This window comes from Aricia agestis, chromosome 2, assembly GCF_905147365.1.
Source record: "Aricia agestis chromosome 2, ilAriAges1.1, whole genome shotgun sequence".
Taxonomy (NCBI): Eukaryota; Metazoa; Arthropoda; class Insecta; order Lepidoptera; family Lycaenidae; genus Aricia; species Aricia agestis.
Window position 1 is genome coordinate 7,552,370 of NC_056407.1, and position 212,761 is coordinate 7,765,130.

The 212,761-nt window shown below is 37.4% G+C and overlaps 12 protein-coding genes across 29 annotated transcripts; 8 read left to right on the plus strand and 4 right to left on the minus strand.

Moving 5' to 3' along the window:
* Window positions 1-3,300: 3,300 nt before the first annotated feature.
* LOC121735777 (reticulon-3-A) lies at window positions 3,301-35,085 on the minus strand. Of its 7 annotated transcripts, none has more exons than XM_042126705.1 (7): window positions 34,049-35,085; window positions 23,122-23,157; window positions 6,049-6,256; window positions 5,441-5,542; window positions 4,731-4,837; window positions 3,918-4,023; window positions 3,301-3,506 (listed from the first exon to the last, which is right to left on the minus strand). In XM_042126705.1, exons 1-7 carry the CDS (start codon window positions 34,743-34,745, stop codon window positions 3,452-3,454), a joined length of 1,311 nt encoding a protein of 436 aa, XP_041982639.1. In that variant the 5' UTR covers window positions 34,746-35,085; the 3' UTR covers window positions 3,301-3,451. The 7 variants fall into 7 exon arrangements, with proteins under 7 accessions (XP_041982639.1, XP_041982680.1, XP_041982659.1 ...); XM_042126746.1 differs by lacking the exon at window positions 34,049-35,085 and adding an exon at window positions 31,358-31,549; XM_042126725.1 differs by lacking the exon at window positions 34,049-35,085 and adding an exon at window positions 23,236-23,371.
* Window positions 35,086-43,409: 8,324 nt separating this feature from the next.
* Window positions 43,410-52,081, plus strand: LOC121738592 (serine palmitoyltransferase 2). 2 transcript variants are annotated; one of them, XM_042130757.1, is made up of 8 exons: window positions 43,410-43,732; window positions 45,552-45,743; window positions 47,059-47,213; window positions 47,754-47,958; window positions 48,354-48,581; window positions 48,904-49,310; window positions 51,056-51,226; window positions 51,913-52,081. In XM_042130757.1, the coding sequence occupies exons 1-8, from the start codon at window positions 43,577-43,579 to the stop codon at window positions 52,028-52,030; spliced, it is 1,632 nt and encodes a 543-aa protein (XP_041986691.1). In that variant the 5' UTR covers window positions 43,410-43,576; the 3' UTR covers window positions 52,031-52,081. The 2 variants fall into 2 exon arrangements, with proteins under 2 accessions (XP_041986691.1, XP_041986700.1); XM_042130766.1 differs by lacking the exon at window positions 43,410-43,732 and adding an exon at window positions 45,353-45,384.
* Window positions 52,082-57,424: 5,343 nt separating this feature from the next.
* On the plus strand, window positions 57,425-73,726 carry LOC121738575 (SID1 transmembrane family member 1-like). Of its 2 annotated transcripts, none has more exons than XM_042130737.1 (19): window positions 57,425-57,873; window positions 59,056-59,125; window positions 59,994-60,090; window positions 60,692-60,805; window positions 61,609-61,739; window positions 62,110-62,220; window positions 63,531-63,614; window positions 64,222-64,401; window positions 65,149-65,314; window positions 65,411-65,470; window positions 65,760-65,959; window positions 66,219-66,377; window positions 66,608-66,790; window positions 67,285-67,402; window positions 68,898-69,020; window positions 71,068-71,184; window positions 72,777-72,897; window positions 73,211-73,457; window positions 73,548-73,726. In XM_042130737.1, the coding sequence occupies exons 1-19, from the start codon at window positions 57,782-57,784 to the stop codon at window positions 73,680-73,682; spliced, it is 2,508 nt and encodes an 835-aa protein (XP_041986671.1). In that variant the 5' UTR covers window positions 57,425-57,781; the 3' UTR covers window positions 73,683-73,726. The 2 variants fall into 2 exon arrangements, with proteins under 2 accessions (XP_041986671.1, XP_041986679.1); XM_042130745.1 differs by having other exon boundaries at window positions 57,425-57,577.
* Window positions 73,727-74,265: 539 nt separating this feature from the next.
* On the plus strand, window positions 74,266-75,877 carry LOC121739836. Its single transcript, XM_042132423.1, has one exon. The coding sequence runs from the start codon at window positions 74,473-74,475 to the stop codon at window positions 74,986-74,988; it is 516 nt and encodes a 171-aa protein (XP_041988357.1). The 5' UTR covers window positions 74,266-74,472; the 3' UTR covers window positions 74,989-75,877.
* An 11,455-nt stretch (window positions 75,878-87,332) lies between these two features.
* Window positions 87,333-89,481, minus strand: LOC121739888 (chitotriosidase-1). Its single transcript, XM_042132482.1, has one exon. It carries the CDS (start codon window positions 89,352-89,354, stop codon window positions 88,047-88,049), a length of 1,308 nt encoding a protein of 435 aa, XP_041988416.1. The 5' UTR covers window positions 89,355-89,481; the 3' UTR covers window positions 87,333-88,046.
* Window positions 89,482-93,273: 3,792 nt separating this feature from the next.
* Window positions 93,274-99,986, plus strand: LOC121739886 (blastoderm-specific protein 25D). Its single transcript, XM_042132478.1, has 6 exons — window positions 93,274-94,670; window positions 94,784-95,107; window positions 95,189-95,535; window positions 95,637-95,916; window positions 96,715-96,882; window positions 97,182-99,986. Exons 1-6 carry the CDS (start codon window positions 93,327-93,329, stop codon window positions 97,353-97,355), a joined length of 2,637 nt encoding a protein of 878 aa, XP_041988412.1. The 5' UTR covers window positions 93,274-93,326; the 3' UTR covers window positions 97,356-99,986.
* A 4,287-nt stretch (window positions 99,987-104,273) lies between these two features.
* Window positions 104,274-111,895, minus strand: LOC121739887 (formin-like protein 7). Of its 3 annotated transcripts, none has more exons than XM_042132481.1 (10): window positions 111,564-111,895; window positions 111,007-111,176; window positions 108,493-108,602; window positions 107,403-107,608; window positions 106,925-107,021; window positions 106,496-106,630; window positions 105,993-106,105; window positions 105,185-105,433; window positions 104,962-105,094; window positions 104,274-104,656 (listed from the first exon to the last, which is right to left on the minus strand). In XM_042132481.1, the coding sequence occupies exons 1-10, from the start codon at window positions 111,795-111,797 to the stop codon at window positions 104,532-104,534; spliced, it is 1,572 nt and encodes a 523-aa protein (XP_041988415.1). In that variant the 5' UTR covers window positions 111,798-111,895; the 3' UTR covers window positions 104,274-104,531. The 3 variants fall into 3 exon arrangements, with proteins under 3 accessions (XP_041988415.1, XP_041988414.1, XP_041988413.1); XM_042132480.1 differs by having other exon boundaries at window positions 105,993-106,108; XM_042132479.1 differs by having other exon boundaries at window positions 105,993-106,111.
* A 3,723-nt stretch (window positions 111,896-115,618) lies between these two features.
* On the plus strand, window positions 115,619-141,287 carry LOC121739891 (protein phosphatase 1 regulatory subunit 14B). Of its 3 annotated transcripts, none has more exons than XM_042132488.1 (6): window positions 115,619-115,695; window positions 134,598-134,735; window positions 137,282-137,410; window positions 139,428-139,532; window positions 140,637-140,678; window positions 141,082-141,287. In XM_042132488.1, exons 1-6 carry the CDS (start codon window positions 115,666-115,668, stop codon window positions 141,121-141,123), a joined length of 486 nt encoding a protein of 161 aa, XP_041988422.1. In that variant the 5' UTR covers window positions 115,619-115,665; the 3' UTR covers window positions 141,124-141,287. The 3 variants fall into 3 exon arrangements, with proteins under 3 accessions (XP_041988422.1, XP_041988420.1, XP_041988421.1); XM_042132486.1 differs by lacking the exon at window positions 115,619-115,695 and adding an exon at window positions 120,679-120,856; XM_042132487.1 differs by lacking the exon at window positions 115,619-115,695 and adding an exon at window positions 120,679-120,856 and having other exon boundaries at window positions 137,285-137,410.
* On the minus strand, window positions 136,329-156,328 carry LOC121739889 (serine/threonine-protein kinase grp). Of its 3 annotated transcripts, XM_042132484.1 has the most exons (8): window positions 156,218-156,328; window positions 155,740-155,821; window positions 152,018-152,416; window positions 151,797-151,948; window positions 150,712-150,918; window positions 149,758-150,237; window positions 145,270-145,280; window positions 136,329-136,340 (listed from the first exon to the last, which is right to left on the minus strand). In XM_042132484.1, the coding sequence occupies exons 2-6, from the start codon at window positions 155,808-155,810 to the stop codon at window positions 149,768-149,770; spliced, it is 1,299 nt and encodes a 432-aa protein (XP_041988418.1). In that variant the 5' UTR covers window positions 155,811-155,821; window positions 156,218-156,328; the 3' UTR covers window positions 136,329-136,340; window positions 145,270-145,280; window positions 149,758-149,767. The 3 variants fall into 3 exon arrangements, with proteins under 3 accessions (XP_041988418.1, XP_041988417.1, XP_041988419.1); XM_042132483.1 differs by lacking the exons at window positions 136,329-136,340; window positions 145,270-145,280 and having other exon boundaries at window positions 149,710-150,237; XM_042132485.1 differs by lacking the exons at window positions 136,329-136,340; window positions 145,270-145,280; window positions 150,712-150,918 and having other exon boundaries at window positions 149,710-150,237.
* A 550-nt stretch (window positions 156,329-156,878) lies between these two features.
* On the plus strand, window positions 156,879-165,893 carry LOC121739892 (myosin-2 essential light chain). 2 transcript variants are annotated; one of them, XM_042132491.1, is made up of 5 exons: window positions 156,879-157,023; window positions 157,097-157,124; window positions 157,534-157,715; window positions 159,983-160,129; window positions 165,608-165,893. In XM_042132491.1, the coding sequence occupies exons 1-5, from the start codon at window positions 157,021-157,023 to the stop codon at window positions 165,689-165,691; spliced, it is 444 nt and encodes a 147-aa protein (XP_041988425.1). In that variant the 5' UTR covers window positions 156,879-157,020; the 3' UTR covers window positions 165,692-165,893. The 2 variants fall into 2 exon arrangements, with proteins under 2 accessions (XP_041988425.1, XP_041988424.1); XM_042132490.1 differs by lacking the exons at window positions 156,879-157,023; window positions 157,097-157,124 and adding an exon at window positions 157,203-157,432.
* Window positions 165,894-170,817: 4,924 nt separating this feature from the next.
* LOC121739627 (protein borderless) lies at window positions 170,818-192,205 on the plus strand. 3 transcript variants are annotated; one of them, XM_042132130.1, is made up of 10 exons: window positions 170,818-170,902; window positions 171,040-171,218; window positions 185,757-185,982; window positions 186,419-186,700; window positions 187,487-187,677; window positions 188,186-188,404; window positions 188,838-189,066; window positions 190,329-190,535; window positions 190,901-191,185; window positions 191,850-192,205. In XM_042132130.1, exons 2-10 carry the CDS (start codon window positions 171,042-171,044, stop codon window positions 192,056-192,058), a joined length of 2,025 nt encoding a protein of 674 aa, XP_041988064.1. In that variant the 5' UTR covers window positions 170,818-170,902; window positions 171,040-171,041; the 3' UTR covers window positions 192,059-192,205. The 3 variants fall into 3 exon arrangements, with proteins under 3 accessions (XP_041988064.1, XP_041988065.1, XP_041988066.1); XM_042132131.1 differs by having other exon boundaries at window positions 170,824-170,902; window positions 170,973-171,218; XM_042132132.1 differs by having other exon boundaries at window positions 170,824-170,902; window positions 171,010-171,218.
* Window positions 192,206-195,598: 3,393 nt separating this feature from the next.
* On the plus strand, window positions 195,599-200,329 carry LOC121739909 (protein abrupt-like). Its single transcript, XM_042132516.1, has 8 exons — window positions 195,599-195,823; window positions 196,375-196,515; window positions 197,278-197,409; window positions 197,511-197,591; window positions 197,873-197,943; window positions 198,158-198,327; window positions 199,315-199,495; window positions 200,096-200,329. The coding sequence occupies exons 1-8, from the start codon at window positions 195,746-195,748 to the stop codon at window positions 200,289-200,291; spliced, it is 1,050 nt and encodes a 349-aa protein (XP_041988450.1). The 5' UTR covers window positions 195,599-195,745; the 3' UTR covers window positions 200,292-200,329.
* The last annotated feature ends 12,432 nt before the right edge of the window (window positions 200,330-212,761 follow it).

The following is a 212,761-nucleotide window of genomic DNA, read 5'->3' on the forward strand; positions in this document are numbered from 1 at the left end:
TATAAATGCGAAAGTATCTCTGTCTGTCTGTCTGTCTGTCTCGCTTTCACGCCAATACTACTGAACCGATTGCAATGAAATTTTGTACACATTTATTCTAGAGTCTGAGAAAGGACATAGGCTACATTTTGATGTGGGAAAATATCTTATTTCCATGAAAATATCGATGAAAATTACTTCGCATTGCGCGTGGCCAGCGCTCATCCCGGGGGTCCTGGGTTCGAGTCCCGCAGGCGGAACAAAAATTATCAATGTTCCTGGGTCTTGGATGTGTATTAAAATAATATTTCAAAAATCTTAAATATATTTTATGTATAATATTATAAAAAATCCAGAAATATATCGATGCAATGAACATTTTAGTTCTAATACGATTCAACAGATGGCGCTTTTTTTACTTCGTTGTAACATAGAACTAATCATACTTATTAGTTATTATGTTTTTGTTTATAGTTTTTAATACGTTAGAATATTATGTTTAATAATATTATCACTTGCTATAATAATAATCAATCTATCTTATCTTATAGAACTCCTACTGCATTTCTAAGGAGTTCGAGTGTACCGTGTTGGCCTGTATTCCATCCAGAAAATATATCAATGCAATCAACATTTTAATTCTAATATATGAAAACAGATGGCGTTTTATTTTTTATTTCATTATTGTAACAGAACTAATCATACCTACTTTATTATATATTGTTTTTATTCATAACTAGCTGTTTCCCGCGACTTCGTCCACGTGGACTTTAGTTTATAGCGCGCGGTGTCAACAAAATTTGTGTCAAATTTAAAAACTTTTTAAAACCCTGGTAACCGGGTGCCATTCCGGTGTAGCGCGGCCCTTAATTAATCAAAATACCCAAAAACAGCTGTGCAGTGTGCACATAATCTGTACTAATATTATAAATGCGAAAGTATCTCTGTCTGTCTGTCTGTCAGTTTCGCTTTCACGCCAAACGCCAAAACTACCGAACCGATTGTAATGAAATTTTGTATACTGATAGTCTAAAGCCTGAGAAAGGACATAGGCTACTTTTTTACTGGAAAAAAGGGTTGTAAGGGTCGTAAATTTGTTCAAAAAATTCATAATAGATGGCGCCGTGCGTCTTCTACATCGCGCTGACGCTTGCTCAAAAGTCTTTCTATAAGAGGTGGTATCATCTTACATTTAAGTCTCGATTTTTTTCGATTGTTATACCTATTCTACGGTATTAAATAACTCAGTACTCTATCTGTGCAGGCAGTGACGTAACCTTAAGACCAAATTTCACCAACGACTGTTAAAGTTAATGCTCGAATTAGTATCACGTTAGCTGTTTCGTTTTTCATATGAATGAAAGAGAAGACAGGATATTTTAACAAGGTGTTAACACTAAAAGACGTTGGTGAAATTGGGGCTAAACCTATCAATGATATATAGTTTATGGGTAAAGTTGTGTAATTGGGGGGCTAAATAAGCTTTTAAATTTGGCATAAAATATAAAGTTTAATATACAAAAATGAAGTACTTATTGTGTGCACACTGCACAGCTGTATTGATTTAAAGGGTACCAGGCTTTTTTATAAAAGCTTTTGACACCAATTTTGTTGACATCGCGCGCTATAAACTGAAGTCCACGCGGACGAAGTCGCGGGCAACAGCTAGTATTATATAAATTAACACTGACATAGTATGTACTACGTAGTACTTACTACCTCAGTGTAAATTAACGCTTTATTGAAACTTTGAGCAAAGTTTTGGGGGACAGGGAACAAAAAAGCACGTTTGTGTACACTTGTATAGATACACTAGTCCACGTTATCAGAATAATATAGTTCTATAACATAATATACTTATTTAATATTATTATTATTATTATTTATTATTCTCTACTTATAAGTACTTAATATTATAATTAATTAATATTATTATAAATGAGTGTAAACAGCGAAACTGTGTCTGTCTGACTGTTACCTCTTCACGCCCAAACCGCTGAACCGACTTTGCTGAATTTTGGTATACTTACCTATATCCTTTTATTTTAATGAAATAAGGGGGCAAACGAGCAAACGTCACCTGATGGAAAGCAACTACCGTCGCCCATGGACACTCGCAACTTCAGAGAAGCTGCAGGTGCGTTGCCAGCCTTTTAAGAGGGAATACGCTCTCATCTTGAAGGTTTGCAGGTTGTACAGGTCCGGAAATACTGCTGGTGACAGTTCGTTCCAGAGTTTTACAGTACGCGGCAGAAAGTTAGTGCGACTGCCACTCATCAAGGTAAGTATATTTTTCGCGTGGGACGATGGCGAAAAGTTGCAGTCCGAACAATTCCTCAGAGCACTCGTGAAACAACCGATAGAGGATGCAGACTGCAGAGAAGCTACATCTCGGCGTAATTCCAAGGGGTCAAAGCTGTTTGAAACACTATGGCAGTAACAATTCGAGCGGCCCTTCGTTGGATACGATCCATAGAGAGCAGTTGGTATTTTGGCGCCCCTGCCCAGAGATGAGAACAATATTCCATATGAGGCCGAACTTGCGCCTTGTAGAGTTGTAGGCGTTGGTACGGATTTCGAGTCCCGTGAATTGATATAATATGATACTATTTAAACGAATTTTGGCGCAACGGAGTTGCGGGCGTCATCCGGTTACTTAAATACGTCTTAAATCTTAATATCTTCCATCTATCTGCCTATGAATTCACTTTCCGACTGTTTGACTCACACATGACAAGTGACACTTTTAATTAAAATCAAATTTTAATTAAGTGTCATAAATTAAAATGAAATCTTATATCTTTAAACGAGCAATTCTTGTATATATACAATTTTTAGAAAATGTTATGTTATTCGTGTTTTAACGAATACCGAGCAAAGCTCGGTCAAATAGCTTGTTTTGATTACTACTACTTAGTATAATTTGTAGTGACTATAATATAGCATTGGAACTTATAACTTTTTGATGCATTGAAGAAAGAACTGCTCATCTACACTAACCCTTTGCACAGGAATCAGGATACAGATGATGGCCGCTTCGACCATGTCTATATGGTGATCTTAATAGCACAAGGGTACGTAAAAGGTGCAGAAGTGAAATTTGATGTTGGATAGTAGAAAAAATAACAAAAATCGTCATTTATAAATATTTTAATAATCAAAAAAATGTATAGGCAAATAATTATTTATCATCTAAACGAGAACAAACACGAAACGACCACGGCCGTACACAACATTTCGGCAAATAAAAATATTTACAATTGCAAAAAGCGCGCTCACAACGCGTTAAATAACATCTCAACTCAAAATGAAACTAGGATAGGTTCGACAAGTATTTTAATTTAAAATTTCAAAAAAGCAATAATCTCCGCGCGACTCTGCTCGCGAGTCCCTCATAAAGCTTTACACGTAAAGTATTTATTCATTAATATTACAATATAATAATAAATATAACAAAGTGTTGGACCGCCCTCTACTTGTCCTTCTCGCTCTCGCTGCGTCGGCCCAGCGGCACCGCAGCACGAACCCTGGAATACCAACATACGCCTTATACTCTGCTTCTCTTTTTACACTACCAGTTAGTTACTTAACAAACGTTGTAACTACTTCGGTTGTTTTGTAACTATACCAGTAGAAAACTCCTGCTTTTGTTTACAGACATAACAGATCTTTTTGAGTTATAATTGTATGTCTACTAAGAAAAAGATCTGTATACAATATGCACACACAAAAATATGTATTTTCCTTAGTCTATGATTTCTGGTCCTAAAAAGACTTTCCTTGTCTATCAAACCACTTTTTAAACGTATCAGATAAGGAGTACACACAATACATTGTATGATGTCCGCACTGAGTGTAGATCTTTTTATTAGCAAGGAGGTCATTCTATTTTTATATAATTAAGTCACAACTCATCATCAATCACGATGTCCACTTACTTGGCAGAGATTTCGTTGATCTTAGCGCGCGCGAGCTCTAGGTTGGCGTCGACCTGGGTTTTGTTCATTTCGTACGCCTTGGGCAGGGAGAACAGGGCTATCCATCCTGAAAAAACAAAAGATTGCATTAATTACACATTATTTCTTTGAAACTAGTATTTAAATACATTGCTATTGCACATAAATTATACCAATCTTAAATTCTTCCGACTCAAAGGGTTAAAACAGCAAGGCACACATAATATATTGTTGCTTAGCACTCAGCGACAGTTAATGGTTCCTGAACTTTAATTTTATATAGATATTAGATTTCTAAATAATAATTCTAAGGAATATATTTTCGTTTTCTAATTTCTGGAAAAAAATAACCGGTAGGCCCATTTAGAACGGTGAGTATGGAAGAGTCTGAAACTGTAATACATACGAAGATCCTGTTCTTAGAAACATCGACATCTGACATCGATTTTCTAATCAATAATCGGGAATCGAACCCACCAATCTATAAAATAATCACCTTGTATCTTTATGTCACTCAGTAGATTTGATATAAAAAACGAAGATTTTTTTATTTTCGATCCAAATGTTTACAACTCGTAAGTAGGTGCGTCATCATTTAGGAGGGCCAATGACGCGACTCGAGTGTCAATCAATTTAATATGGGGCCGGGGCGAATAGGCTCGAAAACTAAAGATGGCAAGGAATCGGTTAAAACCGTCTACTGTCGCTTGTCCTTGGCGGTTTATATTTTTTCATGGAGCGTGATAAGTTTCATTATGCATGTAGTAAAAGATAAACTTTCGACTAAATACTAACCGAGAATGATAAGTGTCATGCCGTTGAAGCAGGCGCCGACGTACGTGAGGCACCACAGCAGCACGCCGAATTTCAGCGAATCAACCAGGTCTTCCACCAAGAATAATCTGAAACGTAGAGATGACAACATTGAGAATTATATTATGTCTAATGTCATTCCAGTTATGAAAGTGGCCTGGGGCTGGATGTAAAAAAAGTCGGTTAGATTTTTATATTTCACTTTAAATTTCCTGAAAAACCATATTATTATCATTGGAGTTAAAATTGTATAAAAAATTATAGATCACTTAGTTAAGCATTTACCAAACTCCACTTATTACATACTTAGGGAGAACTATGACCTGAGGCTTGACATAATTTCTATGAAGTTCATAGAGCATTTACAGATATTTTGACTTTTGTGTCACCATCTCAGGATTTTTGCTTCTGTTTGGTACTACTTGTACGGGTCAACGCCCGTACAGCGTGTGTTGCCTTATTACCTACTATGCATATTATATTCAGTGCTTCTGTTTCAATAAGCTATAGAACCTATAAGGTTATGTACTATAAGAAAGGTTGATTCCTAGGCAGATGGCGGATCTAAGTAATTTGGTCGCGTTAAGTCAAACCCATCAGACCGATCACAGCTAACATTGCATTGACATAAGCCGACCGACCACATAAAGTAGGTCCGTCAACTGCCTAGGAATCATGTTCCTCGATGGTACCTGCGCAGCTCAGAGAGTGCGGCGTTGAGGTGTGCGGTGGCGGCGGCCGCCAGCGACTGCGCGCGCTCCGCCGGCACGCTGATGTCCTGCTCCAGCAACCATCTGGAACGACATCGGGTTTCATGAGGGTTGTGGTTTATATCATCATTTGTTTCCTACTCTTACTGCTGCACTCAGAGACATTTAATTGTAATTAACCTTCAATTTAATGAAGAGTTTGACAGATAATGTATGAGGCTTATGTCAAATTTTAAATTAATTACATACATGTAATTAATTTAAAATTTGACTAAAATTTGAAGTAAGTAATGTTCGTCTCTGAATGCGGCAGTTACTCACATACCTACAATGAAACAAAACTTTTCATTGTGGGAAAATAGGAGCCGTCCCAAACGCACAACAGTAGTTCTCTTAGGACTCCGAAATCCCTAGACAGGTTGCGCACATAACTTTAACGGACATATTTTCAACATTTTTAAGGTCAATAGTGGGTAGAGAGAGTTCTTTAAAATGTTAGAACATACATAACCTTTAATCATTAAACGTAGGGTCTAGGGAATTTTGCAGGGTGTTAACTATAGAGTATAGTCTAAGAGCAGATTACTAACTTGAAAGGGTGTCCCTCATTGGTCTTCTGTACGGCCTGCAGCACGTTCTTGTATATGCGGAAGGCGACGGCGGCGGTGAGCAGAAGCAGGGAGGAGTAGGCGAGCACGGAGACCACGGAGCAGCACGCGAGAGCCACCAGCAGCGCGAGGCCGGCCCCGAGCGCGGCGCCCGACCGGGGAGCGCTTCGCCAGTAGATCAGAGACTCCACTGCAAATGTTACATTCATATTTAATCGATTGTATTATGTGCAGTGACGGATTAATCCTTATCAAATTAAGCAATTGCCAGGGCATCACGTCTGAGGGAGGCAACAGAAGAGTAAAAGTTCAAAGACCGTTTCTAGTTTAGATACGGCGAAAGGGTGGCCCACAGGCAGAATCCATGCCGTTGGGCCCCCATCGCGATCGTAATGGACAATATGCCGTGTATCCACGTTGGCCATGATAGACAAATAAAAGTGATCAGAAATGTGTACAGTAGAGCATATTCGTCCATGATTGTTCATGATCGACGTCGATTGTGCATGTGCACGCTACAAAAGATAGATTCGCAATCAAAATGCCAATAATTGTAATCCAACGCGACGTGAAGAGGGTTAATCTAGTTATGACGCGGAAAAAGGAAACAAAATATTATTTCATGGTAAATAACGTAATTGTTTATTAATAGCGTTTTCCCGAAACATGACGCCAATTGTAAGTTACCATTGCTAATTAAAAAGTAAGTTCGTACTAAAATTAAATCGAAATAACACGCTTCTACTTCGTTTGAAGATTCTGTTGTCAACAAAAAGTCTTCAAAACTATTTCAACTTCAAAGTATAGTTCTCTCAGAGCCAGCACTGGCTGCCAATAAGACTGGCAGCCAGTATTGGCTTGGTATATGCCGCGTGTGAACAGTTTGGCCTGGCTTGAAAAACTGGTAACACGCGGCATATACCAAGCCAATACTGGCTGCCAGTGATGAGATGATATAATGAAGGCAACATTATATCATCTCATCACTGGCAGCCATTATTATGTCTCCTTACCCCCTCTGGCGGATCTCTTATAATAACCAAATAATATACTTCTATACCGCGTTAAACAAACAAAATGAAACAACTAACCTAAAAGCACTCTATAGAAATAAAGAAAAATATTTCATCTAGAGAAAACAAAACAATCCGTATAAAAGGAACGGTTGGCTGAGTTACTAGAACTCTATTGCCGTCGACAGGTTGAGAACAAATCAAACATCGGTTCTACTCGCTCCAGATTAATATATTTTTGTTTTTTACAAAGCAAATGCAGTGAAAATGGAATGCCTATGTAAATGTGACTGTTTACTTTCGTTCGTAGCGCTACCATTGTAATTAAACAGCATGTAGAGCGTAACTCCGATTATTATCGCCTAAACATTTTTTATGCAAAATCTTTAATTGTCACGGCTAGACAATAATATTACAACGATTTCGAACTACACGAATTTTATGTAAACAAGGACACAAATCTTGTTAAAAATGTTACGACAAGATTTTGGAAATTATAACTAAAAAATTCTACATTACATTTTTTGCACGTTTATAAAATACCACTAATTAGTAATTATTCAATGATATGACCGTAGATGTTCCTACATTAGAAAAAAATAAGCGACTAATAAATAATAATTAACGTTAACTTTTAACCTCCAATCCTTTTCTGCCATTTTTATGCAATTTATTAAGAACGCATATGACCCTAACTTGACTCCATACTTTAACCTAGATCTCAAAATCTGTAAGGTCTAGAAAACTGATTTTTTGACACAAGTAACTTCAGTTCATAAAGATTAAATGCTCAAGACGAAAACACGATTACTCAAAAAATGCTCGATAGTTTCTTTTTTACAAAAAACCTTGTTTTAGACACATTTTTGCTTGGATCTTCGAAGTTTGCTGTCTTTTCTTTAATATTTTTTAATATCTAAAAAGGTATTGATAAAACCTAAATTTGCTCAAAACATTTTTTTCATAATCATTATAGTTCGTCTTTTATTCAAGTAAAACTCGGCGATGATTCCGCGCCGTCCTTTTTCACGCATATGAAAGACGGGCGTGTGCCGTGTGTGTGAAGAGAGAAGGACGATGTTTGATTTTTAGAGTCAGGTGAGCTCTTAAAATGTAGAACATAATACTCGTACATTATTACACGATACATATTCATACTGTATGACATAAACAAGCTATTTGGAGTTGAAAATATTATGGTTATGCCTTTAAACAGGTTATTCTTCCATGTACTGTCAGAGAAGTTGATTCATATGCAAATCGGGGACCTAAGTAGTTTGGTTGCGTTACGTCAAACCCAGCTGACAGATCACAATTAACATTGAATTGACATATTCGACCAAATAACGTTGGTCTGTCAGTTGCATAGGAATCAACTTCCTCGATGGTACATATTTTGCCTGGGCTATTTGGGTATTTCAAATCAATATCTTGATATGTAGAGGTCCACAATAATTATTAAAATATATTCAAATTAATTAATAATAATTGTTATGTAATTTGACATATATTTTATTCAATATGAAGACAGTAATTAACATAATAATCTAGTTTTGCTATATAATCAAAGTGCTCATGCTTGTAAATTTTCCCGATATTCAAAGATGTTTAGGTAATTGCAGCTACTCTACGTTTTATCAACTTTTTTAATGCCAAAGGTCTATTTTTTCAAATAAATACAAAAAGATTAAAATATTATATCTATATATATAAAAATGGATTTTCAAATGTGCTAGTCGCGCTAAAACTCGAAAACGACTGGACTTATTGGGCTGAATTTAATCTTAAAATATTCGTAGAAGTCCAGGGAAGGTTTTAAAGTGACACGAAGTTCACCGGGACAGCTAGTTACATATTAAGTTTTTAAAGTCCGAATTCAATTGAATTTAAGTATTGTTACTTCAATTGTAAGTAATTTTGTAATTCACGAAAACTATTATAATTACGACACGTGCACATTTTCGGTCCAACAATTTATAAAACGTCGCAAAAAGAACAGGTATCAAATTCGCACTATGTCTATATAAAGTAATTCGAAAGTGATCGGATTTGGCTACTGTCGGTCATAGGAAAAAAAACCGGCCAAGTGCGAGTCGGACTCGCGCACCGAGGGTTCCGACAGCTTAAAGGTATTATAGACCTGAGTATTTGGTATGAATTTCAATTTAATACCTCTACGCGTTTATGAGGAAATGGGTAGTAAGTTTAAAATTATTAAAAAAATATATATTATGTGATGTAACTAAAAATTTATGGTTTTCGTAATTTTTCCTTTATCTATGCTATAAGATGTTGCTTCGTACCAAATTTCAAGATTCTGTGTTCACGGGAAGCACCCTGTAGGTTTTGATTCCCTCGCAAGTGTCGAAAATTTGCGGCATAAACGGCTGTATCTTTTGATTGCGTTGGCTTAGAAGTTTGATTTTTTCACAGCTTCAAGGGACAGTAGACCTGAGTAATTGATATAAATTTCAGCTTCATACCTCCACGCGTTCCTGAGAAAAAGGGTCTTGACAGACGGACGGACGGACAGACGGACAACAAAGTGATCCTATAAGGGTTCCGTTTTTTCCTTTTGAGGTACGGAACCCTAAAAACAAGGTATCACTTTCGGATGTAGAGTCGACAAAGAGATTCCGACAGTCACTTTCTTTTTTAAAATTATCTATGTTAAAACTGAAAGCTCTTTAGAAAATTGTATCTAAAAAATTAATAAAAGCCTCCTCGCTGAACCGGTACACCGGACACCCGAAACGTCCCGCCTACGTGACTCGCTTACACCAATACGGTGACTTAACTCGCCTGTTTACTCTACACTGGCTTTGTCCACATAGTGAATGATTCTTTAACTTCGTTACTTTGAATTAACTGCAAACAAATTTCAGTAGCATTCAACCTGTCTTATCTAGTCATGTAACATGTTACCATAAATAAGATAAAATAGACCATTTAAACACATTTAACGATTGCTGTAAGGAACTCTACATTTCACTTTATTTTATAATCGCAATGACACAAACTTCTTTGAATTAACTGCAAACGAATTTTAAGTAACCTATAAGTTTGAACATCTGTCTTATCTGGCTACCGTAAATTAGATAAAATAGAGCGATTTAAACACATTTTACGAATGTCACAAGGAACTCTACATTTCACTTAATTTAATCGCGATGACACAAACATGAATGAAACACTGTATTTTATGGTAAAAAAAACACGAATCTCACCATATTTTACGTTAAACCGTCATTAAACTTTACAAAAATCTACAAAATCGTCTGCAATAATAACTAACAATATGCGGTCCACGGATGCGCTATGGGAGCGTCTCAAAGGGCCGAGTCACTGCACTGGGAGGTATCCGATGGGACGGAGGGGTACGAAGGGGTTACCTGGTCCGCGGGGAGGGAGCTCGACGTAGTTCGCGTGACGACCCGACTGCCTTGGACGCGTCATGGTGGCGGAGTGGCGGAGCCGCGTCGCCCCGCGTGCTGCCACGCCGCTGCCTTTCTACACACGTCATCGCCACGCTACTGACACCGCGCCGGCGACGGCCCGTGGACCATCCGTCATTTCGCGATAACAAGACTGATTTCTATGGTATAACGCGAATGTTTAGGAGAGGATTAGATCAGAGCAACATAGGTTAGCTTTTGATGATCAGAGCGCTAGCATACAAAAACCCCAGTCTCAAATACTGTTTTAAACGTCTTGCCAACAACAATATTTGCGTCTTTCTAAAACTTTTGTCAATATTTGCCATTTAATGTAGAGTCACGATTTTAGAGATAGCTACGGCCTACGTTATTACGACGACGAAATGATAATATTTCAGTTTATTTAAAAATTCATACACTTTACTTTTTTAACTACAGCTACAGTGAAAGACCAATCAGTTAAGTATTGTTTCTTATTTTTCTCTAAATCATGGCTACCCTACATAAATGACAGCTTGGCTTGACACTTACCAGCTGGTTATTAAATCACGCAGATAAATATTACGCGTGGCGATTAAAATGACCTGAACTCGAAGAAATGATATGTTTATACAATTAGCAACATTGCAAGAAATATATCAAAGCTATTGGCAAATAGAGTTCTAGCAAGCCTCTATATACTTTATGTAAACTACTAAACAACTTCAGCTTGTAATTTTATGAACAAATCAATTTACGCCTAGTTAAAAAAATGTTCATAATATCTAGTTACAATACGGTTAACAGACTTGCCAACTCTACATTTATACCTTCTCTACCTATATCATTCCTACCTCATTTTATCGGATTATATTTAAAGCCGGATTTAATTCAAGCGTATGTCATTCACCTGAAAGAAGAAGAAGCCTTAGAAGTGTGCAAATTGCGAGTGACGAGTTCACAAGTTCACGGTTCGCTACACCGTGCACGGTGCAAGATCGCCGCGCCTTCCCTAAGGATACGGTAACAGCTGAGAAGCCAGAGTAGGATAGATATTACCCATTCAATTTTAATATTTTTTTTATACAAAGGGGGTCCTATCGTAAACGAATAAGTCCAGGAATACTTAAGGGATGTCATTATGCCTTTAAATAGGCGTAAAAAAGTTATGAAAGTTTTCAGCCTGGATTTTAGTTTGGGGTTCCATCATATGAAATTTTTAGGAGCCGTTATTCAAGTCTCTAGTCTCTACATCTGATATCGTAATCTATCAATAAATATTAAGCATATTTTTTTAATAACTCAGCCTAATATCCTATTGGAACATGGAGAACTAGTCAATACAGCAAAACTTTTATAATCTGATTTACCTAATGAATGAGGTAAAGGCGTGACTAGGGCATCGAGACCGGGTTTTCCCGAAACCCGAAAACCCGGAAAACCCGGGTTTTGGGGATCATAAAAAAACCCGGGTTTCAAAAATGGATTTAATGGTTTTTATAACAAACTAACATACAAATTATTTATTTTTATAAGATATTGTATAGTTTTAATTACTTATACTGGTCATAATTAAACAAAATATAATATTTTTTAGGAAAAGTTTCGTTTTAGGAGCATTAAAGACTAATTGTCATAAAATATTTATTAATAATAATAATACATATTTTAAAAAACCTACCAAAACTATTCAATGTAAAGAAGCCAAGTCTATTCAAACAATCTATCCTTTGCAAAAAGTTAAGCCAAGTGTTGTTAAACTTATTTCATAGTTTCAATCAACATTCAGTGATTGACTACAGTTTTGTTTATTATGTGATCAAAGGCTTATAAAATAAAGTGTGGACAGCTTCAAAGGGTTCTAACTGAAAGTACCGTAGACTTTTGAACATGAATTTTGTCTATTGTGACTAGAACTAATGACTACAAAAAGCTTTGAGGTGTAGTGTAATGTAAGATTTTCCAGTTTGTTGGATAACAGAAAAGTTACATTAAATTGCAAAGAATATTCGGCCTCATACCGTAGCAAGGCAGACAAAAGGCAATTTCAAGTAAAAACTAGGCACAAAAATTTAATTACAGGTATATCATTAATTAGGATCAAATAATCTTATATGTTTAAACGAGCAATTCTTGTATTTATATAATTGGAATCTCGGAATCGGCTCCAACGATTTTCATGAAATTTAGTATATAGGGGGTTTCGGGGGCGATAAATCGATCTAGCTAGGAATCATTTTTAGAAAATGTCATTTTATTTGTGTTTTATCGAATACCGAGCGAAGCTCGGTCAAATAGCTAGTTATTAATAACGTGACAATGAGCAATAAAAATGTAAAATATTAAATAAAGATTTGTTGGTATACGTTTTATATTTAAGGTTATTCTTCCATTTACTGTCTTCAAAAAATTCTTGATAGATTTTTATATATTTCATAAAAGACAAATATATTTAATAACATAATTATGTAATTTGGAGGTGAAGCTTGTTGTAATACTTAATCTTGGCCCGAAAATCTTAATCCCTAGCTTTGATAAGAACCAATATATATAATAGGAGAGGTAAATAGTCGCTTTTTTAAAAGTATGTGACCGCACACTGTGGTATTTAAATAGTATTTTACTGGAAAGTTGTTGGCAATCGTTGAAAATCATATTTAAAGTATTTTCGCTTCGTTAATCTTTGAATTTTAAGAAAACCCGAAAAACCCGGGTACCCGGGTTTTCGTTTGAAAAAACCCGAAAACCCGGGTTTTGAAAATTGGGTCCGGGTTTCGATGCTCTAGGCGTAACTCTCTCTGGTCACGGTGTCAATGAGGTTTTGGTCAAGAAAACCGGTCTCCGGTTACAACGTGCCCGAGAACCTCAAAAGCGAAAGTACACACATACAATATTATGCCTCATGCAGTTCAGACTTGTACTACTCTAGGTACTCTTTAGCAGTCTTAAGAAGAGTAATTGCTTCGCATTTAAATAAACATTATTGCTTTTAAAAGATTGTAAGCGCGTTTAGTCGTGTTATTTTTTAATACTGAAACATAATTAAGTACCATAAAATGTTTCGTTACAAAATGGTTTTAGTACGACTGATATCATCGATAAAGAAAGCTATTTATTATAAGTAAAGGATTTGAAACTAGATAACGTTAAAATATATACCAACATAACACTCTATACAAGTTACAACTTACAACCCATTACCCAGCTATGTCACAATTGTCTGTCAAGGATCAACATATCTGGCAAAAGCTATGTTTTTCAATGATTTTATGTAACCCGCATGCTGGTATTTCGAAAATCCACTGTTGTTAATTAATTAGGTCATTGTACCTATTGGTTAAATCATTGTAAGTACTTAATCAATTTTAACTTTTAAGTTTCGAAGGGTTCTTGTTTGTACTTAATATCCATCGAATCTTCATATTTTATGGAAAGACCGTTTGAACATAGCAATTTAAGTAATTTTATCTCAGCAATACTTGTCTGTGACATTGCTAATCATAAGAACGAGGGCATATTATTCAGTTTATCAGGCAGCGTGCTAGGGGTCGCATTTTCAACGTTCAATTAATAGGTAAAGAACTATACAACATTTATCTTACAGATGTTTAAAATGGTGAGAAGTTATTTAAAAATCTTAATTTGTATGGTCTACACCAGGTGGCAGGTAAATAAACGTAACTTTTTAAAACTACAGGACGAGTTTCAATACCTACTCGTATTGTATTTCTAAAAATACTTCAAAAATCTGGAAAAAGAACGCTATAATGTCACAGACGTGGAAGGTTCTCAGTAGGGTATCCTATTTATAGACTAGGTATGATGAGCGAGTAGCGACCGTGCAGTAGCTGGTGATTACAAGGACAAGGTCACGCTATCAACAGTCACTTTTATAATTGACTACGACATAATAACGAGCTGATAACGACTAAGTGATTGACCTAATGACTGCAATGTCTCCATTAGTAGAACAATGACTACAATCAAAAATAAACCTTGATTGTACCAGAATAACTGATTGTTTTAGTTGGCATTCGGAGCCGAGTTAAATTTTAGACACTAGGTTTTTATGGTATAAAATTGAATCCTTTGGGATACACTATGAAAGATAGACTTGAAAGTTCAAGTAAACAAGAGAAGCAATAGTTACATCCTACCGAAAATTATATAGGCAAATCACAAACAATTGACACATAATACTGTGTGAATGATGTACATAACCTTATGTATCAGCAGTATATTTATTACTCTATGGTATCAGGAAGACGATTTATAGGCGAGAGGCAACAAATTGGAGAGCAAAATTAACGATTTCTCTGAGGTACGTGAAACAATACAATCATTACAAAAATAAAGAATGCATTGTGCAGTACCAGTATAAACACAAGCCGCAAACGAGTCGCCAGATAGAACGTTACTATTTTTAAAATATACTCGCAAAGGTTGGTGACATGGTTGTCCATGACGATATAAATATATTTTTTGCTAACAACCGTTCAGTGGGTTACAATGATTTTTGGCACACTCGCACAATTTATACAATCGTACAATTCTGAAATTATGAGCGTAGAACAAGGATTTATTGGGACACAAATGCCAACAACCACGTTATTATCCACGTAATAAGGTGAGCTATTTTACAACAATAAAATTAATTAATAGCTACTCATACATTAAATACAACTAGTAAAGAAGATAAAATGGCAATTTAACTCTTTTTTACAGGCGCTACACGCATTATAAAATTGGTCTATTTGATTAAGTGCTTACTGATTTTTCAGATTTTAGACATTAATTGAAAAATCTTTTTTGTTAATAGGTGATTAGCAGGTGTAGCATGGTCACTATAGAAACGGTTTCTTTCTACGGAAGAATAGACAAAGTAACAGTTAGACAAGACAAAGTGACATTTAGACAATGGAAATCCGCCATTTTGTCGGTAAAATCTATCAGTATGTCGATTCTTTCCCATGTCTACTGTTGTTATGGTAGCCCTACTGGTATTTGGATGTTTGTCATCTTAACACGAGACGATTTCAGGGATTTGTGTTAATGACTTGGCGCTTGGCAGTTAGGAGTTAGGACTGCATTCCCGGTGAATGGCCAAAATCTATTTTAATGTGTTATTATTATTTAGCCAAATAAAGAATATTATGTTTAAACATTAATTAAAGAATTAAATATAATGGAGCCTTTATCACATAATATTATAAATTATCACTTTGGTAACAAAGACTTCATTTGTTAATTGATATCTCTATCTCAAATATTAAAATTTAAAAGTTCAATGTCCTTAAAATATATTTATCTAAATTCTAATACTAATATTGGAAAGTATTGTTTGTTAGCTTTGTCTATTAAATAACTTGCTAATACAGATTGCAGAATCTGCACATCAATTATTATTAATAATTTTTTTCTATTTATAATGCACTAGCTGTCCCGGCAACGTTGTTTTGCCATAAAATGATTTTCCCTGTTTTCCTGCTTTTCTCTTGAAGTTTTTTCTATTTTCTTTTCTATAGACCTCACGGAGCCCGAGACCTTTCCAACGAATGCAAAACCGTGGAAATCGGTTCGTGTGTTCTGGAGTTATAGCGTCAGGAAGGAAACCCGACTTATTTTTATATGTAAGATTACCAAAAAATTTGCTTACAGCTAACTCTTTTACTTGTTTTTATTTTATCCATAAATTTGGCATATTATCTGCACTTTATCTGTGGCATTTCCTCCGGTCGAAAACGAAACATTGACCCGTCACCTGACCCAGTTGCGGGACGGTCGCAAATTAGTGCGCTAGGAGCGAGTTATCTGCCCATCTCAGATCAAAAATACCACACGTGAATGCGGCATCAACATCAAGTCAGCCTGCAGTCGAGCTGTTCAAACAGAAATACAATGAGACGGGCGCGTCGCGTCTCGGTAAAAATATCTCTTCCTAGTGCCATCGCGACGCGTCCGACGCTGGCGGCATTTTCCATTTCCCACATCCCTTATATACTTTCTCAGTTTCTTTATATTGCACTTTTCACTGGTAGCGATCTTTTGCTACCAGTAGAAATATTATTAAACTAATATAATAATAAGATAATTAAACTATTAATATTATGGTAAAGTTTCGATGTCGTTAGTTTATGACCTTGCAGAGGCTAATCTTTGCATCTACTGAACCCATTTAAACCGTTATTTATGACAAAGGCTATACGTTTTTTTATTGAAAAAGGATTTGTCCAAATTCCACCCAGAGTTCAATAGGGGTACCAGAATTATGGGGAGTATGCCGCTGGTACAAGCAAGTAATTAAATATCTAGATTGTACTCGTAGGCAGTGAAATGATAGCTACTTTTTCCTAAGTCTACTAGACTTAATCTAACCTACGCTTAATTACTTCCTGAAAAATCGAATAAATTGTTATCCCGCTTGAGCTGTGTGAGTCAACGCCAACACGATTAAAATGTTAATGGACTTAATGCTAGACTTTATTAGAAATTTCTTTAGGCTTTTAACTAAGAGCAGCTTTTGAGAGATTAAGAGCACAAAGTTAAATCAGAGTGTCACAAAGGAAAATCTCATAAAATAGAGACAACAAAGGCGGTAAGATACTAGATAATATCATCGTAGATGTTGACTGAAGACTATAATAATAAATCCCAACAAATACATTTCATGTAAAATGTTACCTCGACGACCACAAAAGGTTTGCTCTGTGAAAAAGACATCAGACCTAATGTAGAGCCAAGCTTCTGAATCTACGCGGCCTAACTCTATCGACCCTAACTCCAACAATTATTAATTACATTCTACATATCAGAAAGTATGTATGGCTTCGCTGTTTCGCTACCGCCGTGGAAGGCGAAAATTTAGTTTGATCTGAAGTAAGTAACGAAACAGCCAAGACATACCGCAAACGGTACTACTTACTGATATGTACAATTTGTTGGAGTTAGGGTCGATGGAGTTAGGCCGCGTAGATTCAGAAGCTTGGCTCTACATTAGATCTGATGACTTTTTCACAGGGCAAACCAATATTGAAAAATGGCATGGTAATTCTGTAAAATGCTGGCGACATTGCCCCGCTGGAAATCCAGGCTTTGTTTTATTAATTTTAAAGAAGGTCCAAGGTATGTCCTTCTTAGAAAATCTGATATTATACATATAAAATTCAGTATTTGCCCTCCGAAACGGCTGGAATGATTTTATAAAATTTTGTGTACCTATGTGTATCTTCCAGCGCTACTACTTCCTTTACATTAATTGTATCCGGCAGGGGCCCCGCTACCATATGTGCAATGTGTGCAATGCACACGGGCGCCATCCTCTAAGGGCGCCAAATCGTCATCTTTAGGGGCGCCAAAACCAAGGACCCAAAAAATTTGCCTAAAGAGGCGCCAAAATCCTTTTTTTGCACACAGGCGCCAGTAGACCTTACGGGGGCCCTGGTCACTATCCGGTATATTTTTCCACAGCCGTGCTAACTGCTACAATAGTACAGAAGTCTGCGCCAAAATGCATTTTTCATTACCTTAATGTAAATAAATTTGCTAAATCATAATGATTATTAATATTATTATTCTGTAGTGACAAGGAAACAATACAGACGGACAGACATCGAGTCTCAGTAATAGGGTCCCGTTTTTACCCTTTGGGTACGGAACCCTAAAAACGAGATGAATATTTCTCTTGCAATATTGAAAAGTAACATAGCATTGCAAATATTCCATTAGTAGGTATCGATAAACACAAGTATTAACAAGGTATGATTGTTAGCAGGGAGACGCGACGCTGCACAAATGATGGTGACGCAATATCAGTATGGCGCAATTGCCTTGTCAACAATCATTTCATATCAGCAAACACCAATATAGATATCGTTCAGTCAAGAGATAGATATATTATATTTCGTAATTTATTAAACAAAATATGGGAAATAGATCAAATTCTCTCTTCAATTGTATAATTTTACTAAAAGGATCAATATAGTTAAAATAACAAGATCAACGGAGAACAATTCGTCAATAACTTTCGTCGTTTTCGTCATTTGGGATAATGTGAATGCTACTTCACTGTAGCTGCCAACCTCCCATTTTTCCTACCCATTGTAAATTGTAATTATTTTTAACCGACTTCCAAAAAACGAGGAGCTTATATGTTCGACTGTGGATATATTTTTTTTGTATGTTTAAAACCCTAAATCGGATTAATTTTTCGCCGCGTTAAATACATGCCTATTATCTGGGAGCACGGCAGTGCTCCAGCCAAGCTTTTTAGCAAAGGCACGGCCGTAGCATACTTTTCTCGAAGCGGTTCGCGGCTTTTTCACACCCCCTTTATCTTCGATGTTAACAAAGCTCCCGATTAAGAATTTCGGTGACTAGGAGCAAGTATTAAAACTAGCTTAAACTCCAAAATACATAACATTTCGATAAATGGTTTAATAGTTACGGATGATCAAAGTTACTACATTTTGTCACTCACTGACTGACAGATCATCAAAATTGTAAGGTACTTCTAGCAGACTTAGAACCTTGAAATTTGGCAACAAGGTAGTTCGTTTTCCACAATGAAAGGAAAAATTATGAAACTGGCCAAGTGCGAGTCGGACTGGCGTACATAGGGTTCCGTACCGTAAATTTGTATGGGATCCCCCTTTAAATCACAAGTTTATGTACTTTTTATTACTTATTATCTACACTACTATTATAAAGAGGAAAGATTTGATTGTTTGTTTGTGTTGAATAGGCAGTCTCCGAAACTACTGGGCCGATTTGAAAGATTCTTTTACCATTGGAATCCTACATTAATTCTGCTGAACATAGACTAAATTTTATTTTGGAAAAAAATAGGGTTCCGTAAGATATTTGGGATTTTCGGATGCAAGGTGTAAAAAATAAAATGCTACTTTTTTCGCGTACGCTGCCTAAACTATAAAAGATAGAACCATAAAATGTTCTAAGTAATTGTAGATCTTTTAAATATCTACAAAAAAGTCCGCGACACACTATACCTATCTATGTTGAGTGAGGCACAATAACCATTTTTTTATTAAAAAATCTTGAACTGTTTTTGGACTACATTTAAATGCCTTTATTTTACTCGTGGCATTAATTCTTATCAAAATAAATTATTTCATTACTAAGTAAATTACAAAAAAAAAAACAGTTAATGTAGATAATATTTGGTCTTTGAATGATTAAAATTGGACGTTTGGTTTTAATGTTATGGCGAAATTAAAATATTACGATTTCTGCTGCACGTTGCGAATTCGGCGTCGTCAAGGCGCGTCGCGCGGGTTGCTTGCCCGGAGAGTCCACGTAAATATTAATTATTATTACCTCGATCCCATGATCGAGGAAATAATAATTAATATTTACGTGAAACATTCAGTGAACTTATCAATTGTTTTCTTTATTTTATAATTATTATAGTGGCTTGGCAATGAGCACTAGATAAATATAATCAGCGACTGATTGAATTTACTGGGTACCATCGTCCACATGCGTCGTTACATTACACTAAAAAACACTTTACGCTTGCCGTTTGTGTTAGTATGAACTACCCCAAATATGAATTTTTATATTTGTTTTTCTTGTGCTCATTGCCGAGCCACTATAATTATTATATAATTAGGAAAACTATTGATAAATTCACTGAATGTTGTTTTAACTTACAAAATAAGTTGAAGGCTTGGCTTGAATGTGATCTGAAAACTTTTTACGATAGATATTATATTGCATGGCTATGCAATATTTTGCTTGGCTCCTTTTTACATTTAATGTTTTGGTGGGATTAGTATTACGAATAGTAAATCTAAATCATTAACTAGGTAATTTCCAAAGTATAATATGTGAAAAATATCAAATTCTCTCAGTAACACCAATATTATAACAATTTAAGAATGGATTCTTAAATTAAAAAGATCAAAGAATTATTTGTAGTTAATCTCGAGTCTACTCGTACTTACTAACTAATAATTCGTCAATGAAGCGAACACAGCATATTTTGAGATAGTATACTAAATCTAAGGCCCGTATAAATAGTCAGTACTTAAGATGCGACTCGATCTCAAGACGCGGTTCGGCTCTGTGATTGGTCCAAATTTTGACAGCCAACCAATCCCATAGCCTGAACCCTGTCTTGAGACGGAGATGCATCTTGAGTACTGACTATTTATACCGGCCTAAATCAATAAAAAGTGGGTTATAATTATTTATTTTTTGGGAGAGATTTTGGGATAATGTAGGGAACGCAAATGGGCTTTAAGATGATTTTTAGTTGCAAAGAACCTCAATGTAAGTAGTAGTTGAAACATAGTGCATAGGCGGGATAGATTCCTTGTGTTTTGTTCTCGATTTTATCTCTTATCAGAAACAGAAAATAATGCACTAATTCTTTCGTTAGTCTGAATCGACGATGATATTCTGTTAAGTCCCACATTACAATTTACATATATTAATGTGATTTGCGGGGCTAAACTGGAGAATCATGATATGAATCATAATATGATTCATTTTTCTAAAATCGCATAATGCAACTCTTATTGCAATTCATTTCTGTATTTTTGTACTGATTTGACATATTTTGTCAGTTTGACAGTTTTGAAAATTCATTTGCTGAATTGAATGAGAGGAATTGCTAAATGTGACCATTTTAGCCCCGCAGTCCTCGGTCTTACAATTATTTGTTTACGGACATGAGGATATTATGAACTTAGTCGTTTATTATGATTTCTCCCTCAATTGCCATATTATCGTCAATGCTATCAAAAACGTGCCTCAAACTGAGTAACTTCAATTTACAGAATTAGTAGTTTACGGAATAAGAGTTTATCTGGCCGTCAAAGAGTCAAGTATTTAATCCCCGGATAAGGGAGTTATTCGTATCTGACTATTGAACAACTGCTTTTTTCGCTTTGATTGATTAGGTGAATCCAATCGTAGAAATTATCGTAAATCGTCATCGCGAAAAATATATTATATTATGTATCTGTAAAAAGTCGTCCTTGTTCACTTGCCAGTGGTGTCGGATATCCGACTCGTTGTGTTATATGAGCTGCCAGGCTGCCACTGTTTCTGACACAGTATCAACAGAGCTACTGTGTAAGTATAAATAAAAAAAATGCATATATATATATATATATATATATATATATATATATATATATATATATATATATATATATATATATATATATATATTATATATATATATATATATATATTATATATATATATATATATATATATATTGAGAATTGTTTAGCTGAGTCGATAGAATATTTTGTGTTTGTGTTACACACTTACCAAAAAATTAAAAAACATTTTGTGTTCATAGCTGAGCTATGTAGACTGTAGTATGACGGTCGAGTCAGATGACCTACAAACTAGCTTATTTACAAAGCAAAACACATTTCCTGAAAACAATCAAAAGCTGCAAGAGCTGACGTTATCAAATATCAATTCGAAATCATGACTACAACAGTACAATGTTAATTTAATTAGCGTTTTCGGAATGTTAAATATCGTTAAAATGTCAGTGTTAATCATAAAATCACTCATAGGAAATGTACAGCTTTTTTAAAACAAGAAGGCTAAATGCAAAATGGACAGAATTATCCTATTTCCATCAAAAAAAGTATGCTCGTATAAGTTACACTGTGGAGTGGGCATAAATGGAAATGAAAAATGAGTAAACCAAATCTCTAAAGTATAAGTATTTTAGGATGTTCTACAAACAAGAAAGATTAAATAGATACAGAGGAACGGTGTCTACGCAACCAAAGCTAAATTCAAAAATAAAAAAAATTCGTGATGCTGACTATTTTTGTTAACCAATTTTTTTTTAACACCTGATGATGATTTTATCGAAACCGGCCGTGTCATAATTAATAAATAAATTAATAAAAGTGGATTAAGTGCATGAAAAGTGTAGGTATATTTTTACTGTGAAAGCTAAATTCGACTAAAAAGCAATAAAATGTTTGGAATTGTAATTTAGTAATTGACATTTTAGCACAAATGGTGAACATACCCGAGACGCTTCTGTTGTCACAGCACTTACAGCAAATGTTGTGTTCACGCGCCAAGTGAAGCCCGTGATACAATGGGTACAATACACTGGCTACTAATCTAGCTAATAGAATCTGCTCAATTAGCACTTTAAACTTTTGGCGATGGATCAAAATTTAACACCTTAGGCGCGACATCAAAGAATTAAAGTATATTATTGGAAAAGATTTCAATCGCCCTAAAATGTGGTGTAATTCGCTTCATATTAGAAACAAGAATACATGGAACATTAATCTGTGTGTCATACGGAGATAAATTACTGCATGCTCAGTGTGACGAGCTACAAATGACACTGTAGTTATCGTGCCAGAGTATCATGCAACGAACCGGGGTTAGTAGTAAAGTATCGGTCGGCAGGTGGTTTATTGTCGGGGTTGGCGGCCGTCTCACCACCACGATCGATCGTCTGGCCGTTCGCTCGCGAGTGGAGCCACTCAGCTGCAGCACCCCGCAACGACACTCATCGCGTCGCCCGTCTCGGGCCGACTGCGCTCCCGGGCGCGACCCGCGACCTCCGCGCACATACAAACGTATCTCGCCTCACCCTTAACTTCACTCACCTTCGGGATGTAGCCTCTGCGGGTCGAACCAAGCATCTGCAATAGAAGGCTCGCGTTAGCGGGTTAGTTGCGACAGGAGAGATAAGCGGGCGTAGCGAAGCTGCCGACACTTACATGGATTGAGGACGCTGCAGAGGGAGGGCCCGGAGCAAGCCATCGCGATATTTTACGTAATATTAAATTCGAATGAAAAGCGGCTGATTGAGCACATGCCGCGCCCGACACTCGCGTCGATACTGGCGCGCTCGGCGCATGGCCCTCCGCCCTCCTCCCCCCGCGTCCTCCCGCACCCCCTAGCCCGCGCATGCGCGCCGGGCTGTCACCATCACTGCGCACCTTCCACTCCACACCGGCTACATCACCATACCACCACCACACTTAAGTCTTAAACATAAGACTGCCCACCCGCTTATAGAAGTATGTTATTGACACGGTGATGTTACCACATAAAGAGGAAAAATGTTAGTTGAAAGCGCTTGACACCTAGTGCTATTAGTAAAAAAATTAACATGCAATTATTTACATAAATAAAATATAATACGTAATATAAATTAACAAGAAGGGGTTCTAGTATAATGTATAATGAGTTGTTGCATCTATGTTTATATGCAAATGTCTTTGTAAAATGAGTATCAGCTGATTAAAGGAGTTGATTTGGAAAACGCTGATCACCTAAGCCTCCTCCACCTAGCCTCTAAGTAAAAATAATTACTATGCTCAAAAAAGTATTTTAAGAAACAGTGTGAACACAACAAGTGCAAATTAAGTACATACCTAATATTCTTTTAAAGTTCTCCGAAACAGCTTACCGTGAGTTGATTCATGTTTTCAGAATATGTACAGAACAAGTTGTAAATTCGCATAAAGGTGTCGTTAGTTACGTGAGTAGATAATTGACTGTTAGCCTAAAATCCGAGCAAATTATTGAGGGCATGAATAACGCTTAAGTAAAGACTGCGCTACTACAAAAGATGGAGTAAGGTGAAGTAAGTTTTTGGAAGCCAGTAAATCAAGCGCAAACAATAAGTTTTCGAAAGTTATAAATGTCACGGTATTTGAACCGCTTTTTTGTTACTCTGTTACCAGGCTATTAAATTTATAAATTCGCACATTAAAGCAGGTGTTTGAAGTGGGCAAAAATAACGCCTTTAACCAGTTACCACAATTTAAACTTCAAAGAAAAATCAACGAAAAAGAATAATATAATCACAAATAAGTATAAGTCACTTTAAGTTATAACTTATAACTATGGAAAATATATCCAGAATTGTTAATGATGATAAAGGGAAATCTGAATGATTGTCAGATCAAGTCTCGTGAGTCACTAAACACTTAGCATTGTTCATGGAGACCTTGGCTGCACCGCCGCGATAAAATGACGCCACCAGACTATTGGGAGTTCAAGGCTGTTGGCCATATAGGAAATCTCGGACCTGTGTCCAATTGGCTCCCATTAGAACACAACAATTCGACGAGACAATACAATATATCCATAGAGATGAGTTTGTGTCACATAATGTTGCAATATTCTTGTTCGAAATCAATTTACATTGTGAAATAGATAGGGAAAACGATCTCATCATAGCAAATAGCAATATAATATAGGCACGTTTGATATAAAGGTCTTAATTCATTAAAATAATCATGCGTTAGCATAGGGGAAAGTCGAAGTCAACGTGTCACGCACTTAGGCCATGTCTCCTAGATACCAAAATGTGCAAAACACCATGACTCATTTGACATTTCATATTAAATCTTGATCACTAGTTTACTAGTCATATTAATTTTTTCTATCAATTTAGGCGAAACTATAAACTCCAGATCTTTTCAATCCTAAATATTTACGCATTTTTTTTTTATATTTACTCGTTCGTTTTATAAACTGTACAGAGCGCTATAATAATTGTAATTTATAATAAGCATGTACGTGTGCAATAATAGTTTAATGCAATATCATAAATACCCATGTCCCATAATATTATGCTCTAGACTATATTGTAAACAAACTAATGGTAATAGTAGTAAGTCTAGTGATCTAGTCTAGTTTACAAAATTGACAAAGAACCATAGACAAGGCACACGTCGAGTGTTTCCTAGTAGATGTCTCAATTTGCAATTTGCATCATTTCAATTTTAAAGCATGTCCTGATTGTCACCTTTTTTGTTGTGTTGTGTTGTTTTTAGAGAACTGTTACTGGTACCTGGGGGGGTTCTCCTCTCCCAAACAATCCCCCTCACCCCATCTCACCACCAAAATCCTTATTCAAAACTTTGGCCGCTGTACGTTACTGTTCGAAGTTAATGTTAGGAACTTCTAAAACTTTATACGACTCTTTCAGCGTGGTCAAATATGACATATTACATCGACTAACTGCTTAACATAGAAGTAATGTTTTTCTTTCTAACACTGACTTACTTCGCGATTCTATTAATCTAATCAGAAACAATTATTATATTGTATTATTTATATTTATATTCATTTTATAAATTCAGACATATTGACAGCTTCTAAGGAAGCACTTTATACGCATGTTGCTAACTACAATGAACAAAAAACATGTGAACAGCGACAGTGAAGAGATAAACATACTTGGTCATGAGCTGGCAAGAGAGCTGATGACATCTGAATCCAATGTTCTTTTTGGAGCGTGTCAATTAATTACGACTAGCTCTATAATTCCTATTACACCGAAAGGACAGCCTAAATGGGGGAACATGGGAGTAAAAACTTCTACGTTAAACAGATTACTGTTCCACGATGATTTTGCTCATATTTTTATTTTAAAGGAAACTAGCGAACCGCCCCGGCGTCGCAAGGGTATAACATATATAGCCACTGAAAAAATGATTAAAGTCGATAGCCTATGATCCTTCTTATCTGTGCCAAATATGAAATAACATAAAAATTGCTTCAGCAGTTCGCGAGATAAGCCCTTTCAAATAATTTCCCCCGTTTTTTCCACATTCTTCTATTATTCTAAGCGTTATAAAATATAGCCTACTAGATGTCTCGCGCGGCTTCGCCCGCGTTAATTAGGAATTTTACAGAAACCGTACATTTTCCCATAAAAAATAGCTTATGTCCCTACTCCCTTCACTTGGTCTACTCTATATCTGTGCTTAATATTGCCATAAAAATTGCTCCAGTAGTTGGTAATTTTTTATATTTCCTCCGTTTTTCCCACATTGAACATGATGAAACGAACATAACACCTCCCCCATTTTGAAAGTCGGTTAAAATTGTAACCTATGTGTTATTCTGATGTATAAGCTATATTATTGTAAAGTTTCATTAAAATCCGTTCAGTAATTTTTGCGTGAAAGAGTAACAAACATCCGTATATCCACACATCCATACATCCAAACAAACTTTCGCTTTTATAATATTAGTAGGATAGCCTTCCTCAATAAATGGGCTATCTAACACTGAAAGAATTTTTCAAATCGGATCAGTAGTTCCTGAGATTAGCGCGTTCAAATAATTTTCCCCGTTTTTTCCACATTTTTATCTATTTCTTCGCTCTTATTAGTCTTAGCGTGATAACATATAGCCTATAACCTCCTCGATAAATGGGCTATCTAACACTGAAAGAATCGTCAAAATCCGTTGCGTAGTTTTAAAGATTAAAGGGACCCACATGAGGGAAAAAAGCGACTTTGTTTTATAATAATTATGTAGGTATATAGATTTTCAATGGGTTAAAATATTTCTTTGATTATTAGACGGGCTAATTGTAACAACAAGAGAAACACGTGAAGTTAAAAGTCACAAGATGACTTAAGCGTGTTGTAACTTACAACACGCTTACGACGAACGACGTTCTTACAACTTGTAAGAACGTCGTGTGATGAGTCACAGCAGCTAGCACATGGTTGGTCCTGCGAGCGTCGCATAATAATACATTATGGGATCTGACGGCCTTCGATCTTTATTTGTATGAAGTAAGCAAAGGACGAGTACATTTTAAGAACACCTCGCAATGTTTAAAAATATATTCAATCTTTCTTTAGGAAGGGCAGCTCATATCCCTTTCTAAATAAAGGGAAGAGATGCACCATCGAGTATCCAACGACCTAAGCATGTTATTTTTTAAAGAGTTATTTGTGTATTCGTCTATTCTTATTTTGTCTTTTTTATCGAACCTTAAATTTCAGAAAATAAAAAAGAAAGCTTTATGTTAGTTAAAAGTTTAAATACGAAAGTAAGTTAAAACTTAGCTTCGGAAAATTCCTTGTACTTTTAGAAACAACAGGAAGTGGAAAAAATGAACCTGGAAATGGCTTTTAAATAAGTATTCACGAGACCGTGATATACGTTTGCAAGTTGTAACCCTTGAATCATTATGCGTAGTGGGCAGTGGCACAGTGGGGTCTCTATTTCCGCGCAAATAATTGATAGCAGCCCCTCAGAAAAGGGAAACATACCAGTAACTTTCCAATGAGTCATTTCAGCTTAGGTACGTAAACACCACACAAAGAAGCCTTAATGAACAAAGGGAAACTGAAATACAGTAAGGAAATTAAAATTGGAATCATAATTTATATTTTACTAGCTGTTGCCAGCATCTTCGTCCGCGTGAATGTATATTATTAAAATCGAGATTTAGAAAATTGAACACCCATCTACGACTATTTTAATTGGATCTATATTACACACGAATTTTTTTTTTACATCAAAGACCCAGGAAACTTGAACCTCAGATACTTATCGTTTTGAAAAATCCTTTCTTCGAAGACCGCTTGGCGTGGACAGGGGATGGGGGCCACAGGACAGGGGAAAGGAACATGTGACGAAGATAGAGGATAGACTATAGAAGACGGGATTTATCCCTATTTAACCTACCTCTTATTCTCAGATTCATAATCTACAATTAAATCACAATTTCGAGGAGTTTCTTCAATTCCATTACTTATCACGTTCACGTTCCGTACCCAAAGGGTAAAAACGACCGGGACCCTATTATACTAAGACTTCGTTGTCTGTCCGTCTGTCTGTCTCCAGGCTGAATCTTAAGAACCGTTATAGATAGAGTTCTGATTTTTTTACAGATTATGTATATATGTTGCCACTATAACAACAAATTCTGAAAACAAAATAAAATCAATATTTAAGGGGGGCTCCCATACTTAACAAACATGATTTTTTGGCCTTTTTTGCTCGATATCAATAATGACAATAGACAGGCGGTTGAAAATTTTCACATAATCCTTAATTATATGTGTACTTTAATAATTAATAATAAAATTAGAATATAAATAAATTTTAAGGGGGGCTCCCATACAATAACACAACTTTTGGCCTATTTTTTCTCTATAACGGAACCCTTCCTGCGCGAGTCCGAGTCGCACTTGGCCGATTTTATTGTAAACATGGTATCAAATTCGGGCAATCTATACAACAAAAAAAGAATTTAAAAATCTGACCACAAACAGCAAAGTAAACATTAACTCCTCCTTTTTTTAAAGTCGGTTAAAAAAAGTATCTAAGATGTTGACCAGGGATGTAAGGTATCATCATGCCAAATTTCATTGAAATCGGTCCAGTGGATTCAGAGATTAGCCTGTACAAACAGACTAACAGACAAACCGACAAACAGACAGAGAAACAAAAATTTTAAAAACAGTTAAAATGTGTTCTATAATCTTCTACTATGCCCCTGACTCGTTTTTTCAAGTTTATTTTCAATGTACAAAAATTTTACCTCTACGATTTTATTATAAGTATAGATATAGATAACACTGCACTTTATCACATCTACTGTAGCAAGTAGTATTACAAATATTTTATGAAGGAGAAAATTGGTAAAAGTAGGTTACGTTAATAATTTAACAAAGCTGCAGCAAAGTGGCGCGCATAGTTCATGAAGAGCAGGAGAATTTACAGGGCAAGTTGGACGTATCAGGTACGAGGGCCTGCTTCGCATGTAAAGTAGGAGAATCGTATGAAGCTTGACATGGATATGCCTAGTAGACAGCATGTCTGTGTAGGAGGGAGTAAATTTTATCGATCGGGGGAGCGACCTCCCTGCTCCGCGCGGATCGGCAATGCGGCCTCTACTCGACATGTCTGGCTGGACTTAGTGACAATCAAACAAATTATTGTAATTTCTTTTAGTAATATGTAACTTAAACTAAATTCTATGTTCAAAAATGTTTAAAAGTTGAAAGTTTGAAAGTTTTTGCCAATTCTATAAAAATCAGTTTATGAAAATATTATGTAGCTTGAAAAGGAAGAATGGATACTGAATATCAATTTTAAACTCATTAAAAGAAATTTTCCATAATGTACAGGATGAAATATCTTTATGATAATGCAAACGTACTTAGTTATTACTTATTGCCAATTTGTTCATTGATATAATATAGAGTTAATTGAAGCAACAGTTTCTGACGTAAGAAAAATTTAAACGTTGCGAAACGGAGAGCTTAACCGATTACTTATTAGTTACTACGCGTATAATACACAATTACTCTGTACTTACTATAATTTACTACTCTTTTGAATTAAGTTCAACTCTTTAGTGATAACACAAAATTAAAACAAATAATGGGGTTCGAGTAAGTGGTGTTACCAAGAATAGATAAATAGAAGATAATTCACTTACATTATAACTTGTAAATGATTATACTATTTCTCTCCTCCTATATCAACTTGACATTAACATTTGCGACAATACAGCAAAATTACGCAGTAGAGAGGAAGACAAAGAAACTAGCACCCTTATGGAGACAAAAGAATCAGGTCAACTAGGATCACTCAACAGGCACAAGACCTAGGCTGCTTATAATAATCTCACCACAATCCACATGCTTGTCGACTGGAAGTCACAAGGCATTTTGAGTTATAACTTATAATAATAATTATTATAAGTATGCTGTGTAAAACATATTCCAGATAGACCTAAAAGAGTTTACGCCTTAAAACTGAATAATATGTTAATGCATCTGTTCTATCATAAATCAATATGACGACCTCTGTGGCTCAGTTGGTGGGCTGTTGGTAGCTCAAGCCGGGGTTCGCGGGTTCGAATCCCGCCGACGGAACAAAAAGTTTTAGGTTATGGATGTGTATTAAAAATGTGTGTAATATAATAAAAATCTTAAATATATGTATAACATAAAAGTATTAAATATATTTCCGTTGTCTGGTACCTGTAACACATTACACAAGTCCATCAGGTACTTACCACGGGGCCAGACTGACGTGGTGTGAAGCGCCCATAGATATTATTATTACTTATAAAAATAAAAAAGTAAATATTTGCAAATATAAAATACGAGCAACGAGCATACAGTATATCATTGGTTTTCACGAAGTTTACCATATCATTGGTTTTCACGAAGTTTTTTTTTATGAAATAAGGGGGGGCAAACGAGCTAACGGGTCACCTGATGGAAAGCAACTTCCGTCGCCCATGGACACTCGCAGCATCAGAAGAGCTGCAAGTGCGTTGCTGGCCTTTTAAGAGGGAATAGGGTAATAGGGGAGGGTAGGGAAGGGGATAGAGGAGGGTAGGGAAGGGAACAGGGTAGGGGATTGGGCCTCCGGTAAACTCACTCACTCGGCGAAACACAGCGCAAGCGCTGTTTCACACCGGTTTTCTGTGAGAACGTGGTATTTCTCCGGTCGAGCCGGCCCATTCGTACCGAAGCATGACTTTCCCGCGTATAAATAAACGTTGAGATCGTTATAAGATTTTAGATTAAATTCGAGTCGGAACTCTACATTCGTCGACACGTGTGACACGCAGTTTGGGCCCTACATAATGTATTCAAAACTCTTAATATCTTTGTATGTCTCATTATGAAACAGAAAATAATAATAAATTCTAAGAAAGAAAACAAAGCATACACAGAAACAAACCAATTGCCACAAAATATTTCTTCCATTTACTCTTAATATTATACTTTTCAGTTACTAAGCCAAGACTGGGGTAGTTGTTAAATATTTACTGTTTGGGTTATAATCCACAAAATAATAGAACGTATATATATGCGATTTTATTATTCCATTTCTCAATGAGAAATCACAATCTATATCGGTAGGCAATTATTTTTAAATCACAAAAAATGGCAGAACATTGCAAACGAAAAATTTCAAGATCATCTGACGTCATCCCTGAAACATTCCCGAAATAATTAAGAGAAAGAGAGAGAAAAGCAGTAGCAACAGGAACCGGCACCAATACAAAAATACAAGTGGTTTGAAAAATATTTTTAACGTTAACAGACTTACGGTTTATCGTATCTGCCTTGGATGCCATAGCGACGATCTCACTGTGAACACCACTTAAATATCAAAAGCCTTCAGCTTTCTTTGATATCCTATTGAAGAATTGTGCACATCCAAGTCCGTTCCACGCCAGCACTACACCCTTCGAGTGGAAAACGTGAACGCACGTCGCTGGTCTTCTCACTAATGAGCGTTCTACGGGCAGCGGTTCAAAATTCCTAAATTTAGCATCGCGACCATCGCAACGTATGTGTATATCGATATACGTCGGCCTACGTCACCGCGCTTCATCATTGCGATTAGACTCTACATTATGTTTTCCTTTGCCTTTTTCCTAACCTACCGAACGAACCATTCATAACATAGTCACTTTGATAATTACGATGTAAAGCAAAAGACCATTAATTAAAATTTGAAGCCTATTTTTGGACCAATGACTGGTTTCTGGGAATTTATGAGTAGGAAAAATTGGTGCAATTTTTATCGCCAAGGACTTTTAACTCGTTTTCGCAATCTTACATGAGAATTGAGATAAGATAGCACCTGACTAAAGTTGAATTGCTTGTGAGTGTACATATTCATTCGTTGCGTTTCGATAGCCTGTGCTACGACTGTTTAATGACTGATTACAATATCTGCATCAAAATTATGATGGCATGATGTCATTATAATTTTAATAAAATTATGGCTATGGCTCCCACCTCCACGCTAGGCGGGTAACGCAATGGTTTATGCCGATGAGTCATACTTGTTTTACTTGCCCACCGTCGAGTGCATCGATTTGACTCCATTTTAACATTTAGGGTGAAGCCAAACGAGCGTAGTTTGTGAGTTGTGAGTCGCAGAATTCCGGCTGGCAGAAATTCTGCTGCATTCAGTTTCATACAAAAGTCCTGTTTGATTCACACGTTTGCATTGGCATGGGAAGGTTTCCCCATAGCTTTCCCCAAAATAAATCTGAACGTACTATAGAGCTCTAAGAAATTAGTGCATCACCTAGGATTAATACTGTCTGGTAATGTTGTCATGTAAAGCATGTCGCATAAAGGTGAAGCCAAACGAGCGTAATTTTGTGAGTCATTGTCACTCATGAATCATGATTTGTATGAAAAGATATTTACGCGACAGAAATTCTGCGACTCACGACTCTCAAAATTACGCTCGTTTGGCTTCACCCTTATGCGACATGCTTTATAACTAACATGACAACATTACCAGACAGTATTAATTCAAGGTGATGCGCTAATTTCCAAGAGCTCTATAGAACGTTCAGATTTATTTTGGGGAAATCTATGGGGAAACCTTCCCATGCCAATGCAAACGTTCGATGATCGATCTCTTGATTCCTCAAACGACCCAAAAATTTGACACAATATGAGAACTTTTCCTAAAGTACAAATTAAACTCGCAATTGTAGAGTTATTTTCGACCGAGTTGAACTCATTTATCAAGAAAAATATTATGTTTGGTTATTTGACAAAATAAATTGTTGTAAGTAGAGTCAACTTTTGCATATAACCGCTGTTATGTTCAATGTCATCGCTGAAGCTATGTAATTGCTATGTTAACATGTAGCCCAGCTGATAAGATTATAGCTATATTTAGAAAAAGTAGATGCACGTTAATATAGAGATGACGGTGTTGCAATAGGTTAATTTCTCGACCAGAAAACGAAACAATTCACGTTTTCTGAAAGACAAATTTCGAAACTGTTTCAATAAAGAGAAAGTTTTTGGCATTGTTTTTATTTCTCTTGCGTATTCAGTCATTTCGTAAGTGATTTTAATAATGCTAGATTAATTAACTTTATGTAATTGATTGTGATTGTACTGTCGGTTCTTTGTGGAAATTCATGTTGAACACTAATACTTAACACAGTTTTTTGTGCAATTTTTCCAGTAATTTAGTAATTGTTATAAATTTTAACGAAAAACACGACTGGTTTCGAAAACAAAATTCATCTGATGGTGAATTGTTTCGAACCCGGTCGTGTATTTCGTTAACATTTATAATAATTTCTGAATATAGTGGAAAAAATGCACGAAAAATTGGTTTTATTAGTGTTAGTTAAATTTGTTCAGAGCTTCCTTCCGTGTGCAGTTAAAGGCGATGTAAGATGTTTTCAGCGGGTGCCGTTAGGCCATCGGCGGCGGAGAGCGGCGGTCATCGCTCTTGCCGCTCCGACAGTTTCGCAACCTTCGCACTCCAGAGTCCAGACTAATCCTACTGCCCATTCCTACCACTAATTCTCCAACCAATGTAACGTTTTGTATTTGGAGTATAGGATTGTAAAGAACATAAATGATGATGAGTTACATGATTAAATTTACATAAATCATAATTATTTTGCTGATGTTAGGTTAAGATTTTCTAGTTACATTTCTGATCAGATGATTACCTGTCGTGAAGCTCCTTGTCATTTTCACGATGGCTATTTGCGCAGTGATGTAGATCAATGCATGAAAAACAGCGAGTTTACGATGACGAAATGTAATAAATAAAGCTCGCGAACGATGAAATCATGCTTTTACAAATAGTTAAATGCAGTCTTTCTCATAAAAAAAAATATTTCGGGGACTTTTCTGGATTGTGATGTAAGACAGAAGCCATGGAAATTGGGATAAGAAAATAATATAAGTTTTAACTTAGATAAAGCTAGTAAGTTATTACGAAATAGCTATCGTGTCGACTCACCTAATCCCATTTGACAAAATATGACTTCAGCCTCGATTACGTGTGCCGTCGGGGCCCGCGCTGGTTCTGGTTTGGTGACGGTGGTGGCTGGCTTGGGACTCGGTGCTTCTTCTTTTGGCGCTGGAGCAGCTTCGGGGACACGTGTCGGCGGACTGGCGGCTGGTGGCTGCACCACAGGTTCGGGTTTAATTTCAGGCTTCGATTCGATTACGGGCTCCGACATTTTAGGAGCTATCGGAATCGGAGCTGGAGTAGGCTCCAAAATTGGAGTCGAGTCGTGTGCGATGGCAGCAGGTTCGCTCGCACGGTCCATTGGCTTCGTCTGCTCGGGCGCCACGGCCTTGGGCGGTTCTGGTCTATGCATCGGCGACTCACCGGCCGTATCCGCATCTGACTCACTGTCCGTGAACTTATCGGCGATATGGTCCGCCTTTTCAGTCACAGATGGTGCACGAGGCGTATCCACAAAGATATCCCTCTCCATGTCGAGGAAATTTTGGGTGGCATGTCGCGAGGTGGGATGAGCCGAGTGTAAAGGAGATTCTCCAAATTCTTCGCGTTTACTTTCACCTTCCAGATGCTCGAAATCGTCCGTCGAGTCCTGGTCGCGTTTCATGGCCGATTCCGCTGAAGGGACATCTGGTATGGTTTTATCTCCGGCGGTGAGACCCAATAATAAGCTATCGGCCTTATCCATTGCAATTTGCGGAGGAAGGATTTACTGAGATTATAGCGAGGATCGATATTGGGTGCGGTAACACGTTAAGGGCGAAAGAACGAGTATGTAGAAGAGAGTCCTGTCGTGCCTCCTCACAGTGTCAAACTGAGGTCTGCGGTCTGCGCGCCGCTTGCCGGCTGCACGACGTCACTCAGCACGACAAACGGTATTACTCATCGCCTACGATACGGTTCGGTAAAAATGGGGGCGATTCCTTGTTTGCCGGCAAACGATTGGTAAGTTAGGTAGTTTTAATTGATATAATGTAGAAGATGATTATTTCTATCGATGATTTTATATTTAAGAAGAAGTTTTCGCTGTTTTCACTAACTTGAAGACTTTTCTACCAAAATGTAGAAATTATTGACTTCAAATTCGTTCCTGATTTACCTCTTCAGCTTGACAAATGTCAAAAATTCTATACTGTTTTACCAACCGACCCAGCCCTATAGCTGTCATTCGTATATCGTTATGACGTTCAGAAACAGGGTCACTTTAAGTTATGGTGCTCCCACACCGCCCGCGCCATTAGAAAATGTTTAGTAACGTTATGCTGGCACTTCACATGGCTATTTGTATAATTGCTATTGGCTAATTGTTGTATTTGGCAATATTATTGACGAATACACAACAAGCAAATAAAAGCAAATATACGACCTTCCACACATGGCCGTCAAATAGCAACTTACAAACATTCGATGCAGAATTTTTAACTCAGGTTTGTGTTCACCAATAAGGCATTGGCCTTTTTCTTGACACTTTCTTGACAGACTATAGACGGTATGTTTGACAAAGTATTGACTTTGTCAAATATACCCTCTATAGTCTGTCAAGAAAGTGAAGAAATAGTGTCATCCCTTTCAAATCAATCTAAAGGGGCCCATTCACGGCAGCCCACCTTGCCGTCCGCTCGGCCGGCTTAAATGCAGGATAGTGAATGGTGTCGTTGCCGGCCAGCAATGCAGGCTGCGTCACTATTCATTATCCTGCATTATGCCGGCGGACGGCAAGGTGGCTGCCGTGAATGGGCCCCTTAAGAAAAAAGGGATGACATTGATGTTGCCACATTTTAATTTCTTCACTTTCTTGATAGATTCGGAGAAAAGTGTCTGTGACATACGGACGGACAAACAGATAGACATGAATAATCTATAAGGGTTCCGTTTTTTGCCATTTGGCTACGGAACCCTAAGAAATGATTGGCGGTCAAGACGTCAGAAGGCACGAGATAGTCAAACTGTTTATAGTTTAGAAACGTACCTTTTATTTCAATTTCTGAACGCAAGGTACGTTCTTGATTTGATCAGTTTATGGACCGTGCAGAAACTATAGAGGGCGTCGTAATTCGACAGCAGCGACACGATGCGAGTAAAAGACGTAACTTGTGAGTGACTTTGGCTTCGCATTCTCTTTGACCCCGGCTAATTTATAAGTATTTTTTTATGTTTTAGACTATAAAATGATCTAAAGTAAAAGACTAGATGACGCGCGCAACTCCGTTGCGCCTAAAATCATTTATCGCGCGAGAACCGTACATTTTCCCTGGATAAATAGTATCCTATGTCCTTTCCCGGGGCTCAAAGTAAATCCATACCAAATTTCAGCAAAATTGGTTTAGCGGTTTGGGCGTGAAGTGCTAACAGACAGACACACTTTCGCATTTATAATATTGAGTATGGACGAGTTTCTAACCGTAAACAAAGAACGAAAGTGTGAATAAAAATGGATAAAGCTTATCTAGTTATCTAATAAAATATCTGAAAAAGTAATTAGTAGCATCCATCAGCGGCATCAGCATAGAAAGTAAAAACTTGATAAATATTGCAATAAAATAATAAAGATGCAAAAATACTTATAATAATTACTGAAAATGCTTGTGGATTAATAAAATAAAACAAGTTCACTAAAATAAATGCTTTTATTTCATCAACTTTTTGCGATTCGCTCGATACCATCTTCACAACTTTTGTCTGTCACTATTTTTAAACTAATTTCAGTCTGGACCTCATCAGTGCAAACACTATATAAGATTAACACACAAAGACTGCACTATTAATCTTTTTCCTACTGGAAGAATCATCCTTTTGAGAAGGAACCAACACTTTGACAAGATGGTTCAAGTTCAATACTATCCTTAGTGTTGAATTCCTGGCAGGACTTCTCCAAATTATCCTTACTTTTGATGCAAATTTATGCCAATTAAATGAGCGGTGCTTATGTATATCAATTTAGATGGAAGCCAGTTTGGATGTTTACTGAACGAAGCAACGGTTATAGGTTAGGTTCATATTATGTTCATCAAAAATAAATTTACGTTTATAATCTACAAAATTCTGTGTTTTTACGACTATACATAACATTCATGGAACTTTTTAAATGCTTACGTATGTTTTTACCGGCTTTTATCCATTTCTTTCGTTTTTCAATAAGCCAAGGCTACTTTACAAACTACAAATACTTTTGGCAGAAAAATAGTAAGATTTTACATCGTTCGATTTGCCTTTATTTTTCTTGTAAGTATGTATTAGAACATCCGGGAATACAACAATGCATTTAAATTCTCGAAAATACTCAAATTTCTCAAGAAATCTTACAATTTTCCGTAGCTTGACTAGAGCTTTTTTTTTTTTTTTTTTTTTTTTTTTTTTTTTTTTTTTCTTGGCAACTTGACACAATTTTGCGTATGTTGTGCCACAGACGAGTAAAAGGTAAGGAACTAGCGGAAGGAATAACAGGAACGGAATTTGGAAAAGTTAATTATTATAGTTTTTAAAATACAACATAAATTTAAAAAAACAAAAGAGTAAGTAATATAATACAACTTTAAAAATTAAATATTAATATTATTTAAAGATAAGTATTTACTTAAACAAATATATACATGTTTATTATTATAACTTAGCAATATATTTACAGAAGTAGGAAATGGGATAGGTATAGATGATAAACTGAGATATAAATCGGAATGATCATGGAGGGGACAGGATAAAATTATATGGTTTAAATCACCAATTTCACCACATTCGCATAAATTATCACGTCGTACGCCAATTCTCATGAGATGCGTTGGAATGCACAAATGACCCAGTCTCATTCGAATAATGGATGTTGTTACATTTTTTGAAATATTAATTCGGGAAAACCAAGGCTTAGTTGGGATCACGGGTTGAATTTTTTGGTAATGAATTGCTTTTGTTTGACTGCTCAGTCTCCATGACTCACCCCATGAGTCCACGAGAGAGCACCTGGCAAGAGAAACCAAATCGTGACTGTAATTTTGAAAGGGGAATACATCCCCACTTAAAATAGCATCTTTTGCCAATTTATCAGCTACGTCATTGCCTATAATACCACAATGGCTAGGTATCCATACAAATGTTATAGAGAAGCCTTTTAATTTACATTTATATAAAAGATTACGAATTTGAATAATAATAGGAAAACAATTTTTTAATTTAAAAGGAAACTTACTTAGGGTTTGTAAAGCGCTTAAGGAATCCGAAAATATTAGAGCCCTTTCAAGCCTACCGAGTAGAACGTACTCAATAGCCTTAAAAAGACCATAACACTCTCCAGTAAAAACGGAGGATTCAGGAGGAAATTTAACTTTTTGCACAATATTATATTGTAAATGGTAGATCCCTACTCCTACATGACTATCTGCAGCATTCTTTGATGCATCAGTGTATAAATGATGCCATCCCTGCCAATTGTTATTAATAATGTATTTAAATATATTACTAGCAAAATATTTATCGGACTTCTTGATACCGATATCATAACGAACATCGGGTATAAGAGTTAGAGCTTCGTATGATGATTCAAATAAAGGAAAAGATGGGGAGCGAAAAGTAGGAGCGTCCAAAGTCAAAAATTTACTATAGCTATGAATGAGCGGGGGTTTAGATTTGTGAAGCCAGTATTTACTATTATTGTAACAAAGTTGATATAGAGTTTTAAGTTTAGGAATTAAAGGATGATTAAGAAATTGGTAGCAGCGAAGGAAAAATTTATCTGCCAGGTATTGTCGCCGGAGTTGAAGAGGGGGTTCACAACACTCCAGCTGAAGAGCGTTTATCGGAGATGATTTCATAGCCCCACAGATTATGCGTAAAGCTTTGGCTTGGATTTTATCAACTTTTTGTAATCCACTCAAGTTACATGGTTCTAAAAGAAAAGTCCCATAATCTAATACACTTCTTATCATCGCATTGTAAACTAGTTTCATTGTAAATGGGTGGGATCCCCACCAAACACCGGAAAGACTTTTTAACATATTTAGGTTTCGTTCACATTTTGAATAGATGTAGTCAAAATGTGCGTTACCATTTAATTTTGAATCTAAATATAACCCTAAAAATTTTACATTATCTTTTACAGGAATTGGAGTTCCATCATAAAGAATTGTTACGGGAGGTGGCATACGCATTCGTGAAAATAAAACTACCGAACTTTTATTGGCTGACAACTCCAGGCCATTCCTGTCCATCCAGGATTTTAGTTTTGTTAAGGCATTTGACAGATCTCTACAAGCATCACGTAAAGAATGAGAAATTATATAAATAACTTTATCATCTGCGTATTGTAATAGTTTTATTATATTTAAGTCCAGACATTTTTCCATATCAGCAGTGTATAAGTCGTACAATAAAGGACTTAAAACAAATCCTTGCGGTATTCCTATACGAACTACTCTTGTTAGTGTACGGTCATCTAAATTTAAAACTATAATCCTTTCTAACAATAAATTTATAATAAAATTTACTAAAATTGTTGGTACACCTAAGAGAATTAACTTTTCCTTTAGTATACTTATATTCACATTATCATATGCAGAATTTATGTCCAGAAAACATGCAACGACGAATTTATTGTCTGTAAATGAAATACGAATGTCTGTGGTTAATATGGCGATGTTGTCTATGGTCCCTCTACCTTTCCGAAATCCAAATTGTGAATTTGACAGGAGGTTATGTTTTTCAACAAACCACTCTAACCTATTTTTGGCTAAATGTTCGGCAATTTTTAATAATACTGAAGATAATATTATGGGACGATACGATGTAGCAGAAGAAGGTGGTTTGTTGGGTTTTAATATAGGAATTACTTTTTGCATCCTCCATGAAGTTGGTATATTCCCTGTTAATAGAATTTGGTTAATTAATTTAAGGTAATATTCTAACATGTCGTCATTTGCATGCTGAAAAAAACTATAAGGAATGCCATCCAATCCAGGGGATGAGTCTTTTAAATTTTTTACTACCCCTTTAAGTTCTTCTAAAGTAAAAAGAGAGTTTAAATCCTTGAAACTTGCATCTTCTAGTGGAGATGGAGATAGACGGGAAACTGAAGGAGGAGCTAGGTTATCAAGAAAATTATCAGACAAAGATTCAGGAATAGGATGGAAGGAAGATTTAAATGCTGACCTATATCGCCTAATATTGTTCCACACTGTGGTAGGATGTACATCTGGACTCAAAGATAAGCAAAACTTTTTCCAGCTTTCTGCCTTTTTTCTCTTAAACAATTTTTTTGTTTCACGAACACAGTCAAGATAAAATTGATAATTAAATACATTTGGGTTTCTGTTATATTGTTTTTCACTTTCTTTCCTGTCCCTAATAGCAACTGTGCATTCGTGATCCCACCAAGGTGGAGATGGAATATTATGGTTAGATGAAGAAATCTTTTTAGGAAAGCAATCATCTGCTGCCTGAATAAATGCTGAGGCCAAGGCCTCTGCACAAATGGATTCATTTTCAGATTTTATGTCAGGGAGAGATGGTAACTGATCTAAAAGTAAATTTTTGAATTTATCCCAGTCTGAACTATTGTTTAGATGATATTTTATAGATGATTGATTATGATTGGATGGTTTATTAGTTTTTCTACCTGGAAATGATATTATGATAGGAAAGTGGTCACTTCCGTGACTAGATTCTAAAACATGCCAGTGAAAAATAGAAGAAAGATTGGGAGAACAGATGGATAAATCTGGAGCACTGCAACCTTCGTGAGGGGCAGTATGACGGGTTGGCTGGCCAGAATTAAGTATGCACAGTTGGTGGTAATCTACAAGGTCTAGTAATTCCCGTCCCCATGGATTGTCTTTATGACTACCCCATGATTGATGATGTGCATTTAAGTCTCCCAGTATAACTACTGGCTTGGGTAGTTGGCCAATTAAATTATGAATATCAGAAAAAATGCTGTATGAAGGATGAGGTATATACAATGAAACGAAACATATGTTATTTACAGATGCAGCAATGATTGAAAAGTCTGAGTGATGTGAAGGGAGAGAGATGTGATGAAATAAATGATGATGTTTGATGAGCAAAGCTGTACCACCATGCCCATCAGATCTATCTTCCCTAAGACAGGTATACCCGGAAATCTTGAAGGGAGATTCCGGTTTTAGCCATGTCTCTTGTAAGGCAAGAATAGAAGGTTTATATTTATTAATTAGATATAAGATTTCATGTTTTTTACTAATTACACTTCGGCAATTCCACTGTATTATATGGTCCATTATTGGATGTATTATTATTATTTGATTCTGTATTCAATAAAGCTACGTTGGACGGTGAAAAAGTAGAAAGCGATGTTATTAGTTTGTTTAAGGCTAAAATGGTTTCTTGGATAGAGTTTACATCAAAATTAGGTGAAGGATAGGCTGTACCATTACTTCCTGATGGAGGATTATATTCCTTTACTAAAGTATTATGAGCTTGTCTATCATACCCATACTCCTGTCTACGAGGAGATTTGGGTTGCTTAAAAACTGTTTTTTTATATGATTTTTGAGCTAAACTACTATTATTTCTAATATTGTTATTTACAGAGCTTGATTTATGCATATTTACAGGTGCTGACAAATAATTGGAAGATGTAAGTACATCTGAATATAATTTAGATACAGTTGGATGGAGTTTGGAGGCTTCAGAATATGATAAGCAATTATGAGCCATTGACTCTTTTATGGACTTTTGACGTTGATACTCAGGACATTTTTTGTCTGTAGCAATATGAGAACCATGGCAAATACAGCAGTACACAGATTCCTCCTCCACTGAGCAATTTTCTCCAGCATGACCTTGACCACACCTATAACACCTAGGTGTGGATCGACATTGACTTTTTACATGACCATACCTGCAGCAGTTATAACATTGTATGGTAGGGAATATATACAGATCTACGGGCAGAGCATTGTAACACATAAATACCCTTTTGGGTAGTACTTGTCCATCAAAAGTTATTACAACTGACTCAGTATTATTAAATTGAGATGTTCCATTGACAACAGTTTTTTTCTTTAATCTTCTGATTTTTAAAATCTCCCCACAGCCAAAGGGAACTGTTATGTTATTAATAATGTCCTCATCGGACCAATCAGCGGGAATCCCTCTGACTAGGCCTATTCTACTGACTTGGAAAGATGGAATAAAAGCTTTATATTGATCTGCACTTAATTGTTCACTATTTATGAAGTTGTTAGCATCCGAGTAAACAGAAAAGGAAATAGATAATCTATTTCTGGCTATCTTTTTTATGCTACCATTAATTATATTTTGAATGTTGTTTTTCTTTAAGTAATGTCCAAAAACAATCGGGTGAAAATTTACATTTTCATTGGGTGATTTTGTGACTTTTTGTATGTGAACTACATATGGAGTCGAGTCTGTGTCTTTATAGATTATCCTACTTACCCTTGAATCAACTAAGCTTTGGTTTTTCGCGGTATTATTAATTGTTTGTGTCTCAGTTATTATATCATTTTCTTTACAAACTACGTTGTTTTCTGAATCGCTAGAACACATGCAATTAATATCTTTTTTAGCTTTTCTTGGGTCATTTTTAATTTTTTTCATGCATTTCCTACAGCGCTTCTTAGACATCGCTGGACGTTTCCGTGAATTTGTTGAGTATGAAGCATCTGTATCCATACTAGAGTCGTTTGAAATGGTCACATAATGACCCACGGGGGGACCAGGTCCCCCCGGGTCGGGCTCCTCCATGGTATTCTTATGAAGCAGAAATAAAAGAAAACTTACCTAAATAAAACTTAACTACACTACTAAAAAGAGAAAATATGACTAAAAATAAACTATATAATTAACTATTTACATATAAAAAATAATTTTAAAATTTTAAGAAAAAATACCGCGACCGCCTTATTCAAGTTCCCGCGCTTTTTTCTCGACTAGAGCTTGTCAATAAAATTTTCGTAAAAGTTTCGGCTACTCGTCACTAGTGGCAGTGTCATCGCTCTGCACGGTCCCTATACAGTAACCCAATGAAGTAAACCGGAAAGTACCTACCATTTATATTATGTCTATGGTACCTACGTCTAGACTTCAAAGATATGATTGGCAACTTTTACGTCATTTTTTACACGCTAGTGCACTGGGTCTAGGATTTAAACGTTTTCTATTCTATCTGACAATAAAGTCACTTCTCCCGTTCGTCATTGGCAATGTACTATGTGCATGCCATTAAAAAAAAAAAAAAAAAAAAAAAAAAAAAAAGTCACTTCGAATGACTTTGACTTTGAAGTTGACATTTACCACAACATTTCCGTAATCTGTGATTTCCGTACTCGCCTGTCGTCTGTAATTTTTCAAAAATTGAGTAAAAATCAAATAGGTACCTAGTAAACTAAAATGTATTACTAAATTCTTTTTACATGTACTTCGTTATTTAATTTATAAAACAGTGAAAGTATTTTAGCGTGTTTAACTAACTAAAATATAGAATTTATATTTCGCCATACATTTTTCACCGAATCATATAGAAAAATTTAAAATATGTCAGCAGCAACTAAATGTGGTGGCACTGATACAAAATTGGCCAGTGATATGCAGTCTAATTGTATTAAAACCGATAATGTTAAGGCAATGAATGGAAAAGCTGATTTACATAGAAATAGTATTGTTCAAGGAAACAAGAGTAATGGTTATAATGTAAGTAGAATACTATAGAACTTTTCTTCAGTTCATATTGTTATTGTACCTAAACATGAAAGTCTGTCTGTCTGTTATCTCATTATGCTTAAACCACTCAATTGCTTAAAATTGGCTGAAGACACTTTAGGTAATATAAAAGGACAATAGTTTTTATTGTGGCAAAATGTATGGTTAATATGCAAAAAACTATTTTCACCATGAACAAAGCTGCAGACAACATGTAGAATTTTAATTATTGCCAATCTTACTGGATAACAACATTGGCTAGTTAATTAATTAATACTGAATTTTAAAGATTTGATAGAAAACTATATGAATTTATTAACCCATCAACTCCCATGCGGCACCCAGGTGCTGCATAACAATTGAAAATCTATTGTGTCTGTGATTCCTATGATCGAGGTATTAATGAAATAAAACCGGCCAAGTGTGTGTCGGGCCACGTGCATTATATGCTAAAAAATTTATATGAATTAACCCATCAAATCCCATAAGCTCACCGGTGAGAGAGACACAATAGAATAACAATAGATGTCCAAGAATCCACGATTGAAGGATTAATGATGAAGCTGATAATTGAATTAACCCATCAAATCCTATAAGCTCACCAGTGAGAGAGACACAATAGAATAACAATCGATTTCCAAGAATCCACGATCAAAGGATTAATGATGAAGTCTAGTCAATATGAGTGAAATATTTGGTAAAAATTTTATGCAAAGAATAATCATGATTCTTCTAGGCCACACTGATTAAGTGCTTTCCAGTATTTTGATTGATAGTAATAAAAAATATATTATGTTTACACACATGGACGTACCGAGGGGGGGCAGAGGGGGCCCCCTGGATCATGTTGACGTCCCTACTAAGTATATTATCTAGTACTTTTATCTATAAAAATCAAAAATTAGGAAAACGAATTTTTGCCATTTGTTTGCAATACAATATATTTAAAACTAATAATTATATATATTTTTTTTCTTTATAAACACCTAGCTTATAAAAAATCTGATTTGCCCCCCCCTGGCCCAGAACCTGGGTTATTTGCCCCCCCCTGGCCCAGAACCTGGGTACGCCCATGTTTACACATATTATTATATATCTGAAAACGGAAGTATCTTCTTCATTATTACCTTGATCATGGGAATTGCAGACACAATATATTTTCAATTGTTATGCAACAGCCGGGTGCCCCTTGGGGATTGATGGGTTATTATATTTTGTTTACAGTTTGATTAAACCAAGTAATAAGTTTAAATAAAGTGGTTTTAAAATTAAAGCTATGTAATTTGGTTCTCCATTTTTGATTCATATACCATCAACCATACATTTTTTCATGATAAAAACTATCATAATTTTTATGTCCTTTCAAGGACTGAAAATGTGTAAAATACAACTTTGCATTTATAATATTAGTATGGATTTTTATTGAGTCATTGACTCATGCTAACTTTGTTTGTTTTCCTTATAATATACCCGAGTTGGTATTATGTATTTTCTATGGTTTACCCTATATTATATCAGTTGTGTAAGTTGGCTTTGTGTTAATGGTTGCATCTGTTATTTGAAATTTATTTTTTTATTTGGCTATTTTTTCCTAAATCTAAAATAATATTAGCAATCATTTTTACGGATTTAATACCTTGCAAGTAAAATTAGTTCCACTTAGTGCACACAATATTATTTAAATTTTTATTTTAGCTTTTCGCTATCATTTGAGATGCAAAAACACAGCACAATTTTATTTCAGCTTACATGTAGATTTTAAGTGTATTTCGGTTAAAGGATTATAACTGTGATTTGAATATTTTTGTAGAAAATGTCATCCGGAGAAGAGGTGGTGCCATGCATGGATTGGTCACAGTATGACACATTTCCGGGCTCCTTTGAGAAGTGCTCATTGATGACAGCCGCACTCACTCACTTTGGCCTATATCTGCTTATGTTCCTTGGCTTTGTTAACCAACTCTTATTCAAACCAAAAGTTGCGACAGAGAGAAATAGAGAGGTAAGTTTTTCTTCTAGAAAAATACTTCAAGTAAAACTTTTGTTTCTTTTATTTTAATGAGGACTACACTGGCACTTACCTAGCCTACTATAATATTACATTCTGTCTGTTTTCATTCTCTATTGTTATTCTTTGTGGTTTTGTGTTTTTGTATGTTAACTGACTGAAATGCATTACCATACGTTCATACATACAAGTAAGAATGTGCTCATAAACTGCATAATATATTATGACTCGCGCGACACGTCTTGTAACTGCCTCTACCCACACATGACTTTGAAAAGATACTGAATTCTCTGAGAATATAACAGTTAAGGTATAATATAAATCTTCTTCGAGTGAGCGTGCGAAGTGGACGTGTCGCAAAATAAATAATAAAATTAATAAATCTAAATACTTAGGCACAGAATTTCATACTCGACTCGCCGTTCGAGTCCAAACACTGTGTTATGTAAATAATAAAGTGTAGAAGAATGATGATGATAGTTTTGATGATGATGTTAGATTGATTCGTGGCGTTTTACGTCGCGACTACGTTACGGTAGCTAGTCATGTGCAGCGGCATTGGAAAGCTATTTAGAGCAGATAGGAAGGTCGATCGCGGACTGTTGCCCGCGCGGCACATATCTAATTGAAACTAAACGATATTTTAGGTCAATTAGCGTTATAAACGCAACGTGGAATCTCCCAAAAGGAAGGAATTAGGACTGCCTGCTTACATAAGATGTCCTAAAGTGCTATTTTTCCAGCAGTTCTTAATAAATACCTACAAAAATAACCCTTAAAATTTATAGTATCATACATATTGTATTGAATAAAATGAAAAAATCTTATCTTTTTCATTAACTGTTAACTGTCGAGTTCAGAGAAAGTACTGATTACGACTGCTGCGTTTCACCACTTCACAATCGAAGCATTTTTCAATCGCTAGATATAGAATTGGCTATGTTATGTCCGTTTAGAGTGGTTATATCCGGATAAAAGTATATTATGCATGTAGGTATTTTTATTTTTTACCAGCTAGGTATATACATAATATGTTATATGTATAGTTTTAAATAATAATTAATAATCTATTATAAAATGGTTATTGTCAATACATAATTGATTCTCACAATACGTATTGTTAATGACTTACAACACATAGCTTTTAAATCTTTAAAGAAATTGAGCATGTCACGCACGTAATAGGAAAGTCTGAAACACCAAGCAACTAGCGAGATCTTGACCCAACTGTGGCCAATGAATATTATTCCTCATGTGAAGTAAATACTGACTTATGATGTTTATAATAAAGTTCTATTTTAATTGGCAGGGATACGCGCCACTGTACAATCCGTTCGAGCAGTTCTTCTCTCGCTACGTGTACCGGCGCGTGCGACACTGCTTCAACCGGCCCATTTGCTCCGCGCCCGGCGCTGAACTCACACTCAAGGAGCGGTGTACCGATGACTACAACTGGTCCTTCAGGTAACTAGTAATATGAAGTATATGAGCTAGGTTCCAGTCAGTAAATAACAGATGAATATCATCTGTCACTGACACAGACGTAGAGAGAAAGTTCAAAAAACAATCACGGTCTTACTACAAAAGTTTTAAACACCTGATGAAAAGTTGATTAGAGAAAAATTCAGTACAAAATGGTCTCAAAGCAACTGTTCAACAGATGTTTAGTTTTTGTGGTAAGACCGTCAGAGTTTAACTTTCGTTAGAGAGAGATAGAGAGCAAAATAATTATACATAGCTTCTTAAGTTACTTAGGTACCTTATGTATAAAAAATATATGCAAACAGCAGTTGAGCTACGACAACATAACTACACGATGTTATCGTTTTCTGATACGTCATTCATTCCTTAAAAAGTTATAGACGCAGCCAGACAGGTTGTCACTTGTCATAGCTTAACTGCTGTTTGCATACTTTTATAAATACATAGATAGACTTAAAGTTTCCTTAATAGTTAGTTATAAAATTCTAGTGGAATGTTTACTCATATATACCATATTTTCAGGTTTACGGGAACAGAGAGGAGATGCATCAACCTGGGTTCATACAACTATCTCGGATTTGCGGAGGCTGCTGGCCCGCGCGCGGACGCCGCCGCCGCAGCGACCAAACGCTACGGGCCCGCCATGGCGTCACCGCGTGCTGAGCTGGGAACCACCGCACTGCACCGTGAATTGGAACGCACTTTGGCTGATTTTCTTGGAGTAGAGGTAAATAAGTCACACGAATTAGCTCTGGTGTTATTTAAGAGTTGTTATACGTATGAGGTAACTGTTAATTTTTATTAATATTTTTAATGGTTTTTAGAAGATATTTGCGATGCATTGTTAATTCGCAGTTATGTGTAAGGGCCCAGAGCGGCCGGAGCCCGTATTTGTAGCATTGTATTATGCTCGCTTAATATGACGTATTGTTTACAACTTTACAATGTATTGTCAAGTTTTAAAAATTACCGTATTATAAGGAAATTCCCGTGACACTAAAGTACTTCATGTAGTACAGAACCAAAACTAGTAAAACAGTAATTTCAAGTTTTTTGGCTTTGATTATATTAGAAAAAGATGTTCTATCTCATTCCTTAATCATATAATAATATGTTCTACAGGATTGTTGTGTTTTCGGCATGGGATTCGGGACAAACGCCCTGGGTTTGCCCGGGCTGCTATCGGCCGGTACGCTGGTCCTCAGCGACGAGAACAACCACGCGTCACTTATCCTGGGTCTTCGCCTGGCGCGCGTCACTGTGCGAGTGTTCAAACACAATGACGTGCGCCACGCCGAGCGCCTCGCCAGAGACGCTATCGCCGAGGGAACGTGGAAGCGAATTGTGCTGGTGAGAGCAGTTTCAAAACCGTAAATTTTTTAGGGGCAACAAAGTTCAAGTGTCGCATGTATTCGTGAATCTTCGCTCCGTCATTGTTTAAACGAGTTCCTGATTACTCAATATTGAACTGTAACGTCAAGAGATTAAGTGTTTGTTTATAAATATGTACGCGAATAAAATTATAAAAGATCTGCTTAATGTCTTTTTCTAGCACATTAAAGTCACACGACAAACAAAGACAGCGGACCTTGAATCGCTATATATGTTAGCTTAATATTATATTATTAATTAATAATATGGATACTTTATTAAGAACGCTTACTCTAATTAGGTTGTCGAAGGGGTGTACAGTATGGAGGGGTCCGTGGTACCCCTGGGCGCGTTGGTGGCGCTGAAGAAACGCCTCGGTCTCCATCTTTATTTGGACGAGGCGCACTCGATCGGCGCTATGGGGCCTACGGGACGCGGCGTCACAGAGTACTGTGGAGTATCGCCGAAAGACGTCGATGTACTCATGGGTACATTCACGAAGAGTTTCGGCGCGGCCGGCGGGTACATAGCGGGTCCGAAACGTTTGGTCGATCGCGTGCGGTCGGCTGGGCACGCACACGCGTACGCACATTCTATGGCCCCGCCCGTCGCCGCGCAAGTGTTGGAAGCGACGCGTGCGATCGCCGCGCCTGAGGGACAGAAGCGTGTACGCACGCTGAGAGAGAACACCCACTACTTCCGTAAAAGGTTAGTAGCTATTCCTTTTGCATGCAAGAAAATATTTTCGTGGAATTTTAATTTTAAATATTTTTAGTGGGGACAATACGTCTTACTGTCACTATACAGGGTCAAGGGTGTAACAAAATAAAGTGATATTACTTCAGGGTGAGAATGTGCCCCTTATATTGAGCTCACTGTGAAAGTAGCAGCACGGATAGTTAATTTTGATTCCTGTTTCTATAAGACATGCCCCAAAATTAAATATTTCAGTGCTGCTACTTTTACAGTAAAATTTTTATAAGGGACATATACATTATACACACCTTAAACTATAATCACTTTTTTGTTACACCCTGTATATTACGCTATTATTCGAGATATTACACTAGCTGTTGCCCGCGACTTCGTCCGCGTGGACTTTAGTTTATAGTTGTTGCCGTACATCGATTGAATCGTTTACGCGCATATCAGAAAAGTATATTATGTGGGAACCGCACATTTTTCGGGGACAAAAACATTCCTTGTCCCAGATTCAAATTAGTATCTCCAATCTCCATGCCAAATTTCATCAAAATTGATTAAATAGTTTAGGCCAGGGCTTCCCTAACTTAACCATATAAATGTCCAAATAGTGTTTTATGATAACCTATGTTGGGTAGGCTAGTTCTAAAATTAGAAAGTATTTTTGGGGGCTGGGTTGAGGGGCGTCGTAAAGAAATGGCAAAGTCCCAAGGGCGTCACAGTACAAATAAGTTTGGGAAGCCCTGGTTTAGGCAATGATCATAAAAGTTTATTGTGCGGGAACCGTACGTTTTCCGGGACAAAATTAGTATTCCTTGTCCTTTCCCGAGACTCAAAGTATATCCATACCATATTCCATCAAAATAGATTGAATAGTTTACGCGAAAATCATAAAAGTATATTGTGCAGTAACCGTACATTTTTCCGGGACAAAATGTAGGATACATGTTCTTTTTTGGGACTCAAAATATCTTTATTTCAGCAAAATGGGTCCATACGTTTACGCGTGATGTCGTGACCACGCGAAATATAACATTCTGCGCGGCTTCGCCCACTAAATTAGATATTTCACAGACAAATTAGTCCATAAAAAATAGCCTATGATTCTTCACGTGGTCTACTTCTTATCTGTGCCAAATAACAGAAACATTGCTCCAGTAGCTCGTGAGATAAGCCCTTTCAAATAATTTCCCCTGTTTTCCCACACTTTCCTCTATTCCTACGCTCTTATTAGTCTTTGCGTGATAAGATATAGCCTATAGCCTTTCTCAATAAATGGACTCTCTAACATTGAAAGAAATTTTGAAATCGGATCAGTAGTTCCTGAGATTAGCGCGTTCAAATAAGCCATTTCAAATAATTTCCCCCGTTTTTTCCACACTTTTCTCTATTTCTTCGCTTCTATTAGTTATAACGTGATTAAATATAGCCTATAGCCTTCCTTGATAAATGGGCTATCTAACACTGAAATAATGTTTTAAATTGGATCAGTAGTTCCTGAGATTAGCGCGTTCAAATAAGCCCTTTCAAATAATTTCCCCCGTTTTTTCCACTCCTATTAGACTTAACGTGATAAAATATAGCCTTTAGCTTTCCTCGATAAATGGGATATCTAACATTGAAAGAATATTTTAAATCGGACCAGTAGTTCCTGAGATTAGCGCGTTCAAACAAACAAACTAACAAACTCTTCCGCTTTATAATATTAGTATAGGTAATACATAACATGATATTGAACTTTATCTTTGCAGGTTGCGTGCGATGGGAGTGATTATACTTGGACACGAAGACTCGCCTGTTGTACCAATGTTGGTGTACACGTTTAGCAAGATGGCTGGTACCGTAGAAAGGCTCACGGAGCGGGGAGTGGCGACCGTCGGTGTGGGCTTTCCGGCTACGCCACTCAACAAGGCTAGAATACGGTAGGTTATATTGTGATGTATAATATAAATTTTATTATGACTTAATCTTAGATAAGTGTATTACAATTGTGTAAATAAATTATGTACTATCAGAGAAGTTGATTCCTAGGCAGATGGCGGACCTAAGTAATTTGGTCGCATTAAGTCAAGCCCACCCGACCGATCACAGCTAGCATCGAATTGACATAAGCCGACCACATGACGTAGGTCCGTCAACTGCGTAGGAATCAATTTCCTCGATGGTACATACATAATATTTAACCGATTCGTGGCCACTGCCGCGCTCAGCGCGTCATTTAAAAAGATTCAGTGAGGCCGATGACGCGCCAGGCGCGGCATACAAGGATTGTTAAAAAACACGTTAAAACTAATTTATTATACTGCAATTACAATTCCTTAGTCTAAATGTGCATAAAACACAACCGGTGGCCAATGCCGCACGTGGGGCGTCATCGTTTAGCAGGGCCGATGACGCTTATGGCGCGTCATCGAAAAAACTGCTTGGCCTGTGGTAAGAATTCGTGAAAATAAAGGTGGCAACGAATCGGTTAAGTTAAGTAATTCAGGAGTGCAAAGATTTATTTCACAATGATTTTGATTTATGGATGTTTAAATCGATTTGGTATTACAAACATAATACCTTACAAGTCATAAAATGCTTCTTACATTATGTTATCTATTTGCAGATTCTGTCTATCAGCGGCTCATACTCGGGAACAGTTGGATCGCTGTCTCGATGCCATCGAAGAGGTGGTGGACGAAGTGGGTCTCCGTTACTCCCGCAAACACCCGCGCACGCACTAGCGTCGCGCACGCACGCCAGCGTACACGCACGTAACTACCGACATTTCTATATACAGATTCCGATTTCCATTTAATTACACAATTTATAGTGTATATGAAATAAGGTATAAATAGCACAAAATAGAATCCAGCTACTATAAGTATAGTTTGGAAATTATGTACTTTAAAGAGGACAAAACCTTAACAAAAAGTTCCCACCCTAACGCGACTGCTGTTCAGGAAACGTGCGAAAAGTCCCAGTGTTACTTACTATATGGTTATTCTTTTTAAAGCTATTTAGCTAGAAGTCACAAACAACAAAAACTATCTGGTAATTAATGAACTTACCTTTTTTCGGCGGTCGGGTATATAGTTTTAGGTCGACAATAATTAAATTGAATGCACTGTTACATAGTTTTTAATTGTTAAATTTTTCCTGCATTTAAACATCTTCGAACATTCACAATCTTTGAGGACTTCTTAAACTAATCTACTCCTACTTAATAATTCTCTTCAACAACGATTGCTAGGTAAATCTGTTTTATTCATATAAACCTATTGTTATTATCACAATGCTGGTTTTCCATTCTCTCTCGGTAAATAAGGATAATAGTTGTTATTGTAGAACATAGATAATTATAAAGTGCCTACCAATAAAGCATTTACTTGTGGTTAAAGGTACATACAATATTGTAACATGTTAACTTTTTACATATAACTTATCATGACATATTATATTGTTATGAATTTGTAACATATTATTTGGTTGAAGAGCTGTTTGAAAATTTAGGACTATTGTCTGTGGGGAGCTAATATTATGTTGATCTATATTTTTTTTCTTTAATCGCTCAACACTTCTTTAGATCAAAGCAAAGTTTCAGCTTGTCTTATTAATTTTGCTTATAGCTTTGGAGCTAATTTCTAATAATAATTTAATCGAGTGTGGCCTTTTGGACGAAATTGTAATTGCATTTAAAGTTGATAATGGAATTTAGTTTAGAGACTTTCCGTTTCACTCTATTTGACTCTGTCATTAGGTATAATATTATAAGTTGTAATTCAATTTAAGTACTTTATCGATAGCTTAGTGAAATGAAACATATCGTTCAGTATTTAAACTCTTACCTCCAATATTACAAAATGTTAGTGTATTAAACTAACGAGACAATAGTATTTTCATTTGTATAGCACAATATACTTATCTGTATATTATATTTTTATATTTCGTGAGTAAAATATTGCTTATGTATGATTCTAAGCTGTAGAAGGTACTTTTGCAAATGTGACAAATTATTAATATTTTTTTCTTTTGTTACAATCTAATCTTAATAAGTAGTAAAAACCTGCCAAAGTTTCGGGATATAGTAATAATGTAAGTATTTTAAATTTGTTAATATTGCTTGCTTATTCGTTACGCCAAATTATAAACAATAAGCTAGTATTTTTTTATTCTCTTGTACAATTCCAATAGGGATGATGACAAGGTCAAAGATTAGCGAATTTTGTTAATAAAATAAAGAAATCACGGTAAAAAATAAGTGTTCCCAAAATTTCAGCTTGATAGCATTTGTATTTTTTTTTTGTTATGCGCCTTCAAAGTTGGATATTCAAGTCGAATTTTTTTTCAATTAAATTTCTTAATAGTTGTATACAATTCGATAACTTATGCAATTAAAAGCAACTTTTGTTATGAAACCACTTTCATAAACGCAATATTTAATATACCTGTCGAACAAAGTTGTCTCCCGATGCGTACAAACTACGAAAGACTGACGTAATACTTTCGTAGCGCGTATGGAGCGTTTCGGGCAGGTCTTTTTATGAGATATTTGAATTGTCATATCTTTGTGAATTTTTAAGCTATCAGAGTCATTCTTTCAATGATGTTTCTATTTTTTAAGTGTCTTTCATTTACCAATAAGAAAAAAAATAGTCATCATGCCTATTTTTCTCGTATATTATTAGTTAAGTAACTTTAAAATGTTAATATTAATTCTTATAATTATACGCATATTAAACAAATATTAGATCTTTCAATGGAATCGCTATGCAATCAACAATAGTTTCACTTTTCAGTACCAAATTGTACTGAGTAGTATCTAAATATGATCAGGGGGGTGTCACTCCGCCGTTCCGCCGCCGAGCTACAAGTACATACGAGACCCCCCGACGTCGCGCGTCGGGGCGATTCAATGGTTGCCGCGAACTGACTCGTGGCGCACGCGCGCGCCTTTTACGCAGAGTCATATTTTAATTGGCAAAATTTATCAAAAAAAAATTACTGCATTGCAGCCGATTGTTGGGACAATGAAAAAAAGGCAAATTTATATATCTACTGTCATGGTACCTAAATCTATGACAATAATAATATTATTAAATATACACACAAATGTTTTATACTTAATTATAATAAATATGCTTATTTAAAATAGGTGATATGTGGTAGTTGCGTTATACATAATTATATAATCCAAACCTAATTACCTACATCAAAAGAAAATCAGGTGTCGTGTCTGTGTAAACTTATTTATATGTTCGGTATTCATTTACCTAACAGTTTCTGTATGTATACCTTGCGTGGTATTTATACTTATTTGATTTTGATAACCCTATTTTCGGAATATAGTCAACAACACACACAAGGTGTGAAATGAAGTCGACCTTCGCGCGGCGCCAGAGAGCTTAATGTCGGCTGCTCGCGTGCGGTCCGTTGTTAATAATACTTATGTAGGCACATAAATCGGCGGCAATTGTGAACATCAAAGCAGTGAGACTTCTGTACTTGTACTATTATCTATTCTGTGATATGATTCATACTTGAGCTATAATAATGAGACATGTTAAGAATATTTAATACTTTTTAGTTAACTATCTTCATAATCTACATAATATTCTTCTTTCAAAACTGTTAATAGTAATCGATATCATTCTTAAGCAAAACATAAAAGCCATATAATTTCATTGAAAGATTTACTTTTATTGCACTGCTTCGAATAAATAGAATAAAACGCTAGAAATGTTTAATGTAAGAATTCCAGGAGTTGACGTACCATACCCAGAGACTCCACATTCCTATACAAAATATTATTCTTCATACAGCAAAATTGTTTTTATTGAGCAGTTTAGCTCCAACAACTTTTGAATGGATGCTTTTGCATCTTATGCATAGTTTTACTGACGATTTTGTATACGGACGTCACTGATATGGTGCGTCAATGTTTCCCAGGGGACCTTGTGATGCCTATGCTTAGGTCTAGGGAATACCCTAAATATTGGGTATTCCAACCACAAGCTCACGGCCGCGCCGCTGTTGTTATGTTTAATAGAATATTAGTTAATACTAATTATGGTCACATTATGTTGTACACAATAAATTATTTTTATCACACTTTTGATCTTTGTTTTATACACTATATTTGTATCCATGATATAAGATATTAAGATATTTGATACAACTGTAAAGCGAACTCTTGGTATACATTTTCTATATATTCTACCATTTTTGTAGTTTTACATTATAATAATTTACAAACATTTCTGTGGATGGTATTACGAGCGTCCGTGGCCTAATGGGTAGACCTTCCGTTCGCACTCCTAGAGGGTGCAGGTTCGAACCCGGGTGGAGGCGTGTACCAATGAGACATTTTCTGATCTCAAGTACATAATACGGACGCTCGTACGGTGAAGGAAAACATCGTGAGGAAACCCGCACGTAGTTGGTCCCAGACGTATTGACTAGTTCTTTCCTCTGGACTAGGCCGACTATGATGCGAGAATGCCGTATGCGCTTGGGCAACCATACGGACATTTAAAAATCTTGTCCCAGGCACTACAGTATTTGAGGAGTGGTTACTTCGCTCTGAAAAATACTGTATAGATCATCCACAACGGATGTAAAGGCCTAGTTTTTATTACACTACATATCGAACTATATAAAACTCTAGTTGAAGACAAATGTGGTGGTCTAAACTCTTGACTTTGAGTAACAAAGTCAAAAGGCAGTCAGTTTCTTGGTAATTTAACTTGAATAAAGATCCTAAATAAGTTTAATATCATCCAAAGCCTAATAAAACTGTACTTGTAATAATCGATGTTATCTGATATATTATCTACCAAGCCATGGGAAAGAGGACAAACTACATGGCTCTTATCCTGCTCTCAAACTTTCTTGTTGGAAAAATTGAAATGCAATCAAACTTTATTCACTTGTTGCATAGAACGGTAAGGCACGTATATTAAATAATATGTAGCAGCAAAACAAATGGTTTATTGTTACCGAGGCCTTACGTAGCAGAAAATACTCGGTACCTATTAACCTACATAAAATAACATTTACTCTTCCATGATTCATTGTTTGTGACTTGCTTATGGCTAAGTATTAAAAATTAATAATTAAAATACTAAGTAATATAGACTGATATAATAAATGTCCCTGAACAATCTAAATCCAACAATGATGATGATAATAGAGGTTACAACCAGAAGACCCTGAAGTCTTATCTTATATTTAGTGATTAGAGACATAAAATGAAACAGCAGAGCTGTAGAAATTATGGCTATGACAATATTTCTGTGATTTCCCTTTTATGCTGATTAATGAGCATAGACGGTCGCAGAAAAGAGAGAATAACGTCAGAAGACTATCCCAGCGTGTCCCTTTCACATCGCACCCAAAAATATTGGTACCACAATATTATGCACATTGCACTGTATGTCGTGTGACCTGTATATTTTAGCGCTCGTGTGTAATGGCGGCTCTCGACATAGGCGAACGCGTTGGCCAACGCGTTTGCAGACGCGTTGGCCCAATGTGTAGAACGGGCGTTCGCGCGTTGGCCAACGTCTAAATACCTACGGCCAACGCGCGAACGCCCGTTCTACACATTGGGCCAACGCGTCTGCAGACGCGTTGGCCAACGCGTTCGCCTATTGGCGGCTCTCGACATAGGCGAACGTGTAGAACGGGCGTTCGCGCGTTGGCCCAATGTGTAGAACGGGCGTTCGCGCGTTGGCCGTAGGTATTTAGACGTTGGCCAACGCGCGAACGCCCGTTCTACACATTGGGCCAACGCGTCTGCAGACGCGTTGGCCAACGCGTTCGCCTATGTCGAGAGCCGCCATAAGAAACCAGCAGCTACAGTCTCTCTTTTGTCGGCAAACTTAATCATCTATAGTAGCACATCTAATATATATTCTGTGATAGTAGTAAATTGTAAGCAGAAAATAACCGAACATTTACTTATTTTGAAAAAACAATCAAATTCAAAATCAGTAACCCACCCATATTAATAATACGGAGATAAGATTAGCGAGCCTCGTCTTCCAGAAATGTGGTCGATGATTCAATAGTTTATCGATTTCCTCGATACGTACTGATAAACAATATCTGCAGATAACCATATGTGCCCGTTTCAGGTCTGAGCCCGCAAGCCGCGCTGCCCGCTGTGGCGCACCGCATGTTTCGCACGAAAATTCCAATTGCGAATTTCTGTGAACTTTTGATAGCGCAAATGCCTACGTCCCGCGGTTTTTCGCTCAGTTCAAAAGTTCGTTCGCAAGTATTATGTGGTATATAATTAGTTTCATCAATTAATTCGTGCATAGATAATCGTAATCTGCACTCGTGTTGTGTACGTTTTTGTGAAGTGCTTCGATATCTATGACTAATTGGATACGACTGTGATTATTGACTTACATCTGTACGATATGTTCGAATCGAGTGTGAGCGGTGTAACTTGTTGAGATTTGTTATGGTTTATGAGGTAGAGAGCCATGCGCTTGTTCTGGGTGTGTTTGAGTGCGGCGCTGTACGCGGCGGGCGAGTGCGCGAGCGCCGACGATACTGTGACCGTCATACAAAAGGGGTGAGATATCGAATGCACTTTAATCTTTATCGAACTACTTGTAGGTTAAATACGCTCGAACATCTGTGCGAGTGCGCTATAAATAATTTAATAGTATATTTTACGATATTATGCTGTCAAAGGAAAGTTTTTAAAAATATTCTTTTAGCAGATTAAGTAAGGAATTATTTAACTCAATATTATTTTAGTTAATTTTTGTATTGAACTACTATTTTAACGATTGTTTCACAAACCTCACTTTACTTTTCGTAAAAATTAATCATACCAGATCATACCTAGAAAGCGTTGAACTGGACGGGTTTATCTGAGAGCGTATAATTTCCAAAAAATCCTTGAGGAAAACACGACTGTTGTTTTAAGATAAACATGTATGACTAGTGTCAACGCCGCGCGTCTCCAGATATACCTAGGTCTATTCTTAGACTTTTGAAAAGTTGCTCAACAACATTTCATACGGAAATAAGTTTAGAATTGATTTTTAATATTGCAATAATTTATTGTCATATAATGTTATATTTACACTGTGCCTATACTTTGAAAAGTCTGCCATATACTAAATTATAGAAATAGTATATAGTCGAGTGGACTTGGAACAGGAAATGTTAGGTTGCGTCAAAATTAGTTCACGCAACACACACTGATAAAAGTGCGAATCGTACGCCAAAACAGCGTTGTTTTGATACTGATAACAGTTGTGACTGTGAGGACGTCCACTAACAAGTTTTAATATTATCACATCTTCGTAGGCTGGTCAAGGTCACTGACTTAAAAGAATAGATTCCTGTTGCTAGTCAAGTTCCATAGTACTTTATACACCAGGGCCTGCTGGCACCAGTCTGGGTTAGTTTGTTTTGGAATTAACACCATGTTGTATTTTTTTCTTTGTATTTTTAAAAGGAAAGATATTTTAACAAACGATTAGCATAAACTAGACTAGCATAAAAACAGTAGGGACGTCTAGGTATATAATTTTCAATTGACGGAGCTCTACAACAAATTTTAACACGGCTTCAAGAATAATGGAAACCCATATTGCAACCTGTAGAATTTAATAGCTTCTAAACTTCATGGGTCTGCACTCTGCATAATAGGAACTTCATAGAATTACTTTATACGATGGCTTTGATTTCTCTGATAAGTCACTTCAAATTATTATTTTCTTTTCAACTATCTATGTTTCAGGTTAAGTTTCAACGAAGTCCATGTGCTACCTCTAAACAGTTCTGTTGAGTACATTCTCCAATTCAAGTCGGTAAGTTTAAGATTTTCCTATAATCTATACTTATTAATTATTATAAAACAAAGTCGCTTTTTTCCCTCATGTGACATGTCCCTTACGCTTTGTTCCCTTTAATCTTTAAAACTACGCAACGGATTTTGATGGTTCTTTCAGTGTTCTGTGTTAGATAACCTTGCATTTATCGAGGAAGGCTATAGGTTATATTTTATCACGCTAAGAGTAATAGGAGCGAAGAAATAGAGGAAAATGTGGAAAAAACGGGTAAAATTATTTGAAATAGCTAACTTGAACGCGCTCATCTCAGGAACTACTGGTCCGATTTGAAAAATTCCCTCGGTGTTAGATTGTCCATTTATTGAGGAAGGCTATATTTTATCACGCTAAGACTAATAGGAGAATGTGGAACAAGGGCGGAAATTATTTGAAAGGGCTTATCTCGCGAACTACTGGAGCAATTTTTATGTTATTTGGCACATATAAGAAGTAGACCACGTGAAGAATCATAGGCTATCGATTTTAATCATTTTTTCAGTGGCTGTATTTTTATACCCGTGCGACGCCGGGGCGGGTCGCTAGTACTTAATATAGGTATTATCCTAATTTACACTAGGCAAAATCGTGTAGATTTCTCAATTTCTCACTTATTAGCTATCACCTCCAACAACATATTATCTATAGGTATGTGTGACATGTGGCAGTACAGTCATAATATAGCCATGTAATTTATAGCGCGTTTAGTAGGTATTAATTCCATGTTTTTGTCTTTTTTTCATATACAGAACTTTACAGTTTGTGCACAGTTTAAAATATTATTTTGGTGTTTTAGTATCAGGTTTTGTCTGGTCAGAGTTTGAAGTAATATTGCGTTGTATATTTTCAGCCGGACAGCAACAACCTACAGCCGAGCGTGCTGTGGGCGCATACCACCGCCGGCGACGACACGCACCCAGTCCTCATTACAGTACGCCAGCGCTCAGGTAACTATATACTCATATTGTATATTAACTATAACTAGTCGCTGTTAAGCATTAGTGTCATAATCCACAATAGGAACGAAGTTCCTTATCGCGCGAGGAGGCTAGACGGAAAAACTGTAACGACACTTTTTGACCGACACTTATATTTAGTACTTGCGAGAGGTGCAATAACAGCCTGAGGTCGCATGTATGCGAAAAACCCGTAGTAAAAACTAATCGTTCTATGTTATCGTTTCGCAATAAAAAATAAGTAAGTTTCTTGCACTTACTCGCGTATTAAGAAATTATTTTTAACCTCTTATATAAAAAGATATTTACGCAACAAAATATTATGGTACGCTAACTTTGTCCGCCAAGTAGACCTCGTACAGTTTTTTGTATATTTTATAAGTTGTAAGAGTGTAAGGCAGCTCTTTATGAATAGGCAGTATCGGACATGGCCTATGGGCGGCAGCGTCCTTTGGCGTCCTAGGGTGGCGGCAAAGTTCATACATAACATTAAAGTGGACTATACTCATAAAAAATATTAATCTGGCCCTACTCCCTAGTGTAAGGATTATACTATACTTTTGCGTACATATTATGTAATATGTGTTTGAAGGTGCTCTGACATGGCAGCTGCCGTACAGGTCGGAGGGCCAGGAGCTGAACGAGTTGGAGCGGACACTCTGCCCCGATGACACCGCCGAGCGACGGGGCGATGATGATGGCTGCGGTACTATAGTCTCTTTACTCATCCAGGAGTCATCCATCTCATTTAACGTTCCATTTACACAATATTACATATTTTTACGTGGTAGAGCCATGCTTCGGCACAAATGGGCCGGCTCGACCGGAGAAACACCTGCACGGGCTCACAGAAAAGCGGCGTGAAACAGCGCTTGCGCTGTGTTTCGCCGAGTGAGTGAGTTTACCGGAGGCCCAATCCCCTATTCCCTTCCCTACTCTTCCCTATTCCCTTCCTTACGCTCCCCTATTCCCTCTTAAAAGACCGGCAACGCACCTGCAGCTCCTCTGTTGTTGCGAGTGTCCATGGACGACGGAAGTTGCTTTCCATCAGGTGACCCGTTTGCTCGTTTGCCCCCTTATTTCATAAAAAAATATTATAATATTGTGTAAATAAACGTGCATGTGCGCGTTACCTGCACGTTCCAGTTGCTTTCCATCAAGTGACCCGTTTACACGTGTGCCCCCTTATTTTATAAAAAAAAGTGCAAGTTCATGCATTATCGGCGAGTGCAAATACTACTACAGTTGTGGGCTTAATGGATTTTTTTAGAACTCCTACATTATACTGGCTAGTGAGATAATAGGACGAGAGATGATTAGCTACCGAGTTGTTATGTCTGTCTCACTCTAATTAGTGAATGCCCACCAGCATAAATGACTTTGAGTAAATATTTACACGCCAACTTAAGCAGAAGACCGACGAGCCGTCGAAATGACACCCATTCGCAATATTCTAAAGAAATGTGTTTAATTTGTGAAATAATTAACAGAAACTTATGTATCCTGTAGTTCACGAATGGGGTTCGTTTTCGCTGCACGTATCAACGTCGTGTACTAGCACGTCGCTCAGCGTGCGCGCTTCGCAGGCGACCACGTGGCACATCACCATTGACACGCCGCTCACCGTCGCAGCCACACTGGTGAGAACTATATGTTAGAAAGAGGCGGTTATGTTCCGTCTGTTTAGATATAGCCGCCCTTTGGCCGTTTGAAATCGATTATTTTAGCTACCGAAAGTTCTATCACAAAATCGAGATACCCATATAAAATAGACCCATTGGTATATTAGAATAAGAACCGAGTTTAATATTAGAAATTTAAAATAAACCTGTGTTTTAGGGCAGCTATCTTGACTGATAACTGTAATCTATATTGGAGTGGGTTGGCGTCTGTAATGGGGTGGTCAAATTACGAGTCTTAGTAGAGCTATGAGGGATCTAATATTTTACAATAATTTTATCGTTTCCTTAACGATAAAAGAAGCATAATATCGTAAACGTGTGTCCATAGTGGTCGCCGCGCACGCTGCACTATCGTTTCGGCGCCGACGCCAGCGACGTGCGGCTCGTCATCAGCTCGGAGACGGACATATGCGCCACCGTCATCGTGCAAAACTACACGGTAAATATAATCATTGATCAATTTATTCCTTCTAATGTCTGTACGCATCCCTGAAGATGGAAGACGCAACCGTGGTCGGCCTAGGTAAAGATGGCGAGACGAGCTAGAGGCGTACCAGCCGGGCTGGCCAACGGTGGCGCTGGAGCGAGACAAGTGGAAGACTCTGGGCCTCTCCCAGGGTCTTCCACTTGTCCGCTCGCTCCTTTGCCTAGCAGTGGGATAGCATAGGCTTTTTTATGAAATAAGGGGGCAAACGAGCAAGCGGATCACCTGATGGAAAGCAATTTCCGTCGCCCATGGACACTCGCAGCACCTGAAGAGCTGCAGATGCGTGGCCGGCCTTTTAAGAGGGAATAGGGGAGGGTAGGGAAGGGAAAGGGTAGGGAATTGGGTCTCCGGTAAACTCACTCACTCGGCGAAACACAGCGCAAGCTCTGTTTTACGCCGGTTTTCTGTGAGCCCGTGGCATTTCTCCGGTCGCGCCGGCCCATTCGTGCCGAAGCAAACCTCTCCCACGTCTAACAAAAAACGTCGGTACGTCCTTTTCGAATAAAGGCATTATATTACGCATAATATTATGTGGTAGCGACAAGTCGGGACGCAGACGCCAAAGAAAGTCGTACATAGATCCGTCGTTACTTGTCTGGCGCTCTCGCGCACGAATGAATTGCTATCTCGTTTTCACCTAACTTTACGATAGAAGCGAGATAGGGATATATTTGTGCGTTAGTGGGAGAGATAAGCTGCAGTATGGGTGAGACCAAACGAGCGTCAGTCGTGAGTCGCAGAATTTCGGACGTATTTTGATTAAAACCGAAGTTTTAATCCAATGTCCTGTTTCATTCACACGGCGACGCATGGACCGAGTTTGCGGGGGGGCGACGCAGGCCGAGCAAATCGTGGCATCCGTCACAAATGTTCGACAGTTACAGCTGAATAAAATGCGTTCGTCTGGTATCCCAACAGAATTTCTGCCAAACAGAATTTCTGCCAATCAGAAATTCTGCGACCGAAATTTTTACCACAACTACAGATTGTGGTAAAATTCTGTGATTCTCGACTCACAAAATTGCACTCGTTTGGCCTCACCCTAAGGCCTAAGGCAAAGGATAAAATTTTTACCTGTATGTTTTAGGAATAGGAATTAGTTGTTGTTGCAGAAAAAGCAATTGTATTTGCGCTTTTTTAACCGACTTTCAAAAAGGGGGAGGTTATAATATATTCGGCTGTGGATATTTTTTAAATTATGAACCGATTTTGAAAATTTTTCTTTTATTGTATTTTTAATATTTGTTCTTGTTTGTTTTCAGTGTCCCGTTGTGCAAAATGTGCAAGACACGTCAATCGGTATGATGCGCATGACGATGGTGCGATCAGCGGCCGTTCAGATATCGGTACACCCCCACCTTTGTTTATTTTGAGAAGCTTGTAATTTCAGGTTTTCAACGACGCGGCTTGGGAGACAAGTAACTTTTTAAGTATGCCATCGAGGAAATTGATTTCTAGGCAGTTGACGGACCTACGTTAAGTGGTCGGTCGCCTTATGTCACTGCAATGTTAGCTGTGATCTGTCTGATGGGTTTGACGTAACGCGACCAAATTACAGTACTCCCAAATTAATAATGCGCATGGAAATCTTCGCTAATTGTCGTAATCACGAAAAAACCCGAAAACTTGCATTTTGCACCTTGTTCAAAGGAAATAGAAGTAAATATCATATAGCCGGTGGCTGTCCGCTGTCGCTGTCTCACCGGGAAGCCATCGCGGTGTTACCAAATACCATGGTAACGTTCAAGCAACGTCAGGCGCCTCTAAGTCGCTGCAAAGCGCTGTTTTTCTTTAAGTTAAGTTTAAAATAGCGCTTGCAGCGACGTCTTCCGACGCTCGGGAAATACGATCGTTGCCGAAAAATTACGAAATTTTCTATGCGCATTATCACTTTGGGAGCACTGTACTTAAAATATCGATCTGTAAAATATAACGTGATGTTCGGTAGCGCAGCGCGATACATACCCGAATGGTGTCTACGTGACGATGATCGTGATGCGGGCGGACGAGGAATGCAGCGGCGAGGTAGAGGTGGACTCGGACTGGCTGTACGAGACCGCGGTATTCATTAGCACCGGCACCGCCGCCCGGAGCGTCTCGCAGCGGCAGAAGACGTTTAATATAACTGTACAGGTCAGTCTGAAATATATTCTAAGTTCAATTTATACCATAGTAAAAGGAGGGGAAGTAAGTTATCTTCATACAAAGGCACCGCGCGCGGCTTGTATGTGTGCGCCATAGTATCAATGCGTCGCCATGTACGGCACACAACAAAATCTCGGCGTTACCAGCTTCTAAAACTCGCCGAGATTTTGTTGTGTGCCGTACGTGGCGACGCATTGATACTATGGCGCACGCATACAAGCCGCGCGCGGTGCCTTTGTATGAAGATAACTTACTTCCCCTCCTTCTACTATGTTTATACTTCTTTGATTTTGTGCAATTGTGTTATTAATTGAGCGATGAAGAAGTGAAAATAGGTTAGGTATGGCACGCACGCACGCCTCGCTCGCGTACTGCTCGAACAATATGAAGCCTCTAAGTGTGCAAAATGTGAATATATCACACACCTCGCTCGTTTTTGCTCCAAATACAAGGATCTGTGGCGGTACCCACAATTAGCCTCACAATTCTCGCGCTATCGAAGTTTCGGAGAACGGCAAGATTGTATATAAGAAGTTGTATATAACAACGTATGAAATGACATTAGTGGGCTTCGGCCTGACGGGCGAGCTATCTCGCTCGGTCGGAAGATCTTCCCTTTCGGCCGCCATTCACATCGCTAAATTGGTGGCTTCTGGACATCAATCATCATCAGCACTCCCCGCCCTTCCGCATCACGTGATGTCTGTATAAAATATAGTATGTATGCGTGCGTAGAAGGCGCTATCGCGTGCGCAGTACCTGTGGGCGGCCGGGGCGACGATAGCGCTGTTCGCGTTATTCTACGCGCTGGTTGGCGCACTCGTGCTGGCGCAGCGCTGGCCGCCCTTCGCCAAGTACGTGCTGCCGCGTGCTGTGCTCGCTGACCAGACGGACGATGTTGGTAAGTGTATAGTAAATATAAGGTTTTTTTATATCAGTTTTCGTTCATTTTCTTAGTTAATGTTTTGATAATTTATGTAACCTAAATTATTCTTAGCTGTAGAAGATGCTCGACCGGGCAGTGAGGCTCAAGCGACCCGCCGGCGTCGTGACTCAGGTCAGTTTCATGTCCTCAAATATCAAGGTATAATATAGCACAATATATATTGTTATCAAATAGCTAAATCTGTATTAAAATTATTCAATAAAAGTACGTTAAAATAAAAAATAAAAACTGAAGTTATTGCTAACAATTACTTAAATCGTGTCAAATGCTGATGATACAATTTTGTGTATGCGCTTGCCCGTACAAATACTTTTTTTATATAAATAATAATTTCCCACGAAAATATAGAATTATTTCAAAAGACATTAGCTTACCGTTTTTGACAATTTAAATATTGCAGTCGCGACATACGACAGTAGTGACAACAGTGACAGCGACAGCGAGTACGAGTCGGCAACGCCCTCCCGTGCTGACCGCTCATCGCCCAATGACGTCACCGGTCACACCAGCGTGCAGGAAAATGGCGGCATCTACATTGACACTACGTACGACACTAGCGCGCCCGGTAGAGACGATACGGGGACAGAGAGCCAAAGACAGGTATTTTACTTTAAACACTTTTTAAGTCATTCCGTAGTTGGCGCAAACAACAAAACCTACGGTAACCAAATGAAAAAAAATCAGGAAAATATTAGGTAATGAACATTCAAATAACATTAAAAACTTTGGTCATCTCTACGAATAATAAAAAGTATTTTTATTTCTTATCAAAGTCCCATATTCTTAGAATTTTTATTATGCTTTCAGCCATAGTCAGTAACTAATGAAACGACAGACAGTAAAAATATACGTTGTTTAGGGTCCATTCGGTCTCCCAGCACGTTTGCACCTGGCGGCGCTGGCGCGGCGCGGGCACCGCACGCTGCGTGCGCGCTCCGACCGCTACCTGTACATGCTAGCTACAGTCGCCGTGTTCTACGCGCTGCCTGTTGTGCAGTTCGTCATTGCGTTTCAAGTTGTAAGTTAATATTTCTTATGTAACAATTCAAAATAATTGAAGTTTTCGATATTTTGCCGCTAGGAACTGACCGGACTCACACACAGCGCCATCTGAAGGCTTCGTTATTTAAAAAAACGATAAATATTTCGATTAATATTACGTAATCAATATAAATAAATAACGTTAATGTTGCCGTAACTAATTATGTTTCACGTCATTGTTCTCAACAGATATGTTGTGATTTACAGGTGATGAACGTGTCGGGCTCGCTGGACATTTGCTACTACAATTTCTTGTGCGCGCATCGTCTCGGCGCGCTGAGCGACTTCAACCACGTGCTGTCCAACCTCGGCTACTTACTGCTGGGGGCGCTGTTCCTGCTGCAGGTGCGCCGTCGTCGCAGCCGCCGCAAACGGCAACCGCGACATGAGGTGAGATATTTACTAGAGGATAGACCATTGAGATGGAAATGTGCAGGCAGTGGCGACCTTACACATTATGAGGCCCCGAGCGTAAGGTCTTGGCGAGGCCCTTTCTCTTACGAAAAAATAACCTGTTCGTCGCCCCCTAGGGCCTCCACTGGGGGCACTGGGTGCAGGTATATTTTCAGGTTGTGGCGTGTGCGTATGCCGTATGGCGTCAAAGAGTTTACCGGAGGCCCAATCCCCTACCCTATTCCCTTCACTACCCTCCCCTATTACCCTATTCCCTCTTAAAAGGCCGGCAACGCACTTGCAGCTCTTCTGATGCTGCGAGTGTCCATGGGCGACGGAAGTTGCTTTCCATCAGGTGACCCGTTTGCTCGTTTGCCCCCTTATTTCATAAAAAAAATGACAGTCCAAAAGTGCCCACTTTCCGTGTTCCCAGCCTACATTTGTACATGTAATTTCTACGTCACCTCAATCAACTTATACGGTGTGAACAGGAGTACGGCATCCCGGCGCACTACGGGCTGCTGTCGGCGCTGGGGCTGGGCATGATCGTGGTGGCGCTGCTGTCCGCCAGCTACCACGTCTGCCCCAACCGCCTCAACTTCCAGTTTGGTATGACATACAGGGTGCAATTTAACCTTCCTGCCAAATTTGGATATATTGATCCTTGTGAAAAATGAAAATACATGTATTTTTTCTTTTATAATCACTCAAAACTAAAATATTAAAAAATAGCTTCCGAAAGTTATCCTACCAAACACCACAAAATATGGACACATGCGCGGCGCGGCCCCGCCCTTCCGCTACGTAGTTCATTGACATTCTTGTTATTATTTATCATCATCATAAGTTGCGAATTTTCCCTTCATACTTTGACGGGCTTAGGTTCGTCAAAATGTAAAGGATGTATGTATGTTTAGAATAAAATTAATTGCAATACATATCAAAAGAATGGAAAATTACAACTTTTTAATTAGGAACAATATACACTTTAGAAATTTATAATAAATCTAAACCACATCCTTTGCATTTAGGCGTATTTAAAAAATTCAATCGACTTATGTACACAGTACAATTACTAATTAAAAATCAAAACCCGCGCAAAATCTTGTTTACACTAACAGTACTTTTGTTAAAAAATCAAACTGCAATCCGTTTCGCTCTAAGCAGAGTCTAGCGCGTTTTTAATTGCACATTGTTTTTAAGTTTGAACACAACTCTGTCACTTTTGACCTCGTCTCTCATCAGACGCATGTTCGATACGCGATTTTAGGTATTCGAGGCTGGCCACGGGCCAGGTGTGTGCAGGTATGCGAACTGTCCATAATCCGAGTCTTTGATTAATGGACAAAATTGTTTCGCGATTCAGATTCAGGTAGGTTCAGCTAAAAAAAAATTATTAAAAACACTCCTTTTTGGTGACTGATTGCGCTAAAACTATAAGTGATATCGCTTTTGTTTATATGAGAGGCTTGTAGTAAATTTATCAAGGTTTTCCTGCCATATTTTTTCCAGGGCTTAGGTATCACTAGGAGAGTCATTTAACCAAAAAAATTGGGTGTTATTTTTTTTTTCAATGACATATTTTATCCTATTTAAAATCGTTGCAGAACGGTCACTTGCGGCGCGGGGTAATGAGAGGGGGTAACGTGGGGGGAAGCGCGCACGCGGGGTCACATTACGGGCGGGCGACGCGTCGTGTCCATTAATTGTAGTGTTTTTTAGGATAACTTTCGGAAGCTATTTCTCAACATTTTAGTACTGAGTGATTATAAAAGAAAAAATACGTGTATCTTTATTGATCAACATATCAAAATTTGGCAGGAAGGTTTAATTGCATCCTTGTATAATTTTTATGTATCGATTACCGTTTCTTATTTCAGTGGAAAATACCACGTTTCGGGACATATTGGAGGGCGCGGGAGGGTGACGCACACCCCGGAGTGTGTCCGGAGTAGAAAAAGAGATAAAAGTCGTACTTTAATTTTGCCAAATTTTCAGCTAATTTGCTTGAACTAAATATTTTATTCAACTGTACAGACTACAGTTTTATTCTTAAAAAACTGAATCCCTGTGTTTGTTATAAGATCTGTGTTTTGTATTTTAGACACGGCATTTATGTACGTGCTGGCAGTGCTGATAATGGTGAAGATCTACCAGACGCGCCACCCCGACGTCAACGCGCGCGCGCACGCCACCTTCGCCGTACTTGCCGTACTCATAGCGCTCGGTGCGTACCCGATAAACGATATTTTTTATAATCCATACTAATATTATAAATGCGAAAGTATCTCTGTCTGTCTGTCTGTCTGTCTGTCTCGCTTTCACGCCAAAACTACTGAACCGATTGCAATGAAATTTTGTACACAGTTAATCTAGAGTCTGAGAAAGGACATAGGCTACATTTTGATGTGGGAAAATATCTTATTTCCAAGAAAATATCGATGAAAATGAATTCGCATTGCGCGTGGGCAGCGCTCATCCCGGGGGTCCTGGGTTCGAGTCCCGCAGGCGGAACAAAAAGTTTTCAATGTTCCTGGGTCTTGGATGAGTATTAAAATAATATTTCAAAAATCTTAAATGAATTAATTTATGTATGATATAAAAAATCCAGAAATATATCGATGCAATGAACATTTTAGTTCTAATACGATTCAATTTTATATTTTACTTTATTGTAACATAGAACTAATCATACTTATTAGTTAGTATGTTTTTGTTTATAGTTTTTAATACGTTAGAATATTATGTTTAATAATATAATCACTTGGTATAATAATAATCAATCTATCTTATCTTATAGAACTCCTACTGCATTTCTAATATATGTGACAAGTTGACAACAGAAGGCGCTCTAAAATAAAGGAGTTCGAGTGTACCGTGTTGGCCTATATTCCATCCAGAAAATATATCAATGCAATCAACATTTTAATTCTAATATATGAAAACAGATGGCGTTTTATTTTTTACTTTATTATTGTAACAGAACTAATCATACCTACTTTACTATATAATATTGTTTTTATTCATAACTAGCTGTTGCCCGCGACTTCGTCTGCGTGGACTTTAGTTTATAGCGCGCGGTGTCAACAAAATTTGTGTCAAATTTAAAAACTTTTTAAAACCCTGGTAAGTGGTACCCCTCTTAGGGCCGCGCTACACCGGAATGGCAGCGCTGAAAGTGCTCGCCTCGCCGCTGCCATTCCGGTGTAGCGCGGCCCTTAATTAATCAAAATACCCAAAAACAGCTATGCAGTGTGCACATAATCTATACTAATATTATAAATGCGAAAGTATCTCTGTCTGTCTGTCTGTCTGTCAGTCTCGCTTTCACGTCAAACGCCAAAAGTATCTCTGTCTGTCTGTCTGTCTGTCAGTCTCGCTTTCACGCCAAACGCCAAAACTTCCGAACCGATTGTAATGAAATTTTGTATACAGATAGTGTAAAGCCTGAGAAAGGACATACGCTACTTTTTTACTAGAAAAAAGGGTTGTAAGGGGGTGAAAATGCGTAAATTTGTTCAAATTTCCAAAGTTAGTTCCAACAATTCATAATAGATGGCGCCGTGCGTCTTCTAGATCGCGCTGACGCTTGCTCAAAAGTCTTTCTATAAGACGTGGTATCATCTTACATTTAAGTTTCGATTTTTTTCGATTGTTATATCTATTCTACGGTATTAAATAACTCAGTACTTTATCTGTGCAGTGACGTAACCTTAAATCTATCAATGATAAATAGTTTATGGGTAAAGTTGTGTAATTGGAGGGCTAAATAAGCTTTAAAATTTGGCATAAAATATAAAGTTTAATATAAAAAAATGAAATACTTATTGTGTGCACACTGCACAGCTGTATTTATTTTAGGGGTACCAGGGTTTTTTTATAAAAGCTTTTGACACCAATTTTGTTGACATCGCGCGCTATAAACTGAAGTCCACGCGGACGAAGTCGCGGGCAACAGCTAGTATTTTAATAAGGACATTTGTGAGCCAAAATAGAGAATATGTGATACAGATGGTAGGCAAATGGCGAACCTCCGGCATTTGGTCGCGTAATGCGTTATGTCAAACACAGGCGAGACTAAAATTGGATTGACATAATCCGACCAAATAACGTGGGTCCGTTAACTGCCTAAGAATAATTTTCTTTGATGGTATACATTTTGTGATGCCTTTTAACCTTGTTTATTTTGTTCCTTTAAAAAAAGGATATGGACGAAAAGCCCAAAGATGGCGTCAATAATTGTAAATAAAAAAAAACCTTGTTCCTTTGAACAGTGGTATGGGGCGTACTGGGTGGCGGGCCGGTGTTCTGGGGCGTGTTCACGCTGCTGCACATCTTCACCTTCCTGCTGCTGTCCCTCAGGATTTACTACCTCGGCCAGGTGCGGCTAGGTACGATATTACATAATCCTACTGATTGTTTCCCGCTACTTTGTGTATTGTTTGTCACGAAAAAGGAGGTAAAACTCATTGAACTATTATTACTACGTATAGAAACGACACAGCGAACTTGTTTTTTTTGCGCTGTAAGCCTCCCCATTTAGGAGTTGCTAGCATCAGAGTTGATGCTGTAAATTGATGCTGACTGGCATCAACTCAAAATGTCACCTCATGTAAAAGTGTCACATCTGTCACGGTGATATCGTATTCTATGACTAGTAGTTGGGGCATAGGCAATAGGCATAGTGATTATATTCTCTTTGGGCATAGGTTTTGTTCGCGCTGTCTTCTCTATTACATTACGTAGTAAAACTATTGTATGTTATCATAGACATAAGTATATATTATGTCTATGTATGTTATAGTGCGTCAAGAATGTCTAGGAGGCGAAACTTTTTTTTTAAGCAATAAAACAGACTATGTATTTCTGTTGCCGCTATAACAACAAATACTAAAAACAAAAAAAAATTAATATTTAAGGGGGCTCCGATACAACAAACATAATTTTTCAAACATTTTTTGTTCGGTAACAATGATGACAACAAGTAGGCACTTGAAATTTTCACAAAGGCCATAATTATAATATGTGTTATTTAATAATTATTAATAATATTAAAATAAAATAAAAATTGAAGGGAGGCTCCCATACAAAAACACAATTTTGGCTGATTTTTGCTCTATAACGGTACGGAACCCTTCGTGCGCAAGTCCGACTCGCACTTGACCGATTATTTCTTAGATTGATTTGAAAGGGATGACACTACGTTGTTGCCACTTTCTAATTTTTTCACTTTCTTGACAGAGACAGACTATGACATATACAAAGATTATAATAAGTAGGTACTTTACATAGATTAGACTGTTTCTTGCATAGACTTGTTTCTTGTAATGTCGTAAATTAAACACACAATATAACTACATCATAATTATTTCAAATTTTCTTAACTACATAATATATTTAAATCATAATATTTAAACGTATTTTTAGACTGTATTTAATATAAAGTATCAAAATCTTTTATAGTGACTGGATACAGTGTGGCCATAAGAGGCCACACCGGAAACAAGTGGCGACTCTATTAATGTCGTGACTTTTTTGACGGGCTATATTTTCCGGGATTCGAAAGTTTTTCATATGATTTTATCATAATCGTTTTAGCGATTAGGGCGTGAAGAAGTAACATAGTATTTATGAAGCAAGAATTTTAGCTTTATTACTCCTAGACCAAATACTAAAGTACTAGGAAAAAGATATTTTACTCGACTTGTATAATTATTGTAAAACTAGGTACTGAGTACTTGCTTACCTGCTGCTGCTGCTGATTAATTGAATAGTAATTTCATATTATTTTTGTTTCTCGTATGGAAAAGTTGATTATGGATGGAGGTCCGATGATGTGGAAAGTAAGAACATATTTTTTTTCTCTGGTTAGACGTGTAGTTGTAGCTGTTAATTATAACTAAGATCGTTTATACTTACATAAGTAGTTATTAGTTAATTATTAAGAATAGCTTAGTGTTTATTTATTTCATTAATTGTACAGAGAAGCAAAGCCTGACGTTAGCTGCGGCGGAACTACGTAAGGACCTACGGCCGCTGTACGGCGCGCGGATGGTTATGCTCGTCATAGGAAACGCTCTCAATTGGTCCTTCGCGTTCTACGGGTAAGCATTGATAAATCATAAAACAACAAAAAAGATCCTAAAAGAGAGGAGAAAGAGATAGAGATAGTACTGTGAGCGCTTTTGCTGCTTCCTGGTCAGACTAAATTGCAACATGATGGCCTAAGTTATTCTGCGAATCAAGTGCCTATGTACAGGTGCTGACCTAGTACAAGACAAAGTAAAAACTGAAACTCTTTTCCTCTTTTAATAATCAAGTCCAGAAGTTGATCTCTCTTCTTCTCTCTGTTTTATGGATTTGCTTCTACATCCTTACTATAATCATTACCTTTATTAAAAATCTATCACGCCTCAGGCTCGTGACACAGAGCAGCGACTTCGCCGGCCACCTGCTGACGGTGTTGCTAGGCAACGCGCTGGTGTACATGGTGTTCTATCTCGCCATGAAGCTGGTGCACGGCGAGCGGCTGCGCTGGTACGCGTGGGCGCTGCTGGCGGCGGCGGCGGCGTCCTGGGTGCCGGCACTATACTTCTTCGTGTCGGGGTCATCTGACTGGTCGACTACCCCTGCTCTCTCCAGACATTATAACCACGAGTGCAAGGTATTTTTATAAGTTTAGAGAGGGGTAGATAAAGGTAACTAGTATACATATCAACAATTTACCTACATTCATTTATTCTTATTTTAACAGGTTCTTCAGTTCTACGACTCACACGATCTGTGGCACATTTTGTCGGCGATTGCGCTGTATCTTTCATTCAGTGCAATTCTGACTTGGGACGATGGCTTATCTGCGGTGAAACGAACGGACATTCCAGTTTTTTAATTATAGTTGTTAATGTTAATATTTGTAAATAAATGAAGTTTATTTTATTTTACGTTTGTATGTGTAAAAATAATCCTAGAAACTAAGGTAGATGAAAGTGTATAGACATCAAACAAAAGCAAAAAATATAAATTTACATCAAACGCGGAGCAAGCACATAAATGCTTGATTCAAGCAAACATTGTAATTTGTAAAGATCAATATGCTTGAAGCAAGCAAAAATCTACATTGTACGTGCTTGCCAGCTTGCCGCCAAGATGTTTGTTCGTTTCGGAACTCCATAGAGGCTGTCCACGGACCACATCTTCACGTCACGACGTCGTCGACATGGAACGGTGCGGTAACGTGGCACGGTACGTTGACGTGACGTGCAAATTTACGTTAATGTAACGTAAAATGCACATCACGTATTATATTGTACGTCGCCATGCCTTGTAAAACTGCTACATTCTTCACTACTGATCTAGATGTGGACCGCACAATACGTATTCTGCTTTTGCTATTGTTAAAAACGGAGGAAGAGCAGAAAGAAGACGTGCATTTTTACGTTTTTACGTTGACGTTGGAAAATTATTGAAGTGCAACCATAGTGCAACTATAGTTTAAAAAAGTTACTAAGAAGGAGAAGAAGAATACTGCAGTAGCGTCAAATGCACGTCAAATGTCACTTGTCAGTGACGTCACGCAGTTGCTGGTCGTGTTCTCATTATTTTTATTTCGTAATTTCCAGAAAACTTGTATTTTTTAGTTCTTTTCCTATGAATACACTTCATTTTTAGATTGAAACAAAATGGATAATCAATACTATTATAAATTGATGGCAAGTTACTTGTCGAAACGAAATTGCGATGAATCCTTCATGAGGTATTTTTTTGGTAAGAATGCAACAAAGAAAACCCCAGAAGAACTGGAACGCGCCGACGAAAGGAAACGTAGACTTCAACGAGAACGATCACGGAGATATCGAGCATTAAAAAACGCACGTAGGCAACACGAGAGCACGCGCGACAGCACCGATAACGAAGGCGGAAGGAGCAAGTCCCGCGGAGTGTCTATCGACGAGGACTTGAGCGACGGGGACGAGCTCCCAACCCTCTGCGACCTCAACTACGATGACAAGTGGAGAGAACAAGCTTCTTCGGATTGTGCGTCCGACGACAACTCGGCCCAATCGTCCGCTGAACTCAAAGAAGCCGCGCTCTCCGGTAATGTGACTTTGAATCTTAAAGAATTTCTGAGCTCGCCTAATGCAGACTTAGATTACCCAACTGTTCACAGCCTAATGTTCCATTGGCTTCAGACGTAGCATTGTCATTGATGATACTTTACCACAAAAAACACAAATTGGTCCATATCACAAAAATACTTAAATTGGCAGCACAAATTAATAGCGATTATTTTTATAGTATCATTACAAAGGAATTGCTAAATCTTGAGAATTACACATATCAAGAGTTAGGAGTACTGCTTATTTACATAATGTCACAAGAGTTAAAAGAACCGTCCTGCTGTAGCTAAGATGTTAAATCTTGTATGTGAACTAGGTTGTTAATTTTTTGCTTAATTCAAAATTTTATTCATATAAAATTACAATAATTCATAGAAATGTGAAACTCCCCAGGTCACTTGTTTGTTGTTATTCCACAATGTTGCAAATACTTTTATTCATAATATGTTGAATAAGATGTGTCAACAAATTAATTATTTCATGTGTTGAGCCGAAATTGAAGGTTTGAGTTAAAAGATTTACTTTGCACCACACATTAAGTAGTTACATCTAATTTCTAATATTGATATTCATCTATTGCTTGGTAATATTTTATCTATTTCTGTCCATGATATTGTCATAAATATAAAAAATATAAAAAAAATACTTCGAACGGAACATGAGTTTGTAACATCATCATTCAGTATAACAAATTTTGTAGATGGTGTGCTGTTGTGTCCTCAGACACAGAACAGATTATTATAGAAGTTTCCAATAGACAATAAGTTGTTAAGTTGCCATATCCTAATGTTTAGATACTCAACTATTATTATACATATTCATAAAGAATTTAGATTATATATATACCTATAGTTTGTGATACAATGAATTTACATTATGTGTGAAGTTTACTATATTGAGAAATATTTTAGGCATAAATAAACTCTTGTGTCTATGATTACCCTAGAAAAAATATGTGAATGTTGATTTTTCCTATCGATGCATTCCAGTATACAATTTTACTTTAATTTGTTTTTATTTTGGTGTAAAATATGTATGTGTAAGTTTGGGTCTGGTCATATTATGCATGCTTAATTCATGAAGCCCTAAGCGGCCGCATCCGGCCGCGATTTTGTTTGCTAATATTAATTGACAAACTGCTTAATATTTAGGTTTATAAGTAGGTAAGCATTACAGGTGCCATGTTCTAAAGAAGTTGATAAAATTGCCATTAATATTAAAACACTGTGTTTAGGTAACTCAATTCCATACATACTCTCATATTACAAATTTTAATTTGTTGGTAACTTCTTACTCTATATGGGCATTTAAACATTTCACAATACATAGTTCAAAATCATTAGATGATAATATTTGAAACAGTGACTGAAACATTGTTTTTGTCACAACTGCATTTTTATTTTAAAATATTCTTATGTAATAAAAATGATTATTAACTTTACTTCAAATATCTTTGCCTTTATTATGTTAAGGTGTAATATGAAATAGCAATATATTGTATGTTTTGTTTAAGACACAAGAAGTATCTTAGGGTCTCCTGGGAGTGCCTATAGCCATCACTTGAGCTTATGTTTGATGCTTAGGTAATCATAAGTAGATAATATATAATATGTAGGTATTAGAATGCTAATAATAATTAGTTGTAATAATTAGTTTGTTGGTGCTTACATGTCTACAATGACTATTCTAAATGAAAAAATACTCTTCATCAAGCATTAAAAGACAATAATTTTGCTGCTTTATTTATAAGCAACTTGCATTTAACATTTTAATGATGCACAAAGTTTTCAAAGCAGCAAACAAGCTTTTGTTTTGTTGTGCAAACATTTTAAAATGTATCTTAATATGACTGATAAGTAGGGTATGTTATTCGAATACTCGTTTTATTCGAATATTCGACGATTTTATTATTCGAATATTCGCCAAATTATTTTTCGAATAATTCGAATAGTAAAAATATTTTTTATTTTTGTTTAAAATGCTATCAAACATAAAATTAACATGGAATAAGAACATAATTAAGTTTATTTCAGAAAAATAATATTATTTATGAATATTCTACATTCTTAATGATAATATTATAATATAAAAATCTGTTTTTAGTCTAACTAATGAGTACTAGAGATCGCCCAATGGTCGAAATTCGACCTTAGTTTCAACGACATTTCCTTACTACCTATATTTTGTAAGAAATATTGACTTTATAATTTTTTTTTCAACTCTTATCTCTGGGACTTAGCTGATATCAGACTGGCCGTGTAAGCATTGTCTTATAGTATCTTAGATTCAATAAAAAAAAACTATAATCCATTTTTAATTTGTCAACTTGTGGTCAACAGACTTCAACCATAAAAAAAGAGTATAATTCGTGTGTATCCTCAAATTCCCCAAAAATCTGTCATTTCTCATGTGTGTGTTGTAGTGTGTGTAATGTTTTATTTGTTAAAAAAAATGTGTGATAAAAGCATAATTTCAAAATTATATTAGTTCGATGCACTCCTTCACCATATAAACTATAATTCTGCAAAATTTCATGCACCTACGTTTCCCCATTTTTCTTAAAAAGGGTTACAAAGTTTTTAGTTCGCGTATTAATATTATGATAAGACCATTCATGTCGCCGTTGACCATGTTTTAGAAACGTCTAATAAATTCATTTGCATGTTTTTAGGCAAAATAACGATTTTGCCTAAAGACATGAAAATGATATTATAAACTCCTTTCAGTCATGGATTTCAGTATCGTCAGTAATGGTCGCTCACGATCTGTATTCATTGACTTCTTTTAAGCATAATCACATGAGAAAAGTAAAAGGTGCTCCTATCGAAAACGGTTAACACTTTACAGCCTTTCTTTTATTGCCCAGCTGTAACCTTAAAATATACATTTTTAAAGTGTTTTACGATAAAAATTAACTATGTCATTTACAAAGATTTATATTGATAAAAGTAAAAATTAGAATTGCTTACTTCGTAGTATTAACAAAATACATGGTTGTACATGTTTGTACGAAGTTTTTTGTTACTTTTGTTCAGAGTTTTCAGCATTTTTCAAAAATGTTGAATTATTCGAATAATATTCGAATTATTCGAAAACTTTCGTAAAATATTCGAATTATTCGAATAGCAAATTTGTTGAATAATAACATTCCCTACTGATAAGTAACAGAAAATATTTTATTTTATAAGACTGTTTATTTTGACTCATTTCATTGGTATTGTAGAAAATTACTGAATGGTCATGAAGTGGACATAATTTATGAGTAATGACACAAGACATATTTTAAATTCAATTATTAATAATTCAGCACAAGCTTATACATATCACTACAATAAACATTAAAGAAGCTGGATCTAATTTATAGTTCTTACTCATTTTTATTGATTTTAAAAATCGTGGTCAGTTTTGATTATAGTAGAGAAAGAAGTAACTTAAGTAATTTCACAGCCATACATTGATAGCCATAAATAAAACAAGTACATTGCTTACTTAGCTTTATGTAGTATTGTTAATGAAGCTGAATTTATTATTGTAAGATTACAGTGACAGCCCATTTTTAACTAAAAAAGAATATTATTTGTTCTTCATATTAACGTTTGAAGACGTCCTAAGAAAAATAAAAGCAGGTGGCCGTCGCCGGACCTATGATATTTGATCTAGTTTTCTAACGTTTTGTGAACCGTGATCGAGGCTGATATAAACGGTACAAATTTTGGGGTCCGTCATCTGTGTATAATTTTTTGTGATAATACCATAAAGTTATTATACCTAGCGGAAATTAACTATATGGATAATACACTACATTTGTATCTCATAAATACTGAGAGACAGTTGTTGGAAACATATAATATCGACAAAGTTACCGCTTAACCGATTCGTTGCCACCTTCATTTTCACAAATTCTTACCACAGGCCAAGCAAGCAAGGCGATGACGCGCCATAAGCGTCATCGGCCCTGCTAAACGATGACGCCCCACGTGCCGCATTGGCCACTGGTTGTGTTTTATGCACATTTAGACTAAGGAATTGTAATTACAGTATAATAAATTAGTTTTAACGTGTTTTTTAACAATCCTTGTATGGCGCGTCATCGGCCCTACTGAATCTTTTTAAATGACGCGCTGGGCGCCACGAATCGGTTAACCAAGATATTAATCATTTAGCGCCATTATAATAATTCTTATATCTTTAAACGAGCAATTCTAAAAAGAAAAATTTTGAAAATCGGTTAACAAACGGCGGAGTAATCGTTGAATATAAGAAAACGAACATAACACCTCTCCCATTTTGAAAGTCGGTTAAAATTATAGCCTATGTGTTATTCTGATGTATAAGCTATATTATTGTAAAGTTGCATTAAAATCCGTTCAGTAGTTTTTGCGTGAAAGAGTAACAAACATCCATACATCCACACATCCAAACAAACTTTCGCCTTTATAATATTACTAGGATATATTTTAGGGCCTGTTTCACCACTTCCTGATAAGGCTATCCACCAATTAACTTGACAGATCAAGTATGGAGAATCTGTCAAAAAAGATGTGAATAGCCTATTAAGCACTTTATCAGAAAGTGGTAAAACAGGCCCTTAATATTTTGTCGATCGCGGCTAGCCGCGGTAAAGATCGGAACGGCACCTTCAGTTTATCTCCGCTGTTTGTCTATACTTTCGTATTTCTACTGTAGCCATGCCACGGGTGCAGAAGTCATTTTGATTATTTCTGTTTAGATATTTTGAGCTTTTTTTTGTGCAAAGACAATTGAAGGGCAGGAACTTCGTCGATATTGTAATGAAGAGTATGTGAACTGGTTTATCAAATGCGCATAATATTGTATGAAATTAAGATCGTAGGTATTGCGTGTGAAACTTATAAACATCCTTAACTCCGTTTTGTAATTTGTACCTACTTTAGTTGATCTTTTACAATAATTTACGAATAGTTTTTAGTTTAGACTAGCTCTCTATTATTTTATTATGGACCGTAAAACACATGAGCAGTAAGCCATGGATACTGTTAACAAGATGGGCTTATAGGTTTCTTAACATGCATGACTGAGTCTTCTCAATAACGGGATTTCTAGTACAGCAGAGTAGTAAATTCAATATTACAGCCTATAGGACGCTTCTAAATCATAATATGGCCTTGATTTAGAGCGTGAAGTTGAGACTTCGGATGTGCCTCGTGAGCACATCGATGCCTTTAAAACGTTACTGTATAGTGCATATAATTATTACTTAAGTAACTATAAGTAGTGCCATATTAAAGAGCTTCCTATTTTTTAAATTGCGTTTTAATCACCTTTTCCTACGAACCTAAAATGCCTTTTCCCATAGCTGGGCATTAACTCGTTAATCCGTAAATAGTTAATTAACGAAGTTAACATTTTGATTAACGGATTTATTTTTAAGTTAACTTTTAAAACTATTAGCGGACTCGTTAACTTCCGTTAATATGCAGAAGTCCGTTAATCCAATGCCTATTTACCGCATGGCACTGCGGCGCGGCGCTAAAACAGGTTCAGACAGTTGGTATGAAACGACAAGTTCCGGGCAGGCGGGCAGTGCAGCGCCGCGGCACAGCAGCAGCGAGTGAAACAAAAACAATAAAAGTAGGTACTTACTATTTTCAGGCGCGTGCGAGTGAGAAGAGATTTGTTTCGTTTTCTCATTTCACTAGCTGTTGCCCGCGACTTCGTCCGCGTGGACTTCAGTTTATAGCGCGCGATGTCAACAAAATTGGTGTCAAAAGCTTTTATAAAAAAAAAACCCCTGGTACCCCTTAAATCAAAACAGCTGTGCAGTGTGCATATAATAATATTTCAATTTTTTTAAATTAAACTTTATATTTTACGCCAAATTTTTAAGCTTATTTAGCCCCGCAATTACACAACTTTACCCATAAACTATTTATCATTTATAGGTTTAAGGTTAAGTCACTAGCTCACTGCATAGATAAAGTACTGATTTATTAAATAACGTACTTAAGAAATAACAATCGAAAAAAATCGGAAACTAAGTGTAAGATAATACCACCTCTTATAGAAAGACTTTCGGGCAAGCGTTAGCGCGATGTAGGGGGCGCACGGTGCCATCTGTTTTGAATTTTTGGAACTAACATAATTTGAACAAATTTACACATTTTCACCCCCTTACAACGCTTTTTTCCAGTAAAAAGTAGCCTATGTTTTTTCTCAGGCTTTAGACTATCTGTATACAAAATTTCATCACAATCGGTTCGGTAGTTTTGGCGTGAAAGCGAGACAGACAGAGATACTTTCGCATTTATAATATTAGTATAGATTACCCAGCGCCGGTGCTTATAGAGAGAGTGATTTGTTTATTGTTATTATAAATCATTTGCATGTTGAAAAAGAAGAGTGCAGTATAATTTAGTAAGGTAGAATACAATAATTATAGATGTATTTTGATTTGTCTCTAACATTTTAACTTCCAAGACCTTAAACCAACAGGTTTTGTATGTACACTAACGCAATGATGATGATGAACAAAAACTAGCAAAATCGTGTGACACAAACGTTATGCCTATTTACTTTTTTAACTTAAGGTATAACATTATTTTATTTTAGGAATTAGGTAGCCCAGTTAATCTAGATTATTTTGATGTATCACACTCTATGCTAATGAATAGAATACAAAAGTTATTAAAGCTTTCCGTGAGCGCGAACAGAGTGTGACAGGCGGAGAACACCGATTTTGCCCCCGATTTCGACATTGAATTAACCATTAAACAAAAACTATAAATAATTAAAGATGTTTTTTATTGAAATCAGATACTTAAATAAATGAGGAATAACGTGTGTTTGGTCCTAATGCTGTATGTTTAATAGGGAAGTAGTAAAGAGCGTGTGACCACATTTTGAGGGGCTTCGGAGAATTACTCATCTCCCTCAAATTACACTTTAGAAGGTTCTACTCCGATCAAAACCGTCAAAATTTACCGTAGGTACTCATTTTTCTAACTTTGAAACCTACAAAAGGTTTGCAACATCTGAATAAAAAAATCGCTTACCTGCCATTTTCAGGTTTACACTTAGTAAAACTACTCGAAATCAACTCAAAACAATGTAGCCTTCCGTCAACAACAATGGTTTGGGTTCAACTAAATAAATCAAGTTAATACAAGCGTAAAAACCAAAAAAAAACAAAGCTTTTTGAACGTGGCGGATGACACGGTAGCCGTGTCATCTACTTCTATGGCGTATGACACGGCTCACGTGTCACGGGAAAATTGTATGCCGCCACGACTGAAAGTCTTCAAAAAGGTGCGCCGCATTGAATCGGTTAAATAAGTAAGTATATCGATTTAGAATAAAACTATCGAGCATTGCTGAATGCGTGGACTAAATCCCGAGCCGCGGGTTTTGCTCAACGTTATTGTTCGATCGAGCAAAACCGTATGTGAGTACTTAGCTATAAGCCTATATGTGTCTAAACCATAAAGTTAATATTCCGCTAGGTATATTAACTTTATGGTCTAAACACACTAGGCCGAAGTTACGCGGCGTAAATTCCGCATGATTACGCCCGAAATGTCAAACGCATACAAAATACGGACGGAACGCGACGTAATAGAAATAGAATAGAAAATACTTTATTTGTACAACTTAAAACTAAACTTAAACTTAAAAAACAGAATAAAGGAAAAATATGTACAAATAGGCGGTCTTACTACTAGCAGCAGTTTCTGCCAGACAATAATAATAGTGTGTCATCGGTAATTTAAAATACATTGCGGGCGTTATCATGCGGAATTTACGCCGCGTAACTTCGGCCTAGTGTGTTTAGACACTATCAGTAATATTTACGCGTCTTGCAAGGTCTGCAAAAAGTCCGGAAACCTGCTGGCGAAGTTGCGACAATGCCGATGTTACGCAGAGCAGACGGCAGAATCAACGTGGGTGTTATTATAATTTTACGTCCTGTGTTTAAAAACTTGTTTTTAATATTCTATTTTATAAAAAAATCTAGAGATTAATAATACACATTTTATACACATACATAAAATATATTTTAAATTATAATATAAGTAAAACAAATCAAATAAAAATAATTTATACTTAATACCTAAGTACTTACATAATTACATAATATTATACAGGTTGTTAGGGTGAACAATTTTATCCTTAAAACCAATTAGTAACATAGAATATCATTGCTTAAAACCATCAAATGAACCAGCCAAAATGAACAACTTTTTTTATGAGAACAATGCTGGGAACTCAAAATAATCGGCCAAGTGCGAGTTGGACTCGCACACGAAGGGTTCCGTACCATTATAGAGCAAAATAGGTAAAAAATGTAGTTTTTTGTATGGGAGCCCCCCTTAATTATTGATTTTATTTAATTTTTATTATTATTATTATTTTTTTATTTATTAGAGTCAACAAACAGTAACCAAAGTACATATTCCTTAAAAGAGTATTACAAATCAATCTTATTAACTGTGGTACCAACAATGCACTCAGTAAAGGGGCAGATGTAGACAAAATATACAATAAATAGGAAGATAAACTATAGATAACATATCCATACAAATCGTAATACAAAATATGATTTCTGATTTGTAGATTTGAAGAATTAAACGATACGTACATAGTGTCTAAATTACTGTACTAGGTAGTTAAGCCTATACTTGTAAGATAAATATCAAAGTAAAACTAATATTACAGTAAATAGTAAGTAGTAAGTAGTCGTATTCGTTTCGTTTCTCTTGCACATGCGCAGCGCTTTGCTATGCACTATTCAGTGTCATGTGTAAAAATATGACTGATGTCAATTTCTATTGTTACGCATGCGCGGAAGCACGCGTATATCGAAAAACAAAACGAACACGACTAGGATGTATATAACATTTATAAATTCAAAGATTCTGACCTAAATTCGAAATATATAGTAGAATATAACATCCTGCATCGATTGATACCAAAAAATCAATACCTTACCGACAAGTTACGTGAAATAATTCATTTTAAAATTTCCATTTATCATACGTAATGTATGTCGGAAACTCGGAAGTGTTACAATTTTTGAGAATTCGTCAGAATTGGTAACTTTGTATCAAAGATAAACATCTAAAAACTGCTTATCAATTTCTTTGTACGATTTGCGATTTTTTAAGCCCAAAAAAAAGTGGGTTCACCGGTAATTCTGGGGAAATATTACAAATTGAAATTTATGAAAATTATCCTTCGAAGAGTGCGACAAGACTTTATATGAACTTGAGCGGGGGCGCTGCTGGTAAAGAAGAACTGTTAAATATGTCGTTTTTGTATGTGGCAGCGTTAGTTCCTTTTTTCGCCACCTTCATTTATAACTTTGTCGAGCTTTCATGGCCGCCATTTGCGGTAGTCAAATTACAACAAAAAATTTTCAATAATAATTAAATATCGAATAGTTCATTAAAAATCTATTATAAAAAATCATTATAATGAATAATAAGTGTCTGGGTGTCCAATTTTTTACATATTTAGTACTTTCATAATTTAATTGGATGTAGTACTTACCTACGCAATTTGACCTTATATACATCCTTAATGGCTGACATTAACACTGAGTGTTAAAAGCCTCTGTAAGATAAAAAGATAAAAAAAAAGAATACATCCTTAAAAAGAGAAGAGAAAGAAAGTAAAAAAATAATAATAATAAAAATAATAATATCATGTATTGCCAACGAAATTCAGATAGAAATTGAGGGAGATTAGGGTTTTTTTTTGCAATAGTTTAGAGATCTCTTTTTTATATTTTGCTATCTTATTGTTAAAAACAAGTCAAAAATATCAACAGATACAAAGCTTTTATTATATGTGTCAGCAAGTCTATAAAGTGGTGAACGCTTACCACAATGAGTTTCTAAAATATTAGTAACATAGAATATCATTGGCTTACCAATATTGGTACGACAAACTGCAGTAGAGAATGTTTGATGTGGCCTACGAGAATGAGTAGTGAGAGGTGTCCTATAACATATTTTATTATTTAGGGAAATGCAATCATAACGATTATAGCAAAGGTCAAAAAGTAGCATCATCTCAAGTTGGATTCGCCTAGATCAGTGTTTCCCAATTAGTGGTACGCGTACCCCCAGGGGTACGTGAAATTGCATCAAGGGGTACGTGCGGCTATCAGTAAAAACAAGAACAATTTCCGGATGTTAATCCAGGGTGTCAACTTACTACCTGTATTGGTAATTTCATCAAAATTGGTCCAGGCGTTTGAGAATGAAAAAGTAACGAACATACACACACTCACAAACTTTCGCATTTATAATATTACTAGATGTCCCGCGCGGCTTCGCCCGCGTAAATTAGGAATTTTACGGAAACCGTACATTTTCCCATAAAAAATAGCTTATGCCCCTACTTCCTTCACGTGGTCTACTCTATATCTGTGCCAAATATTGCCATAAAAATTGCTCTAGTAGTTCGTGAGATAAACCCTTTGTAATATTTCCCCCGTTTTCCCCACATTTTCCTGAGTTTCTTCGGTCGAATTAGTCTTAGCGTGAATTATCACGCTAAGATAGAGATATAGCCTATAGCCTTACTCGATAAATGAGCTATCTAACACTTAAATAAGTTTTTAAATCGGACCTGTAGTTCCTGAGATTAGCGCGTTCAAGCAAACATACTCTTCAGGTTTATAATAATATTGGGACGATCCATAGTATAATATGGTAGTGATGATGATGATGAATGTAATTTGCATAGTAGCATATGCTTTCCGTTCTTAATACAACGCCAAAACTCCCAAACTTGTATCTATAAAGAATCAGGAGTTCTCTCAGCACCTTCCGAACCACGGTATACCAGGTATACCTCGGTGCAAAATCTTACTTGTTGGTAGCATATGCTTAGAATACTTCTCACGAAACCGAAGTCACCACATGTTTTCCTATAAATATTGAGGAGTTCCCTCATTACTTATGGATCCTTCATCAGATCACCACTTTTGTGAATATAATACTAAATTGAGATGATACCCTATATACCAAAAGAAAAATTTTGAAAATCGGTTAACAAATGGCGGAGTAAGCGCCATCCGTCGAATCTGATGTAAAACATTCCAAAATCAAAAACTCCTTACAAATAAAAATTAATTAAAAAAACATCTGAATTCACAAAATTATTTATACACACTTCAAAACTCTTTAAAAAAATAATTACATTTAATATTTTAATCAGCACATGAATTGAATAACAAAAAATTTTTCAAATTAATCGTAGCACCATCTGTCAGGACAAACTAAAATTGAAATAGAATAATATTGAATGCGATGATAGCGCCGTCCGCCGGATCTAATGTAAAACATTCCAAAATCAACAACTCCTTATAAATAAGAAATTAATTGAAAAAACATTTTCCAGTAGACCAAACTGTAAATCTAAACCATTCTCGAATCTCCACGAACACACACAAAAAATTTCATCAAAATTGGTCCAGTCGTTTAGGAGGAGTTCAGTCACATACACACGCACACAAGAAATATATATATTAAGATTAGTGTGATTGCTACAATAAGGGGTACGCAGGTTTGAGGTCTTTTTTGAAGTGGTACGCAGCAAAAACTAATTGGGAACCACTGGCCTAGATGTTAGTGGGAGAAGGTTGTGTGTCATTAACAGAATATTGTAAGGTTTTCGGGAATGACAACATCTATATTGCATTGAGCGGAGATATTTCTTTTGGACCATTTCAATTGCGTTACTATATTTTATTAAATTACAAAATATATTTAAATTAATAATTATGAATATTGTGAGTATTTCAAGTCCTGCTACCATTATTGATTACGAATTTAAGAGGTTAAAACAACCACGTTTATTGTATGGGAGCCGCCCTTAAATATTTATTTTATTTTTTTGTTAGTAAGTACTTATATTTTGTTGTTAAAGCGCGAGCGACAAAAGATAAACACAATCTGTGAAAATTTCAGAGTGCAGCTATAGGCTATAGCGTTTCTTGAGATACAGCCTGGAGACAGACAGACATCGAAGTCTTAGTAATAGGGTCCCGTTTTTACCCTTTGGGTACCATAAAGTTATTATACCTAGTGGAATAGAGCAACAATCTCGAGCTGTCAAACGAAACCGAAATTGGTTTCATCTGTGTGTAAAAATATGTGTACGTATACACTTACACAAGCATGATTGAACATGAGATTAAATTGTCAACGTGCGGCACGTGCCGACTGGACGTTAAAAAAAGAGTGCTGCTGTCATGTATCACACGTCTCTTTTTACCACGCAGTGTTACTGATAGTGACATCTCGCTTGCTCAGGCCTTTGTTGCTCTATTCCGCTAGGTATATTACCTTTATGTTGGGTACGGAACCCTAAAAAAAATGCCGTCTTCATACCCATACAAATTGCCCGGATCGGCAATTTGTATAGGTATGACGATGGATGGTTTTAAGGATAACGGTGTTCACCCGAACAACTTGTAACATAATGTTTACATATTCACAGCCGTGGCTCTCGGTAACATATTTGCGTAATTTTATTGTCATTGGAGCCCACGCATTTGCGCCTGGTTTTTGAATAGAGAAATATGGCACCAAGTAACTTCCAAACAGAAACATGGTTAGGAATGTAATTAAATAAAGTTATTTACACACATGATGAAACTGTTTAAATGAGTTCAGTTATTTGTACTGGCCGCGGTGTTGGTGGATACTCGGTCGAGTGGAAACCCCCACTGAACTTGTACCGTTTCAGATACTTTTTATTAGTAAAAGTATGATAGTTAATTAATGCGGAGCGTGTGGAATGGAGAAACACGCAGTATGAAGCAAACGTCCGTCGCCGTTTGCGCGATTCGATGCATCGACGAGTTTAGTACGAATTTGCTGGTGTTCTCTGCAGTAGTTGAGCAAGGAATAAAGCTCGAGTTTAAACAAGTGGGCACAAAATGTAGACACCTTGAACCCTGACGTAAAACTTTAGCGTAGGCGACAGACGCCCGCGCCGCGATGTCCGTCTTGCCAGACCTAATCGCGCTGACCAGGCTGTGACGATGAAATCCTGTACCATGTTTAAAATCACGTACGTCGCGCGGAAAATGAAGGTAACTATATTTTGCTTTATTATCTCATGTTACTTGGACATTATTCTGCTCATCATAGTGTGTTCTTTATAAACATTGTTAAGGGAAATCTTATGTTGCCTTGCAAGTGCTTGCATCTGCCTTCATAGTCGTCTGCATTTAAAGAGTATATCATGGCTCCTCTCAGTTTGTTGTCTTTAATGAACTTGGCTTTCTCCACCACACTCTCGGGGCTGTCGTATGACACCCATTCTGAATTTTTATATACATAAGGCACTTTAGCATTACTGTCGACATTAATAGACATATTGTGTATTTGTATAAATTCACAAACCTCTGGATAGTTAACGAAACCCAGATTACCTAAAGCTCCATATCCCGATGCTGGACTTCCGATATTTCTATTATTTTCATTTACCAGGGTAAATGTGTGACCATATGTTGGTATTCCCAAAACAATTTTGCTTGCATCTAGGCCTTTATTCAAATACATTGCAACAGTATAGTTAATATTGAGAGTTCCCATATAAAGTTGTTCCGATGGTCTGGGGTATAAGGGTGAGTTGAGACCAGTGAATGGTGTAAAGCTGGTGTAGTAGTGGTAGTCATATGTCATTAAGTTGACATAGTCCACATACATGTTTATTTGGTCCACGTCATAGGCAGCATCAACAATAATCTGTTGAGCAGCTACTGCCACAGTGAGTAAATAATGTCTTTTTTCTCTATAATATTCCATCCTGATTTCTCTAAGCAACTGTGAAAAATGCTGCCTTTCTCTTTTATTGTAGTTAAGCATGTTAGTACCAACTTCAGTATTTCCTCTAACTCCTGGAAATTCCCAGTCCAAATCTACACCATCCAGAGAATAGTTTCTTAAAACATATTTTATAGACTTTATAAAGCTTTTTCTAGATGCATGATCTATCACCATATCTGAAAACCCATCACGATTGCCTGATCCACCAACCGAAAGCAATAACTTCAAATTTGGGTTTTGCTTTTTTAACTTTACTAATTCTAATACAGTTCCATATTGATATTCTTCCATAAAAATTACTTTGTTTCTCACTTGTGCAAATGCGATATTTATATGTGTACATAGGAGTGGATTAATATCTAGTGGCAGCAACTGGGTCAGATTTTGATTATTCGGGGTGTTATAGTAGCAAGAAACTACCTTTTCAGATTGGTCAAAATTGGTGTTTTTAACTGTGTTGGTAAATTTCACGGCATTATCTTTTAATGCTAAAGATTCACTGAATTCAATAATAACAAAGAAAACAATCAATGTAACAGATACCAGTAGTACAGTAATTAATAGTCCTCGCCTACAAAGTGTTTGCACATCAAGTAAAGTAATTGGTCTTGGTTTTTTCATTTTAGTACTGAGAATATTAACTTGACCAGAAAGTTTAACGATTTTCTTATTCTTCTTAAGTCACACTCGGAAATAATATATGGGTAAATTAAAATAAAGAAACATTTAAATCACTAGACACCACAGATTACTAGTATATATTTGCTAGACACTACCTATCTAAAGTAAAATAAAAACTTAATTTGAATTTGACCCTTTGACACTTGACACAAATTTGACATTGCTAATGTCAATGTCAAAAAAAAAAAAAGAGTAACTTGACACTTAGTTTTTTTTACTAAATTTTTTACGTCCAAAACATAAAGTTAATATACCTTAGATATTGTACTCGGGTCTCGGCGAAACATGTTGGTAGCGGTCATTGCCTCCCTGTCAAAAACTTGTAATTTTCTATACAAAGCCGCGATTGACAACATCTGACACTTCATTGTCAATCGCGGTTTATATGACAATTTCTTGACAGGAAGTCAATGACCGCTATAACCGCCATGTTTCGCCGAGTAGGGGGTATTCATTATCATTTATATTGGATCATTTCTATGATCATATATAGGATCCAATATATATGATCATTTAATCATATCTGCTTATTATATATCATATTTCATTGATCCTATTTTACGTCATATGTGGTTTCAATAGCCAATGGAGAGCGCTAATGCTGACTGGTATTGACGTTAGGGTTACTAGATCTCAGAGAATTCGATGTGTCAAAAGACATCGTCATTTTTAATATGGCTTGTTTTTTGTTATTTCAGCAAGATTATCCAAGTATATAATTAGAAAAATAATTACATTACATTATTTGAAACACATTAACGAACAAGAAATTAAAAACTCTTTTTTATATTAAATAACTGGCAACACCTATTTCTATGACCGTATTGGATCTAATCTCTCAGCAAATGTTAAAAATCTATGATCAAGGAAGAAATGAATCAAATGTCTATATTACATTATCCAATATCATTGACTCAATGATCTCGGATCCAATATATATGATAATCTAATATCCCCCTTACAGTACATAAAGTTTAGTTAATATACAGTTCGACAAGGCTTTATTTGAACGTGGCGAGAAAAGGAACTAAACGCTTCTATCATAGAAAAACGTCATTTTTGACATGTGTTTGCCAGTTCTCCTTTACCAGCAGCGCTCAATACTTACCGTCAATGTCACCCACGTTCAAAGTGTACCTAGGTAAAGTCTGTCAAGAAAGTGAAGAAATTAAAAAGTGGCAACATCGTATTGTCATACCTTTTTTCTAGATTGATTTGAAAGGGATGACACTACGATGTTGCCGCTTTTTAATTTCTTCACTTTCTTGACAGACTGTACGGTGTACCTAGCGGAATAAAGCAACAATCTCGAGCTGTCAAACGAAACTCAAATTCGGTTACAATGTGTGTAAAAAATTGTGTACGTATACACTTACACGAGCATGATTGAATATGAATTCTGAGATTAAATTGTCAACGTGCCGATAAGTGCCAACTGGACGTCAAAAAAAGAGTTCAGCGGGGCTAAAATGATCGCTTTGAGGAATCATATTATGAATCATGTTATGATTCATTCTAAAAATCACAAAATGCAAATCTGCTTGCAATTCATATTTAGTAATTCGTACTGATTTTTGTTTTACTGATGTCAGTTTGACAGTTTTGACAATTCATTTGCTGAATTGATTGAGAGGAATTGCTAAATGTGACCATTTTAGCCCTGCAGATCATGTATCACACGTCTCTTTTGTGGTAAAAAGAGACGTGTGAATTGTGATACATGACAGCAGAACTCTTTTTTATTGATAGTGACATCTCGCTTGCTCAGGCTTTTGTTTTTCTATTTCGCTAGATATATTAACTTTATGGTACAGTATTATAGTATGCGAATATGATATTATATTAATAGTCTGGCATATTAAGTGTCCCACTACTGATTGATTTGATAATTGAAATTGTAATGACTGATATATTTTTACCCCACGTCTAATCTCTTACAGCTGTATCGCCATTACTCAGAAGTCAAAAGGATAGTTTTCATCAATTTTGAACCTACTTTATCGCAATCGTAATCGTATAAAGAAATTATTGATAAGCAGTTTTTTAGCCGTTTATCTTTGATAAAAAGTTGTAAAAATTACGTTTGATAAAATAAAGAAACTATATACAAGCCGTTGGTATATTTTGGATCGCTAGGTATAGTCTGGCATAAAAGTGCAGAAATTTAAAAGTGGCAACATCGTAGTGTCATCCCCTTTTTCAGATTGATTTGAAAGCAATGAATAAGGAAACAGATGGAAGCGACATAACTACAAAAAAGTGTGGCCGGCGCCATATTGCCAAGAACTAAACATGGCGGCTGTTCACGCACAAGATATATCTGCTATCCTGGTCCAGCTGACGTATTATACCTGTAGCAGCCCATTGGTCGTCCATCACGCGATAATTGCAGCGATTGGCCGACGATGACGTGATACGCGGTCGAAGCTTCCGTGAGAACCCCTCATACGCACCTACATTCGATTCTGAATTCTCCATCGTTAATTACGCATTGTAACCCCTTTACATTTTCATTAAAAATCGCTAACTACAATTGTAAAAATTTGTAATAATATACGCAAGAAGTCGAGCCAGCTGTATTTCTTCACTGCCCAAATAAAAGGCCAAACCAAGCCAGCCAAAACACGCAAACAGCGGCCTATAGTGATAGGACACTCGGTTGATATTTGTCGAGGATATCGATAACTAAGATGTTATAAGTGAGCTATTAAGGTTAAAATCTTTTAAATAAATGATCAGATTCTTCACCCTATATTTTTTAAATTCGATAAAAAAGTACATCACTAAACGTCAAATCTACTAATTTCTATGTTGATTAAATAATATCGAAAATCAAGCCATGTTATATTACTATTCTATCGCAAATCTTATTTACTGTCTAATTTTTTTTTTATGAAATAAGGGGGCAAACCAGCAAACGGGTGACCTGATGGAAAGCAACTTTCGTCGCCCATGGACACTCGCAGGATCAAAAGATCTGCAAGTGCGTTGCCGGCCTTTTAAGAGGGAATAGGGTAATAGGGGAGGGTAGGGAAGGGAAGGGAATAGGGGAGGGTAGGGAACGGAATAGGGTAGGGGATTGGACCTCCGGTAAACTCACTCACTCGGCGAAACACAGTGCAAGCGCTGTTTCACGCCGGTTTTCTGTGAGAACGTGGTATTTCTCCGGTCGAGTTGGCCCATTCGCGCCGAAGCATGGCTCTCCCACGTATATTAACTAAATTAGCACATACGAAGTCAAGCAATCGGTAAAATAACAAACATTTTAGTAAAAATATAAACGTACCGATCCAAGGACAAACTTTTTTAAATTTCTTCACTTTTTTGACGGACTATAAATTAATTTAAAAAAAAGCAAATTGGTCGAAAAATTTGACCGATATATCGATATTTTTTTCGCGATATATCGAGACCGATATTGATATTTTTTCAAATATCGATGTATCGATATTTTATTTCAATTTCGACATCCCTATATTACGACACTTTGACAGTTTATGTACCTCGGAGAACCGGAACATAAAATGGCGGACCGGCCACGGTATTTTGATTTGGTAGAGACATAAACCTATACGACAGTATATATTATGTCTATCATGGGTAGAGACCATTATGCCGCGTCCACTTATAAAAGTCAATGGATCTGACACTACGATGTTGCCACTTTTTAATTTCTTCACTTTTTTGGCAGACTTTGAAATACCCATCCCGATTCCATTTGTTTTGTAACTTGGTCAAAAAAATGTAACTGTCTTGTGACATTGACATTCACATTTTAAACGTCAAATTATGTCTTCTTGTGTGTTCGAGGCTGGAATTTAGATTTTAGAAACATATTATTTATAAAACTTTTAATTTCATTATATTTAGCTTTTTCGAGATGTAAATTCAAATATTATTTTTAATAGTTGTATGACAAATGTAATTTACTCTCACGAAATGGATGGTGCATCAATGAATCAATATGAGAAACAGCTTTATAGTGTGTTTAAAACTTTCGACGTAGATAATGATGAAGCCTTAGACAGGTCAGCTGTTCTTGAACTTTGTGATACGTTGCAGCTTGAAAACCGTGGTACCACCTTAGTCGACTCGCTATTTGAGAAAAAGACAGATCGAGTAACTTTCGCTCAATTTCGGAACGGACTGCTGACCGTTCTTGGCAACGAAACCCCATCAAAATCAGATCAATTTGAATCATCAACAAACATAACGTCTGCAAATTCAAGCCAAGTATCACCCACCCACAGCGACGAAGATTCGTCCGGCCGAGAAGTAGCACCAAAGTTTGTCTTTGGGTCAAAAAAATACGGTCGAAAATCTCGACCACAACGTACCACTTCCGAGGATTCACCCCGGCACAGAGGTTCCTCAGAATCCAGACTTTGCGAACGAACAAAACAACGCATGAAATGTAAACGAAGTTCTTCTGCCATGGAGAACAGAACCAGTTGCTATTTAAATGAAGAAACACTAGATCTTGACCATAATAAAAGAGTAGATAGGCAACATGCGCTATCTCTGTGTCACAGACTAAATATGAGCAGTGTAGAGCAGAATTTAATTGACCGCATATTTGAATCATCTTCTACTGACGAATTGACAATTGGAGAATTCTTTGACAAGCTAAATTCAAGTCTAACAACATCAATTGTTTCACTTAATGAAAATGAAATGGACACGTGTAATACTGATGGCAGTTTAATACCAGTCGATACTATTGTAGAGGCCTGGGAACAGGCTGGAGTACAGAAGCCAAGAAGATTGCTATTCGAGCTCGGCTTTGTAGCTACTGCGGTTCAGCCAGGCGAGTTAGAACAAGCTCTTGATCATGAACTGCGTGCTCTGAACATATCTTCTGATATGCAAAATGCACATTCAATTTTACTTGCAGCAGCAAACAGCCTTGCCTGCCTTCGCTTGGATATTATTAGGCAACAATACGGAATCGTCAAAGCTGAAAGAGACAAACTCCATATAGACTTGGGTGAAGCTAACAGGAGAGCTAGAATGCTGGCACAGGATGTTGATGAAAACCATGCTCGTATAGAGGAGGAGCTCAAAACAAATTTAAAATTGATGGAAGCAAAACATGCTGAAGCAATTAAAATGTTGTCTTTAGAGGTTTCCTCTGAAAAGGAAAAGGCAGCATCAGCAAAAAAAGCCTTTGGTGAAGAACTAGCAAAACATACTGAAATAGAATCACGGTTGCAAATGGAAATAGAAAATCTACATAGCCGCAATGAACAACTACAGGTAAGGCATTATTAACACACTAATCACACGAATTGTATGCAATAACTCACATGTATCTGCAGTACATATTATGTCATCTTAGACTAATTACTTTGTTTATTTTTTTAATCCAGGAAAAGGTAAGAGTTGCTGAATCTCGTGCAAATCAAGCCGAAAAGGATAAAACTCGTTTAGTGGCAGATATACGGCAAGCTGAAGAAAATGGGGCAGCAGCAGTAGAACGCGAACGAGCATCGTCAGAAGAACTAGCAATCCGCTTACATGAATTAAGGCTAGAAAACCAAAGGCTGCGTGATATCAATGATGAGTTGAACGCAGAGTTGGAAAACCCAAGTAAAATAAAGAATAGTGGATGTGGAATTGTCTCAACATCATGGCTGGACGAATCAGGTCTAAATGATATTCCAGTTTCACCAAAGAACTCTATTGATATGGAGGTGGGTGGTTATATTTTTTATCAAAGTTATTTTCCATTCCACAAATCAAAAATCTTATATGATAATTGTTTTATTTTTTAGGTTAACAACCCTGTACAATTTGCTATCGACCAGGTATTTGACCCCAGTACATTAATAACCAAGCTGCTTGACACTGTTGAGAGTATACACAAAATACCCTTGTTAAGGAATGGATCATGTCATTTTTGTGTCCTAAGAAATAACAGTATTAGAAATCTCCTTGATACGCTCAGGGAGTTGAGTAAGAAACCAGTTTCTGAATGGTTAACTACCGAGAAAATTAATACAAGGACAGAAGTAGCTCTACAGACTGAATCAGCAGAAACAGAAGATACAGTGAAAAATAATTTACCTGAGCTTTCTCAGCAGCATGAAATTGAAAAACAGAACTTAACAGCTGTGATCAGGTAATTTCCTGATTATGTTCACATTTCATTAATTTAAATTACTATATTTTTATACATTATTTTTTGACAACTTTATTCATGTAGCCACCATAATTTTTCAGAGAACTCGAGACGAGCCTGGAACAAATGAGGACAGAGTACGAGAAATGTGAGGAGTATTGGAGTAACAAGATAGAAGAGGAGCGAGCCGCACACGCGGAGGAGCAGAAAGCTGGCGACGAACGTCTGGCAGAGCTGTGTCGGGAGATCGCTGACTACGAGCATCAGTTCGCGCGACTGCCCCCCATCGACGAGCGAGCTAACCTGGAGCTGCAGGTGGCTCAGCTCGAGCAGGAGGTAGCCGACTACAGGGCTGAACGCGACGCTGAAGTCGCCGCCAAGGTCAGTGTATATTCAGAGAAGTTGAGGTCCTAGGCAGTTGATGAACCTACGTCATGTGGTCAGCTTATGTCAAATCAATGTTAGCAGTGAACGGTCGGATGGGTTTGACTTAACGCGACCAAATTACTTAAGACCACTATCTGCCTAGAAATCAACTTCTCTGATAGCAGATACATAGTGTGATTATCTCACTCTATTATTAGACTGAGGCTACATTGATTTGGTGCGTAGCGTCGAAACAGAATAACGCATTTTTTTTATGTAATCACTTGCAGCATCAGAAGAGCTGCAGGTGCGTTGTCGGCCTTTTAAGAGGGAATAGGGGAGGGTAGGGAAGGAGATAGGGGAGGGTAGGGAAGGGAAAAGGGTAGGGGATTGGGCCATCGGAAAACTCAATCACTCGGCGAAACACAGCGCAAGCGCTGTTTCACGCCGGTTTTCTGTGCACCCGTTGTATTTCTCCGGTCGAGCCGGCCCATTCGTGCCGAGGCATGGCTCTTCCACGTTAAATTGTTTGCCACATCCCCACATTGATGCGCGATACAATATTATCTAACCTTTCACTTTGAAAGTTACGAAGGCGACTTCTTACGTTGTCTACACATATAGCGTATTATGTATGTAGGACAAACTTTGTATTATCTCACAAAATATTTAAGTCTCAGATTACTTAATAATTTGGTTAATGTTGAAGCGAGGCACCGCAACGCAACGGAGCAAGATCGCTCTTACATGAAAATGGCATTATTTCATTGAATAACAAAAGCATATTAACAAATTAGATTTTTAAATTTTTAGGACGAAGAGCTCAAAGCACTGAAGAGTAAAGTAGAGGAACTAGAGCGGTCGTTATCTAGCCGGCCTGCGCCTGCGCCCGTGCGCCCCGCGCCGACGCCGCGCCCGCCAATGTTGCGGTGCGCGGAGCTAGAGGGACAGCTGCGCCGTCAGGCACAAGATACGCAGCAGGTTTGTACAGGCCTTTATAAATTGAATGTAGATTTAAATTTTTAAGGTTAATATAACGTAAAAGTTACAAAATGGCAACATACTATAACAAAAATACTTACTAATGTGTGCTAATGTTATAAACGCCAAAGTATGGCTGTACGTTTTGAATTGTGTATTTTGTTACAAAATACATTTTACAAAATTTTTGTATGGTAAATAAAATTAAAATACTGATAGCCAGAAAAGGATAGAAGATAGTTTTTTAAGAAACATTTAGTAGTTACGCATGCATAATATATATTTTTCTTTTTTTTCAGACGATAGCGGGTTGCCAGTGTGCGGGCGCTTGCGGGTGGGCGTTGCGTGCGCGCGCGGTGCGGGCGGAGCGTGCGGCGCAGCGTCTACACGCGCGACTCGCCGCCACGGATCTTATTGTGAAGGATCTATTCATCGAGAACTGCCGCCTGGCTCACCGACCACATCGGCTTTGACCCGTCATTACACCACTGCGAATCACCGCCATGTAAGGTAAAACTTTTTTAATAAAACTGCAGTAAGTTACATTAAAGCCAAGCGTGCGAAAATGTATCGTATCGCTTGCAGTTTTGCAGGCTAGTTATTCCGTCAAATTATCTTTAATACGATTCTCAAAGGCCTGTTTATTTATAGACTTATAACAAGGCATAATATTATGAGAAAAAAAGCGTAAATTATTGCATTTTTCATAGGTTTTTTATACATGACATACTAATAATGTATGTCGGTAAGACTAATGCACGAACGAATGGAACAGCAGTTTGTTAGTAGAAAGTTAATAAATTTTGCAAAACTATACTAAATTGTATTGATTTTATAACATGACAAAATTGTAATAATGACTGATTAAGTTCAAGACTGATTGTATCAATTTGCTGGTCGGAGACACATTCTATTTATTAATTGAACAATAAAATACGATAATTATGTTAAAACGATAAAACGACTAATTAACGATAAAGACACCAGCATAGAATATCAAAATACTCTATATATTTTAGTAATAATTCATAATAGCATAGCACTTATTGTTTGTTGACATGACATGGCTCGAAATAGCTTAACAGCTAGATAACATATAGCTTAACTTAACCTCTAGACTCTAGAGTCTAGAGGATAAGATCTAGACTTTCATTCGGTCTAACTAATATTGCAGAGCTCTTTCGCGTCACATGCAAATGTGCTAAGGGAAAGTGATATTTAAACATTGAAATAGTAAACAGTACCATGTTCAATTTCTGTCATATTCCTAGTCAAACGCATGCATCGATGACCCCCATAACTATAGTTAAATTGACTTTTCAATTTAGCTCATTATATTAAGACTGTATTTAGTTAGGAATGTTAGGATGACCATTGACCATAGTAAGTGAAATTTATTACAATGATGTATTGTGTGCCCACATGGAAGCAAGAGTTGGGCGGTGTACAATATAGACTAGAGTACATATTATGCATATTATATATCTAAAATGCCTTTAAGTTTTTGAAACACATATAAGTGCAGTCATTTGAGGTTTTCATCAAAGGTACGGTTTTTTAATTTAAGATAGATCCAAGTATCTATTGAATGTTCGAGTGAAATACTTATAAAATATTGAAAATGTAAAATACGTAGATATATACCATAATAAAGACATGATCTATAATAATATAATGTCGGATTCAATCCTGTACAAGTGCCTTTCATTACTATAAAATATATTATGTATATCAATACAATTATTATACTCTTTCATATTATGCCAAGTTAATATTGGTCTATGTACTCTGTTAAAAGGTGTTCAACGAATATTCCATGTTTTTGTTATTTTGCAATTAAAAGTCCTATCAACTCAATTGTCATAACGCAATTCTAAATGGAATAGTTTGTTTTCGAGGAATTTTTTCTTAATGTTCCAACTACCGCAATACTTTACTTATTTAAAACTACTTCAGTAGTAGTCTTAACTAATCTGGGTATGTTATTGTTTTAGTTTGAAAAGTATAATATTATTAGTACTCGAGTGTAAACCCCGTGTATACTTCCGCTGTAGGCTAGTCTAATAATACACGAACTAAGTTTGAGTTGTAGACCATTTGCAAACCCATACAGTTAGTCGTCACTAAAATAGGTAGGCGTTAAATTGCCAATTTTCAATTTACAAATGTGTTCGATGCAGCCACCTTGTTACTAGAAAACCAATTAGACGGCTAGCCCATTCATTAAAATGGTAATTTCGTTCTTCGACGTAAAATCGTGCTAAGTAAAATTCTTATGACTGTCCTTTTTAAAACTTATAAACGACCCAACTTTGAATTAGTTAACTACCTAATTTAACCAGATAGTTTTAAAATTATTATGTATTTTTAACGCTATATCAACACTATTGTTAAATTATGGCAATACTTATCAGATGATAAAAATGCGCCTATCTATTTTTGTTACTGTTAGTGTTCAATGAACTTGTATAGACTGTAGATACCTCTAAGTCTAGATAGAGTAATTGTGTAATTCTAGGTTGATTCGTACTGCGTATATTGTAGATTTGTAGATGTTAGATGTTTTCTCTCAGCACACAAGATGCACCTGTTTTGTGTCGCACTGCAAGAGTTCTGTATTAAGTAGAATAATCAAATCGTTTGAGTTCTCATCCATTAATTTTAATAGAGGTCTAGAGCTTTAAATGCGCATAATTCATTTATCATCGTAATATTCTATAAAGTCTGCCATGTATTGGCAAAAATTTGGATCGATTTTGCCGAGCAATATCAACTGATTCTGATGGGCTTGATAAAAATACAAGATATTAAAAAAACTTGTTTTAACAAGTATTTTGTCAAAAAAGGTATGCAGTTGCAATTGTTTTAAAATAATGCCTAAGAATTATTATATTCGCTTTATGAGCTTGTGCTTGGCCTACGACATAATATTAGCGTTTATTCTTGACGTACGACGTAAAAATAAATTAATACTAGACCAATATAGGTGATTTCTTGCCTCGGTAATGCTTGCTTAATGTATAATTACATATATGTCTTAGCCATCTAGTTGAAATGGCCAGCTAAACTGAAAATCAAACTCGTATCATAATCTAATCCAGTTGGGATTAGATTATGATACGAGTTTGATTTTCTAACATATTTGCTTTATACAAAATTCATAAACTGCCTAGGCGTCGAGTTAGCTGACTAAAATAATGAGATGGCTGCGACAATTTCCCACTTTAAGGCTCCCGCACACAGGCGCGTTATTATCGGTCGATAATAACGCGCGATATCTATTTTCAGTACATTTTGAATTAGGATGGTCATGTAGTTACACACTGCTGCGATAATAACGCCGCAATGGAAGTATATCGCAATAACGCAATTTTCTTCCGTACTTGAGAGAGATGGTATAATAGTGCCGTCGAGGTGCGGCGCTCTCTCGTAAGAAATATCGGACGATAAAAACGCAGCTGCAGTATGCAAGGTACCGGGACGCATTATCGTAATACCGCATGCGTTATTAATTATTATCGACAGATAATAACGCGCCTGTGTGCGGGAGCCTTTAAAATGTTAAAAATCGGCTGCTGTGTCTAGATATATAAGTTATAATTATGCAGGTTTTTTATAAAAATCAGTGATATAAATAATACTTACGTATTGATTAATTATCCAATATCCACGTTAGATAGACGCCAATTCTTATCTATTGTATACAAAACATTGTTCTGTTGTTCAATCTTTCAGCGACCGGCACATTTAGTTAATCAACTGATTAATTAATAAGTGTTACTTGTGAATTGAAGACAATATTTGTTATTTACATATCATTAATGTTTACATCTTATTGTTCATTGTATCGTCCGTCAGCTCTGTAGTTAGCGTTATGTGAGAAAAGTAGATATTTAATTTCCGAAATGTTAAGCCGTTATAGAATTTAAATTGATTTTCTGCTGGAGTTTTCTGTAACTGATTTTATCTATGTACCCATATTGTGCTATTTTGATGCAACATTCCACCTGAAAATCCTTGTGCGATACAGTTCGTTTCCGATTCAACCAAATAGAACTTAGCTGTGTTAATGTTGCATTGAAACTTGAAAGAGCAGAACAGAGGTAATGGTTTCTTACATTTGCAGAACTTACTAATAAGGCTTCTTACAGACGAACGGCATTTATGAAATAAGGGGACAAACGGGCAAACGGGTCACCTGATGGAAAGCAACATCCGTCGCCCATGGACACTCGCAGCATCAGAAGAGCTGCAGGTGCGTTGCCGGCCTTTTAAGAGGGAATAGGGTAATAGGGGAAGATATGGAAGGGAAGGGAATAGGGTAGGGTAGGGAAGGGAATAGGGTAAGGGATTGGGCCTCCGGTAAACTCACTCGGCGAAACACAGCGCAAGCGCTGTTTCATGCCGGTTTTCTGTGAGAACGTGATATTTCTCCGGTCGAGCCGGCCCATTCGTGCCGAAGCATGGCTCCCCACTTATTTGTCGACGGCACGCATCGACGGCAGGACTAATGTAGACCGCTGCGGTCGACAAGTGCCGTTCGTCTGTAAGAGCGCTAACTCCACTTTAAACTGTCATAAATGTGTACCTACTATCAGAAAATTGATTACTGATGATCTATATCTATAATTTGGTCGAGTTATGTCTAACCCAGCCGACAGAATACCAGACTTGAAACACTATTTTGGCACAACCCAACCAAAGCGTAGGTCTAGGTCCACCATCTATGAATCAATTTCCTGATGGTACCTTTGTTAAAACCCTCCCGTTTATTTGTTATTTTTAAAAAAACCTGTCCTAATCACCGTTATTTGTTGGTGGTGTGTGTGATATGTTTGGGTTATGACACTAGTGTGCCCCAACGCTGGACTGTCTGGTTGAGGCCAGATACCTAATTGGCCTCGCGCCCACTATTGTGATTTAAAATTATATAAATGTACATTTGAACTTGTAATTAATAAAATGTTGATCTTATTTTGTGTTGTTTCTGTTAGTTAAACCGCCCAATCTTTATACAGTGTCTGGTCATTAAACTAGACTCTTCGTTATGTGTACTTACAATATTATTTTTATTGTTCATTAGTCGTATCAACGTCGGAAAATAAAAGTCGGAATTGCAACGTGACAGAGAGGAAAAGAGACGGCAAGAAAGGATTAATAAACAGTCGATTCGGTAGACAAAACAATAATATTATGTATTTTGTGTAACAAAGTATTTTACAATTTACAGAACCTATGTGTTATAGATACAGACTATCAAGAACATTCAATGACACGCTTTAAATAACACAATAGTAGCAAATGCAAATGGAAATTATAATCTAGCTTCTACATTTTGATATTTTTAAATAGACATCATTATTAATCTGAGAACTAATTTGTACGTATGTGTGACCTTTTTAAAATATTCATATTAACAAGTATTTTTTTAATCCAAATACTATATCACGCAGTGTTGCCAGATGGTTTCAACCTTTTATCTGTAGTGGGAACTGCTATAATCTGTATAAAATCTGTATGTCATATTGTCTCAATTTTCTGTATAAAATCTGTATTAAAGTCAACAAAAAAAAATACATCTTAATCACTATCCACGCTTTTTTATGAAAAAAGGGATATGTTTGGCGTGATAATCGTACAATAAATAAAAATATCCTCTTACATAAATTGGTAACTTTTTATTTATAAAAATTTAAAATCTAATAGAAAAAATTAAACATACTAAGGGCCTGTTTCACCTCTTCCTGATTAACGTACCGGCGGATAGGCTATCCACAACTTTTTTGACAGATTCTCCATACTGACATGTCAAGAAAGTTAAGTATCCGGCACTTATCAGGAAGTGGTTAAACAGGCCCTTAACATAATAAAAAAAACATAGCAATAAGATAGAAATATTATTTTCATTAAATTTTTTCTTAAATTTCGACAGCAACTGCTCATCAACCTCTAGATTATAGCATTGTTTCGCACCAATCAGTTACTTTGTATGCAAAAGACCTTCAATGGTCTAGAATTACACAACAGAATTTAGCCTGTTTCGTTGTTGAATTTTTACAAAATTAATCATATTTACAAAATTCTGTAATTCTGTATAAATATCTGTATCCAGTACTTATCTGTATTACTCACCAAAAATCTGTATAAATACGGAGAAATCTGTATATATGGCAACACTGATATCACGCATCATTTATAGTCTGTCAAAAAAGTGAAGACAAAAAAGTGGCAACATCGTAGTGTCATCCCTTTCAAATCAATCAGAAAAAAAGAATGACACTACAATGTTGCCACTTTTTAATTTCTTCACTTTTTTGAAAGACTATTCCTTACAGGATACAAATTATTATAACTAGATATGCCAAATAGTACTAAGTAGGTATACATTTTTATCTTTGGTAAGTATGTCCATAAGTGCGTTAAGCTGATAACCTTTTCTATATAATAATAATGGGGATTGTCCATTTTTTTTAATTTTGCTCATTACAAAAACATTTCGAGGAATAAGGTCAGTGATCGTTTTTCTGTATATAAACGAAAAAATACCCATTAGTTACTTATATTTTTGAACAAATATGTTTACCTTTGTTTGACCTTCAATGGCGTTAAATTAGCAATAAATTCGACCAACATTACGTTTCGAACTTTTGGTAAGCTTCTCGTATCAGCTTTCACATAATGAGAACTTGCATTTGACGAACCAGCCATTATAAATAAGATTGAAAGGAAGATTGATGACGTCAGAGCGAAACTTTAAAAATTTATTGAGAAAAAACTAGCCAATGAATTTCAAAATTATTTAATTTATATTCTTAAAATACCCTATTTTAACGAAAAAAATATAAAAAGTACATGTGATTTTTTTGGACAATGCCCATTGTGATATTTTATTGGAAATACTTTTTAACGACCGCTTAGATCACCATTTAAAGACATTTCCGCAGTCCGCTGCTATTTATGTGCATCCAGTATCGACAGTGGTAACCAACCTTTTCAGGGATTTCTATAAATTCAATTTAATTTCTAACACCATCTGTACCAGCCGCTGCAGCTGCTGAATTTAAGCTTAGAATAGTTGCCGCTCCCCTTCGGCCTTCTATACTGATATTAGGACGCGTTTCCACTGACGCGGAGCTGGGCGGAGAGGAGCGGTGAAGAGCGGTGAAAAGGTGTCAGTGTTTTCACTGAAGCGGAGCGGAGTGGAGTGGAATAGAGCGGAGCGGAGCATTCTTTTAGAATTGATTGAATGATTAACTGAGGCACTGCGCGCGAGTCACGCACCGCCCCGCTCCGCACCGCTGTCCTCCGCTCTGCACCCCAATGCTCGTTGTCCTCCGCACCGCATCGCCTCGCTGTATTTTTTTATTATGAATATCCGCTCAGCTCTGCTCCACCCCGCTCGTGCTGTTTCCATTGAAGCGGAGCGGAGATTTCGAGCATAGTGATTGGTCAATTCGGGTACCGCTAAGCTCCTCTCCGCCCAGCCTCGCGTCAGTGGAAACGCGGCTTTATACTGGCTGGCAATTGTATTGATATTAGTACAAACTTTTTCTGGATTTTGGGAAAAACTCCAGAAAACCAGCCGTTGCCTTCGACATCTTTTTCTCATAAGTGGCACTATACGGGTACTAGAGTGTCAGGCACTAGGCTCACAGGTACATGCCGTTGACGAGGTAGTCGGAGTCCATGGCGAGACGCGGGCGGCCGCGGCGGCGGCGCGAGGCGCGGGCTCGGCACGCTAGTAGCCCGCCCAACGCGGCTGTCATCAGAGTACCTGGTGGCAGAGATGGAAATTGTGCTCAGACTAATGTGGTTAGCGTATACAATACAGGCTAGAAGCTCCTTTATAGTTATAGGAACCGGTGCTGATGTACTAGAACATTGTATTTGGATCAGCCTCCTATTTCTAGAATTCATATCGTGATATTAATTTCGTTGTTCACTACTGTTGAAAGGAGTGAGATCGTGATTGATGGCGATGCTGTTAACAGGGACTGGACTGTCTTGCAAGATCCCTATTATATTCTGGATAAGGTTAAGTATATTCTAAAATAATTTAGCTGCATTTGTAAAATCTACCTAGTACTAGTAGCAGCACAGCAGCGGGCGAGTGCTCGCTGAGTCCGTCGTGCTCGTCCGTGAAGTGCTCGTGAACCTTCGCCTCCGCTCGGGGCGGCTCGGCCGGCCGCGACACCTTGTTGGTATCGGCCATCTGAAAAAAAAACACCCAATCCAGTTAGGCGATACCTATCTCTATGGACAGATTTAAGAAATAGATGAAGAATAATATAACATTACTTACGATTTCTTTCAAAACTTTTTTCTTAGTAGCGTTTTCTATGGGCACGGGTTTGTGCACTTCTGGAGGTTGTATGTTCTGCGGCGGTGCTGGGGTCGCGGGCCGGGGCGGCTCAGTGGCGTACTCAATGTGCTGACTCTTGGGCGCCAGTTCGAAGCCCTTCTTGGGGCTGTCCCTTAGAGTTTGTTGCTGACTCGAGTAGACCATCGGCAGTTCGGGCATCGCTTTTGGTGGCATGTAGAGCGGCATATCCTGGAACCAGATAAGTATGACACTTTTATAACATGGTTCTACATATTTTTAATATTCTACAATAAATAAAGAATCCAGCGCAAGTGCCAAACATAGTCTTATATCTTTAAATGAGCAATTCTTGTATACAAGGTGTAAAAAAAATAAGTGATAATACTTTAGGGTGAGTATGTGTTCCTTATAGAGAGTTCACTGTGAAAGTAGCAGCGCTGAAAGACCAAAATTTTTTTTCACTTTTGTATGGGGAAACTTGTGACGTTCGGGCGCTTGCCCATACAAAAGTGAAAAAAAAAATTGGTCTTTCAGCGCTGCTACTTTTATAGTGAACTCTCTACAAGGAACACATACATACCCTAAAGTATTATCACTTATTTTTGTTACACCCTGTATATATATATATATATATATATATATATATATATATATATATATATATATATATCTGAATCGGCTCCAACGATTCTCATGAAATTTAGAATAAGTATAGGGGGTTTCGGGGGCGATAAATCGATCTAGCTAGGAATCATTTTTAGAAAATGTCATTTTCAAGATGTCTCACCGGTTCAGGTCTCGGCTGGGGAACAGGCCAGGCCCGGCGTGACTCCACCTCAGGCCACTCCATGCGTCCGCGACCGTAATTATCCCACACGCGGTCATCCATGCCGTCATTAGCTGCTGCAATATTAATAATAATGGAGAGAGATATTATAACTACTGATTATTATCAGTGGCGGTCCTAGGGGGCGGCGAATCTAGGGTACGCGGGGCCTCGCTCTTGCAGGGGCCTCGCAATGTATTTTTTCGTAAGAGAAAGGACATCGAAAATACCTTCCGCCCGGGGCCTAGCAAATAGCAGTGGGTAAGGCGGCCGCCACTGCTAATTAATTATTATTATTCAAGCAACTCCTTTGGGTATGACTAAAGAAAATAACTCTTATATTTAAATTTTCTATATAACTGGCTCGTAATTTTTTTGTCTATACTCGCTTTTTCACTTCTTTAAGTGTCTCCTCTGGATGTAGAGGTTTTTGGTCACGAGTTTTATGGTCAATTCTGTATTACCTTGTGGCACGTGCGCTTGCTGCCACGAGCGATGAGGCCAGGGGCCGTTGGGAGAGGGGGGTTCGAAGGCGCTCTCCTGCACCAGACCCCCAGTGTGGCTGAAGATATGTGAGCCGCTTACACCACCGTTGTTTCCTAGAAACAAAATATAAGCACATACATTATACGTAAAGTGCGACAAGGCTTTAAAGTTTAAATGAACGTGGGCGGGAGCGCTGCTGGTAAAGGAGAACTGTCAAAAATGACATTTTTGTATGATGGCAGCGTTAGTTCCTTTTTTCGCCACGTTCATTTAAAGCCTTGTCGAACTGTAAAGCTAGTCAGCTTTAAGTTCTGTTTTGTCTTCAGACAAGGTTTTATTCAAATATGTTTTTATCTGAAAAGGTTTTATTCTTGCTTTTACAGGGTTTGCTACAAATTCCCACTTACCAGCGTTATAGCGGTATGGCGGCTGCGCCTGCGTCAGTCTGTGCGGCCAGAGCTCCGAAGCCGCCTCCTCGCCGCTCTCCTGAACAGCAACCTGCATCTGCATTGTAGGGTAAGACTTATTATTTTCCGGCATGGGACGTAAGTCCAAAGCTCTATAAAGTATATTATATGTCTGCTAAGTTCTAAATGTCTATACTCTATAACCTTACTTAACCCTTTCAGCCACTTGCAGCCTTACCAGCTCTAAACCAGTATCTAAGGCAATGCCTCATTCAACAGTAACCTTTTGTTTTCCTGATTTTCGATACATTGAAATCTGAACTTTAGGGTCAAAACACATAACCGCGTTGCGGAACCGCACCGCCAAAATCGGCGGCAAATATCATTCAAAACTCATAAATCATAATAAATAACAAATAATTAGGCCAATTTTAGCGTTGTGGTGGCGCAATGCAGTTGTGTTTCGGCTCTTACGCACCTGTGGCTGCACAACTGGCGGTGGCGGTGGCTGCGTCGGCTGCGTGTGTGGCGCTTGCGGCGGCGGGTGCGTCGGCGGCGCGGGGCAGCCCAGCTCGGGTGCCTCGTCGCTGCCGTCAGCGCACTGCGGCACGCCGTCGCACGCGTTGTACACCGCGATGCACTCGCCGCCGTGACGACACTCGAATTGGTAGCGGCTGCACCGACCTACAGATTGGGTACTAGTTTTAGATAAAGGAACCATAAGATCTTTGGCTGAAAATGTAGTCAAGGCCATGTATGCATTTGCAGAATAGAGACGAACGTAAACCCTCGAGTCGCGACGTACAAAGGGAAGAGACACATCACACCGATGCTAGTCAGTTGGTAATCCAAACACGGTCTATAAATTATCGTTGTGTTAATTTGACAGCATATTTCTCTTCCTATGACTGAACTGGCTGATCTGCTGTTGTTGGGACAAAGAAATGTCCCCGACATATCAGGTAAAAATTGTGACTCATAATTGCCTGTCCCACCAGCATTGCAGATAATTAAGAGGAGATTTATCTTGTGTAAACAGTCATTAAGGCTTGAAGTAGCACAGAACATTATCTTGGTTTACAAGTCATCGGTGGGTCGTTAGCCCGGAGGCTTTGTCCGCGGTCCGCTGACGCACGGGTCACGCTGACTCACCGGCCCCTTCCCATCAACTCACTATCAACTGATCTGAATATTTCACATTCTTTTTTCATTTGCATATTTTAGAAAGTTTAAACACTTCGCGTTTACGATAGTGATGTTTCACTTTCGTCGATTGAAAAACATAACTTTTACATACTGTAGAGTTTGAGTAAAGTCAAAATTTTTAATGAAACCTGGACTTGTCAGCAATTTATTAAACTTCTATGCAGTCTGCAGTCATCGTCCATCGGTAATATTATTGTAGGCATTACTAACAATTATTATTGACATTATAGCGGTATTTTCTGATCTCTATAGTTTTATTGGCAAGCTTCTTTACTTATAGTTCATTGCTTGCTCGATGCTTGTAGATTCTACAGTCAGCTGGCCCTGGAGCTGGTTGATAGAAGTTCGAAGTTCGAACATACTTGTCTGCTGCTGTGGCTGTGGCGGTGGCGCGGGCGGCTCCGGGCGCGGCGGCCGCTCCGTGCTGCGAGTGGTCGTCACAGTGGTCGCCACCGTCGTGGTAGTGTGACTCCTGGAAACGTCACCAGAATCGTACAATCAGATTTGTTATATATATGCAACGCATTAACTAGCAGGGTCCTGTAGGCATACATTTTCTGCATTAAATGTAAAGTCTGCAGGACCCCTTAGGGAGTCAGTATGTTTCAGGATGAGGAACTTCATATTGTTCTATTTTTAAATTTTTACTTAAGTATTTACCTACGCTGCCAATTCCTCTTCAACATTAATCTTAAATCACGAGTCACGACTCACGACTACCAAGAAGTAATTTGAAATGGTTGGAAGAGCAGTTTTCAGATAAGTGCTACCGTTACCAGTTTTTAATTGGTATTTATTACTTTATTGCACAAATTCGCTATTCTTTGGAAATACGTCAGCTTTTAATCGAGGGTGGGCAGCGAAGCATGAAGCTAGACCTTACTAATAGTTACTACCGCTTCGTTCTCGGTAATATTATGTTTGTGTGAATAACCGGGTTCAATCGATAGGCTGCCATAATATTATTTTATGTAATGCCTAGGTACTTTATGACGTGTAGCATTAGAAAATTACCACGAGCAAAACCAGAAATTACACTTAGCTTGAAAACTACACTTTGCTATAATAACAAAAAAACCCGGCCAAGTGCGTGTTGGGCCACGCGCAATACAGGGTTCCGTCACTTTCGTAGTACCGCTAGTTTTTGATAATTTTTGTATGGTCAATGAATGTACATTTATAACGTGTTTTAAACTACTAACAACATCATCTCAGTTACGTTCAAAGGAATTTGAACGTAAAGTTCCTTTATACTTCGCCGAATATCTTTTTAGGGTTCCGTAGCCAAATGGCAAAAAACGGAATCCTTATAGATTTGTCATGTCTGTCTGTCCGTCCGTACTCCGTATGTCACAGCCACTTTTCTCCGAAACTGTAAGAGCTGTACTGTTGAAACTTGGTAGGCAGATGTATAATCTGTGAACCGCATTAAGATTTGGTACAAAAATGGATAAAATATTAAAAATTTTAGGGGTCCCCATAGGTACAACTGAAACAAAAAAAAAATCATCTAACCTGTGCGTGTGGGGTATAGCTATGAATAGGTCTTCAAAAATCATATTGAGATTTCTAATATCACTTTTTTCTAACCTGGATAGTATGCGAGAGAGACTCTTCCAAAGTGGTAAAATGTGTGCCCCCCCCCTTAACTTCTAAAGTAGCGGCATGATAAATATAAAAACTACCAACGAAAATTGGTTTAAACGAGATGTAGGAAGAAGTTTTTTTATACGTCATAAATAGTGAACCTTAATTTTAACTTTCATTAAATCAATTGAAATATATGAAAATAAATCAAAAGCCTTTTAAAGCTTTTTTTTCCGCAGCAGCAATACAATTAAAATAAAATAAAATAAAACGTTTTTATTTCGGTCTGTGGACCATAATATAGTGTTAGTAAACATTTAACTTAAAAACTATGTTAGCAAGAGTACAGCATTGCGAATTATAATAAGGTTTATCTTTATTGCTTCTGCGAAAAAAAAAAGCTTTAAAAGGTTTTTGATTTATTTTAATATTTCAATTGATGGGCGAGTCCAACTCGCACTTGGTCGGTTTTTCACTCAATAACTTATGAAGTCGTCTTAGCCGTGACAGTTTTTCTTTTAAATTCAGCATAGGTAAGTATTTCCTACTCCCGTGAATTTTTTCACATTTCCAGAAGAAACCGTTTAGCTGATAGAAGGGGGGGACACTCAGACTCTAACGATTTTTTCCCTAAATCGAAAAATGATCTATTAATACTATAATATTAAAAAAAAAAACTATCTACGCACACGCCACACAGTGGGGTGGACACGAAAAAAAAATACACCCCCGCTTGATGTGTAGGAGAGGTGCCGTAAAAAAAATAATTCTATAAGATTTTACCATTTTGTCGGCATCATTAATATGTGTATTCATGCCGAGTTACAGCTCTGTTGGTTCTATAGTCTCTGAGCGAAACCGCGGACAGTTCCTTGTTGACTACGGAACCCTAAAAAGGCACCGTTACTTGAATCGAATTTTGTCATTGTTGATATTTGAATGCCGTTTGATGTAGGTCAGTTTTGTCCGCAGTTCGCACGCTACAAACTACACAAACACCGACATCGACCGACATCACAGGCTTTGTTTAATACTAACGGACGTACACCGTAAATAATTATTGATGTTAAAACTACATTAAGGAGAATTTGCCATCATATCGAATTTAGCCGTAAGAGATTCCCAGTATTAACATACTTATTCCTGATTCTTCTATACATTGCTACCTCTACAATAATCTCGATCGCAATTCGCACTGATAAGGGAGACCGGCTGTCCAAAACCGCAAGGTCGCTCATAATGCGTCATAATATCATTATGACACTACTATAAACATCACCATCTCTCACCGAAGGCTAGCGAGCTCCTGCTCATGATGCACCAGGCGCTCCTGGTCCTGCAGCTCGGCCAGACGGCGGCTTAGCGCCAGCACGCCGCTGCTGAAGTTGCCGTGCGCCGTGAACTTGCAGCGGAAGTCCTCCGGCGGCCCGCAGTTAAACAGGTAGCAGCTCCCAGGACTCTGAAGTTAGCAAACAATGACTGATAAGATCTCAAGTCTCAACTCTGAACATGTTGGTAGTAGCCCAATTACGAAATTGTGGTATCGTAATCAGAAGACAGTATAGCTATATAGTATTATATATTAATTAGACTTTACAAAGGTTCCTTTGTACCTACTTATGTCGTACAATATTTTGTATTTTGTATTTTGTTGTCGTCGTAATATTTTGTTCGTAGTACGTATTTATGTAACATATAAGTAAGTATTTATTTACCATAGCCAATATTCAGAGCTTAATGCGTTTTGCTTAATTAGAAAATAATTATTGGCAACTTTGTTGATCGACAGAATTTTCCATACATCTAAGCTGTAGCTAACCTAACTGAGGCCAAGGCCATTGCCCACCTTTTCCTCGAACACGAAGACATCACAGGAGTCGGTCTCGCAGCAGAGGCGGAGACACTCGTGGCGGGAGCCCACGTCGAGTTCGGAGAGGTACCGGGCGCCCATACTGCGCGATTCTTCCGTGCGGATGATCTTGTCTCTCTGGACGTCGAACCGCGCCGCGCAGCCCGCCGGGTCCAGCTCGCGAGCGTACGCCGCCACCCACAGCGAAACCCACCACACCCAGGAACCCATGCTCTACTAGGACGGAACTAGCACTTCCCTGATCTCCTGATCTCAATAGAAGCAGCCTGGCGACCGCGAATGCCGAATCGCCATTGCAACTGAGCGCGATCGATACTCGCGCATGCGCACCCCGCTTATCACTGTCGCATCACTTATGCCCCTTATGCCCTATTTGATTGCTGATTTAATTTTAAATAAGTAACTTCTGTCCGCGGCTCTACCCGAGTTAATAAATTACTGACATTTTCCTACTATAATATAGCCTGTGCCGAGTGCAGTCTAAAGTTCTTACATTAATAATAATTTAAATTAAAGTTTGATTATACTTACATCAAAGGTATATTTCGTTAGGTACTATCGATGAGTTAATCGAAAACTTACATTTTTTAACCGACTTCCAAAAAGGACCAATAAAATAAATTATATCGAACAACAATCCCAAACTAACAACATTGAAATACAGGTACCGAAAACGTTCAGAAAATTTGCTTAGTACAGTAAACTAGCTAAAAGCCGAGCAGAGTAAGTATATTATGCAGAACATATAGCTAACTGCAAAAGTAGCAGCGCTGAACCTAACCTTCATGTTCAGACCCTATAGTCTTCATAATGTTATGTGATTAATTAATATTTAAATACTAAATACACGTCAATAACAAATCAAATATGTATAATCTTTTAATAAGCTATGAAATAAACAAGTCATTAGGGTCTAATGTATGCCGGGTAATGACTATAATATATAAGTAGCTGGTTCCTGGGCTTGTACCATGAAACTGTTTTGAGACTCAAACAATCGGACGAGAATGCCGCCTCCTACTCTAACAAACGTGAAATGACGTCGTTAGAGCAGGACGCAGCATTCTCGTCCTATTGTTTGAGTCTTAAAACGGTTTCGTAGTAGGCCTACAGGTTCGTACGGCGTACCTACTCAAAATAATAACAAAATTAAATATGCACGAGCATATTTTGTTCCGGGCTCATGTCCCAAAGGAGTAAGGACCTTCACGTCTTCCTATCTACTTCCATCCGATTTTGGGGAGGACTAAAAATTTTAGGTAAATAAAAATAAACAAAATACAAAATATTACATTTGAATTTGGATTCTGTAATTTTTATATTATGTTTGTTTATGTTTTCTCATTTTGGCGCCAATGTATTTTACAATATTTTGCGATATCGAAATGGAGTGGGGCAAGAGTGGGGTGATCAAAAGAACCAAATCGCTGTGATTGAATCACACAAAGTAGGTATGGAGTCCAATGTAATTTTTAAAACTCTCCATACGCTTGGTATTAGCAATATATTCTGTGGTATTAGTAAAATGTTTGTGTACCGGGCCATTAATAAGTACAATGTGACCTCCTCTGCTTGTGGCAGAAAAAGATCTGGCCGTCCACGCAGTGTTCGTACGAAAAAGGAGGTTAAAGCAGTAAGGGAAAGAATGAATGAATTTATCTCGTGAGATAAAAAAGATTTTATCTCACGAGATAAAGATAGCACCTAGAACCATATCATGTATTTTAAATGATGACTAAGGACTTTCAGCCTACATGAGACCTACTGGTTATTTCCTAACGGCTAACTGATAATTTAAAAAGAAAGGTTGGTAAAATTTAAACTAAGGTAAAATCACTAATGGCAGACGCTTTAAGGAAACATAAAACATTTGAATGTTATAAAATATATATTTATGTAAATAAAGGATTGCTAACTTCTTCCATGTCTTCAGTAACTCTTACAAAACAAAACTATTATAATTAGTCGCTGACAAATCAATTAAAAAATATATTATTGGTCTTTTTGTAGACTTAGTCATAACAACTAATAGATGACATCACAAAAAACGAATATCACTAATAGTATACACCAATATAAAGTAATAGTTGACATAGAACATTACATTACATTTTAAAATTTTCCTATTATAAGGTATTTATTTGCCGTTTTTCAAAAGATTTCATTTACTTCATTATAGTAACTACATGCATATGGAATATTATCCACGTTGTCTCCAGATCCCTTCTTCCATGCTAAAACTATCTTTCCTTTTATTTTTATTTTTCAGATGTTTTTTCCAAGCAAATTTATTTTCAGTCTTTAGTCTCCATGCTTCTCTTGCCTCTTCGTCTTTCTTCTTTCTTTTCTTAGCTCTCCTTTTTTTCTTCTTACTGTTAAAAAACTAAAGCAATCGATTTTTAGATCAGTACAAGGTCTAATATGTCCATTTTGGGTACAGTAGTTTTAATTTGTTAGTTTGTTAATAGAATTATATTTTCAGAGAATAGTGGTGATATCCAGTAGAATAAACTACAAAATAACTTTAGTATGTATTGCAAAACTAAAAGATGAGATCCATGTCATCTATTAGGTTTTTTACATTTTCAAGAACTAATAGTAGACACCCTTTATATTGTTAGGGAAAATTGATAAAAAATCATAAATAAACATTAATTAGTGTATACAACATGGCCATTAATCCAATGAAATTAATAGAAATTACAAAAAATCAAATAAATGTATTCCAAAGTTACGTGCAAAATTTCGCCTTCCGCTAAGAAATTGCCGAGCGCGTGTTGACGCGGTCACATTATTTACGAAAACTGATCCCAGTTCAAAATTTTGTTCCCGAAGGCGTCCCTAATATATTTTTTCACATCAACTTTATAAGCTTGAGAATCTTATAAAATTTATAGTGTTGAGAAATAATTAGAGTAATTCTTATTTTAATGGTATTTTTGTCGTAAGTGTCATCTATTAGTTCCGAGTCTACCATTAGTGCTTTTACCTTACTACTGAAGCGGTACGCAAAGGGAAACAAAAAATGTTTGTTTACGGATGAGATTTTTTTTACAATTATGCAATATTTTAACAAACAAAATGGTTTTATTTATGCTTGAAGTTCTACTTGGTTCAACATCAAGTTCAATAATCAAGAATGGTCCTTCCAACAAGGCTCGGCGCCGGGTCATAAAGCTCGGTCGGTTTGGTCTTGGTTGGAAACGAAAGTTTCGGACTTCATCAGAGCTGAAGACTGGTCGTCGTCTAGTCCCGATCTTAATCCACCGGATTATGATTTTTGGTCGGTTTTAGAGAGTATGGCTTGCTGTAAATGTCGTGATAATTTGGAGTCACTAAAACAATCCATACGACTGGCAGTGAAGAATTTTCCCATGGAAAGAGTCCGTGTTTCTAATGATAACTGGCCACAACGTTTAAAGGGCGTTATTGTAGCCAATGAAGGCCAATTTGAATAAGCTTTTCATATTTTAAATTGTTTTATATTTATGTATTATACTAATACACTGTAAAAGTAATAAAATTTATTTGCAATAGAAAAAAAAATATTTTTCTTTGTGTCAGTATTTATGGCAAGACTAGGTATATAATATATATTAACTGCGGTCGGTCAAGGTTTGGTTACTTTTAAAATATTAAAAAAAACTGCTTTAAAGTTTATCACCACGCAGAAAAACGACGCGAGCCCTCACAAAGCTCGGCTTTTAGCCAGTTTTAACTTTAAAATAACAACGTTAAACTCTATGAAAAACTTAAAGTTGCTTACTTGTCTACGGAAAGTGAGTCCACTTTCTCTTGAGCAAATTTTTACTTGCAGACTCTTCCAAATTGTTTTTTAAACTTATCGATTTTGAGGTTCGCTTGTAGAGATGGGTAGATGTCACGATATTAGTTCAACACTTATAACGTGCAAAAACAAAGGAATCCATCGTTTTATTCAAGTTCTGGGCGAGACGGTGTGAATGGGCGGGGTGTGCGCTGGGCGGGCGGCGGCGGGCGGCGCGGCTCGGCGCGGCAGTAGCGCGGCAGAAGCGCGGCAGCTTGCGAGGCGCGACACAGCAGCCCTCCGCCACGCGCCATGTCGCTGTTCTTCAAATTTAGGAGCGGTGTGAGTACCATTCCTCTATCAATCATTGGCATCAATCACGTACACCTCATATCGAGCACCCGTCGACCTCATTTCGGTCGCAGACCGCCATAACATTGACACACCCCTAATCAGATTATGTTTATGTCGCTCGCACTTACGCACATTCCTGACCCGTTTGAGGTTCATTACATTCCTTAACCTCAATGGGGCAATCATCAGGAGCAGCGGACGCTCGTATCGGACGACACATTAGCTCGACGCAATCAGATTCTAAAATAGATTGTGTAATGCACTTGATTACATCCGACGGTGGGCAATACGATAGGTCGATAAATCAACGTCCTCTGAAACCTCTATAACCCACTTCGCAGATCATTTCAGTGCTCGACGTGAAAACCTTGCGAAAATGCTTCGTACTCTATCTGAATTTTCGTCGGTTATATAAAGCAGTGAGATAGATATAGTGTGTCTGTAGTCTGGTAAATATGGATTCTCTAACAAAGTACCTATCTAACTCTCGGAGTCTAGACAGGTGATGATGAATTAATAAAAATAATTAATATAGACGAAAACACGTTTAGATCAAATCAGCTGAAAACTTTTTCAATATTACCATGGCCATGTAATGGTAGATGAGGTGCCTGAAAAGTGAAAGCCTGTAAAACGACTTATCGCAATTTGCAAGTCTTTTTAGGGTTCCGTAGCCAAAGGGTAAAAACGGTCCCTATAAGACTTCGATGTCTCTCCGTCTGTCTGTCTATCCGTCGCGTCTGTCTGTCCGTCTGTCTGTCTCCAGACTGTATCTCAAGACCGTTCTTGAGAAACAGTCTGGAGTGAAAATTGCAACTCAGTAGCTATATCACCGTTGATATAGCTAGTGAGTTGCAATTTTCACAGATTATGTATTTCTCTTGCCGCTGTAACTACAAATACCTACTAAAAACAAAATAAATCAAATATTTAATTAAGGGGCTCTTAAACAACAAACTTGATTTATTTTTGTAATTTTTTGCTCTATATCAATAATGTCTACACGTAGGCAGGGTAAATATTGTAATACTGTAACATACTGGCACTTTATAATTAGAAATATTCACAAAATACTTAATAGTTTAGTATTTTTAACCGACTTCCAAAAAGGAGGATGAACATATTATAACCTATAATATGTTCGGCTGTGGTTTTTTTTATTTTTTTTTATTTCTGTATGTTCAACGATTACTCCGCCGTTTGTGAACCGATTTTCAAAATTTTTGTTTTGTGTTATTACAACAAATTTAAAATAAAATAAATATTTAAGGCGAGATCCAATACTAAAATACAATTTTTTGCCTATTTTTTGCTCTTAAATGGTACGGAACCCAAAGTGCGGGAGTCCGACTTGCACTTGGCCAATTTTTTTGTTATTGTCACTTGTTATCAACTCATTTTGAGCTGACATACCTAATATTAATATTGTTTAGCTATTTCTTAAATTTATGTGTGACTCAATAGCACGACCGTAGTTGTGAATATTATTGGTGTTGGCCACAGTTCAAACTTCAAACACTTCCCGGAGATTCGATACGGTCTCGCTTATTGAAGCTAATGTTGCGGTCGACCGCAGGGCATCTACATAGTACATGGCCGTGTCGAGGAGGCCATGAGGTGCCAGGAGTAACGATGTTAGGCCGGTATAAATAGTCAGTACTTAAGATGCGACCCGGTCTCAAGAGGCGGTTCGGCTCTGTGATTGGTCCAAATTTTGACAGCCAACCAATTACAGAGCCTGAACCGTATCTTGAGACCGAGATGCATCTTGAGTACTGACTATTTATACCGGCCTTAGACGTTTGAGGTAGTGTAGTAGTACCACAGAATACATAATATTACTAGTACAAGTACACGACGATAAGACAGGGTAGAGAAGCTTTTAAGAACTGTTTTATCTCACGAATACTTCGCAAATCGCAATTATTTTAATGAGGAGATCGACGCGGAGCGTATGGCAAAAAATTTGTTATTAAATATCTCTGAGTACCGTCGTTAGAGAAGTAACAGTGTTATACTGTGGTAGAGCCAGTAATTACCTTAGCCAGTAAATAATTGTTTATTATAATAATACTTATTATAACACTTATGTGGCATTTCTGTGGTAGAGCTCTACATACAGCATATAGTACATAATATATTTATGAACACCTGCAACATGCCAAACACCTCTCTAACCATTTACGATACAAACAGTAGATCAGCTATGCTCAACCTGCGAGACGTCGTCGGGACTCTATGTGTCTAAACACACTATGCCGATCGGCAGTCTAGTCAGTCAAAGTCAGTCAGATCTATGTGAGTAAACACACTATGCCGATCGGCAGTATAGTGACGTAATCATGCGCAATTTCCGCCCCGGCCCGCGCCTTCGGCCTAGTGTGTTTAGACCACATACAAGTACGCTGGACCTATGATACCCACCTGCTTTTTGTGCCTATTTGAAGCGGAATCAGCGCCCCCAATGCGGGGGAAGAGAACTAAATTTGACGTAAATTGCAAATGGCCGCTTAATCGTTATTGGTTGTCATCACTAGTATTAGTTCCAAGTACTCTCACTACTGCTATCAGCGCCAATATGGCGACTTTTAAATGTCATTTTTACGTCAGATTTAGTTCTCTTCCCCCGCATTGGGGACGCTGATTCCGCTTCAAATAGGCACAAAAAATAGCTGTCATTTCAAAGGGTATCATAAGTCCAGCGTACTTGTTTAATGGAGGTCAGTGGTTTAGAACGAAATCTGGAAAAATAAAAGTTGTGGAAAAGCGTTCATAGTTTAAAAAATCAAATTACTTAGATGATTAATATCTTTGTACTTTTAGTTTATGTAATATTTTTTAAGTTTTATTGTAACGTTTTACCTTCACTTCTAAATAGCTAATTAATTTTGGTCGTGAATCGCGAAACCAAGACTAAAAAGGTTTAGTGGCCCTTATAAAAAAGGTTACAGTACCACTGCAATAATTATAGATTGTTGATTTATTTCAGTTGATCTATCTGCTTACACCTTTTCATCTTATTTTATGAGTTCCAAACTCGGTTCCGCGAGCAAGAGTTTTATAACAGTCTGCAGAGTCTCCGAGAGAGGGATCCTTTTGTTGTTTTTTGACTTTTGGATTAATGATAAGGACGGATATGCGTTAAAATAGTCTTCTTATTGCATCATATATTTTAGTAAGTTTATGAAGTCATGACGACAGCCCGGGCACCATTGCACAGTAATTGTGAGTCCATAAAATGGAAGGATCACCTGATTGACTGACTAGAAAGATGAGCCATTTAAGTATCGGAAGAGCATCTTAAAAGTGTTAGACGGATCCGTCTCACTAATGAGAATAAAGGAACAAATACTGCTCTCGACGTTTACTATGACCACAAACTTTGGAGTAAGGCACTATAAAATCCCTCCTTTTCGATTTCATTAAAATCAGGCGTTTCAGTGAAACCGGCTACCGTCACAGAATCCATCCTACGTGGAAGGAATTACAATTCTGTTTCCCCATTCTTTTGAGCTAGATCTATCATGTTATATGGCAATAAAAAAGTTGCTATTTTTAAACTTTCAACAATCAGCCCTTGAAGACAATCTGCCAGGATCTAGCCGTTACAGTCTGGTTTCCATACTCCATTGCATCCAGATTTTAGGCTCTTGCAAATTTTAATCCCCACTAAGACTTGTGACGTGCACACTGCAGCTTATGGGTGATATATATTCAAATAGCCATGAACCAGGGCCTATCACATTTCTTGTGTTGTTCTCTTTCGTTTCTATTTGCCTCTCTTTTCTGTTTCACAAAGATGTATAGAAGACGTCGCGTCGTCGTGTCTTTAAGAGGATTCCACACCGCCGTTTTTCCATACAAACGCTGTCCCCTGTTTCCTCCCTGGATAATGCTGGTAGAGTTATGATTTTTTTCCTGAATATCTATGGCCACTATTAGCATGTCCCTATGTTTTCTTTTTTTTCATAATTTAATTATTAAAAAAGATAAGAGCGTCCAAAAACCCAAAAAAATGGCCAGATTTTCCTCTGTGTTAAAACACCCAGAAAACAAAACTGGCTAGAATATACAAAAAAAAATAAAACAGAGGAACACAGCTCAAGCCTTGCTTTAATTCTTAATGAAAAAATTACTTAAATCGGTTAAGTTTTGAAGAAGGAATCAGCGGACAACGAATCGAAGATTTTCTGTTCTTTTATTAGAACTTTTGTCGTGTTGTCTCTATCGCGCTCTGCGGTGGGAGACTTAAGATTAGTGAGACAGCAATACATTTTCAAATACCTATTTTCAATTTCTCTCGCCCCTGGTGTATCCTTTTAAGATTGTTCTTTTACCAATCTATGTTGGAAATATTATAGTAGATGTAAACTATCAATAAGTCCATGGAGTTTCACTTGTTTTCACGGATGGCAAACCACCAGACCAATACGTAACGTACAGCTGGTCCTTCGAGTCGGATCTACGAACTCTACGGTGTGTCGACTATACCGTGATAATAACATTGTGCATTGTACTAACATCTTATTTTTACCGAAAATATCAGTCTATCAACAGAGAAATTAAAATAGGTGTAGAAACCTGTTATTTAATAATTATTCTATGCTCTTTAATTTCACTCTCGTCACAGAATATATTAATATAATAGTGCTCTCGTTACTATTATTATTAAAATTTTAATGAACTTCGCAGAGATCACACTCGCCGCTATAAGTACTTGAGTACATGATTCTGTAGAGCGCGGACTAGACAAGAGTTTCGCACCCGACAGCGTAAAAATTATAATTTGTATGGATCTTCTAGCAGACAGATAGCTTAATTGTGGATGCCGGTCAACCACCCCGCGGGATCGGAGCTCATCCTGGCCGGGGTGGTTGCGGGCTGCGGGCTGCGGCCCCCGCGCGCCGCCGCGCGCCGGGCCGCACGCGCGCTGCTGACTCCCCGCGCGCCCCGCGCCTCTCGCCCGCCAGTTTCGGCTCGCGCGGGCTTCCGTACGCACGTGCATGGATATTCGATAAAGTTCTGTTTAATGATCAGTGTATACTGTATAAACAGTGACAAAGGTGCTTATAAACGAGTTTTAACGTTGCGGAACCTGAGTGATTCGCTGCAGACTCCGCGCAGGGCATTGACCGCCAACACGATCTCGGTACGACACCGTCTGCGGATTGCGAACGTGCTCCAGCCTTCAGTGTGTACTGTGTATCCCTGATACCCATAACCCAACAGACTGGAAACACCTGAATTATTTTCAGTTTTAAGATATTATAATAAGTTTTCCTATTAGTTGGAGAATATTCGGAGCGAAACTCGTCGTGCGCGGCGCCTCCAGCGCTGTTTACTTCACTATTAATAGACGTTTCGTAGATTAAGATTACGGCTTATCTAATTATAAGAAATTCGATAGGGGTAACCTTTGTGCTATACAATATTTTATATTAATGCAAATTTTGATATAAAAGTAGTAGTTGTCGTTATTAATTTAACAAAATATAAAGGTCATAGTTGTATGTATGTACATATTTAGCTATTTACTGCTAGCAAATTGAAATATTCGCGAGAGCGAGCAAAAGGCAATAAGTCACGAATCTTTATTTCGGTTTCTTGATGATTCAAAGCTGAGACGACGAGAGAGTAACATAATATTATAACTTATCTCAATTATTGTTTATTTTTTTCCCTTATCTTTTTATGGAATATAACAGGAAGAATCGAAATTATTATAAGCAGTATAATGGATGTTAAACGGACTTCAAATCATATAAAATATATTATTAAGTATTGATAACCCACTTGACTTTCAATATCTTAATGGGATAAAGGAAATAATATGTTGCCTTTCCTTTACTTATTTTCTTTCTGACTAAATTTATATTTAAATATTATGTTCTTGTTTGACTTAAGAATTCGCATAGCTGTGTCCGTATTCCGTAAATGAGCAAGATTTTTCTTACGAATCGTTTTGTTGTATTAAGTTATAAAAAAGGTCAGACCGCTATTAAATGCTATCAATTTTTAATGCCACTTTAAAGATATTTATAAAAAATACATATAAGTATCAGAGTTATTTTTTATTTTGATCAAAATTACTAATTAGTATAAAAGATAACGAAGTAAAGTTTGTCAAAGGTAGAGTCTTTATATTGCGATTTGTACCGTAGAATGTACATTACGTACAGAACTTCTAGCAATCGCAGTCATTCCGTTTTGATTCTAATATCGCTTTGTAAACAAAAATTACCGTTTGCTTAGTAAAGTTTAAATAGTAGCCATTGAAATTAAAAATCAAGATTTTTCCAATCTGCAGTATATTTATAGATATATCTATACTCTATACTAATATTATAAATGCGAAAGTATCTCTGTCTGTCTGTCTGTCTCGCTTTCACGCCAAAACTACCGAACCGATTGTAATGAAATTTTGTATACAGATAGTCTAAAGCCTGAGAAAGGACATAGGCTACTTTTTTACTGGAAAAAGGGTTGTAAAGAGGTGAAAATGCGTAAATTTGTTCTAATTAAGTTAGTTCCAAAAATTCATAATAGATGGCGCCGTGCGTCTCTTACATCGCGCTAACGCTTGCCCAACATCTTTCTATAATAGGTGGTATCATTATAAATTCGAGTTTCGATTTTTTTCGATTGTTATTTCTTTTTTACGTTATTTAATAAGTCAGTGCTTTATAATATATACAGTGACGTAACCTCAAACCTATCAATGATAAATAGTTTATGGGTAAAGTTGTGTAATTGGGGGGCTAAATAAGCTTTAAAATTTGGCATAATATATAAAGTTTAATTAAAAAAAATGAAATATTATGTGCACACTGCACAGCTGTTTTGATTTAAGGGGTACCAGGGTTTTTTTTATAAAAGCTTTTGACACCAATTTTGTTGACATCGCGCGCTATAAACTGAAGTCCACGCGGACGAAGTCGCGGGCAACAGCTAATATAATATAATTATAGATATAGGTATATAATATTAAGGCGCACTTGCCGGGGTGGCACACTTTGGTCTTTGCCACATTCACTATAAAAAAAATTTTGAATAAACGATAAATTGAGGGAGAGTAGTGCTTAAATTTGATTTGGTAATCAAAAAATGTTAAAAATATGAATAAAAAGACAAAAATCACTATAAAACTACAATTACCTAGCTGGTCGATAAATCGTACTATGCCTGATTAAGGGTTAAATACATAAAAACACTGCAAAAGGAGCAAATGAATTTGGAAATAAAAACACTGCAAAAGGAGCAAATGAATTTGGAATCGTTGGCAAAGTCACGTTGATCCAAAACATTTCTGTCTACTGCAACTATGGTCTGTGTATAGAAGGCTACGTAACGATGTCTTCACTTTGTAGATCGTAGTCGCTATGTGGTCACTAGTCAGTGCACGCATGTGTGACGTCGGATGAGCCGGACGATGATGCGGTGCTGCATACCGGCCACGATCGCGTGATCGTCGCTACAGCGCTAATTCGTGTTGACTGTTGCGACATTGCCTCTATGTCCTTAAGCAATCGAATTAACAATATTACAGAGGTCAATTCCTTATTAGGAATTTGATAATGGCAGCAATGACATGCCAATTTTCCGGGATAGGCCTGATGAACTGTATGTGATCCACAATGAAAAGATTGATTGAACTATGAACGCCAGATAACTACTAAAAGACCGTGATCTGTTGTAACCACACTTTTGAAATGATATAATGATATTCCCGAATTTTTTCGAAATTCTCTCACCGTTTAAACTTTAATCCTTCCATCATTACGAAGAAGGTCATTTTAGGAAAACTTCCCTATAATTACACGATCACATAAGAGTTAAGACCACAAAAAATCGTTCCAGCCGTTCTTGAGTTTATCGACACGTTCAAATTGCAATTAATTCTTATTTAAAGAAAACGAATATAAAAAATAATGTTACGTAAAATTCACCAGAAAAGTACGAGTCAAAATGTTGTAACTTTCAAACTTCCAATTCTTTATATAAATTAGACATTAGATAACCACATGATGTGGTTTAAATCTGTAACGTAAATACGAGGCTATAAAGAAGGAAATAAAACAATGCTGAATTCTTATCATCTACTCTACATTTGGCATATCAGAAGCATAATGCAAATTATACGGTCTTTGAAATAGTTGGAGTTGCTGGCACGTGATGTCTCGTCCATATCATATTTAATTTCTGACGAGATGGGTGAAAAGATGTCTCATATCTATTTGAGGGAAGAGTACTGGTCACGTCAGTAGCATTACGTCACAGTCTGCTTATAACTTTTCCAATAAATGTGTTGTCCCTTTGAAAAACATTATAATGGCCAATATCGTGAAGAAGATGTGACTATTAGTGTGCCATTAGTATACGTGTTTGGCGTACAAAAGACAGAAGCAAGTTATTATGTTACCGCTATTAGAACAAAACTTGCTACTTTTTGTCCTAGGATTTTCTTTGTAACAAAACACGGTCCGTATTATTTTCATAAATGAATATTTTTATTTCACACAATATAAAATATGATAATAGATGATAATATTATTAGCATAAGGGAGATCGCAGACGGCACACTTTTTAACCCCCGACAAAAAAGAGGGGTGTTATAAGTTTGACGTGTCTGTCTGTCTGTCTGTATGTCTGTCTGTATGTCTGTCTGTGGCATCGTAGCATCCAAACGGGTGGACCGATTTTGATCAAATTTTTTTGTTTGAAAGCTGACTTAATTGAGAGTGTTCTTAGCTATAGTTCATCATCATCAGCCTGCTCCGTGCTGAAAAATCGCGGTTCATCTGGTTCGTAAAGGGCCGATTAGCAACTTGCAGTCGTTTGGTGGGCTTTATTGCATTCTAGTTCATAAATGTCACGCATTTTGAATATTTACACATTAATGTGTAAATATTCAAAATGCGTGACATTTATGAACCGGGGACCGCCAATAACTGACCTTTAAACTTTAATGTTATGTGAAATCAAACATCTACATTAGCGGTCCCCCGACACACCTTGACAACAATTATGGACTAAAATATCACTTTATACTTAGGAATTAACTATTTAAACTTAATTGTGTGATCGAGTCTGCGGCGCACATACAGTCGGCATGGCATGGCGCGGCCATGCAAACTGTATGTGCGCTGCAAACTCGATCACACAAAAAGTGTGCCGTCTGCGATCTCCCTAATGTATATTTTGTAATGTCGGCTGTACACTCTCGCCGAGACACAGCGAGGCGGCCCGAGTGCGAGAGTGTAAATGGGTGCGCTCGCCTCGTCTCGCCTGTCTCGGACCCTCTCGGTCCGGTGTCGGTATTTTGCGCCCGAGACAAAGGGTCTCGCGAAGAAAGCGAGCGCATTACTGTACACTCTCGCGTTTTTCACTACTAGTCGCGTCGCTAGACAGTGCAGAACAGAAAAATAACAATAATAATCGTCATTATCAGTCATTATCTGTAAGAAATAAAATTAAATATGATTATAGATCTTTGGATTACAATGATATCTTTCGATGCATAGAGAAAAATAATGGTCCATCTTCTCTGAGTTCATAACTGCAATTGAACTAAGCGAGAATGTACATGATCGCACTCGGGCACGAGACTCTCGCCCGAGAGCTCTCGGCGAGAGTGTACAGCCGACATAAGAATTAAATGACGAGGTCGCCGCACGTATTGCTACACCTATACGATACCATCTATCGCCAGATCGCTTGGTTCTCTCTACAGCTTACAATCTCAGCAATTATTATAATAAGACGTGGACTGTGGAGCGAGGTGCGAGGTGCGAGATAACGTTCGAGTGTTTAAGTATAAAATTCTCAAATTTTATCAGGCTTTTTACTAATAATGAGGCTGATAAAGTTTGAGAATTTCATAGTTGATGAAGTATAATATACTATATTATAATATCAAGGCTCATGCTAATCGTATTTAAGTTTTAACTTGAGTCACGTGTGCAACGGTTTCCTATCTCTTTGTTCGGTCGTAAAATTAAACACGTGTCGTCCCCTTTCAAACCATTATATTATTTTGTTAAGGGACTATTTCACCACTTCCTGATAAGTTCCGGATAGGCTATCCACCACTTAATTTGACAGATGTATGGAGAAGTACTGAGAATCTGTCAAAAAAGTTGTGGATAGCCTATCCGGCACTTTATCAGGAAGTGGTAAAACAGGCCCTATTATGAGATTATAAATGACTTTAATATAAAGTTCTTGTTGATAATGTTAAATCTTCTTTAAATAATCGAGAAAAGGTTTTGTTTTTGTATGCCCTGGCCCAACAGTACTCCTATAATTACGATATGTGTTAGTTTTTAAGCGTAAAATCCCATGACTCATCGCGAGTGCCGTTCGTTCTACTTTCCATGATATATCATAAATCTAATGATTTGAGAAAAACCGAACATAATATATAATTCGATTTTAGATAATTTCATAGCGAACAGTTTTCTCTAAATTACGTCATTCTATTTTGTAATAAATTATTTCTAATGTTTTATTAAAACGCGTTTGAATGAAATCTAATTCAGGTTAATGTATTTTATGATGTCTTCCTGCTTCGCATCATCATAGATCACTCCTATACTTAAATCTTAATCACATCTTTAAGTGTCTAATGCATTACCTGTGTTTGCGCCTAGTGGAAAACAATATACATAATTTAGTCCTGTCGATTTCCTCTTCCTCTTTAAATATATTAATTTAAGATTTATATCTTACTTTTTCAAAGTTTGGTTTTTGGACTTTAAGGTTATTTTAGTTGTTGCGAGAAGGAAACACGCGGTTAGTTTCTTGTCTAGCTGCCGTCACGCATTGCCGATCACGCTCGCAACTTCCACCATCAGCCATGAGTGTATGAGTGTATGGAAAGAATGGTCTTTCCATATATTATGGTGCTCACAGTTTATGTAATAAACTAGCTATGTGGAAATTATTACGCCTTGTGTAGGCATCCAATTATAATTTTCTGTATTTATCAGTTATTTTCCAATCGAAGAAATATTTTGCAAATTGCAATATAGTGTAGGAGCATAGCTGTTAATATAAAACCCGCCCGTGCCTGCCGATTTAGAGCAGCTTATTATTAATATTTTCCTTTATTAAACTCTGTAACTTGTAAGTTATAACTTAGATATACTTAATATGCTAGATAGTGGTGCGGCTTACCACGGATCATTATTAGTTTTATGCGTGAGGTAGCGTAGGTGTGAGTAATAAATTATTAGTAGAGATTATTCCGAGTATTGTTGATGTAAGTCGTAACGGCGTGTATAGCACTGACGAATGTTCAATTTTGATGTCCGGCTTTACTGCTTTAGCTATAAGATCGCGGACAGCGGCCTCGTCTCATCGGCTGTATGTGCTGACCGCTGTGATAGGACATGTCTATTGCGTACCCCGCGTCTCAGTCAATTAAACATTGAGGTCAAAGGAAATGTAAATCTTGTTTGTTACGACCAAGTTATACGACTAATCTTATTCGTTCGTTCCTCTTTCATAAAAGTAAACTAGACAATCACATAATAGTTACTATCATCATATATAGTTATTCATCATGCTAAATTATTGTTTTATGTCTGATTAAATATTTCAAAAGATTAATTTTGTTTGGTTTCGCGGATCAGACGTTCTGAATGTTTTACCAACATTGGATGTGCTCAAAATAGCAGCTGTAGAGTTAAAAAATAATGCCTGCTTTTAAGTCACGCTTTTCTCGAATCAATAGCACTACAGTATTCATCTCAAGGTCTTCCATGTATTTTTATTAAAGTTCATTTTTTCCTTGAGTGTTTTATATAAGAGTTTATATAATTTTATTATATAGATAAAACCGTTGGGGCAGTGTTGTTAAAATGTGCGAAGTTGGCACACAGTGAGTTTTAGAAGCAAGTGTGAGGCTGTGCGCCGTTCTTGAACTCGTCAAAAGCTTTTGTTTCGGCGAAAAGAAGTTGTTGTCCCGCTCCAGACTCTGTGAATACATAATGGCGCCTCCGTCTGTAGAGCTCCCTCGTTGTCACGCTCTCCAGTCTCCACGGTAATGTGCAAGTCCACACAATGGAAACCCTTCAATATATTGTTTTCACGGCTTACTACATCGATATTAGTACGCTACGTTTACATTAAAGATTTTTCACTGTAGAGTGTATGTTATCCATACTATAATACTATAATATTAATATTATAAATGCGAAAGTATCTCTGTCTGTCTGTCTGTCTGTCTCGCTTTCACGCCAAAACTACTGAACCGATTGCAATGAAATTTTGTACACAGTTATTCTAGAGTCTGAGAAAGGACATAGGCTACATTTTGATGTGGGAAAATATCTTATTTCCATGAAAATATCGATGAAAATTAATTCGCATTGCGCGTGGGCAGCGCTCATCCCGGGGGTCCTGGGTTCGAGTCCCGCAGGCGGAACAAAAAGTTTTCAATGTTCCTGGGTCTTGGATGTGTATTAAAATAATATTTCAAAAATCTTAAATGTATTAATTTATGTATAATATTATAAAAAATCCAGAAATATATCGATGCAATGAACATTTTAGTTCTAATACGATTCAACAGATGGCGTTTTATTTTTTACTTTATTGTAACATAGAACTAATCATACTTATTAGTTAGTATGTTTTTGTTTATAGTTTTTAATACGTTAGAATATTATGTTTAATAATATAATCACTTGGTATAGTAATAATCAATCTATCTTATCTTATAGAGCTCCTACTACATTTCTAATATATGTAGCAAGTTGACAACAGAAGGCGCTCTAAAATAAAGGAGTTCGAGTGTACCGTGTTGGCCTATATTCCATCCAGAAAATATATCAATGCAATCAACATTTTAATTCTAATATATGAAAACAGATGGCGTTTTATTTTTACTTTATTATTGTAACAGATTACAGAACTAATCATACCTACTTTACTATATAATATTGTTTTTATTCATAACTAGCTGTTGCCCGCGACTTCGTCCGCGTGGACTTTAGTTTATAGCATAAACCTTAAGTCTATGGTTTATAGCGCGCGGTGTCAACTAAATTTGTGTTAAATTTAAAAACTTTTTAAAACCCTGGTAAGTGGTACCCCTCTTAGGGCCGCGCTACACCGGAATGGCAGCGCTGAAAGTGCTCGCCTCGCCGCTGCCATTCCGGTGTAGCGCGGCCCTTAATTAATCAAAATACCCAAAAACAGCTGTGCAGTGTGCACATAATCTATACTAATATTATAAATGCGAAAGTATCTCTGTCTGTCTGTCTGTCTGTCAGTCTCGCTTTCACGCCAAACGCCAAAACTACCGAACCGATTGTAATGAAATTTTGTATACAGATAGTCTAAAGCCTGAGAAAGAACATAGGCTACTTTTTTACTGGAGAAAAGGGTTGTAAGGGGGTGAAAATGCGTAAATTTGTTCAAATTAAGAGGATACACCAGGGGCTAGAGAAATGAATAAAAAGTACGTGTAATATCTATAGCTGTCTCCCTTACATCAAGCCTATACCGCAGAATGCGATAGAGACAACTGCAGAAAATCCAGAAAATCAACGATTCGTTGTCCCCTGATTCCTTCTCCAAAACTTAACCGATTTAAGTACTTTTTTCACTAAAGATTAAGGAAAGGCTTGAGCTGTGTTCCTATGTTTTGCTTTTTTTGTATAATCTAGCCAAATCTGTTTTCTGGACGTTTGAACACAGCGGAAAATCTGGCCATTTTTTTGGGTTTTTGAACGTTCATATCTTATTTAATAATTAAATTATGAAAAAAAATGAAAACATAGGAACATTGTATTAGTGGCCGTAGATATTCAGGAAAAAAATTATAACTCTACTAACATTATCCAGGGAGGAAACAGGGGACAACGTTTGTATGGAAAAAAGGGCGGTGTGGACTCCTCTTAAGTTAGTTCCAACAATTCGTAATAGATGGCGCCGTGCGTCTTTTACATCGCGCTGACGCTTGCTCAAAAGTCTTCCTATAAGACGTGGTATCATCTTACATTTAAGTTTCGATTTTTTTCGATTGTTATATCTATTCTACGGTATTAAATAACTCAGTACTTTATCTGTGCAGTGACGTAACCTTAAATCTATCAATGATAAATAGTTTATGGGTAAAGTTGTGTAATTGGAGGGCTAAATAAGTTTTAAAATTTGGCATAAAATATAAAGTTTAATATAAAAAAATGAAATACTTATTGTGTGCACACTGCACAGCTGTATTGATTTAAGGGGTACCAGGGTTTTTTTTATAAAAGCTTTTGACACCAATTTTGTTGACATCGCGCGCTATAATCTGAAGTCCACGCGGACGAAGTCGCGGGCAACAGCTAGTTTAGTATAAAACTAGTGTTAAGTAAATCAAATGTATCTCTTGTATTAGGTCCTTAATAGTTATTAGTTAGTTATATTATATAGAATATTTTTGGGTGTATTTTTGGTCTGTTAGCTCCACTGTATGCAGTATCATTGCAAACATAATATAATATGTATGTAGGAAAATTGAAAGCAGACCGCATTGCGTTTGTGTATATCCACAGAATAGATAGTACAAGTAGTATAGCGTAGATTTACTACTACGCCACAGAATTAATTACAATTAGTGATGTTATAACAATGTCAAAAATGTAATAAAATGATTGTGGTAAAAGATACATCATTGAATGGAATTTCGTTTAGTCATAATTGTGGTTTTAGCATTATTCATCATAAGTTCATGCGTGTGACACTGCTGTTATCCTAATGCTAGCTTTACACGAACGCTAAAATGATTGAAGGTTGAGCTTGATTAGGTCCAGATATAATAATTATGAATTCAACATGATTTCCACAAAAAAAAAAGTTTACACTTGAAGTTCTGAATTCTAACTTCTGATTACTTTCCAATAATATGCTTTAGTCTGATCCAGATTTTTATTGTTTGAAGTAAGAATAACAATATTATATGCAAAAAAAAACGCTCGATAAAATTTAAAATCTTGACTTACACAACTTTGGCAATTACGGCTCAGCGGCAATTTGTTCTTGTTGTTTCGGTGTGGTTTCGGTCAGTTTGTAATTTTAAATAATTACTTATTTTTTATTTGAAGGCAGAAAATATATAGTTCGAATGCGCTTTTATGGTAGTTCTTCAGAACCCCATGTAGGTATAGTGTGACGTGTGTGTATTATAATCGGCCAAGTGCGAGTTGGTCTCGTGCACGAAGGGTTCCGTACCATTATAGAATAAAAATAGGCAATTGTGTTTTTTGTATGGGAGCCCCATTATTTATTTTCTTATTTAATTATTAAAGTAAGTATAAATACAATTGAATTTTGTGAATTTTAGGTGCCTATCTATCGCTATCATTGATAAAGAGCAAAATATGCTATAAAAATCACTTTTGTTGTATGGGAGCCCCCTTTAATATTTTATTTATCTTGTTTTTAGTAAGTATTTGTTGTTATAGCGGCAACAGAAATACATAATCTGTGAAATTTTCATCTCTCAAACTATTACCGTTCTTGAGTAACAGCCTGGAGACAGACCGACGGACAGACAGACAGACAGACGGACAGACAGACATCGAAGTAATAGGGTCCCGTTTTTACCCTTTGGGTACGGAACCCTAATAAATGAAGTAAATACATATACATACTCGTAATCGCAAGTTGACCTGAGGCTTACAGGTGCACGCAATCTGCATAATATTAAGTCACCCATTAAGGGCCCTGCACACGCGATTGTCGTGAGCTCGTGAGCCACAATGCGTATCGTACAGCGTATGCGGAGTGTTAATAGTTAATACTGTGTGATAAACTTCTTGCCATAGTTCGTCTTGTAGAGGCAAGAACACTCTTGTATATAGCCCTGAATTTATAAATACGCAGGCAGCAGCGTTCTAAGGGAGACGGCAGCGTCTTAGAAGGGCGACAGATTTTGTACATGGGGCGACGGAAATAATGTGGGCCTACACGCATGAAAAATATAAATCCGGCACTGCTTGTTTATAATCCCCCACAGGCCACAATATTATGTTCTCTTAGGGCGCATTCAGACGTGCTCGTTTTCTGCACGTACGAGGGTTGTGGAAATGTGTGAAAATAAGCTGTATGTACTTAATTTAGCTAAAATTGCTATAGTGTTTGGAAAACACGTAACGCGCTGAATCCGCCCGCGCAGAAAACACGCACGTCTGGGTCATTATAGGTAGTAAATATAAAAAACTATGTCTGGGCGCGCGCTTAGAAGGTACTATACTATCTAACTTCTAAGTAATAGACAATAGTAGTATCGTAAGACTTCGATATTGTTTGTAGAGAACGAAATATGTCTACACTATTAATTTTATCTTAGTTTCCATCTTCAAATCTTCTTTTTCATAATCATAATTTATTCATTGATCTAATCGATAATAAGGGACTTTGTATTTTCTACCTGCAAAATACACATCGTATGGAAAAGATTTACACGATAATGTGAAACGAAGAGGCAACGTAACACGGCGAGTGCTCTTGACGCTGCACGCTGCGGGCGACGCTCGCCCGAGTGCTTAACTGCAACGAGTCGAAAGCAAATCCGGTCTAATAAGCCCGTATTATGTTAAAATAGATTATCCACTTGAAATCTATTGAAAAGCTACGTAGAGCGGTAGTCGGTGCACTTGAAACGTCCAGACTCCAGGCGAGTGCTGTTGCTTGTTTATGCACAGACCACATCAACTGGTAGAACACCTAGGTCCTAGAACAATGAATCCTTAGATTGATTGATTGATCCTTGATTAGTCAAGGGTCGTAGCACTCGTAGCGCACGGAGACCAATCATTAATCTAAGCATGAATCATTTTATGAACGAAAACCTATATTTGGGGTGAACACGGTTACGTGGAACTCATTTTCACCCCTCTGTAATCGTATAACTATCGAAGATGCACGCAATGGCATTTTTTAAAATGAAATAAGGGGGCAAACGAGCAAACGGGTCACCTGTTGGAAAGCAACTACCGCCGCCTATGGACACCTGCAACATCAGAAGAGCTGCAGGTGCGTTGCCGGCTTTTTAAGAGGGAATACGCTCTCTTCTTGAAGGTTTGCAGGTAGTATAGGTCCGGAAATACTGCTGGTGACAGTTCGTTCCACAGTTTTAAAGTGTGCGGCAGAAAGTTACACGAAAACCGCACGGTGGAAGGCTGCCACTCATCAAGGTGATGAGGATGATATATTTTTCGCCTGGGGCGATGGCGAAAAGTTGCAGGAGGTCAGAGCACTCCCCGTGATAAAACCGATAGAGGATGCAGAGTGAAGCTACATCTCGGCGTAATTCCAAGGGGTCCAAGCTGTTTGAAACACTATGGCAGTCAACAATTCGATCTGCCCTTCGTTGGATACGATCCAGAGGAAGAAGTTGGTATTTTGGCGCCCCTGCCCAGAGCTGAGAACAATAATCCATATAAGGCCGAACCTACGCCTTGTAGAGTTGTAGGCGTTGGTCTAGACTGAAATACTGTCTCGCTCTGTTAAGAACACCAAGCTTCTTCGAGGCTAACTTGGCCTTACCCTCTAGATGACATCGGAACTGGACTTCGCAACGCCAAGTATTTCAATGCTAGGGTGAACGCGCAGACTTGTGTCTTGGCGGGGTTGAATTGGACTAAGTTACGTCTACCCATTCAAAGACTTTCTCCAATGAATTCTCTATTTTAGACACAAGTTCGTTTCAACTCTCAATGACATTTAGCCGAGAAATATTGGGGGAGCCAGTATACACAGCATCACCTGTACTATCATCCGCATAACAATGAATGCCGTTGGTCTGTAGCATGTCATTGATATGCAGTATGAATAGTGTAGGCGATAGCACACAGCCCTGAGGGATACCAGGATCAACAGACTGAGTTTCCGGGCATTCGCCGTCAACTACGACCTTTATGCTTCTATCTGCTAAGAAATTTGTGACCCACTTGAAAAATTTCTCGGGCAGCCCGTATGATGGAAGCTTTGATAGCAGCGCTTTATGCCAAACCCGATCAAAGGTCTTCGCAATTTCCAAACTAACAGCCAATACCTCTCCCTTCGCCTCAATTGCCAGAGCCCAACGATGAGTTAGGTACGCCAAGTGATCACCAGCCGAGCGTTCCCTTACGGAACCCGTACTGTTTGTCGCTTATATAGGCAATTTGGTAGTTGTATAGGTAATTGCTTATGCCTCATTTATTACTAAGTGTCCGCGTGTGATATCTCACACAGTATCGTGTGGTACCGGTGCGGTCCTATGTAATTAATCATACAGTGGATTTCATTAAGGCCATCCTCCGAGCAAACGACCTTGCCGAGATCACATTTTTTTACTTATCTTACTTCAAAATTGATCTAAAAAAAATTAAAACGGGGAATATATAGTTAATGAATTGTCTATCTATTGTCGTATGTTTCAAATAAACGTATTTTGTAAATACTAGGGAGATGCTGAAAGTATGCTTCAGTTTTAATAAATTGGTATTACTTTGGAAGCTAATATCGTGCGTATTATAAACAAAAATAGAAAATTTAAAACGGGTAAAGGAATGTTGATATATTGAAGATTATTGCTGTATTTTTATTAAATAAATTTGTAGCTTTCAAATTATGAGTTTATAAGGCTCTAAATACGGTAAATTACGGAATCTCCGTAGGGAATGGGCCTTAATAACGACCTCGGCTGTAAGGACTTATTGGTTGTAGCGACGTCGAGCTTATGTCCCTTGAATTTAAACTAGCATACTTACTTTTGTTAGAAATTCTTTCGGTAATAGCGTCTTCAAATATAGCGTTAATATCGGGTATAGCGATGTAGTCAATTTACAATAAAACATGTTTCTGTACTCTTAAGACTTACCACATCTCATAACACCATTGACCATCCACAGAGCCGAAGCGGCGGCGGCGGCATGGAGTGCGGCGTGGCGGCGCGCGCCCCCCCGCGGCCCGCGCACCCCGCGCTCTCGCCCACCGAGCGCTCGCCCGCTAAGGCCGGCCTGCACGTTAACTTCAGCGATAAGGGAGAAGTAAGGATATGAACTGACCTTAATTTTTTTGTTATTTTACTAGCTGTTAAAAATTGAAACCTTCAACAGCTAGCTTATCAAATATAACCTTTTAAAATAAAATTAAAATACATCACGATTCACGATGCTCTACTTATCAACACCACACTCTACAGTCTACGTAGTGCGTAACATACCTAATGACTAACTGCTGAGTACTTACCTACTGACTGAAAACTCCGGAGTAAGTATAATTTTCCAAATAATAGATACATAAATAAAAAATAGGGGATTAAATATTACTTATTGCTATGTAATAAAACTTTTATTTGATTTTTGTATCCCACTTTTACTTATATTTTCTACTAGACGTTCCGCGTGGCGTCGTCCGCGTACATTGGATATTTCACAATTCACAAACAAATTAGTCCTCTCAAAAAATAGCCTATGATCCTTCACGTGGTCTACTTCTTATCTGTGCCAAATAACAGAAAAAATGCTCCAGTAGTTCGTGAGATAAGCCCTTTTAAATAATTTTACCCGTTTTTTCCACATTTTGCTCTATTTCTTCGCTCCTATCAGTCTTAGCGTGATAAAATATAGCCTATAGCCTTAGTCGATAAATGGGCTATCTATCACTGAAAGAATTTTTCAAATCGGACCAGTAGTTCCTGAGATTATCGCGTTCAAACAAACAAACTCTGCCGCTTTATAATATTAGTATAGAATATATTGTTTTATATAATGTCTTCAATCTTCATAAAAACCTTGCTTACCTGTAAAACTTGTTTACTCACGAATTATTTACGTTCACGCGCTAGTTGGCTTCATTTCAGTCTTTGGATGCTTGCCAGTTTTAACTCCGTTTCCGAATACTTGATAACTGGGTTAGTTTAGTGATAACTTGCAGTCTGCAGAACTAAACTGTACGACGTTGTAACCAGTTGTGTGGGAAGTATAAGAAATTGGGATATTATTAAATGCACATCAGAATAATTTTGCAGCACACTACCTTAACTCCGCTAATTAACTGAATGCATACCAGAAAAACTAATGCTGATCAAAAAAACAATTGATTAATAGAACATGTCCTTCAAAAAAAACTTAAACATCATACGAAACGAGACGACCTTTATAACCGAATTCACACCAAAAATATGGTTCATACATCGGATATATTATTTGTAAAACTAAAATTTAAATTGTTTATCAAAAATACTTGCACTCTAAATTGGACAATCTTACAACGGAATTTCTAAAAACGATATCGAAAGGTGCACCACAATAAAATCAATTTCTATTATCAAAACAAGAAATTGACAAATCGTGCAACTAAAATATTTTTAGCCTAACTTTATTTTCTATTTGTTTCTCTGTTTTACTGAAAAACATGTTGGGGCCTCCTCATCTAACGCCGCACTCACTCCTTTGCGCTCGCTCTTTACTCTTTTCTTTAGCGACCACAGATATAATATCTTGATCTATTTCTGTGTTAGCGACAAAGATTTTTGGTAATTATGATGAGATATGCCTACCTAGCATACGCCAACGAGATATCTCACTCTGCGTATGCTAGGCAGGATGGTAAAAGATTTTATCATTCCAAAACTATATAATTCAAGGTTTCTTGATAAAAATTAAGAAAAATTATCAAAATTTACTACTGTATTGTAATTGTATGGGTAATAAATTTATTAATGATTCTTAAATAATTAATAGCAATGTTGACCCAATACGACTTGATTGGGTTAGGTTAGATGGCTATGGCCTTAGCCATCGTGGTTATTTTTTTGTGAACCACCTAGAAGTAGAAGCCCCGCGTCGCGAAGCTCCGTCGACTTATAATTGAAGCCAGTTGTTTTTTTTTCTTTAGCAGCTTGTCAACCCCTAGAGTGCAATTCCTAAGCCGGAGGCTTAATTATTTTGGTAAGGAACCCTTTGTGCACGAATCCGACTCGCTCTTTGCCGATTGTTTATTATTATTGTTTATAAACTGAATTACCATTCACTGTGCCAAAGTTTAGTCCATGTTAAGTTAGCACTTGATGATTTTTATGTGTTCTTAATTATATGAACATAACAGATTAAATTGGGTTTTATTTAGAATAACTGATGTTCCTAAAAGTAATTTAGGTGATGGTTTTCCTTTTAAAAGTTGGAGTATGTTTGTTGAACTAAGGAATTGTTAGATATACAATTTTAATAATAGTTATTCGTTCAGTAAAACAGTTTTGCAAATAACTTTAAATAGTATGCTGAATTCGGATTATTTAGGGTGCATAATTAGTGTGCAAGTCAGTATTTTTGGTGAAACTTTGAAATATTTTGATCGAGAAAAGGGAATATACAGATATTGATTTAAATACATGCCTAAGAAATTATAAGATTCGAAAAAAAAAACTCCAATAGCTTGCTTGTTTCAAAATCGGAAATTCTTTAAAAAAAATAAAATTTTTTAGAGATTTGAGACGAACTTGCTTATATTTATGTTTGTATTAAAAACCTACGTTTCCTTTTCATTACAAAATTGCGATAAAAATATTTTCAATTTGAAATATTTTATATTGAAGGTGAAGGAAAGGCGGGAGAAGTTCCTGACGGCGAAATATGGCAGCCACCAGATGGCGCTGATCCGCAAGCGGCTGGCCGTCGAGATGTGGCTCTACGACGAACTACAGAAATTATACGATGCCTCGGTTAGTACCTTTTGCTCGTTGACTGGTATAATAGAAGCTAGTTTGTTTTCGTCGGGGTTAAAAATCTAACACATTTCTACCCTCGAAGAAAAAACAATGCCAAATGATTTACTAATAATTAGAAAAAGTTAAAATAACTGTGAATAGAACTTTACGTGTTGTTTGTGGCCATCTGACATTTGACGTTAATGTCCTAACTTTCTCTTGTAATGCATCTTGTAGAGACGAAAAAAATTAAGATCATCATTTAATTATTAATTATTATCAATCATCATCATTGTTTCTCTCAAAACATAACAATCTATATATATAAAACTCAAAGGTGACTGACTGATTGACATAGTGATCTATCAACGCACAGCCCAAACCACTGGACGGATCGGGCTGAAATTTGGCATGCAGGTAGATGTTATAACGTAGGCATCCACTAAGAAAGGATTTTGATAAATTCCAACCCCAAGGGGTTCAAATAGGGGATGAAAGTTTGTATATAATAATTAGGGAATGCAATCTCGTTCTAGCGAGATCTCGGGCTTTTTTAGCGAGATTGATCTCGGACGAAAAAAAGGCGATATCTCGCGAGTTTAACGAGATTGCACTTGAGCATAAAAACGTCTTATTTGAAGCGCGGACTGACACGAACGGAGTTGCGATCACGGAGCACAGTGTTTTAGAAATCCCCAAAATCGGACATGACCAAGTTAATGCAATGAGTCGATGGCGTCTTATATTTCAAATGCAAGAGTAAAACTCCCGTGTGCGCATTTTACTTCGTTTTTGAGAAAATCAATTTTTAAAATAGTCATTTTTTGACTCCCTGAAAACGAAATTATTTTATTTAAATTAATTACGAGGGTTTGTAAACTTGCTACCCAGTTGATTAGATTGATCATTAAGAGACACAAATTTTGTACTTTATTCATTCCTACAATTCAAGTAGTTCCTGAGATTTTAATGTTTTTAAATATTTAGATTTTATTTTTTTTCTGGTTTCCTATATGATTTCCAACCTCTGTCCAAACTGAAAAATACTTTGGTATAGTCTTTACACTACAATATTTTTATTTTTTGTGAATCGCGTCTGATACTAGAGATTTACGAATTTCTAATTTTAATTCGCGCCTTAAAAATTTTAAGAGCAAAGTTTCATCAAATATATTTTTTTTATAATCAGTCAAATAATAAAACATTTACAATTTAAATAATCAGTCAAATAATAAAAAAAATATATTCTTTATCACCTTGGTCGTCAAAAATGCTGTCCACATGTTCACACATGATATTTTTTTAACACTTCGATGAAACTGTAAAAAAATCTGTCTTCATACCCATACAAATTGCTGATCCGGGCCTCCGTATGGGTATGAAGACGGCATTTTTTTTGAGTTTCCAGCAGCGTCTTAGCCACTCCGAGTAAGTTCCTGCAGAAATTGCTTAGGTTCCCGCTCACGCATTCTACAACTACTTTGTTGACTGAGCTACAGCTAGTTAATATTCATCACCGAGTGCGGCAGTTAAGAGGATTCCACACCGCCCTTTTTTCCATACAAACGTTGTCCCCTGTTTCCTCCCTGGATAATGCTAGTAGAGTTATAATTTTTTTCCTGAATATCTACGGCCACTAATACAATGTCCCTATGTTTTCTTTTTTTTCATAATTTAATTATTAAATAAGATATGAACGTTCAAAAACCCAAAAAAATGGCCAGATTTTCCACTGTGTTCAAACGTCCAGAAAACAGATTTGGCTAGATTATACAAAAAAAGCAAAACATAGGAACACAGCTCAAGCCTTTTTTTAATCTTTAATGAAAAAATTACTTAAATCGGTTAAGTTTTGGAGAAGGAATCAGGGGACAACGAATCGTTGATTTTCTGGATTTTCTGCAGTTGTCTCTATCGCGTTCTGCGGTATAGGCTTGAGGTAAGGGAGACAGCTATAGATATTACACGTACTTTTTTTTCATTTCTCTAGCCCCTTTTGTATCCTCTTAATACTAACTACTGTGACCAACAGAACGAAGGCGGAGGCGGCGCGGCGGCGGCGACGCAGGAGGTGGAGGTGGACATCGACGAGCTGCTGGACATGGACAGCGACGACCTACGCCGGCGACATCTCGCGGTCAGTATTAACTTTCATACAGGCTTTTTGGCAGGTGGCCAAAATCAAAACGAATGACGCCATATTGTTAAATTATCACATTGAGAGACTTATGGCCTGTTTCACCACTTACTGTCGATAGTGGGCTGGCCGCTGGGATCTACAACTTATCTGACAAATAGAGTATGGAGTATCTGAGTAAAGAGTATACTATGTCAGATAAGTTGTATCGGGAAGTGGTGAAACAGCCGCTTAATATAGGGAACCTGCTGGAACTAACATAATATACAGGTTGCAAAAAAACAAAGTAGTTAATAACACTTTATGGTTTGTAAGTGTTCCTTGTATTATGTATAGGATTTATTGTTGTTATAAGATGACGATTTAGCGCCCCTAGAGGATGGCGCCCGTGTGCATTGCACAGTGCACACCACGGAATATATAACACTACAGGAAAGGGCATATGGGCGTGGCCCGCGTGCCATAGTTATGTCCTGCTGGACATAACTTAACTCGCACGCAAAAGGAAATTCGTGAGTACGGATATAAACCTTACGTTAGTTGACGTAAGCTGTAAAATTGCGTACAACTTCAAGTCTTATCATATTTAGCTGTCAAGCGCCATCTAGCGTTGAATAACTGAACTCGGTAGTCAGAGCCGGTATTGCTAAATTTAAATTCTTCTTTATTTCAAAAGGGTTAGGGTTGTTTTTTCGACATTGTAATTAAAAAAGAAATCTCTTTGTGATGAGTTATTTCTTTTGTGTGCGTAAAATGTTACTGTGTGAGTTTGGCGACAGCAGTTTCAATGAAACTTACTTGCTATGGCCCTTCCTTTAGTGTTATATATTCCGTGGACCGTGGTGCACACATTGCTCATTTGGTAGCGGGGGCCCGCCCTGTTAATAAGTCAAGTAAATTGAGTACAATTTCGAATTGGCAGCACCAGTAGGTACTAAGCAGCAACTTCGTTACGCACTTTTGCTGTAGTCTCTACTCTCTACTATAGATAGAGGCATTATTCGTCAGCTCACCGGTGAGCGAGACACAATAGAATAACAATAGATTTCCCAGAATCCCTAACTTATGATTTCTCGATACTAACTAATTTCATTATTTTTTCAGACGCTACTAGTTGATGCCAAGAAGCCACAAAAAGATGTACATGTAAGTAATGAAAATACTTTCAAGTACTCTACCATAATTTTCCATGTTTAAACACCACACTAATAAAACGGTTAAAGTGAAAGCACACGATTAAGGAATCCACCCTTGCGTGTGCTTAAACTTTATCGTTTTATAAAAAAATAAAATTAAAGGCCAAAGTTTGGGAGTTTGTTTATTAATTGTAAGTTGTTCTTCACGCAAAAACGTAACGTACGGATTATGAGTACATCTATCAAAGTAAAAAAGCCTCTGGAGTCTAGATTAGGTAACACATTTTGGTTACTTTTCTCGAGGGTGATTTCAGATTTGTATGTTTTACTGAACACCTAGTCCTAACCCAGTCTTGCTAGGTTACTTAAAAATTAATTCAAAAATAATCTCACCGAATATTTTCTTATTTCAGAAATTCATCAACGAGCTTTTGGAAAAGGCTAAAACATTGTAAAGTTTTCGGGAGCAATCTCAAGACTCGCCGCGCCGCGTTTTCGCGGCCGCGGCCGGCTGTATATACTGCGAGTGCCTCGACTGAAGCACATTAGCTATATAAGAATAGGATAATTCATAAACAGATTGACTGGTGAGACATGTTCAATACTCGAGGACGTGATATTTGGCTATTATATTAATTAAAAGAAAGTAATTTAAAAAAATAATATCAATTGATCACTGAGTAAATGTAGCTTAAAGTTAAATAATTATTTTTTACCCAACGCATGGCCACCGCGCGCGGGAGGGGTAGCGCGCGGCGCGGGACGCATGCCGCCGCGCCGGCGACCGTTAGGGCCGTATATAGTAATCTACTGTGTCCATGATTCATTTATGTAAAGGGAAATATGGTCAAAAATTAAGTACTTACTTACCTAATTTTATTACTTACATAATTATAATGAGAATCGAGTACCGAGTACTCTCCTTAAGTATTGATCATGCCTTACCAATCATGCTGTATATACAACGTGACAAACACAGCCAGACCTGTTGTCTAATTTTAGTTCATGTTTGTAAAATAAAAATATAAGCCACAGGACAGGAACCATGGCAGAACTTTAGTTATGTGACGGACGTGTACCTTATGTTTAGTAAAGGAAAAAAACCGTTCAGTAAAGGAAACTGCTATTTCATTCAGTACTATATCCTACCGCCCCTAATACTGGATGGAAAATGATTATTATTTAGTTGACTTTAAATCTAGATGTGCGTAATTTCTGCGTCGCAAGTCGCAACACGTGGCTATGTTCGTCCCGCTGTATTTAGCTTTTAAATAAGGTAACTGCCTACGTAAAACAGTGTGTTAATATTAGTCGAATAGCTTCGACGGTTCCTGGCAGACGGGGTCCGGGGAGAAACGAAAGTGCAATATACATATCACTCGTGATATTAATGTCTCAGAGAGCCAAGCACTGCCGAGAGCCGACCTATCGACGGAGCTCTAGATAATACGTAGATATACTTGTTATCTCACTTTCACTGCCTGACAATCAAATAATATATTATTATAATATAAAACACTACAACTTGCCAAGTGTAGCACATTATTAAATTAAACACAACGAGTACGTACCAATACCATGACGTATATTTTAAAGTTTCTTGTGCCAACCTTTAATAGGTCTTTGTTATTTTGACAAAATGCTAAGTAGGTAAGTATATTTTTTTCTTAATTGTCTATAATAATATATTTAGGTATGACTACCTACACTTCGTGACCATATTATATTTTGTATACAATAACTGGTATGTACCTACCTATCTTAAACTAATAATTATAATATCATGTTCGCTAAAACTTTAATGGGCACAGCTGGGCAGTGAAAGCAATTAAGCAAGTACGGTAGATCGTGATTCGTGAGTCAAGTTTTGTGACTCTCGAGTCTCGACTATAGGAAATGATTTTGTAAAATTTGCGTAAATCGCGTAGGTTTGATATAAGAAATAACTACTTGAATAATAAAAAAAATGTTCAATAATATCCGCAGGTTTGATACGATTTTTGTTTTGATGAACTGTATTAAAATTGTTATTTTTGTGTGTATTAGTAGTTTAATAATATTATATTTTGGTCGTCCAAGAACGCTAAGATGTTGGTAGACTGTAGAACCCACACCAGGCACCAGCCCGAGTGCGTTTGATACTTCAATCCATCCACTCGTTCCGTGACATAGTGTCCTATTTTTTACAATATTTTTCGAACCGCAAAACACGCCCCAAGGAATTACCTTTACTGTATTCTATCCTTAGAATTAAATTAGTCCCAAAGTGTAGTCTTTTCTCAATATAATATCTATTGAATTAAACATAATTGCATATTAACTTTAATCTATCTCGCTTTTCAGTAGACATCTTTCTGAGCACAACAAATCATAAAAGGGCGAAAGTAAAGCATTTCAAAACTACCTGCAAACTCAATCTCATATAGGTAGGTATAAATGTGCTTGAACTAGATAATAATGTCTTAGAGACTGGACCTAATTTACTATGTAGACAGTTAGGTATTACAATCGAGAGTGGAAGGCTAGCCACGCTATGTAGATTTTTGTGACGGCAAGAAATTAATTAACATGAAGCTTGCGTGGTTTGGCCTGCTGTACGATTAATTTGACTTATTTTGAAGGTGTGCTCCTGCATTTTTAGAGTATACCCACGGAGCAAATACAAAGAGTAGGTATACCTAATAAGTACTGTATAATCCGCCGGTCTACACATGACGCGTCGTAAAGCTTCACGTAAGCGATAGGGCACAACGTTTTCGTGGATTTTTGGCGTTGAGGAAGCCATCAATGTAATTGCTTGATGGTTATTACTTATTACCTACCAAAAGTATGAAAGCATTTGCTATACATATATGATGTAACTACTAGGTGTTCTCTGTCGTCTCGTTCGAGCTTTGAGCAGCTTTAGTAAAACGAGGAGTGAAGGTTTGATAAAATGATAATTGATACTGGCTCATTTCCTTTGTGGTAATTAAAAATGTTTAAGGTTAGCAACGATAGGTACAATGGCATTTCTTTTGTTTGAACGTAATGTAATAAAACGTAAAAGTAAATTAAACTGTTAGGAGCTCATAGGCGTTAGTATCTAGTCTGTATATTATTATTATCTAAAATCTGAATATAATATTATGTATTGTCGAATGTCGAGTGAAGACACAATTTTATAATAAACTTTAATACCAGTACAATGTTTTGTTTCCTTTGTGCTAAGTCTTCCTTCCATGATTGTTCCGAGGGACTTGAACGTTTATCCATAATAATAGGTAATTAATTATTATCAAGTATAGTGAATATCTATATCTATTAAATATATAAAAATCGGTCAAGTGCGAATCGGACTCGCGCACGAAGAGTTCCGTACCGTTCCGACCCAAAATTTTGTTTTTGTATGGGAGCCTGGGCCTTAATTTTTTATTTTATTTTAATATTATTCTTAAATATTAAAGTAGACATAATATAATTAAGGCCTTTGTGATAATATCAAGTGCCTATCTGTTCTCATTATTGATATCGAACAAAAAAGGCCCAAAAATTCTTCATGATTGTTCCGAGGGACTTGAACGTTTATCCATAATAATAGGTAATTAATTATTATTAAGTATAGTGAATATTTATATCTATATAATATATAAAAATCGGCCAAGTGCGAATCGGACTCGCGCACGAAGGGTTCCGTACCGTTCCGACCAAAAATTGTGTTTTTGTATGGGAGCCCCCCTTAATTTTTCATTTTATTTTAATATTATTCTTAAATATTAAAGTAGACATAATATAATTAAGGCCTTTGTGAAAATATCAAGTGCCTATCTGTTCTCATTATTGATATCGAGCAAAAAAGGCCAAAAAAATCACGTATGCTGTTTGGGAGCCCCCTTTAGTTATTAATGTTATTTTGTTTTTAGTATTTGTTGTTATAGCGGCAACAGATATACACAATCTGCGAAAATTTCACAGATCGTGTATATCTGTTGCCGCTATAACTAGCGGCTAGCTATAGCGGTTCTTGAGATACAGCCTGGAGACAGACAGACAGACATCGAAGTCTCATGAATAGGGTCCCATTTTCACCCTTTGGATACGGAACCCTAAAAATGGATTAACGCTATAACTCGATAACGGCTGAACCGATTCCACTAATTTTAGTCTTAAAATAATCCTTGAAGTCCGGGAAGGTTTGTAAGTGACACGAAGTTCACCTGGACAGCTAGTATTATCTATACTAATATTATAAATGCGAAAGTATCTCTGTCTGTCTGTCTGTCTGTCTCGCTTTCACGCCAAAACTACCCAACCGATTGTAATGAAATTTTGTATACAGATAGTCTACAGCCTGAGAAAGGACATAGGCTACTTTTTTACTGGAAAAAAGGGTTGTAAGGGGGTGAAAATACGAAAATTTGTTCAAATTAAGTTAGTTCTAAAAATTCATACTAGATGGCGCCGTGCGTCTCTTACATCGCGCTAACGCTTGCCCAACATCTTTCTATATGAGGTGGTATCATCATACACTCGAGTTTCGATTTTTTTTCGATTGTTATTTCTTTTTTACGTTATTTAATAAGTCAGTACTTTATATTATGTACAGTGACGTAACCTTAAACCTATCAATAATAAATAGTTTATGGGTAAAGTTGTGTAATTGGGGGGCTAAATAAGCTTTAAAATTTGGCATAATATATAAAGTTTAATTTTAAAAAATGAAATATTATGTGCACACTTCACAGCTGTTTTGATTTAAGGGGTACCAGGGTTTTTTTTATAAAAGCTTTTGACACAAATTTTGTTGACATCGCGCGCTATAAACTGAAGTCCACGCGGACGAAGTCGCGGGCAACAGCTAGTAATATATATAACAGGGTGTAACAAAACAATTAACAAAGTATTAATAATACTTTAGAGTTTAGGGTATTGTATGACTATGTATCCCCACTCCCCTACACACAGTTCACTGTGAAAGTGATGAGTGAGTGAGAGTGAGTCATACGTGGGAGAGCCATGCTTCGGCTCGACCGGAGAAATACCACGTTCTCACAGAAAACCGGCGTGAAACAGCGCTTGCGCAGTGTTTCGCCGAGTGAGTGAGTTTACCGGAGGCCCAATCCCCTACCCTTTTCCCTTCCCTACCCTCCCCTATTACCCTTTTCCCTCTTAAAAGGCCGGCAACGCACCTGCAGCTCTTTTGATGCTGCGAGTGTCCATGGGCGACGGAAGTTGCTTTCCATCAGGTGACCCGTTTGCTCGTTTGCCCCCCTTATTTCATAAAAAAAATTAAATAGCAGCGCTGATAAAGAACTTTTTCGTAAGTAGGTAATCATAACGATTGACGTTGTGTTGGGGTACCTTCACAGTAAAGAAAAAAAAAAGATACATACAGCCGAACGTATTACCTCCTCCTTTTTGGAAGTCGGTCAATAAAAGGGACACCGGACACAGCCACACTCTGTAAAGTATTATCTACAATCCATACTCTATAATAATTGTGAAAGTGTGTCTGTCTGTCTGGTATCCCTTCACGCCTAAAAATGAGCCGATTTTGCTGAATTTTACATTCGGTCCCGGTAAAATGTACGGATCCCACGCGATAATAATTTTGTATGTAAGTAGTTATGTAGGTACTAGGTACTTACATTCGTTGGGCCTGAGAATAGGTTTTATCTAAACTTGAAATCATTTATATATGGCAAAACAATGTTTGCCAGGTCAGCTAGTAAGTAGATATTTTTAAATTTATCTATACTAATATTATAAATCGGAAGAGTTTGTTTGTTTGAACGCGTTATAATGTCAAGAACTACTGGTCCGATTTGAAAAATTTTTTCAGTGTTAGATAGCCCATTTATTGAGGAAGGCTATATTTTATCACTAATAGGAGCGAAGAAATAGAGGAAAATTAGGAAAAGACGTGGGAAATTATTTGAAAGAGTTTCTCACGAACTAGGTAGGTACTGTAGCAATTTTTCTGTTATTTGGCACAGATAAGAAGTAGACCATGTGAAGGATCATAGGCTATTTTTGTGAACTAATTTGTCAGTCAGCAGTGATGCCAGATTGGGGGGAATCCCCCCAAATTTGGGGTTTTTTTTAGGTGATGGGGGGAAAATTGGGGGGAACAATTTTTTGGGGGGATTGTTGGAGGAAAAAGTCTGGGAACAGACGGCGAAATCTAAGTACTATGGTCCCGTTTTCACCCTTTGGTTACGACTTACGGAACCATAAAAATGATCAAAGAGCTCGCGAAGATGATGATTCTGTTAAAGATTGGACGCTATTGCAGAAATAGTGTACATTCATCGTATCCATTTGTGAAATTCCCATTCATAATGAACAAACATTTTCTTTTATAATTGGTGGGGGGATTTTTCTTGAAATCCCGAATTTTGGGGGGATTTCGGGGAACACTTGGGGAGAAACCGAGTTGGCCGTCTGGCAACACTGTGTCAGTGACATATCTAATTTACGCGGGCGAAGCCACGCGGAACGTTTAGTTTATGTATAGTTTTTATTATTCGTAGTTTTAGTAGGTAATAATAATTATTGATATGGACTTCGGAAAATAACTCATACGACAAATGATTTTGAGAGATTTTTAATACTGGCGGTGTACTCGGGGAATTGAGACAGCTGTGGGCTGTGGGCTAGGGTTGCCACCTTTTATTTTTGCATTTAAAGTACATTGGTTACTCTAAGTAAGAAAAATAAAGTACAATTTATTTTTCTGTAGTACCTATTATATATGTATTTTAATCGATAAATTTCGTTTAACGAAAAATACTTACGACTTCAACAGAAATCAAATACTTAATGAGAAATAAAGTATTTTCGCGTACTTTATTATTAATATAAAGTACAGAGTACAATTATTACCTAAAATAACGTACAATACTTTATTATAAAGTACGGGTGGCAACCCTAAGCCTGTAGCGGTCATTGACTCCCTGTCAAAAAATATTTTGTCATTTTCTATACAGGGTGTAACAAAACTAAGTGATAATGCTTTAGAGTTTAGGGTGTGTACGTGTTCCTTGTAAAGAGTTCACTGTGAAAGTAGCAGTGCTAAAAGACCAAAAAATTTTTTTTGCTTTTGTGTTATAGGCAAGCGCTCTAGCGTCACGAGTCTCCCCATATAAAAATGAAATTAACCGACTTCCAAGGTAAAAATAATAATATTCTTAAAAATATGATCTAAAAAGTAGGTATGAAATTTTAAATGTCCATATAGTTGCTCAAGCACATACGGCATAACGCAACATAGTCGACAATCCCCCTTACTAATAAACGCTGTATAGGCTTTGAATAGTTATACAGTGTTTTGTCTTCTTCAATCCAATTAAAGATGTCACTTGTGTCACAGGAACAAAACACTGTATAACTATTCAAAGCTTATACAACGTTTATTAGTAAGGGGGATAGTCTAGAAGAATGAGCAGGTCAATTGCACCCTCCCCAGTCCACCACCATACTTAGCTGAGTTAATATTTAAATATTAACTCGCCATTAACTACAGCAGCAGCAATGATGAGCAACAAATTAATCTATATTGTTAACAATATACCTAGATTAATTTTTGCTCATCATTTAAAAGCGTCACTTGACTCACAAATAGGCGGGTCCACACAGAGCGAGCAGCCCCGTGAGGCATTATCCTAGCGCGGCAAATGTCTCGCGAGGCTTATACTCTCTCTGTGTGGACGCGCCTTACGAACGAGCGCGGCAGCCTCGGAATCAATCGATCGAATCGATGCTGCCTGCAAACGACTGAGCAAATCAAAAGACCGATACTCGGTGGCTCGGGCTTTAATTGGCCGTTTGACTCGCCTGCGACAGTGCGCGCGCTTGCCTCGGGCGAGGCACGTTCACGCTAACCGAGCTGATTCGCGCGGCGAACGCCTCGCGAGGCTGCTCGCTTTGTGTAGACGCGCCTAACGATTTCTGATGCTGATTGATGAGCTGCTTTTTGCCGAAAGGCCCTCTCAGCTTCTATTGAAAGAGTAGTGTACTAATCGGCCTTATTGCCACCAAAATATAATCATAAAAAAGCGGGAAAAACATAACAGTAAGTTTTTCATGCAACAACCATATCAGTTTGCCACAAATTAAAATTTTGTGTATTATTATTTTTAGCAATATTCCACGAAATAAACCTCAACCTGTAAGTAAATGAGTGAGAGTACGCTTAGGCATGCAATACATCACCTCCTTTCTTTCCCACACTACCTATGCGTACACTCTCATGCAAGAACATGCAAACACCACCATACGAACAATAATGTTAACAAAATTAATGCAAGGCCTCTCGCCGCCATGCCAGTTGATTTTTCTCGACGCGCGTTTCGCCCTCACACCCTCAGGATGTGGACTCTACGAACAAGGTCCGTCAAGTCTCTCGAGTCTTGACGGACGTTCGTGTTCGCGTAGACAAGTGTGGGAAAGGACTAAGGTCGAGGGTGTACTTTAACTTAATTTAACTTTACGTGTACACACACATTTACTTACAGGTTGAGGTTTATTTCGCGGAATATGGCTAAAAATATTAATATACTTCTCAATTTTAAACTATGGATTTCCGCAAAGTAACGCCTGATTCTATTAACTATTGTCTATTGCCACAAATTGCTAACACCGAATCCGGTATGAGACCGGACCCGGTACCCGTAAAATGACGCCGGATTACTGGACCCGGTTTTCCGGATTGCAATCCCTGGTCATTAGAGCGCTTACAGACGAACGGCACGTGTCGGCGGCAGTCGACGGTTTATCACGCTTGCAGTTGTGACGTACCGCGTAAAGGTAAGCGTCCACACTCCACAGGTCGGTATCGTACGCAACGGACGTCTCGCATCAAACGGATAATTTTTTACAGTACGTCCACTGTATCGGCTAGCTAGTATGTTTATCTTCAAATCAGTCCAAACAAAGTTCCTAAGTCAAAATTTCTGCTTTTGACTTTTCCATCCACACCCCCTTTTTGAGTATTCATTTTTGGGCTAAAAATAAACAGCTTGAAAATTACAAATTCATTTATTTAAAAATCACAGTAAAAAAATAACAATGCAATTTTATCTAACTACTAATTATTATTTTAGGTTTACGGCATTAAAATCAGTCAACATCCATACGCTGCAAAGGTGGGGGAGGTGCAGCCAACGGTTTAAGCGCATTACGCAACTGAACGAAGTGGCGCTTGTATGTCAGCCCACAGCCGCGCCAGCGTCGGAACTGCAACAGCGAGCGCGCCGTACCCTCGCTCCAGGGTACCGCCCACGCCCGCATGTGGACGCCCTCACACTCGATAGCCACCAGCAGCGGCTGCAGGTGGCGCCACACGTAGCGCTTCTCGTCCAGCAGCTGACCGAGTTGCCTCAGCGCGGTCGGGGCGTCGCAGCGCAGCCACACGCGCGTCATGCGGCCGGCCACGCCGAGCGTCGCCTGCGAGGCCTCGCACGGCAGCAGCAGGTCGTCGGGTTGCGCCGGCTGCGACCGGCTCAGCAGTGCGTCCATGTCTGCGGCCGTGAGGTCGGCGGCGCCCAGAGCCGGCTGCGAGCTGCTCACACGCGTGCCCGCCGCGCCCTCTGCGACACACATGCAACTCAATGGGCTCCCGGCATATGTTTGCATATTTTACAGCTCAGATGATATCAAAAATAATTAACTTCAGTTTAAAGGGCTATGCAAGTATACGACTTACAAAGAACAATCGTTAAAGTACTATTCTATTTATTACTTTACTTTCAAGTTATGGCAATAAACTGTGTTACTTGAAGTTTTAACCAATAATATTGTAGTTAAAAAACTTACATGAATCACAGGTCGTTTATGCTGCTCGATGATAAACATCAACGCAATGCTTTGGTAATCTAGCTTTATGAGCTTTGAGACACGTCATGGAGCTAAATTGCCAAAGTAGCGCATCGTGTTTTTTGTAGCGTGCGTCGGCGAGTGAACACAACGGGGCAAGCTCGGGCCGTGTTGAGGCACCAGGCGTCTCTGAGAGCGAGTCCACTCAGAGTCACCTAGTACCTGACACGCGCGCGGGCGGTACTGACCGTGCGGCCCGAGCCACGGGTGCTGAATCAGCTGATCCAGCGGTGCGCGGCGCGCCGGCTCCGGCCGCAGGGCGCACCGCAGCAGCGCCAGGGCCCCGGGGCTCAGTTTTTTCCAGATCCCACACGGCGGCCCCGCTCCCCCCTCCGCCCACGCGCACCACGAAGCGTACCGGAGATCGTCACTGCTCGCGCGCTCCCACGGCAGTTCTGAAAAGCGGGAATCGATATCATGGGAGCTCACGATTACTTTACGCGCATACAACTTTACTGGCAGAAAGTGATCCAAATGAGGGCATTGTCTTGTTTGCATATATCATAGCTGCAACTTTTATGTCACTGTCTACCAAACTACAAACGCGACCTATATCTAAGTCTCGTTTGTAACTATAAATTAAGAGTAAATAAGAGATTAATAAATAATGAAGTAACTGTTGAGTCCGCAGAAGCAGCACGCGGGTGATGCGAGGGACGCGAACTCATAACTTCGGTACCATAACTTTAGGGTTCGAGAGCACGCCTACAGCTAGGATACCAAAGACACGAGTCGGGTCAGATGGGCACGATGATAACACTCATGCAGCTTGTGCACGGCACGCTTGATCCTGGCCAGTGAATACAATCCATGCAGAATATTAGAAAATAGAATGACCAAGTATGGACAGTACACACTTTCAAAAACCAAGTTTTTCTTTCATATTCAACTATATAAAAATAGTGGTCTCTTTTTATATTTTTTGTTAAATTTATTTAATAATACAACAAATATCCATGCTTGATCTTAATGATGATTGGAAACAAATTATGTACATGTAAAATTTTACATACTCAATTAGACTGTATGATTCAAGATGCCAAACAAGAACATTAGAAATTAAGTGAAATATAAATAAAAGTCTTCAATAAAATTAAGTCTTCAGTAACATGCCCAATGCACTCACAGGTAAAAATGTTATGTTTTTACCATTTATTGGTATTAGTTTAATTCTGTGTTTAGCTTTATTATAAAATAAAACTGAATTTTAAATATCACAATAAAAAACTATGTAATCCCAAAGTTGCGGTTACTTTATGTAGTGGGTACATACCGCCAGCTAACATAGCTAGAAGTACGAGGGCTGCAGCCCACAGGTCTGCGGGCGGCGCACGGTAGGGGTGCGCCTCGGCCGTCATCACCTCGGGCGCCGCGTACGGCACCGTGCCGCACACCCGCGACATCAGCCGCTCTCTCGCGCCGTGCCTGCACAAGCTCACTATCACTACTGAACCAGAGGCAAAGGTATGACTTACGAGTCGCAGGTGCACTCACTTGAAGAGTGTCGCCATGCCGAAATCAGATATCTTTATGTTGTCGTCCGCGTCGAGGAGAAGGTTTTCCGGTTTGATATCCCGGTGCGCCACTCCCCGGGAGTGCAGGTAGCGGAGTCCGGAAGCCAGCTGCAGCCACAGCCGCCGCGCGGTGGCAGACGGCATGCCGACATCGGGCTCGATCCGCTCGAAAAGCTCGCCACCTTCGGCGTACTCCAGGAACAGGTAGTGGATTTGACCGTGGCGGCGCTCGCCGAGGCAGCGCAGCACGTGGGGGTGTCGCAGGGCGCGGTGCAGCGCCGCCTCCCGCGCTCCCGCCCCGCCCCCCGCCTCGCCCGCCGCGCTCACCGCCTTCAGCGCCACGCGCGCGCCCGTACGCGAGTGCACCAGTAGCCGCACTCTGCCATTATTTGAAATATTAAAAGTTTGCCACCCAAACATGTCACTTATCCGAATAATCATAATACATATATCTTGCATGGGGTTGCATGACAGCAAAAATTTTAACACGACTTGTAAGAAAACTTAATATGTTGACTTACAAGAACCTACATTGTTAATATCTCAAAAAAGGGTTACAAAAATAGATAAATGATCGTAATTATAAATAATAGGGATATATTTAAAAAATGAAAATCCAGCTTTAAAAAAGCCTAACCGAAGCACCTAATGCCTCAGGATGGAGCACCGCGACTCGCGAGACCATTTTGTCGACGCCGAAAACTAAATTGTAGAAAAACAAGGTGACGGCGTCGGCGGCACTGACCGCTAGAGGTGGTTAAACTTTCAAGGATGCGCCGCGCTCTCAGCATAATATTACTTTTTCAGGCAAATTGCATACACCGCATCTAGTTCCGTATCTAAGAACCATGAACAACATGAGTTCAAATAGATGTTAAGACGCAATGATAAAAGATGAGGTCTAGCTAATAGTTCTTTTTATGCGACTGCGCCAATAGGAGGTTATGTTTTTGGAATATGTGTTTATACTATGTATGTACATGTTATGCTCAAAGATCGAAAACGCTCATTGAGCGGAAAAATAGCTCACATCGCGTTGTGGCCACAGTAAGGGCCTTATCACACTGGCGATTAGCGAGCAATTTGAAAGCGACGCGATTGCGCAGCGTTCACGCCGCGATGACGTCGCGATTGCGCGGTGTGCACGCAGCTTGCCTTCCGCGTCATGGGGACATGACAAAACCTAAGGTCAAATTGAAAAATCTCAAAATTTTGCCAAATAATAAAATAAAATTTCTAGCCCCCTAACCACCACTGCGTCCGACCTTAGACAGCTGTCAACCCAGAACCGTCCGAGGGCGCAGATAAAAAAAAAATATTGTATAAAAAAAAATTTTAGGCTGCGACCGCGCCTGACACCCAGTAGCAAAATGGATTCTGACGAGGAAACACTACTGCTGGCTTTGTTACTTCGAAGACGCAGGAAGCGAAAGCAGATACAGCGACGAATATGGGAGGATCCATTATCAGGCAATCGATTGGGAGAGAGTGACTACCATGCATTGTTCTGCAAACGTGTTAAAAATAATCCTAAAAAATCTATTTTTTATCTACAATATCACATCTCTAGACGAGTGTACAAAATGGCATCCACGCCGCGCAACCGCGGCGTATGCGATGCGCAGTCGCGTCGCTTTCAAATCGCTCGCTAATCGCCAGTGTGATAAGGCACTAAAACAGCCACAATGAACCAAATAGCGAAATTCGTGTCGTGGCTCACATCCTATATGACCTATTCCAGCTCAACGCGTTGTGGTAATTGAAGAAAAGCCATGCCGCGTTCTGAGATTGTTTTAACCATATCACGACGGACAGGTTGAAACTTTTTGACTTAAAAATTAAAATCCCTAATTATATATTTTAAGTCAATTATTATTATAAGTAATTTAAAAAATTATTAAAAATATGTTAATTTATTTTTAAATAATTAAAGCAATCACAATAAATAACAAATAGTTTTATTTTAATATTATTATAAATGCGAAAGTGTATCTGCCTGTCTGTTACCTCTTCACGCCTAAGAGGTAACAGACAGGAAAAAACCGATTTAGTCAAATTTTTAAACGGATACGTTCAGAGCCGGGAAAGGACAAAGGCCATAGCCCTGCGGGGCTAAAATGGTCACATTTAGCAATTCCTCTCAATCAATTCAGCAAATGAATTGTCAAAACTGTCAAACTGACAAATATGAGTATAAATTGGTTTGTTTAACAAATTACCCATCAATCCCCAAGCGCCAGCCGCATAACAATTGAAAATCTATTGTCTGTGATTTTTAAGAATTATTTTAAAGAATAATAATAATAAGGATAATATATAAATAAATAGAAGTTCTTACCATCACAAAATTACTGTCAAAGTGTCAACCAAAATTTTGCATGTCAAGGAAAAAAGTATAACTTTAATGTTTTTATATTTTTCGTTCCAATCATACATAATATTATAGTCCAGGTTCCCTAGAACAACATTTTTTTTATTACATCAAGCTTATTTTTCGTGAGTAGCTAACAACATTTCCTCTGCGAAAATTCTCGAAAGTGGTACCTAGCTAACAGAGATAGAAAGGATTTAATATTTTGATTTGATGGTAATAAAATATGGATAGTAATAAAAAAAAATTGTGCTAGGGAGCCTGTACTAATAATAATTAATGACTGTCACTATTCATTACAGTTACTACAGTCAATAGTGTTAAAATCTTAAAAAATAATTTACAGTAAGTACCTATATTTTATTTAAACTTTTCTATATTTAATAATATTGTCTTTATATATTAATAATTTCTCCGAAAATTTGTATAGAAATACAGCAGTTACCACAATACCAAATACAATAATAATTATAATATTATGAACATACCACATTGTCTCTTTTCACTTTTGATAAAATAGATATAACTGAAAACATAATCTTAGAACCTTTTTTCTAATTAAAAAATGTGCTTTCCTTGCTTGCTTGCTGAACTTGTGTTTCCTTTCCAAAGCAAAAAGTTTTTTGGTTCACAAGCTTAATAGCTCAGAATTTTCTAAAGTAGGGTTGCCAGGTTATAAACTGAAAAGCCGGACAAAGCAGCCAGCTTAGCCGGACATTTGTACAAAAAAGTCCTGCTATCAAATACTTAGAAAGCTGGACTCCTCTTAATTTTGGCCAGACACGCAATCAAAAAGCCTGACTGTGTCTGTCTTTATCTGGACGCCTGGTAACCCTTTTCTAAAGGGTGTACTCTAAACATAACAAAAATATATTCAATCTCAAGCATAGTTTTATCTTTGGTAGAAATAAAAATTTGATATAAGTAGGAATCTTCTCTTTAACTTTGCATAAAGCAATTTTATATTTTTAGGAGATTCATCAGTTATTTCATAAAAAATTAAGCTTAAGTATCTATAAACAAGGGGTGGTAAGTATTCTGTTTCTTGAAAAATAAAGAATTTAAATTTTTGCAAAGTAATTAAGTATATGGAGTAAAGTTAATACTGCACAGCAGTTCAGTATACTTTTATTGCCTTAGTCAGTTATCCGTGTCTACTATTACAAGTTATGAGTTGATAACAGTGGCTATAGCTGTTTTTGTTGTGTAGTTTTGAAAATGTGTATAAAATTAAATAAGTGTAAAGTGTACAAAAAGTTAGGCAGTGTGTGTACAATGTTGTGTGGTATTGTAAATTAGGGACAATAAAAAAGTCAAAGAAAAAAACTTACTCCCCATAAGCTCCTTCCCCAAGGACCTGCGCTACTTGCCAGCCCTCGACGAACTCGCCGCTTGAAGCCATGGCGCTCTTATCTGTTAATTTAACCCATCTTCTATAAAAATGATTCAATACTAATGGAACAGATTACAGAAAGACATTGAACATAACCACGCTGTCTTTCGCCGAAATCGCCATTTTCGCGAACGAGAATGATCCTTTTATATATTTCGCATTTGATAGCAGCAATAATCGTATGATGATCTTTAAATTTCTATTTCTTTATATAACTACAGAAAAACATTTTATTAATTCTAAATGGCGGAGGGCACGTGGAGATTGGTGAACAAAGCCTATGCCGAACGACCCGACACCCGTGGAAATAGCTCGCGGGACCGATTATAGAAAAACGTTTATAAAAAAAGTTAACGTAATAAATAGATTCTCAGGTATATTAGATTAGAAAATAATAAGCAATTTATAGGACTAACCTTTTCAGAAATCTCTTTACCATTTTGCCATTTTTTTCCTTTTCCTTCCCCCTTCAATTCGTTCACCAATAGCCGACCAACCGGACCGCGCCATAGTTTCTTTCAAGCGCAATCGGCTTTTTTTTGAAAAGAAAAGATCAATGGTTTGTTTCGTTCAGAAATTACACAGATAAAAAAGTAAATATAAATGGATTCGTAAAAAACCCAAATAATTAAATAATTAATGAATTACATAAATATTACTACTTGAAACTTGAAAGGTATTAATATAGGTAGATAATTCATATAATTTGTAAGAAAAACTTACAACAAATTTACATAAATTGCAAAGGATGTTAGAGGCACCTTAAACGTTTACCGCTTATGATTGTATAAGATAATTTAAATGGGCCAAAGAATTTAATAATAATTATAAATAAATGTAATGCAAATTGCAATGTAAAAAACAGGCTTTTGAAATTTTAAGGAACTATAATTTATATTTTTTACTCTTTGTCCATACAATTTTTGTTTTGTGGTTTGGTTTTAAATAATAATAGTAAAATTAAATTACCATCTATTATAATTTATAAATAAATAACATAAATATAATCAAGGAATATAAAAATATTTACTACAAAAAAGCAAATTTAACAAATTATTATTTTAAAATTGACTGTTGACAGTTTTGATTTTTGAACTTTGGAATTTTGACATTGACATTTAACATCGTAATTTGTTGAAAAGGTGTGAATTGATAAAAGTTTGATTGTTTTTACTTTCTACAATAATAATTATTGTTTTTTGTTTTATTAAAAACAATAATGGTAAGTTACAACACTTTCATTGATAATTTTTTAAATAATAAATTTTATTTGACTCGTTTATTACCTATTTCAGGCTGGTTATTCTGAAGACCAGTTGGCAGGTGAGTCATACAAAGTACATTTTATCTTAATTTGAAATTTAAGTAACGTATTGTCTCTTGCAATAAAAATATCTTAATATAAAGAAGCAACGACTGCACCGCATCGCGGTGTGGCCTATGACTCATGTCAATCAACGTTCTCGGATAAAGCGACTGCTTTTGCAAGCGGCGAGCGCCCTAGTTTCCTTATATGGCTTAAACTTTAAACATTACTGCCCGAGGTCGGAACATACATTTTGACGTTAAACCACATCTGAGCAACATGTTTATGTACGAACCTCCTAAACTTAAACTTACTTCTGTGGAAGGTACCTTTTTATAATTGTTATTTTCGAATAATCGTTTAAATGTTGACTATAATATCACATTATACCTCGTGTACATTTTAATACAGTACATTATATTACAGAGTTCCAGGAGGCATTCCAGTTGTTTGACTCTAGAGGAGATGGAAAAATCCATGTGGCCCAAATAGGAGATGCACTCCGAGCCCTGGGACAGAACCCTACAGAGTCAGATGTCAAGAAATGCACTTTGCATTTAAAACCTGATGAAAGAATATCCTTTGAAGTGTTTCTCCCCATATATCAGGTAAGTTTTGGTCACATTTCTTATAAGAAATATAACATTTTGCAGTCTTCAGTTCTCTAGTTAAATACAATTATGTATTTAACTAGAGTTTCAAGTAAAGTTAATTATAAAATACTTGTAAGCTGCATTTCTTCAAGGTTGGCCCATGTAGGGCATAGGATTATTGCACAGCATCTGTTAACACTTAATACATTTGGTTTTGAGAACCATCTGGTAGAATTAAAAAAATACTAAATAGTAAAAAAATACTTTTAAAAATATGGTACTCAATATACTAAATTAAATTTTAAAATAATATAGATATATAAATCAAATAAAATTATAAGATAACCCTGCATTTCATAACTTATTTTTTTTCCTGGTTTAATCACATTGCTTTTGGTACATTTATGATTTTTCATACAGTATTCATATTCATATTATTCTTTTGGTCAAAATATTACTTGCCCTATAATAACTATTGTTAAAAAAGTAGGTATAGCAAATTCATTGACATTCAAGTAATTATTGTTTTAATTTAGTATTTTTACCATTAAATACTTTTACTGTTCTCTAATTATTATTTTTTAACAAAAAATTGATCCTGACATTCAAGGTAAAAACAATATTCTTAACCTTCATACGGTCTTCGGGTCAATTTTGACCCATTTTGAGATAAAAATGGAATTTTCTCAGAAAGTAAGCACTCAAGAAGTTTGATATTTTATGACTTTTAATTATTTGCTCCAATATACTTATTACTGGCGTCATTTTGTTAAAAATAATAAAAATATTCCACATATAGCTTTTTTTACTCTAATGGTCCTCGGGTCAGAATTGACCGCAGCTAATAATAAAAGCACATTGCATCTGTTACCATCCTTATTTTTATATATCACATAACTTTTTGTATGAGACTTTTGTTCTACCCATACAAGTTATTAGAATCATAATTCATGACAAGACTAATAAAAATAAAATTTATTATAATACATATTCAAAAAAAGATTTCTATTTCCACAATATCAAAGCCAACTAAATATGACATCAAATTTTGTGGTCTATGTGATTCTGCCACCAACTATGTTTGAAAATTGGAATATTCAACATAACATGGGCAAACAAATCCATCTGATCTTACGGTGGATAAATTTTTTGAATCACATCAACTTGAATAAAATACAGACCACTGTAGTTGGAACTCTATACGTTAGAATAGACTTCGATTACCTCCAGAAATAGTAAAAACTAATAAACGAAATCTATATTCATTATTCATCATGTTTTACCAAATATACTACACTTGTATTGTACCCAAAATAATAAGCCGGTGAATAATTTTATTCATTACGTTGCATCACAATTCACAACCCAGAAGTAATTTATAGATTTGACAGAAAACCTGTTACTATATTAGACTACAACAAATATAAAGGTGGTGTGGATACACTGGATAAATATGCAAAAAAATTATACTTTGGCCTCAAGTGGTACTTATTAACATGCAGTTGATGCAGGTAGATAGATCAGCTTACAATGCTTTCATACTGAAATCATGAGGGTAGAGACGATGATAATGATTAATCTAATGTACCATTAGCATAGGCCATCAATTCTTAAAACAATGTGGAAACCCCCAAACATGTACACCTATAAAGAGGCCGGAAACATGATAAATCTATCAAAATCTGACTTTTTGGTAAGATTTACTTGGAATACTTCATTATTTATCCAAAATCACTATAAGTTTCCATTTGAAATACTTATTATTTATTATGAATCGAAATCACAATATCATCCAGATGAATGGGGTTTTGGTATAAATAGCGACGAATTCCCTCGATTACTTATGGATCCCATCATCAAGTCACCTTTTTTATGAACATGGTACCAAATTCGGATTAAACCCGATACAATAGCGAAAAAATCTTGAAAATCAATCCACAAACGGCGAAGTGATTGTTGACTTACTAAATAAAAAAAAAAAGATGAACATATTTAACCTCCTCCTTTTTGGAAGTCGGTTAAAAACTGTTTTAAAGAAACTTTTACCACAAACACAAAATTAGGTAAAAACTACCATGGATGATAATAATTGTCTTCTTATCTCTGAATTTTATATTCAAAGAAGTAATTACTACCTGTTTTGATTGTATTTTATTTCAATGATAAGGTACAAAACAATCACACAATGCTACCACTTTGAATCTTATGTAATTGAAGTCAGGTTTAAGTTCTGCAAATTTGTCTTTATTGTAACTTGAATAACAATTGAAATATATTTCCAGGCAATCTCCAAGGCCAGAAGCGGAGACACTGCCAATGACTTCATCGAGGGTCTCCGTCACTTCGACAAGGACGGCAATGGCTTCATCTCTTCTGCTGAGCTTCGACACCTGCTCTCTACTTTGGGAGAGAAATTGAGTGATGATGAGGTATAATAACACTTCAACAGGTTTCCCTCTGTGTTTAGGCCAAAATAGACTAATAATGCCCGTTGAAACCATTAGGTGCCCCTTTTAATTATTATTGTAGTAAAGTAATTTAGCCATGTGTTAAAGTATTATGCATTTTTCTTTCATAAACACAAGGATCCAGAAAATAACAATATTCAACTCAGGGCTATATTTAACCCATACAGGAATAAGTGGCCCTTAAATATAATAAATAGAGCAGGCTACAGTAAAGAGATGCAAAATGGAAATAAGTGAATACAGAATAACAAAGATGTGTCATCAGCCTATCTATATAGACTGACTACTAATTGTAAATTAATGAAGGTCACTGATAATATGTAGGAGTATTGCAATAACAAGACAACCAAAGATATTAAACTTACTACAATAAACCTACTTTGTAGTATATTATAATTTATGTATGTATGTGCTCTCTTTAAAAATTTTATACTTAACTAGCTGTTGCCCGCGACTTCGTCCGCGTGGACTTTAGTTTATAGCGCGTGGTGTCAACAAAATTTGTGTCAAATTTAAAAACTTTTTAAAACCCTGGTAAGTGGTACCCCTCTTAGGGCCGCGCTACACCGGAATGGCAGCGCTGAAAGCACTGCCATTCTGGTGTAGCGCGGCCCTTTATTAATCAAAATACCCAAAAACAGCTGTGCAGTGTGCACATAATCTATACTAATATTATAAATGCGAAAGTATCTCTGTCTGTCTGCCTGTCTGTCAGTCTCGCTTTCACGCCAAACGCCCAAAACTACCGAACCGATTGTAATGAAATTTTGTATAAAGATAGTCTAAAGTCCGAGAAAGGACATAGGCTACTTTTTTTACTGGAAAAAAGGGTTGTCAGGGGGTGAAAATGCGTAAATTTGTTCAAATTAAGTTAGTTCCAAAAATTCATAATAGATGGCGCCGTGCGTCTTCTACATCGCGCTGACGCTTGCTCAAAAGTCTTACTATAAGAGGTGGTATCATCTTACATTTAAGTTTCGATTTTTTTCGATTGTTATATCTATTCTACGGTATTAAATAACTCAGTACTTTATCTGTGCAGTGACGTAACCTTAAACCTATCAATGATAAATAGTTTATGGGTAAAGTTGTGTAATTGGGGGGCTAAATAAGCTTTAAAATTTGGCATAAAATATAAAGTTTAATATAAAAAAATTAAATACTTATTGTATGCACACTGCACAGCTGTATTGATTTAAGGGGTACCAGGGTTTTTTTATAAAAGCTTTTGACACCAATTTTGTTGACATCGCGCGCTATAAACTGAAGACCACGCGGACGAAGTCGCGGGCAACAGCTTGTTATGAATAAAAACAATATATAATAAAGTAGGTATGATTAGTTCTGTTACTGACTCGGGACTCGAAGTCTCGAACCCAGGACCCCCGGGATGAGCGCTGGCCACGCGCAATGCGAATTAATTTTCATCGATATTTTCATGGAAATAAGATATTTTCCCACATCAAAATGTAGCCTATGTCCTTTCTCAGACTGTGTACAAAATTTCATTGCAATCGGTTCAGTAGTTTTGGCGTGAAAGCGAGACAGACAGACAGACAGACAGACAGACAGATATACTTTCGCATTTATAATATTAGTATGGATTATCTCAATTTGGTATTATATTCACAAAAGTGGTGATCTGATGAAGGATCCATAAGTAATCGAGGGAGCTCCTCAAAATTTATAGGAAAACATGTGGTGACTTCGGTTTCGTGAGAAGTATTCTAAACATATGCTACAAAAAAGTAAGATTTTGCACCGAGGTATACCTGGTATACCGTGGATCGGAAGGTGCTGAGAGAACTCCTGATTCTTTATAGATACAAGTTTGGGAGTTTAAGAACGGAAAGCATATGCTACTATGCAAATTACATTCATCATCATCATCATCATCACTACCATATTATACCATGCATCGTCCCATGGTTATGAGCCTATTATGACCCTGTTATTGGTACTTTTCATAGTCTTTTAGATCGAGACTCGAATTTGTCAAGCGATACTAAAAAAAAATCTATACTTTAATAATATTATAAACCTGAAGAGTATGTTTACTTGAACGCGCTAATCTCAGGAACTACAGGTCCGATTTAAAAACTTATTTCAGTGTTAGATTGCTCATTTATCGAATAAGGCTATACAGGGTGTATCAAAAATTAGTGATAATACTTTACGGTGTGTACGTGTTCCTTGTAGAGAGTTCACTGTGAAAGGAGCAGCGCTGAAAGACCAAATTTTTTTTCACTTTTGTATGGGGAAACTCGTGACGCTCGTGCCCTTGCCCATACAAAAGTGAAAAAAAATGTCGTCTTTCAGTGCTGCTACTTTCACAGTGAACTCTCTACAAGGAACACGTACACACCCTAAAGTATTTATTTTTGTTACACACTGTATATTATGACGCTAACCTAACACGACCGAAGAAACTCAGGAAAATGTGGGAAAATCGGGGGAAATATTAGAAAGGGTTTATCTCATGAACTACTGGAGCAATTTTTATGGCAATATTTACGTGAAGGGAGTATTTTTTATGGGAAAATGTACGGTTTCTGTAAAATACCTAATTATCGCGGGCGAAGCCGCGCGGGACATTTAGTATATTATACAAACATAGTTAACAAGATCACGCCATAAAAGTTAAAAAAAAAATACTTTGTTTATAATAATTTTTTAACTTGAACAAAAAACTATAAATCCAAGTAATATTGTCAAAAAAAATTTGGTTTCATTTATCATCACATAATTGTTTTTATATCAATAAAAGACACATGTATTAACTAAAAAAAATCCACCATTTGTTTATAAAAAATGTAGAAACAAATGGACTATTTCGATGCTTTTAAAAAAAAATTCTTAACTTTATGCTCTTGAAAATATTATGATTTTTAGAAACATTTTTTTTAATTACAATATTTAATTGTTATTTTTTTTTATTTTCTATTGTTAAAATTAATATTGACAGTGAAATAGGTTGGAGGCTGGAAGGTTTCTGAAGATAAAAGACTTTTTGCGAGCCTAGCCTTCAAAAATCAAAACTATGCACCGTTTTGTGACGGGAATGAATCGGTAGACAAGATATTTTAAGAGCCCTGAGATGCCTAAAATAATCCCTGACCTGATCCTGGATGGTGATGATGATGATGATGAGGGGGTGATGACCAGAAGTGCGTAACAAATCATACAAATGAGGAAAATATGTTTGTCAGTATTAGCTCAGGACCTACTTCGATGTTTCAAAAAAAATCTGGTCATCAAATTGAATACTTAATTGATTTTTTTATCTCGATCACAACCATAGTGATATTTAAGAGATTTCGAGACAGAGCAGTAGTTGATTGATTTTTTTAGTAGTATAAATGCAAATGAAGGTTATTGCTTATTGAGATTAATTATCATAAAGCATTCTAGCAATTCGCATTATTAATACTTCGTTTTATTCATTTCTTCAACTTAATTATCATTTTTAATTTGGGGTCAGTAGAGACCCCATGCGACTATTTGTGTGAGTTTTTTGATGCGCCTAATTAAGGGTAAAACAATAGATATATAAAAAAACGATTATAAACAATTAAATATTGTTTTTAAGAAAAAAAGTTAATTCTAAAAATCATAATATTTTCTAGGGCATAAAGTTAAGAAAAATAAATTTTTAAAAGCATCGAAATAGTCCATTTGTTTATAATTTTTGTAAACAAATGGCGGATTTTTTTTTTAGTTAATACAATATGTCTTTTATTAATATAAAACAATTATGTGATGATAAATGAAACAAAATTTTTTTTGACAATATTACTTGGATTTCTATTTTTTGTATAAGTTATAAAATTAGTATTTAAACAAAGTATTGATTTTTTTTTAACTTTTATGGCGTGATCTGTACATGTGTAAAAAAAGGGCTCCACGAACTGAAAAAATTTTAACGAAAATTATTTAAACATTTTTTTTAATATACAATGAGGACGGAAGTTCGAGAAAATTTCGTTAGTTAACATTTGTCCAATTTGTTGAAAAATTAACTTTAAGTTTTTCCAACGGGAGCGAATTCTTTCAAGTGTTCGGAATACACCATAAGTTTTTTAAATTTTTAAATTAATATTTAATACCTTAAAAAATAATCAGTGTGACGTGCTCGGTTTTGAAGCCGCGCGCGCTACCTAAAAATGCCGCGCGGAGGCCTATTACGGCCGTTAAATTACGGCGTACGGCGGGCACACGGTGCGGGCGTACACTTTTCGCAGTAAATTAGTAACTAATCCATGGTAATCTACTCGACTCAACTGTACACGCTCGAGATAAAAATTATACTAGCAGCGCTAAATGTGGTGGGCGCACGCGACGGGTGCCCGCTCGCGGATTCGTGGCCCGCGGCGGTCTTTCGACGCGTGCGCCCGCGCCCGTATCCGCCCGTGTTTTAGCGTTGGCCCTCAGGGCCGGGACACAAAAACACGATACGACGTCGTATCGTTAGATCTTAGATCTCTCTATGTCAAATCTAACATTTCTTTTTAAATTAAAAATTAAAATAAAAAAAATTAAACATTCTAAAATTAAAAAAAGATAGGTGAAAATAATTGCGAAATTATCTTATCAACTCCCGCGGCCCGCGATAGCGAGAGCGCGATCGAAGAATTAACCGGTTAATTTGGGTTTTCAAAATCGTTTGTGTGTTAGTAACCGGTAACCTTTACCATTTTGGTTACGTAAAAACCGTTCGCTTGTTTAACCGGTAAATAAAAGAACGATATATTTACCGTTTTTTAACCGAAATAAACCGGTATTTTCATACCGGTTCCGAGCCCTGCTTTCAAGTTACAATTTACAAGGTACTTTTACTTCTAATTTTGAAGTTGAGCTTTGAGAGCCGTAAAGATATGAATGAACCACTAAAATTAGGGGCCACCTATTTCTCAACTTTTTGCTAAAAGGTGGCCTGTGCGTACTGCATACACCAGTTTTTTTCCCCAAGTTAGTTCTCGAACCGGTAGGCAAAATGTTGGCCCTATTGCTTAAGTTTGTAACCGATTTGGAAATAAAACATTTACGGCCTTACCACAAAAGATAGGACATTCCTGCTATGAAAATAAAATAATTACGATCTTACTACAAAAGATTTGAACACCTGTTGAACAGTTGATTAGAAAAAGATTCAGTACATAATGGTCTCAAAACAACTGTTCAATAGATGTTTAGATCTTTTGAGGTGAGACCAATAATTTTTAATAGCTATTTGACCGAGCTTTGCTCGGTATTCGATAAAACACGAATAAAAAGACATTTTCTAAAAATGATTCCTAGCTAGATCGATTTATCGCCCCCGAAACCCCATATTTCACGATTTTCATGAAATTTAGTATATAGATACTTAGTATATAGATACTAAATTTCATGAAAATCGTTGGAGCCGCTTAATATTAAATAAATACATTTTCCTGACAGGTGGAGCAATTGCTACAGGGACAGGAGGACTCTCAAGGCAACATCAACTACGAAAACTTTGTACATCTGATCATGCAAGGTTAACTCATGGTATTACAATGTTAAGTAATTTCATTCCCTATGCATTTTAACACATACACCGGGGCAACAAGTATTAGGCTGCGTTTAGAAGTTTAGTCACTTGAAATACCGACGTTCACTAGAAATCAATGACGTACCTGCTGTAAGGAGCTATGCATTTTTTTATCAATTACTTTTTACTCATCAATCCCCAAGCAGCAGCCGGCTGCCGCATAACAATTGAAAATCAATTGTGTCTGCGGTACCCACGATGGAGGTGTTAAAATTAGATCTAACTCAATACATTTTTTTTGTTTGTAATAAGTTGCCCTTGTGTATGTATAGATAGTATTGACATTTTATATTATCCATTATCCATTATGTCTATTATAAGTGCATATTCCAAAATAATTATTTAAGAGTAAGTACTTAGTTTATGTATTTGGTGTTGTACAAAGATATACCTATTTTATAATAAACAGTGTAAACGATAACAGTTTTTTAATAATCGCATAACTCCTATTTAAATAAGTTAATCATTTACATGTTTAAAAATAAAAAGACGGGTTGCACTCCGGGAGTGCCGGCAGAAGCTATCTTTTATGAAAATCGATTTAAAAAAAACGATTTTTTAAATTAATCAAAACCCTTACAATCGATTAAATTTTTAACCCATTTTTTATGAAAATCGATTTTTAAAAAATCGATTTTTTAAATTACTTAATCGAAACCATTACAATTTTTTAACCCATTTTTTATCAAAATCGATTTTTTAATGAAGTAATCGAAACCCTTACAACCGATTAAATTTTAACCCATTTTTTATGAAAATCGATTTTTAAAAAATCGATTTTTTTAATTACTTAATCGAAACCCTTACAATCGATTAAAAAATATCGACAATCGAAAAAAACAATCGATTGTTCGATTAATCGATTTCGATGTTACAACACTACTCTCCAACCGTCTTACGGTTTTCGATCAGCACGAGAATCTGACGCGAGTTTCACAGTTTTTACCCATCCCACAAAAGTGCTCAACGCCGCTAAAGAAGTTTTCACTTCAACAAGACCTGTAGCGGTAGCACGGCGACCAGCGGAAATGCGAAAGTATGGACAAACTGTGGAAATAAACCTAAGGTGCCGTTCCGATCTTTTTTCGTTCCGAAAAATTCAATTAAAATGCCACTTTATGACACACTATAGTATATGTCATAATGTAGGATATTATTTGAATTTTTAGAACTATAGTCTGTCATAAAGTGGCTTTTTAATTGAATTATTCGGAACTAAAAAAGATCGGAACGGCACCTTAAGTTTATCTCCACAGTTTGTGACTATAGTCTGTCATAAAGTGGCATTTTAATTGAATTTTTCGGAACGAAAAAAGATCGGAACGGTACCTTAGGTTTATTTCCACAGTTTGTCCATACTTTCGCATTTCCGCTGGTCGCCGTGCTAGCACTACTGAACATTAAGGCGGTCCCCCTACGGAGATACCGTAATTTACCGCTTTTTAGAGCTTTACCACTACATGTTATATAACAAAATGCTTTTTTCCCTCATGTCCCTTTGTTCCGTTTAATCTTTAAAACTACGCAACGGATTTTGATGCTATTTTCTGTAATAGATAGAGAAATTCAAGAGGAAGCTTTATAAATAGGGCCCGGAAAAATATGTATAAAAAAATCGAAAATCTATACATATTATAAAACAAAGTCGCTTTTTACCCTCATGTCCCTTTGTTACCTTAACCAACGACTGTTAAAGTTAACGCTCGAATTAGTATCACGTTACCTCTTTCGTTTTTCTTATGAATGAAAGAGAAGACTTGACATTTTAACAAGCTGTTAGCACTAACAGACGTTGGTGAAATTGGGGCAATCTTTTAAACTACGCAACGGATTTTGATGCGGTTTTCTTTAAATAGATAGAGTGATTCAAGGGAAGGTTATAGGTATAATAACATTCATTAAATAGTGGAGAAATACTGTTGGGGTTTCTAATGTGATTCGTAAATGATTACATTTTTTTCCGCTTACATTGCAAACGCAGGCTAAACCCTACGGGATTTATCAAAATAATGTACTTATCAAGTATTGTACACATTGAAAAGGTCTGCAGAAAACTCCGCGATGGTATATGTCTATCTCTTATGGCTCATTTTCATTGGTCGTTAACTCGTTCGTCCCCGTCCCCGCAGCCGAGATAACGACCAATGAAAGTTACAAGTTGATACGTGTTCGTCTCACCACCTGCGGGGATTGCCCGCATGCTTTATACCGACCGTGATATCGACCAATGAAATTCATCGGTCGATATACAGCTTGCGGGACGCGAATTGCCACGTTTCTGACAGTTCCCAATGGCCGCCATACTACTGGCCATACAACGCGAAGAGCCGAAATTTCGCGGCGTAATTTTCGTTGCGGAACGCGCGCGTTAGTGAGTATTTAAAATTCTGAGATGTAATGTGTGCGTTAACAATTTGGAGTTAAGGTTTGATTTGCTATGTTCGGTTTTGATAATTCCGTCGCGTATCTAAGTGTGTTGCTATACAAATCATTACCGCCGAATCGCTGCCGAACTTTATAGTAGAGGAGGTCGCGCTCATTTTAAAAAGTCATTTCATACCGAGCGAAAATCGTGACAATAATACTATTCTATTAATACATAAGAGTTTTGATCGTCAGCTACTCCAATATGGGTGGAATAAAAATTGAGAGTATCTCAAAGTTGTTGGGAATCGTATTGAATTGACATTAAAAAGATTCGCACCCAATAAAGGTTCATATCTAGATTATACACGTTTAGGTTCGGTAGGTGCTATTTTAGTTTTAGTATATAACAACAGATGGCGCTTTTAAAGTAAAATGTATATAATTCTTCTTCAAAAATATTGACTATCAAATTAATTACTTAAAATTGCTATGTGAGACAATTTTATGGTTAATTCAATCGAAAATCGCCGTCAGCTGAATATTTGCAGGTGGAAATGTCGTCTACGCGACGCCCTAGGATACATTGAGCGCGAAGTAGGGCTATAATGTTTATAGCTTATATCGCTGGCTGACGGGCTTTCCACCCGCATATTAACGACTGACGGTAATCTTTATTATTAAAAAGGTATCAACATTCACCTGTATAAATTTTGCACGGTATGAAATGACTTTATATTTTAATTTTTTTAACATAGTTCAGTAACGCGACTGACGTTGAATCCCCCGTCTGCGATACGGCTGACGGTGCATTTTTGGTTGAGCATGACCTCAATAATCATCCATAAAAGTTTCATTCGGTATAAAATCACTTTTCACAATTATTTTTTTTACAACTTTGAAATACTCTCAGTTAACATTCCACCACGGGTGCGGCGACTGACGCTGATTATATTGATTGATAAATATTAAGCTACCGCTGGACAATAATTTGGTCGGTATGAAATGACTTAGCAAACGATAGCACTACCTCCCCTACTATTACGCTCGACTCGGCTCGACGGAAATTCGGCTGGCGACGGAATTTCGGCATAGTGTGTCGTCTGTCGCGTTACGTCCGTATTTTGTATGGGTTTGATACGCGGCGTAAACGTGGCGGAATTTACGTCGGCGTAATTCAGCCTAGTGTGCTTAGACATACTGTAACAAATGATTTTATGTCTTGTACCTTGAAATCAGGTTGTTGTTCCATGGCAAGAACGTCTGTAACTGGCGACGAACACAGAGGTTCTCCCCAGCCCTGCGGGCCCTATCGACCAATGAAAATGAGCCATTATGGATATCCCACAATAACATTTTGTGTCATTTACTTTTTACGACAAAATATAATGTCTAATTTTCGAAGCAATTTTAATAAATGGGTAAGTACAGCATTAATCATTATCCAATTAAATAGGTACCTCAAATACATTGTTGATTTAATGTAGATCTATATTGCCCGTTACAGCATATTATGATTTTAAATGATTATTTTCGAAGATATTACAGATTTAATTTAACGTGGGAGAGCCATGCTTCGGCACGAATGGGCCGGCTCGACCGGAGAAATACCACGTTCTCACAGAAAACCGGCGTGAAACAGCGCTTGCGCTGTGTTTCGCCGAGTGAGTGAGTTTACCGGAGGCCCAATCCCCTACCCTATACCCTTTCCTACCCTCCCCTATTCCATTCCCTTCCCATCCATACCATACGTGGGAGAGCCATGCTTCGGCACGAATGGGCCGGCTCGACCGGATAAATACCACGTTCTCACGGAAAACATGCGTGAAACAGCGCTTGCGCTGTGTTTCGCCGAGTGAGTGAGTTTACCGGAGGCCCAATCCCCTACCCTATTCCCTTTCCTACCCTCCCCTATTCCCTTCCCTTCCCTACCCTCCCCTATTTCCTCTTAAAAGGCCGGCAACGCACCTGCAGCTCTTCTGATGCTGCGAGTGTCCATGGGCGACGGAAGTTGCTTTCCATCAGGTGACCCGTTTGCTCGTTTGCCCCCTTATTTCATAAAAAAAAAAAATGCGGGACGTAGCTTTTGCGGCGGTACCGGCCATTACCTAATGGCTAATGCCCCGGGCCACGGGTAGTAATGTATATAAATCAAAACTACTGAATCAATTTTAAATTTGAATAATTTTTTCAGTGTGTGACATAAGCTATAATGTAATATTTTATACCCGTGCCACAGTATAGCATGTCATATTGCTATACTGTGCCCGTGCGAAGCCGGGGCGGGTCGCTAGTAACTCATAATTTGAAAGCTACAAAATTATACTTATTAAAAATACACCAATAATCTTCAATATACGAACATTACTTTCCATATTATTAATTTCCTACAGATACGAGTATGGCACGGCATAAACAACTGAAAACGAGCGTTATTTATGTATTACAAATTAAAGATATCACAATCATATTCAGATCTGTGGAACAACTTTGCCACAGCGATGTAGTAGTAAATTTTTTTTGCGTAGCGAACAGCCATGTATTGAAATTGCCATTTAGGATGCCATAAAACATGGTCCAGTCTAGGCACACAAATATTTTGATGGTCACACATACAATTATGTTTAAATTGATAGCGTGAACAAAGAGTCTAAAGGAAGACTGAGTGGTGATGGCGTAAGCTTCCTGCTCGTCCTGCGTCTTTGTTCGGGCCGGGAGCGGCTCATTAGTCACGCAGCGGCCGCTCGTCTAGGACCGCTAGTGGACAACTCGCGTGCGCGGCCGCAGGTTTGCGCGAGGTAGGGGCCACCCACATATTACGTCACACAACATTTTTTGAACCCCTCTTCCCCTATGTCATACATTTAGCATGCATGTCACTTTTGATATCCCCCTCCCCCTTAAGCTGTGACGTAATATGTGGATGGACTCTTAGTTATGGCTGCCCTACGGAGTGTGTTGGTGCTGAGCCTCCTCAGCGGCGCCTGGCCGTCGCTGCTGCCGCTAGAAGTGGAGCGCCTCAAGGCGAGCGTCGGCGGCTACGCCGTCATGAACTGTCACCTCGACTTCCCCTTCGGAAACGAGATCCCCTATCATCTACAATGGGATAAAGATGTAAGTACTTCAATCTGTGTAAGATAGATCTAGCAGTTTAAATTCTAGATGGAAATCATTTGTAGATATTAAAGTTGAACTATTCTTAAGTAGGTCATAATATAAATTACAAGATCGTCATCTTATATAGGAGTCTTGAGACTGTAGATTGTAGAGCGACTTTCAGAAAGTACTTGTCACCCGAAGAAGTATTACGACTTGTACGACTATTCGTGATAATTAAGTTTTTTTTAACCAACTTCCAAAAAACGAGGAGGTTATATTATGTTCGGCTGTGGATATATATATATTTTTTTGTAAAATTCTGTTATCGATGGGTGTATTTAATAGATGTTTATATTTGTAGGCAGGTAGTATATACAGGGGGTAACAAAAATAAGTGATAATACTTTAGGGTGTGTACGTGTTTCTTGTAGAGAGTTCACTGTGAAAGTAGCAGCGCCGAAAGACCAAAATCTTTTTTCACTTTTGTATGGGGAAACTCGTGACGCTCGGGCCCTTGCCCATACAAAAGTGAAAAAAAATGTTGGTCTTTCAGCGCTGCTACTTTCACTGTGAGCTTTCTACAAGGAACACGTACACACCCTAAAGTATTATCACTTATTTTTGTTACACCCTGTATAGGTAGAATATACTTGTAGAAAGTGTATTCTACCTATACTCTATAATTCAGGCGTGGGAGGGGAGAGCCATGCTTCGGCACGAATGGGCCGGCTCGACCGGAGAAATACTACGTCCTCACAGAAAACCGGCGTGAAACAGCGCTTGCGCTGTTTCACGCCGAGTGAGTGAGTTTACCGGAGGCCCAATCCCCTACCCTATTCCCTTCCCTACCCCCCCTTATTCCGTTCCCTTTCCATCCCTACCTTCCCCTATTACCCTATTCCCTCTTAAAAGGCCGGCAACGCACCTGCAGCTCTTCTGATGCTGCGAGTGTCTATGGGCGACGGAAGTTGCTTTCCATCAGGTGACCCGTTTGCTCGTTTGCCCCCTTATTTCATTTAAAAAAAAAAGTCGGTTATTTTGATAGAGTTAGGGCCTGTTTCACCACTTGCTGATAAGTGACGAATAAGCTATCCAACAATTAACTTGACAGATCAATTATGGAGAATCTGTCAATAAGGTTGTGAATAGCCTATTCGGCACTTATCAGAAAGTTGTGAAACAGGCCCTTAGTAATTTAAGGCGACGCCTTGATAGTTTGGCTGTAACGATATCGATTTTTCTCAGCAATGACTAAAGCTAAGAAATTATATTTCATTGTCAGTATTCATCATGTCTTTGTCTTTGAATTACCCATAGCATAACACGATTGGTCAACTTTTTCTTTCTTTCTTTCAAATTCTTTTTTCTTTCTTTCTTTATTAAGCATACAATAATATACAATATTATAAAAGCTAGGTAACGTACATCACGTCGTCTAATCCCATGCTAAGTAAAAACTTATGTTATGGCAATCAGACAACGGATGCACGCCGAACAATTTTATCCTAATATATATTATTTACACATTCACACACACGATCACACTACACTTTATCACGTAAAGTCTCTTTCGGCGACGTGATGCGCGCTTCGTTCGGGAGCCTCCCCCGGAACCTCCGGTAAACTACACCGGCGGGCCAGAACTCCTCCACCTCGAAGATGGATAAAACTTGAGTCGGCACTCTCACCACAAAGGAACTGAAATTCACTTTGTGACGAGAGTGCAGACGCTCCACCCTCAAGGTGTAGGTGGTCTTCTCGCGGATGTAGTTTACGACGTCTTCGACCGTCATGGACCAGTGCAGGCTGTTAGAACACAGAATAATCAATCAAAAAGACCTCTAAAAAAGGGATTCCTATTTTGCCAATAGAGGCGAGAGTGATTTAAGCTTCCAAAATTTGTACATACATTAGTTCAAAAATACACTTTAATTTGCCCATAGCTTATATGAAATGTATTTATGGTTTTTAAATTACGCGACAAAAACCATTTTGTCGCTACGCCTTTTTCCATTTTTCGCTGATCCATTGCCCGTCTATGAGAGGCCGGGCCGGCCCGTCATAGAAAACAAGCAATCTAAAACATATCCAACAAGGTTTTTTACTTTAACGCGGCGTCACCTTAATCAATTTAGTAGTTAAACTAACTTAAAAATGCTGCGGTTAAAGAGGCATTTTGTGCACTCTATGATCTATCAAAAACACACTAACAGCGTCGTCTTATTTATACTTCTATAAGCCTTGAAGTGCTCTGCTTAGCCACCAGGGGTTTCCATCTTGCGTATTATACAAATATCAGCTGTCCTTGGCTTATAAACGCCTCATGCTCAACATTGAGCATGGATTACACTTGTTCAATGGTGTGTAATCTAGGTAGTTTTTTGTGAACCGCTGGCACGATATTTGAATTGATAGATAAAAAATCATATTATACGGTAACTCTACTTATAATTCATAACTGTCCTACAATGCGACATCAAGGGTAGGGTACATTTTGGCAATCTGTTTTTGAACGTTTGTTACACTGCAACTGCTACCTCTTCCCTATTCTACTGATCCGATCATTATGTATGAAGTGTTCGTTATATTTTGTGAGCCACCTTCGATACCAAACGCTTTATAATTTGAATAGTCGAAGCATCGTTTTTAACTTTTGGTCTATCGTAGACACTGTTCTAACGTTTAGTCGGTAGAGCCCTAATGTTTCAATTGTTCATTTTAAATACATAATTGCAGCAGGGAAGTCTTCTAGAAGCTATATTTACTTGTTGCGCCCCTAGTGTCGAGTTACGTAGTCACTAGAGACGAGGTGCTAAATTACAATGGAATGGCAGCCAGCGGACGTAGTCATATGCCAGCTATTCCTCACTCGCGTCCTCGAACATTCACTTATCCTTTTCAATGTATATTTTATGTTTAGGTCACGCATGATTTTAAGGTCGGTCGACGAAACCTACTCTGGCGAAACCGAAGATATCCATCGGTATATGACTGTGTTACACATGATGCAATGTGTATGTACCAATAACGTACAATAGTTGTCAATAATGCGATACACTGATCTACCAATAGCATATATTTCCCGTGCGTGCGTACTCGCTCCACTGAAGAGAACTAAAAATCGAACACTGCGCTTCTCCTTCTATTTTTTAGTGCAATGTTCAGTTTTGGGCGGCCTATAGTCATTATGACGTTGATAAACGCCTCTTAAGGTGACACCTTGATAATTTGGCTGCAGCGATATCGATTTTTCTCAACAATGATTAAAGCTAAGAAATTAAAGTTTATTGTCAGTATTCATCATATCTTTATATTTGAATTACCCATAGCATAACAAGAGTGGTCAACTTTTATAACACAGAATAATTATTAATCAAAAAAACTTTTTTAAAAACAGGGATTCTAATTTTGCCAACAGAGGAGAGTGATGAAAATTTGTATTATATAGATTAGTTCAAACATACACTGTAATTTGCCTAAAAAAATATATTTATGGTTTTCAAATAACGCGACAAAAACCATTATTGTCGCTTACGCCCTTTTTTTGCCATTTCTTGTTTGACCGGCCTCTCATGGAAAACAAGCGATCTAAAACATATCCAATACGATTTTTTACTTTAACGCGGCGTTACCTTAAAGATGTCGTACCGTTTGGTTTTTCAATCACTTTTCGTACAGAAGTTACAACATAGAATAAACTCCGTAAAGACAGATGGATGGGCTGAACCGTAATAAATAATGTATTCTTACTAAGTATTAGGAAACACTAAAAACTTTTTCGTATCAGAGAAAATATTACTTTAAACTGAAAAAACCAGCCAAGTGCGTGTCGGACGACGCGCAATATAGGGTTCCGTAGTACCACTAGTTTTTGAAATTTTTTGTAAGGTCAACGAATGTACATATTTTAAAACGTGTTTTACACTACTAACAACATCATCTCAGTTTGTTTTAAAGGAATTTGAACGAAAAGTTCCTTTATACTTCGCCGAATACATTTTTTTAGTTGATCGACTATTACTCAATAACTTATGAAGTTTTCTTAGCCGTGATAATTTTCCTTTTAAATTCAGCATATTTCCTACTTCCGTAAATTTTTTCCCATTTCCAAAAACAACCGTTTAGCTGGTAAAAGGGGGGGCACTGGACTCTTACGATTTTTTCCACTTTAAAACTTAATATTTAACAAACGGATCCCTAAATTGGAAAATGATCTATGAATACTCGTAATATTTTTAAAAAACCTATCCAACAACACCCCACGCAATGGGGAGGGCGCGAAAAAAAAATCATCCCCACTTGATGTGTACCAGGTACCATAAAAATATTTTTTTACCATTGTATGTACCATTTTGTCGGCATCATTAATATGTGTATTCATGCCAAATTACAGCTTTGTAGGTCCTATATTCTCTGAGAAAAACCGCGGACAGACAGACGGACAGACAAACAGACAGACGGACGGACGGACCGAAACTATAAGGCTTTCTTGTTGACTACGAAACCCTAAAAAGGAGCAATTTTAACAATATAATATGTATCAAACTCAATCCAATGTAGCTGTCGTAGGTCTAACAACACGTAGCGTTATCGTAGCACGACATAGCGTATGTAGCGCGACGTATATAGCGTGACGTAGCACGACGTAGCGTATGTAGCGCGATGTAGCACGACGTAGCGTGACGTAGCACGACGTAGCGTATGTAGCGCGATGTAGCATATGTAGCGTACGTAGCACGACGTAGCGCATGTAGCGTGACGTAGCACGACGTAGCGTATGTAGCGCGATGTAGCATATGTAGCGTACATAGCACGACGTAGCATATGTAGCGTGTCGTAGCACGACGTAGCGTATGTAGTGCGACGTAGCATATGTAGCGTACGTAGCACGATGTAGCATATGTAGAGTACGTAGCACGCCGTAGCGTAAGTGGTGCGACGTAGCATATGTAGCATACGTAGCACGATGTAGCATATGTAGCGTACGTAGAACGACGTAGCATATGTAGCGTGACGTAGCACGACGTAGCGTGACGTAGCACGACGTAGCGTATGTAGCGCGATGTAGCATATGTAGCGTACGTAGCACGACGTAGCGTATGTAGCGCAATGTAGCATATGTAGTGTACGTAGCATGACGTAGCATAAATGTAGCGTGTCGTAGCACGACGTAGCGTATGTAGCGCGATGTAGCATAATATGTAGTGTACGTAGCACGATGTAGCATATTATGTAGCGTGTCGTAGCACGACGTAGCGTTTGTAGTACGACGTAGCATATGTAGCGTACGTAGCACGACGTAGCGTATGTAGCGTGACGTAGCATATGTAGCGTACGTAGCACGACGTAGCATATGTAGCGTGTCGTAGCACGACGTAGCGTATGTAGTGCGACGTAGCATATGTAGCGTACGTAGCACGACGTAGCGTATGTAGCGTGACGTAGCACGACGTAGCGTAGCAGCGTAGCGAAGGGCTTGCATCCCTACGACGAGCTACGAGCTGTAGAGTAGATTATGGAAAGATGTATTATTCCACAAAATATTCAACCAAAATACCATGAGCGCTCAATGCTCATATTGAAGATAGATTATAATGTTATTCAATTTATTATAATTGTTTTGTTTTTTACAAACTTCCCAAAATATAAAATTTATATTAATATTATTGTTGATAATTGTTGTATTTAAATTAACATAATTTTGGAAAATTACATTGAGAATAAATCAAAAGCTAATAATCCGCATGAATTTTATTGGATTATCGAACTTGATTTTGATCACATCGTTGCAATCGATGTTTGCGTGAAATGGAAACGAAAAACATATAAACATATTGTGTGTATTGTGATTGTGCGTATCGGGTGTGGAGACGCAAATAGTTGAAGGTCTAACGCCGCGCCTCGACCGCAACCGCTACCTCACTTACACACCTCTAACAAGGAACACACTTCATAATATTTCTTATTTTTCAATTTGTAATACATAATAACATTTACAGAATAAATCTCTGCACTTTTGTTTTACATAATATTATTTCAATTTTCATGCTCAAGACCAAATATCAATTTCTTGCGTGTACTATACTCAGTACACGCAAGAAATTGATATTCGATTCACTAGTTTTCTTATGTACGTTAATTAAATAGAGTTAAGTATAACTTGTTACATGATACATAATATATTAATATTAGATAAGGTTTTTAGTTATTTTTATCTTATATCTTTAAACGAGCAATTCTTGTATATATGTATATAATTGGAATCTCGGAATCGGCTCCAACGATTTTCATTAAATTTAGTATATAGGGGGTTTCGGGGGCGATAAATCGATCTAGCTAGGAATCATTTTCAGAAAATGTCTTTTGATTCGTGTTTTATCGATAATCGATAAACTGAAAAATATTACTCTTCCTGACATCTATTGGCGAACAATAATACTATTTTGTTAGCAACTAATTATTTTAACGACCAGCAGATGGCGTTATTAAGTAACACGACGTCAATGAGTGTTTGCTATACCGAGCAAAGCTCGGTCATCCAGGTACTATTTAATAATATTTGATTGAATCAGGCCAAGCTGAATCACATTTACAAATATGGATTCGTGATTGTTAAAATTCGATAAATCTAGATGGGTTAGTTTATTTCTTAAGACTGATAAATAAACATAAAATATTATCATGAACCTAATTTGATGCTGATGCTGCGAGTGTCCATGGGCGACGGAAGTTGCTTTCCATCAGGTGACCCGTTTGCTCGTTTGCCCCCTTATTTCATAAAAAAAGGTACACAATATTACATATGAGGTATATGTAATATTGTATATCTTTTTTTACGCTTACACTTACGTATCCCAGGGGCCAGGAGTCAGGACCGAACTTAATTGTTTATTGTTGTCTACATGCGGTCACTGTGCCCAGAATAACAAGTGTCAGTCTTTATGTTTACAATACGAGTAAGTATACTTCGCGCGTTAGATTCAAAGACTTATTGGTAGAGGGATACGGGAGTAATATAGGGAATTTTTCTTTATTACTATCAGCCTAGAAGAAGCTATTTCTTGGGCTTGACAGTTTGGCTTGATAACTAGACATTTCTAAATTGTTCAAGTTTTCTTTCAGAAATACCAAAAAAATAGTGGCGTCCATTTGATTAGTCAAAGTCAAATTAGTCAACGATGAATTAACGTACAAAATAACTTGTTTCAATGAACTGTATTGTTGGGCATTATGTAACGTAACCGCATATGCATGCGCGTGGGAGCGGCGCGCGGCGCTGGCGTCGGCATTACCTCATTACATGGAGCACGCAATTATCCAGTTGACCGCTCTGTCGCCCACTAGGCCTCGCGCTCTCAAATCCTGGCCTAGACACGTGTTCTTGCCTAGTGCCGGCCTCCCGCCCTCAAATCTTGGCCTAGAGTTTAGACGCACGGACTTGCCCGGTGCCGAATTTTCGATCACAGAATGTCGGCCTAGACCAGCGGTTCTCAGACATTTTGGTGGCGAAACCCTTTTAAGAAGTGTCAGTTTTGACGCACCCCAAAAATATAATGTTTGATGATTTTCTTTATGCTGCAGGTGTCTGATTATATTTCTAAAAACAATTTAAGTTTCGCTCGCTTACGTCGTAAAGCCAAACAAATAAAAAATTGCAACTAGCAATATTTTTACATTTTAATAGCCCAAAAAAGTTATCTCTCATTGGGTTTTACTTATGTCTTAACAACTTAAAGTCACAATTAAATATACATAACGACATATAATTCTGGCTACTCTATTAAAGTTTTCAGAAAAAAACGAAACGTGCTCGCGGTGCTTGTAGCGTAGAATGTCTTGAGGGGATAATGCTGATAATGTCAATCATAACGTGAATCATGTTAAGTAGGTCAACAAGTCACAAGTGTGACGAGCTAAATTAGGTTTGTTATTTGTAAACAGACTCTCACCTCAAGGAATCAAAAGAAGTGTATTCCCTGCGTTTTTTGTGATTTTTAGGATTCCGTAGTCAACAAGGAACCCTTATAGTTTCGGTCTGTCCATCCGTCTGTCTGTCTGTCTGTCCGCGGTTTTGTTTAGAGACTATAGGACCTACAAAGCTGTAATTTGGCATGAATGCACATATTAATATGATGCCGACATGAAATCTTACCTTCCTACACATCAAGCGGGGATGATTTTTTTTTCGCGTCCACCCCATCGTGTGAGGTGTCGTTGGATAGGTATTTTAAAAATATTATGAGTATTCATAGATCATTTTCCGATTTAGGGATCCGTTTGTGAAATATTAAGTTTTAAAGTGGAAAAAATCGTTATGAGTCTAGTGTCCCTCCCTTCTACCAGCTAAACGGTTGCTTCTGGAAATCTGAAAAAATACACGGGAGTAGGAAACATGCTGAATTTAAAAGGAAAACTATCACGGCTAAGAAGACTTCATAATTTAATGAGTATAAAATAATTGTAATGATAATGTACTTAATTTTTATTATTATTGTAATACACTCCGGACAAACCTTCGCGGTTTATGGAGAGTATATTTTATAACATGTATGACTTATGAAAATAAACGAATAAATAAATAAATAACTTATTGAGTACCTAATAGTCGATCAACTAAAAAAATATATATTTGGCGAAGTATAAAGAAACTTTTCGTTCAAATTGCTTTTAAAGATGATGTTGTTAGTAGTGTAAAACACGTTATAAATGTACATTTATTAACCATACAAAATTTAAAAAAAATTAGCGGTACCACGTACCCCGACACGCACTTGGCTGGTTTTTTATAAACTTAATCTTGTACAATAAGTAGGAAATTATTTAGCACGTAGAATTTACGTATGTACCATCGAGGAAATTGATTACTAGGCAGTTGACAGACCAACGTCATTTGGTCGGATCATGTCAATTTAATGTTTATTGTGATTTGTCGGCTAGGTTTGAAGTAACGCGACCAAACTACGTAGGTCCCCCATTTGCCTAGGAATCAACTTCTCTGATAGTACATATGTCGCAGCCGACTGGTTTAAATAGCTGTTCAATCAAACAGCTAGCCTTTTGACTGAACAACGCCATTCAATCACACGTCTGGCTTTTATATTGAATATTTTAGTAGCTTAAAACGTTCAACACTACAACTGATTCAAAAGCCGCCGTCTAATTGAAGTAGTTCAGTGCGCACCGCTGCGGCGCTAGGTGCGTTTTATTTACAATATGGCGTCAACTAGCAGGTGTTTGTGGTTATTTTTCGGAAAGAAAGTAGTTAATAAAAGTTAAAAGTGTTTTTAAAGAGACAAAAATTGTGGAGGCACATACGTGTACGAATCAAAATTTCAACAAATATTCGAGGAGAAATTACGGGATTATGAAATGGATGGACGCAGCCCACCGGAAAGGGGGGTTCGGGGGGCACAGCTCCCCGTCAAAACAAAAACAAACACAATCCAGAAAGTCCAAAAGTTGGTTAGGTTAGGTTAGAACTTAGACCACAACACAGAGGGAGCCGAGCGAGCGCAGCTAGCGTGCTGCGGCAGCAGCCGGCGACCGTCGTCAAATAAAAGGGGGGCTCAGGGGGCGCAGCTCCCCGCCAAAACAAAAACAAACACAATCCAGAAAGTCCAAATGTAGGTTAGGTTAGAACTGTGACTGTGCTGCGGCAGCAGCCGGCGACCACCACAAAATACGCCTCAGAATTTTTTATGTTTACTTATTGCATTAAACTTTTGGTCACCCCTTAAACTTAATCCGAGAATAATCTTTCAATAAAATACAAAAAGTTTTCCTATTCTCCCAAATTACATATTATGCTAATGGTCACCCTAGTTAATTTGCCATTAAACCAGTTGGCTAAGTGTCGTCTAGCTGTAGTGTTGAACGTTGTAGTCAACAAGTCGGCTAAACGACGTATAGCCGTGGGATTGAATGGCGTTGTTCAGTCAAAGGTCTAGCTGTTTGATTGAACGGCTATTTAAACCAGTCGGCTGCGAGAAATACATGACGTACATGTAGCGTACAAAGACAAACCGTAAAATAAATATGGTTTCTACGTTAAAGGTAGCAATGATGTACCTACTACATATTAGGTATGCCAAATAAAAGGATTTTTTAAATCCATTTGTTAACTTTAATAATACTAGCTGTTTGACCGAGCTTTGCTCAGTATCCGATGAAAATGACATTTTCTAGAAATGATTCCTAGCTAGATCGATTTATCGCCCCCGAAACCCCCTATATACTAAATTTCATAAAAATCGTTGGAGCCGATTCCGAGATTTTTCGAAATTTAGATTCTAGATTTAGAAATTTAGTATATAGGGGGTTTTGGGGGCGATAAAACGATCTAGCTAGGAATCATTTTTAGAAAATGTCATAATAAGGTCATGTCATAATGAGGTCAATCATTAAAATTAGGGTTAGAATTTTCACCGAATTTTTAATGTAAAACAAGGAGACAAACGAGTAAACGGGTCACCTGGTGGAAAGCAACTTTCGTAGCCCATGGACACTCGCAACATCAAAAGAGCTGCAGGTGCGTTGCCGGTCTTTTAAGAGGTAATACGGTAGGGAAGAGAATGGGGTGGGTAAGGGGGTTTTGGGGGCGATAAATCGATCTAGCTAGGAATCATTTTTAGAAAATGTCATTTTGTTCGTGTTATATATATATACAAGAATTGCTTGTTTAAAGATAATTAGATTACAATTATGTAGTCAAACACCTAAGTAACAAGAACAACAAATTTTAAATTTATAACTTACGATACAGCTGCATCGTTGCTTTCATTAGGTGACGAGGGGTTACGATGGCTGCGTTCCAGATGACGTTAATTTTGACCAAAACGCTCAAAACGTCCCCTTCTGCCGTTCCCTTTGGCGACCGGGGTCGTTTTGATCGCGGCTATGACGTCACTCATGACGTCATCATTTTCGCTCAAAACGACCCTCGACGAAGACCCTCAAAGTGGGCGTTCTAGTTTTTTTTTAAATTTTAACGTAACTATATCGCTAAAGCCATGTTCGGAAAGTTTTCAGGAGAGAGTAGAGACAAAAAAACTTTATGTTATTTCATATTTACAAATAATATTTATATTACTTAAATAAATTAAATAACATTTAAGTAATGAAATATTTTGATTGGAAAATAAATTGTTTTAAATGAAAGGTCAAATGATTTCTTATAAAATATTATAATAATTAATACTAATTTTCATCTCTCCTATACCTGTTGATTTATTCGTACTTGACTAAACATTATGCGGTATTGTTACCTAACGTTTATATGTATATTGTTACAATTATAGTCAATATTCAAAGTATGTGGATTTGTTATTAAAATATGATTCAATGTGAAAACTCAAATATAATAAAAGTTTAACTATATTAAAATATGATTACTTAAGTAAAAAAATGTAATACTAAAAACCAAACAAAAATAATATTATGTATTTTATTTGTAAAATAAATGTAACTATAAACAATAAAATTACTTTTATTTACGACTTGAAGAAAAGGATCATAATATACAAGTTCGGTTCATTGTACCTATGTATAAAAAAAATTATAGTTCTTTTTTTAAACTTTTCTCAAAACGCTCAAAACGATCCATAATCCGTTCCACTTGGGTTTGTATCGCTGACGCTCACATGCTAATGGAACGGGAAAAACTACGGTCTTGAGCGTGAGCGTTTCTAACGTCATCTGGAACGCGGGGGATAACTACCAATTAAGTAATCAAGAGTGACCATAAAATGTTAATTAAGTATAGAAATAATTGGAGCGGACGTAGAACTCTAGTTCCTAGATACATGAGTAAGTGTGAAGCGAGGAGGATTCGTTGAATCTAGTTAGGCCAATGAGTCGTGTTGGCGAGGGCCTGTTAAGGAACTGAATGACATGCATAACACTACGCGGATAATTGAGAGCAATTTTGTTATTATATTCGGCTCTACAAAACCTTCTAAGTATTTTTGTTTTTTTAGTAACATTCAGTTTTCAATTCTTAAATACTTATTTGATATTGAGTATTAAATAAAATCGGCCAAGAGCGAGTTGGACTGGCGCACGAAGGGTTCCGTACCATTATAGAGCAAAAATAGGTAAAAAATGTGTTTTTTTGTATGGTAGCCCCCAGGTTAATTATTTATTTTATTTAAATTTTATTATTAGTTATTAAAGTATAAATACAAAGTCTGAGTATATTGTGAACATCTCAAGTGCCTAGTGCCTACCTATTGCCATTTTTAATATCGACCAAAAAATAGCAAAAAAATACGGTTGTTGTATGGGAGCCCCCCTTAAATATTTAATTTATTTTGTTTTTAGTATTTGTTATAGCGGTAACAGAAACACACAATCTGTGAAAATTTCAGAAATCTAGCTATAGCGGTTCTTGAGATACAGCCTGGAGACAGACAGACGGACAGACAGACGGACACTCAGACGGACAGACAGACATCGAAGTCTTAGTAATAGCAATAAAAACCACATAGTGCATACATTTTGTGCAGTGAGTTAATAATTAATCAATGTTCTTTCTACATATTTTAAACATCGCGTACCGAATATCTTTACGCAAATCTTGACACATTTCTTTAAAAATAAAAAAAAAATCAAATTCAAATTCTTTACGCTACCTAGCTTTTATGCTATTGTATATTATATACAATAGTATAAAAGCTAGGTAGCGTACATCACGTCGTCTAATCCCATGCTAAGTAAAAACTTGTGTTATGGCAATCAGACAACGGATGCACGCCGAACAATTTTATCCTAATATATATTATTTACACATTCACACACACAATCACACTACACTTTATCACGTAATGTCTCTTTCGGTGACGTGATGCGCGCTTCGTTCGGGAGCCTCCCCCGGAACCTCCGGTAAACTACACCGGCGGGCCAGAACTCCTCCACCTCGAAGATGGATAAAACTTGAGTCGGCACTCTCACCACAAAGGAACTGAAATTCACTTTGTGGCGAGAGTGCAGACGCTCCACCCTCAAGGTGTAGGTGGTCTTCTCGCGGATGTAGTTTACGACGTCTTCGACCGTCATGGACCAGTGCAGGCGCGACACGTAGAGCGGCGTCGCGGGCACCTCGCTCCGCAGGCGCAGCTCGGGCACATAAGGTGCGGTGCCACGGTGGTTGCGGACGGTGGGCTTCCTCTTCTTCCTCCCCTCCACCAGAACGAAGCCCTCCTCATCGCACATCCTGCTCTCGTCCCTGTCGAGTCGAAGATGTTCAGTCTTGCGGCCCTCCTGTGCACCCCTTGCCTTTGGCCGCGGGGGTGGTGCGGGGCAAGCAGCGACGCTTGCATAATTTTTCGCTTGAGTCGATGGCCTCAATTTCGTGTCGACGTCATGCGGTGACGCGGACGGCGAGCTGACGGCGGCGGCTGTTGCTGACTCACTCGATTTCGCTGACGTGCAAAACGGCGAGCCGCCCTGAGCTCCGCGACGCATATTTATCGAGTCGTTTGGATGCTCGGGTGACCTACATAATGAATTATTACTTTTTAATTGTAATAATTCACTACGTAACTCACTGATGGTGGATTCCGAGGCATCCAATCTACCTCGCATCTCGTCCAGCTCTGCCCTCATGATGTTGAACTTCTGGAGCAGGCTGGAAACGTTGACGTGGTCCGTCGATACCGCCGACAGTTTGTGGAGCTGCTTGACCACAAACACCGGCAATTCCGCAGGATTAGTCTGCTTGAGCAGGGAGATGATGTCCTGCAAGCTTCGTTCGCTTCCGTCTCTCCTCCGGGACGTCATCTGCGCTGTCTTCCTGAGCGCTTCGTACAGCACGAGCCTGCCCTTGCAGATCTCCTCGTTGGTGTAGGTGGACCTGCACAGCTGCACGATGCCATCTTCGTCCATGGTGTTGACGACGTGTTGTACGAACGCCAGCAGCTCGTTGGATACGAGCGCCATGGTGTCGGTGCAGCGGCTGTGAGCCGCGCGACTCGCGAAATATTAATTAATTTTATTAATATTTGCTATGTGTGTTGCTGAGCGGTGCGCGACCGTTCGCTACCGCGATCAAAACAACACTTTATCTAAGTAGTAGTAATGTTTGCTATTATTTTTTGCTAAGAACAAGTAGGTAGATGATAGATCATTATAATCTAAACCTACAAATCCTACAATGTGGATGAAAGTGAATCATGATATTTTATTAAGTACACCAATGATGATAATAAGTAAATTGAGTTATTAGTTAATTATCCTATTCACCTCTATTGCATGATTCACAGCAGCACATTCATGTTTATAATATAGGTTTAAGGTAAGTTAATTCTAAGAGGCGCCAGATATAGCTAATGAATTCTAAATCACCTGTTCCTACCAACCGTTTGAACTACAAACAGAGATCACTTACGAGTTACGACGCTACACATTTATCCATACTTCATTGGTACAAAAATTTCCACAATGTTTTGTAGTATTAATAATAAAACCATTATAAATTAAACCTATGGGCGAAAAGTCCATGGGCAACATAAAGTTTTTAAAAAATCACCCGTCTCATAACATCATTCTTCATTCCAGGGCGAGACGATATTCTCGTGGTATAGCGGCGAGAACGAGCCGCGCGTGGCGGACCGGTGGGGCGGGCGGCTGCGGCGCACGAACGGCCCCAACCTCGGCCGGGGCTCCGTCAACGTCAGCGCCGTCCGGGAGACCGACGCCGGCCTCTACCGCTGCCTCGTCACCTTCCCAAACCGCACGCCGCCGGCGCGCAACAACGGGACGTTCTACCGCCTCGATGTTGATGGTAACTTAGTCTACGTCTATGGACTCCATCACACTAGTCTCTACGTCAGTCTGTCAGTGATGCGGAAACTTCATCGCGTGACATCTAACAAACGCATACCGCGCTAGGCATTGACCTGCAATGACCGCAAGGTGAAGTTTCGGAATCTGAAGTCGAACGGAAATCGTAAATCGCCCTGCTGGTCATAAGACCTAACTACCTAACGACCTAACTAAACATAAGTTTAGTTTTCGAAGAACTTTTGTCACACTTGTATCTAGTAGGTAAATGATAAATCTACACTTCTGCAGCAGCTATCTATCTACGAGTATCTATTAATTCCAGTTGATATTATTTATCTTAAAAAAAGTTTTGTAATTGTTGTCGATGTTTGCTCTACATGACATAACTAATTGATAAATGATAATAAGTAATAAGTTTATGTTTGATATTACAGGCGGGAATCTCATAGTGACCCCTCCTATGAACTCAACGGTTTTGGAAGGTGACAGAGCGGAGCTGGAGTGCGCTCCCAAAAGCCTCGAGTGGCCGGTGCAGTGGTATAGAGACGGAGTGCCTTTGGAGACTATACCGGAACTGGCCGGAAGAACAGAACTCGGCTTGAACGGCAGCTTGATTATAAGGAATGCAGTCAGCACAGATCTAGGAGAGTATGATTGTCGCGTCAGCGGTCCCGATGGGCAGATTCAAAGCTCGAGCGCATTCTTGGATGTTCAATGTAAGTATTTTTATGGCCAGGTAAAGGCTCCCTGAGATCATATCAAAGGGTTTTCGTGGTTGGATGCCGCTGTCGATCCTGGCGACACAGGAGATACAGTGGTGGGAATGTGTGGTGGGCCAGGTAAATTTTTGGTCAATTATTTCTTCCCGGGCGAAACTTTGTAAATTGCATAAGAGACTTATATTATTAATACTAGCGACCGTCGGATTTTTTTTATGTTCAAGGAGCCAGCTAACGTATAAATAATCCACCGTGTTATGGTCAGCTGACTGTGTTTTTCTTTCAAAATACTACATAAACTGTACTCTGATAAATTTTCAAATGAGAGGAAATAACAGAAAAAAAATTTTTCTTCATCTTTGGGAGGCTGTCACTGTTCACCCCACCCACGGAGTCGCAGCTGACGGTCGCGAGTATTCATAGTATAAGTTCCTTATTCATTTTACGAAGTTTCGGTTGGGAGGGACTTGGTCATGAAAATCTGTCACTGGCTCCAGGTCTATTATTTTTAACCCCTGACGAGAAAATAGTGGGGTTATAACTTATAATAGACGTGTCTGCTTGTCTGTCTGTGGGTGTATGTGTGTCAGTCCTTGGCATCGAAGCATCCGAACCGGTGGACCGATTTCGGTCTGGTTATTTTGTTTAAAAGCAGACAGTGTTCTATATAATTCATCAACATCAGCATTGCCCACTGCGGGTTCTTTTTTAATTCTTAATTTATATTTGTTAATTTTTTAATTGTGTCCAGGCTTCGGTTGTAATTGTTATGGTATTTTCTAGATAAGGCGAAAGTCGTGTACTCTCCCAAAGAACGATATTTACCGTTCGGCAAATCTGCGAGCCTCGACTGCCACTTCAGTGCGAATCCGCCGCTGACGAATCTGAGATGGGAAAAGGATGGGTTCCTTTTCGACCCTTACAACGTGCCTGGGGTGTTCTACAGCAGGAATGGAAGTCTTCTCTTTAATCGGGTAAGTTTTCCCACAAAAAGAAAAAGTTTATTAACTTAACCTTTTTTATTTTTAAGTTGTTGTACTTAGTACCTGTCACGATTAAGGGCTCCCACACAAAACTACAAATTCGCATCGCATCGTAAAAATCTGCAACAAAACTCATACTAATAAAAATGACATTGAAATGCGATGCGAATTAGCCCTTAGGTTATACCTACCTTATAACTACGTGTTGTTAGTTACTGCCTATGGTTTACACTTTACTACTACTTATTTACTCTACACTTTACTCTACTTATTTAGTAATTAAGTATGTGTTTAAATGGTTACTTAGTGCACTTGTGTTTTAAAACATCACTACTTAAATAAAATTAGGTGTGTATTTTCGATTCGGTCGTATTGTGTTTAAATAAGGGACGCGCGGATGGCGCGGCCATGCCGACTGTATGGGCGCCGCAGACTTGATAGCACAAAAAGTCTGTCGTCTGCAATCTCCCTAAAAGTTAATGTTTATTGCTATTTGAAGGTGGACGAATCCCACGAAGGCCTGTATTCGTGCACACCGTACAACGCGTTGGGCTCGGCGGGCCCGTCGGCGGCGGTGCGGGTGCGCGTGCAGCGGCCGCCGGCTCTGGTGGCGCGGCCTCAACCTCTGTATGTGGCGCGGCTCGGTGCAGCTGTCACTATGCCGTGCAGCCCCGCGCTCATGGTACAAGCCACACTGCCCACTGTTAGGTGGACGAAGGTATTATTTTTTGCATAACTATTATTACGGTGCATAGTTCATTGTGCATGATTTTTGATAATACCTAGCTGTAAGTTTTCATTTACAATAAAATAAAAGTCATGTAGCAGCTCGTTGTTGCTATGTGTTGAACACGTACAGCTACTATCAGATAAATTGAATCGGATCAGGTCTTTGTTCTGCCGGTAACATTGATTTGACATACTCCGACCAAATACCGTAGGACCGCCATTAGCTTAGCAATCTCCGATGGTAGATAGAGATATTCAAATAGTAGTATTTGAATATCTTCTTCATCTTCGTCGGTAATAAAGTAGACCAGCTACTAGCTATTAGTAGGCATAAGTAACTGCCGCACTATGAAGATTTTGACCTAAGCCTCATACATTATTTGTCAAACTCTTAATTATATTCATTAGTTATTTATTTGTAGAAAGACGGTACGGATCTCCCAGACGGGCGGTACTCGTTGGACGGTGGCAACTTAACGATCAGCTCGGTGTCGGAGGAGGACCGCGGTATCTACGTGTGTACGGTCAGCAACGAGGCCGATGTCGTCAATGTCGAGACCGAACTGCTCATAGAGAACGTGCCCCCGCGAGCGCCGTACAACCTCAGCGCGACGCCGTCGTACGATTCCATTCATTTGACTTGGGTACCCGGTAAGTAAATCGAAAAATCAATAACAAAACTAAGTGGGTTGTTTTATACAGAGTTCACTGTATAGTACACACTATAGTAGCCGTCTTACTTTAGTTTACCCATTTTGCCGCAAGTAGGAAGCTTATATCTGAAATCGCAACTGTATTAAGATTTTAGATCTATTTAAGAAAGTTAAAAAGAGATATTATAAAACTAGAAGTCTTACGGCTGCACTCAGAGACATTTAATCATCATAACGAAAAACTTTGTAACCCTTTTTACGAAAAATGGGGAAACGTAGGTGCATGAAATTTTGCACAGTTACAGTTTATATGGTGAAGGAGTGCATCGAACTAATATTATTCTGAAATTATGCTTTTATCATACATTTTTTTAACAAATAAACATTACACACACTACAATACACGCACATGAGAAATGACAGATTTTTGAGTGACAAGCCTATACATAAAGTCTGTCAAAAAAGTCATGAAATTAAAAAGTGGCAACATCGTAGTGTCATCCCTTTCAAATCTTAAAAAAAGTGATGACACTACGATGTTGCCACTTTTTAATTTTTCATGACTTTTTTGAGAGACTGTACGAATTATATTCTTTTATTTATGGTTGAAGTTTGTTGACAACAAGTTGACAAATTGAAAATGGATTATAGTTTTTTTTATTGAATCTAAGATACTATTAAACAATGCTTACACGACCAGTCTGAGATCAGCTAGGTAACTGCTAAGTCCCAGAGACAAGAGTTGAAAAAAATATAATAAAGTCAATATTTTTACAAAATATATTTACTATAGTAGTCCTAATGTCGTTGATACTAAGGTCGAATTTCGACCATTGGGCGATCTCTAGTAATGATTAAACGTCAATTGAATGAAGAGTTTGACAGATAACGTATGATGGGGCTTATGTCAAAATCTTCATTTAATTACAGTCAACTAATTAATATTCGTCTCTGAGTGCGGCAGTGATGGCCGGTTTACACGTATTAAGTAGATAAGTAGTTACTAAATTTTAACTTAATTTTAAGTTACTAATTGCATGTAAACACAAAATTTAGTAGCAAGTTAAAATTTAGTTATGTAGTAAACAAGATAATTAGAATTTTGACTAAGTATTTTCTATTATGTTGGTAGGCGGGGCTTGATACTTGACACATTTTGGGCAGGCACTTCAAATTAAGTTAAAATTTAGTTAACTACTTATCAACTTAATACGTGCAAACCAGCTATTAGACCCTGTCCAATAATTATTATTATTGCAGGTCATAACGGTGTGGATGTGGAGTACAACGTGTGGTACCGCGAGCGCGCGGAGAGCGAGTGGCGCACCATGAAGATCCTCAGCCGCGGGGTCACCGACGCCACGCTGATAGGCCTCCGCCCCGCCACCGAGTACGAGCTCCGAGTGCTGTCACAGGACTATATCGGCGACGGACTGTTCAGCAAACCTATCTTCGTTCGAACCTTAGGTGATACTATTCGTATAAAATTAACTATGTGCCATCAACGACATTGATTAATTTCTTTCATTCAATGGGAAATTCAATAATTCAATGATAAAATAAAATAAAGATAAATAAAATAAAATACAAATAGATCAGCCATATCCTAAAAAATCAATTTCTCTTATACACAATACAATACCTCAAATCCCACTAAGTAAGTACTACTTAGTGGGATTTGAGGTATTGTATAAATAATTAGCAACAATCAGCCTTACCAAACCCAACACATGGGTCCTGGTTACCTGGTCTGTAATAAAAAATCTCCAATCACAATGAGTTTCTTCATTGTGATTGCCTTCAATTTTACGTTAAAAAAACTTGAATTACAGATCAATCAACTCCAGTTGATGTGGAAGACGAAGTCACATCTTACACGGCAGCCGTGACCGAGAGTGCTCCGGGCATAGAGGAGGTAGTAGGGTCAGACGGCGTGGTCGCGACTGCGGAGGACAGCGAGCTACCCGTGACGATCAGGTTGTTGGAGGAAGGCGCTTTAGTACGCTGGAGTCGCACGCGCGCCGACCGCGGAAGATGCACGCTGCGATGGTATGCCGCAGATGAACCCACGCACCGCTTGCTGCTTACTGCTGCGACGCAGCTCGATTACATACTAGGTGGGTACTGTGTAGGTACTATCAGAGGAAACAGGGGTCGTACCACGAAACCGTTTTGAGACTCAATCGAACGAATCGAAATGCCGCGCCGCTTCCTACTCTAACAAACCAGAAATGACGTTGTTAGGGCATGGCAGCTGACGCGGTATTCTCATTCGACTGTTTGAGTCTCAAAACGGTTTCGTAGCAGGCGCGGTCCGAAGGTCACAGGGGACATGACCCCCCTAAAATCTAAGGTAAAATTGAAAAATTTCATAATCTTGCCAAAGAATAAAAGGAAATTTCTAGCTATCCCCTAACCACCACTTCGACCGACCTTAGACAGCTGCTGTGAACCCAGAACCGTCCGAGGGCGCAGATAAAAAAAATTAGTGTAGTGACTACTGAGTGACCCCCCCCAAAATTTCAGGCTGCGACTGTTTCGTAGTAAACCTAACTGATTGACAGGCAGAATATGACGGACCTTCCTAATTCGGTCGGGTAATGTCAAGCCGAGTCGACAGATCGCGGAGTTTCACGGCTAACATTGAGTTACACGATCTGATCAAATAACGCAGTCTAGACAACTGCATGTGACTCGATTACTCCGATGGCACTCACTAGTCACAGCTGCAATAATTATCTCTTTATTATTCTGTAATTTTAATACAAATTTATGTTACAGTTAACGTCGTGGAAGAAGGTGCTAGTTATTGGGCTACAGTGCAATGCCCGGCGAGCACAGGTGGTGCATCATTGCATGTTCCGGCTTACGGGCGCTTGCGTGGTGTTGCTGCCGGATCTGCTGCCGCGGCGCTGCTGCTGGCGGCGCTTGCTACAGCTCTGCTGCTCGCGCGGCGCCGCAACGCACGCAGGGAGAAGCGCGCTCGTTGATCTATCGTTCGATAAACTGTGGCATGGTGCCTTACGGACGTTGTGCGTGTCACTAGAATCGTTTAGTTACATCTTAACTTACAAGTGCGATAAGTTTTATATTGTTATTATTTATTGTAATTTGTAATAAATACTTTTGTTATAATATTATTTCTATTTATTCGTATCGTATCGAAAAAAAAATATACTTAATATTAATAAATTGCATAACAATTATAATCTTAATGTTTTGAACGGTGTGGTCCCGGTGCAGTGGCGTTAAAGAGACCCCCCACTGGGATGGCCAGGACCGTGTCCTTCCTGAAGTGGCCCATTCACTATTCTGCATTGCAATCCGCCGGCTTATGCAGGTTTGTGAATGTTGTCGCAGGCCGGCCGCCATGCAGGCCTGCGACTGCCATAAACAGTCTTTTTTGCGCCCTGTGCGAGCTTTTACAACTGACTTGCTTTTTTAGATATTACATTACCCAAAGCAATGTATAGGTCTATTTTACTGTTGGAATCGTGCTCTAGGGGAGCAGCGGGAACTATTATCGGGAACAAACCGAAAAAATAATACTCCTGCCTGGTTTGGCCATTTTTGCGCCCCCCAGAGTCTACGCCCTGTGCCTGGGCACCGGTGGCACCGCCCTATTTACGGCACTGCCCATCTCTACCTGCGACACCATCTCCGTGTGTAATTTGTATTAGCACTTATTCCACCCTACTAAATTTAGACGTCTAAATGATTCAGTAACTAAATTTAGTCAAGTGGAATAGCATTTAGTAACTTTCTAAATGGTATTCCACTAGACTAAATTTAGTTAAGCTGAATCATTTAGATGTCTAAATAATTTAGTAAGGTGGAATAAGTGATGTTCTGTGGACACCATTCACAAACCTGTATTAAGCCGGCGGACGGCAAGGCGGCCTGCCGTGAATGGGCCCTTTTCACTGATCTCCATTATACAAGTACGCGTACTTGTATAATGGAGGTCAGTGGCCCTTTTATGTTGCCACTTGCAATAATATGTGAAATGCTTGGGAAAGGCCGAGGCCGGCTCTGTCGATCCCGCTGACCAGTCCAGGGTCCACACTTGGGTATTAACAATTTATTTAGGACTAGGACTAGGAGGAATGCAGCAATTTGAAAATAGGTTCAATAAGTATATTAAAGTGCAATATAAAAAAAATTTGGATAGTGTTAATTTTGGTTTGACTCAAACCGATTTGATCGTTTACAAAGCTAGTTTGAACGGTTTGTCAAACATTTACGTGTTTGAAGCTTGTTTGATGAAATTTCATATTTTCGTTGTGTTTGACGCGCCGTTTGATCGTGTTCCGACGCGTTTGAAGGTTTGATCAAACCCGGCTTAGTTTAGTGCTGGATTATGAAGAAGAAAAATAGAAAGAAGCTGTAGTTTCTAGCACTTTCTGTAGATGTTCGTGGGTAAAACGATCTTATGTTAGTCCATAGTCCATACCATTCTTTGGACCAGTCTTTTTTTTATGAAATAAGGGGGCACACGAGCAAACGGGTCACCTGATGGAAAGCAACTTCCGTCGCCCATGGACACTCGCAGCATCAGAAGAGCTGCAGGTGCGTTGCAGGCCTTTTAAGAGGGAATAGGGTAATATGGGAGGGTAGGGATGGGAAGGGAATAGGGGAGGGTAGGGAAGGGAATAGGTTAGGGGGTTGGGCCTCTGATAAACTCACTCACTCGGCGAAACACAGCGCAAGCGCTGTTTCACGCCGGTTTTCTGTGAGAACGTGGTATTTCTTCGGTCGAGCCGGCCCATTCGTGCAGAAGCATGGCTCTCCCACGTATATCTTTTTTTTTCTCTTCTGACAGAGGACATTAACGTTATAAACATAAGATAAGAAAATCGCGATCCTCGTTCTAGAATCTAGAGCATCTTCTGCATCACAAGACGTGTGCTCGACAGCGCGTATTGAATGAAACTGCGCAGTGTCGTTTGACAAACCGTTCAAACCGACATCAAACGGTTGCATCAAACACGTAAGGTTTGAATCAAACCGTTTGATCGTCTTCGGGGCCCTTAATGTAAACTTGTATAGGTACCTATTGTCGTTGGCATATTCATATTCTTATACTACTTACTACAAAAGAAGAAGATGAAGGGTTTTTTGGAAGAATGTGAAAGAGTGATGTTGTGTTTTTATATTATTTTCCTAAAATTGTATTATCTGGGTTTTTAATGTGTAATATTGGTAGGATATTATTATCCTTCCCATCCTTGACTACGCCGACACCTGTTACCTGAACAGTTAACTAGACTCGAGCGTTTACAGAATCTTTGTATACGTTTCGTGTTTGGTTTGAGAAAGTTTGATCATGTCTCGGCCTACCGTTCCAAACTCAAGTGGCTACCAATCCGCCTCCGCCGTAACTCCCACATCCTTTGCTTACTTTACAACATCCTGTACAATCCTCTCGCTCCTCCATATCTCCTTGACAGATTCAACTTTTCCCGTTCTCCCGATCTTCCATGTAGGTCCAACGTCCGGTCAAATCTTTCCTTCCCCTCACATCGTTCCAACTTTTACTCCTACTCATTTTCTGTTCATGCTGTCAGATTGTGGAACTCGCTCCCTCACACCATTCGTGACAGTCCCACTATCGCTGTTTTTAAAAGACGCTTGAAAGAGCATTAGGTACCTCGAATCTCAATCCATTTAAATACTAGTACTTATTATATTTATTTATATTTTAAGCATATTTTTTTTTGTGTATTATATAATACCGTAATTTAAAAATTTATTAGATTTATTTACTTCATACAACAATATTATATTTTATTATATAGATATAATATGTAATATTTATTTTGATTAAGTATATAATTATATTATGTAGTTATATTTTAGTGTTTAATTAGTTTAATATCAAAATATCTATTTTTATCTGTTTAACTAGTACGAGTATTGTGTTGATATAATATATATTATATATTCATAATAATAGTGCATGTTCTATCTGCTGTCTTAATCCTATCTCTCTCCGTAGGGCTGCTGGAAGAGATTTCTATTAGAAATAAGCAGATCCTTTGTGTCGTTTTACTGTGTATATTGTCTTATTGTAATTGTTTCTTGTGCACAATAAATTGTTAAATAAGAAAAAATAAATAAGATATTAACCATTAAATATTCGTTATCGTGCACAAGTGTGGGAAAGTGATGTAATAACCAGAAACGTGCTCTTTTGTGTTCCCTCCAAAACTCCATCAAAAGTTTCAGTAAAGCGTCCTACTTACTGAATCGACCGACTTGACTTCTTGACTGTATTGACTTTATACTTAGACTTTGACTAGACTTTAGACCTGACTGACCTGACGATAATATAGAAAAAATTGTATAAATAATATTGTTTTCCCGCCATAATATTATACTCGACACTGGCCATGGTTATAGCCGAAGTGCCATTATATGAAAAAAAAAAAAAGAAGATGAAGAATTTTACCTGGTTTGACGTTTGAGTTTTGACAGTCAATCTGTCAAATCGAAGTTTGTTGCTGGCTTTATCGTTTGGTTGTTTTCATAAAATATAAATTAAATTAAAATTAATATTGTATTGGAAAGGATTAAAAAGGAGAGATTTTTCAATTGTTAATGACATATGAAAATTGAAGGACTATCAGAAAAATTAAAGTAAAGCTAGAAGAAGTTAATGCTGGACCGTTCTAAAAATGACCCAATCACAATTTTCTCTCACTTGGGAGTCATTTAAATCCAATATTTGCAATGGGTTTAGCAGTCTGCAACAGGTAAATAATTCTTGTTGAATGTTGGGACTCCTTACGCTCAAAATATTATCTTGCGGGAACCGCTCACTGATAAATGCATACAATATACATTTTCGCGCGAAAGAGGTACCCCTATGCCTTCTCTGCGGTCTATATCGATATCAAATGAGTCCAATAGTTCCGGAGCTTAATGCAAATAATGAATGAGATATTATGATTTGAAGGCTCCACTGCAGTAATGATGAAAGTCCTAAATTGTTAGTTTTAAAATAATTGGGTTTATTTAAAACGGTATTATACGAAACGAAACGGTAAAGATTATTTTAAAGGAAACACCTGTAACATTGAGCGTTTTAGCTGTGTAGCCGAAATATAAAAAACATATTTATCACTGAACTATAAGCATTATTGCTAATTTTGTGAATACATTTTAAAGATATTATTTCAAGTGACCGAATGACATTAATCATTATGATTTAAATTTTTTTGGATGTTCATTATTATTGCAGTGGACCCTTCATTTGTTTTCTCTATATCATATTTTACAATTTAGTAATTTTGTTATTTTATAGAATGCGGAGTTTGTCGATATGACGATAGCCGCCGATGGGCACTTGGTCAAGGTACATCAAGTACTTATGGCATTATCAAGTCCGTACATAAAAGAGCTAATAACCTCAGCACCATGTCAACACCCAGTCATTTTTCTGAACGTAAGTAACATTATAATAATATTATTATATTTGCAACAATTATCATTATAGTGTAAAGGTTAGGTTATAACTGTTATACTATAATGTTTTATGTTCTCTCTCTCTCTACTCCACTCTAGCACTTTGGTGAGTTCAGAGCGGGCTGCCAAATTTTGCTGTTTTCTAATAAGTATTACGATCCCGGAAGACGATTGATTCAAATGAAAATGAGATTTATTTAGTCATTGTATATTTATCTGATATTTGGCTAACAGAAAACACGATTCACTTTTTTTGACTCGATAGTTATATTTTTCGAAATTATGAATCTTTCTGGGCTTTTCAACAAATATCTGTTACACTTATTGAGTTACTATCATTAAATAACTTGCAATACTACAATCACACACTTTATAAAATAATAGCAAAAGGAAATATTAGTATTGTATTTAATTTTTAAGTAATCATCAAAAATAGTTTTGGGACTTACAACCTTTACTTTCGTGCAATAATGCGGGAACCGTTGTTACGCGATATTGTTCACTATTAGCTGCAGCATAAAGCACATTGCCCGGGAGCATTGTATATCCTCCAATTGTGATATAATGATTCGTGGAATCATTATATCACAATTGGAGGATATTGATGTGTGTAGGCGGGGCTATCGTTTTGACAGTAGGCTCTTAAGTGTCCCATCGCTCTGCTGCAGTGTAAATACCCCTAGTGCTGTCCCACCTTAAAATTTAAGTTCAACCATTAATACTATAACAATACTATTTGCAGAATGTGTCACATGCAACACTGGTTTTAATATTGGAATACATTTACACGGGGGAAGTGAGAGTGCCAGCAAGGAATTTGTCTAGTTTCATCGAAACCGCTAAGGCTTTGCATATAAAAGGCCTAGAGGGAATGGTTAGTATTTAATATTATAATATTTTTTACGTTTGGCATTTATAGATATTTTTTCTAATACCTCTTTTAATGTAAATAACCTCTTTGAATGTAAATTGCAGGATTCTGACACTGGTGAGATATCTATTCTTGGAGAATCATATGCAAGAGGAGTAAAAAGGAAATCTGAAGCAAACGATGAGGTAATTTCTATAGAAGAAAAGAACAATCCAATAAGTAGACTGTTATTCTCTTTTTTTGTAATAAGTAGACTAAATTAAATAATGATTTAGATCACACAGAGACAGGACAAAACAAGGTGCACCTGCAACTTAGCGAAGCAAGCTTTACATAATTATTCATTGCATAGCATCTTGTTATGTTTCATTTCAGTATAATTTGATCTAAATACAAAAAAATTTACTACTTGTAATGCTTATTGCATACTTTAGGAGTAGTTGTACTTATTTCTTTTTTATTACAGTTTTCCCTGCCAAGTTCTGCACGAAAAATATCCATTAAGCGTGAGGGTAGTTCAATCTCACAGAACACTAGGTATTCCATTAATTTATTTACTGATGAATCCGTCGATCGTGGAAAAACGAGACACAATAAAATTTCTATTGTGTCTCGGCCACCAGTGACTTGATGAATAATGTATGGGGCTAGATGAATTAATTTACAACTGCTATCATTACAGTACACAAATATATTTAAATTTACTGTCACATTTTCTGTTCTACATCATTTAACTAGGTTATATTTTTAGGTCATTATTAAGAGCATCAAAAAATGAAAATGAGAATGATAACATTCAGTCATACTCAATATTGGAAGATTCAAATGACATGCATGACTCTGACGACATTTTACCAATGCAGACTAGTGACTTTGCTCCTACAAATATTATAGGTGATGTGAAAACTTCAAAAGATAAATGTAAGTGCAAAATACAATATCTTTGTTTAAAGTTTGGCGTTGAATACCAAGCAGTTCTTTGATAGCCATCATAGATGGAATGGGATATGAAGAATGAAGGGAATGTATATGGTTGGCTGTTGCTTAATCCGATAATAACTTAACAAAAATAGAGCGCGTTTATTGGTTGACGAAATTCGAAAAACGCGTGTATCAGGTCTTAAAAGTGTATAAATGAGGCACTCTTAACAACCTGATTACACATTCTGCGTAGAGTGGCGAGACAATGTCCTCGGTCGACCCCATTCATACTTAAGCTTAGGCCAAACCTACACGTCAGTGACGGAGCGTCAAGTTGCGTCAAGTTGTCAAATGTGTTATCATAAAGTTATACCTAGCGGAATAGAATAACAATATCGAGCTGTCAAACAAAACCGAAATTGGTTTTATCTGTGTGTAAAGATATATTGTGTACGTATACGCAAGCATGATTGAACATGATATTTAGGAGATTAAATTGTCAACGTGCGGCATGTGCCGACTGGAGGTAAAAAAAGAGTGCTGCTGTCATGTATCACACGTCTCTTTTTACCACGCAGTGATAGTGACATCTCTCTTGCTCAGGCCTTTGTTTTTCTATTCCGCTAGGTATATTAGCTTTATGGTTTTGTATACAAAAATCACATTTGACAACTTGAGTCTTGACGCAACTTGACGCTCCGTCACTGATGCGTAGGTTTGGCCTAAGCTTATCTAATATTATAAATGCGAAAGTGTGTCTGTCTGTCTGTTCACGCCCAAACCGCTGAACCGATTTTGCTGAAATTTGGTATGGAGATATTTCGAGTCACGGGAAAGAGCATAGGCGTAACGGATTTGCGGGCGTCATCTAGTCCATAATAAACATGCCGAGTGCTCGGCCACTGGGCACTGCCGCGCCACAAAGAACTGCTCAACTTCAAAAAAGTAACAACGCCATAATCATAACCTCGTAACATTATATTTCAGCGACAGCAAACCTCCAATTCACGGTATCGATACGGGGCTCGCTGCAGATAATACTGAACCGCTACATCTACAACCTGCAGTCGACGGCGGCGTCCGGCGTGCGGCGCTGGCGCTGCGCCGACTACCGCAGCAAGAAGTGTAACGCCTTTGTCGTCACCAACGGCAACATCGTAATGAACAGGTACATAATATAACATTTTGTATCCACGAAGGCGAGACCGCGCTGGGCGATACCCGCACTATGCTGCCGAGGAGCGATGCGACTCTTCACCTCTTCACCTCCTTAGCACTAACGTTTTGTGGCGCGTCGCTGCCACGTAATCCGGCTTGGCTCATACGATTGCCTGTAAATAATATTTGGCCGTGAGGCGCCCAAAAACTGTACTCCTAAAAAAACTAAATTCCTTTTGTTAATTTCTAAATCTGTTAAAAATACTTTTAGACTGTCTTTATGTGGCCCATCCTTTGTATTATGTCCTTCTGCACACTCAAAATTTCATGTCAAGTTGCTTAGACATGAACCGGTAACATACAGACTGGCAGATAGTCACATTTTACGCATTTATAATATTAGTGTATTTAAGGGGCCGAGTACCAAATAGTAAATTTTAACCTGAAAAATAACTAAAACATGTTAAATATTTTCGTATGAGAAAATGATTTTGGTATTACGTATGAATGAGAATTTCGATGGTACCCGGCCTCTTAATTGTTAACTATATCGCAAAAAATATGGTATCCCTAACTTTTTTTTACATAAATGATAAATTGTTTTTCACAGAGCCAACCCCCACAATCACAGCTTCCACGACAAGAAGATATTAGCTAAAATTGAGAAGAACGCAGTGTACAGTGCGATCGACGACATGGATCCCTCCACGTACAAAGAGAAACAGACAGAAGACAGTGCCGAAGTGTCTGTAGACAATGATTATACCACATTAGGGCTACCCGATCTGACGGACAAAGATACGTAGGTTATGTTGTTTAAAACCGAATAAAAAAATAACACTCCTTTTGTTGCAGTCGGGTAAAAATATCGATACAGCCATCATTTATCTGCCATTAGTAATATCCAGAGGTAAAATATTTTACCAGCTATTCTCATATCCAATAAGGTTGGGTTGCACCAGAGGCGTGGTTAAAGTGAAGGCAAATTTAACTTTAACCTTAACTTTGACCACAGAATTTGACAGAAGACGTTGCTGGTCCGACAAGGCAGAACGTGTGCGGGGGCGCTGCTGGTAAAGGAGAACTGTCAAAAATGTCGGTTTTGTATGATGACAACGTTAGTTCCCGTTTTTCGCCACGTGCAATTAAAGCCTTGTCGAGCTCTATGGTTATGGTTAAGAGGGCGACTAACCCCAAAAATCAAACATCGTCCTTCTCTCTTCACACTCACGCCCGTCTTTCATATGCCAGGTGAAAAAGAACGACGCGTATTCATCGCCAAATTAGTTTTTTTCTCAATAACTCGATAAATATACAACATTTTAAAAATCCGCTAGGTCGATCTCTCAATGATAGAATTTTATACAATGTGTTAAAATATTAACTTAGTTCAATGCACGGTTATGGCAATAAATGAAAAATTCGTGAAAATGTATATATAATATAATGCATCTTTGTGATTTTTTTCTATCGAGAAAATTTTAAGATATCGTGTTTTTGCTCAGATCGAATTCTCGGAAATATAATGTAGTATCTAATTTTGGAAAATGTAACAATTCGGGGCTTATTTTCAAGTATAAAAATGAATTATAAAATCGACACTTTAGGGTTAGTCGCCCCCTTAAATATGGCGTCTTGATGGCGTCCATTTTTAACTTTAACCAAAGATTTGACATTTTCCATTGTAGTTAAAGTTATACTTAAATTTACAGTTATAGTTAAATTAAGTTTGTGCAACCCACCCTTAGTGTACATAAAAAAACAAAAATCGATCCAGCTTTCAAAAGTTGGTTTTTAAACACTGTGACTCAGTTGTTTATAAATACAGGAGAAAATTTTATGTTGCATATCTAGGAGATATAAAAATATCTGATAGCAATAATAATTATTAATATAAAACAATTATTTTTCTTACTTTGATACTACGCCAAGTACCTACCTAACTAATAAAAATATAATTCATATACTCCGAGTATATGAATTATATTTTTATTAGGTATTTTTCTAAAAATTTTACTACATACGAGGCAGTAGATTGCAGCATAAAATTATAAAATAATGATGTATAAGATATACTTAACGCATGTAATAAAAACCGTCATGTTTTTTTTTTTAGTTTTTACTCATTAGTAAATATTAAATTTTACTTATTATTTTTAACGTTTTATTTCAAACAAGATGGCCCCTGCATGACTCCGTTGCGCCAAAATTCGTTTATCGAGCGGGAACCGTATATTTTCCGGAATAATAGTATAAGAATAGGGCGTTTGTGTGCACAAAAATAAAAATTAAAAGGTAAAATTCCGTGAAGTGCTACACGGAATTTTACCGTCCGGCGTTCATAACTTTCACGATTGCCATATTAAAACGTAAGAAATCGGGACGCCGCGCCGGATGGTAAAATTCCGTTTAGTGCACAAAGGGCGTCGCCAGCCGATGGCGCAGGGGGGGGGGGGGGGGGGGGGCAAGTTGACTTTACCTACTACAATTCATACTTTTCTCATCCTACTTCCTACTAATATTATAAAGGTGGAAGTTTGTTTGGATGTATATCCTACTTCCTACTATCCTACTTCCTACTAATCCTACTAATATTATAAAGGCGAAAGTTTGTTTGGATGTATGGATGTGTGGATGTATGCATGTTTGTTACTCTTTCACGCAAAAACTACTGAAGAGATTTTAATGAAACTTTACAATATCATAGCTTATACATCAGAATAACACATAGGCTACAATTTTAACCGACTTTCAAAATGGGGGAGGTGTTATGTTCGTTTTCTTATGTTCAACGATTACTTCGCCGTTTGTTAACCGATTTTCAAAATTGTAATAACAACAGTACTATATACATATAATATATATTATACGTGGGAGAGCCATGCGTCGGCACGAATGGGCCGGCTCGACCGGATAAATACCACGTTCTCACAGAAAACCGGCGTGAAACAGCGCTTGCGCTGTGTTTCGCCGAGTGAGTGAGTTTACCGGAGGCCCAATCCCCTAACCCCTACCCTATTCCCTTCCCTACCCTCAACTATTCCCTTCCCTTTCCTTCCCTACCCTCCCCTATTACCCTATTCCCTCTTAAAAGGCCGGCAACGCACTTGCAGCTCTTCTGATGCTGCGAGTGTCCATGGGCGACGGAAGTTGCTTTCCATCAGGTGACCCGTTTGCTCGTTTGCCCCCTTATTTCATAAAAAAAAATATATATATATATTCTGTGACGGTACATAGTCGAGAGAGAGAGAGATGTGTAAAGCTTTATTTTAGCTTCGTGATAAAGCACGAGCTCTTGACTATGCAATAAAAAACTTGTAAATAAGTTATAATAACATTTACTAGAGATCGCCCAATGGTCGAAATTCGACCTTTGTTTCAACGACATTAGTATTACTACCTATATTATAAATATTGACTTTATCATATTTTTTACAAGAACCTCCTCCATTTTTTCGTGTATGGCTAGTAGCTAGTTAGCCACACAGGTTGGTGTCCGCTTTCATTGAAACCAAGTAAATGAAGCGTCACTCGTTAGTTATTTTTCTGGTGCCTATTTTTTGTGGAACGCACAAGGACACTGTTACTTTTCTCTTAATCCCTCGAATCTCTGTTCAAAGATGTGCCGCGCCAGGTCTCATCTCGTCTCGGACTTAAGAATCCGTACACGAAATTTTTGCCGAAATTTTGAAGAAAACGATAGTAATAATCTATATAGATAAAATTCTATCCAATTCGTTAAAAAAAGAAAAGAAAAACAAATTGTGCCGAAAAATACGATTCAAAACAACCTAAATCTCACATTATTTATTATATTTATTATATTACTCGCCGCAAGGCTAATGTGAGATTTAGGTTGTTTTAAATCATGTTTTTTGGCACAATTTGCTTTTCTTTTTTTTTTCTTTTTTCTCGAATTTGATAGAATTTTATCTATAGATTAGTTCTATCGTTTTCTTTTAATGAATTACAGCTCCAAGTTGCCGAAATTAACAGCAATTCTTTGCCCATTTTCTCTAAAATTTTGCCGAGTTACATATTTTTTTACTCAACTATTTCATATTAAAGTGGTAAAAAGTAATTCCAACATTGTATAGACGACTTTCTCAACAGTACATTGTATTTTTTCATACCGTTAAGACGTCAATACAATCCATAAACAGGTGATATTCTAAACCTTTTACAGCAAAAATCACAAAACTGTCGAGGGTTTGAGTTGGATTATTTAAAAATACTTAAAAAAAAACAAAAATCTAGCTCCAACATTAGATTATAATTGAAATAATCTTACATGTTGTGAATTAAAACTTATAGAAATACTGTATTTTAACTGTTAAATCACGTCTGTTAATCAGCGAAATCGGTAAAATTTCGTATACGGCCTCTTAACTGACGCCAAAACCACAAGTTCTTTCATACTTCGTTTAAATCCAATTAAATTTTAACGTTAAAAACATATTTTAGTAATTCGTGGTACTTAGCTAATTTAATAACGCAATCAATTTAAACGCCAATAACACCCCTCTTTTTTGTCGGGGGTTAATAAAAATATAACACGTATTATATTGGCTTAAATAAACTTTCTTGAATTATTATCAATCTGTTAAAATTATATATAGTTTTAGTGGGTCCAGACTCCAGACCATAGTTATAATAATACATAATTTATCGTAGGTGCTACGGCAACGCGTAGCCAGCGTAGAGCTAAAGTGCAATGGTATCGTAACAATTACCTACTCAGCTTTGTAGAACCTACCTTTTAAAGTACCTATCTATCTATATTTTCCTGCGTCGTTTACTTTACAATAATTTTAAAAGAAGGGTTTGTTTCCATGAGAAAATTCCCCCAAACTACTGAAACGATTTTCATTATATTTGAGACGAATATACAGTAAACCACGTAGGAAACTCTTCTACGTGGTTTACTCTACATGTTATAGCACAAAATGCACGGTTCTGTGGTATACTTCTTACAGTATTACAGAAGGGAAGGTCGCAACATCTAGAAATCTTAGTATTATTAACATTAGAATTTTGTACCAGTTTTTAAACAAAAAACATTTTTGCCTTGCAATAAAAAAGAGCATCGTTTAAAACCACTCAAACGCTGTAATTTGGGCGGGAGATATTATTTGCTCGGGCTGTGAATTAGATCGTTAAATCAACATTTGCCACTTTGCCGTAATGGATGTCTTCCCGTACGTGCCGCAACATTTTTAAAGGGACTTTTTCGCGAGGTACCCGCGCTGTTTGCGGAGCTCACCGGCTCCCGGGATCTCGGAATAGTCACGCTTTTAGCGAGCAAATGAATTGTATAATCGAGGGTACCGTAAAATGTTTGCCGAATTAAATGCTCGTATGTAATTTTACAACTAGGCAAATAAAAGATAATGCGCATTTTTCGCGGATTTTAGACGGGTAACTACTTTGTACGCTTGCCGATCACTATCTGCAAGCGTTTTAATAATAGTATAGCGTGTTAGCAACCTAGTTCCTATAAGGCATCCATTAGACGGTAGGTTTTGCTGTCATTTTTACCACAGTCATGACTGTAACCTACCGTGTAAGAGCTTGACTGAAGGTTGCATGAAGCTGATTGACGAAAATCTGGATACATTCGTCAGTCCATCAGTCACCATCAGTCAAACATAATTCATGATTGACAGAATTGACTGACGCTTGCATGAGCGTATAATGGATGCCTAACCTACTTAACTAGCTTTTATGAATAATGTTGCTTCACTTTAGACTTGTCTATGTCTAATACTTTGTAATCAGTGGCGTAACTATAGGGTGGCAGGGCTGGCAAAATGTCACGGGCCCCGACCCAAAAGGGCCCAAGAGGCCGTGAGGTCAGATTTTTTTTATTAACGTGACGATTTTTACTGATAGGGCCCCATCAATTTGCCACGGGCCCCGGATGTTATAGTAACGCCACTGACCTTGTTGAATGCCAATTCCATTTAAGCACGCCGATTAATTTTTTTTGAATAATTTTATATTCAAGTCTATCCCATTCCCAAGATATTCCTAATAAGTAACTAAAATTTTTGCCTAATTTACAATTTAGTACAGGTGTAGTGCCCAAAATAGGACTGGCTTTAGTTATTTCTGCTTCAGTGCTTCGTTAAGTTGTAAGCTAGGTAACTACTTTAAATTTAAAACCATCACACGATCTAAATATTTTTAGCAGATCTCTACTCTACACTATACAGAACGGCACAACACATTCCCCGCCTACAAACGCTAAACGCGTGTACAAAACGTTCGCAATTATATAACCCATACATTGTTGGAAGTTTATTAATGCATGATCTTAGTTAAATAATTATGATCTTGTGCGGGGGGCGGGGTGAGGCGAGGGCGGGGGCGGGGACAGGCGGGGGGAGTGGGGGGGTAGGCTAATTGAAATAAATTGTCGCGCCGACTGTCGCCCGCACATAAATCACGGTGCCGCGGGCTACCAGCTAAGTGCTCGCGACTACCGTAGACCTAGGTGGGAGGTAGATAGGAAGATAAAATATCACAATATTATGTAACTACATATCTATCGACCGCACTAAAAGAGATTTATTAACACCACTTTAATAATTAATGAAAATTTATACAATTTACAAAGTCCATACGCTTTCTTTCAAACATTCGTTAAATAAACAGTTAAGAAATCATTAAATTCATCTGAATACGGTCGTTAACTGGCAATATACGACGATCGCTTAGTAGACTCCGTCAAAACTTCCGGATTAGTAATAACATGACGAAATTGTAACAAATATAAATTATTTTTGCATTAAAATAATATATTGTTGATAGGACGTAACGTAACAGACAATACTTTAGGTTTCTAGTTGGAATTGTTTTTCAATTTGCTATAGTATTGTTACTTGTTCATCTCACTGTTTATAATATTTAGGAGCACATTGCAAAGCGATTTTTAAAGAAGACAGGACATCTTCCTTACAAAATTCGTGATTCGTCACAAAATTCGTGATGTGTAATCTTAAATACGTCCACTTCTAAGTGCGGCCTACGTCTGCGGTGTGGAATGACGCTCTCAGCGACATCGCGAGACGAATTAATTCAGCCAGCGGTGAGCCGACAGCGGTGAGCGATTCCCCGACCTGCTCGTTTGTCACACACCATCACACAAACCACCCAAATAGATCATCGCGAGGATGGATGGGGTAGGCATACAATATGTGCAAGGTATAAAATAGGTTTGTTGTTCGTAAATGCAAGGTAATTCATAATATTGATTATAGATTCTTAAATTGAGTCCTTGAAATTTAAATGTCATCCATATAATATTATAATATTAATTTTATACGTGGGAGAGCCATGCTTCGGCACGAATGGGCCGGCTCGACCGGATAAATACCACGTTCTCACAGAAAACCGGCGTGAAACAGCGCTTGCGCTGTGTTTCGCCGAGTGAGTGAGTTTACCGGAGGCCCAATCCCCTACCCTATTCCCTTTCCTACCCTCCCCTATTCCCTTCCCTTCCCTACCATCCCCTATTACCCTATTCCCTCTTAAAAGGCCGGCAACGCACATGCAGCTCTTCTGATGCTGCGAGTGTCCATGGGCGACGGAAGTTGCTTTCCATCAGGTGACCCGTTTGCTCGTTTGCCCCTTATTTCATTAAAAAAAAAACAATTTTCCTAAAAATGGCGTATTGCGTTAACACTTAAGGCGCTGTGGTTTTTGCAACAACGTAAAATGAGTTTTTTAAATACTTAATGTTTTTTGTAAAGAAAATGTCATTATTTAAGTATAAAAAAGTACCGTTTTAAAATTGAGAAATTTCCTATACGCAAAGGTAGGCAGCAGTACACAATTTAAAAAATTCTGCTCGATAGAAAAAAATCTCAAATATGACTGTTATATCGCTGTTTTTCATAATTAAATCATTTTATGGCTAAATTACACACTTTATAGTAAAAACAAAAAATGTAGTGTCGTAACCTAGCCTTAACGATTTGATATATTTGATTTGTGTAATACTAAAAACAAAAGGATTTTTTTCTTCTATTTCCTATTACCAAGGCACGCGGCGAGCGCGTAACCGCCACTGTACAAGGCGCGCTGATATGAATGTTATTTCAATGTCCTTTACGTCCATATTCGTACTGACAGACATCGACCTGCTTATTTTAGGGACTAGTGGACCTTAACACACCTTAAGATTATTTTATTTATCGTTGGCCCAGTCGATTGTTAACTATGGACTGAGTAGTTATGGAAGATCGTTTGAAAGTCACTTACTTAATATACATTCATTAACGTTACGCATATTAAAAGTGATTGTACCTAAACCGGTCAAAAATAAATTTAAAACAAATGAGGAAGGCTTATTTGAGTATTGTAATGTCATGCACATTTTTGATCTTGTTAAATTTGCAGTGTTAAATGAAATTAACTAATCCTACACTTTTAATAGAAAAAATAAGACCTAGCATTTTAAGACAAACCTGTAAAACAAAATTTGTTAAGCCGGACTGTAATAATTATTATGGAAGCAGAATGCTTAAGACATGAATACCTTCATTTGTAGAAGAGCTGCCAGAAGACCTACAAAAGTTGTATCGGGACAAGTGTAAATATAGACGGCAACATCTATTGAGTAAATTCAACTAATGCGACCACATCTTGTCCAGATAAACTCTTTGTAGTTTTTCCGGCAAGATCTTTTGTATTCTGTAATATCATTGTATACAGTATTGAACAAAATAAATAAATAAATAAATAATATTTGATTGCTCTTTTTATTTGATTTATACTTAATGTTTTAAAAATAATTTATGCTCTGAAATATGTTATAGATAAGAAAATAAAATAATTTAAATAATATCAATATGTTTACGGTGTCAGCGACCAGCGTTATGTAATTTTATTATTAGTACCGTTAATTCGGTGTTAAATAGCAAACCGCCTACGGCTACGCCACAGTGCTACGGCGCTACGAAGTGCTAGGACATGCTACACCCGGTACCCGTCACCCGACACGCGTGACGCGGGTGATATTTTCAAACGTTATTATTACATGTTATTACTTAATTTTATTTACTTACCATAATATTATATCATATATTATGTACACTTATGTACCATATAATATACACTTGGATGTACGCTTGAACAAATAATAATAAATAAAATTTTATTCAATTTCGTTACAATTTTTCACAAAATACTTTACTTTGTTATAACTTATAAGTTATAACTATAATACTTAAGGTGGCTTTCGGATCTTTGCCGCGAGCGACCGCGACCGATGAAAATTCAAACGAAATGCCACTTTATGAGATAGGCGATAGGTTTTATTTTACTCTACCTACTAGCTTTTACGCCGCCGCCGGCGCGGCGGCAGCGTGGGTCGCCACCAAAATGTCAGTAGAAAATGCTACTTTATGACATAAAATATAAGTGTCAACTTATATTTTATGTCATAAAGTAGCATTTTATTTGAATTTTCACCGGTCGCGGTCGCTCGCGGCAAAGATCCGAAAGCCACCTTTAGCTATACATGCATGAAAAAACGCTCATTTACAAAAGCTTATGAAATCTTATAGATTAAAATAACGATTCAAATCATTATAATATTTTCCCTTAAAAATATTTAATACGTGATTATTCACACTTATTAAATACTTATCGGAAGATGTCCTACACGCTAAGTAAATAAGGCTTAAGTGAACTCCGCGGCCGGCCGCCCGGTCACGCGCTCGCTATTTGTCGTGCTCAAGTACTTGGGGTGACGCTTGCTGCTTTTTGTTCGTGTGTTTAAAAAATAAAGCGAACAACCCGTTCCAGATTTTAAAAATTAAAATCAAGTGCTATTTTAAATATCCGTTTTGTGTGAACATCCGAAACAAAATAAAAAAGTAGTTCCCACGTCAGTCAATTTTATTTTTTTATTTGAATTTGATTGAATCCATTTAATATAGAATAGAATCTTTTAAAACTAATGTTGAATCTACTTATTACAAAGTGCTATTACTTATTCCTATTTTATTAAACTTTTAAAAGTTGTTGCTTAAACCAAAAATGAAGGAAATCTTCTATCTTCTTCTTCTTCTTCTATATATATAAAACTCAAAGGTGACTGACTGATTGACATAGTGATCTATCAACGCACAGCCCAAACCACTGGACGGATCGGGCTGAAATTTGGCATGCAGGTAAATGTTATGACGCAGGCATCCGCTAAGAAGGGGTACTGCCTGGACATGGACAGACGGACAGGCTGATATTTTATCTTTGTGATCGGGTCCCGTTTTTACACTTTGAGGAAGGGACCATAAAAAGGAGAAAATTATCCATCTCTGTTATTATACTATGCTAACACGGACGAAGTCGCGGGCAACAGCTAGTCTATATATATTAAACTCAAAGGTGACTGACTGACATGGTGATCTATCAACGCACAGCCCAAACCACTGGACCGATCGGGCTGAAATTTGGCATGCAGGTAGATGATATGACGTAGGCATCCACTAAGAAAGAATTTTGATCAATTCCACCTCCAAGGGGTTAAAATAGGGGAGGAAAGTTTGTATATAACAATACTTCTTAACGCGAGCGAAGCCGCGGGCAAAAGCTCGTAAAAGATAAAACGTTTTCGAACGCAATAGTTGTATTTAGAATACTTTTAATTTAATTTTTACAATCAGTGCCAGTAAAATATTTTATAATAAAAAAGGGGGCTATTAACATAAGTATCACCAGCCACGCGGCACGAATTATTTAAGATTAGGTGCTAATGTCTCCCCTGTAACAACACTCATCACGGGATCTCTATTAATAACATAGGGTGAGTAGTTTATTCTTTTCACTCCATTGTTATCTGGTCACCCACTGTGAGAAATATGAAACAGAATGCCGAGGATTTGTTTATGATTTAAAATAAATATCGCTTTGAATGCGTAGATATAATAAGTAGGTTTTTTTGTGGCAACTACTTCGCGCTAACACAAATTAGTTTGAGGCGTTTTTTCCATGAAAATTTTAAAATGTAACATAGTTTGAAAACTTTGTTACTTGAAATTTATTATTTTTTAACAAAAAATTGAAACCGACTTGGGGTAAAAACGATATTCTTAAAATGATCTTAAAAGTGTGAAATAATTCTTATTCTTCAACATCTTCACCTATCACCGATCGTTCATGTCATCTTCATCGCCACCACCGCAACCCCACATTGGTGACCCTCGACAGAACACGCCTCCTTCATCATCATCACTCCACCCCTTCGCACGCGCCAGCCAGCATCGCCTCATCGGGTACATTGTCCACTAGTCGCAATGTACCGCGGCCTGGGCGACTCCGCATCGGCATCATCGGGCTTTCTCACTACACCGACCGGTCAGCAAGCGGAGCACATCTCTCCCGGTCACGTAGCATCGGCCCCGCACGGCAGCTATCCGACTCACTGGGACTCACTGCAACAGTTCCGACTCACTGGAACTCACTGGCACTGGCGACTCAAGCGATGTTCCAAGACTTCAAGATTCGACCTCCGGTCTTCGGGGGGGGAGTGATGTGGCGGTATCCACAATTCGCCTAACATTCCTGCATCGCGCTATCGAAGTTTTCTAAGTGTGTTGGTATATATACAACAGCTGAAATGTATCACGTGGGCTTCGGCCTGACCGAGCATAACACCTCGCTCGGTCTGTAGATCTTCCTTTGGCCACTACACGCATATCCCACAATGCTTTTTTCAAATTTCGACTAAACCTCAACTACTTCTGCACCCAATTTTCATTCAGATTTTGAAGTCGGTACCGGCTAAGTTCTATGTCAAGGATCTCAGTTCTGAGCTGGTGCCGCCTTCAAAATTTGAATGAAAATTGGATGCAGAAGTAGTTGAGGTTTACGTCGTACCTTTATTTAAAGCGGGAATTAAATCAGATCCGACTAATTACCGGCCTATTTCGATTTTACCGACTCTTAGTAAAATATTTGAAAAAATAATTTTACAGCAATTACTGTTACATTTTAATTTAAATAATTTATTACACAATAACCAATACGGTTTTACTAAGGGTCGTTCCACAACGGATGCTGGTATAGGTCTTCTTTGTAGCATATTTGAAGTAGGTACCGTATGAATTGTAGGTAAAGTCGACAGCACATGAAGGTTTTCACTTGTACTCCGAGCCTTACATCTACAGCGATTGTAAAAACAGTATCTTAGTACTATATAAATATTCTGTGACAGTACAGAGTCCAATGTGTAAAGCTACGAGCATGAGCTCGAGACCGAGAGGGTCCGAGACAGGCGAGACGAGGCGAGCGCACCCATTTACACTCTCGCACTCGGGCCGCCTCGCTGTGTCTCGGCGAGAGTGTACAGCCGACATTAGCTTAATGTACACAACACACGAACACAAAAAAAAGATGAGTGATTACAATTCTCTGGCTCTGGCGTGTGCGTTGCCATGATTGGATACGCGACGCGCATGCGCAGTGAAATTCCTCATAAATTCCTCTTAAATTTTGAGGAAGCGATAGCGGAAGAGGATTTTTTGATTTTTATTTATGAGGATGCGGTAACGGTTGAGGAACCCGAAATATTGCGGAACTTCCTCATTATGAGGAAGCGGAAAAGGAATCCTCAGCAACCCTAGTGAATAGTGCTCTCTCAAAAATAGTACATTGGTTTAATGTTAATAACTTACTTTTAAACTCTAAGAAAACCAAATGTTTAAAATTTACTTTGCCCAATGTTAGGCAAGTTCAAACCAATTTACTATTAAATGATGAGAAAATGAATTTGGTGGACTCCACTGTATTCTTAGGCATTACATTAGATAGTAAATTACAGTGGGGTCCTCATATTGCTAATCTTGCAGGTAAGCTCAGTTCTGCAGCATATGCAGTCAGAAAAATTAGAGAAATTTCTGATGAAGACACGGCAAGACTAGTTTATTTTAGTTATTTTCACAGTAGAATGTCTTATGGTATCCTTTTATGGGGAAACGCTGCCGACATCAATAAGTACAATTTTTGTGCTGCAGAAGCGAGCTATACGCTCAATTTATAAAATGTCAGCTTTTGAATCTTTGAGAGAAAAGTTTAAAGAAATTGGTATTCTAACTGTTGCTTCTCAATACATTTTGGATAATGTATTGTATGTTAGAAAGAATTTAATTAAATTTAAAACTAAAAGTGATAGTCACGGTAGAAACACTAGAAATAGGCACAAGCTGGAAATACCAGTGATCAGACTTAGCAAAATAAGTAAATCTTTTAAAGGTCAATGTATACGCCT

Coding starts and splice junctions, on each gene's coding strand:
- LOC121735777 (XM_042126705.1), bottom strand. CDS start 34,745: ATGGATAAGGCCGATAGCTTATTATTGGGTCTCACCGCCGGAGATAAA. Junction 23,158..34,048: donor ATTTTGTCAAATGGGATTAG/GTGAGTCGACAC, acceptor CTTCTATTGCAG/ATGCTTGGTTCGACCCGCAG. Junction 6,257..23,121: donor GCAGAGGCTACATCCCGAAG/GTGAGTGAAGTT, acceptor TAACATTTGCAG/TGGAGTCTCTGATCTACTGG.
- LOC121738592 (XM_042130757.1), top strand. CDS start 43,577: ATGTCAGCAGCAACTAAATGTGGTGGCACTGATACAAAATTGGCCAGT. Junction 43,733..45,551: donor ACAAGAGTAATGGTTATAAT/GTAAGTAGAATA, acceptor ATATTTTTGTAG/AAAATGTCATCCGGAGAAGA. Junction 48,582..48,903: donor CGTGGAAGCGAATTGTGCTG/GTGAGAGCAGTT, acceptor TACTCTAATTAG/GTTGTCGAAGGGGTGTACAG.
- LOC121738575 (XM_042130737.1), top strand. CDS start 57,782: ATGCGCTTGTTCTGGGTGTGTTTGAGTGCGGCGCTGTACGCGGCGGGC. Junction 67,403..68,897: donor CCGCCTCAACTTCCAGTTTG/GTATGACATACA, acceptor TTTGTATTTTAG/ACACGGCATTTATGTACGTG. Junction 71,185..72,776: donor CCTCGGCCAGGTGCGGCTAG/GTACGATATTAC, acceptor TTAATTGTACAG/AGAAGCAAAGCCTGACGTTA.
- LOC121739836 (XM_042132423.1), top strand. CDS start 74,473: ATGGATAATCAATACTATTATAAATTGATGGCAAGTTACTTGTCGAAA.
- LOC121739888 (XM_042132482.1), bottom strand. CDS start 89,354: ATGAAAAAACCAAGACCAATTACTTTACTTGATGTGCAAACACTTTGT.
- LOC121739886 (XM_042132478.1), top strand. CDS start 93,327: ATGACAAATGTAATTTACTCTCACGAAATGGATGGTGCATCAATGAAT. Junction 95,108..95,188: donor AGAACTCTATTGATATGGAG/GTGGGTGGTTAT, acceptor TTTATTTTTTAG/GTTAACAACCCTGTACAATT. Junction 95,536..95,636: donor AACTTAACAGCTGTGATCAG/GTAATTTCCTGA, acceptor ATAATTTTTCAG/AGAACTCGAGACGAGCCTGG.
- LOC121739887 (XM_042132479.1), bottom strand. CDS start 111,797: ATGGGTTCCTGGGTGTGGTGGGTTTCGCTGTGGGTGGCGGCGTACGCT. Junction 107,022..107,402: donor CGCCAGTTGTGCAGCCACAG/GTGCGTAAGAGC, acceptor CCTACAATGCAG/ATGCAGGTTGCTGTTCAGGA. Junction 105,095..105,184: donor AAAAAGTTTTGAAAGAAATC/GTAAGTAATGTT, acceptor TTTTTTTTTCAG/ATGGCCGATACCAACAAGGT.
- LOC121739891 (XM_042132486.1), top strand. CDS start 120,737: ATGATCAGTGTATACTGTATAAACAGTGACAAAGGTGCTTATAAACGA. Junction 134,736..137,281: donor ACTTCAGCGATAAGGGAGAA/GTAAGGATATGA, acceptor TATTTTATATTG/AAGGTGAAGGAAAGGCGGGA. Junction 140,679..141,081: donor AGCCACAAAAAGATGTACAT/GTAAGTAATGAA, acceptor TTCTTATTTCAG/AAATTCATCAACGAGCTTTT.
- LOC121739889 (XM_042132484.1), bottom strand. CDS start 155,810: ATGGCTTCAAGCGGCGAGTTCGTCGAGGGCTGGCAAGTAGCGCAGGTC. Junction 152,417..155,739: donor GGGGAAGGAGCTTATGGGGA/GTAAGTTTTTTT, acceptor AAATAATGGCAG/AGTGCGGCTACTGGTGCACT. Junction 150,238..150,711: donor CCCGTGGCTCGGGCCGCACG/GTCAGTACCGCC, acceptor TGTGTGTCGCAG/AGGGCGCGGCGGGCACGCGT.
- LOC121739892 (XM_042132490.1), top strand. CDS start 157,387: ATGTTTATGTACGAACCTCCTAAACTTAAACTTACTTCTGTGGAAG. Junction 157,716..159,982: donor TGTTTCTCCCCATATATCAG/GTAAGTTTTGGT, acceptor ATATATTTCCAG/GCAATCTCCAAGGCCAGAAG. Junction 160,130..165,607: donor AGAAATTGAGTGATGATGAG/GTATAATAACAC, acceptor TTTTCCTGACAG/GTGGAGCAATTGCTACAGGG.
- LOC121739627 (XM_042132130.1), top strand. CDS start 171,042: ATGGCTGCCCTACGGAGTGTGTTGGTGCTGAGCCTCCTCAGCGGCGCC. Junction 186,701..187,486: donor CGCATTCTTGGATGTTCAAT/GTAAGTATTTTT, acceptor GGTATTTTCTAG/ATAAGGCGAAAGTCGTGTAC. Junction 187,678..188,185: donor GAAGTCTTCTCTTTAATCGG/GTAAGTTTTCCC, acceptor TGCTATTTGAAG/GTGGACGAATCCCACGAAGG.
- LOC121739909 (XM_042132516.1), top strand. CDS start 195,746: ATGACCCAATCACAATTTTCTCTCACTTGGGAGTCATTTAAATCCAAT. Junction 195,824..196,374: donor GGTTTAGCAGTCTGCAACAG/GTAAATAATTCT, acceptor GTTATTTTATAG/AATGCGGAGTTTGTCGATAT. Junction 198,328..199,314: donor GAAAACTTCAAAAGATAAAT/GTAAGTGCAAAA, acceptor ATTATATTTCAG/CGACAGCAAACCTCCAATTC.